The 271,978-nt window shown below is 46.5% G+C and overlaps 37 protein-coding genes and 1 long non-coding RNA gene across 49 annotated transcripts in view; 19 read left to right on the forward strand and 19 right to left on the reverse strand.

Moving 5' to 3' along the window:
- The first annotated feature begins 948 nt into the window (after positions 1-948).
- LOC117900624 (homeobox protein goosecoid) lies at positions 949-13,114 on the forward strand. The gene is made up of 3 exons (XM_034811053.1): positions 949-1,917; positions 2,549-2,928; positions 12,674-13,114. Exons 1-3 carry the CDS (start codon positions 1,236-1,238, stop codon positions 12,944-12,946), a joined length of 1,335 nt encoding a protein of 444 aa, XP_034666944.1. The 5' UTR covers positions 949-1,235; the 3' UTR covers positions 12,947-13,114.
- Positions 13,115-18,775: 5,661 nt separating this feature from the next.
- Positions 18,776-21,180, reverse strand: LOC117901437 (homeobox protein orthopedia). Its single transcript, XM_034812181.1, has 3 exons — positions 20,341-21,180; positions 20,006-20,274; positions 18,776-19,936 (listed from the first exon to the last, which is right to left on the reverse strand). The coding sequence occupies exons 1-3, from the start codon at positions 20,379-20,381 to the stop codon at positions 19,089-19,091; spliced, it is 1,158 nt and encodes a 385-aa protein (XP_034668072.1). The 5' UTR covers positions 20,382-21,180; the 3' UTR covers positions 18,776-19,088.
- Positions 21,181-21,738: 558 nt separating this feature from the next.
- Positions 21,739-22,563, forward strand: LOC117901438. Its single transcript, XM_034812182.1, has 3 exons — positions 21,739-21,828; positions 21,892-22,191; positions 22,247-22,563. Exons 1-3 carry the CDS (start codon positions 21,820-21,822, stop codon positions 22,499-22,501), a joined length of 564 nt encoding a protein of 187 aa, XP_034668073.1. The 5' UTR covers positions 21,739-21,819; the 3' UTR covers positions 22,502-22,563.
- Positions 22,564-22,968: 405 nt separating this feature from the next.
- Positions 22,969-24,019, reverse strand: LOC117901439. The gene is made up of 3 exons (XM_034812183.1): positions 23,819-24,019; positions 23,441-23,751; positions 22,969-23,377 (listed from the first exon to the last, which is right to left on the reverse strand). The coding sequence occupies exons 1-3, from the start codon at positions 23,874-23,876 to the stop codon at positions 23,285-23,287; spliced, it is 462 nt and encodes a 153-aa protein (XP_034668074.1). The 5' UTR covers positions 23,877-24,019; the 3' UTR covers positions 22,969-23,284.
- Positions 24,020-24,321: 302 nt separating this feature from the next.
- On the forward strand, positions 24,322-25,594 carry LOC117900230 (inositol polyphosphate multikinase IPK2). Its single transcript, XM_034810516.1, has one exon. The coding sequence runs from the start codon at positions 24,404-24,406 to the stop codon at positions 25,421-25,423; it is 1,020 nt and encodes a 339-aa protein (XP_034666407.1). The 5' UTR covers positions 24,322-24,403; the 3' UTR covers positions 25,424-25,594.
- LOC117900229 (splicing factor 3B subunit 1) lies at positions 25,578-29,998 on the reverse strand. The gene is made up of 3 exons (XM_034810515.1): positions 29,862-29,998; positions 28,995-29,683; positions 25,578-28,934 (listed from the first exon to the last, which is right to left on the reverse strand). Exons 1-3 carry the CDS (start codon positions 29,887-29,889, stop codon positions 25,632-25,634), a joined length of 4,020 nt encoding a protein of 1,339 aa, XP_034666406.1. The 5' UTR covers positions 29,890-29,998; the 3' UTR covers positions 25,578-25,631.
- A 351-nt stretch (positions 29,999-30,349) lies between these two features.
- On the forward strand, positions 30,350-32,135 carry LOC117900698 (protein Notchless). The gene is made up of 4 exons (XM_034811151.1): positions 30,350-31,381; positions 31,446-31,796; positions 31,855-31,981; positions 32,045-32,135. The coding sequence occupies exons 1-4, from the start codon at positions 30,403-30,405 to the stop codon at positions 32,055-32,057; spliced, it is 1,470 nt and encodes a 489-aa protein (XP_034667042.1). The 5' UTR covers positions 30,350-30,402; the 3' UTR covers positions 32,058-32,135.
- Positions 32,003-34,268, reverse strand: LOC117900697 (pseudouridine-metabolizing bifunctional protein C1861.05). Its single transcript, XM_034811150.1, has one exon. The coding sequence runs from the start codon at positions 34,230-34,232 to the stop codon at positions 32,145-32,147; it is 2,088 nt and encodes a 695-aa protein (XP_034667041.1). The 5' UTR covers positions 34,233-34,268; the 3' UTR covers positions 32,003-32,144.
- Positions 34,269-34,370: 102 nt separating this feature from the next.
- Positions 34,371-36,143, forward strand: LOC117901959. Of its 2 annotated transcripts, XR_004649347.1 has the most exons (4): positions 34,371-34,505; positions 34,568-34,860; positions 34,916-35,433; positions 35,505-35,650. XR_004649347.1 is itself a non-coding variant. In XM_034812939.1 (3 exons), exons 1-3 carry the CDS (start codon positions 35,364-35,366, stop codon positions 36,021-36,023), a joined length of 534 nt encoding a protein of 177 aa, XP_034668830.1. In that variant the 5' UTR covers positions 35,253-35,363; the 3' UTR covers positions 36,024-36,143. The 2 variants fall into 2 exon arrangements, 1 of the variants encoding a protein (XP_034668830.1); XM_034812939.1 differs by lacking the exons at positions 34,371-34,505; positions 34,568-34,860 and adding an exon at positions 35,853-36,143 and having other exon boundaries at positions 35,253-35,433; positions 35,505-35,797.
- A 410-nt stretch (positions 36,144-36,553) lies between these two features.
- Positions 36,554-58,919, forward strand: LOC117901955 (pollen-specific leucine-rich repeat extensin-like protein 1). The gene is made up of 3 exons (XM_034812931.1): positions 36,554-36,712; positions 36,771-38,889; positions 58,561-58,919. The coding sequence occupies exons 2-3, from the start codon at positions 36,784-36,786 to the stop codon at positions 58,630-58,632; spliced, it is 2,178 nt and encodes a 725-aa protein (XP_034668822.1). The 5' UTR covers positions 36,554-36,712; positions 36,771-36,783; the 3' UTR covers positions 58,633-58,919.
- LOC117901960 (translocator protein) lies at positions 39,486-40,269 on the reverse strand. The gene is made up of 2 exons (XM_034812940.1): positions 39,849-40,269; positions 39,486-39,786 (listed from the first exon to the last, which is right to left on the reverse strand). The coding sequence occupies exons 1-2, from the start codon at positions 40,191-40,193 to the stop codon at positions 39,571-39,573; spliced, it is 561 nt and encodes a 186-aa protein (XP_034668831.1). The 5' UTR covers positions 40,194-40,269; the 3' UTR covers positions 39,486-39,570.
- LOC117901952 (intraflagellar transport protein 140 homolog) lies at positions 40,874-46,537 on the forward strand. Its single transcript, XM_034812926.1, has 6 exons — positions 40,874-41,312; positions 41,367-41,965; positions 42,020-42,180; positions 42,239-44,415; positions 44,479-45,589; positions 45,650-46,537. Exons 1-6 carry the CDS (start codon positions 41,166-41,168, stop codon positions 45,976-45,978), a joined length of 4,524 nt encoding a protein of 1,507 aa, XP_034668817.1. The 5' UTR covers positions 40,874-41,165; the 3' UTR covers positions 45,979-46,537.
- Positions 47,989-52,867, forward strand: LOC117901956 (DNA-binding protein D-ETS-6). 2 transcript variants are annotated; one of them, XM_034812932.1, is made up of 3 exons: positions 47,989-49,117; positions 51,858-52,098; positions 52,163-52,867. In XM_034812932.1, exons 1-3 carry the CDS (start codon positions 48,373-48,375, stop codon positions 52,662-52,664), a joined length of 1,488 nt encoding a protein of 495 aa, XP_034668823.1. In that variant the 5' UTR covers positions 47,989-48,372; the 3' UTR covers positions 52,665-52,867. The 2 variants fall into 2 exon arrangements, with proteins under 2 accessions (XP_034668823.1, XP_034668824.1); XM_034812933.1 differs by lacking the exon at positions 47,989-49,117 and adding an exon at positions 50,941-51,172.
- LOC117901957 (neuronal acetylcholine receptor subunit alpha-2) lies at positions 53,004-63,191 on the reverse strand. 3 transcript variants are annotated; one of them, XM_034812937.1, is made up of 4 exons: positions 63,094-63,191; positions 54,288-54,486; positions 53,599-54,229; positions 53,004-53,537 (listed from the first exon to the last, which is right to left on the reverse strand). In XM_034812937.1, exons 1-4 carry the CDS (start codon positions 63,129-63,131, stop codon positions 53,149-53,151), a joined length of 1,257 nt encoding a protein of 418 aa, XP_034668828.1. In that variant the 5' UTR covers positions 63,132-63,191; the 3' UTR covers positions 53,004-53,148. The 3 variants fall into 3 exon arrangements, with proteins under 3 accessions (XP_034668828.1, XP_034668827.1, XP_034668825.1); XM_034812936.1 differs by lacking the exon at positions 63,094-63,191 and adding an exon at positions 54,571-54,835 and having other exon boundaries at positions 54,288-54,511; XM_034812934.1 differs by lacking the exon at positions 63,094-63,191 and adding an exon at positions 54,571-54,830 and having other exon boundaries at positions 54,288-54,514.
- On the forward strand, positions 57,177-58,816 carry LOC117901958 (minor histocompatibility antigen H13). Its single transcript, XM_034812938.1, has 3 exons — positions 57,177-57,435; positions 57,514-58,364; positions 58,427-58,816. The coding sequence occupies exons 1-3, from the start codon at positions 57,229-57,231 to the stop codon at positions 58,539-58,541; spliced, it is 1,173 nt and encodes a 390-aa protein (XP_034668829.1). The 5' UTR covers positions 57,177-57,228; the 3' UTR covers positions 58,542-58,816.
- Positions 59,416-60,327, forward strand: LOC117901961 (SUMO-conjugating enzyme UBC9-B). Its single transcript, XM_034812941.1, has 2 exons — positions 59,416-59,575; positions 59,654-60,327. The coding sequence occupies exon 2, from the start codon at positions 59,754-59,756 to the stop codon at positions 60,231-60,233; it is 480 nt and encodes a 159-aa protein (XP_034668832.1). The 5' UTR covers positions 59,416-59,575; positions 59,654-59,753; the 3' UTR covers positions 60,234-60,327.
- On the reverse strand, positions 61,602-149,265 carry LOC117901953 (zinc finger protein ush). 4 transcript variants are annotated; one of them, XM_034812928.1, is made up of 8 exons: positions 148,277-149,265; positions 80,820-80,864; positions 65,209-66,194; positions 64,733-65,148; positions 64,419-64,670; positions 62,995-64,345; positions 62,788-62,927; positions 61,602-62,721 (listed from the first exon to the last, which is right to left on the reverse strand). In XM_034812928.1, the coding sequence occupies exons 1-8, from the start codon at positions 148,317-148,319 to the stop codon at positions 62,274-62,276; spliced, it is 3,681 nt and encodes a 1,226-aa protein (XP_034668819.1). In that variant the 5' UTR covers positions 148,320-149,265; the 3' UTR covers positions 61,602-62,273. The 4 variants fall into 4 exon arrangements, with proteins under 4 accessions (XP_034668819.1, XP_034668818.1, XP_034668820.1 ...); XM_034812927.1 differs by having other exon boundaries at positions 64,733-65,151; XM_034812929.1 differs by lacking the exon at positions 148,277-149,265 and adding an exon at positions 83,196-83,588 and having other exon boundaries at positions 64,733-65,151.
- Positions 113,993-114,294, reverse strand: LOC117901962. The gene is made up of 2 exons (XR_004649348.1): positions 114,128-114,294; positions 113,993-114,063 (listed from the first exon to the last, which is right to left on the reverse strand). It is a non-coding gene; the product is annotated as an uncharacterized LOC117901962 (long non-coding RNA).
- Positions 149,266-152,837: 3,572 nt separating the features above from the next.
- On the reverse strand, positions 152,838-154,204 carry LOC117900350 (protein arginine N-methyltransferase 8-like). The gene is made up of 2 exons (XM_034810695.1): positions 153,731-154,204; positions 152,838-153,664 (listed from the first exon to the last, which is right to left on the reverse strand). The coding sequence occupies exons 1-2, from the start codon at positions 154,123-154,125 to the stop codon at positions 153,013-153,015; spliced, it is 1,047 nt and encodes a 348-aa protein (XP_034666586.1). The 5' UTR covers positions 154,126-154,204; the 3' UTR covers positions 152,838-153,012.
- A 9,172-nt stretch (positions 154,205-163,376) lies between these two features.
- LOC117900957 (transcription factor Sp2) lies at positions 163,377-166,784 on the forward strand. The gene is made up of 2 exons (XM_034811530.1): positions 163,377-163,731; positions 165,021-166,784. The coding sequence occupies exons 1-2, from the start codon at positions 163,654-163,656 to the stop codon at positions 166,320-166,322; spliced, it is 1,380 nt and encodes a 459-aa protein (XP_034667421.1). The 5' UTR covers positions 163,377-163,653; the 3' UTR covers positions 166,323-166,784.
- Positions 166,785-167,558: 774 nt separating this feature from the next.
- On the reverse strand, positions 167,559-170,308 carry LOC117901404 (mediator of RNA polymerase II transcription subunit 15). Its single transcript, XM_034812138.1, has 5 exons — positions 170,146-170,308; positions 169,319-170,084; positions 168,516-169,260; positions 168,311-168,453; positions 167,559-168,246 (listed from the first exon to the last, which is right to left on the reverse strand). The coding sequence occupies exons 1-5, from the start codon at positions 170,196-170,198 to the stop codon at positions 167,680-167,682; spliced, it is 2,274 nt and encodes a 757-aa protein (XP_034668029.1). The 5' UTR covers positions 170,199-170,308; the 3' UTR covers positions 167,559-167,679.
- Positions 170,309-171,113: 805 nt separating this feature from the next.
- Positions 171,114-185,616, forward strand: LOC117902468. Its single transcript, XM_034813874.1, has 2 exons — positions 171,114-171,988; positions 178,866-185,616. The coding sequence occupies exon 2, from the start codon at positions 178,874-178,876 to the stop codon at positions 183,830-183,832; it is 4,959 nt and encodes a 1,652-aa protein (XP_034669765.1). The 5' UTR covers positions 171,114-171,988; positions 178,866-178,873; the 3' UTR covers positions 183,833-185,616.
- Positions 185,617-186,467: 851 nt separating this feature from the next.
- Positions 186,468-189,609, reverse strand: LOC117902475. 2 transcript variants are annotated; one of them, XM_034813883.1, is made up of 7 exons: positions 189,263-189,609; positions 188,846-188,983; positions 188,417-188,784; positions 188,250-188,362; positions 187,795-188,181; positions 187,570-187,732; positions 186,468-187,486 (listed from the first exon to the last, which is right to left on the reverse strand). In XM_034813883.1, exons 1-7 carry the CDS (start codon positions 189,287-189,289, stop codon positions 186,604-186,606), a joined length of 2,079 nt encoding a protein of 692 aa, XP_034669774.1. In that variant the 5' UTR covers positions 189,290-189,609; the 3' UTR covers positions 186,468-186,603. The 2 variants fall into 2 exon arrangements, with proteins under 2 accessions (XP_034669774.1, XP_034669775.1); XM_034813884.1 differs by having other exon boundaries at positions 186,469-187,486; positions 187,795-188,163.
- Positions 189,610-189,987: 378 nt separating this feature from the next.
- On the reverse strand, positions 189,988-191,519 carry LOC117902479 (dnaJ homolog shv). Its single transcript, XM_034813890.1, has 2 exons — positions 190,377-191,519; positions 189,988-190,313 (listed from the first exon to the last, which is right to left on the reverse strand). The coding sequence occupies exons 1-2, from the start codon at positions 191,386-191,388 to the stop codon at positions 190,258-190,260; spliced, it is 1,068 nt and encodes a 355-aa protein (XP_034669781.1). The 5' UTR covers positions 191,389-191,519; the 3' UTR covers positions 189,988-190,257.
- Positions 191,520-191,831: 312 nt separating this feature from the next.
- Positions 191,832-195,710, forward strand: LOC117902477 (protein croquemort). 2 transcript variants are annotated; one of them, XM_034813887.1, is made up of 7 exons: positions 191,832-192,019; positions 192,086-192,225; positions 192,291-192,368; positions 193,561-193,772; positions 193,834-194,936; positions 194,997-195,087; positions 195,148-195,710. In XM_034813887.1, the coding sequence occupies exons 4-7, from the start codon at positions 193,644-193,646 to the stop codon at positions 195,292-195,294; spliced, it is 1,470 nt and encodes a 489-aa protein (XP_034669778.1). In that variant the 5' UTR covers positions 191,832-192,019; positions 192,086-192,225; positions 192,291-192,368; positions 193,561-193,643; the 3' UTR covers positions 195,295-195,710. The 2 variants fall into 2 exon arrangements, with proteins under 2 accessions (XP_034669778.1, XP_034669777.1); XM_034813886.1 differs by lacking the exon at positions 192,291-192,368.
- Positions 195,711-196,251: 541 nt separating this feature from the next.
- LOC117902469 (protein expanded) lies at positions 196,252-216,015 on the reverse strand. Of its 2 annotated transcripts, XM_034813876.1 has the most exons (7): positions 214,951-216,015; positions 207,946-208,083; positions 207,739-207,887; positions 201,483-201,562; positions 198,707-201,416; positions 197,804-198,445; positions 196,252-197,744 (listed from the first exon to the last, which is right to left on the reverse strand). In XM_034813876.1, exons 2-7 carry the CDS (start codon positions 208,035-208,037, stop codon positions 197,113-197,115), a joined length of 4,305 nt encoding a protein of 1,434 aa, XP_034669767.1. In that variant the 5' UTR covers positions 208,038-208,083; positions 214,951-216,015; the 3' UTR covers positions 196,252-197,112. The 2 variants fall into 2 exon arrangements, with proteins under 2 accessions (XP_034669767.1, XP_034669766.1); XM_034813875.1 differs by having other exon boundaries at positions 197,804-201,416.
- Positions 216,016-224,455: 8,440 nt separating this feature from the next.
- On the forward strand, positions 224,456-226,531 carry LOC117902476 (tetratricopeptide repeat protein 8). Its single transcript, XM_034813885.1, has 3 exons — positions 224,456-225,054; positions 225,114-226,153; positions 226,209-226,531. The coding sequence occupies exons 1-3, from the start codon at positions 224,670-224,672 to the stop codon at positions 226,425-226,427; spliced, it is 1,644 nt and encodes a 547-aa protein (XP_034669776.1). The 5' UTR covers positions 224,456-224,669; the 3' UTR covers positions 226,428-226,531.
- LOC117902481 (ADP-ribosylation factor-like protein 16) lies at positions 226,515-227,140 on the reverse strand. The gene has a single exon (XM_034813892.1). The coding sequence runs from the start codon at positions 227,118-227,120 to the stop codon at positions 226,542-226,544; it is 579 nt and encodes a 192-aa protein (XP_034669783.1). The 5' UTR covers positions 227,121-227,140; the 3' UTR covers positions 226,515-226,541.
- Positions 227,141-227,308: 168 nt separating this feature from the next.
- LOC117902483 lies at positions 227,309-227,882 on the forward strand. The gene has a single exon (XM_034813894.1). It carries the CDS (start codon positions 227,374-227,376, stop codon positions 227,815-227,817), a length of 444 nt encoding a protein of 147 aa, XP_034669785.1. The 5' UTR covers positions 227,309-227,373; the 3' UTR covers positions 227,818-227,882.
- Positions 227,875-228,650, reverse strand: LOC117902484 (60S acidic ribosomal protein P1). The gene is made up of 2 exons (XM_034813895.1): positions 228,454-228,650; positions 227,875-228,297 (listed from the first exon to the last, which is right to left on the reverse strand). Exons 1-2 carry the CDS (start codon positions 228,523-228,525, stop codon positions 228,031-228,033), a joined length of 339 nt encoding a protein of 112 aa, XP_034669786.1. The 5' UTR covers positions 228,526-228,650; the 3' UTR covers positions 227,875-228,030.
- A 148-nt stretch (positions 228,651-228,798) lies between these two features.
- LOC117902480 (ribonuclease H2 subunit A) lies at positions 228,799-229,917 on the forward strand. The gene has a single exon (XM_034813891.1). It carries the CDS (start codon positions 228,837-228,839, stop codon positions 229,866-229,868), a length of 1,032 nt encoding a protein of 343 aa, XP_034669782.1. The 5' UTR covers positions 228,799-228,836; the 3' UTR covers positions 229,869-229,917.
- On the reverse strand, positions 229,881-233,239 carry LOC117902474 (F-box-like/WD repeat-containing protein ebi). Its single transcript, XM_034813882.1, has 3 exons — positions 232,811-233,239; positions 231,551-232,731; positions 229,881-231,491 (listed from the first exon to the last, which is right to left on the reverse strand). The coding sequence occupies exons 1-3, from the start codon at positions 232,866-232,868 to the stop codon at positions 230,646-230,648; spliced, it is 2,085 nt and encodes a 694-aa protein (XP_034669773.1). The 5' UTR covers positions 232,869-233,239; the 3' UTR covers positions 229,881-230,645.
- Positions 233,240-233,573: 334 nt separating this feature from the next.
- LOC117902473 (AP-2 complex subunit alpha) lies at positions 233,574-239,445 on the forward strand. The gene is made up of 8 exons (XM_034813881.1): positions 233,574-233,941; positions 234,568-234,879; positions 235,434-235,645; positions 235,709-236,754; positions 236,817-237,741; positions 237,794-238,077; positions 238,141-238,345; positions 238,408-239,445. The coding sequence occupies exons 2-8, from the start codon at positions 234,816-234,818 to the stop codon at positions 238,483-238,485; spliced, it is 2,814 nt and encodes a 937-aa protein (XP_034669772.1). The 5' UTR covers positions 233,574-233,941; positions 234,568-234,815; the 3' UTR covers positions 238,486-239,445.
- LOC117902472 (DNA-directed RNA polymerase I subunit RPA2) lies at positions 236,244-244,403 on the reverse strand. 2 transcript variants are annotated; one of them, XM_034813879.1, is made up of 4 exons: positions 244,240-244,403; positions 242,682-244,181; positions 242,056-242,626; positions 236,244-236,293 (listed from the first exon to the last, which is right to left on the reverse strand). In XM_034813879.1, exons 1-4 carry the CDS (start codon positions 244,318-244,320, stop codon positions 236,259-236,261), a joined length of 2,187 nt encoding a protein of 728 aa, XP_034669770.1. In that variant the 5' UTR covers positions 244,321-244,403; the 3' UTR covers positions 236,244-236,258. The 2 variants fall into 2 exon arrangements, with proteins under 2 accessions (XP_034669770.1, XP_034669769.1); XM_034813878.1 differs by lacking the exon at positions 236,244-236,293 and having other exon boundaries at positions 240,721-242,626.
- A 3,321-nt stretch (positions 244,404-247,724) lies between these two features.
- On the forward strand, positions 247,725-248,240 carry LOC117902482 (SUMO-conjugating enzyme UBC9-B-like). Its single transcript, XM_034813893.1, has one exon. The coding sequence runs from the start codon at positions 247,746-247,748 to the stop codon at positions 248,223-248,225; it is 480 nt and encodes a 159-aa protein (XP_034669784.1). The 5' UTR covers positions 247,725-247,745; the 3' UTR covers positions 248,226-248,240.
- Positions 248,241-249,000: 760 nt separating this feature from the next.
- LOC117902471 (trichohyalin) lies at positions 249,001-253,769 on the forward strand. Its single transcript, XM_034813877.1, has 5 exons — positions 249,001-249,976; positions 250,046-250,263; positions 250,324-250,468; positions 250,530-251,060; positions 251,606-253,769. Exons 1-5 carry the CDS (start codon positions 249,242-249,244, stop codon positions 253,652-253,654), a joined length of 3,678 nt encoding a protein of 1,225 aa, XP_034669768.1. The 5' UTR covers positions 249,001-249,241; the 3' UTR covers positions 253,655-253,769.
- A 23-nt stretch (positions 253,770-253,792) lies between these two features.
- On the reverse strand, positions 253,793-254,646 carry LOC117901351. The gene is made up of 2 exons (XM_034812062.1): positions 254,514-254,646; positions 253,793-254,451 (listed from the first exon to the last, which is right to left on the reverse strand). The coding sequence occupies exons 1-2, from the start codon at positions 254,599-254,601 to the stop codon at positions 253,793-253,795; spliced, it is 747 nt and encodes a 248-aa protein (XP_034667953.1). The 5' UTR covers positions 254,602-254,646.
- A 13,278-nt stretch (positions 254,647-267,924) lies between these two features.
- The window catches only part of LOC117902478 (homeobox protein aristaless), a 10,676-nt gene continuing 6,622 nt past the window's right edge, over positions 267,925-271,978 (reverse strand). Inside the window, exons 2-5 of the mRNA XM_034813888.1 lie at positions 270,726-271,122; positions 269,562-269,607; positions 268,688-268,956; positions 267,925-268,624 (exon numbers count right to left, since the gene is read on the reverse strand). Coding sequence (XP_034669779.1) covers positions 268,072-268,624; positions 268,688-268,956; positions 269,562-269,607; positions 270,726-271,069 — 1,212 coding nt within the window. The 5' untranslated portion in view covers positions 271,070-271,122 and the 3' untranslated portion in view covers positions 267,925-268,071. The remainder of the gene's footprint in view (positions 268,625-268,687; positions 268,957-269,561; positions 269,608-270,725; positions 271,123-271,978) is intronic.

Consider the following 271,978-nt stretch of genomic DNA (forward strand, 5'->3'; position numbering starts at 1 on the left):
CGCATAATGATGTTTATGTGTTGCCAAAAACATAAAAGCATTAATTTAGTCATTATCTTCTTAAGATATGCGCTATATCAGAGGGAGAGCAGCAGCAGCGGCAGCGACAGCGACAGAGCAGCGACGGCGGCGTTGACTCTACTCCCTCCACTGTCTACACTTCTCGTTCATTCTACTGATTTTCCACATTATCAAAGGCAACATTTTTATGCATCAAGCTGCGGCACCCTCACCACCCGCACCACCCACTCCAGGCAGGATGAGCAAACGGGATGGACACTGTATAGCCATCACACTCTACCGCACGCTCTCTCTCTCACTCTAGCGCACTTTTGATGGTCGCTGTGGAGGGCGGCCGCGGGGTCTGTCAGTGATGACTTTATCTGTATAAATAACTGTCAAAAGCAAAAAGCAAAAAAATAAGCGAGCAGAAAGAAAGAAAAGAAGAGCAAAAGAAATGATGAGCAGCGTGGGGGGGGGCTGCATGCGACAGCTGAGAATTATCTGCTCGCCAAGCGCCATCTTTTGCCCCCCCGCCGTATGTCAAGGCAACGGTAAACGGTGCTGTGCAGCAGCACAAACAACCACCACTAAAGCTAGAGCGAGAGAGAGAGAGAGGGAGAGGCGCGCGCTCTCTCATTTCAATATGGCACAACTCGTGTAGGCGTGGCCTGTGCTCTCTGCCACCATTGGCTGTGAATCGCTGGCTGCCTGAGAGACGACCGAAACGCACGAGTGTGCGTGCATGTTTGTGTCTGTGCACTGCTTGAGTGTGTGGCTGGCTGTCGTCGCGCGCAACGTCACAGACGACGACTCATAACGGTTTCGCACTTCGAGCGGAGAAGAAGGGTTCACAGAGCAGAGAGAATATTCGCATCCGCAATCCGCAGCAAAACAGATTTCGCGTGTCGCGTGTGTGTCCAGTGTGAAACAGTTCTTGTGTGAGCCCCCAGAAAGTGATTTTTGTGTGTAATTTTTGCTACTGCTCCGTGGTCGAGAAATCCATCAAAATTCTGTCCTCACTGTGGACCCCAGCGTCGGCTACGCAACTGGCGGGCGGCGCAAGCAACGGCGGAGCAGGCAGTGGCAGTGGCAGCAGCAGCACAGGCAGCGCCAGCACCATCATCGATCATCATCATCACTCAGTTGTGGCCTCCTCAAAGGCCAAGTTCAAGATCACCGTCGTGTCCACGCCCAGTCCCTCGCCACCGCCCACACCACCCTCACTCGGCGGGATGGTGGAAACGAATTCCCCGCCGGCGGGCTACACCCTCAAGCGGTGCCCCAGCGATCTGTCGGATGTGCAGCAGCCAGCGCGGCAGATCTCACGCTCCCCGGGGAATGTCAGCAGCAATGCCGCCTATCACCTGACCACCGCCATGCTCCTGAACTCCCAGCAGTGCGGTTACCTCGGCCAGCGGCTGCAATCGGTGCTACAGCAGCAGCACCAGAACCTACACCAAACGCAGTCCCAGTCGCAGACGCCATCCTCGGACGATGGCAGCCAGTCGGGCGTCACCATATTGGATGAGGAGCGAACGCGTGGCCTGCCAGTGGGCGCCACAGCGGCGTCTGCAGCGGCTGCCTCGCTCTTTACCATCGACAGCATTTTGGGCTCGCGCAGCGTCAATGCCCAGCAGCAGCAGCAGCAGGGCAGCTCCTCCTCACACTCCCACTCCAGCAGCAGCAACAACAACAATCACAGTGGGAGCAGTGGCAGCAATGGTCTGGGCTTGGGTCTCAAACGGAGCACCGAATCCCCCGCCTCACCCAATTCCAACTCAAGTTCGAGTGCCGCCGCCAGCCCGATACGACCGCAGCGGGTTCCTGCCATGCTGCAGCATCCTGGCCTGCATTTGGGGCACCTGGCGGCGGCGGCAGCAAGCGGTTTTGCGGCCTCGCCATCGGATTTTCTAGGTAAGCTTCCCATTTGAACTTAAACCCCCAACCTCCCGGCTGATTTGGCATTGATGCGGCTTCCGCTTGAGCCGTGGAAAAACACCTTAAGGGGGAAAAGCCACTCAGCCACTCAGAAAAAAGTCTACTCTGGGTGGGGGAGTCCTGCCTGAATGCCTGCTGAATCCTGAATGGCATTATTCATAATTAGGCAATGATCTGGAAAAGATGATTCCCGCATTCCGCATTCCGTGTGTCGGAGAGGATTTGCATCTGGGGGTGTGGCGTGGGAGCTGCGACTTATGTCGCTGCGAAGATCCTGCATCCTGCGTATGATTATTTTTATGCCTGAGTCTCTGGTAAATCATTCAAAGCTCTTCTGCTGCCCCCGCAGGACATGAATATTAAAAAATGGCTGGGAAACCTTTTTTTCCCCGGTGTTTTTTCATGGGAACCGGAAACGGAAGCCACACACCACAGACACACACACAGACACACGGGCAACATGGCCGCTTCGTTTCGTTATGCGCATTTTTAAGGATTGAAGAAGGATGCCCCGCTCCCATTACTCGCTTTTCTCACTTTTCCCCTGATTGTTTTTCCTGGAAAATAATGAATTTTTCGGAATTCTCCTTTGGCTTTTTTGTTGCAGTGGCATACCCCAATTTCTATCCAAATTACATGCATGCCGCAGCCGTTGCCCACGTTGCCGCCGCCCAGATGCAGGCGCATGTCAGTGGACACGGCGCTGCGGCCGCTGCTGCTGCCGCTGGCCTTGCCAGTCATGGCCATCACCCGCACCATCACTCACATCACTCGCACCCGCACCATTTGGGCCACCATCATGGGCAGCATCACCTCAGCCACTTGGGGCACGGGCCACCGCCCAAACGCAAGCGGCGGCATCGCACCATCTTCACGGAGGAGCAGCTGGAGCAACTGGAGGCCACGTTCGACAAGACACACTATCCGGATGTGGTGCTGCGCGAGCAACTGGCACTCAAAGTGGATCTCAAAGAGGAGCGTGTTGAGGTGAGTTTTTAAAGAATATTTTTGTGTCTCAAGTGGGGGAGTAGATAGAGAAAGTCTCCAAATAATGGATTCCCAGGAAATGTCCCGCAGAAAATTTGATATCTGAGGAAAGTATCAAAAACTAGCTTTTGAGGCTATTGAGGAAAGAAGTGTGAATTATGGATTCAAAAAATAAACTGCTTTAGGGAGCTAATAAGCGTCGATGGAGTTAGTGTACCATCAAGAATACATTTATTTCAGATATTTTAGTGATTATCTGAATAAATTTGTGGTAATGAAATTGTTTATAAACTAAGGAAGAAATCTATTCAATTTATTCTATATTCGGCAAATTTTAAGCACACAATCAGAACAGTTCCTAAAAAGGTTCGGTTTAAGCTTAAAAGAGTTTTTAGCAGCTATCTACAAAAATGTGGATCAAAGATGTTTTCTATAACTTTATTGATTCGTTCTGCAGTAGTTCTTCAGGATTCATTCCCTTGTGGATATGCTCTTTCCTGTGATATATCGGAAAAGACTTCTCTGCCTTATTCAATACTGCTTCCCTTTGGTTAAAGCACATCTCAAACCCCTTTTATCTTTTATAATTATTTTTTATCCACATTTCCCAGTCACTCTTAGTTCGTCCCTTGTAATTCTCAGATAATTCTGTATGTTTTCTCTTTAATTTTCCTTCCTGGTAATTCTGATGTCTTTCTATTAAAAAATCTATCAAATTTGAATAAAATTATTACGCATTTGTGATTTATCAAACGTTTTGCCAGTGCCTCTCCTTTCGTTCCTTCACTTCTGCTGCTTCTCATTGTCTGCCCTTTGTCCCATTCTCCAACCTATTCTCTCCCATTGACTCATTCTCTTGGCAGCTCCTCGCTGAGTCTCTGATTTCACGCTCATTTTAATTCCCCGCGTGAAACCAATTGAATGCTGCCTCTCCCTCTCCTCTTCTCTGTGAACATCTCTATCTCTCTGGTATATGTGTATCTCCCCTCGTGTATCAGCACTTCCCCTGTGAAATATTTTGTGTTTATTTAGTTGTCAGAAGGCGGCGGCGGGGCAACATTTGCGGGGCTTCCTGCCATGCCCAGGAAAACCAAAACAATGCTAAGGAATCACTTAATTTGGGTAATGGGACACAGAGAGAGCTGAGAGGAGGTCCTTACAGCAGGATAAACGCTGGACGTAGCCCTCCTCTGGGGTCGTGTTTTCTGAGGTTATGCCGTATCATTGCCAATGTAAATACCGCGGATTCTGTCGCTCTCTCTCTCGGAGGAGGAGGAAAAGCCTACCCCCGGGGGCATGCTTAGGCGGAACATCCCTTCGATTCGATTCTCTGCTGCATGTTGCTGCGGCAATTTGTGTGATTCAAAGTCCATTAGTGTCGAGGGTCGAGAGACGGGGGGGCGGAGGAAACCCAACAAAATAGCAAAACAAACAAAACGACGAAAAGTTGACAATTTAATTTGTAAGTAATTTTATGGGACCAGATAAACGTTAGAGCGAGACGCAGAGAACTCCTCCACCGATTTTGTCGCAGTTAATTTTCGTGTGGAAAAGTGTCTTTGATAAGGATTTATGCCGCTTCTCCCCGCACACACACACACACACACACTCTGTGTTGTTGCCCTGGAAATATGTTTGGTTGCGGGTCAAAATGTGTTTAATCTACGGAAAGGGTAGCCAGCCCTTCCTGCCCTCACCTGCGGGGGAAGGAACTCGTACAAGTGCGACATTTGTTGACATTTGCGTGTGCCTCAGCAGGGAAGGGGGAGACGGGCGTTGCCTGTTTAGACTTGAGCTTAAGACAACTTAGGCAACATTTACTAGCCCCCCCGCCCCTACAGCCCAAAAGGATAATGGATAATGAGCAGGAAAGTATATCCTGGGGACAAGTTGACACGACGAGTGCCATTAGGCGACAAATTTAACCCGCGGCAGCGCAGACACAGATTCCTAAGCGGATTAGGACGCAGGTTGTTGCTTAGAGAGAGTGCTGGCATGATGGTTGATAGAGCGGGAAGGGGGGGGGACTAGCATAGCTGCATGAGATTTCTCTCAACTAATTGAAATCGCTGGCAGCATAAAACTTGCTGCCTCATTGGGGCAGCGACTGTGGCAGGAGACTAATTAACATACAACACACAACAAAAGAGAGACTTCAAATCTGTCTCTGACAGTGGAGAAGCCAAACGAAAATCCATAACCAAATCTTGTGCTCAGTCATCGCCAACATCATCATCCTCATCATCATCTTTGTCATTGACTTAAGCAGCATAATCAACTTCAGAGATACAGCATCAGCAGCTCCACAGCTACCGCTCCTGCCACAACTTGTGGTGGCCAGCTACTGTTTAGCATATTTGCATGCCAAGTGTTGCCACTCGTAAAAAGAGTCTCTCTGCCACTGCCTCTCCATGCTCTCTCCACTGTACGCCCATGCTTTTGGGGTAGCGTCTCTCTAATACCCGAACCCAAGCGAGCCCCACCATAAGTGGCAATAATTATTGAAAATCTTGGCCAAGACAAACAAAGAGAAAACAGACAACAACAACAACAAAAAAACTATGCCTACCATATAAGGAAAATAAAGGGCTGATGATCAATTATGTCTGGTGGGATTTAACAGCTGAAAATCATATAACATGGGTAGTTTGATGGTTCAATTTGTGTTTATGTGCCATATTTTAATTAGGAAACTCTCCATACCAAGTTTCATCAATTTATCTCAACTGCAAGCCAAGTTGCGATGAACTATTTTTAGCTCAAATTAATTCCTTTAACAAACTCTCATCATAGGAGGATTACTGCTTATAAAATTTCATAAATAAAACTCCAGCCAAAACCAAGTTCCCATAAACTTCTGCCTGGACAGCCTTCACACAACGGGTTCCCAAGACAGCGACCAATCATCATCATTATCATCATAGCGGGCAGCAGCATTTAAATGATCTGCTTATTTTGACTTCATCATTTACAATTATTATTTTTATTTAGACACTCGAGATCGGTGGAGAGACCCTACCCAACGGACGAGTAAAACAGTAGCTCCCTACCACACACACACCCTCGCGCTCTCTCTCTCGCTCATTAACATACTCACTACACTCACACACTTTTGCCCATTCACGAGAGCAAACAAACGGGATTCCAATGCGAGCCGCAAACAAAAGCAATTTCCAGACAAGCTGCTGTCTCGCTTTGTCTTTGGCAGCGGTCGCGGCTGCTGTCTCACTCTCATTTAAATTGCGCTCTCATAGAAACAAAGTATGTTAGTGCAGGGTGAGGTTCGTGCACATGCTGCTTACCTAATTTGTTTGCATTTGCTTTCTTCTTTTTGAAGCTGCCTCTCTCTTGGTCATGCCTCACCTCCTACCTAGCATACCTTGCGCTCTTCTCTCCCACTCCCTCACTCCCTCTCTCATTTAATTTTGCTTATCGACGTCGTCGTCGTCTGTGGTGCGTGCAAGTCAAATACGCCTAATCCCGCAGCTCAAGTGATTGAGGTGATTCCGTTTTTCTGATCGGCTACTGCTTCGTCTACACCTCCACCCCCTCTATCCCTTCTTCTGCTTCTACGTCTTCTCAGACTCTGCCGAATCAACAGCAGAGGGAGGGAGGAAGAGCGAGACAGTGGCCGGCTTCAAGCGCTGGGCAAATATTTATCTTTGTTCGTCGCCAAGAAATTAGTAATCATCTCCCAGGCTTGGCATAATTTGTGCTGCCGCTGCTGCTGCTACTCTCTCGAGTCTCGCTCTCTGTCCTCTCTATAAATATTGATGTTTCCCTCTCCCGCTCAGCAAAGGGTCACAGCACACAAGTGCTGGAAAAAAGATGCAGCCAGCCCAAGAGAAGAATGTGCCCACTCATTGCGCCTCCACTCCACTTTTCTTCACATTTCTTTCCATTGTGAACTCTGATCTTTATTGTGTGGCCAGGACTGTAAAAGGTCTTGTCACCACTTCTCTCTCTCTATCCTTCTCTGTTTCGCTTTGACCCTTTTTAAGGATGAGATGATCTGTTTGCCGCTGCTTTTGATGTTGCACAATTGAGTGAGTGGTTTCAGGGCCACCTGCGTGGCAATTAACTAAAATATTATTATTCTCTCTCTCTCTTTAGACATAATAATAAACACGCCCCCGCAGTGAAACGGCAATGAGCTGGAATCAGCAGATTTTCGTTAATTTTTCCGAGAGTGAATTCTCTCTCCGTGCCCCAGGGTGCATGGCCCAGCAGGGGGGCTACATCCATCAGGCAGGAAACATGTGTTAAGGTCAGAGAAATCACCCACCACCCACTCATCCACTCAAACGCTGCCCACTTTTCTGCCCGCAAATCTCACACCCCCTCCCACGTCCCTTACTCTGATTGTGTGGCTGTTGTTGTTATAATTTTTCATAATTTTCCATTATTCAAACACTTGAGGATGTGCGGTTGAGGAGGGTTCTCTGCCCTCAACTCTCTGGGGGATACTTTTTCGCCCGCAAAGTGCGTTTCTTGCCCCTGGCAGGGGGTGGTGTGTGGTGCCGTGCCGTGCCGTGCCCTGCCGCCCCTGTTTGCTTTACAGTTTTGACTGTCGAAGCGTATAACCTTCGACAAATATTATCACTGGAAGAGAAAATTGCCCTCGAAGCTGCATAAATTTACGCCAAAAGAAAAACCTCACTTAGAGTGTGGACGTGGCGGAGGATAATCAGTGGGTGGGGTCGCAGGAACAGGTGCACCAAGGTAGCCTCTGGAACCCACTAAGCTCTTAAAAGGTCGAGAACATTTGGAGCGTGTCAGCGATTAGAAGCAACAAAATCTTACAAATTATTTACATTTTCTGTATTTTTTTGTTGAAAATTCATTAATGTTGATTGTTTTTCTTTGTGGAAATTCTGACATTTTGAGAGGTTTATTTTTGTGAGAGATTTTGTAAGAGTTTGATTCAAAGAGACAGTAAAAAATGCACTCACCCGTAGGGCAGAGGATGGACAGCTCTTTTGTATTATTTCACAATATTACTAAACACATTTAAATAAAAATAATTTGATATAACATAATTTACAACACAAAAAGGAATACACACACATTCGTCGCCATTTTCGCGAATTTTCTACGAAATCACGTGATCCAGCCGTGCGCTCTTTTTTTCTCGCTCTAAACAGCGGCGCGGCGTTTGCCGGCACCCGATGCGCACTTTTTGCCGAATTAACACAGTTGATTCTTTCCAACATTTTAATGATTCTATGCGATCTACGCATAGTTATTTACATATTTTAACTATTATACACTTTAAACACAAGAAAAAAAAAACGTTACGCCCTTTTTCTTATTTGCTCTCCACACCGACGTGGCGTTTGCCGCCACCCGAAGCGCACTTTCTGCCAAATTAACACTTTCGTTGCTTCTGCACAGCATTTCAATAATTATATGCATTCTACGCATAGATATTCACTTATTAATAATTAATACACATTTTAAACACAAGAAAAAAAAAGTTTACGCGCACTTTTGATGCAGACAATTGCCGCCGTTTCTGCCTTTTCCCCGCTTTTTTTTGGACTAACGCGTTCTTCTAATCCTTTATGCATGGGTGGTATTTTTTGATGCTTACGCTAACGCGATCGCTCTCTTTAGTATCTGCTGAAGAGAATCGCGGGTGTCTTGTGCAATTTTAAAGCTAAGAGAATTTACGTTGGGCATGAAATGCTCTTTTTCTCAGTAAGAGATGTGTGTAAGTGCAAACGTATGTAAGAGCAGCGGCGGTGGCAGTGCATGGATGCGCTGTGCTTTAATTAGTGCACATGCACTTAACCCTTCATTGGCACGCACTCCTGCTCACCGCTCCCCCCTTCACACCCCTGCTCCATTCCATTACTGCGACAAAGGCAAAGGGAATGTGCGTAACGAGCAATTTTCATGGCTGCGCGATTTTAATCCAACAACAGTCGCTGTGAGGATGGAGGGAGGGAGATGTGGATTGGTGGCAGGGCGAGCGCAGGAGGCGCCACTCTTTGGTTGGTGACGAAGTTTCCGACCGACTTGTGTTGCCAATTTTCACTAATTAGAGCCGTCGGACTGGCAAAAGGCAGCCGCCATTTTGTGTTGCCTTTAGCATCGTGTGGAAACGGGGGGAGCAGAGCCAAACACTCTTTGGTGCTCTCTCCCACACACTCGCTCTCCCTCACTCTCCTGCTTTTTCCCTCTCCATTTTGGCAGCTGTAATTTTTAGTATTTTTTGCCATTTGCAATATTTTTGGCTTTAGCGCTGGGGACATTTTGAGGCTAGAAAAACATACTGGAAAATTAGAAAGAGAGAGGGAGAGAGAGCGTGCAGCTGGTGCAGCTGCAGCGATTAACGAAGCGCAAAGTTATCATAGCATCATGCAACTCAGTAACTACATACTGCAAACCATGTGGAAGGCGGCAGGCAGGCCGGGCACCACATTGTTGCAACATTTCATGCCGGACTGCACCATTTTTGGGTTGTAATCCAACAGTCAGCAACCTGCACTGCTGACTCTTGCTGTCTCGCTTGCACGCTGGAATAACACAGGATGATGGATGGCCACCGTCTATCTCCTCTCTCTTGCTCTTCTCGTTTCTCTCTGTTAGCCCCCCACCGGTGGGTGCAAGCGTCTGGCCGAGGGACGAGCGTAAAGCGCTTTTGTAGTTAATTAAAAATCAACTGCCGTCGGTCTGTTTGTTCAATGGATTTCATGCACGTTTCCAATGTCTGTGGCACACACACACACACACAGTGCCCCATGCCCCACAACAGCAACCCACCCAAGCTTGCCACACGGTAGGATTTCCGGCCATATCAGCGATTTATGCGCTTTTGGATGAAAAATCTGTGGAAATATTTGCCGTGGCTCTGGCTCGGGCGCTGCCGCGGCTGTGACGTGTAACGGTGGCACACGCCTCCAAGGCGTGCCCCATGCATGCCAAGTCCCTGGCGCCATTTTGTTGCCCATCAATCAACCGCTGCCGCACCCCTCCCACACCGCACCGCTCTTGTCTCCATCTTTTTTCCGCCTTTGTTTATTTAATTTTCACCGAAAATTTTTCACTGCGATTTTTGGCACAGCAGCAGCAGCAGGCAGCCCGCCCCCGCACCGCAAAGGCGGCAAAAAACGCGCCCGAGGCCCGCTGGCAAAAATTGTTGTGCGTTAGTCAGATTTTAAACGGATGGAGAGGCACACACACACACACACTATACTCTCTTCTCCTGAGGGGGGGATCACCACTCTACGGTCGAGTGGGCGGCCGTATGTTGGCCGTACAAATTACGGGATTAGCAGTGAGAGCGAGCGCGTTTTTTGCCGCACACGCCAAAAAATCCCGCACCACCCCGCAAAACCGTACGTACCCCTTGGGGCATATAGTTCCACCGGATTAGGGTTCAATGCGGTTGGTTGGCTAACAATTTAATTAAAATGTGCAACTTTAATAATGCGAAAATCCCAGAAATGCAATCAACCAGATTGGGGGCGGCGAAAAACGCCCGCGCGGTTTTTTCCGCACAGGTTTTTTTGTTGCTTTTTTGCGTATTTTTAGATTTTATGGATTAAAATGGTTGCATAGCTAATTAGTAGGGGCATGTATACATACATACATAAGCATGTATTTGTGCATACATATGTGTGTGTGTGTTGACATAATTAAGCTGACTAAATCACAAATTCATTGGCTACAGGCGTAAAAACGCGCGCGTTTTCAGTGTGCGTTTTGTTATTTTAATAACTTAAGCTCATCAAATTATGAAAATTATGACAATAAATAACTAAAACACGCACAAAAGCATACAACAATTCAGAGAGTGGGTGGGGAGGCCTCTCAGTCTAATTAAATTAGAGTGGAAAATGGAAAAATGTGATATAAAATTTCCACTGACAGCTGCAACGAGGCGGAAACGGACATCTAACAAATGAGCGTTGATCAGAGCGCTGCCAACTGACTTCAAAGGTTGCCACGGTAATGGCATCATCGCCATTTTGTGGCACAAACCATTTCATCTCCGCCATCCTAAGCAAATAAGCCAGCCAGCCAGAGAGACAGAAGAGGGGCCCGGCTGCTGGTCCTTGGAACAGCTGCAGAAATTTACACAAATTTTATGCAAACTTAAATGAAAATGAGCTCAAGAGGGAATGGTTGTAGGAGGTGGAGGAGGAGTGTAGTTAAGTTAAGCGCCACAGACGCACTTCAGTGTCATTGGCCCTTGCCGCTTGCCTCTTGCCACATCCGTGTCCGGCTTTGCTGCTTTTCCGCTTCCTTTTCTTGTTATTTCAACAAATTCAGTCGATTTGCTGCATAAACATTTCCAAAACTTTTTCCCTGGAATGATAACATTGTTGGAAAATCAACTTCTCGTCGGAGCCGCCGCCTGCTAATTGTTCTAATTAAACTTTGGCCCTGGCGAGGAAAATTTTCGAGTTTTCGCTCCACAATATTCCGCAGTATTTATTCTACAAATAATCAACAAACAAACAGACAAATAAACAAATAGGGGTTGCAAAATGTTGCTACCATTGCATTCGGATTGGGCAAGCGGACAGAGAGCAACGAAAGAGAGGGAGGGTGGGGGAGGGAGAGAGAAGTCTCCGCCTACGGTTGGACGGGAAGTGAGTTTTGGGTGTCTCTGTGGGGGAGCTAATGACAAGATGATGATATGGCGCTGTCCACAAGGGTGATTACACAACACAGATACCATCCCCATCAACCTCATTCCCCACTCTCTTCCACTCTCTCTCTGCTGTCTCTCTCTTTTGGGTGGAAGTTAACCCCTAAGCCACTTCACGGCCGCCTTTTGTTTTAATTAACTAAGTAGCAGCAGGGCGGCAAATGGGTGTGAGGTGGGGCAGCGGAAAGTGTGGAGTGGAGCTGATGAGTGCTTGGGTTCAGGGTGTAGCGAAAGAAACACTCGCGGTGGGCTGTGGGTGTGGCCAAAGCCTAATTAAAATGCGCCCCAAAAAAGCAGCGAAAACCAGCAAAACGCGGAAACAAAAGACAAAGGAAAGGAAGGGTCTTCATGATAAGTGAAACACCCTTTCGTTATCAAGAAGAATTCAGTGGTATTTCTGCCCATTTGCTAACTTAAACGTGAAGGTAACTGGAGCTACTCCTCGAGGGTTTTTTATTCACAGAAACAGATATATTCCTTAAATGCTTACTCCAAAAAAAATCCATACATTATTCTGCAATTATTTCTTACCTAAAAATTACTTCTTTTGAAGAAAGAGTAGGCTTGCAATAGAGCTTGAAAAATGAGAAAGGAAGACCCATAGCACGCCCCATTTGCTACCCTAAATCTTTGAAAACTTTTTCTCCTCTCCCTGCCCAGTGCTTGACTTCTCCTCGCCCTCTCCGCACATTTTCTTTTTCCTTGCACACAATTAATTACAATTACAATAAGTCATCTAATTAAGCGCCAAAGAGGCAGCGAGTGAGGGTGGGCCGGGGTCTGGCTCTGGCCCTGGCAACTGTCCAAAGATAAAAAACCCGCTTCCAAGTGGAAGCCAAACAAGCGATGGAGAGCAAAAAATTACTTAAAATATTTATGGAAAAAGAATCAAAACAGAGCAGGAGAAAGGGAAAGGGAAGGGCGGGAGCATCGCAGAAATTACGAGCAAAACGGATGAAAGTGTTTTTGAAGCCCCGCCACAGTCAAAAGTAACCAAGGCAGCGAATCCACAGCCCACCCACTCCAACCACCCACTGAAATCCACCAACTAAATCCACGTTTTTCTCGCTCTCTCTCTTCCAGGTGTGGTTCAAGAATCGTCGGGCCAAGTGGCGCAAACAGAAGCGGGAGGAACAGGAGCGCCTACGCAAGCTGCAGGAGGAGCAATGTGGCAGCACCACCAACAATACCACGGGCAGTGGTGGCACCAACAACAGCAGCAGCACCACTGGATCACCGCCTGGTCCCAAGCAGCATCCGGGAGCGGAACATTACGCCGCACAAATGGTGCACATCAAGAGCGATCCCAATGGCTACAGCGATGCGGATGAGTCCTCCGATCTGGAGGTGGCCTAAGTCGGAGCATACCCTCACCCACTGTATATAGATAGTTATAGTTCTAAAATCTAGTAATTATTTTGCTAGTGCTTTTGTTTTGTACATAGAAAAATGTGAAGAATTTTTAAAGTATTTTTTGTTACTAAGTTCTTAAGCGGAAAAAGAGAAGAGGGAGAGTGAAAAGTGTTTGGATTGGAGTCTTAGCAAAGTATCATAAAATAAACGAGTATATAGTAAAATCTGTACAGTCACTATATAGAATATTATATATTAATAGATGTCTGAGTGCATAAGTGTGATCGGTGTTTAATGGAATGAATGGATTTTGTCGTAATTGTTTCCTGTGTCCTGTAATTGCAACTAAACATAAAAAAGTCTCTATAAAAAAGCAACACCTATGATAAATGATTAACGATTACGATATACATATATAAAGTAATCGAAAATGAAGCAAGTGTAATTCCTCCAACGATTAATTCTAATGTTAAACCTAACTTATTGAAAACACAACACACAAAACACATCCTAAAAGAAAGAAAAACCTTAAAATAAAACCCCAAAAAAACATCGCCAAAAAGTCAAAAGGAAAACGTTTGTTAAAGTTTACTTTCTGTGGGTTGTGGCACAAAACTTTCATCGATAAGTGGGAAGACCCAGCGAGAGGCTTTCACACCTGGCTGGGGTTTCAGTTGAGGGCATCCGAGGTAATAGGAGAATGGTCATCCTTCGATGGCTTCGCCTCCAATCAATTTGCAGACATGCAAAAACTCACACAAAGGAAATGGAAATGATAGAAGGATGGCAGACGGGCAGACGGGCAGCAGCAAAATTTTATTTGTATCTTTTGCATCTTCTCTTTTTGGGGGCTAATGGTTGCTGTATCTGCATGGCGTCTCTTGGCATTTGTTGGACATTTTCATTGTGGCATTTGAGAGCCAAATAAGAGATACAAAAATGTTGTACAGTGAGCGAAAAGTCAAGGAGAAACCTCTTGGAATCTCCTTTTGTTGGAAGAGTTTGAGAAGTGGAACGCTGAGGATCATCATTGGGGAGAAACGGAACGTACTCTTTGGAATCTACCGCATCTGGGGATCATCCAGGCCTCCAAATGGCATTTTTGTACCAATCACAGATAGAGGAAAATCTAACGAAGAATCAACCGAATATTTTCACGATTTATGAATCTTCAAAATACCATTCAACCATGCCTTTCTGTCAGTGCACTTCTCCGACCAGCTTGACTTGTTACAGCATCTGCTGCCCCATCCACAACCCTTTCTGCAAACGCAAAATTTCACTGACAAATTGTCCTGTTGCCAAATGCTTTGGACTCTCTGCTTTTTGCACTTGTTTTCACTCACTTTTTTTTCTGTTTTTTCTTTTTGGCAAAAGTTTTCAGCTTGTTATTTTCCTTTTGGCCATTGGAGTGGAGTACACAAGAGAGCTCCAGAGAGCGAACGACTCCACCAATCGATGGTCAAAAATTCAAATTCAAATTCAAATTTATTCTTTCGACTTGAGTCGAGGCTCTGGCTCTCCTTTCTCTCCTAGCTACAATAGCTCCTTCTTTTTGCCACCATTTTGTCGTTTTGGCCATTTGCCTTTTGTGCTCTGTCATTGTCATGTGTCTCCCTGTGTATTTGCATAGGCCTATGCCTACACATACCCTGCCCTTATTCCCTGCCTACTGATACGATCTCGAATTACTAGCCCGCAATCTGCAAACCCCGGGGATCGGGCCTAGGCCTAGTTGCTGCTGGTCCTCTGTTTGCGCTCCGTTAATAGTTCGTGTAAAAATCTACAAATATTTGCACTCTATTAATTTTTCTGATTTCTTTCCTCTTTTTTTTTGTGTTCCCATTCTCGTATTTCTTTTGTTTTTCTAGTGCACGCTTCGCATAATTTTTTCCTTTTTTTGTCGTCGTTCAACACGAAATTTAATATACACTTCCCCATCCATTTGACTCTTTGCCTTTGTTTTTCTCATATTTACACGCAGCACAAACAGAGCAAAAGTTATTCCCTCTCTCTCTCTCTTTATTTTTAAAATAAAAATTATACATTTAAGCGTTAGGTACAGTGTGGCACATAGTTGTAGAACATCGAAAATTGTGGGTGAGAAACGAAAAAAGCAATGGATTCTGACAATAATTGGAGATTTGTTGAATTCTTGATTATGTTTTGTATTAAGAATTTTTTTGTCATGCAATTTACATCGATTAACAAGGCAAATACTTATTTTGTTATTTACTATTTATTATTATTACTCAAATATAATCGATGGGTGTGAATTTTAGACTACTTATTCATTTCATTTATTTCACTATTAATTTTTGTTTTGTTGCATTTTCCTTTCAAGAACAATTTTGTATGGAACTGGAATATATTATATTTATCACTGGAATATATTTCCAATTTGATTATTTGCTATTTAGAAATCTTCATCAACGATCTTTAATCGTTAATTGCAAATAAATTAATCAAAGTTTGCCATATATTTCTGGACATTCATTTCACTGACTTTTCATGCAACTTTACCACTCTGTCACTTAGCTTATGCTTTCGAAACGCACTGTATACATATGTATTACATATTTTTTATACATATGTACATATTCTTTTTTTTCAACCGCTTTTTGACGCGCGCGTGTGTGTGCCTGTGTGTGTAGCACATGCAATATTTACCCATTAAATTTGCCTTTAATTAAATGTACCAGCTCCTCCTCACCCGCTGTTGTACCTTTTTTTTTGCTGACTTTTTCGGAGCCGAAAAGGGTTATGGCGGGCAGAGTAGGGGCCGACATTTCGTTTGTTGAAATAAAAATATTGTTAATTGCAATTTATTCACATGAACACCTCCACTGGGATCGAAACAGAAACGCAAATGGCAGCAGCAGGAGGAGTGGCAATGGGGCAAACGGCAGGAGTAATTTGCAGTCACATTCGATTTTTATATTTCATTATTTAATATTGTCCACGGCCGGAGGTATGTAGGTGGGGGAAATCGAATGCAGATGCATAATGAATAACTCATTTGGCAACCCAATGAAGAGACGACGACTCATGAATGCTGACACTGCCTTCCCCTGCTGCCTGCACTCCCCTGACTAATGTGAAATGTGATTTGTGCGGAATGGATTGTAAATACAGCTGGAATTATGTTGAACATTTTTTGAATATTTATAATTTATTTATTTTATTTTACTAGATTTGAGGTGGTAAAATTGTAGAGCAAAGAGCGCTCAATTCTCTTAGTAGAAACTTTAGTTTAATAATCCTGCACCCATAAAGTTTCCAGGGTACTCGACACCTCATCACTCAGTGCAAAGAGCAACCGACTGACCCATGCTATTGTGGCATGCCTGGAGGGCACCGAACCTGGTCTGGTCGTAGATTAGCAGGCGGAGCAGGTGAGTTTAATCCATAAAATGTGCGATTATTGCGTTTATGCGGCCCGGGGCGCATTCGATATAAAATATAAACAAACGTTAGAGAAATTACAAGCACAAAAGCCGAGCAAGGAGCCGCAAAGGACGACGTATCCTTACGCACACACACACACACACACACACACACATGCTCGGTGCTTTGAGTCTTCCCTTATTTGACTATCGATTAAAGTTTGTGGTCCTTGTGCATACAGTCAGCCCGGGGGGTGCTCGAGAGCTCGAAATAATACCAAAGAAAAGATTTTCGATTAATTTTAAATGTGACAGGACAAGCAGAAGGAACGGACGCCCGAGCAGGTTGGTAAAATGTAAATGGGAATGGCAGAGCAGACAACCCCTTGGAATGCAGAAATGCCAAAAGAAATATCCTCTGCGCTTCGGTGCGTCCTACTCATAACGTGAGGATTATCCAATGGCAACCAGTCAGATGTCGGATGGCCGGATGCCCGGATGTCTGATGATGTCAACCCCCGTTCGGGGGATAATGAACTTTTTTTTGGGCCAGTGTCTGGGGCGTGGTACACGGTCCACCCGCTGGGGCATCCACCTCAGCCGTCAATTAGCTCATTGTCATCGCAAAATGGCTGACAGCACTTCGGCAGAAGCGCACACGGGCGAGGTGAGGTTGTTGTGGAGGCAGCAGCATTAGGTGGCCCTTGGCCTCTGCAAATCCACAAGGAGCTTGCCAAGGTGTTAAGCCAGCTGAGCCGCGCGCCCACCTGGACCACACACACCCTCGCCTGTGCTCCTGCAGCTTTTCGTGGTGCCCTTCGCTTATTAGCTCTGCCTCGAGCAGAATGCAGGAAGAGTCCAACGCAAGAGTCTTAGGACCATAACTTGATTAAATCACTTCCGGATTTACCAATAACTGGAAAAGTTTTATGTTAATGAAAGACTATTGACCACATTTTAAATGCATTGGTGGTTCGATGTACATATGTACATCTACCAGATGCCCAAATTAGGGCCGGATTGGATAATTATTATAGCCAGAAAGAAGCAATTCAGACTCAGGCTCGATCCCGTTAGCTCTAAAAGTACGGAACAAAATCAGGCAGCACGAGTGAGACAAATATATAAGCACTGTGCGTGCTCTGTGTGTGTTCGTGTACCAACCAAACACCAACACTAACATAAGTTCGTTGTGTTTTGTCTAGAGGTGTGTGCCTGGCTTAAGCCCGAAGCCGCTAGAAGCTAGAAGCTAGATTCAAAAAAATAAGCAAATAAAATGATTAGAGCCGAAATATATGTATCAACTAAAAATTAAGCTGTGTAAAAACCACAAAAAAAACAATAAATGTGTGAATTTTGAGACTTTATTATAGTACTTTGACCTCTTTCTCTTGACAGTTTTATTTTCACTTTATGAAATTATTATTAATATTTTAATGGTAAATCGTAAACTAGCCAAACATAACAAAAATGTTGCTAAAAACTTATTTTGGGTATCGCATTCACTGCGCTGGCAGTCTTGAAAGCTCATAAAATATATTCTTTGTTAGCTGTTCCAGCCGTTTCTAGCTAAAATGCCAGCGCTGGTCGTTGATCTGGTGGCAGCGCAGCGCAGCGTCAGCGAATTAATATTTTGAGCAAGCTGCGCATGTAGGTTCTCATGCCGTCGATGTCTTGCAAACTTTTGGCACGCGTGCTGCGACAGTGTGTACGGAATATAATGAACCTGATATAATCTAATTGTATACATATAAATCTACATTCCTGCTGCCTCCGTATTGTGTACTTCTCCAGGAGATGCGACAGCCACCACAGCCCTTGCCATTGCAGATTTTCTCCTACTCTTCCTCCTCCTCTGTGATTTTGCTACGCTAAGCCGAAGCCCAGCAGAACATAAGAGTCACCAGAGAGCGGTTGGCTCAAAGCGAGGAGAATTAACTTAGACCCAAACCATGCGTGGTGAATAAGTGATTGGTGTGATCACCTATTAAGTAAATTCACCTTGGTTCAGAGCCAAGATTGAGGTGGAGTGGCGGCGTCATAACCCCTAAAAATGTTAAATGGAATTAACAGCCAAGAGAAGAGGAATGCCCGGCTGGAGGGAGTGGATTGCAGCAGAGGTGTGCAGGCGGAGGCTACAGCGGCAGTTGTTAAAAAGCAAAGCAAATGTTATTGCCGAACAAACAGCAGTGAAACCCGAAATCCATTCAAATCGCACAATTAGTTTGCCTCTAATCCGAGCCACAAATAAGGTGCGGGAGACGTGTGGCGTGGGGCCTTGTGTTCCTTTTGTTCGGCACACAAAACGCATGTGCCGCATGTAGGGGAATCCATAGAAGGAAGCCCCCGAAAAAGGTAGTCAAGGACTCTCGTCTCGTCTGGAAATATTTCTTCTATATTTCAGGCTGCAAACCAAGGGGACGGCGGGGGGGAACAGAGGCGATAAGCAGGTGGATTGTACACTCGAAAAAGTTGCCTAAATATTGGTACAAATATTACCTAAATATTGGTGCAAATATTATTCATATTTTTGCTACAAAAAGTTTTAGTTTTCCAAAAAGTTGTACCTTGAATCTGATGAGTTCAGCGCCTGTACCTTTGGGGTTTTGACTTAGAAGACTAAAACATTGACTAGAAAACAAGAATATAACTAGAAGTAGAACTAGAACTAGAGCTGACTCCACTCCTCCTCGAAGCGCAAGTTTAATTTAAAGTTAAAAATTATTTTAGCTAACATTTTGATTCGTCTAAATTTTGATTCACAGAATATCGCTGGCACCCGCCTCATGCTGATGATGATGATGTTGATGCTGCTGATGATGATGATGTTGATGCTGATGCAGCTGCTCGACCAGCTCGGCAATGCCCTCCACACCAATGCCCAGCGAGGGCAGCGTCTTGTCCAGCACCAGCAGCGAGGGCGGCGTTGAACCCTTGGGCATGGCATCCCCGTCACTAATTTGCTGGGAGAGCAGCGAACAGGAGAGGCCGCCCCCGAACGAGGCCATGCCCAGGCCACTGCTCGAACCAATGCCATCCAGGCAAAGCGATTGCAGCCCATTGGAATCGCCGCTGCTGAGATGTGGCGGCGCGTGACTCACATAGGGCGCGATATGTGGCAGCGGCAGCGGTGACTGCTCCATGCTGAGTATGCAGTCCGCCTTGAAGCTGTCAATGGTGAACTGATCCACGCTGAGGAACTTCATCTCATCATAGGCGGAGGAGCCATCAGCCATGTCCAGGTCCAGTGAGCAGGCAGCAAACTCCAGACCCTCATGCTGATCCTGCTGCTGCTGTTGGTGGTGCTGTTCATGATGATGATGTTGATGCTGCTGAGGCGGGTGCTGATGCTGCTGTTGCTGCTGTTGCTCGTTGTCCAGCTGTGGCTGCGTTTGCGTCTGCTGTTGCGGCGGATAGGTGGACCACTCCATGGACAAGCCACTGCCACCACGTTCCAGGCCCAAGTGATCGATGTTCAGATTGAGGAAAATATTGGGCGAAAGCCGCGACGGCGACAGAGCGCCCGTGCCATAGGGCGCCTTCAGCTCATTGTCCAGCGAATTGGATGACTGCGGCGGTGTGTCCGGCAGCAGTGTGCCGCCAGCAACTAAACAGGGAAAACCCAGAGATTAATAGCTGTAGGAGAAACTGGAATATCCAGGGTTCAATGCCCTACCCAATGCGCTGTCCAATTGACCCAGAACCGCTGCACTATCATCGTAGGCCACATCCAGATCGAGTGCTCCATCCTTGTAGTCGCCCAGGCTGCCGCCAATCTTCTCCTGCTTGCGCCACTTGGCACGACGATTCTGGAACCACACCTGGACACGCGCCTCCGTCAGATCAATGCGCACGGCGAGCTCCTCACGAAAGAAAACATCCGGATAGTGGGTGCGCTGAAAGGCACGCTCCAGTTCCTGCAGCTGCAACGTATTGAAGGTGGTTCTAGGGAGAGACAAATGAGAGTTGGAGGAGCGGGAATCCCCAGGGAGAATGAGTGCTGTGCTGTACCTGTATCTCCTCTGCTTGCGCTTCATTGTGCCTTTGTCCATGCGAATCCTGAGTGGGTTCGGAATGTCTGCCGTGGTGTCGCCTTCGGGCTGCCTTCTGCCTGTGCCTGCCGTGTCCGCTGGCTCTCGGTGCTCGGTCCTCAAGCGACTCTTGACATAGTCGCAATGTGTGTGTTTTTTTTTCTATTTTTTTTAACGATTTTCGTTGACACTTTGAGGGCTTCCTGTTCTACCTTTTGCCACCTCTCTCGCTCTCGCTCTCTCTCTCGCTTTTCCGCCTCAACAAATTCCGCAGCGGAAAACTGTACAGCAACAACAACAATAACAGGAGAAGCTGATGATATCGCAGCAATCCACAAAATAAAGCTCAAGAATAATCCACAAGAAACGGAAGCTGCTGCTGGTGCTGCCTGCAGCTTCTCCTCCACTGCTTACAGTTTTAAAGCAGGTGGCTGTCAAACTGCGTGTCTGTGTGTGTGCGTGTCAAACTGTAGGGCGAGCGACGTTCTTACCACGACGACGCGCATTCAACTGAGCGGGATAGCCGGAGTAGTGTCCACTGCGTGCTGCTTGATGTCGGAGGGGAAGCCCTAAAAGTGGGGGCCCATACGCTTGTGCACCCTACGCTCCACGCGGACTGTGGCACCGTCTGACCCGTGGCAACCCGTGGTAGTGCTCAGGAGAAGTCGCGCTGGCTGGAACACAGCACCTGCATAGACACAGTGAGAGCAGTTAGACATGGAGAGAGGGTGAGCTCATAGCTGTTGATGACGACACAAGCGGAACCCATGGGCTGCGTCTAGGAGCGGCTACAGGCGGGGGAATGGAAGGGTAAGTTTAGGGAAGGAAAAGAATGTGAGGAAGAATATTTATACAAAATTGCTCTTCTCCGTCTCAAAGGCAACCAAAAAGATCCCTCGATGGACCGCGAACTATCAAGAATTTTCGCCCAATTTGAATGAAAAATTCACAGGGAAATCCAAGCCAAAAACTAACCGCAAGTACACCCCCACACTCATACTTCTCAGCCACCCCCTGCCAAGTGGTGTGTGTGGTGTAAACCACCGACCTTTTTGCCTTGTGCCTATGTACATATGTCTGGGTCAGTGGGCTTCTCGCAGCCCACTCCACGCACTCCCACACGCCACACCACTTGAGGCCTTAAAGCCATTTTGGTGATTGAATGGGAGGGAGCCCCAGCAGTGGTGTATAAATAGCCAAAGGATTCAACCCCATCAGCCGGCGAGTGCGAGGTCCGACTTCAGTCCATTGTTATGGGACTGTCAACAGTTGTGTGGTCATTGTTGCGACGTCCACCAGGTGACGGGACCATAATGGATGCTCCACACACACACACACAAAAGGTAATCCGAGAGCCGGTCTCCATGCTCCATTGTCCCGTGGGGATATAAAAGCTCAGGGATTCCTGGTTGAGAGCCGCACAAGGAGTTTAGCTCTGCACAGGCACGGATCCAGGAGGATGCTCTGGGTGAGTCTCCAAGTACCCGACATCTCAGCAGCATTGCTTGATGGGTTCTTTGTCTACCGACAGTTTCCCGTTTCGATAGCGGCGCTGGCGCTGCTCTGCCTGGCCAGTAGTGGCAGTCGCTTTGCCGGCGACAATGCTGCAGGCTACGAGGAGTTGGAGGAGCAGGAACAGGAGCAACCGGACCGCAGCACATCCAAGATGCTCAGCGCACTGTTCGGCACGCCACGTCCCACAGAGACTGCCATGGCCATGCCCCCACATCAGATGCAGCTGCCGGTCATGTACTACAACGACTTCTATGAGGATCTGCTGGCCACGAAGCGCAACGATGTCCATTCTGCCGGCTGCGATTGCAAAGTTACGGTTTGTTGAGTTGCCCAATCCATCAGCGGATAGTCACAGTCTCTCCCTACTCTAGAACGAGCTCCTCGATCTGGGCACGCTGCACTTTCCGCGCTATCTGATGAATGCCGTCTGCGAGTCGCGTCCCGCACAGGATGCCAAGTGCACGCATGGCTCGAACTGCAGGCCACTGGAGTACAAGGTGAAGGTGCTGACGCAGGGCACGGTGCCGGATCGTGCGGCTTCCTGGCTGAACAAGGAGATGACTGCCGCGCAGCTGTGGCAATTCAAGACGGTCACCGTCACCGCCGGTTGCTTCTGTGCCAAGTAAAGGATTGGATTGTGTGACATATGAGAGAATAGTCGTCTATTAATTAAAGCACGCCAAAAAGACGCCCAAAGTGTGTTTATTGCGGTTTAGAGATTCGATTTGGGTAAGAGATTTTTTATAGCTAAGGCACTTGCTGGGGTTTTTGTCGAGTTTCTATATGATATAGGGGCAAAAAGTGTGTCAGAAATGGTATAAAAGTAGTCAGAATGCATATGGAATGTGTTAGAGTAGGTTTAAAGGGGGATTTGAACTCTATAAAATACTTCTGCAGTGCCAAGGCACGCCCTAACGTCTTAATTATGAGTTAGAGATTCGATAGGGGTATGGATTTGTATAGCTATGTTCTATAAATAAGCCATTTTCTTGTGTTATCTAAGATATGTTTCTATCTGCATCGTTTCTATATGATATAGGGTCAAAAAGTGCTTCAGAAGTGGTCTAAAAATGCTCAAATTGCATGTAGAATATGGTTAAAGTAAGGTTTAATAAGAATCTATTCGAGTTTAGCTTCGTTTGAACTTTATGGAATGCTTTAACAGTGCCAGGGCGCTGTTCCTAAATCAAAATCTTGTCTTGTTTATACTGAACAAATCTTGAACCAATCCTTTGGGAGTTTTCTATAAAATGTGTAAAATATACGTTGGGGAAATCGTTTCCCTCTTGTTGAGTCAAAGGCACTTTTACAAATCTACTAAATAAATGGACGGCAAACGTTTACAGTTCTACCTGAAGTAGGTTGGAACAATTGGAATGCGATTTGTATAAGAGTTTCCTTGTTGTTAGCTAAGAGCGCGAAATGAGCCAAGAGCCCAGGCCCAGCAGCGTCATTAGCAGTGTTAATCCTAGGGTTTGTCGTTGTACAGCTGGAGCGCCACTCTGCAATAAAGATGTGTCAATTAAAAGCACTACTAAACGTGAACTTCCAGGAGCTCCACTCACAATCACAAAATAGTTGCAGCGATCGCCCGGGCAGCACTCATTGCACGCCCAATCCTCGTACCAGATGTGCGTGCAGTACAGCTGCATATAGCGCTTGCGCTTGGACTGACACTGCTCCTTGGTCATGCAGCGCTTCGACACGTAATATTGCTTCAGGGCGCCCTCCGAGAAGTAGGGCTGGCTGCCCCAGCGAATCTCCGTGCCACAAACATTCTCAAAGGGTTCGCAGGTCTTGATCGTGTTGAGGCACTTTTCCGTATTGCCCGTCTGGTTGGAGCACACATAACACTCCAGGCCAGACACAAAGCTCACTAGATATTGTTTGTGGGGATTAATAAACATTATTGAGGTGTGGCCCGTAAAATGCTAAGCGCTCACCTTGCGTGCACAGATAAACAGCTGCTAGCGCCAGCACGGCAATCTCCCAGGATTTCATTGTGGTCCGTTATCCAATCTCAGTCGCAGTGGCGTGGATAAACAGCAGCCGCAGATAACAAATGCGGTAAATAAAGATGAATAATTGACAAACAAAAAAACCACTCCCAAAGCAACAAATTAGAAGCCGCGTGTGCTTTACAACCCTAGCTGTTTGGCTGTTAAGCAACACTGTATTGGTGCAATAGCGCTGGCAATGACAAACTTAACATTACTCTGATAAATTGCTAAATGTATACACACAACAAATGCAACTTATGACTTGTGTAATATACTGACTAGTTGCATTGCTCTTAAGTGAGAAAAGTGCATATAAGTCCCATCCATGTGGATAGTTTTGAATCCAATATTTTCATGTTTAGCCATTTCTGACTGGAAAAAGCCAAAACCGGAGTATAAAGACGCCAAAAGATCATCACCAATTCAGCGTTAACCGCGCAATTATTTTCTGTTTCTCAATACTCTGTTTGCTGCTACCACCCACCCGCCTGGACAGACCGACCAGACGACCCAGACACCACACAAAACATGGCCAGAAAGGATCAGGAAGCTGTGCAGCTGCCGAGGCCAGCACTGCCCGTGGGATTTCGCCAATTTGCCACACAGGTGGCCGGACACACATTCGAGGCGACCAATGCCGCCGCCGTCGGCCTGCTGCAGGACTCTGTCGAGGGATGTGTGCTGAAGCCGCTGGGCAAGCCCGAGTGTGAAGTGCGTGAGCTCAACTTTTATGAGTCATTGGCATCAGCGGCGGCGGCGGCGGCGTCAGCGGCGGGATCTATGACCGAAGCGAAAGCAGCGCCAGGTGATAATGACCTTGCCGCCCTCGGTCGTCACGTTCCGCGTTTTTACGGCCATCTCAAACTGGTTGTGAATCAGCGCGAGCACACATTTGTCCGGCTGGAAGACCTCACGCGCGGCATGCAGCAGCCATGCGTCATGGACGTAAAGATGGGTCGCCGCACCTGGGATCCACTGTCCTCGCCGCACAAGCGCCAGGTGGAGGAGCAAAAGTATGTGATATGCAAGCAGAAGCTTGGCCTCTGCCTGCCCGGTTTCCTGGTCTACCTCCCAGCAGAGGAGCCCGGCAAGACGGTGCTCATGCGGCACGGCAAGGACTATGGCAAGAGCCTGAATGTGGCCGGCTTTCGGCAGACCATGGGCATCTTCTTCAATGCCAGCACAAGTGACTCCAAGACACGAGCCGCTGGCACTGAGGTTCTGCTGCGTGAGGTGCTGCGACAGCTGCAGGAGATCCTCGCTTGGTTCAAGCGCCAGCGTTTGCTTCACTTCTATGCCAGTTCCCTGCTCATTTGCTACGACTACGCACGACTCAGCAGCGCAGCTGAGACTCAACCAGCGCCACTGCTCAATGGGCATCATCATCATCATGCTCAGCCTTGCGCCGATGATGCCTCTGAGTGGGTGCGCGTGCGCATGATTGACTTTGCTCATGTTTATCCAGCGGAGGATGGCCAACCCGACGAGAACTACATGTTCGGACTGCAGAGTCTCATTGAGGTGGTGGAATCCATCCTCTACCGATAGCAACCAGAGACCAAGACCAAGGAACAATCAATCACTCCACCACAACATTTGTATTATTGCATAAGCCAAAAGATTAGGGATTGCGGGAAGGATGCGGAGAACCTCTAAGCTACTCCAAAACAAAACGTAAACGTAGAAATAAAACCCAATTTTGTACAATTTGTGTATATATTTTGCGTGTGTCCAATGATTGATCTCGTTTCCCCCCTTAGAGCATGTAATCCATTTCGTAACGTTCGTATTGATTCTTCGGATCGTTGGTGATCCGCGGATAACCCGCAATGAGCGCATCCTGCCCGCCAATGTACAGCGAATTGTAGATCTTCCAGTAGACATCGCGCACCTTGCGTGCCGGATGGAACAGGCCTTGGAGCGTGTACTGCAGGATCTTGATGGAGCCCAGCGACACGCGCAGTCCGTCCACAGAGTCCATGAAGGCCTGCACCAGATGCGGCGACGTCTCAAAGATATTCGGCCAGACATAGTTCAGCAGGTGCGTGAGTGCGTCCTCGCAGCCAAAGCCATAGACGCCGAGCGACATGTGCTTGATGGCCGAGCAGGCTGTCTGACGATGCACCAGATCGCGATCCATCAGGGCATCCTCCAGCAGGGGGCACACCGCGTAGATGTAATCCTTGCCCATCTCCCCAATGTACTCGAAGAGGAAGGCCAGCGACTTGAGCACACCATTCTGCACGTTCAGCTCGGGCACTCGATACTCGTTCATGAGGGCGGGCAGGACAGTGAAGGGGCGACAGGTCTCGGCCACAATGGCAATGGCTACCGTGGTGCACACACGATTCTGTCGCTCCTGCACCTTCAGATTGTTCAGCAGCGTGGCCAGCACATCGTGCGGCCCAATGGCCTTGGCAATGTAGCCAAAAGTGTTGACTGTCGCCCGCCGAATGGCCTTCTTGTGGGCCTTGAGCAGCTCCAGCAGCTCGAAGCAGATGCGCATCCACTCGCGTGCGGACACATACTCGGGTCCACGATCCGCAATGCGTCCCACGAGGTCAATGCAATTCTCCTGCACCTTTTCGTGTCGATTCTTCAGGATGGGCGTGAGGCGGGGCAGGAGATCTTTGATGGGCGGCGTCATCTTGGTCATGCCAATGACATTAACAATGGCCTTGAGTGCGCCCAGGATGCTGCCCAGCACCTCGGGATACTCCTCGCCCAAATACTCGTACAGCACAACGCCAAGATGTCCCATCAGCTTCTCCTCCTGGCAGGTCTTCATCACCACAGCAATCCTCGAGATGAGATCCGCTGCCTGCTGGCGCACCTTTGCGGATTTGTTGTTCAAACGCCACAGAATGGTGCCGCAGATCTGTGGCAGATAAGGCTTCACGCGCTTGCCCAGCTGATTGACAATGGTGCCGAAGCCATTGAGCATGACCACATCCTCGGTGGTCTGCTCCTGGAAGGCGTACAGAATGCCATCGATGAGCTGCTCCTCGAGACGCGAGTCAATGTCCGCTGCGCCCAGGTTGCCCATGATCTTCTCCACCGTTTCCATCACCATTTTGCGGTATTGTTCGTTCTCGTCCTTGAGGTCATCCACCACACGATTGATGATCTCGGAGGCGCCCACCTTGTTGGCTATCTCAACGGTGGTGTCCACCAGCTGGCGATAGTTGCGCCTGTCCAGGGCCATGCGATGGTTCCAGAAGAACTTGAAAAAGTGCGGCAGAATCTCCTCCTTGATGTACTGCGGCTCCACGCCGTCCGTGGCGCAGCATTGCTTCACCACCTTGAGGACAATCTTCTTCATCTCCTCGTCGGGCGACTGGAACTCTCGTATGAGAATCAGCATCACCTCGCGCGTGTAATAGTTGGCATACTCAGCGTCCATGAGGGGAATCAGATAGCCAATGGCCTTGAGGAAGGCAGCCAAACCCTTGCCACGATGCGTGCGTATGCCCTTCCACAGGGGCTTCAGCACCGAATCGAATGACTCAATGCCGTACGGCGTGGCAGCCTCTGCGAGTGCCGCAATGGCCAGCGCCGTGATGGTGCGCACCTTCTGCTGCTCATCCACCAGCCCGTGCTCGATGATCTCCACGAGTGCTTTGAGATGCGGCAGTATAGCGCAGCCCATGAGGATAGCTATTTGCTGCACAATCTTGATGCCCGTGTGGCGCGCCTGCCAGGATTTCTTCGACTTGCAAACGGCCTTCAGGAAAGGCAACAGCGAGGGTATGCCCAGCGCTGAAGCCACCACCGCAAAGGCACGCGCTGTTGTGTTCCTCACGTACTCATCGATGTTGTCAATGTCCGGACGCATCGTAGAGATCATGGTGGCCAGACCGGCAGCCTTGGCCAAATTGGAGATGATCTCGCGACCCTCAATGCGCGCATAGTGATCCTCATCGATCAGCAGCGGCTCAATCACGACCAGAATCTTGTGCACATACGGCCGCACCAGATCGTCCAGCTTGTACAGAACGCGATCGATGACCTTCACCAGCAAGTGCCGCTCCTGATCCTCCAGCGTGGGTGACATGAGCAGCGGCAAGATCTGATTGAAGAGCGGCCCCGCGCCGAACTCACGCGCCTTGTCCGTGATCTGGCGCAGCGCAGACTTGCGCATGGGCGGCGACCCGTTCTTGATGGTCAGCAGCAGCTTCATGATCTTGCGCTCCTTCAGCTCCTCGGGCGACAGCGAATCCTCGTTGACGTCCACCAGCAGCTTGTCAAAATACTGCGCATCCTCGGGCTTCATGAAGGGCAGATTCTGCCCCTTTGGCTGGTTGTCCATAAATTTGGCATTCTTATCCTCCACCTGAATGAAGAAGCCCGCCGGGGTGCCAGCAATGGGCGTGGGAGTGGCCATGAGCTTGCGGCCGGGCGTTCGCACGGGCACATAGCCCGCGGGTGGCGGCAGAATCTTGTAGCCGGGCGGGAACATCTGATCGAGCTCCTCGTCGGTGTAGGGCCTGTTCCGCTCATCGATTTCCTTCTCCCAGCGATAGGCCTGCAGCTGTTCGGGCGTCATGGCAGCCAGCGCACCTGCAGTGGGCGTGGCCATGGCCATAGCCTTGACACCCACTGGGGTGCTGCCGCCGGGTGTAAGCATCGGTGTGGCATGGCCGGGCGTTGCATGCGGCGTCATGCTGGGCGTCATATTCGGTGTCATGGCGCTGGCATTTGTCGGCGTTATAGCGGGCGTCGCATTCGAAGGGGTTTCGTCCCATCTGGAGCGACGCTTCGAGGCGCCTGGTGTCGACTCAATGGAGATGCTCTCACCGCCCGCACCGCTGCCCGTGCGATCTGGCTTCGGGGTCTCTGCCCAGCCACTGTGTCCCGGCGTCTCGCGCTCTGTCTTTGGCGTCTCATCCCAGCGATTGCGTCGCGCCGACTTCTCATGGCCAGGTGTCTCGTGTCCCGGGGTCATGGCATGCGCCGGTGTGGCATCCCAGATGCGTGTGCCCAGTCCCGGTGTGGCGCCGGGCGTCTCGCTGCCCTTGTGGCCAGGAGTCTCATCCCAGCGATGATCTCCGGGTGTTTTCTGCAAGGGAAAATGGAATGAAAAGTGCTCCAAATGGCTCTTGGCTCCATCTATACTTACATCCTCCCAGGTGGGTGTTGCAGCACTGCTTGGTGTCGCCGCCACCTTGGCCGGTATGAAGCTATCGCTGACCGTCTGATCCCAGCGGCCACGCTTCCTGGAGCTGCTATCTTTGGAGGAGTTGTCGCCGTTGGATGATGACGCTGATGCGGAATTTTTCACCAGCGTACCATCCTTGGACTTCTCCATGATGCGGCGCCGAAGCTCCGTCTCCTCGCCCTTGAGCATCTGCTCCCGCATGATGTCCGTGTAGGTGCGGGAGCCCACATCCGGCGTCTTGCCGCCATCGGCAAAGGGATCGGCACGCTCGGGCGAGATGATAATGCGACGCCGCTTCTGCCTGTACTCATCCTCGCGATCCGCAATGGTCGGCTGCCGTCGATCCGCAAATGGATCCACATCCTCCTTGCCCTGGGTGACATCCTTCAGCACGGAAATGGGCGCCGTGTATGTGGTGCGTTTCTGTGGCACTGGGAAGCCATCGTCTTCGTCCTCATCGCCCTCGTCATTGGCGGCGATCGATGTGTTGTAGCCCTCATAGCGGCCCTTGCCCTTGGCGGCCTCCTCGTCATACAAATCGGTGTCGAAGAATCCGCCGCTGTCCAACAATCCCACACCCTCCGCTGCCGCTGTGGTCTTGGCCAGCTCCGTTTTCTTCTCCTGTATAACAGTGATCTGGGCCTCGATGTCTGAAATGGGTCACAAAAAATGTTGATGAAATAATTGATTTTCGTAAGGGGGTGAGGGCAGGCCAACCAAACCGGGTGCACTTTTCTGGGCCGTTTTAGGGACTCCACATGCCGAATTCTAGTGTTCCCATCATCTAGGACCTGCAGTATAGCTAATTAGTTGGTTTTTGTGGCTCACCTTCATGTGTTCGCGGAATATTTTCCATTTTTATCAACAAATTGTAAAGACGCGTACATGCAGGGGTGAAGATTTATCGAATTTTGTCGATAGGACATAAATCAGTGATGAGAGAACAAATTTAACCCACTTAGCCCCACGTTTTGGTAGTTCTCCTGGTGTAAAATGGGCTAAAAGTTATCTGTCCGTGATCGAATCCATTTTACTTGATTTTGATGTTCGGTTTAACATTAGTAGATAGTTAAGACTTTCAGAACTAAAGATATAATTTTAGCCTATATAAGAAACAGTTCTCTGCAATCTAGAGTATTCTTATGGACTCTTTTTATTGGATTGCTTTTAAAAGAATGTTTAAACAAAACAGGTCCCGGCCAGGGAAATTGTTTTGATAAAATTCCCTCCCACCAAGAAAAAGAGCTGAAATCCCATGCCGATACATCGATAGCTTTAGTATTTAGTTATAGCGATTTTTCCACACTTACCCACACTAGCCGGCGGCACGTGTTTTATTGTTGTTATTCGCATTTACGCTGCTGCTAAAATGTTTGCTAAAAAACCGAAAATGGGCGTGGAAACAGACCCACAAGTGGAGGCCACACCACAGACGATACAGGCACGCCTGATATCCGACACAGGCGAGGAGGCAGGACCGCCCATAGACCTGCCAGCGGGCATTACGACGCAACAATTGGGACTCATCTGCAATGCGCTGCTGAAGAACGAGGAGGCGACACCATATCTGTTCTTTGTGGGCGAGGATGAGATCAAGAAGAGCCTCGAGGACACCCTCGACCTGGGCACAGTGGACACAGAGAACGTGATTGACATTGTCTACCAGCCACAGGCCGTGTTCAAGGTTCGTCCCGTCACGCGGTGCACCAGCTCCATGCCCGGCCATGCCGAGGCTGTGGTCTCGCTTAACTTTAGTCCGGATGGCAAGCATTTGGCCAGCGGCAGCGGTGACACCACAGTCCGTCTGTGGGATCTGACCACAGAGACGCCACACTTCACGTGCAGCGGCCACAAGCAGTGGGTGCTGTGCGTCGCCTGGGCGCCGGATGGCAAGCGCTTGGCCAGTGCCTGCAAGGCGGGCAAAATCATCATCTGGGATCCGGAGACGGGCCAGCAGATGGGACGCACTCTGGCAGGCCACAGGAAGCACATCAACTGCCTCAGCTGGGAGCCATTCCATCAGAATCCCGAATGCCGCAAGCTCGCATCCGCCAGCAGTGACGGCGACTGCCGCATTTGGGATGTTAAATTGGGCTCGTGTCTGCTCAACATTGCCGGGCACACGAATGCCGTGACTGCGGTGCGTTGGGGCGGCGCTGGCCTCATCTACACCTCGTCCAAAGATCGCAGCATTAAGGTGTGGCGTGCAGCCGATGGCATTTTGTGCCGCACTTTCACCGGCCATGCCCATTGGGTGAACAACATAGCACTGAGCACGGACTATGTGCTGCGCACGGGACCGTTCCATCCGGTTAAGGATCGCACCAAGTCCTATCTCAGCATGACACGTAAGAGAAATCCTCACTGACACGCTACTGTTCCTGTTTCTATGTGAATTTCTTTCTTTTACAGCTGAGGAGCTACAGGTCTCGGCTCTGAAACGCTTCCAAGCTGTGTGTCCCGATGAAGTGGAGTCCCTGGTGTCCTGCTCGGATGACAACACGCTCTACCTGTGGCGCAACAATGGCAACAAGTGCGTGGAGCGCATGACGGGCCACCAGAATGTCGTCAACGATGTCAAGTTCTCGCCGGATGTGAAGCTCATTGCTTCTGCGTCTTTCGACAAGTCGGTGCGTTTGTGGCGTGCCTCCGATGGGCAGTACATGGCCACATTCCGCGGTCATGTGCAGGCCGTTTACACCTTAGCCTGGTCTGCGGACTCACGTCTGATATGCTCCGGCAGCAAGGATTCCACATTGAAGGGTAGGGCAGTCCTGGTAGTGGTTATGATTGCGGATTTTCATCGTTTCTTGCCTTGCAGTTTGGAGCATACAATCGAAGAAGCTGGCACAGGAGCTGCCTGGACATGCGGATGAGGTATTCGGCGTGGACTGGGCGCCCGATGGCTCACGCGTGGCCTCTGGCGGCAAGGACAAAGTGATCAAGCTGTAAGTTTGGGCACAAAAATCTTTGATAACATTCAACAAATTCTCTTTAATTGCTTCCTGCAGATGGGCCTACTAGGAGCAGCATCCTCTGTTGTACATTGTAAGAAGCTACTTGGGCGGGGAGGAGATAAATAAAGCTAAGATCCTGAGTAAACTTCCCCCTCTAAATGCTCTGCTGTTGCAGCGTCTTCAGTGTCTGCTTGTAGCGATCCTCGAAGGCGTGCGCATTGCTAAAGTAAGTTGCTGGCACTGCCGATTCCGACTGCAGCGCACGCTCCGCCGCCACAAAGCCCGCGGCCACACACTCGTCCAGGATGCGGCCCTGCAGCAGCGCAGTAATGAAGCCAGCACAAAAGCTATCGCCAGCGCCGGAAACATTCACAATGTTGGGCACAATGGGTGCGGCATAGAAGCGTGTGATGTGTGGCGGCACCTGGGACGTTGTGGCATCGAGCAGGCAGCTCGCATTCGTGGCAGCATCCGAGCGAAAGCTGAGCAGCACGCCGTGATCCCCCAGCGTGGCAATGATGCAGTTGAAACGTGATTCAATCTTTTGCAGCAGTTTCTTGGTCTGCTGCAGCAGCTGCACACGATCCACCTTGGTGTCGGGCTGCCAGTCGACCGACTGCCCCGTGATTGCCTCCTCAATGGTCTTCAGTTCGTGCAGATTTGGCTTGATCAAGCGAATGTGCTGCGTGAGATCGGCTGACAGATGGAAGGGCTTGCCGGCAATGAACATGTCCGTGGGCTCAAAGAACACAGGCAGCTGATACTTCTGCGCCTGCTGCAGCGTGCACTCCATGGCCTGCTCCGATATGTTGCTGTCCATAATGATCAGCGGTGCATCGCGAAAGAGATGCTGCTGTGCCCGCAGCGTCTCTGGGGTGATGGAGCACTGATGGATCTCCATGTTGCCCAGAATCAGTTTGCAGTCGCCAAACTTGTCAAAGATCAGCGAGCACAGGGACGTCGCCTGACTCTCATCCTGGATCATGCCACGCTGTAGCGGCGTGGGCATCAGTTGGAGCAGCGTTTGGCCCATCTGGTCCTTGCCCACAGCGGATATCAGACTCACATCGCCGTAGAGCTTGTAGATGCCTTCGGCTATGTTGCGTCCCACGCCGCCAGCCGCTTGCTTGGCCACCGCCGAGTACGTGGCTCCATCCAGTTTCATGTCCCGCTTCTGATCATCCACCGTGAAGGATAGATCCAGTATGGAGGCGCCCACAACGAGGGGTTTCTTGAGGTGTTCCTTGCCCTCTGCCTGTCTCTCGGCTGGTCCCCCCGCCAAGGCTGCTGCAATTTGTGCCGCCACTTTGGCATTGTTCTTGATAAGCGCAATGTTTGCTTGGAGACTGCTGCCTTGGGTGATCTTTGCTATGGCTGCCAGCAGGAACGGAGTCACCTCCTTGCCCGAGACGCCCTGAGCCAGCGCTTGAACGACAGCTGCCTTGATGGCAGCCTCCATTTGGCTCTTGTCCGCCGCAAATTCCTCGGGTATGGGCACTCCGATGAGCACACCCGACTGCAGCTTGAGCTCACGCCAGGAGCGGAGCAGATCGGCGGCCTCCTGGGGCGTGGCCAGATCGTAGGCAGCCCTGCAGCCACTGTCGCGGGTGTAAAAGTCCGGAAAGACACCGCCGGGACTGTCGTAGCTGGCCACGCACACGCCCTGCGTCTCCAGGTACTCGAGGGTGCGCGGAATGTCCAGTATGGACTTGACGCCGCTGCAGACCACAGCCACCGGCGTGCGTCCCAGTTCGGTGAGATCCGCTGAAACATCCATGGAGACGTGGCCCTCACGATGGACGCCGCCAATGCCACCGGTGGCAAACACCTTGATGCCCACACGGTGGGCGACAATCATTGTGGCAGCCACCGTTGTGCCGCCGCTTTGCCCCTTAGCCACAACATACGGCAGGTCGCGGCGCGAGCACTTGATAACCTCATTCCGTGGCTTTTTGGCAAGTGCCGTGAGTTCCTCCTGGGTCAGGCCCACCCTGATGCTGCCATCAATGATGCCGATGGTCGCGGGGATGGCTCCGTGTTGGCGCACCTGTTCCTCCACCTGCAGCGCCGTTGTCACGTTCTCTGGCATTGGCATTCCATGTGTTATGATCGTCGACTCCAGTGCCACCACTGGCTGCTCATGCCGCAGGGCATACTGTATCTCTGGATGCAGCACAATGTGCTGGTAGTGCTTGGTACGAACGAATTTAGCGGCGGGGCGGAAATATCTTCGTAAAAACATTGCAAAACAAACAAATAAAATACACCTGACGCGGAAAACAAAAGCAACAACCGGCACTTAGTGTGACCATGTGCTACAATTGCGGTGTTTTCTAGTATTTTTTGCTAAAAAATAAGGTTCTTATAGGGTATTTTTTTAGTTTGTGGCTGTCGTCACAATATTTCGAACTTGCGCGAATGCCTTTAAAAAAATTAAAGTTTACAATGGATTTCCACGATAGCACCTATGATACAAAGTTCTTTGGCTTTACTGCTGAGCAGATAACAGCTATACGTAAGTACCAATTTATATGCAAATCATCTCTCAGGCGGTTCCTCTTTTCTCCACAAAAACAGGCGAGCATGAGGTGAAGATTATGATTGGCCAGGCTGTCGAAAACACCATTGAAAAGATAGAAACGCCGGCCACTTCGAAACTGCTGGACGCCCAAAAGGACGAAGTGATACGTCGCATGGAGGATTCCACCATTAAGAACATGACACCCCTACGGGAGCTGGACAAAAAGTACTTTCGCATTCCGCCACATGTGCTGCAGGTGCCGGACTTTCACTTGGAGCAACAATACACTCCTCTAGATGAGGAGAAAAAGAACGCGCAGCTGAAGGAGCTAGAGCTGCGCTTTCGCGAGGTGATAATTGGAATCTCTAATTTGAATGCCTAAAGTCAATGCCAAATGATTTTAGAACCTAATCACGCTGGCCAAGTTAGAGGCGGAGGCCAACCACTATGAATCGGTGGCCAATATTGTGCAGCAGGAGACGATTGAGCACAAGAAGATCTATGCAAATGTTCCCTCTATAAATGGCTACAAGCTGACTTAATTTGCCAATCGCGTGGCCACCATTCCGAGCGATTGAACTGACTCTGATATTTTCTGAATATAAATTGTATATATGAATTGTAAATAACAATAATAGGATTAGAAATAGACCGGCGAGTAGTGTGACCATGTGCTTCAATTGAGGTTTTTTCTAGTAGTTTATGCTGAAAAATACTTTTCGTATAGGGTATTTTATTCGCTTTGTGCCTGTCGTCACACCATGTCGAATTTGCGCGAATGTCTTTGAAAAAATTAATTCTTTTTCATTTGTTTCTCAAATTATTATTGAATCCCAAGCCAAACTTATTAAAATGCGTTTCCGCGATAGCATCTACGATCTAAAGTTCTTCAACTACACTGCTGAGCAGATATCGGCTGAACGTAAGTACCAATTTATATGCAAGTCGTGTTTGGCGTCACTCAGGCCGTTCCTTTTCCCTTCATAAAAACAGGCGAGCGTCTGGTGCAGAACATGATTGGCAAGGCTATTGAAAATGCCATTCAAAAGATAGAAACGCCGGCCACCTCGATACAGCTGGGCGCCCAAAAGGACGAAGTGATACGCCGCGTGGAGGAGTCGGCCCTGAAGAACATGAAATCCCTACGGGAGCTGGACAAAAAATACTTTCGCGTTCCGCCGCATGTGCTGCTGGTGCCGGACTTTCACTTGGAGCATCAATACACTGCTCTAGATGAGGAGAAAAAGAACGCACAGCTGAAGCAGCTAGAGGTGCGCTTTCGCGAGGTAAGAATTGGAATCTCTAATTTGAATGCCTAAAATCAATGCCAAATGATTTTAGAACCTAATCACGCTGGCCAAGCTAGAGGCGGAGGCCAAACACTATGATTCGGTGGCCAAAATTGTGCAGCAGGAGACGAATATGCAAAAGAAGGTCTATGAGGATTGTGCCTCCATAAATGCCTACAAGCTGGCCAAATTCGCCACACGAGTGGCCACCATTCCGAAATGATTCTGAAATTTGATATACCATTTCCCCTGTAATTTCTCTTTTACATTCTCCCTTTATTGTATGAATTGTAAATAACAATAATAGGCATAGAAATAGATGAATGTTTTGCCAGAGGAAGAATTGTCATGAGTTGTGGCTTTCATTTTGTACAGACTTTAATTTTGCGCAACAATGCAAGAGGCAAGCGGCATGTGGCAGCGCTCCGCTGCGTCAGTCTGAGAGTTCGTTATGTTCTGTTGCTGCTGCCGCTGCAAGTGACAGAAGTTCGCCAGCTATTTTCGACACACAATCATTCGGGAGAGTGTTCCCATCCCAGCCCATGCACACAGTTCAACAGCCGCTTTGGCAGCCACACGCCGAGCCATTTGCCGCATAAACTAAAACATCGGCCCCAGCCCCAGTCCCGTCCCCGTTCCCGCACTGTGTGTGTGTCGGAGGAAATGTTGAAGCTATTTATACATTTTGGGGGTACATTTTTCTTGTTTTCCTCTTCGCGAAAAAACAAAATATGCAAAAGAAAAGACGAGACCTGCGAATCTTGTGGCGCGATATTAATAAAAGCAGCGCTGCCGCTGGCTGCTGCTGCTGCTTCGTCGTGGATCTTCTGACTGTTGCCTGGCTGCTGCCTGCATTCGTGATTTTGCCCCGTGGAGTTGCACATTGTCGCTGTATCTGTGGTCCTAAACGAGGTACGTTCTGCGCCATTTTATGTAATATATTTACGGATTTCTAACCCTTTCCGTTTAGTTTATTTATCGCCATGAATGTGGAGAAGTTGAAGCGCCTGCAGTCCCAGGTGCGCATCGGTGGCAAGGGCACACCGAGGCGCAAGAAGAAGGTCATGCACCAGACGGCCGCAACCGATGACAAGAAGCTGCAGAGCTCGCTGAAGAAGCTCTCGGTGAGCACCATACCCGGTATCGAGGAGGTCAACATCATCAAGGACGATCTGACCGTGATTCACTTCAATAATCCCAAGGCCCAGGCCTCACTCTCGGCCAACACGTTCGCCGTCACCGGCCATGGCGAGACCAAGAAGGTTGTCGAAATGCTGCCAGATATTCTGCCACAGCTCGGCCAGGAGACGGTCGTCCAACTGCGCATGTATGCCAATGCCATGTCGAATAATGCCAAGCCAGAGGCAGCAGCCACAGGTGAAGGCAAACCGAACACCGCTGAAGATGAAGATGATGTGCCCTTGCTGGTGGAAGACTTTGATGAGGTGGCCAAGCTAGAGGCCAGCAAGCAGGAGCAACAGCAGCAGCAGCAGGGCAAGAAGCCAGCACAGGAGAACAAACCAAAGGACAAGCAGGAGGGCAAGCAGCAGCAGCCGAAGAAGGAGGATCGCAAGAAGCAACAGGAACAGAAACAACAGAAACCAGCGGAGGCGGCCAAGCCCAAGGAAAAGCAAGACAACAAGAAGGCAGCAGGCAAGGGACAGGCTCAAGCACAGCCGCAGGCACAGGCACAAGTGCAGCCAGAGGAAAAGGATGCAAAGAAGAATGAGCCACAGGCCAACAAGGAGAAACCCAACAAGAACAAAGCGGAGGCTAAGCAACAGACAGCCGCTGTACCACCGAAGGATAAGCCTCAGTCTGTAGAGGTCGCAGCCGCAAAGCAGGAGCCCCCGAAGCCAGTAGTGGAGCAGAAAAATGAGCAACCAAAGCCAATCGAACAGAAGATTGAACAGCCCAAGCAGAAGGAGCAAAAGGTAGAGCAGCCCAAGCAGAAGGAAGCAAAGATTGAGCAGCCAAAGCAGCAGGAACCAAAGGTTGAGCAGCCAAAGATAACAGAGCAAAAGGTGGAGCCGCCCAAGCCAACAGAGCAGAAAGTCGAAGCCAAGCCGGCAGCCGCAGCACCACCATCAACGGCTCCTACAGGGGCATGGGGCAAGGCACAGTCCCCAACCTCTGGTCAAACTTTGGCACAGATTGTGGCCGCCGAGCCACCAAAGCAAACGTCGTCAGCAGTCGAAGCAGTCGCCGCTCCAAAGATAGAAGAGAAGAAAGAGCCACAAAAGATCGAGCCTGCAACCGCTCCCTTGCAGCAGGCAGTGCCCGTGCCAGTGCCAGTTAAAGTGGAGCCAATTGTAGCTGCTGCGCCTGTCGCAACTCTGGAGATCGAAAAGAAACCAGAGGCCAAGCAGCCCAGTCCTCAGAAGAGCGCACCCAAGACACCAGAAACTGCACCAAAGAGCGCACCCGAGCAAAAACAAAAGCAAGCCAGTCCACCAAAGGGCGCAACAGAGAAGCTGCCCAAGCAGGCAGCACAGCCACAGAAGCAAAAGACGCCGCCGCCAGCAAAACAAGTGACGCCACCCGCAGAAGCCAAGTCTGCCACGGATGTGGTCAAGGCCAAGGCTGCCGAGCCACTGGCAGCTGCACCAGCAGCTACCGCCGCTGCACAACCCGTAGTGGCAGTAGAGAAGAAACCAGAGCCACCAAAGGATGCACCAAAGGCAGCCTCGCCAAAGCAAAAGACACCGCCGCCAGCCAAGCAAGTGACACCACCCGCTGAGCCGAAGGCCCCAGCTGCTGCACCACAAGCTGCAGTGGCTGAACCTGCACCAATTCCTGCAGCTGCCGCTCCACCAGCTCCTATAGCTGCACCTGCACCGGCTCCTGTGGCTGTTCCTGCAGCTGTTCCTGCAGCAGCTCCTGCCGTGGCTCCTCCAACACCAGAGGCGCCCTCGCCTATGGTTCCAGCTACACCACCATCAACCCCCTCTTCAGCTCCAGCATCCGCAGCAGCTGTTACTCCTCCATCGCCGGCCTCCACAGTCACGCCACCGTCGCCTGTCGCAGCTACGGCCCCACCATCGCCGGTGGCAGCGACTCCTCCTCAGAAGCAGCAAGCAGCAGCCGCAGCAGCCAATGGCAAGAAGCAGGAAGCGGCCCAAAAGCCAAAACAGCAACCATCCAAGGCTGGCCAGCCGCAGGCACAGACTCAAGGCCAGCAATCTCAGGGCCAGGCGCAGGGTCAGAAGCAGGCAGCAACCAACAAACAGCAACAACAACAGCAGCAGCAAAAGCAGGCAGCAGCCAAGCCCACGGTGGCGCCCAAACCAGCACAGACCCCCGGAAAGCCAGCTGCACAGAAAACTGCCAGTCCGCCCAACCAACAACAGCAACAGCAGCAGGGCAAAGGTAACAAGGCGTCGCCTCCCAAGCAGGCAGCACCGAACGCAGCCCAGCAGCAGAAAGCAAACAACAATGCGCCCTCCGCAAAGGCTGCACCGTCGCCAAAGGCAGCCGCATCTCAGAAAGCTGCCACCCCGAAGGCTGGTACCCCGCCCGCACCAGCTGCAGCTGCCCCCGCACCTGGTGGCTCCAATTAGTACATCATTTTCGCTTTTTTTCAATCGGCTCCCTTGCATTTCGAATTTACCGCGCATTTTTCAGACACGATTAGAACAGTTATCAGTTATCGATATACCAAGAACAACAGCTAATGCATCCCTGGTACTAACAATTTCATTTATTTTTGTGCAAATACATTTTCAATAAAAACAATTACAATCACAAACAACAAGCAAGGAACCCACGACCTAGTTCGGCTTTGCATGACTTGAGGTCGAGGGTTTCTCCTCCACCGCCGCCTCCTTCTGTGGATTGAGCTTCAACATGGCGTAGTTCAGAGCCGTGGCGAAGCCCAGCCAGGCCACATACGGGACAAAGAGCAATCCAGCGACTTTGTTGACACGGTAGAAGAGTATGCCACACGCGCTGGCAGTGGTCGTCAGAGCGATGATATCAATGAGCCCCTGAAGCATGAAATGGATTAGCGATAAAACAACTTCAAAATGATAATTGTGATGACTCTTACGCCCTTGATGTTGTGCTGTCCAAAGAAGATCGGCGTCCAGGCCCAGTTCAGGGCCAACTGTGTGCCATAGGCAATTAGAGGCAGGCGCGCCTCCTCGCCACCAAATCCGCCGCCATCGCGCCACACCAGGTAGGAGCCATAGCCCATGCCAGCGTACAGCGATGTCCACATTGGGGCAAACACCCAGTTGGGTGGTTTAAACGACGGAAAGTTCAGGTTTGCATACCAATTCTTGAGATTCCTCCGGGTTAGCTGGCCATTAACAATGCCACCCAGATTGGGCAGTATGACGGCTCCAGCGATTTTAAGAATCTTCCCAGCGACTGCTTCTTGATTATCGGCCATATCCAAAGAGTTTACGAAATTCGAATGATACGCAGTAGCGGCACGAAAAGCGCTTGGAGTTGTTTGCCGGTGATTTCATTTGCACACTTGTATGTGCATATCTATGTATGGATGATGTGCGTGCGTATGTACGTGATGAAACTATTTAGAGCTGCCATTACTTGTTACCCAGCAAACCAAAATATTGCAAACTACAAAACGCTCGCCTTTCAGAGACTTTTAAAACTTAAATGATGAAATTATTTTATGTTATGTAGTGTTAATTAGGTACATATACGAATCAATTTTTCATTTCCAAATGTTTTGTTTCTCCATTTTCTCTTCCGCGCATATTTTATTGCTGAAAAGTTCTTTGGCGAGCTTATTGCGACACTCTAGCCAAAAGCTCTCGTTATTTGGTTTTCTGGGTAACTGTATGTACGCAATTGCAATGGTGTGTGCATTTGCTTGTGGTGTCAGTAGCGAACATTAAAAAGCAGGTAAGGCCCGTTTATTTTCTCGCTTTTTTGCTCTTTGGGTCTGGCATGCAATTGCAGCAGCTTTTCGTGCCCACTGCACAGCCCTACCTTCCATTAAATATAACCTCGTCACAAAAGGTAGAAGTGTGAGAGCAGATAAGGCCCCGCTAATATACTCTCTCTTTGCCCGCGACTGGAATGCAAGTATACAAGCTAATCACCGCCTTCCCTTCTCTTTAATATAACTTACGCTGAATAGTCACATGCATAGAAGGGGCTTACCATTAGCAAACAAATTCCATCGATGTGCAACTAAATAAATAAATCCAGTTATCTTGCCCGTCTCTATTTGTTTTGTTGGTACTTTTCCGTGCCAGCAGCTCTGTCCTTTCCAGGGCTGGCAAATAACCGTTAGCTTGGAATACTCAAATGCAACCATGGCAACCGTTGCCAGCGGCGCAACTTTTCGTTTTGTTGTGGTTTTGCGTGCCGCATTTGAGAGAAAAATTCCGAGATGACGCTGTACTTTGACACTAAAATTGAGTTTCTGGACTCGGATGCAGTGAGTACCATTAGCAGTTGGCACCCGAATGAGCCGCTCTTTGCTGTGGCCTCCTTCAGCCCAGATCGAGGAGGTTCCGTTACCATATTTGCGGACACCGTAAGTTGTTATCCGCTTTAATTATTCATACTCTGATTTGAGACTTCTTTGCAGGGTGAGCCGCAAAGAGATGTCACCTATCCAGTGCATGCTACCTCGCAGGCCACCGCCTTGTGCTGGCACCCGGAGAAGGCGCTGCTGGCCAGTGGCTGGGAGCACGGCGACATACACGTTTGGTTTGCCGGTCATCGGGAGTTTGCCAGCGTCAATGCGCCCCACAAGGCGGCCATTGTGTTGCTGCAATTCAGTGAGCAAGGTGGCCGCATGGTCACGGCGGATGCCATGGGTCTGGTAACCGGCTGGCGCTGCGATGGACAGTATCAGTTTCTCACCATGTTCTCGCACGATCTGCGGGAGGTGCTGCTCTTGGTCTGCTTCCGACGCACCGTCGAGAGCGAGGTGCGTGAGGAGATGGCAAATCTGGCCAAAGCGGCGGTGGCTGGCGATGAGAACGCCTTGGACACGCTCACCAACTGGCGGCCACGCACCGCTGCACGTGGATTGACCCACTCCGGAGTGCGGGATAATCATTGCTTCTATGCGTGCACACAGGGAGGCGTGGTCTACTACATCAACCAGGGTGGCGCCTGCGTTGAGGTGATGAAGTGCGGATCCCTGCCGCCTATAGTACAGATGCTCTGGCATCCCAAAAAGTAAGCAAAATGCAAAGAAAATGTGTCCTTAAGTTAATCTTTTTGATGTTTTAGAGATGCAGTCATTTGCCTGATGGAGGACTTGACTGTGGTTTTGTTCTTGGTGGAGTCCACGGGCATTCTGACGGAATTGGATCGCGTAAAGATGAGCGGACGTGGCGGCGGCAGGCAGGGTGGCATAGCCTGGTCGGGCAATAGTCTAGCCATTATCACAGGTGGAAAGATTACAAATATTTTGGACTTCCCTTATTAATATCCTATTTCCCTTTGCAGGCGATCTCTTTGTGCGTATTTGGGACATTGAGCGCAGCGACAATTATCTCCTAAGAATGGATTTGCCCAGCTCTAGCCATTTGAACTCGACAGTCTCAAGCCTGGCCAACGTCACAAACACCAACACCTCCTCGTCCAACAATTTCTACAGCCAGGACAGCACCGATAGCAGCAGCATATTGCCGCGGAAGCCCATAAAGTACGGCCAGCTGAGCAGCGGCGAGATCTTCACTTGCCTGGCGTACAGCGCCACCTATCAGACTTTGTGCGCAGGCACCTCCCTGGGCAATCTGTACACCTGGAAACGCAGTGGCAGTCGCCTGGTGACCGCGCCCGAGGATGTCTGGCAGCTGACGAACATCTCTTCGGTGCGTGGCGCTGTCAGGACATGCGAGTGGGGTTTCAATGAGCTGTCAAAGCCCTGCATGCTGGTCAATTGTCTGTCGAATGTTTACATGCTGAAGGAGCAGCCGCTGCTGGCGTTCCACACCCGCGAGCTGTGGGCGGTGCAGCGTTCGGCCAAGTCGGTGCAGCTAACGCACTGCAGCGGCCGGCAGACGAGTGTTCAGTCTGAGTTTGCAGTGACAGCGTTGGCCTTGAACGAGCTGAGTTTGGTGATGAGCAACGGAAGGAGTATCTCCTCATACAGCCTACAGAAGGTGGACAAGAGCCTTGATGAGTTCGACGAGGTGCTGGAGGCAGTGGCTGTAGACGCAGGAGAAGAACCCGCCTCCACGGCCCCACCGCCATCGCTGAACGTGAAGCTGCTGCAAACTTTTGCCGCCGAGTGTCTGCTGTTGTGCCTCCAGAACCAGAGCATCTTCTGCCTGTCCAGCAGCGACATTATGGTCTACTCCGTGGGTGGAGTGGTGCTGCATCGCATCCAGTCCAGCGACATTGAAGGAAAGATCATTGGCATGGACCTGAGTGGCTGCTACTTGTCCATCTTCACCATGAATGGTTATGTCAAAGCGTACGACGTGTCGCGACACGATCCGAAGCTGCTGTTTCCCAGCAAGTCGGGCCACGACATCTTCGATGACTTTGGGGAGTTCATTCTGGTGAAGTGCAACAGCCAGGGCAGCCACCTGGCCATGGTCATAGCCAACAGCAGCTTTATGCCACGCTCTGCGCTCTTCTGCTGGGACTTTGAGCGCAACAATCTCTTCGAGTACGATCTGCAGGAGGAGACCAGCCTGCCGGTGAGACTGTTCTGGGACACTGAGGAGCCGCGACTGCTGGCCATGGAGGTGAAATCGATGATGCAAAAGCCACAGCCAACGGCAAAGAACTCCAACTCCCATCAGCCGCCCATGCACTTTGTCCAGTCGAAGATTATGCTGATGTTCTACTCGGATCAGAGTCAGGGTTCATCGGGTCTCAATCTGCTCGAGTCGCAGCCAATGGCCACTGGCTGCCAGCTGCTGAATCTCTGCGTGCCCAGCGTCGTTCGCTTGAAGATCAATGTGGTGGAGGAGCAGCCGCTACAGGACTTTGCCGATCTGCGGCAGTGCGATGCGGCCACCAGGAAGCTGGTCCTCAACTTCAGCCTACACGTAGCGGAGGGAAACATGGATCTGGCCTACCGCAGCATTCGCTCCATCCAGTCGAAAGTAATTTGGACAAATCTGGCCAAGATGTGTGTCCACACGAACCGCCTGGATGTGGCCAAAGTGTGCATGGGCCACCTGGAGCAGGCACGTTCCGTACGCGCCCTGCGCCAGGCCATGGAGGATGATGATCTCGAGACGGAAGCCAAGGTGGCGGTGCTGGCCATCGAACTGGGCATGATCGAGGAGGCAAAGGATCTGTACAGACGCTGCAAGCGTTTCGATTTGCTCAACAAACTTTTGCAGGCCACTGGACGGCTGGATGAGGCGCTGCAAATGGCCGAAACGGAGGATCGGATTCACCTTAAGCACACTTACTACCAGAAGGCGCAGGCACTACGCGAGCAAGGCGACATCAAGGGCGCCTTGGAGTACTTTGAGAAGACGCAGAACCCCTCGCAGAATATAACCCAACTGCTGATTGAGAATCCTGGCGCCATGAAGCGCTACATTCAGACCACCAGCGATCCGAAGCTGTTGCGTTGGTGGGGCCAGTACATTGAGAGCTCTGGGGACATGGACGCCGCTTTGGCTGTCTATCACAAGGCAGAGGATTGGTTCTCACAGGTGCAGCCTAACACATTCCAATTCCTAACGAACTCCCTTCTGATATCTCTGATATATTTCCAGGTGAAAATCCTCTGCTATTTGGGCAAGATCTCCAAGGCGGATGCTATAGCCAGGCAGTCGGGTGATCGTGCTGCCTGCTATCATCTGGCGCGGCACTACGAGAACGTGGGCAAGTTCCAGGAGGCCATTATGTTCTTCACGCGCGCCCAGACCTTCAGCAACGCCATTCGCATCTGCAAGGAGAACGACTTTCAGGAGGAACTCTGGACTGTGGCCAGCTCCTCGCGGCAGCGGGATAAGGCCATTGCCGCCGCTTACTTTGAGGAGTGCGGCAACTTCAAGCATGCCGTTGAGCTCTACCATCGAGCGGGCATGCTGCACAAGGCGCTGGAAATGGCCTTCGAGTCGCAGCAGCCGGAAATCCTGGAGATCATTGCCACGGAGCTCAGTCCGGACTCGGATACAGAGTTGATCAATCGCTGTGCGGATTTCTTCTGCAGCATCGAGCAGCACCAGAAGGCGGTGCATCTGCTGGCCAAAACGAATCACCTGGAGCGAGCTGTTGGCATCTGCACGGAGAAGGGTGTGCCCGTGACGGAGGAACTGGCCGAAATGCTCACCCCCGACAAGGGTGACTTTGAGGAGGCCACACGCACCTCCATCCTCGTGCAACTGGGAGAGCTGCTCCAGCAGCAGGGCGACTACCACAGCGCCACAAAGAAATTCACCCAAGCAGGGGACAAGATGCGTGCCATGAAGAGTCTCCTGAAGTCGGGCAACACCGACAAGATTGTCTTCTTTGCGAACATGTCCCGCCAGCGAGAGGTTTACATTATGGCAGCCAACTATCTGCAGGCCCTGGACTGGCAGGGCGATGCCTCCATCCTCAAGCACATTGTCAGCTTCTACACCAAGGGGCAGGCCTTCGATTCGCTGGCCAATTTCTATGCCATTTGCGCCTCGATGGAGATTGAGGAGTATCAGGATTATGGCAAGGCACTGACTGCCATGCAGGAGGCCTCCAAGTGCCTGGAGAAACTGAGCCACGCGCAGCACGCGTATAACAATCTGCAGCGCACGGTGTCGGATGTCAAGCAGATCCTGGAGATTCAGCAAGCGCTTCGGGATGGCGACAATCAGTCGGTCATTGGCGCCTGTCGCAGCATGTTGAGTGGGTTATGCTTTGGGACTAACTTTCCAGACTTTCTATTAATAATTCCTCCTCTTACAGTCAAGCCTGAGCTGCCGCCCATTCGTCACTCGCACATCCTAGCCATGCTGGTGCGTGCTCTCGTCTATGCCAAGCAATATCCGGAGGCGGGACGCGCTCTCAAAGAGCTGGCTGTAAAGGACAACTCGTGGAGCGCCTCGGGTCTGCTGGATCGCGCACTCGTCCAGAAGGTGGCTAAGGAATGCGATTTGGACTTTAATTTGATCTGGAACTCGGGTCGTCAAGTGACGACAGCCACCACAGCCACCAGCATGACGACAACAACGACCACAACCAGTGACGACGATGATGACGCTGATGATGAGGAGATAAGAGAGGAACTGCATTAGGAATCGCAACCGCCCCCGCAACTAAATCCGTCCAAGGGTCGCCTCCAGCGAAACTACGTGTAAATGAATGGGGAAACAATGAGCAATCCAAACGCTTTCGCAATATTGCTCACAGCAACTGCAACAGCGGCAGCGTCACATCTCCCTTCAGTTCCCATGCCGCGGCCCATTAGATGTTTTTATGAATGAACTAAACGCGGGCCGAGTTTACGTAGTAAAAGCTCTACACCACACACAAACGTAGGCTTCAAAAGCGTCACTATAAAGTAAATATAAACAAAACACTCGCGGAACGAGGCGACTAGGGGAATACCTGCTACAGAAAATAAACTAAAAAGCTGGAAATACCTACGATGCGGGGAAATGTAAGTGAAAGAGAATTCCTTTCAGTTGCTGCCAATTATAATGAAAGTATTATTCAATCGTTATGAAATCGCGACACACTCAATAGCTACAATCAAAATACCAAAGAACCAAAGTTTCCTATCTTTAAGAGTGTACCAAGGCACCAAAGATTCTTATCATTAAAAGTGTGACTAACGAAAACGTTTTCTGCGAACATTACCTTTCCCAATTTGAGAATATCTTCAGTGAAATTGATTAAAAATTGGAAGTGCTTATAAGGTCTGAGTCATCGATGGACTATAGGGCACTTGAGAGCTATCTGAGATGTGGTTTAAGTATACTGAAATTTGGTTAAAGAGCATTGTACGATAAGATTAAGTTATTGGAAGCAATCTGAATCAATTTCGATTTCATTTCAGGCAATTATTTGGTGAGTAGACATGAGTAAGTGCTGAGGTATGATTTTTGATTTAATGTCAGATATTCAAGATGTATGGAACTACCTCTGGAATTTGGTTCAAGAGTTCTTAGTTAAGATTATGTTCAGTAGAAATAAGGTTAATTAAGGCTCTAAAATTCTTCCATAACCAGGTGGTGAAATGAACCTCATTGATGTCCCGCTAATTCTCTCTAAAAGTTCATGTACTCTTTTACAGCTTTCCCCCTAGATATACCCCTTGAAACACTCGCATTAACAGGGTAAGAAATATCAACAGCGATACTATATGATTGTTTGTATCGCTGGCGCCACAGAGATAGGTCGGCCCGAGCGCCAAGAGTGAGTGAGTGAGAGGAGCAATTGGATTTGGCATGAATCACTTACGCCAAAAGCGTCGTCCTCTGCTATGAAATCAGAAGCGATTCCCGGAATCTCGAACGGAATTCAAATAATCCGAATAATAGGGCAATTGTCCACCAGCAGCGTCGGTGTTCTTTGCTCCAGAAAATGAAGGGGGGTCGAAGCGGGTTTGTCGCCTAATCCCCGGTTCACATGAATGAACGACCTGTCGCTCCCAGCAGCCATCGATGGCCAAAGAGGGGCAAACATCGAAGCCAAATTATGAGCAGCGAGAGAGAGCAGTAGGCAGCGGCGCGGCACGACTCATGCCAGTTTTCCCAGAAAAATGACGCGACAAACACACAGAGAGAGAGAGCGCGAGAGACACACACAGAAAGAGAGAGCAAGCGATCTACAAACGATGAATGAATGAATGAATTTTCAGACGACCTTACCCCCCTCTCTGCCCGCTGCGAATCCCATTACCCTGGGGAACTCCATCGACCACCGACATTCGTTTGCTTACTCGCCCGGCCGTATGACTCATCCACCCCCGGCGCTGGCCCACCGATCTTTTCACGACGTCATGCTTAAGGTTGTTATTTGCCGACAAGCCGACGCGAGCGCCAGATAAGGCGAGAGAGAGAGAGCGCAGCGGCAAAAGCTTCGCCCACCTCATGGCGAATTTAGTGCGCAAACCTGTAAACGTTCCTCGTGCTTGCGACAAACGCTGCCAATTGCTCACTGGGATCTTGGCCAGAGCATGAATGGGTGAGAGAGCAAGCGGATAAAAGCTTTTTGATGGCTGGCTCGACTTCGTCATGGCTTTATCACCGGCCAGTTGGTCCGATCATTCACTCGTCATACCCCAATCGGTGCGGTCGCCTTTGTGGAACAAACTCGATCGATCGCATTCGCTCCGTGCGGTTCAAAGATCATCGTATCCAGCTCGATAGTTGCAATAACGGTTATTAAAATTTTCCAAACGGAAAAATACGCTGCGCCAGGCTAAAAGATTTCCGCGCGGCATTCAGCGGCACGTGGAAAGGTGATTCCGTGCGTTGGGCAGCAGGTGAAATACTCGTACCGGTGATTCACCGACCGACCCATTACGGACTACAATCCTAAATCCGTTTCGCTTGCCAACCGGTTGGAGCAACAATAAATACCCGCGAGTGTGTGTGCAGTTCAGTTCCAGGAATCCTCCTCTTGACCCATAATGTCGCTCGAATGCAAAGTGCACAGCTGAGAATTGTGGTCCTAAACCATTAATGGCCCTTGTGCAGAGCCACAGCCAAAGCCTCAGACAGACCAGACACGTTGCGAGGCCAGTGATTGGGCTCAGCCTTTATGCCATGCACCAGGATGTCCCACAGAAGAGCATCGGAGCTGCAACCGAATCGAAACTGGAAGAGTCGTCGACGGAGAAGGCGACGCTGCAGGTGGAGAATGCAGGAGGAGCAGGAGGAAGCTATCCGCAGAGACGACGTCGGCGCCGGCGCCACAGCAGCAGTTCGACAAGCGATACCAACACCTCCTCGGACTCGGATGCCACAACGGACTCCGATTCGTATACATCCTCCAGTAGCAGCAGCAGCAGCACAAAAAGCAGCCATCGACTGCCACCTCTGGCTGTGCCCCTGCCTGAACCTCACACATCCCCGCCTCTACCTCTACCTCAACCCTCACCCATTCGCAGTGAAAGCAGAAAAGCCTCCATCGAATCGAGTGACTCATGCACACCCGTCGAAGTGCCCGTGGATCCGCATGCCTGGTCCACCGAGGACATTGCCAGCTGGGTGAAGTGGCTGACGCGCAAGTTCAAGATCGATCCGGAGCCGGACATTGGACGCTTTCCCAAGAACGGGCAGGAGCTGTGCGATCTGAGTCGCGCTGACTTTTGGGTCTGTGCGGGCTCTCGGCGTGGTGGCACGCTGCTGGCCAAACATTTTGCGCTCAGCCTGTACCATGCCACGGGCCGCGAGACGAGTCCCATGCTCAACGAGAGCGAGCCAAGTGAGTAACTATATCTAATCTGGGAGCACATAAATCTGAGGTGTCCAGAGATTGAGCGAGTGCCGAGCGAGCTGCTTGGTAATTGGGTTCACGTCCTATTCCCAGTGGTGCTATTGTGAGGGCTGCTCCATGTGTGTGCTTGAATGAGAATCCTTTGTGGTCAAGGCATCAATTGAATCCTTTTTGACCTCTGCTGCTAAATGGCAACTGATTAAGATGCCAACTCGCTGATAGACACGTTACTTATGTGCCTCATTGATTGTTTTTCTCCGCCCCTCCGACCAGCTCTTATGGCTCTGATAAAGAGGCAAAAGTTGCCACCGAAAAAGGCTGGCAGAGGGGAAGTGCTGGCATAATGAACAACCGTTTAATTACCTGAAGCTGCCGCTGCTGCTGGCTTTTGCGCTCTCCAACTTTTCTTTGGGAACTTCATAAACGTAAATCGCTGCGAAAATCCCCGCGCGACAGCCGCAGCAAAGTATGCAACACTTTTCCAGTTATTAACTGTTCAAGGAGCAGCAGTGGTAGGGGGAGGAGTGTGGATGGTTGGAGGCTTAGCAGGCGGTCGCGTCAAGTGATGAACTTAATAATAAACGATGTAAATATGATAATTTCTCGCAGGATGTGGCATCTAATAATAAAATCAAAATAATCCCACGGCAGCGACACACAAAAAGTCACCAAGTCATGTCACTCATGAAAGTCGCAATGTGGCTCAGGGGCATGGGGCAGGGGCAGTGGCAGCGGCAGGGGAGACTCACTGACAACAGCACTGCGGGTGGTCAGCCGCAGTCTGCCTTTGGGGCACACAGGAAAATATTCATTCGTTCGCATCCTTCCTGTGGCAGTGGAAAAGCCTCCGCCTGATTTGGGTCTGGCATATGCTGCTGATCCACAAGAGCCAGCGAGAGACATAGAGGTAGAGCGAAAGAGAAGGCGGCGTCGATTTAATTGATTTGTTTTTTATGCCAAACGGGGATTTAGCGTCGCCGTGGCGCAGATTACAGTTGCAATGTCTGAGTCCTTGCCAGAATGATTTGCCATAGCCCCTCGCTTTTATACACTTTTTGGCCACAGGACATTATGACTTTTGCGTGAAGGCAAGAACTAATGATATTTTTGTAACTGTCTGTTTGTTTTCGCAAGATTTTATGACTTAAATTTGGAACCATGGAGAGCGGCTAACTAAAGCCTTTACTTGATGTGCCACAGGTATAATTATATCCCAGATCACTGCCAGAGAAAACATCGTTCCAAATACCACAACTATGGTGCCATACGCTTATTCAGAGCTCATTCAAATTCCATCAAAATCGAATAACTGCAAGCTCTCCAATATAAGAATTCGCTCTGGAAGGGCATCAATCGCTTTGCTATCCTGCCCCCACTCTGCTCCCATTGTATTGTGTGTTTGCCCTGTGGGGTGTTGCTGGGTGGCTGAGGGGTTGAGTGGCTGCACGTGGCCTCTGCGACTTTGTGACTTTTTCTCTGCCAGCGAATGCCGAAGCAGCATTTACCACCAGCTGCGCAGGTGAAAGGCAGTCGAAATGCGAGTAGCAGTAGCTGCTGCCTCGACGAAGATGCCACACGGCATGCCATGCCCTGGCAGCATCAGTCAAGTGATAAGAACTCCAGACAGTCAGCATTTCAGTTGCCCAAAGGCGTTTGCCCCAAACAGTTCGCCCGAAGACGAACGCTGATAAAAAATAAAATAAATAAATTCCCCAATTTTGGGTGCAGACGCGGAAAAACCTTTTTTGTGTGGATTTACCAGAAAAAACATTTCTTGTGGCAAAAATTCTTAAAAGTCCGAAAAGTTAATGTGAATCCGCGAATACCCACAAGCAAGCGAAAGAGTCACCATGAGCGTCAGCGTGGATGTGGGCGTCATGTGGCGCCTCTCGGAGGATTTCAACCGTCGCTTTGGTCTTCGCATGCAACCAGCGCCGACGGCGGCGCATCATTCGCATCATGCGGCAGCGGCGGCGGTGCACCACTACCATCATCACCATCAACACCATCTCGAACACACACACGGCTCGATCATGTTTAATGGTGAGAAAAATGTTGCCAAAAATTCATTGGAATTTCCGCTGTGCGAAATGAATGAGAGATTCCTCTGCTCAATGGCGGCGTCTGCGGCGGCAACCACTTGATCGCTGAGGCATTTCCGGTGAGCGGTGCCTCTGTGGTGCTGCTGTCCGCCTAGAAAGATAATTATGAATGGTTGGATGGCTGGCTGTTGTTGTTGCTGTTGTCTATGCGCGGGCACTGCTTGCTCTTGGACTGCTTTGCGCTGCTTTGCCTTTGCTTTTGCCTTTGCTTTGCCGTGTCTGTGGGTTGTCTGTGAGTCATCCTGTCATCTGTTGGTTATGGCACTTTCGTGACTTTTGTAGCGGGCCACTTTGAAGGGATTTCCCCGCATAGACCAGCAATGGTTATGGGCATGGGAATATCCCCATAGTCCCCGAGTCCAGGATTTATGCCCTACCCTACCCCTGGTGGAATGAGTTTCTGTGAATCCGCGACAGGGCTTATGGCATTTCATTTGAATACAATTTCATTCCGTTGTTTGGCACTCTTGCCACGTCCCCAACGACAGAGACACAGAGACACATTCAATGACCAGAAAATCTTGTTTGGCTGGCTGGGGATTTCTCTCGCGAATCTCTGCTCTCTCTCTCTCTCTCTACTGTTGTGTATCTGCTGGCTGATTCGCGTGTCTTCGTCTCTCTTTCAGATCCGTATCAACTGCTGAACGCTGCCTCGCACCGATTGGTCGCTCAGGGCTCTGGCGGGCAGATACAATTGTGGCAATTTCTGCTGGAGCTGCTCGCTGATTCGTCGAATGTTGCCTGCATCAGCTGGGAGGGCCAATCGGGCGAATTCCGGCTCATTGACCCGGACGAGGTGGCCAAACGTTGGGGCGAACGCAAGGCCAAGCCGAATATGAACTACGATAAGCTGAGTCGTGCCCTGAGGTGAGTTCCCAGTACAACAATCAGGCAAACCCTCTACATAACTCCTATCTCCCCCTACCCACAGGTACTACTACGACAAGAACATCATGACCAAAGTGCACGGCAAGCGTTACGCCTACAAGTTCGACTTTCATGGCCTGATGGCCGCCTGCCAGGCCCAAGCGCAGGGCGGCGATCCGGCTGCCAATATGCTAGGTTCCTACAATCATCATCCCGGCGGTGGCATGCCCCTCAGCCGTCACCCACCGCTGCATCATCATCACCCAGCGCAGCATGCCCATCATCATCATTCGCATCCACACAGCCACGGACATGTGCATCCCGGACAGCCGCACTTTCTGCACCATCACACATCGCCCGCCTCAACTAGCTCCAGTTTGGGCTTCCCCTCACCCTCGACGGTGTCGTCACAGCCCTCGCCCAGCAATGGACCAGCAGCCTCAGCGACAACGGGGACGTTTTCTGCACCATTCCACGGCGGGACAGCGGCTGAACAGGCAGCCAGAACAGGGGGCACGGGGACGACCTATGACCAGAGCAACCCCACCACAAATGCATTTAACTGAAGATGGTGACGGCAGCAACCCCAATTTATTTTTGTGGGGTTGTAAACGGTCGACCCACAGGGCAGGGGGGTGGTAGGGAAGATGCGCAAGGACCACCCACTGCGCAGACTGCTGTAAGGGAGAGAGCGAGAGAGCAGCAGCCCAAGCAGTTCGGTAGCGGACCGGACTGGACCGTAAAAAGGTACGACACGAGTAATTTCCGCATAATTCCAGATACTTAATCGGTTAATTGAGGAATTGTGATAGCAACGGAGCGTCGCAGAGCAATAAGAAAGAGAGAGGAGAAGCCAATTTGTTACTTCATCTGTTATCCACTCGCTTCTGGCAGCAAAGAACCCATTAAGAGGTCTCATCATTATATAATTCTAAGTTCACTAAGCGCACAGAGGATACATACATATAGTAAATACACAAAAATACATAGATATAGATACATAGATATAAAGAGATACAATTACATACAGGTGGGGGGTTACACATCCTCCTACACACGACACACAATGGCCAGTATGAGGAAGGTCAGGCTAAAGGCCAAAAATGTGACACGATCCACGGCCGTGGCCAGCAGCGACCATTCGAATTGTATGGCCCGGGATGTGGGCACCTCCGTGGGGTTAATGTCCAGCGTTTCGGAAGGATCATAATCGGCATTGTCATACAATTGCTCATCCATCTCCTTGCTCTTGTCCTTCTGCTGTTCGGCCTCGGAGCTAAAGTGCGAGAGCAGCAGCCAGGAGCCAAGTTTGCCATGCAGCAGCTTCTTGAGGCAGTCTGGCACGCGTCGCTTGTGCTTGGCCGTGGACAGGTAGAGCACAGCCACCTCCACAATGGTGGAGATACTCAGCAGCAGCAGAGTGGCGCTATAAAAGACGACTAAGAAGAGGGAGAGCAATCTCAGGCTTACTGCACATGGAAACTACACACAGAAACTCACCCACAAGCGGCGTCTTGTTGGCCAGCACCGGCAGCAGCTGTGCAAAGTACATGAGAAACGAGGCCACCACAATCATGAGCAATCCATTGATCATGATCTTCTCGCCGCCCATGTGCGGTGGCAGCCAGAAGGCGGACAGCGCGAGTATGACAAAGCAGGAGGCTGGCGTGTAAATGATGGCCGTGTACATGTTGGAGCGTCGTTGAACCGTCAGCGTGTACTCCAGATAGCTGTAGTAGTCCTGCGGCACGAATTGCGTTGATCCTTTGATGATCTGCCACTCCGTAGACTGCATTGCAGCATCGTAGTCCAGGCCCTTGTCCGACTTGTCGTAATCCGCATTGATGTGGCTGACGCCCCAGGAGCCAATCTTTAGCTTGCACGTCTGCTCGTCGTACGGCCAGTTGATCATGTTTAGGTTGCAGTAGGCCGTGTACACGGCAGGTGGCACCCACAGGAACTGTCCCTCGTGGGTGAGTATCGCCTGAGTGTCCACCATGTAGCTCTCATCCTCGCCAGCCGCATTGAAGAGCTTAATCTGTGGTGTCCAGATCTCGCTGGCATGCAAGTGGATGGCCGTAATGTTCTCGTACTCCTGCGGCTGCCACGTGCGACGCTCGTCCATCCAGCGCTGCAAAAAGGGAAATCAGAGATGAAACTGGCAATGGGTAGATGCAAGGAAAACCTACAATATTCAGCCAGCAGTGTGTCGTCATCTTGCCATTCATCTCGTCAATATCAATAAAGTTAATGGACAGCGCCATGCTGACAGTCGCGGGTTCGCCCTTGTCCAGCGGCTGCAAATGTTTGTCGTAGTTGAGGAACAGACCCGCGTGCAGACGATCCAGGGCGTTGACATTGGCATTGCCATCGCTGCTGCTGCTACTGCTGGCGTTAGCGGCAGTCGCATCTGCTGCTACAGGAATTTGGGAGTTAGCTGTTTGTATGAAAATAAACTTTCGTGACACTTACAAGTGGCGCCTGGCACGGAAACGGCAAGCAGCAGCAGCAACACAAATATTTCCAGCAGCCCACGACCGGAAATCAGAGTTTTTATCTTTGGGGACGTCGTCATTGTTGTTCCCAGTTAGAAGTTTTTGAAGTATTTAATGCATTCGCCTCCGAGTCTGAATTGGAACTGAGCTCAGAGCTCTCAGAGTTTTGCTCACATGGCCGTTGCTCTGATAAGTCGGAATGCGCCCAAATACAAACCGAGGCTAAGCAGGGAGCAGGCAGAGAGCGGATAAGCGATAGCAGCCTCGCAAACTACGAGTATGTGGGCATTGTACATAATCTGCTGCCTGATTGAGTGGTTTTGGCGTGAGAGCTGCAGTTTTTATACCCGGTACTCGAAGAGTAAATAGGGTATATTGTATTTGTGCGGATAACGGTTGTATGTAACGCAGAGAAGGAAACGTTTCCGACCCCATAAAGTATATATATTCTTGATCAGCATCAATAGCCGAGTCGATTGAGCCATGTCTGTCTGTCCGTCTGTCCGTCTGTCCGTCCGTCCGTCCGTCCGTCTGTCCGTCTTGTTTGTCGGCTAGTTCTCAGAGACTATAAGAGCTAGAGCCACCAAATTTTGGCACCAGACTGCTGTATGCTCACACTGAAACCAGTGTATTTCAAAAATGAGCCCCGCCCCCTTCCGCCCCCGCAAAAGGGCGAAAACCTCCCAAATCTGAAATTTTGAAGATAACAGAAAACTAAAAACGCCATTCCATCTATCAGATCACCAAATTGGGATCCGATTGGATCATTATTATAGCCACAATGATTACTGGTGATCTATGCGCGCTATTTTTCAAATTTTTCAATGTTATCACTATAAACATGTCTCTCTTAATAATTTACATACATTTACATACTGTAGACAAAGTCTCGCACTCGCTGGCCCATTGCGTGGGCGCTGACTTGGCCATGGGCGCAGGCATAGCTGTGAAGTTCAAGGAGGTCTACGGCAATGTCGATGAGCTGCGTGCCCAGAAGGCGGCAATTCATTTTTCAGTCGCCAATTAACTAAAATTAATTGCGGTTTAATAGCATCCAGCTTTTGACACAGTGAAAAAACATGGAAACCAGTTACCTTCTACTGACTTCTGTTCGCCTGGTACTTGGTCTGAAAATTTTCCAGTTTTCGGCCATTTCAGTGAAGCAATTTCAAAAGTTCACAGTGGCGTCCCAACACAGATCGGCCAATTCTCGAACTACGTTATTTTAGTTCCAGAAATGACCGTCTTCATCGCGTGGGCGCCACTGTGCAAAGAGGTGACTGTCAAAATTTGACAAAATTAACAGGAGAGATTTGTTTTGTTGTTTTCTCCTTTATTTGTAGTCCGTCCAGGATGTGCCACGCCCCCTCGTGATCGGCACAATGTCCTGGATCCTTTGCGACCAGTTCGGGTGCAAGGACATTTCCATTTTCACGTTGTTTTTTCTTTTTAATCTCTACAAGGCTATAGCTCAGCTGTTTCCTGTCGAAAAAGGACATGTCACGCCTCCTCGGGATCGGGAAAATGTCCCGGATCACTTCGGGTGCTAGGACATTAAGGATAATGCCATTTGAATATTGTTTTTCTATATAATCCCCTTCAACGCTATAACTCGGCTGTTTCCTGTCGGATCAGGACATGGCATGCCTCCTGGCGAAGGTACGAGTCTCCTGTATCGCTTGAGTCAATCAAGGACCACAAGGACTGCAGGATATGGCTGTCCTACGCTATTTTGTAATTGGGAACTTTTCAGCCTGAAAGTATGCTATACTTTTGAGAACAAAAGCAGCCCCCAAAAGATACTTCAGTTTATTGGCCTCTGCCCCTGACACGTCTCTGCCGCTGCCTCTGCCACGACTCTGCCCTGACTCTGCAGTGTGTGTTTCTAGGGGAGGGTGGCGAGCTAAAGGAGCGTGTTGGCGTGAGTAGTGTTGTTGATGTAGATGACAGATGAAGAAAAAATGTAAAATTTGACAAATAACCGATAAGTTGCAGATAAAGTACTAAGTGCCGGGTATAAAAGTTGTGATGTGTAAGAAGCGTCTCACACGTCCCTTCTCGTTCATTCACTTTTGCAGCAGATAAAATAAACATAGAACGCTGCCACACCATAAAACAGTTATGTTTATGCGATTCTGCTTTTGCCTAAATGGCATATTGACGGTTTTATTAGCTGCCATGTGGCAAACTTAATTCCAGTATGATTGTTATGTTGAAAAAGTAATGAAATTCGGCTGTATTATTATTGTTTTCGTAATCAACGACTATCAGTTGAGCTTATCGCACAAAAATACCGATAGCTTGTTTCCCCACTTGCACAACATACTACTTTGTAAAATATAAGATCATGAGGTGTACAATCCAATAAAAAGAGTATTTATAATAAGCCAATTTGAAGCCAAAAGACTTTGCAAGATAGTTATATCAAATAAAACATCAAAATCGAGGAATATGATTTAAGATTACGGTATATTTGCGGTATACTTTTAAAATGAGAAGGTATATTTTGGTATATTTTTGAGGGTCTGACGGTATACTTTATCGATAATTCCGCGGTCACACGTCCCTAATATTGACGTGTACACTGGCTGCGTGTCAATTTCAACCCCGTTCGAATAAATAAAAATTAGATACCATGGCGGACGAAGTGATTGACACTGTGAAGGAAACCATCAAAGGCATCTTTGAGAATGTGAATGTGAAAAATGAAACGGCGCCCAGTGAGAAGAAACCGTCCAGCCCCGAAGGCATTGCGGTGGCGTACGGCAGCTTGGTGATTATGGCCATGTTGCCCATTATTTTCGGCTCTATACGTTCCGTGAAGCTGCACAAGCTGAAAAAGGTGGGTCATCTGTTGCCCTAATTATGCATTCAGCTCACTGGTTTTGTTTGGTTTCGCTTCCATTTCGATTCGACGCAGTCTACGGGGGAGAAAGCCGACACGATGACAAAGAAAGACGCCATGTACTTCCCACTGATTGCCTCGGCCGCCCTCTTCGGCCTGTATCTGTTCTTCAAGATATTCCAGAAGGTGCACATCAACTTCTTGCTCACCGGCTACTTCTTCGTGCTGGGCGTGATTGCTCTGGCGCACCTACTCAGCCCCGTGATGAACTCGCTGATGCCCGCCGCCGTGCCAAAGGTGCCCTTCCACATACTGTTTACGCGGGGCGAGGGCAAGCACAAGGAGGATCTCATTAACTATAAGTTTTCCACCCACGACATTGTGTGCCTGGTCATCTCATCGGTCATTGGCGTGTGGTATCTGCTGAAGAAGCACTGGATAGCCAACAACCTGTTCGGCCTCGCCTTCGCCATCAACGGCGTGGAGATGCTCCATTTGAATAACTTTGTGACTGGCGTCATCCTGCTGAGCGGTCTCTTCTTCTACGACATCTTCTGGGTGTTTGGCACCAATGTTATGGTCACTGTGGCCAAGAGCTTCGAGGCACCCATCAAGCTAGTCTTCCCCCAGGATCTCATCGACAATGGCCTGAATGCTTCGAACTTTGCCATGCTGGGTCTTGGCGACATTGTCATTCCGGGCATCTTCATTGCCCTGCTCCTGCGTTTCGATGACAGCAAGAAGAGGAAGACGCGTATCTACTTCTACTCCACACTGGCGGCATATTTCCTGGGTCTAATGGCCACGATCTTTGTGATGCATGTCTTCAAGCACGCCCAACCGGCGTTGCTCTATCTGGTGCCCGCCTGCATGGGCACACCCCTGCTGGTGGCTCTCATCCGAGGCGAGCTGAAGGTGCTCTTTGCGTAAGTTCAGGACAGTAGAAACCAATTGATTGATCCTCACTAATGGCATATCGTTTGTACAGCTATGAAGATCATCCCGAGGAGAAGCCCGAAAAGAAGGAGAAGAAGGACAAGGAGGAGGGCAGCAGTAGCGGCAGCAGCAGCAGCAAAAAGAAGGAATCTAAGAAGGCAAAGTAAATGCCACCAAAAGCAGCACGACAACCACAAACCGTTCCATCAAACTAAATGTCTTCTTCAATTTGGCAAGCCGTGTAATATTTTGTTATAGCTTCCACTTCTCTGATCCGATCCGTACTTCCTGCGACATTTCTATAAAAGACGATTTTGCTATAAATATTGATTTAGTAATGTTCCTTCGCAAGGCACAACCACCTTATTAAGTTCGTTTAGGTTTACGAAATATGTAGAGAATTTAACTTACCTTTTTTCAAACTTTTTCTACCAGAATCAAACGTTAATCTAGAATTTATTTATTTATGTACCTTTTGTAAAGGAACACGAACAAATAAGAATGAACACTTGAAATATATATTCAAATTTTTGTGACCCAATGAATACATCTTCGTCTTGTTATTTTGTTCAAATATGTCCAAAGTAAATATGATTTAATAAATAAGATTAGTTGGTTTTCAAAATTATCGCCAAACCTGCACTTACTAACACTGAAATGTACACATCTGGCAAGGGGCTGCCACACTGGGTAAAAAAAGATAACAATATGTTCACAAGTCGGAAAAATAGTATGCTTGGAGTTGGGCTTCTCACCGTAATGATAAAGCGAATATCAAAATCGAACAACAATATATAACGTTAGCACATTGCCGACAAGCGGAAGATTTCAGATCACTCTGGAATATTGTGAAACTTTAAAGAAATTATATAGCGGCCTTTTTTGTTTTGTAAATAAAGAGGAAGAACAGACAGCGAGAAATTTAAAACATTATTATTTTCAGCGGCTAACGTCAAGGTGTTCAACAGCTTAAAAATTTTAACTTTAAATAGTGCGGGGCTAGTGAGTTAATGCAGATTTGTCCTTGGTATATTTACGGTATATTTCGGTATATTTGCGAAGGTCCGACGGTCACACTGGATCCGAGCGTCGGAGAAAAAAAATTGCGCTAGAAATTTGCAAAGAAAAATAGTTTGCCGGAAAAAAGCCACACGTTTTGGCAATATCCCGATCGTCAACTGACGAACAAAGAGGCAACTAGGTAAGCATAAAAGGGAACTGGTTTAGGGCCGCGTGAGCAGACATTTGTAACCCTTTTTCGGTGGTTTTCGTTTTGCAGACGCGTAGCAGCGTGTACAGCATAGTGATAAAGAAGAGGAGGGACAAGACACAGTTAATTTTCCAACAACAAATTGCAGCAACGACGAGCTGAATACAAGATGTCTGGCATTGCCATAACAAGATTGGGCGAGGAGCGCAAGGCCTGGCGGAAGGACCATCCGTACGGATTTGTTGCACGTCCCGCCAAGAATCCCGATGGCACCCTCAACCTGATGATTTGGGAGTGCGCCATTCCCGGCAAGAAGTCCACCCCATGGGAGGGTGGCCTCTACAAACTCCGCATGATTTTCAAGGATGACTATCCGACCTCTCCGCCGAAATGCAAATTCGAGCCCCCGCTCTTCCACCCAAATGTGTACCCGTCGGGCACTGTCTGCCTGTCGCTGCTGGACGAGGAGAAGGACTGGCGTCCGGCCATCACCATTAAGCAAATTCTGTTGGGCATCCAAGATCTGCTTAATGAGCCGAACATCAAGGATCCGGCACAGGCCGAGGCATACACCATTTACTGCCAGAATCGCCTGGAGTACGAGAAACGCGTGCGCGCACAGGCCCGTGCCATGGCCGCAACCGAGTAAATCCGCTTTTCAATCCACACCTATGTAGACATAACAAATAACACAAAAAAAAAAACCGATCACCAACAAACACACAACACACAAAACAAAAACATCTAGAATGGCAGCATTTTCGGGAATGCTCTAATATCTTTTTACTTCTACTAAGTCTATCTAAATAAACAATTACTTATGTATGTATGTGAACTCACGGTTCAATATCTCGGATTTGCACTGGGATTATAATTTTATTAAAATTTCTTTCCGTGCGTACACACAAGTACATGTGCCATATGTTTCTTGATTTCTCGTATATTTGTATAAGCTTCAATGCGTTTATTGGAAGCGTGTTCCCCATGTACACAACAAGCCTGATGAATCATGACGTAGTTGCTACGTGGCAGTGATATATTTACATATGTTTGTATGAATGTTTGAGTTTACATGCATGTGTTCGTAAGTGCATATGTATGGAGTTAAAGCTCTTGCTTTGAGATCGTTGCGGCTTTTTGTTGGCTTTGATCGGCCTTTGTCGAATTCGATCAACACACAATCCTGGCTATTTGTGGGCATCGAAATAGAGAAAATTGCAGGATGCCAAATTCAGAAATGAACAATGTCGGTCCCCAGCGTTCTCAAGCATGTTCATAACTGTAAATGCACAATGTGCGCTGCACCTGGACAAAGTATGTGCATACACATATGTACATAAATACATACTGAAACCAGTATTTTAATGATGAGCAAAAGTTTGAGACGCTAAATCTCCGGAAATCGGGATCCGTTCAGCCAAAGACTAACTTTTCCAGTATCGTGCGAACCCAGACTGTTTATCGCCATCAAAATGTCGATTGCGAAAGATATGTTGTTTTTTGGCAAATTTAACGATGGTTATGTCATGATATTTTTTCAAAAATTGTGAAAAATGGAGTTGCCTTTTTTATGTTGCCAAACGGTTGACAGGATTCTCCCGATGAAGCAATGACAACCCACGCGCAAATCGGTCCATAAATAGTCGAGATATAGCCCACGAAATTACAGCAAACCAAATCCGCCTTCAAGTGCGCGAAAACGAGAAATTGAACGGGCTAGGTACCAGGCGCACATAAATGGACAGAAAGCTGTTGTGCCACCCTAAAAGTATGCCACACATTTTTGTAGCAATCGCCAACAGCGCTGAGAGCAGCGTGCCCGCAAATGTAGGGTGTTGCTTGTTTATGTCATAGTTTCACCATTTCTTGTGCGATTTGGACGTGCTTTTGCTTCCTGTGATCACAAAAAGACCGCTAATGAAATGCTTATTACAAATATTTGCCAAACATCGTTAAGTAATGAAAGAAGGGTACGATACTTTGCAGCAATCTTTGCAATCTGAAAATTTGTAGAAAAGTTGTCTTATTTTGAATAAATTAATTACTTTTATTGTCGCACACACTTAATAAATAATGTATTCTTCAGTTAAATTACACAGTTTGAATTGCTCGCTTCTACATAGCATTTACATACAATAGAATATTGAATCTATATAGGATTATGCTCATTCCTCGCACCATCGTCATCATCATCATCGGTTCTCTAGCGAAAACTTGTAGTTTCTTGCACTCAATATTTGTTTATATAGTTTCTCTCTAAGTGGTAAGCTTTGGCATGCATTATATGTCATGATTTACCCACTTAATGGGTAATGCTATGGGGTGTGGGGTATGCGTATGTTTATGTACCTAAATGTCTATATATTCATTTATATATATATATATCTGTGTATGTATTTGTGTGTATATTTATGTTGTATGTTTTATTTATAACTATTTCTAACGATCGGAGTCAGTTCTGACGTGGAAGTGGAGCGTTCTGCAGCGACAGTGAGATTCGCCAGGAATACTGTCATCGATGCTGTCGGTTTTGCGGGGTTTTACGGGTTTACGTTTATGGATTATACATTGTAGAGTTAGAGGATTCGATTTCGATTCGGTTTTTCGGTTTGAATGCTGCCTAGAAGCACTTGTAATACCATTCCAGCTGCTTGCGCTGCGCCTCCCACATCTGCCGCTGCTGGCTCTCTCAAATGGCCGCCTCCTGCAGGTTCTCCTTGTTCTTTTGCATCAGCATCAGTTCGCTGGGCGATTGCAGCGGCTGGCCACTCACCATGCCCATGCCGACACCCACTCCCACTCCCGCCAGGTGATTGGCATTGGGGCTGGGACTGTCGTTCACCTCGGGCCTTGCTGGCTTGCTCTTGCAGTAGAACTGCTTGTGGGCCAAAAAGGTCTTCACATAGTTGAAGGATATGTCGCACACGGAGCAGTACTTCTTCATGGCCTCGGCGGCAGCGGCTGCCAGCGGTGAGGCCACAGGCGGCGGCAGTGGCAGCGCCAGCGGGGTGGGCGACATGCCGTCAATGTCCAGCGGCTCGGCCTTGATGTGCGGCAAGGGTGTGCCAATGGGAGAGTTGTTGTTCTCGTGCAGCGTCGGTGGAATGTCCAGTCCAGGCTCTGATTTGATGTGGAAGCTGCAAGGGAGGAGAACGAAGATGAGGCCACATTCTGGGTTAAGTTTTACTGCACCAAAGTCTTACCTGATGGCCTCGCCATTGGATGCTTCGTGCGCATTCGGCGTGACGCTGGGCAGCAGCGGCGTCTCCTGTTCACGTGTCTCGGGGGATATTGAGGGAGAATTGATGGCCACATGCGGATGCAGCAGCTTCATGTGACGCAGCTGTAAGAGAGAAAAGTCCAAAGATAAGTGAAAATTCATCGAGGAGAAGTCTCCAAGCTCAACCCACCACATTGCCCTTGTAGGTCGAGGCATAATTGCAATAATCGCAGTTAAACAGCTGCGGCGGATGCTCCATGGGTGGCTCCTGCTGCGGCACGGTCACGACTGCCGCTGCTGGCAGCTCCTGCGACACAGCAGCGGCATGGCCCGAGTTATCCTCCTCGAAGATGCACGTCATGTAGTGCTCCTCGTTGACGTCGCTCGTCTTCTTGTCGAAGTGCGTCCTGATGTGGGTGCGCATGCCGCGCAGCGTGTTCCCCTTGTACTGGCAAATGCTGCAGCGGAACGCCTTCACCGTGCCATGCATCTCCATGTGCTTGCGTGCCAGTGCCGCTGTGGGACTCACCACGCCGCACACGGGACACTTGTTGACGCTGTTGAGGCCCGAGGAGACGCCCGACTGCAGGCTGGCGGGCGCTGTCAGCGGCGTGGCCGCAGGTGGCGCCGGGCAGGGATGTCCGTGCTCGTGCAGCGTCTTGCACTTGCCGCACTTCTCCTTGGTGGCCTCCGAGAGCGCTGTGGCCGCCGTGGCACCACCCTTGGGGCAGTAGTAGTTCTGATGTGCGCGCAGATTGTCCAGCGAGGTGTACTTGATGCCGCAGGCGGCGCAAATGAGTTGCTGATAGGCCACGGGCGTGGTCTCCACCGAGGAGGCGCCAACATTGTTGCCCGCTGCGGCATTCGAGGGCGAAACGGCGGACTTGGAGTCGCCGCCATCGCCGCTTGGCTCTTGGTTGCGCGCCGAGCAGTAGTGCTGCTTGTGGGCCAAATAATTCTCGTATTTGCAGAAGACAATGTTGCACTCCTTGCACTTGGACACGCCCTGCTTCACGTAGATCTGCGGCTGCTGCTGTTGCTGCTGCTGGTTTCCTACATTGGAGGGCGCTGCAGCCACCGAGGACGCGGCACTCCCACCCGCCGCAACAGCTGCCGCCGCGGCTGCCGCCAGCTTGAGCGCCAACTCCGGATTGGTCTTGGCCAGCAGCGACTCGGACAGCCCAAAGTCCGCTGGCAGCATGGAGCGTATGTCCAGCAGATGTGGATTCAGGCCAGGCGGCGACATGGAGGAGGCACTGCCCGCTCCAGAGCTTCGCGGACTGGCACGTCGCTTGGGCGAGGGACTCATCGAGGGGCTGCTGGGCAGCGAGGGCGCACACACGATCTGCTCGGGCGTCACACTGCCGCCAGCTCGACTGAGGGCAGACTCCACGTTCTCCTTGCCCGCGCCCAGCAGCACTTCCTCGACGTCCAGCAGCGCGGCGGCCGCAGCAGCAGCAGCGGAGCGTATGTGCCGCTGGCGATGCTGCAAGAGGGAAATGGGCGAGCGACGAAACGAGAGATCGAGTGGCGCAGATTCACTGAGGGATGGGGAGAGAGAGATGTTCAGTTAGTGGCAGATTCCTGGTGCATTTCGGGCTGCCAAGTACTCACCGACTGCCGCCTGCTTCCTTGCGCTTGGGCTCCGCTGGACTGCTGCTCTTGGGCTCCGGGTTCCCTGCTCCCTCGGCGCCTGCTGTGGGACGTTCTGGCTCCAGCGCGGCCATGTGCAGCGAATTGACAAAGTGATTCATGTTCCCGGCCAGCGCATTGCTAATCAAAGCGGTGGCCAGCGGCTTGATGGCGCCATTGTCCACGGTGAAGCAGGTGGACTCGAGGTTCACAATGCCCGAGGAGGGTGTGGGGCTGCAAGGGGGAGAGCGGAACAATGAGCAAAGGGCAAGAATGGGATGTCAGCTGTCTCTTACAGTGGTCCTGGAATAATGCTCGCTGCTCGTATCAAGCTGCACGGCACAATGATGATCGGATGCGTGGGCAGCGCCAGAAAGGGTTGGGACGTGGGCGCCTGCAATGTGGCAGCTGCCGCTGCTGCTGCTGCCGCCGCCGCTGCTGCCGCCACCATGGCTGGCGTGGGTGTCTTATTACGCGTCTGAGGGCTGAGTTTGCCGGTTGCCGCAGCTGCCGCGGAGGCACTGCCCGCAGAGCCCGCTCCGCCCGACTCCCGAGCGGCGACTGTTGCACCCTCGGCTGCTGCTGCTGCGCCACCTTTGGGCGTCGAACGGCCGTCGGAGCGTCGGGAGCTGCAGTAGTGCTGCTTGTGGGCGCGGTAGGTCTTGATGTTGTTGAAGCGTATATCACAGTCGCTGCAGTAGCGGTCCGTTTGCTGCTGCAAAGCGCTTGAATTAGTGGAAAATTTCTTTGACTTTTGGCAACCAAAACTCACTTGACTAGAACCCTCCTCGAGGGCGCTGCTGCTGCTGCCGCCTCCACCGCTGCCGCCTGCCGCGCCTGGCACACCATTTGCCGTGAGACTGGGCAGACTGCCCAGCGATCCCAGACTCCCGAGACTGGGCGCCGGCGAGGTCTGATGCATGCGCATGTGCCGGTTGAGGGACACCTTCTTGTCCGCACTGTAGGAGCATTGGGTGCACGCGTACTGCTTGCCGATGCGCGCCACCTTGGCTGGTGGCTCCGAGCCGCTGCTGCCACCGCCAGCGCCTCCACCCGCTGTGGACTTGTCCGCACCCCCAGCTTTGTCTGCACCTGCGCCATCCGCCTCCTCCGCGTCCTTGTTGCGATGCGAGCAATAGTAGGCCTGATGCGCCTCCAGCGTGGAGGGCGAGCTGAAGGCAATGCCGCAGGGCAGGCACATGAAACGCGCGGGCTTCAGCAGCGGCTCCACGAGATCGGGCTGCAGGCTGGACTGCGGCTGCGGTTGTGGCTCTGGTTTGATCTGCTGCGGCGGTGCCAGCAATCGCTTGTCCGACAGGTGCAGCTCCTTGGCATCGGGCTTCAGCGCGGGATCCGAGGCGAGCAGCGCATTGAGTCGCAGCTTTGGCAGCCTCGGCGTGGGCGTGGGCGAAGGACTCGGTGATGGCGACTCGGAGGGTGGTGTTGCGGGCTGCTCCAGCTTGGGCACCAGGTTGCCAGCTGGCGGCGTGGGACTGCGTGGCGGCGTGCTGGCACTGCTGTGGGGCGTAGCCTCCTGCTGTTCCTCCCGGCTGTGCTCCATTTCTGTTGCCCCCAGCTCTGCCTGCGTCTCTTCTGGTAATGCTACGGAGAGGGAGTCCTCTGTGTCTGCCTCCCCATCGCTGTTGTTGTTGTTTTCCTGCAGATCCATGGGTTCGTCCTGCTCCTGCTCCTCCTGCTCGTGCTGCTGCTGTTGCTGCTTCTCTTCGCCCAGTTCCTGAGCGGTTAAATCTTTGGAATCTGCAGGAGAGCGAGTGGAAGTAATCATTAGAGCGGTTTAAGTGGCATTCCAAGAAGCCTTCGCTGGCTGCAGATCAGCTCAACGCTTAGGCAATTATTATCAAAACAAATTGTCAGTGTCGCGGAGTCAAAAGCTGTGAAAACAATGCGACAAGAGGAGCTGCAGCGGACACAAGACAAGACAAGCCTCTCTGTGCACCGAGAATCTTTCTGGCTCTGGCCTACGTTTATCCTCGCTGGCCATCTCTTCGTATACGTGGAAAACGCTGTGGCGGAAAAGCGACTGCAGGCTGCCACATGGTGGCCTTTGCCGCTGATGATTAGGGCCTCAGGATCCGGCAGGAACATTCACTGACATCTGATTTGTTTTTGGCCGCAGCAGCGGCAGCAGCAGCAGCAGCAGAAATATTATAACGACCCATTGGTCGATGCTGGACGAGATTGTGGCAACTGCAAGCAGAATGCAACTGCAACATGGACATGGGACATGGCACACACATGGCATGGCATCGAATGGTTTGGACTGGCTCTGGCTCTGGCTCTGTCTCTGGCTGTGGCTCTGGCCATAGATGAAGCCACTGGATAAGGACGAGTTTGCATCGCATTCGCCAGAAATTCGACATCTTTTCGACTGGTTCTGCTCGTGCGGGCCTCCGTGCTGCTCTCCGCCAGAAAGCTGCGCGTTGACCTGTCAATTGCTGGCTATTGAAATGTCAGCACATCTTTCAGCCACAAACGAGAGAGAGCAGAGAGCACAGAGCAGAGAGAGAAGAGAGTTCGTCGCCAGAGTCTTTTGAATGCCACTGACGACGCACTTGCAACAACAGAGTTCGGGGCGGGGGGGGAGAAATGTTGTTGCATTGACGGCCCGCCCTAATTGCCGCCGTCGATTCTTCACGAATTCACACAATTCTGCACGTGAGCAATCGGTTAGAAGAATCATCAGAGCAGAGGCGGGAGCAGGGAGCGGCACAGAGGAGCCGAGTTCGGGGCAAAAGGCATTCCGAGGCATTCTGCTTATTTGTAAGATATTTATTGCCTTCGATTGGGTTGCGATAAGCCGCACACGTAAAGTGTTTTGTCCGCAGCAGCAGCAGCGGCAGCAGCAGCAGTTGAGCCTCCACACTGCCGCAAGAGATGGCCGAGCGCCGATAGAGCGCAAAGAACGGGAGAAGACGCTAACAATGGTTCGGTTTTTGGGCTCTGGCAAAAGGTAAACCTTCGATGCTGACTCTTCCAACTTCCAGTTGAAGCTCTGCCCCTAGCGACAGCTGCCGCCTCTGCTTCGATGCTGCTTCTGCTGCTGCTGCTGCTGAGGATTAGGCCCAAGTTGCAGCAGTGCAACAGATTTGCTCCAACGATTGTCTCGCGAGAGAGTGCCATCACCCGGGCCAACAGTCTCTCCCCCCCAGCCCGCACTTGTTGCTGTTGCGAGTGCTGCGCTTACCACCTCATCATCCTCATTGCCATTGCCATTGCAGCATTGTTGCAGCATGCGGCATGTTCTGCGTTGTGAAAACTCCCCGAATAAACGGAACATATAAATACGAGTATTTGTGGAATTGAAAGGGAAAATTGGAGGTACATTTGTGGTTTAAAAAAGGAATGAATGCCACTTGTAATTGAACTCTGAAGGATTTGACAGCAAAAATACTTCATAAATGTTCCAATTCGAGGAGAATTCTAACTGGAATCTGTAAGAGCGAAGGAGAGTCCGAGAGAAAGCGAAAGCTACACAGCTGCTAGCACAGTCTCCCACGTTTCCCACCAATTTTTCATTCGTTTCAAAAGCTTGGGATTGCATTTGTTTATCAGCCATAAAAGTATCATTTATGGAAAGTATCAGCTAGGAATTAACATCTTTAAAAACTCAATATATAAAAATATATAAGGAATAAAGGAGGGCAAGGCATTTGATATTTATAATCATATTTTTGGCATAATCTTTCAACGATGCATACTTCAGGAGAACATCTTTTATGGATTGCCTTTTCTGACCTTTCGAATTATTTCTTAATTTAATTTAGCTGAATTTGGAATGCATTTGGCATCGAATATGCACTAAGATCAATTCAACACACAGAAATACGAGTATTTCTCGGATATTTCTATCCTTCCCAATATTATTTGCTAAGCTATAAACACATGCAAAGCCCTCTCCTGCATCTATAAACCCACAAGTAATTCCCATTTACAATCCACAATCGAAGCAACTTCTGTCTCTGTCTCCCTGCCCCCTCTGTGGAATGCCAAGGCTACGTACGATGGGAATTCGATTTGGAATCTTGGAACATATTCAAAGGAACTGTGCAGGTCGCAGTCCACGCGGCTCACGGGGCTCTCTGATCGGCTGGGCGATCGTTTGTTTAGCCATTTCGTAACGTTACGCCGCCCCACACCTACTGCAGAAAGAGAGAGAGAGAGAGAGAGAGAGAGGTGGAGAGAGCGGCAGAGAGCGACTTGCAGTGTGGCCAACGCCAACAATTGTTTATCAATTTGTTAAATCAGCTTCGCCGCCGTTTCTCCACACTGCAACGCTGTGGCTCCCCTCCCCTCTCCCCACGCTCTTGTCTGTCCCCCTCTTTGTGGTTGCGCTGCAACTGCGATCGATCCTCGCCGATAAGCGACACAAACACACAGTGAGGAGACTGCAAAGAGAGGGGGAACAGGGGGGGTTCTGTGGCACTTTATCAGCCGGCAGATGATTGTTGCCGGTTTCTCACTTTTGGACGCTCCAACTCCACTCCACTCCACTCCACTGGCTGCCACTCGGCGGCTGCGGTGGGCGTTGTTGCCAGCCATAAACAATCGAACAATTTGGTGTGCCCCGATCTTGGCCAGCAACTGGCAAACAGGCAAGGGGGCAACAGCGGGAGCGGATGGCACAGAGGATCCCGCGAACCCTTTTGTTTCATTTGTCGCTGGGTTCTCAACCGCTGGACCGCCGTCGCTGCTAATCGTTTGGGGTCAGAAAACCCGAAAAGACTGAACCCCAGAGCATCCAAAGGCGAAGCTCATTTCGTACTCGATGGGAGATCACCGCGAAGATCTCTTCTTGGTGGCAACCTTGGGGGAACACATTCGATTCGGTGGGTGTGGGTGTCTAGCATGGGTCTAAGACCAAGACCAAAACGTCGCCAGGGAGTCTGGCCAAGTCAGAGAGGAGTTGGCAGAAGGTACGAGATGTGTAGGTGCAACCGGGGAGGGAGTGTGCGTTGTGGTTGAGGGTACATTTGATGGGTTTTTGTGGGGTTTTGTGTAGGTTTTCTGTATGTGTTTCCAGGCAGCGTTCTCTACCACTTTGATGAGAGAAATTTGAGCTGAGTTTGAGTCAAATTTAATGTCACATTTCTGTGTGTAGAAAAGTACTCGAGTTTGGCAAACAAAGTGTAAAATTTCTGGTAATATTTCAGACCAAACTCCTTCCAATTACTTAGATTTATGTACTGCTCCTTCAAGTTCCTTTTTTCCCTCATTCGAGGACATTCGCTGGCTCATTAGTCGGCCAAAAAGATTTCTTGCCTTTCTGTCTGCTTTCAGTATAATTAAACAAATTTTTGCCAAGCCAATCGAAGATCGAGATTCTTTTTTTTCGGCGCAGAAATGGAAAAACGTGAGCAAGCAGCGCCAAAAGAGAGATACAGAGAATGAGAGAGAAATAATAGCAGAGAAGCAGAGAAGAGATGCGAAAGAGCGAGATGCAAACTGCAGCTGGGAGTCTCTGCGCTGATAAGAGAAATCTTCATTTTCGCGCGAAAATTTTGCCACCTTTCGTGGGTTTCCGGGCGGGAGACTGGTAGGGAGGAGGGCTGGAAGAAGACCTGGCACGGGCAATCAACGCCATCTCTCAGAGTCTCAGGATGAGGCTGGGTCTTGGCTGGGGCCATAGCTCTGGTCTCTCTCTCTGCGTTTGTCTGTCTGCGGCGCTTATCAATTGTTATTAATCAAGGAAAAGGCCCCTCGCGAGTGCAACGAGAATCCACCAAATGCAAAGAGCGCAAAGTTCGCAACAAAATTTCATTCCACTTCACACTTTTGGCCAAAAAGAACAAGGGGGAGGATCAGCACAGAAAACAGGGGGAGCAGCAAAAGGATGACCAGGAGGCTCGCGGTCTGACTCTGACTCCGAGAAGATCCGTTCCCGGGCCGTGTAAATAATCAAAATTCTCATATCTCGGGGGGCTCCTCTTTCAAAGTGCTATTCGTGATTTACTTGCCAAAATGGTGCTCTTCTTTGGTTTGCTTTTATTTGGATGATCTTCTTCTCACTGGATATGGATGCTCTTTTTCTTCTGGTGGTTCTTACACTCAAAATATAGGACTTTCATCTGATATTTCTGCCTCAAGATGGTTTCTATAGGATACTTCCTCTTCTTATTGCTATATCAAGAGTAATTCTTCTTTAGTTGAGAGAAAAAGCGAGAAATTAACTCTCTGAATGGGATTCATATTCAGATTCTTCCGCTAGATGACCTTCGACTGTTGATTCTACCGCCGAAATATCCCAAGGAATTCTTTTCCTAGAGGTAAATTTCCATTTTCTCGTGTTTCTTCTTTCAAGTATATTTTGCGGGAAGCTCCGTTGCATTTTCGTTTGCCTTTTTCTTTGAATGTTATTTAATTTTCAATTCTTTTTCTTTCCAGAGGCTTTTCTGCTTGTATTTCTCTGTCTAAGGAGTGTTCTCCTTCGACTCCTAAACCTTGCTCGGGCTGCTACTTTTCTTTCGCTTCAATTTACACTGTTTTCATCTGAGAACCCTTCTTTTATTTCCTCCACCTCATGCCAAAGTCATGTTCGGTTTCTTCTGGCACTCCACCCACCTCGTTGGCTCCATCAAAACCCTCAACAGAAGTTCGACTTTATGGCCAAAAACTAATTTAGTTCACTTGGGGTTCAACAGAGTTGCTGAGATGTCAATGGTGCAACAGATAGATAGCAGTCCGCATAGAACAGTGCCTCCCAAATGTATATGGACCAACCTATGCGGCACTGTATCTTCGATCTATAGAAAAACCACAACACAGGCCACAAAACATCCACAGAGAACCGGAGAGACAGAGAGACGGAGGGCAGCAGGCAGGCAGCAATTCCTCGAAATCGCCATCCAAGTCAAAGTCTCTTTTTGATGTCTTAATTAAAAAACGTGCAAATGATACAAGGGACAAGGGGCAACAGCAGAGGGAGGAGGCAGGGCAGCTGCAGTGGCGAGAGGGTGCAGAGGGTGCTGCAGTCTCTGATCGTCTGGGCTGCCCCACTCTTCTGCAGCAGAGTTCAATGTTGAGCAATTGATGCAACTGTTGAGATGTGTTGCTGCAGTTGTTGTTGCGCTGCCTCTGCTGCTGCTGCTGCTGTTGCATGGCATGCTGATAAGCAACAAGAGACGAGGATGCGAGGGGCTGTGGTGTGGTTTTTGGTAGTAGGGAAATTGTCGCAGTACTTGAAAATTTCGTGTGAGCACGCTCAGCGTCGATTGTTGCGGTCGTTTGGGGACTCTGCTTGATCGCTTGATCAGCAGCGGAGAGCAGCAGCAGCAGCAACAGCAGCCAGCACCAGCAACAACTGCAGCAACATTTGTCGTCAGCAACAGCAACAGCAGCTGGAGAGTACAAGTTGCCGAAACATGGAATACCCTTTAGGCACAACATTTAGTTGTATTCAACTTGAATATTTAAACTATAAAAATAGACTAGAGAAATAGTTATTTGGTTCCAAAAAGTGATCCTAATTTTCTCCGAAAAAACTTATTTAAAGAGATTATTTCTCTCTGCTAGCTCTGCTGCCATTTCTTTGATTCAACGTTCAAATATCGTTCGCTTATCCTACAAACTTCTGTTTTAAGTCCACATACTCTCTCCTCCACAAAGAGTATTCCCTTAGGCAAAACCACCAACACTTTTGCATGCCTGTAGCTTCGATTTTTTTGTTGCTCTTTTTGGCTGCCAGCAGATCAATTGCGATCTTCAGTCGCGGCTATAGCATTTGGCTTTAGCAGCTCCACTCTGCCTGTTGCTCCCACAATCTGCCAGTGTTGCTCTGCTGCTGCTCTGGCTGGAGCTGCACGGCAACAGCCGCAACTGTTGCTGCACAAATTTAAATTGACCCAAGTGCAAGTTTGAATGTTGCTAATCTGAAATCAATGCAGCAGCAACACAGCAGCAGCAACATCACATGGGCTGGGGGATAGAGTACGGAGACTGGTGTTGCAGGTAACATGGTTAGCTGTTTCCTAGCAAGCTCATAATTTGCGTTTATTAAACAAGTCCCTGGCATTTGCATAAATGTCGCTTTGGCTTGATTACAATCAGCAGATGATGATTGGACCGACGAGGGGAATGGGATGGGAAGACATGGTACCAGCAGCAACAACAGCAAACTGGCAACATGGCATCTGCAACATGGCAGTGTAGCAACATTTTACAGCAATTGCTGTATACAAATCACGCTTCCCGCAGATCAATCAAAAACAACTGACAACTGCTGCCCCCAAAAGGGTTGCCACACAATTCAATTGAGTTCGAGTTCGCTCCCACCCCACTCCACCCCCCCTCTTTGATTTAATTTCCTTTTGCATTTGCTCTCTCCCTTTTCTCATGGACACGACCGCAACATGTTGCCATCTGCTGCTGCTGCTGCTCCGTTTTACTGTTACACTCAATTCGTGAGGGCTGCCCAGCCACGCCTCTACACCCAAACCCAACTCCCACCCCCACCCCCACTGTAGCGCTGGCCAAAAAATCGTGTCTGGCATTGTGTTAACTTCATTGCTCTCTTTTCTGCTGTCTGTCTGTGTCTCTCTCTCTCTCGCTCTCTCTGCCTTCTATTTTGTTGCTGCCTTTCCGCGTGGCTCCCTCTGTGTGCAATTTTTGTTGTGTTGCTGCTGGCTAGCTGATGTGCTGATGACTTTTGATGTGTTCATCAGCCAATCACGACACGAAACAACAACAGGAACAACGGCAAACAGCAGGAATCAGCAGAGGAAGGGGCTGCAGCAGAAAGGGAAGGTGCAGCAGCCGGAGGAAAGGTTTAACATTTCTTCTGTTCGAACAGTAAATTAAAGAGGCGCGAAAATTGCCTGCAAGCTGTGTGAATGGGAATTGCAAACGGACTGCAGGGGCACTCGTGGAATGGGCAAGCGAATAAAAATTCCCGCAGCGAAAAAAAGAGACACAAGGCAGCCCACACACAGAGGGAAAAGGGACAGAGGGGAGGGAGTGCGGGGAGCAGGCCTAAACAGGCGTCCAGGTTGCTAACAAGATGCGCGCAGTCAGCGACAAACAGCAACAGCAGCAGCAACAAGCAGTTAACAGAGCGAGCGAGAGAACAAAGCCAAAAGGCCGACACGCAAAAAGGAGTCCGAGCAGCAGCCAAAAAGGCAGCCCAAGGAAGCCCATGGTAGGTACGTACCCACCTCAACGACTGGGACTAACAAAGCGGCAAGGCAGACACATCATTACCTACCAATTAGGCCCCAAAAAGTGTGTGCGTCTGTGTGGCAGAGCCAAAGGAGAGAGCAACCAGGCTGGCAGGCAGGCAGCAAGACAAACACGAAGGCCCCAGAGTATGGAGGCTGCTGCCTGGCTGCCTGCTTCCAGCTCTTTTGGTGGCACAATAAACGTTTACAACGTTGCGAATGAGTTGGGTTTTTGGCGAGGCATGCGGCAGGAGGCAGCCAAGTGACTGACAGGCAGCAAATAAGCCATAAATGCAGGGAGGCCACAAGCAGCCAAAAGGCTGGGGACGAGCAGCAGCGGGAGAGACGTGGCTACCTGGGGGTACCTGGTATGGGAGCTACCTGCCTTTCTGTGGCTGCTGCTGCTCCTGGGATGATGAAGTGCAAAGTGCCTGCTAACAGCTTGTAATGAGGCGGCTCCCAAAAGGGATGGATGCTCTTTTATATGCAAAAAGAAATACAGAAAGAACAACAGAGAAAAGAAAGGGAGAGAGAGAGAGTGAAAGTGTCAGGAGTACACTCCACTGACTCGACAAATCCTTGTGGCCTGCCTCCACCAGCTTCAATTTCAATTCGTTTTTTCCATTCCGATAGCTGATTGAATTTCGCACTGGATTTGTACAAATAAAAAGGCAACAAACAAGCCAGCAAGCAGGCCAATCATTGAAGGGAAACAAGCAACATGATTGGATGATGACTGCATGATGGTTCCCCATCCATCGGGGGAGCTGAGAGCAGAGCCATAATAACCATTGAAGAGGGTCATTCGTGCGTGGTTTAAGCCCCCAAGCAGCGGCTAAGCCAAATGCAAACACCAATGAGTGGGGCAGAAAGTGTGAAAAGCAGAGGAGAGCAAGGAAAGAAATGCTAGAAAGGGTAGAGGGTGGAAGGCAGCTCTGCTCAAAGTTAGATGACAAGCGGAAGAGCTGGCAAGGAATCTATGGCAAGGGTTTCAGCAGAGGGAGAGCAAACTAATTGATTAAAAATTGACAGGAATGCCTCCCCTTTTTTATGGAAAAGGATCAATCAAAGGCAAACCGCATGGCATGAATGCATTAGGACAAGTGAAGGATGTCAAAGTGCCAAGGAAATGGAAAAAGCAAAGGGAAGGAGAACTCCTTCAATCACAAATTGTTGGCTGTTCCCATTAAGGGAAGTTAAGAATGAAATGTGCCGGAAGGTTTCCAGGAAAATCACACATTTTTAGAGAGTTTTCTATGGCTTTTATTAATCATATTATAGTCCGTCTTAGACTGATGGAAACGGAAGCGGAAGTATCCCTGAAGTTTGAAGCAGGTCCAACAGCTGCGGAAATGCCATTCTTTAATCACACATTTTTAGATAAATTATATAAAAGTTATGCTTATAAAGAAGACTGAATGTAGGGCAGCAAACACTTCAGGAAATGATGAAGTCATAAGTTCTAGAACCCTTAGAGATCTAAAGCTAAAAGACAAGCCCCATAAAGGCCTCCAAAATATTATTAAATAGATTTTACCCTGTAGCACATGGGCTTATTAGTATACCCTTAATATTCCTTTTCAATCTGTGAATTTTTCTACTAATTAAAATCGGAATAGCTGGCACTTCATTGGGATAACTTTGAATCTTGCAAAGTTGTGAAATTTGTTCCATTTTGCTGCGATTAAAAACGAATTCATACAGAAATATTTAGCCAGCTTTCTTCTGTTTATTTAGCAGAGTTTCTGTGCAGAATTCGACAAATAAAAGTTATATTTATATACATCCTTCTGATTCCCAATAAAATGAACATCAAAGATTTCCCCAAAGTTTTAAAGCAGCAAAAGGACGGCCTCCCCGAGCTGCACAGATAGATAGATAGATATTCCATGCAGCAGTGGCATCAGCAGCCAAGTGGCAAATAAAATGTGTACTATTTTAACAATAAATTACGGCCTGAAACCCCCTACGGATGTACCCCCCCAAATATTGACAGAGAAAGGAGAGCAAAGAGTGGCATGAGGCATGAGGCAGGAGGCAGGAGCAGTGGCCGTGGCAGTGGCAGTAACACACAGCCTCGTAATCCTTTTTGTGGCGCGGCATTTATGAAATGTATTCTCATTCTCTCTCTTCTTATCGCTGGCCACAGATCACAGCTGGTGGCTCCTGGTGCTACTCCTCCTGCCTGAGCCCTGACCCTGGGACCTGTCTCTGGCCCTGGACTCTGCCCCACTTGCCTCGCCTGATGATGCTGTGCGATGGGCACTGATGATGATGATGAGTTCGACTTGGGGCGGGCCTTTGGTCATAAAATGTTCAGGCGGCCACAGGATTCAAGTTGTTCTTCCATTTTTTGGGCACTGGGCTCTAGCCTTCGTCCTTGTCCTTGCGGTTGCGCACACAAAGGAATAGGAGGGAGGGGAGGGGAGGAATGGCTGCTTGGGTGGGTGGTTCTCTCACTTTTTTGTCGTGTCGTGGTTAGTGTGTGTGTGTGGCCATAACACCAAAACGCAATCCTTTGGATAAATTTTCTTATCTTTCGTCGACCAGACGACGATATTATTTTTAATACAACACAACCAAAAATTTGTATGTGTGTGTGTATGGCTCGTAAATGTGTGTGTGGGTGTGTGTGTGTTTGTGATTTATGTTGTAATTTTTTTATGTATATGGCAACCATTATACGACTCTTTATCATCATTCTTTGTGGGGTCACACACGGGGCAAGCGGGCAGGCGGGCAGGCAGGCAGGGCAAGGGTGCACTTTCTTTCTTGTGCGAATTATTTTGAAATGTGACTCAAGGATTTTGGGTGCTTTAGATGACCCCTGCTGGGGGCAAGCCCTGCTGGGTTTTTGGCAATGGTGGCTTAAGAGTTGACTTGACTTTTGGGTGGGCTTTTCTTTAGCAGCAAGCTGCAAGAGGAAAACATGTGAAAAAAGATTTCAAGACAGATTATATTGAGCCAGATTTAGGGTTATTTTTGGAGGGATCTGCAGAAACACTTGGAAATAGTTTACAGATAAGAGAGGGATATTTCTTGCTTATCAAGAGTGATCTGCCGAAGGAGCTTTAAACGTTGATTCCTAGATGATCCCTTAGGAGTTCAGAGCTTCATCAGCTTGTAAAAAATATATACAAATTCTCCCAAATCTATTATATGCCATTATTAGCTTATAGACATAGTAACCTCCTTTCTGCCTCATTTCCACAGCTACTTTCCACTGCATTCCCCTTCCAACCTTCCAACTCTCTTGCGTATGCGTAATATTCTCCAACCAAAAAAAAGAACTCCGCAGCGGTTTGAGGGCGTTGTGGGGGTTTCTGTGGGGCCATAGGGGTAAGAGATAGGGTAAGAGGCATGTTGATTGAACGCTCATAATAACGCAGGTGAGTCGTGAGCGCCGTGTAATGGTTTTTTCTACACCCCCGCTACCCCCTCATTATTGCAGTGGCCTGCTGCCCGCAGCAAATGCAGAAAATGTTTCCCGCATTAAGAGCCCCCCCTTGACAAAAAAAGATAAAACTTTCTGGCTAGCCCCTCTGCACTCCCTTTATATGTGCGCCCCCCGCTGTCTTAAAGCTCTCGTGGAGCTTGAACCTTGTCAAATGATTAATTACATGCCGAAAAGCTATCTAACAATTTGACTTGATGTCGGGAGTGTGGAGTGTGGTATGGGGTTCTGTGTGTGGTGTCCCCCCTCTCTCTCTCACTCTCTGGGTGGATTGTCATTAAGCCAACGGCAACGGCAGTCAGGCAGCAACAGCAGCAGCAACAGCAGGGAGACATAATAAAAAATTATGCCATAGATAAAATGCCATTAGAGAAGCAGAGAAAGAGACAGAGATAGAGCGAGAGAGACGCACACATGGCATGGCTGGAGTGTGGTTAGGGGGTCACCACTTAGCGCCATTAGAAGGCAGCCAACAAGCGGGGCGGGGCGGGAGACAAACAACAAAGAGGAGGCAGGCAGGCAGAGGCAGCCAACCAGGCAAAAGCCAGGCCACAGCAGAGGAGGAGGACGGCACTGGGGGGATTCTGTGGCGAGCTGCAAGTATGCAATTCTGCAAGATAAGCCAAAGCATTCATGAATTTCACAGATAAAAACCCACCAACACACACACTGACAGAGAGAGAGAGAGCGAGAGAGAGCAGAGAGACAGACACAAAGATAGGACTAGAGCCAGGGACAGGCGCACAGGGAGCACAGGAAGGACAGGGACAGGCGCTTACAGTACATTGCACAGGAGCAGCAGTCAGTGGCAAGAGGCAGCAGCAACAAGAGGAGGAGCAGCATCAGCCACCGCAAATGCAGAGCGCCAAAAGTGAGCAACGTCATCATCAGCATCATCATCAGCAGAGGCAAACACCAACAGCAGAGGCAAGTGTAGCAAGTGTGTGGCAGCAGTGGCAAGAAGAGTGCCATCAATAGCAAAACAAAAACAGCAGAGGCTAAGCAGCAGAGTCAAAAGATATTCAGAAGATGGAATACTCTGCTAAGAGGTGGGAGGAAATGGCTTAAAGAATTCGAAGTGAATCATTGGAGAATTAACCGAAAGGATGATCAATCATGTGATCTATACCCATAGAAAAAGAACCAAGGAAGTAGCAACAAAAGGAACAAGTAGAACCAAAGGCATAAGCTTTTGCCATAACCTTCCAAGAATTAGTGCACATTTTATTAGACATTTGGCTAATCAGAAGAAGAATCCAACAGCTGCAGTAATGACAGCAAGATGAATCAACAAAAATTATAGAAAAATAACATTAATGATAGCAGAAAAGAAACTCAATCCACAAACCATCAAAGAGGTGCATAGAAAGTTAGGGAATACTCCACAGAAATTGCATAAAATTATGATGGTTTCCGTGTTCTACAAATATCAAAAGAAACATCCATTAGCTGCACAAACTACACCAAGAATAGTCACCATAAAATAATGAAAAAAGCATCCAAGATAGAAGAAATTATCTGCATCGACAATCAGTCAAAGATATGCCCAGAAAGGTAGTGCAGAATATTCCACAGAAGTTGGATACAAATATGATCCTGATCCATAAACTTCACCACAAACCAAACCCAAGATCAACTACCACTAAAGTCAAACCCAATCTGTGCAGCAAAGGAAAATAAATGCAAGTGTAGGACACAGCTCGCGTATCTATTGGACACAAAGTGTGGCACAGGCCAGCGTGGAGGCAGGAGTGCAGTGGGTGGCGGTAGTGGGAGCTTCCCAAAGGAATGTGCCACACTTTTTCTCCAGCTCTCTCTCGCTCTCCCTCTATCTATCGCTGTGTGCCTGTGTCCCTGGCCGTCGCCGTTTCCATGGAGTGTCAACAGCCAGATAAAGATTAGCCCAACAGACAAACGCCCACTTTTTTTTTAGGCAAACTGTCACGCCCACTCGGCCACTCGACTCACTGGGCTCCTGCCTCTCTGCCACTGCCCCATCTGGTGTGTGTGTGTGTTTATGCTCCTGCTGCTGCTGCTGTAGAGAATATCTTTCACTGACGCAGCACAAAAACGGGCCACGTGGAAGGGCTGCGATAGAGCGCGGCTGCTGGATGGACAACAGTGGGGCGAGCCGAGGAGAGGCGCTCCAAATGCCGCCTGTATTTTGGGCGGGTGGCGGCAGGATTATTAATGATGAATGCTTGAGATGGCAGCGAAATGGTGTGGAATGTTGCAGGTTAGATCAAAAAAGGAAAAACAGGAACGGTTTTAGCAGGGAACAACAGCAGCGGGTTAGAAAGGGATCATGGTGGATGATAAATTATTCCGGAAAGAAGCGAAGAATTCGAGAAGAAATTCATAGCTAAAAGATAGAAATATCCCTGGAAACATTTACAAATTAAGTTAGCCAGATAATTGTCTTCACAAATAAGAAATTTCTACAGAAGTTCCTACCCTAATCGTCTCATTAGATCTCAGACGATCTGCGTACTGAATTTCGAGCGAAATTTCTAAGCTTTGGCGATGGAGAAAAACACTCAGAAGTCGCCAGTAATTCTTGGAAAATATGGAACTTGGAAGCTGTGTTCAACAGAAAACAGTAGCCAAAAAATAGAGACATTTTTAGATGAGGAACTCTAAAATATTTTAACATAAAATATAAGAAAGAATTATAGACTAGAGCGCCATTTCCATAATTATATTCTCCCACAGCAAATATTTATAATCCTGCTTATCGGAAATAAAGTCACCCGCAGTCCGCTCCTGTCTAAAATAGAGCAAAGGGAGGGCACAGCAGGACCAGAGGCAGTGAAAGCAGCGAAAGGGAGAGAAAGGGTTGGACTGTGGGCTGCTGGCATTCATGGGTACATGGGAGACATCGTCGTCGTCGTCTCAATGACGGTGACACTGCCTGATGATTATGAAGTGATATGAAATTGATGCCAATGATGCCTCATGCCAGGGCGACAGAAGAGTGAAGTCAAAATACATGTCCCCAGGGGCAACAGAAGGAGGAAGGGCTGTAACAGGCAAAGGGGTTACAAGAGAGAGAGTGAAAGAGAGAGAGAGACAGAGGGAGGAGAACTTGACCCGTTGTCATTTCCTGCAGTCCATCGAAGTGACTGAAACGAGGGTTGTGTGTGTGGTGTTCTCTCCACACCCCTTGCTGCCTTTTCAGGCAAAGGGTTCATTCCGGAGGCTTAGGGTTTGCTCAGGTCCTGCTGTGAGGTGTCAAAAATCACCAAAAACCGCAGAGTAGTGGCCGCGGGGAGCGGGGTAGGTGTACCCAGTGTCACTGCACTGATAACAAAAAACGAAGAAATTGTATTAAATTAGAGAGCTCTTCCCCCGCGCTTCCATCTTTTTTTGGGATTAAATTTTTATTGGCAAAGTATCAGCAGCCCGCAGGAATGGCAGGAAAAAGCGTTGCAGGGGGAGGAGGGGCAGTGTCTACACATCGAGGAAATTTATTATTGGGGCATTAACGGGTTATGTCTGTCGAAGAGAGAGCGAGAGAGAGAGAGAGAGAGAGAGGGAGAGACAGTGTCTGTTTCCCTGCATTCGAACAGATAAGAATTTATTTTTTGGCTTTGGCCCATTTCGTTTAAGCTTAAACTTATCGCGGATTGAACAGTGGACAGCGGCAGCTAGAGGAAATCGATTGGGTTTGGGGGATGCAGGCTATAAAGGATAAAGGACAACGGATAGAAGTTTTTCCTTGTGGAAGAATGTTGCTGCTTCAGGGCTGATGGTACATACCTCTGCTGTCAACGGTCATCTCTTCTGTGGTATCGGAACAATCACCTGCAAGAGGGAGAGACAAAAGGGAATTCAAGATTAGAAATTGTAGATTCGGTTATTTAGAGATCGGAGATGCAGATTTTGAGAAACATTTCGTGGAGATTAAAATGTGCGAGATCGATTTTAGGTAATATTTTAGAGGTTAAGGAGGAAAACTGACAGAAATTATAGCGCCAGCTCTTAGAGCTACAAACGATTGGTAGATTTCATAAAAAATATCCAGAGGAAGATCTAAAAACCAAGAAAATATTTGAAGGGATAACTCTGAACGAAAATTATGATCCTAAAAGATTTTTGCCTTTCGGGCATTTTTGTAATAAATGCAAATACTTAAAAGTGATCTGTCGTTTGCTTTTAAAAGTAAAATTTGTTTGTAAAATAGATTGTCCTAAAAAATAATATTTATTTGCTGGAAGATGCATCCAGGTCTTTAGTGGATATAAATACACATCCAGTAAGAGATATTGGGCCACAATTTGCATTGAATGTCGGGTAGATCTTACCCAATCGCATAAAATGTCTTTCGAATATTTGTATCCATTAAAAGTAGTGTTGATGATTTTTAGAATATTGTTTGTAAATATTACTCTCAGCTTTGCAATCCTTTACCCCACTCCACGCCCTTCAATAATGGCTAAGAGATAATCCCCTTCTGTCGTAAGGGATTACGATTAAGAGCCGTACTGGCAGCGATCATCATAATTGCTGTTCAAGTGAAACTCTGTTTGTTTTTTGTCTACTATCCCATCCCATCCCCACCGCCCATTCTCTGTTATGTTTCTAGTATCTTTGTATCTGCTGTTGTGTGTGTATTTGGGGAGAGCTACGCACAGTAGCCCCGTCCCCCATGGGTTTGCCCGGTGTTCAAGCGCGTCTCCAAGTCCATTACACAGCACTACACAGTGCGCAGTCTACACTAGCCTACACACTCCACACCCCTCCCTGGCCACGTCGACGACTCGTCTTCGTCTTCGTCTGTTCGTTTTGTTTGCTGTGTTTTTTCTCTCTCATTTTTGATTATATTTCGCTGATTATTCACTTCAAGGAATTATAATAACAATAATAACAACAATCCGCAGAATTCCTTCGTTTTTATTTCTGCCTCTCTTCAACCTCTTCTGCCTCTTCTCATTCGCTTGCCACAGATTGCAGATAGCAAAGCACACACACACATGGCTCTCGGTGGAGCTCTCTGGCCATGGAATGAATGTGAAGCCACACAGCGCAGATAGTCGACTGATAAGCAACTGAAAGCTGGCTGGAATGGACTTGGACGCTTGGACGCCAAAACCAAGCCGGACACCACCGCTCGCCCGAGCCCCAGCAGCTACAAAGGCAAAGCCAGGCCAAGGCAAAGGTAAAGGCAGAGGCTACTCCCCAACCCTTTCCCCAGCAACGTGTGCGTCGAGGAGTCGTCCAAGTGTTCGACAGCAATTGGCGGGATTTCATTCTCTCTCTCGTGCTACACCCACACATCATCGCGGCTTACAGGTTGATTGTGCCGCAGCAAAGTTGCTTCGACTTTTTGGAGCTTCTTCTTTTGAGTAGAAATCATCTTTTATGTTGCCGTTTAGTGGGTCATTTGTTTGGATTTACGCGTGGGTTGCCTGCTAGTCAGAGGTTAAAGGCGGCTAAGCGTAGGTTTAACTGCAGGTTTCATTTAGGGATTTCTGATCTTTCGATCCCAGTCGCTGATTCCCGCTTGATCTTTATCATTTGCAGGAAATATTTCCCTTGGATTTGAATCTTTCTTTCATTTATTTTTTTAAATTCCTTCATAGATTCATCAAATGGAATCTACCTGGCAGCAAGGAGTAACCAAGCGACTGAGGTGCGCTGCTGCATAACGCGTGACACGCATAGCCTTTGAATTTTAATGCATGTCTTTATCAGCTTTATCAAATTATATTTGTATTTTCTAATTCATTCATTTAATTCCAATGAAATTTCTGACTCCAATTTCCAGTTACTAACCAAAACTTGATCTATTTCTAGCCATTCTATGGATATTATTATAATTCAAATATATCTACAACAGTCTACGAGCTCTGGAACCACTTTAACTATATCCAAGCTCTAATTTAGCCCACGTTTAAGGTAATTTAATGACTTCCATTTCATTGTTTCTCCACTCTTGTTCTGCCTTAATGTTCTGTTTACATCCGAGTACACATAAACTTGCTTTAATTTCCGCTTTCCACTTTGTTTATATAAAGAACCCTTTCGTTCCAGTGAATCATTCTGTTTACTGGCACCACTTTGCATATGATTACTCTCCGTAAGCCCAGCTTTTGGTTGATTTCTTGTATCTGTAACCTTTAGGCCACTTCTCACCTCTTGTATTGCTGCTGAGCATTGTTGTGGATTCTCCCAGTGTAGCGGCTAATCCGAGGGTTTAGTTTGTTTGTTTTGTTTTTACTTTTTGGCTTCACTTTTGATCACACACATGGTCATGGAGGGGACTTTGGGTATTCCTTTAGCATTTCATTCACTTGCCATTCACACTCACAAAATATTTGACTTTGACTCGTTTCGCACTCACAAATAACACTCGTAATATTCAAATTTTGTATGACGAACGTGATTATATCTCTATCTTTTCGCTGTGTCGACTGTCGAGTGTCGAGTGTCCGCTTGCTGCTCGGTCCGCGTTCTATGGCAAACTGAAACTCGGGGCAAGGCAACTCAGGCGGCGGCAGTGGCAGTGGCAGTGTCAGGCGAGGCGCTGCTGCTGGGGCGGCCGGCTCGTCGTCGGCGGTGAGTAATGAAATTTTCGTGTGCGCTTGTATCTGTCTTTGCCTGTGTGTGTGTGTGTGTGTACGAGAGTATCTGTGTGAGATACAAGAGATACCGAGAGTTGGCCGAACGACAACGACGACGAACGACCGGCAACGGCGCTGACGAGGCACAGCTGATGTTTGTTGATGCCGGGCTGTGGCTGTGCTGTCTGTCTGTGGATATATATTGTATCTTGTGGATGTGGACGTTGAGGAGGTTTATCTTTCCTTTGCCAGTGTCTGCCAGAACGTCTATCTGCTGCCCTATCTCTGCTGCCTTCAGTCGCACTCGCAGAGTCTCTCGCTCTCTCTCTCTCTGTCTCTCTTTGGATTTGGATTCGTATCTGCATCCGAAACACTCGCAGTGCCGGCTCCTCGGTTCGCTGCCAACTGAAATAAGATATCTTCCATACACAACACAGTCGCTGCCGTCGCTGCTGCTGCTCCCAGCTCTGCCTCTGCTGTGGTCGACTTCCTTCGTCGTCGGTTCGAAATTATTCGAAACAAAAACTGATAAAGCACTGATAAGAAGAGCGCGGTGCGGCGCGCAGTTAGATAACATCGCGAGCAGCGAATGAGTTGGGAAGGCGAGCCATTCAGCCAGTCAGCCAGCCAACCAGCAGCGGCAACAAACGGATACACACAGACACAGACAGGCACACACACACACATACAGTTGCAGATACAGATACAAAGATACATTCGCTTGCGAGAGGTGTGTTGTGCTGTGTGTTGTGTGCTGTGTGGAGGAGATGCTTGCGAGCGATATCGCGTCTACGGCTAATGGAATTCTGATTATTGCTTAGTGATAAGCGTTTTGTGTTTAATTGTATCTGTGTATCTGTATCTGAGAAATGCACATGAAGCGAAACAGAGAAACGTTGCAGAGAGCAGGGGGAGCACAGGCCGCACAGTGGAAGTGGATTTTACGTCCACAGTGGAATGGATCTGTTATCATTTCGATGGACTTCCACCTGCCTGGTACTCCATCCCCAGCCACATCCAACATTTCCCCCCAGCTGTATCTCTATCTGTATCTTCACATCTCCATCAACTCATTCTCGTTCGCTTTTTTTATTTTTTGGCTCTCGAGGGGCTTTTGTTCAGCTTTTCCTTCATTCCTCCGGGGGCTTATAATCGCAGAGCGTTGATCTATCTTTATGTCTGCCCTCTCAGCCACTCTTTTGCCTCTTGCTGCTGCTCCTCCGCTGATGCTTATCGGCGTTTGGTTTATTTCCATTTCCCTGGCAACTTTTTTTGCAGATGCAAAAACGTTTTTCTTCTTTCTCAAGCGATAAGCATCTACAGCAGCAGCAGCGAGCGCTCTCTCTCTCGCTCTTCAATCAGCTGTTGTGTCTGCATGTTGCGCATGCGTTGTGGCAAAGCGTTAAATCCACTCCCTGCCATCTGTGGCTGCACCCTCCTTCCTGCTGCTGTCTGCCTCTGCCTCTGCCTCTGGCCTCTCTATGACGATTATCTCGTTTGCCATTGTTGACTTTTAATTAGATTCATTAAACGTGCCGCTTGCCGTTTGCCGCTTGCCACCGCCACGCACCCAACCCCCCCGGGCCGACCATGTGACACCCCTTCATTGCACATTCGAGAATTTATGTTGCGACTTTGGTGTACCCTAAGGAGAGGTTTACTTGGGTGTATTGATTGGTTGAACTCTTTGGCGATTTAAATACTATAATTAAATTCTATTTTTTATATAAAAATTTATAATTATAATACCTTAAAATGTTCACTTCATGTTTAAAATTTCTTAAATTGAAAATGTTTATTTAGCTCAAGTTTTCCCACAGTTCTGCAGATCAATTATTGGGAACTATTTTCCAGTAAAATCAATATCTCAATCACCACCAAGTTTAACATTTTTTCTTCCAGTTTCATGGTGTATAAAAGCTGCGTAAATAAGTATCACCATCTCTCCATCAATATAATTTCCACCCACTTCACCCACTAATTCATTATAAATCTCTCTTTCTGCCTCTACACGATCCCTTCCCATATTTACACTTCCCTCCCCTCACAGGGTATCACCATATTTGCTACACCTTTTTTCCTTTTTCCAATGACTTTCGCCTTTCGCTGTGTGTGTTGAGTGTGTGTGTTTTTCCCCAGTTTTGTGTGTATTAGTTAGAACAACGCATATTTTCCACATTTTGTGGGTGGCTGTTGGTTTTTCCTTCATTTATTTTTTGTTGTACCCCGCACTTTTGTTTTTGTTTCTGTTCCGCGCTTATGCAGCGCGATAAACACTTCATGCGTGAATATCTGCAAAAGGTTCTTTTTGTTGTTGTTGCTGCTGCTGATAAATGTGCCCCTCGCTGCGGCAACAACAGTTGTTCTTGTTGGAGGTTGTTACGGGTTGTTCCTGGTTGTTCGGTTGTTGGTTGCTTGGGGTGTTGAACTGCCGCCAAAACACTTGGTGCGGCAGTGGGTTTGGCCCCCCAAGGTTCATTGAAAAGGAAGGTAAGAAGAGCTGTGGCATGGAGGATTCTGGCACACCTTCCATTGCATACACCCTGCGCCTTAGCCACACTTTTTGCGGCCAATCTGTCTCTGCCCATCTCTCGTTTGCTTTGGCTTTATCTTTGCCCCATCTTCATCTCTCTCTGTTGCTCTTGCTCTGTCTTAACAATTGTTTTGCAATTATGTTGCCACAAGTATCTTACACATGTCTCTGATGCGTGCGGCGTGGCTGTGGCTGTGGCTGTGTGTGCGTGTGTGTATCTATGTGTGTCATTGTTGTTACGTGCTCATTTATTGACATAAATATGAACAAATGCGACAGATCAACGTCTGCTGATTACAGAAAATACACAGAAAAAAGAACAGCAGCAGCAGCCGAAGCAACAAAAAAGCGTTTTCAAGAAAATATGCTAAAAATAAAGAGAAAAAGCCAACAGCAACAAACAGCCACAAAAAACATGCAAGAAAACGCTTAAGTTTCGATGAACAAACTGATGCTGTCCGATGCCCTTGAAGATTGATTGTAATTGTGATTGGGATAGCTAATGCGTAAATGCTCGTACTATAAGTTGTACTCCGACTTGGATCACTTGTAAACATTTACATAGATTGATTCTCTGTCCCATAGAGAGAGACCTCAAAAGCTTGTTTCATGGTAATGCGATCTTTGCGATTCATTCTTTTAATGACTTCTTCACGAAAACAAAAGATTCCGTAAAGAAAATATCAGTTGTAGACCTATGAAGCGGAGGGGTTTCCATTCAAAGAGATAAACTGTTGGACAAACAGGAGGAAACTTCATCAATTTTTATTAAAAATAATGCAAAAATATTCCAAAAATCTGTATAAAATATAGCCTCATCCAAGGTGTAGGGTATCTGAATAATTATGCTTCTGCAAGTCATAAAATCTATCCCACTTTCAGCCTAAAAGGGTATCAAAATATTTGTATTTTAAAAGTGCAGCCTAAAGAGTATCCAACTGTTCACTGCAATTGCATGTGACGCAGCAATACGATACTCCCTCCCCCTCTGTAACACTTCTTTCTCTCTCCCCCGCACACCAGACGACGCAGCGACGTCGACCTCGTTGGCTCTCCTCACTCCGCTCTGCGCTGCGCTGCGCCGAACTGCGCCAGCATAGACGAAGCCACAACCGAAGCCACAGTCGAAGCTGAAGCCAGCGCGCTGAGCAGAGCGCGCAGATGCAAGCGAAGCGATAAGATCCTGACGCTGATAAGGCCCAAAAGCAGCCAGCGAGCGCACAGTTGTTGCTGTTTTTCTTCTCTTGTTTTTTTTGGGGTTATTTCTACTTCTACTCGGGGATTGCTTTGTTTTGTTGCTTTGTTGCTGCTGGTACTGTTGTTGTGCATACCCTGGTAGTTGATGGTGTGTGGGTTTGATGGGGAGATGTGCAATAGGAAGATTTTATTACAAAAATATCCAGTGAATCCCTTAGTTCTGTTAGTTTTTTATATATTAAAAATATATTATATGAAGTCATAGACAACAGAAATAGAGCAATTCGTTCACATAATCCACATAATTTGGATATAAATATTCATGGCACTTCCGCTAATTTAACAAAAATCATTCCAGTCTAATAAATAAAAAAGTAACTCAGCTGGAACGATACTTATAACTGGAGGAACCTTCTTGAATAGGCGGAAAATAGTTTTAGGCTGTGAAGGGGCTATGGTGTCCCTATGGTTGAAAAACTTTATTCCCCAGGTATCCTTTAGTCGGCACTGCGGCTCCTTTAACGCTTTTACTTGTTGTTTTTACTCACACACTCCCCAACGCTGCTCTCTCTTGCACTCTTGCTCTCTCGCTCTCTTTAGCTGTCTGTCTCTTTCGTCGCTTTATTTCATTTCGTTCGCTTTTCGGGTAGATGGATCGTTAAGATTATAGTCGCTGTTGTTGCTGCTGCTGTTGTTGTTGTGATTGTGGCCAAAGCATAAAGAAACAACACCAAAAAACACAACAACAACAACAATGAAAAAACATTTATCATTGAAATAAATCTACTCAACTTTTTGGTTTTATTTGTTGTTGTTGCTGTTTCTGCTTCTTCATGAAACAAAACTCCAAAAAACGAAAAAAAAAAAAAGAGAAGAAGGCTATGGTGAAGCGAAACGACTATAAAAATATCCTGTCAACAGTTTTTGGATGTTCAAAACTTTTAGACTAACTCGAAATTCTATGCAATTTTTGATGCTCAGAGAAAAGGTCTCTAAACTCGTTTTCTGGGCTGATAATAGTCCTATCTGCAGATGTAAAAACTTTCAGACGAATATCCTAAAGTCTGCGGGTTTTTATCTTAAATTATGCGAAAGTCAGCTCATCGGAATAGACTCCCCTCCTGCAGAAAAACATGGCTTCAGATACCTTTACAAACTCTCTGGATAATCGGAAGTTCCTTCTTCTCCAACCCAGCACTCCCCTTGTACTCCACGTTTAATGGGTACACAATTTGTTGCTGTAACTCGAAACGCGCACATTGAAGTCAGGTCTCAAAAATTGTATGAACCGGGAGGGAGTCTCATTCCGAGACTCCACTCATTCCCCACAGAAGGGGAGAGGTGTAGTACGAGGGTCAGTGTTATATAATCAATGGAGCTGCTGAGTAGCAGAGTTGCTCAACTCTCATTTCCTCTGAAAAACTGCTCAACCTTGAGTTTCCCCCGTGCTCGCCCGCAGCAGGTGTTGAGCCGCTGACAGTGGCTTTCCCTCCCCTGGGACCTGTAGCAGGCCCTGCCGCATATTTATGAAGTCTGACAGATAAGCCCCCAACAGAGCAGAAACGACGATGACTTCATTGTAGCGAAATTAAATCAATTAACATAAGCAAAGGTGCGAGAGCGAGAGTCAGTCAACCTGCCAGCCAACCCACCACCAGCTGCGTCTCTGTGTGGTTGTGGTGTGCCCCACTTATCGCTGGCTGCCACCTTGCCACAGGAACAGGCAGCACACAGCTACAGCTATAGATATGTACCACTCTCAATTGGCTTCTTCGTTTTCCGTTTGGTTGGCCTTCTCTCTGTCCCTCTCTCTGGCTGCTAATCTAGCAATCAATCAAAGTGATTTAAATTTCATGCCGCGTATCTGCAGACCAGAAACCAGACGAGACCCACGATGGAATGGAATGGAATGCTAAGGCATGGTTATGGCATGGGTGGAGGCAGCAAATATATTTCTGAAAAGGCCGATTAAGAACTCAACTCAACTCTCGGCTGCAAACTCCGGCTCAGGCGTCGGCTCAGTGTTGAGGAATTATCGCTGGCAAACAGACGCCACAGACAGGGCGGTAGACCAGTGGGGGGGAGTGTCCATGGAGGATGACAAACCGAAGTGTCATAAGTGATTCGTTAAATTAAACATTAACCCTTTGCCAGGAGGGCAATAAATGGCTGGGGAGGAAAGGTTGAGACTTGCCTTTGGGGGATACGAAATATGATGGGGAAATCAAAAAGGAAATGAAACTAACTATATGAGAAATCTATATCCATTATAAAAAGTATCTACATAAAATCAATCAATTATTTGCGCCGAAAGTTATCCGAAATTCTGTCTCTTTCCTCAACGAATCAGTTCCTTTGATGTCCGACATTCCTCAAGTCCTTAAAAAACACCCCATGGCTACCATATGCCACTGAGCATCATTTAATTGAGAGAATTTCTTGCTGGGCATTGAGATAAAATTGATAGATAAGCCACTCATGTGCTCTAATCTTTGACAGATTGATTTCATCCCTCATTTCGCATGCGACTTTGATCTTTTAGCTTTTGGAATTGGAATTATTCAATCAAACTCGTACATATGCAGATTCTTTTACAACCCCACTTGATTTCATTCCAGAACATTGAACAAATAGATTGGGAAAGTGTGTCTCTTTTTTGTGTCACTCTTTTGAAATGATTTTCCCAATTAGTTGCCTGATAGTTCCACAAAATCCCAAACAGTTCCATTCCCATAAACATTCTAGAAATCGCGTTCTCTTTAGGGATCATCTGAATCATTCCTAAGTAGCATTCTCCCCACCTTTAGTGACTCATCGATTATCCTCTGAAAGATCTATCATTAATCTGGAGGCAGCTTCTTCTACTTCCATTTGATCTATAAAACCCATACGATATCCAGTGGCTTGCCACGTTTTATTGACCTCCTTTCTGGCGGAGGCTTCTACTGTTCTGTTCGCGGCATTCGACGCCGCTAAGTGGTCATAAAATATGCTTAATGCATCATCAGGAAGCCGCCGACGCCGCCACTGAGCCTCCTCTATGCGGGTGCCAACACTAACAACCCCCCGTGTGCCGAGGTCCCACTCCATTCCCTTGCCCTTCTCTTGCTCTCCTTTTCGGCCATCGTAAAAATACCTTATCGCCCCAGAGCCGTAGCCGAAGCCGAAGCCGGAGACGACGGAGCCGCCAGTCCGTTCGTTCGTTCGTTCAGTCATCCGTTGGTAAGTGCGAGATTAAAATATTGGATAAAGGCAGCAGCAGCAAGCAAGCAGCAGAAATGCACAGACCGAGGAGCGATAACAGAAATGGGAATGGAAATGGAAACCATATCGTATCGTACATACATTTCGTTGAGTTGAGGAGTTGCTTGAGACTTCGTTTCGTTTCGTTTCTGTTCGCTTTCAAAATTATTTCCACGTTATCGACAACAACGGAGCTCTGACTGTGACTCTGGCTTTGTTTTGCATACGGCGGCCGCTGCTTCGGACTCGCTCTAACTCGCTCTCTGCTGCTGCTGGCTTGGGCGCGCGCTCTCTTCCTCTGCTGCTGCCTTGGGCGCTCGATTCCCCGTTACCTCGCTGATTCTGCCTTGAGCGCCGCGCTCTCTCTCGCTCTCTCCCACTCCTAAGTGAGTGATAAACACGAGTTATCGCATCAATTAGTTCGGCGTCAAGTTGACGTCGTTAAAGGCAGGTCCAGCAACAAAAACAAAAGCGACCACAAAGCAAAGGCGCAGACTTCGGATCTCTCTCTCTCTCTCTCCCCCTCTTCTCTTTGGGAGAAGGCGAAAGTCAAGCCATAAAAACCCGCGCCTGCTCGTTCTTTTCTTTTTTTGTGATTCCTTCGGCGGCGACATTCGTAATGTGAGAGAGATGACGCGGGCGCGACGAGGGCTGACAAAAGTGTCAATGATCCTATAACCGATATTGAGGCAATCCCTGCCTCTTTCTGTCTCCGTCGCCTGTACGCAAATTGAGCTCAAAAGTGGCTTGTAAAACAGTAAACGTTTTAGGGAAGGGTCGGGAGTCGCCGTCACCGTCACCGTCGCCAGTCATCAAATGAGCAAATGACGAGACTGGAAACCGAGACAGACTCGGACTCGGACTCGCACCACGTAGGAGGGCTGTGCCTCAGGTAGAGAGATGCAGATAGAGCACACGCCAAAGCCAAAGCCAAAGCTAATTGCTCTCCTGTATCTGTGTGTCTGTCTGTCCTGTCCTGCCCACAGAATCTGCCTGCGTCCTTTGACGTTCGCCTGTCAACGGCTTCCACAGTGCGTCAAAAGATCTCGAGTGGATAACGGGGCTCGAGACCGACACCGAGACAGAGACGACGACGTCGACGATGACGACGTCGCCCGCTATCGCAGCCGGAAGTGCCATCATAAAAGGAAGGTGCAATAAAAATATTTTACACACCTCTCGCCTGCTCTTCCCTACCCAACCTCTTGCTCTTTTGGTATTCCTTTACCGCTCTCTCTCGCTCATCAGAATACCGCTTTTGGGTGCCTGACTACTTGATCAGCGCCTCAATTGGCAATCAGAAGTGGGAGTAAAGGTGCACGGAAGACTGTGACGAATTTGGGATGCACTTACTTTCAGATTAGGAATGGAGACAACAGTCGCCAGGAATGTACGAGTGAAGGATGAGGTAACTTCAGAAATGTTCCCAAGTCCTCTTGGAGTCTTCAAATCTTGTAGCATCCACAATTTTGAAGCTACGTGAAAATCTCAAGTGCAGCATAAAAGATGATTATCTTATTTGCCAGGCAGCCAAATTTGATTACGAAATACGACATTTAGGGACATTTTGAAGGGAGCGTATGGATTGCAAGATTGCAATTTTCTACATATTTACTTAATCAATATGTTACCCTTTATTGGCTAGCATTTGTTCAGGATTTTGTTGTCTTTATTTCTATCTTAGAAAAGTCTTTCCTTTACTGTATTTTAAGACTGAAAATTCTGTTTATATTTAGCGAAAAGAACAATCTCTAACAAATACAATGAGAGTGTGAATTTCCCTGTCTCCAACCTCTTCCCCCAGCTGTTGTACCCTTTTCCGCAGTGAGTGCCCAAACAATGTCTGTCTCAATCTGAGTGAACCTTCCTCCCCTGATTCATGCCCGATTGTGTGCCCTGCCAGGCACACATGTGTGACAACGAGCAACGACAGGGAGACACAGAGAGAGACAAGGAGACGATGGCGAAGGCGAAAGCATCAGGCATCAGGCATCATCGGAAACGCTTCTCTGTATGGGGCGCTCTTATCAGTTGGCATTCCTTTTACCAGTTTCAGTTCCACTGCTCTGAGAGTCTCTCACAGTTTCAGTTTCACAGAGTCTCCTGTGTGGCATTGTTGTCGCCTGTGTGCCCCACCATCCTGCCCTCTCTTCTCCCCCTCAAACGGAAGAGTGAGTCATGCTCCGAAAGTGTTTTTGGGGTCGCACCATAAAAATCATAACCGTTTATACTATGTGGCACCACCTACCCCGTCATACATAAGTGGCTTGCCCCGAAGGCTCTGCTCTCTCAGTCATCATCATCATCATCATCATTGTCATTGTCCTGCGCTGCTTTGGCGTACATATTCCTCATCCTAAAGATCTCTATCGCCCGAAAAGTTCTGTTCGAATAAAAAAGGCATTTGTCGACGGACAGCCAGAGCGAATGTCCGTTGGGTCAAGGTTCAACTTTCCCCAGGATCATAACAATTTTCGTAAATTACAAATTACTTGCGAGGGGGCGAACGATGTACAGAAGGTCCTTCGCATAAATAAAAGTCATGTTCATTAAAGCACGCACCAAAAACGCATGAAGGCGAGCTTATCCTTTATCCTGTTGCTGCTGTGTGCCAGTGTGTGTGTGTCCTGTGACTGGGCCAGAATGATAAATCCTCCAGAACTGCAGCCAAATGACAAACTGCAAGGCAGAATCAGTGCAGAGACGGCAGCCAGAGCCAGAGCCAGAGGAAGCGGAGGCACGCAGGACAACGCTGCAGCTGATAAGGAAATGCTCACAGAGAGAGACAGAAAGAGAGGGAGTGGGTGGCGTCAGGCTTTAGTGGGCGAGTGTGTGGCATAGAGTCTCCAAAAGCATTTGTCTCAGTGTAGCGGGAGCCATTAAATTGACAAAATACCAACAGAGCAGCAGCAGCAGGGGCAACGCTGGCAGTGGCAGGGTTGCCAGCATTGCCAGAGGAACAGCAGCAACAGCAGCAGCAGGAGTTGGGGGTTGCTCTGGCCACAAAAAGGACATTCCTCAAATGCTCTCCGAAAAGCGAAACAGAGCGAGAGATATGGGGAATGGAGCGACGGTGGAACCCAATGCCATATTTTATATTTTACATTCTTATCGCAAAACTCTCACTCAGCCATTCAAGGGGGGAAGAGGGACACAAACACCCACACAAAGAGTGAGAGCGAGAGAGAGCGAAACAGAGATGAAAAAGGAATCAACTCGCTGGAGAGCGAGTGGGAAAACTGATAACACCCCGGCGCTAATGGGACCAAACAATGCCAAATGGAGCAGCGCACAGGCAATGCAGGCAGTAGCCCCGGACTCACACCACACCCCCACCCAACCAACACAGCAAGGACATACACAACAAACAACAACAATAGGAGGAGCAGCAGCCACACCAGAAATGGGGCTGGGCCCACGTCTTATCTATGGCCATCAATCAGGCGAGCAGCGAGCGCCGATAAGCAAAAAGATTTTAAATGGAGTGTGCACTGCCCACTCCCCCGCACAAAGGAGAGAGAGCGAGAAAGGGAAAGGAAAGGGAGAAACAGAGATAGGAAGAGAGTTAGCAAAAGAGACAGAAACACGGCATAGACGACACACCCGTAGCTGGTAGCCGGCAGTCGTGCTAACAATTCGTGTCACGATACGACTAAGGGGCAGGCACTCATCTTTTGCACTGAAACAAAAATGTGGCAGCACTGGCAGGTCAATAGTTAAAGGAATGAATAAGAATAGCAACCCTGGCAGCCAGTTTTACTTTCATGAAGTTGAAGGGTAACCCTGAAAGGTCAGATTTACTTTGAAGCAGTGGGAAATCTTTTTATAAGACAAAATCGAACTTGAAGAATCGAATTTCCAGTGCGAAATTATCATGCAGATATTTGTGAATATTTCTTTTCGATAAGCAATCATTAATTTTCAATATATTGGCATCACTTTGATAGGTTGATTGAATGCCAATCCGTAGCAATTTAACACAAATGTAGCTCCTCTTGGAAAGATCAGGGTTCCAGCTCTTTTTGGACAGCAACACAGATAGACTTTGAGGCTCTTAATAGCTAATAATTCTGCAATAAATAAGCAGCCCTTCCTGCACTCCAAACAACAATCAATATTGCAGATTTTACTCAATTCTTTTACTTACAAAAACTTCATGAAAAAGCTACGATTTCAGCACTAAAATTGATCTGTTCAAAATCAAGCTGATTTTTAACCTTTTTTTTGCAGTGTTCCGAGTGGGTGGCAGGCGGAGCTTTTTGTCCTGCGACGACTGCTGGCAGAGATAAGCGACACGACGCGATGCGATGCGAGACGAAGCGAAGCTCACGTCTGAATGCAGACGACAAAAATGGCCAACAGGAGGCAGGATGCAGGAGGCAAGAGGCAGGCATTACTACTATAGTTGCCGGGCAGCAGGAGCAGCAGCAGCAGGTGCTGCTATCACCTGTTCCACACACCCGCCCCTTGTGCTTTCTGTTGTTGTTCTCCGAGTGGAATTCCATTTTCTGCTCGCGGGCTCATGGAATATTTTCACTTGCCGTTGTCGCTGCTGGCCTTATCATTCAACCAGCTCTGGAGCAGTCGCCTGCCTGCCTGCAAGGATATGAAGCAAGAGTCAGAGAGGGCACGGGGCAGTGGCAGGACATGCCACCAGAACCCAGCAGAGTGTTGCTTATCGCCGCACGCACACACAAAAACACACACACATTGAGCAGGGGAGGGGGCAGTGGGGGCTGGATGGATGGTGAGGATTGAGGTTTTAACCCCGGAGAACGAGCCAAGCGGAGCAGAAATCCATTCTGAGAGGCAAAAACAATGACAACCGGTTGACAGGACACCCTGCCCCTACCCCTACCCATCCACCTGATAATGCAAGCGCCTTTTCAGTGTTGGAAAATGTTGCACAATTTTTGCATTCAATGGATGCAAAAAATTGTTAAATGAAATCATTCGCTTTCAGAGAGAGAGAGGGAAAGGGATTTTTTGGGGGGTCTTTTATGCCTCGAAAAACTACCAATTGATTTCACAGACACGCCCCCTCCAGCTGTTATCAGCAGACCCCCTACTACCCCTACACTCCACCCCCAAAGTGAGGCTAGTCCTGGAAGGCCTTTACTTAATTAACTGAAGTGAAAATGCCGCCGCCTGCTGCATGCCCCCTGATAAACAAACATTTTTCGGTGGGTGAATGGATGGACGTGGCAGCAGGAGGACAGGGGGGCAGGGGGACAGGGTGGCAGGGTAGTGTGCTGCTTATCGCCCGTGTGGAATGTGCCAAGCCAGTCGAGGAGCAGGAGGAGGAGGCGGTCACAGGCGACAGGAGCAGAGGCAGCAGCAGCGATAAGAGGCATGGAGCAGGAGCCAGGAGTCAGAGGAGGAAGTGGGAACAAGCAGCCAGGACTGAGAGAAGGAAGAGGGAACCAGCAGCAGGAGTCAGAGAAGGAAGAGGGAACCAAGGGTAGCACCAGAAAAGGGGCACAGCAGCAGCAGCAGGAATGGGTCACAGCACCTGTAGTCCTTGCTCTATTTTCAGGCTGGCAGCAGGTCCAGGTCCAGTCCCGATACGAATATTCTTCTCCTTGCGTATGTGTGCGATACACCAAAACACACACACACACACACACAATCAATACAGAGAATAGAAGCAGGGAGAACAGCCAGGAAGGGAGTCAGGGAGAAAGTGAGATTTTCAGGTGTGATAGACAGTAGAGAGGGGATAGATGGGGTGGCACATTTGAGGGGTAGCCCAAACTAAAGACACCCACAAGAACACCTTCCTCTCAGCTTCCTCCCAGCATTAATTTGGCTCCTGGGTGTAGCATTTTGTCCAACAATTGCGAGAGATAAGTCACTTCATCGGAGGCCTTACCTAACAATCATTCTCCATCATTCTTTATACTCCTAGAAGCTCTTCAAATGCTTAAACTTCTGGCTCGAAATCAATTCTAACAGGGAGAACTTTCTCCCTTTTTTTTGTGCAGAAGTTCCACAGTGGAGTTTGAACCGGTATCACTTCTCTCACTCTCTATATGCAAATGTTTTGTATGGAATACCTGGCTTGGCAGCTTCTTTGGAGCTATCCTAAGCTTCCTGCTCATACTCCTACGAATAGAAACAAAAGAAGAGATTACTGCTCTCTGCAGGACCTGAAATTCGAGTATTCCCCACTTCTTTGGCTACCAACCCACTCTATTCCTGCTCTATTCGAACTCTATCGCAACAGGAGAGCACCAAACATCATCAGTCTCTCCTCCACATCCTTCATTATCTCACACACTCGCTCTTTCTCTCTCTCTCTCTCTGTGTATTGTTGTCTCTCTCTGCACACACACTTCCCGTCGCGCCGTTAAACGGCGTTTGTGTGTGTTTCCTTGTGTGTGGCAGAACAGGAGCACAGCAAGGCGCTGCCAGTTGCCGCAGATACTTTTGTATCTGGCAGATGCAAAGCTCCGGCCTGGATGGCTGCTGCCTGCTGCTGCTTGTTGCTCTTGCCACGCGCGGCATGTCGCGCGTCTCGTTGCGCGTTTCGGATGCTTGGGAAATACTTCGCTTGACCCAGATTACATAATCAAAGAGAGAGCGAAAGAGAGAGAGCGACTGCCACACGTGTGGGTTGATAGTACGCGAAAAATGTTCGCTTGTCTTGACTTGACTTGGCATGCCTTGCCCCTTGTTGCAATGATATGAACTCTGCATAACTCTCCAGAGAAACGGAATTCGGAGAGGGTGAGGAAGAGGTAGATAGAGAGCGCGGGGGATAAGCGGTGAGCCAGATAGAGCACGTGCAGCATTCGCCAAAGATTAGCCGCAGCAGCAGCAGCAGCAGCTGTTTGTGTCGCGTTATCTTAACCTTGAGCTTATGGGGATGCTGCAAGCTTATCAAACGTTGCAGCTGCAAGAGCAATCAGCAGCAGCAGCAGAATCCGAGGTAGAAACCCAAGAGGCAGAGCCAGCATCCCAAGCAGAATCAGAGCCAGAGCCACAGCCAGCAGAGGCAGCAGAAAGGTAAATGGTAGATAATTAGACAGCCAACACAGGGACAGCCAGAATATCCGCACTAATCGCCATCGATTTGGTTACCCTCCTGCTGCCCCTGCTCCGCCTCTTGCCACTGCCCCATTGCCAACTTTTAATGATGATTGCCACTGATTGATAACATTTTGATTGCCATTCGCTTGCCCCAACAAAAAAACCAACAAAAACCAAAACACAAATACCAAATTCACTCGTGGTTGCTCGTTGAATTTTGGCTACTTTTTTTGCTTGATTTTATTTTTGAGGCCTTTTTGCATGGCTTTGGTCGATGCCAAATTGCTGATACGATGCTTTGCTCTCGATGGATTCTTTGATGATAAAGTTAGGGCTAACCCCACTGCACCTCTTGAGGGGCATGTATTTTGGCATCATCAATCGATGAGACAGAATATGGCAGCAAATGATGGAAAGATTTGTGGCGGCAATGATAGAAAATCGAGGCATGGGAGGCACTGAATGTTGTTTTGTTTTTGGGAGGAAAACTTCATCATAATTGGTGCTATAATAATGTCCCATAAAATCCACTTTTTAATGCATTTCTGAGTAAGAAAAACCTATGAAAGATCTGCCACATCCTTTAGCAATAATGAGTCTCTGCAATTCATTTTAAATAAAGAAAATCTCCCATCTATGCACCTCGATAATTTCTCTTACAAAACCCTGAGAAATTCCCATTAAATTCTTTACTTAAAATCTTTTTTTATACCCAGCTTGCTTAATCCTTATTTAACGCTGCAAACTATGGATCCAAAAAGAGATCCAACAGCCTTATGGCTCTTTCAGCCGAGACTTAATGTAGAAACCTCTGCGATGATTTCATTTACGACTTTTGGGCCATAACTTATGCACATATTTGTGACTTTATTTGAACTTAAATCCAATACCCCAGAGACCCAAAGGTTGGGTGTTCGATTACACTTGTGGCAGGGCATAGAGAGGTATTGAGTATCGATGCTAAATATTGATGAGCCATGTGGCATGAGAGACTGAGAGACCTGAGAGTGGGGACTGGGATTGGGTTGGATTAATGGGGCTAAATCCAGTTGGTGGCGCCCCATGACTAAATAACTAAATGTGAGGCACAAGCGAGTAGCAAACAGAGTCATAAACTTCTGGTTTATGACCGTACACACAGCATAGGTGTGTGCGCTGTGTGTGTGCGTGTGCGTGTGTGAGTGTGTGTGTGCGTGTGTGTGTATAGGTAGCAGCCATATATCGTCGTCTGTCTATCGAATGGATGGAGCAGCCAGGCGCTGGGGTATCGGGTAGCTATCGCTGGTTTAGGATCTCTCCCCCTCTGACTCTCTTTCGATGGAAAGCCAAAACGAGTTATCGCTTAGTTGGCATCTCCCTGTGCCCCCTCCCTGCCCCCTGCTCTATGTGCCACCAGCAGGATATTTGCCAATAAAGGCAAAAACGAAAACTTTTTATAGACACGCACACACACACACAGTGCCACCATTTGGGGCAGGCAGGCAGGCAGGCAGGCAGTAGACCTTATCAATCAATCTTAATTAATCACAAGCAAAGATCACATAAAACAGAAAGCAAACCAGCGAGGGGGAGGGCAGGGCAGTGAGCGGGAGGCATGCCACACACAGGTGCCCCTAAACTTTCGTCATCGTCAGCAACAAATCGATGAGCAAACAAAAATTCGTTCCGATTCCATTCGAGTTTCATTTTCAGCTTTAGTTTGTTCGTGTTTTTTGTTTTGTTTTTTGCTTTTTGTACCTCGCAGCAAAGTTTGTTCTCTCGTTAACGTCCGATAAACGGCAGAGAAATCGCTAGGTGGGAGAGCAAAAAGCGTTAGAGCAGTGAATAGTGGGGGAAAGAGACGACTGAGGGATACCCAACCCAAAGGGTGGAGAGAATGGCAAAATGTTGATGGGGAAACGAATGAAAAGATATAGAAAATACCTTGGAAAATATGAATTTCCAAGAGTTCAGTGAAATTTTATAAATATCTGAAGAAATTTTATTTTAAATTATTTTTAAATCTATCACAAAATCTTTTATCTGGAACCAGTGGATATGTTTGTGCACAGAACTCCACTGCTAACCATAAAAGCATGTCAGCATCTATGATTTTTTATTAACTTCTGTTTGTATTTTTATCCGCATATTTCTACAAGCTTTTCCTATTTTCCAAATATTATTTAAATATTTTGATCAATTTTTGAAGACTCTTTATAGAATGAAACCATGACGGAATCGTTACTCCATTAGTACTTTGTACCAAAATATGTTCACAAATTATCATAGTCTGTCTCTATCCCTGCAATCTATCCCATACATTCGAAGGTATCCAAAGTGCACATGGAAACTGCTTTCTAGCGAAACAGAAAACAACGGAAAATGCATATGGTGGAAGCAGAAGCTTTGGAAATGTTTGAAATGATTGTTTGGTATCGTCTCTCGCTCACTCTCTTTTCCCTTATCAATAGTGGCACATCTGGCAGATACATTTTTACATATTTACATACATTCATACACATTTACATACAAATGAATGTAAGGCAGACAACGGACAAAACAGAATGGAATCGCTAACTGAATAAAAGTTGTACCCGATATTGATTCGTTTCTCTTTTTACCTATAGCTATACCTCTCTCTCTCCCTCTCCCTCTCTCCTGCTGTGTCTCTGGCATGAAACAAAGGGCAAAAACCCAACGATACGATACGATACGTGAGTATTTCTCCTTCTTCTTCTGTCTTTCTGCCACACCTGCCCCAGTTTCTGGGCGAGCCACAACAGCCACAGAAACGGACTTTTTATCAACTGCCGCCGCCGTCATCGTCGTCGACGTTGCCTTGCGATAATGAAGACGCCACCGCCATCAGGCAGGCAGCGGGGCACGGGCAGCCGGGGGCTGGTGGCAGGAACATCAACGGATTCCCTCAAACAAAAGCCGCCGCCGCTGTTGTTGCCACAAGCGCCACTCGAGCGCCACTTAGATGAGATGTCTTGATGTCTCCCCCTTATCCGCCACATAACCCTTACCCCCGTAAACCGTAACCCTCATGCCCCATGCTTGCCCTTATCGCTATCCACAAAAAGAAGAAGAGCAAAAGAAGTCGTGGAAGAAATAATTTTCATTAAAATGATTTATGGAAATGCAAAGCGCAAACCAAATGCTGACCAAAAGAGCAAAGAAATTGGTGCGGGAATCGCCAAGGGAGGGGGTAATGGCAGGCAGGTGACAAATGGTGGCATTTAGAGCAACGAATCAGAGAGAAAGAGAGAGAGTGAGTAGGGGGCAAAGATCCAGAAATCATAATTAATTATTGTTAGTAGCTATTATATGGGCATGTGACTATAGGACAGTGTTAGGCATACACACAGACAAAAGAAATGATAACGAAAGTAAACGAACAGTCTAGGGTCTAGGATGTCCTTTTACAGAGAAAAAAACCATAAAAAACGAAAAGAGATAAACGTCCCATAAATTAAATAGTGCCGCAGATTCATTTGAAAGGGACGGGATGAAACACTTGCTTGAGGGATGTTTGACCAGATTCATTTGAAAGGGGCTGGATGAAACACTTGCTTGAGGGATGTTTGAATCGTTGTAGGGACCCAAATCACATAAGCAGGGAGAGAGGGATAGTTGTTTGATGCTTGTAGGTAACCAATCATATAAGCAGAGAGAGATGGATAGTTGTTTGATGGTTGCTGTCCAGGATTATTGATCATGGATTTTTGACAAAGTTAGTTCACATTTTGTCCGCTAGGGGGCGCCACAAAAGTAGTAGGGATTTAGGGGGTTGGTACCCAAGGTAAAATTCTCACCAGGGGCGCCACATCGGAAAAGTGGTTCATGAACGCGATATTCGAGTAAATTGACACAAGGGGCTCCACATCGGTGAAAGTGGTTTATGATCTCGATATTCGAGTGCATTCTCACTACTTGGCGCTAGTGTTGCCTGCTATGGGATATTCTGCTTAGCAAGGATCGTTACTACCATTAACATTCCTATTAAGAAATAAATTCTTATAGGATCTGTTACTTACATGATCATGCTAAAATACATACTTTTAGGATATTTATTAACATTACATTGTGAATATATGTAAATGCTTTCTGGATCTAATATTTAGCCAAGCATATGGAAATATTGCATGGTAAGAGCTCACAACAAGGATGGAGTCATAAAGGATGAGAAGACAAAAATTAATTAATTCGACTTATAGTAAATATACTACACTCCTATATCGAATGCTACTTTGTGGCGAGTCTAAACCAATCCCCTAAATCCCTACTACTTTTGTGGCGCCCCTAGCGGACAAAATGTGAACTAACTTTGTCAAAAATCCATGATCAATAATCCTGGACAGCAACCATCAAACAACTATCCATCTCTCTCTGCTTATATGATTGGTTACCTACAAGCATCAAACAACTATCCCTCTCTCCCTGCTTATGTGATTTGGGTCCCTACAACGATTCAAACATCCCTCAAGCAAGTGTTTCATCCAGCCCCTTTCAAATGAATCTGGTCAAACATCCCTCAAGCAAGTGTTTCATCCCGTCCCTTTCAAATGAATCTGCGGCACTATTTAATTTATGGGACGTTTATCTCTTTTCGTTTTTTATGGTTTTTTTTCTCTGTAAAAGGACATCCTAGACCCTAGACTGTTCGTTTACTTTCGTTATCATTTCTTTTGTCTGTGTGTATGCCTAACACTGTCCTATAGTCACATGCCCATATAATAGCTACTCACAGCTACAAGCCTTATCATAAACTATTGGATTCTAAACTGAGATGGACGACCTCGAAATTATTTTTATAAACTCGCAACCTGAGGCAGCTATAGATCTGGACACCCAGCCCGACTCCGTGGACCTTTCGCAGATATTCGGAATTAAAACGCAAGAATATATAATGCAAGGGAACGTCTTAAGTGATATTGTATGGGATGATAGTCTCGATGACCTAATGACTGCTGCTCCGATTGACGAAATTCAAACATTCAACTTCCCGGATGATGACAGTATATTCGATTTGGTCGATGATAATAATGACGAAGGGGCAAAAAAACGATTCGAGGAACTTCTTCGCGACGAAGATAATGCCGATTTAATAGCTGCGGTAGAAAGAGCCGAAACGAAATTTTAATAATATTCTTATTTATGTTTAATACAATTAATTTATGTATTTTTCTACAAATAATATATAATAAATACAATATAAATTTAAAACAATATTTATTTTCAATGGATAGTTTTTTTTTACTTTGATTGGTGCAAATTTCACTCTAACAAGAGACTCATAGGATTCGTTTCCAACATGGTTTTTTCTAATAGAGGATTCCACAAAAAGAAGAAGTAGATTTTAGGTAGAATGCAGGCACTATTGAATGTATTTATTGGTTGAATTTCACATCATATTAAAACATCGTGAAAAGTCAAATTGAAATGGACATATTTATTTTATTTCTTAATATTTAATTTATTGTGTAATTGTTTTAAATATTCGTTATGCTTTAATAAAACATGCATATTGAGGTCAAATCTCAGCCAAAACTTTATAGCGCCGGGACATAAGTAACATTGGTAAAATGATGATTTTGATTTTTTGATAACTGAAGTTATGAACTTTTAATACGTGATGTTTTAGTCCATTGCGGGACCTAAAACTTCTTTTCATATAACACAACTCACAATGAAATTCACTCATTTCGAATAGAAAATGAACTAAAGTATCTTAAGTGTTAGATGTTCTTATATAGGGTTTCGAGTTATGTATGAGCATATGTAAAACCCTAGCACACGGCCCATTTTTTATATATATGTATATAATGTTTTCATTTCAATGGTTTATGTACATACGTTTACATGTACATATGTATGTACGTATATAAAGACAGGAAATATAATATTTGAAATCCTATTCTCACATCTGGCTTTTACATGTATGTATGTACAACTATATACCTAGCGCAACAACCAATCAGCATAGATCTCATTTTAGAAAGAAAAGACGAATGAGAGTATATAAGATCATGTATTCATGATTAAATAATTTAGTATAAAACATTGTGTAGTTTGAATAGTTTCATTTTATAATGGTATGTAAGAATTTTGTTTATTTTGATATATAAAAGGATAATCAAATCTTCGTGAAACATGTACATGCATAGGCGTTCCTAGATTCACTTAACGAGATAAAACCTGCGATTGGATACACCAAGGTTGAAGATCTATGCATAGGATTTGCGTACAAGATCAATGGATGTAAACTTAAAAAAACATCATTTGGAACAAAGGTAGTCCTCTATTTAAGTAATAAGGACAATGAACCGCTTTGGATATTTTTACCTAAAAGTTATGTAACCAAATTTTCTACAAAAACACCCTTTAAGATGCTAAAGGAGCATGGAATTTCACATCTTATATATAAAGGAAAAGAGATGACTAGATATAGCACTCCTCATTTCCAATTTTTATGTAAAGAATAAATAAAAGAATTAAGGGATTGCCTCTCTTATGCATAAGAGAAAAGAGACAACTAGATATTCATGTAAATACAAAAAAAAAGACAACAGGTTAAAACATAAATACATTTGCGAGTTAGAAAGAGATAAATGGAGTAAAGGCATGGATATAAAAGAACCGCGCTCCTTGAACGATCATCAGTATCAGTTACAAGAAGCCAGCTGAATCATGCACGCCCATCAAATAAAACTTTTTCTTATTCAATTCGAAGAGATGATTTTCGATGAGCATTTAAAAATCCTGGAAAACCTCATGCTTATTTTGGAGGATCTGGAGGAAAAGGAGCTCCAATACTCCAAGTTCGGGTTTCACTATAAGCTGTGCGACGGAGCGACGACGATGCTACCGATGGACCTGATACATGCCTTTGTCATACGTTACCGGCAAAGAAAGCCCAAGCTATAGACCTTATGCTTAAATATTATAGATTAAATAACAGAATGAATCCCACTCCAAAAAATAAAATATTTACTTGAAAATATAAATACGTTGTTTTTTTTTTTTTTTTAAAGCTAATTTTTTAAACATTTTCATTATTAGCTTATCATTATAATTTAAATCATTTTTCTTAAAAAAAAAAAAAAAAAAATTTAAGGTTTTCTTTTTGCTTTTAAAAATTCCATATAGGATACAGTAATGACCACATGTACTTGAAAAATATCCTTGAAGTAGTTGTTTATTGAATGTAAACTTTAATGAATTATTCCTTAATAATTTTAAAAATTCTTTCTTCTGAGGATATTGACCATAGGAGTCAAAAAATTCAGCTGAATGCTTACTATCAAAGTAAAATGCAACCCAATGCGTTCCTGGACGGTTTGAAGAATCTGTGTTAGCTATTATTAAAGCAGGATATTTAGAAATTACTTTTGGGAGCCTATCAGAGGGATAAACGCCTTTAAAAATTGTTTTTTTTTTTTTGAATGCTTGGAGAGCAAATTATCGATTTGCAATGTATTCATTTTACAGAAGAACACGTATATTTCGATGTTTATCAATATCAATCATTGAGTCATATTCACAGTACACCAGACAAGTAACTGCTTCTGTAAGAGGCTCAGAAAAACGTCCTTCAATTCGGATGGATCCTTGAGAAATCAAATTTGAGCATACAGTTGAATTATGATGATCTGCAGTTAAGTCAAATGCTAATATAAAACTGTTTTTATCAAACATTTCCTTTGTGATTTTTGCAAGCCTCGATCATAATGTCTTATGCCACTTGATCTGAATAACATATTATATCCTCTAGAGCTTTGAGCATTTTCGGAATTCGAGAAATCAAATTCAAGTGCCTGCGATGGTACTTGCACACCATTTACCATTAGATTAAAGCGTTGAATTTTAAAATGATCAAAGTTGAATGGATTTAATGTCCGATTTCCTGAATATGATTTGTTTTTACCATGCAAAAAGCTAAGAAATTAGGAAGCTGTCCAATAACTGCGTTGTCAATTGATAGCGTATTATTTCCTGGATATATTGTAAATGATTTTACTTGAACTTTGCTGTATGGATAAATGGCATTTTTAGTTTGTAAAACATGATGATGGGCCAATAAAATGCTTGGATTAATAGTTATGTGATTCATGAAAAGTTGCGCTTCCAATATCTTAAGACTTGACTCAGTATCAGTTTCCATCAAATAAAATGCTAGTTTTTCAATGCTAAAAGTTATCCTCAAATCAACATTATTTATGAGTAATTTTGGCTGATTAAATATATCTCCATGAACTTTTCCGAACAGTTCAACCTTATTACTGTTTTGAAATATATTTTTGAGCAGAATGTTCCCATCGGTGTTAACATATTGACCAGATATTAATTTTCCATAATTAGGATAATACCCTTGAGTAGCTAAGTGACTTTCACTGGCATCACTGCCATAGTTTAAAATCGTTTGCAAATACGATCTATAATGATAGTTATTATCGCTCTGAGAAACCAATATATTATTTAAGTAGACTGATGAACTTCTGAACATTGAATGCAAAATATTATTAACTACTCCAACATTGTTTCCTTCAATGACACCATTATCATTTTTTTCTTAGCTGTACAACAAGTCTTAAGTAAACACTTGACAGGTCTCTATATGTTTCACCATTTCCTAAGCACACGAATTCAATTGAAGAAGCACTGTCCAACGATGCTATGGGGTTGTATGAAACTTCTTCAGTTCTCAGAATAGAACTTTGTGTGGGATGTGGTTCAAACAGATCCAATTCGCTTTTCATACATTCTATATGGGTGGTCATTTTGATTTCGAAAAAATATCTTTTTATGTTTAATTTCTTGGATGATTTTTTCTTTATTGATCTCGACTGCGTATGTTTGCGTCCTTGTTTAGATGATAAATGAGCTCGTTTTTTTCCTAGACCTTCCCTTTTTATTCTTTTTACCTTCACCATTTTGGAATCGTGTAAATTTATTTATTGCTTTATTTGATAGATTTTGCAGTGCAATTTTGCTTTGTTCTTGGATAATGTTTCTTAAAGGTTTTCGACCAAACTCATTTATTACAGCCTTTCCAGTTTCAGAGGCTTGATTTTTAATAGCGTTTATCCCCGAAAGGAATAGTGGTTTTATATAATTAAAAAAGACCACTAAAGAAATTTCCAATTCCTCTACCTTGTTGGATAACTCTGGGTGTCACATATAGACTTCCTATATGATTTAACCCACCACCGCATTGATTTAAATAATATTGTTGATAAGATCTCGTCATGATGACTATTTCTACTCTGAACTAATTAAGATTTGTACTGTTTTATTTATAGCATTTCGATTCGTTTTCTGAAGTGTAGAGTAATAAATATTGGAACTGTTGAAGATTCAAATGGTACTTTATATCCTTTGGAATCAGTAATTAATATTGAAATTTCCTTTGGTGACCATATTTCAATAGGATAATATTCAATATTTTTGAATTGTATGAGTTGCTCTTTTCCATTGAAATATAATACTCGAAGACATCGGGGTCTCTTGTTTCCAACACATCTTGGCTTAATAATGTCAGTGTAAACAAAAATTAATCCATTTTCAAAAACTTCAGACTCAATTGATTCATTTTCATATCTAAATGTTTCCCCATTTACTAAGCTAATAACGAATTCTGTTGTTTCTGCAGACATAATCGATGAATTATTATGATTGTCTGGTGCACATTTATTAAGATATAAGTCTGTGATTCCAACTTCCCATTCGTCATTCATGTTTTCAGGAATATTTACAATGTTTGTAAATGCACACTTAACGTTATCATTAAAGACATTTAATGAATCATTACTGAGTAATGTAACGAAAAACTGTGTTGTAAATGTCATTTTTGGTTTTATGTTCTTCTCCGTTTATTAATTGTAGGAAACCCAATTAATTTTGTTTTTTCCAATTTGCAAAGGTTCTCTGTTTCTAACAGATCTACTCAACTTTTCCCGTCCGCTTACGTATTTCAAGTCTTGTAATGGTTTTTGTTCACTTTTATCCCTCTTAAGTTTTGCTCTTAGTTTTTGCTGCTTATCGGTAAGCTTTACTTTAGACACTGCTTGTATTTTTGATACTTGAGTGTCTACAAATGGAGTATCTAAAAATGATGTGTCCTTTACTTTACGTTTATTATGCGTTGACTTAAAAGTTTTTTCAGGCATTAAATCTTCATCGTCGCTGAGATTAGGTAAATCATGGGACTCATTATCTATTGAGAGTTCCTTTTTTGGATTAACATTATTTTTTATTGTAAAGAATATCAGTTGTTGGCATTACATCAAACCCGACTGAGTCGTCTTGTGTTTGTGTTCCAGTGGTTTTAGATGATGGATGTGATGTTTTTAGACTAGGTCGTACATCCATTGTCTTATTTCTTTTTTTATTTTGATAGTAACACAATTCTTGACGTATTTTGATCCATTTATTATAGTCACTAGTTTTCTTATCATTTTAAAATAGGTAAAAATGTTATATTTATTAAATCGTTTTCATTTCCGCCTTTTATTAGTTTTTGATAAGCATTCGGACGCATTAAAATTACTTTGCTTAATTGATGCGTATTTCTAAGCATTGTTTAATATTTTTCCAAAAATCCCCGAGAGCAATGAACTGATTAGAATTGGTAAAAATCCTCCCTTTTGGATTAGAACTTTTCTCTTGGAATTGATTGAACGTTTTGGACATGAAATATAACGTAATGCATTTTTATACTTTTTGAGAGCATATAGTTGAGATTTTGATATCTTATGATTTCCTTGTAATGTGTTCAACACTATTTCCACTAATGCTTTCACCAACTCAATATCACAATTACCTATAATTGCATTTCGAAGTTTGTGGTTGGCCCTTTTGAGCACATACAATAAATGTTTGTTCGCTTTCAATCGATTTAGATCTTTTTTTGTAAACCATTTTCATCAGCAAAGCAAATGGTGTACACAGAATTAAAAATATCTGTTCGAAATCTCAGGAGATCATTTATTCCCTGAGTAAGGTCAATAAGTAAATAACCATGTGGCTCATCTGTGACCTCCTTATATATTCTAAATAGCTCCTGAGAGTTCTCAGGATAAATTTGTCTTGCCAAGCATTGAAATTGCAGTTTATCTCTGGGGTTTTGAATGCAACGATGTATTTTGTGTTTAGAGAAATATCTCGCGTATGTGATGATTTATGAAAGATGTTTTGTGTAACTACTATTACAGATAAGTTCCTGTGGTGAGATCCTCTCGTGAAAAGCTCGCATACATTTTTATTAAATGCCCCCATCATCAAGTCATCTAATATTAAAAGAATGGGTTCATTCGCTTCATTTTCAATTTGTTCAGGAATTCCTTTATAGTATTCGATGTTATTGAAATTTGGCTTAGCGTGTTCCTCACCATAACACCACAGTATTCGATCAATTGAAATACTTAGCATTTCATTCCTATTGTTTATTAAATTTTCTAAAAACGTTGTCTTTCCAGACCCTGAAGGACCACAAATTAGCATTGTAAAAGGATGTATAAATTGTTTTAAACATAGCTGATGTTTTTTTTAATAAGTTTTATTTATTGAAAATTTATATAATATTTTCTATCCTTAAAAAACAATTTATTTAGGTTTCTCCTGATCGCGTTTTTGTGACAGTTCTTTTCGTAATGAGTATCAGAACCGCAATAATTGCAGTAAACAAGTTCTGTGTATCCTCTGTTGCGTTGATCACTTCCAAACATACGCTTAAAGAAGTCAATTTTAAACAACTACTTTATGCAAGCGCTTATTCCATACTGGGATTTTATATTCTATACATATGTTTCACCATTACAGTATAAATCATAGTTAGAATTTTCCAAGAAAACAAAAAGCTTGAATACATTATTTAGTGCACATCTAAGAGGAATTTTTTTTGTGAATTCTACAGTTGGTATAATAATTTGGAAATAAGGTCAGACTTTTTCCTATATCAATATCAATAATGGTATTTGTTAAAAATACTTAGACAAGAACTTCTTCTTAATTCCACCACGTACTATTACGGTGCTAAATCTGTTAAGTGGTGATAGTATTTCACCTAAACTTAAATACGATATTTCACCATCTGACCAGTCCAATCCATTTATGGTCTGACGGTGCATGTTCTGCTGTTTAATCATTTCATGATCCAATTCATTTTAGATGATATGGTGGTTTGAAATGAAAGAAGTTTGGCGTTACTGATCCGGTTTGCATAAACGCCAATTCTTTAATAAAAAGTTGTTTATTATTCCCAAAGAGATATTGAAAATCAACTATCACGCTTGAATTCCTGTCGATCGAGTTCATGTCGGCTTAAGATTTTTTAAGAAACTGAATGAATCAGTGATATCTTTCCCCTTTATATACCACCCAATTCCGCAAGAGTTCTTAGTTTAAAAAAATCATTCAACCCTAATGGACACGCTGCAAAAAAGAATTAGGTCCACCAGAAAGAAGCAAGACCACGAAGTCATTTTCGGGCTCGAATATTATGTAGTACATAATTTAAAACTAAAATGCGGCTTTTCAACTACACGAAAATTCACACCAATGATCTGGATGCAACAAAGCAAAAACAATTTCATTGGACTGGACAAAGATGAATGGATGCAGTTGATTACCTACAAGGAGTATATTCAATTAAAACTTGATCAGTATGATTTCTTGATGCCTGATACAATTATAGATCATCCCCTATTGACCACTATTAAATGTAATTTTAGATTCAGAAAATCCGATAAGCAGTATGTTTTTATAATAAATCAGTTTGGAAATAAGATTGAATTTGATAGCGAGTCCTGGAGATCATTTTTAAGATTAGGTATATTTTTTACAACATTTTTATGTTGGAATACGATACTTAAACAACAAATTACATTCCTGTACTATAATAATATTATTCCTAAATGTGCTGCTTTACAAAAATTTGATATTCAACTCTCTGACTTGGATGGTACTTATGATAAAAATGTTCAAATAGATTTAACGCGTTTATGCTTTGAAAAAAAAAAAAAAATGTATATTCAAATAAAACGCGATGTTCTTGAGTATAATCAATCACTTTTGAATACGCAATCATCCAGAAACAATAATAAAAAATAAAAATAAAAATGAGTAAACAACAAGTTGTGAATGAAATACATAAGCCTGCCAGAAAAAACTTTATCCGACGTAAATTCGTTCAGATGGGCATTAATGATACTTGGCAAATCGACTTAGTTGAAATGATACCCTATTGTAAGGAAAATAAAGGATTTAGATATTTGCTAACCGTGATTGATACATTCTCAAAGTATGCATATGCAGCTCCCGTTAAGTCGAAAACAGCATTAGATGTGCTATCAGCAATGAAAAAAAATATTAAAACTATCTAACCATAAACCTAAAAATATTCAATCTGATCAAGGAAAGGAGTTTTTTAATGCATCCTTCACTGAGCTTATGAAAACAAATAACATAAACCATTACCATACATATACACACCTAAAAGCATCTATTTGCGAGCGTTTTAATAGAACATTAAAAAATCGTATGTGGAAAATGTTTAGTATGCAGGGAAATCATACCTGGATTCATAACTTGAAAGATCTAGTGAATGATTACAATAATTCATATCATCGAACCATAAAAATGAATCCTGTAGATGTCAACAAACAAAATGAGGAGTTTATATTGAAAACAGCTTATAATATTTGCAAGGTTTTCCCTAAACATAAGTTTTCCATTGGTGATCCTGTTAGAATAAGTAAATATAAGGGTATTTTTACAAAGGGATATGAACCTAACTGGACAACCGAGGTTTTTAAAATTTCAAAAGTAAAGTCTACCAGTCCAGCAACATATGAACTGGAAGACTATATGGGGGGAAATGATTAAAGGATCATTTTATGAACAAGAACTTCAAAAAGTGAAAGATGAAAATGCTTTCTTAGTGGAAAAAATAATCCGACGAAAGAAGGATCAAGTTTTTTTGTTAAATGGTTAGGGTTTGATGAAACACATAATTCCTGGATAGATAAAAAAGTATATTAAAATAATTGAATAGAAAGAAAAATTTTTTTTTTTTTTATCTCGTTTTATTTTTTAATATACAAAATAGTTTAAAAAACATAATATTTATAGATATTTATAATTTAAATTTTTCTATAATATATGCTCATTATTACTAGGATCTATAATATTTACAATTTCAAAGTGATTATGTGCTAACGTTGAAATATTATCGGATAATATAAATCTTTTGTCATCCTTATAATTTAGACTTATCTTATTTACAATTTCAGTGTAAATTTTATGACCTCTACTTCTGATTACTCTCTGCTGTCCATAATATGTTTTTATGTTTAATGCATTCAATATACTGAGCATGTGATAATCTTTTAACTACCGACTTTTTTACTCCTTTAATCTTTTTGACGTTATGGTCAGTGCTATTATCTTTGGCAACTAAATAAGAGTATGCTTTCGCTTTTAACCCTGCAAATGAGGTCATTATTCGACCCGCATTTTCGTCTTTCATTAATCCTAGTTCTTTGTTATTGGCCCGATTTATCCCGAAAATGTTTGACTCTTGGTAATTTGAGGTATCAAAGCGACTAGGATTGTCTTTAATTAATTGATAAAAATCTTCTTTTGATGATATAATAAATGAATCTGTATCCATGTAGAGTATTTTTGATGATGGGCATTTTATAGAATGAAAATTATAGAAATAGTCATACATTAACCATTTTGAAAGTTCTAGTACACAAACTCCAATGTATATGGGTTTATCATAGAAAATTCTTGATTTAGTGGACTCAATGGCAGCTAAATTTTCACCAAAGATTTCAACACTGTGAAAATTATGTCTAGCTATGCGTTGTCTAAACCCTGCGGAATTTTGTCTTGAATTATAATGTTTAATTAATGCGACCTCACGTCGCTTTTCTACATTCTCCATCGTTTTACCGTAGACAGCATTAACCATTAATTTATAAAAAAGTTTATCTCAAACTCATTCTTAGCTACTTTTCTATGGGATGTATTTAGATCAATATAGGGTTTAAGCCAACATGATTGCTTAAAAGATAATACTCGCGATATTTTTTCTAAAATCATCCCTTGTTCTATGCATAACTGTAACTGTTTTATATGTAATATATAATTCTTTTTATCAGATAAGTCCGCTATCAATTTTGATTGTTTTCCGCCTGGAGGAATCTTGTTTTCGGGGCAGAATGGTAAACTATTATGTTTATTGTGTATAGAATCAGGATATTTCAGATCTACTTCTAAGATGTATCCTACATCCCCGCAAGCAGATATACTTAGAGCGTTGAAAGATTGAATTTCATCGTTACTTAGAAATTTGAAATTGGAATACGGAAGTGGCTGACTCATTGCCCAACCATATAAATTGTTAGCATCAATGTACGCTAGATAGTTTATAGGTTCACTAGCCCTGAATCTTTCATTTAAATATTTATTATTTGCCGTAGCTAACCGTTGAGTGCATTGAGTTAACCCTCCGCGTACTGAAGTTTTTCAAAAGTTATATATATCAGGATCACTAACTAGCTCCAATTCTATCTTTGTATATTTAAGCATTGCATCCCATGAAACAGAAGGAGCAGTAACATAATTTATTGGGTCTAACTTATATATTCGTGAGCAAATACTCCTAAAGTTTTCAAACACATCAGCAAGAATTAAAACATCGCTTTCTAAGTATAATTTCAAATAATCTCGAATACTGCAGCAATTAAATGTTCTCCAAACCTTCTGAGCAAAATTATAGTCTTCTAAACTACACTCCTCATCACTCAGTGAGTTGAAAAAAAAAATTCTCTCGAAGGTAGTTGGGGTTCATCAAATTTGTTAAAGCTATCTAAATATTCATATGGAAATACTCCTTTTCGCCTTAGCATATCAAATTTTTCCCCTTGATACTTGTTTTTTAAAATTTTAAAATTTGATGGATCCATATAACTAGCAAGTTTTTCTAAGCTCGAATTTAAAAATCTATTTGAATCTATGTATCTTATTTTATAATGTTGATGATTTGAAAAATCAATCTCAACAATTTGAGTTAGCGCAATGTATAACTCTTTGTTACACGGTATGGGCTTAAGTTCATCTTTTATTGATGTTACAAATAAATGAATATCATAACGAGACAAGTTATGAAAAACTACCGGAAAAAAAGGATCGCTTAGTTTAAATGTTTGCTTACAAACCTTATGAATAGGACCTACATATTGGCCTGTGAATTGGTTAAAAAACTTCTCCCGGTCGTCAGTCGAAATGGGCTCATCACAGGCATAGCACTCTCCATGTTCCTGATAGTCCTCATCCCAAATGTTGAACTCGTAGATTGGTTTTTTAGCGGATAACCAGTACTTCTCATAAAGTCCCATGGTTTTCGATCGAAGCACTTGGCAGAATTGATCGATACAATCTGGTCCTGAAATAGCGTAAATCTTAATGTTTTAACTGTTTTACTACCTTTAGATTATGATAATATTTACCTTCATATGTCCACATCTCATTTTAAATGATGATTATAGTTATGTACAACATAAAATGACACTGCACATGCCGTATGCTTCTGAGCCATAGTGGTAGATGATTTTAAGGGATCATTCAGATTCCTATGAAAACTTTCCAATACAGCTTCGATATCAGCATAAATGACCACAGGGGAGATAGTTTTTGATGAAACTTTTAAAACCGTTTTGGTATTTGGAGTAGGATATTGTGCAGCAACTTTTCCGCACTCTTTATTGTCATGGGTGGTATTTGTGGTAGTATAAAATTGTAAAGCAATTTTCACAAAAATATGCAGAGCAATGGGATTTATTATGTTGAGAATAGCATAATTTTTTCATGCACGTTATATAGGCATAATGCATCATTTGCAAAGAGTCATTATTAATTCCTAATAGGTTGATGTGATGTCCTCGAATTCCTTTAGTCCTCACTGTTGGTCCTACTACGTTCTTTCCATTGTCATCGATTTCATACACATTTATGCTAATATTAGGATTGGATAATTCAAATCTCTTTATTCCTTTGTTTGTGATTGGAAACTCAATCCCAGAAAAATCCAGTCTCACTCCGTCGTCATAGCAAATTATGTCTTGTCTGATGTCTATCATTCGATAATATGAAGGGTTTGTTAACTTATCTCGCGATTTTTTTTTTTTGGTTTGCAGTTGAGAATGTAGTGCTCAAGTGCCGCCTATATGCAAATGATGCTAAAATTGACCACTTGAAGCAATAATCATCTTCATTTTTAACATTTATTAATGCATTTCGAGATTTTATTTTATTGGGAGCTGGTATAAATCTATTTACAGCGATATGCTCCAATTTAATTATTGTCAGCTCAAAATATTCAAATTTTTTTTATTGCCCAACCTGAATCCTTCTCCTGGAATTCACTACTTAGAGTGATTAAAAGGTCAACGGCCTCATTTAGATGTTCATCAATCTCATCATTTGCATATATAGACTTATATGATGTCACGAAATGCTTCATCGTTTCCGATAAGGTTTCATCATCTGTTTGTTTGACATACAGTCCATATACTTTTAGATTGAACTTAGCCGACCCGTACTCACTCATACAGTAACGCACTAATTTGGTTAAGTCCGCTTTGCAATCATTATAAAATTCTTTTAAATCGAGCCGGTCACTTTTATCAGAGCGAACACGATATGATTTTAACGGAAATCGTGACTCTGTTGAAATTACGATAACATTTTCATTATCTTCGAGTTGCGCTGCTGTTGCATTCTTATGTTTCTCTGACATTATATGACGCATTTCCCTGGACGTTGGGTAACTTTCACCGCAAGTTGTACAGGTGATAGTGGGTTTTTCAATAGAAGTCTCCAATCTACGACGTTTTGATGCGCCTGACGTTGATGCTTCTTGATCGCTTGACCCTTTGGTCATAAGTACTTCAAAAGCATTTAAACGGTTCGAGCATTCCTCATAATGAGCATACCATTCTTTTAATTTAAAGGACTTAGAGCATTGATCACACACAATTTTAGATTCCATTTTTTTTTTTTTATTTTATTTTTTTTTTATCACTAACCACTTGCAACCACTTTCACTATTAGAATAGGACTAAGGGATTTGTGCATCCATGAGGTTCTATTTATCTGGCACTCACTTGACCGTTGAATGAACAAAGGTTCTGTTATCTTTTCCAAACCTGTTTCAAAAACCTCCCCGGCATTCTACCTAAAATCTACTTCTTCTTTTTGTGGAATCCTCTATTAGAAAAAACCATGTTGGAAACGAATCCTATGAGTCTCTTGTTAGAGTGAAATTTGCACCAATCAAAGTAAAAAAAAACTATCCATTGAAAATAAATATTGTTTTAAATTTATATTGTATTTATTATATATTATTTGTAGAAAAATACATAAATTAATTGTATTAAACATAAATAAGAATATTATTAAAATTTCGTTTCGGCTCTTTCTACCGCAGCTATTAAATCGGCATTATCTTCGTCGCGAAGAAGTTCCTCGAATCGTTTTTTGCCCCCTTCGTCATTATCATCGACCAAATCGAATATACTGTCATCATCCGGGAAGTTGAATGTTTGAATTTCGTCAATCGGAGCAGCAGTCATTAGGTCATCGAGACTATCATCCCATACAATATCACTTAAGACGTTCCCTTGCATTATATATTCTTGCGTTTTAATTCCGAATATCTGCGAAAGGTCCACGGAGTCGGGCTGGGTGTCCAGATCTATAGCTGCCTCAGGTTGCGAGTTTATAAAAATAATTTCGAGGTCGTCCATCTCAGTTTAGAATCCAATAGTTTATGATAAGGCTTGTAGCTGTGAGTAGCTATTATATGGGCATGTGACTATAGGACAGTGTTAGGCATACACACAGACAAAAGAAATGATAACGAAAGTAAACGAACAGTCTAGGGTCTAGGATGTCCTTTTACAGAGAAAAAAACCATAAAAAACGAAAAGAGATAAACGTCCCATAAATTAAATAGTGCCGCAGATTCATTTGAAAGGGACGGGATGAAACACTTGCTTGAGGGATGTTTGACCAGATTCATTTGAAAGGGGCTGGATGAAACACTTGCTTGAGGGATGTTTGAATCGTTGTAGGGACCCAAATCACATAAGCAGGGAGAGAGGGATAGTTGTTTGATGCTTGTAGGTAACCAATCATATAAGCAGAGAGAGATGGATAGTTGTTTGATGGTTGCTGTCCAGGATTATTGATCATGGATTTTTGACAAAGTTAGTTCACATTTTGTCCGCTAGGGGCGCCACAAAAGTAGTAGGGATTTAGGGGATTGGTTTAGACTCGCCACAAAGTAGCATTCGATATAGGAGTGTAGTATATTTACTATAAGTCGAATTAATTAATTTTTGTCTTCTCATCCTTTATGACTCCATCCTTGTTGTGAGCTCTTACCATGCAATATTTCCATATGCTTGGCTAAATATTAGATCCAGAAAGCATTTACATATATTCACAATGTAATGTTAATAAATATCCTAAAAGTATGTATTTTAGCATGATCATGTAAGTAACAGATCCTATAAGAATTTATTTCTTAATAGGAATGTTAATGGTAGTAACGATCCTTGCTAAGCAGAATATCCCATAGCAGGCAACACTAGCGCCAAGTAGTGAGAATGCACTCGAATATCGAGATCATAAACCACTTTCACCGATGTGGAGCCCCCTTGTGTCAATTTACTCGAATATCGCGTTCATGAACCACTTTTCCGATGTGGCGCCCCCTGGTGAGAATTTTACCTTGGGTACCAACCCCCTAAATCCCTACTACTTTTGTGGCGCCCCTAGCGGACAAAATGTGAACTAACTTTGTCAAAAATCCATGATCAATAATCCTGGACAGCAACCATCAAACAACTATCCATCTCTCTCTGCTTATATGATTGGTTACCTACAAGCATCAAACAACTATCCCTCTCTCCCTGCTTATGTGATTTGGGTCCCTACAACGATTCAAACATCCCTCAAGCAAGTGTTTCATCCAGCCCCTTTCAAATGAATCTGGTCAAACATCCCTCAAGCAAGTGTTTCATCCCGTCCCTTTCAAATGAATCTGCGGCACTATTTAATTTATGGGACGTTTATCTCTTTTCGTTTTTTATGGTTTTTTTCTCTGTAAAAGGACATCCTAGACCCTAGACTGTTCGTTTACTTTCGTTATCATTTCTTTTGTCTGTGTGTATGCCTAACACTGTCCTATAGTCACATGCCCATATAATAGCTACTATTGTTTAGTTTATTAGCTACGAAAGTTGCGTGGGGGCAGAATCAAGAGTGGAGAATATAGACAGATGGATGGAAAAGAGAGCGGGAGATAAAGTTGACAAATTTTGCTTTTAAGGGCAGCTAATGAGGGTGTAGGAGGAAGAGGAGAAAGAGCAGCCGCAGAGGGAGTAATAGTGGATGGGAGACCCCGCTTATTAGCCCATAAAAGCGGCACACAAAAACTGCCGATTCAGCTGTGACAACAAATCAAAACCCCATAACGAAGGCCTAGGATCTCCGAGGGGGCCACAACAATATTTCTGCTGTTTCAGCCAAACTTGAGAGAGCATTAAGAAGGGAGAAGACGAGTAGATGGGAGATAGGCTGTCTGAGATACTCAATGTCTGCCAAAATGTATTAAAATATAATAATTCTTGTACTTATCGCAGCTCTAAAATCGCATTTAAATGTACATTAAACAAGGGGGGAGAGACATGAGAGGCAGGGAATTGAATGGGGAGTATGAAATGGAAGGGAAGATTAAAGTCCATCTTCGTAAATGGAACTAGTCATACATCTGAGCAGCAGAAAACTTTAAAAAATTATTTGAGGAAAATAGAAAACAGAAAAAATTAGTTTAGCAATCTCAAAATAATTGTAAAATAATTATTCTTTGCATTTCCATAAAATCTTCTAGAAATTGTAGGATTTCAATGCCCATTGAATCTTCTCGAAGCGTTGTCTGGAGTTTTCCTTGGAATCTCCATTGAATTTTCAATCTATTTTCTATACGAAGTCTAAATATCAAAAATCTATCAAATCTTCTGCAAATTGAAATTAAATTTCCATATAATCTTCCTTGAAATTTTTTTGAATCGACTTTGAATCTCCACTATATTTTCATAGCAGTTTTCATTTTCCTAATACTTTATTTTATTTTCAATAACTAATTCTCGAATTAATTTCTCTTCAAAAAATTAATTCACATCCCATTATCCTTTACCTACGCTAATGCTAACATTCCCACCATTTCTTGCGTCTCCACCATCCCCACAAAAAGTTCTGCTCATTTCAAGGCTAAACTCATTCCAAACGGGACTTCTTATGCTGACTCTGTCACTCCTTAGCTTAAGGATGCCAACGCGGACACACCACCACCTGGCGGCTGTGGTTCCTTCTCCCGTGCGGCCGACCGTTACTTTGTTTGTGTTTTTGTTGAGTTTCGCGACCGGCATCGAACAGGCGCTCAGCAGAATAGAAAGCCAACAAAGAGAGAGAAAGAGAGCGAGCCAAACAAAAACGAAGCAATCCGAAAAAAGGCAAACAACAAAAAGACGATGCAAAAGGAGCAAAAACGAAAGGAAGGAGTGTTTTTGTGTGTGTTTGATTGTTTGTGTATTTGTGTTTCTGTGTGTGTGTGTGGAGTGTACGCAAAATAAAAACAGCCTCAAAGATAAACAACAACATAAAAACCACGCAAACACTCACACACACTTACAGGCAGCAGTCAAAAGCCGGCCAAAGAGAGCGAAGTAGAGAACAACAACATAAAAAGTGTTTGAGAGAGTAAGAGTGGGGAGAGGAGAGAGAGAGAGCAAGCCAGACAGCAGCAGCAGCAACAGCAGCAACAGCAGTTGAGCGAGGGGTGGCAGAGGCAGAAGGCAATCAAAACGTATTAACAAACACAACCAAAAAGAAGTGTACAAGAACAAACACAAATGCAAATGCAAATACAAATAAAATAAAAACAAAAACAAATATTCACGCAAATAGAGAGGGAGAGAGCAGACGGCAGCAGAGGCAGAGCCCAAAATGCAAGACAAATACGAGAAGGAGACTGTTGAGGGTACTTGTGAGAGCTGCTGACTACTTTTAGTGGATCAGCTGTTGGCTTACAGAAAGGTCTGGCGACATTATAGCAGCTAAATCTACAATGGAGAGTTAAAAAATAGTTGAAGAATGATCATTAAAGAGGGAAATCGCCTTGGAAAAATCTACTTGGATGGAAGCAATGGAAGATGTTTTGCAAAGCACGATTAAATGGTATTGGAAATGTCTATAAAGACCGGGAAATGAGAGGAGAACACACATTTCCATTTAATATACAAAACATTTACAGAAATACCCTTACCGAATTTTTGTGTCCTCAAATAAAAAAGAAAGCAAAACAAACCCCAAAAGGAACTCCAGACGCAGAGAGGGCGGCAGAACAGGAGCCCACGAGAGAGAGACAGCGAGAGCCTGAGCTTTGCCAAAGTTTTCATTTGAGTTCCGTGTATTGCTGTTATTTGTTGTTGTTCTCCTTCTCCTTCTACCCTGTTCCCCTGCATTTGGAGCACCTGAAATGCTTCGTGCGCTTCTGATAAGAAGAATTTCCCTGAGCAACTGGGGCTAGTCCACGTACAGCTGATAAATCATTAAGAAGTGCTACATACCGGGGGGTATGGCAGATTAAGAGCAACGTGGGACTTCCTTTAGCCCAGATAAAACCCCTTCGTACCTCCTGATAGAGCACCCGCCGACTAAGCAAAAGTATTTTAATACTTTCTCAGGCAGTGACTCTCGCTAACTTAATCAGAATCTGAAGCCATTCGCATGATTCATGACTCGCAAAATGGTGCTAAAATGTTGAATATTTCCAACACCAAGAAGAAGCAACACAAAAAAAAACTCTTTTCTCTTTTCCGAAGAGCCAACAAAATTTTATGAAACGTAAAGCGAGCGATAAGAAAGCAGAGAGACGCGAGACAGAGAGAGAGAGAGAGAGAACGAGTACTATAACTGAGAGAAACCAAAGGAAAAGTTATGGCATTATGATGGAACTTGTTCTACAGGAACATTAGAGAGCTGTGAATCGGATTTGTGGCTAAAGCACGTACGTTAGTTGCAAAAAATGTGGTTTAAGGGATCGTTAAGTTAATGAGTTTTTGGGGAAATCAACAGATAAAGGCGGAAGTCGAGAGAGATATTTTTGATGAATAGATAAAATCTTGCCAACAGCTTTGCAGAACTTATAAAGGTTTCAACAGAATGGCAGCCATAAATGCCCATTACTGAGTTTTTTATGCAGATCCCGACAGCAATTTCCGAATACAATAGAGAATGAAATGTAAATCAGATAGGGAATCTTTACCCATAATAATATTTTATATTCCTTCAAAAATCTGTATAAAATTCCAACAATCTCTTGTTACAAATCTTCGCCGCTTTTCCTGCTTAAATCAAAATACTTTATACCCAGATCTGTTCCTTCACCCTTATTTGACTTCCAAAATCATCTCAAATTTCTTCCAGTGCATCGATTGCATCCTGCTTCAAGGAAAGCGCACACACCCACACACACAATCAAACACACAACAAGGAGGCAAGCAGCAGGCAGGCAGGCAGGCAGGCAGGCAGTCAGGATGCAGGCAGAAGAGTCAGCTATTATGCATTGTCATTACGAGTTGATTACGAAGTTTTAGAGACGAGGATGCATGCAGCAGCAACAGCAGCAAGAGAACGAGCAGAAGGCAGCAGGATGGTGCATGTTTGTTGCTTCTGCTGCTGCTGCTGCTGTTGCAAGGCAGGCAAAAATGATACATTTTAATGCGAATCTTGATAGTGCCACAGAGATTGCTGCTTCGTATAAAAAGGGAGAGGAAACAAAACTTACAGCCAAGCAAGGGGCTCGGGGTGTAGCATGTAGCAAGTGGAAGCTGAAGATGCACATGGTCTGGCGGCAGTGTGCACACTGCCACTGAGTGAGGCAGATAAGCGTTTGCCCCTGCCCCTGCCCCTGCGAGTGCCCCGCCTGGCTGCTCATTCGTGTGACAGCTGAAGAAGTTGTAAGCAAAACTGAGCAGCTGCAAGGCAGGCAGGCAGGAGGCGGCTAAGGAAATGTCTGCAATCACTTGAATATTGCATTAACAGGCACGTAAAGCACTCACGCACACACACACACACACACATACACAGATACACAGATACAGCCATGATTCGCGCTATAAAGACGTTGCAAAGTTTTTGGTCCTCCCCAGCCCACAAAAAGTTGCCAAAGCGCTGCGTATACGTAATGTAATATTGCTCATACGCCATGCCTCGCGCTCCTTTACACTCCACTCTTTTCTGTGTGTGTCTGTGCAACGTGATTTCCTGAAGGAAGAAACGGAAAGTAGTATGCAAAATGCTTGCAACTAACTGATAATTCGCTGTGGCACGAGGAGAAGCTGCTGCTGCAGCTTTTGCAGATTTTTGGGATTGAAATCTGATAGCAAGTCATGGACCAAAATGTTTGTGAAATATGTTCATAGACATTTTATGGGTTTATCAATGGAGGAAACTGCTTTTGGGAGATGGCAAAAGGAATGCTTAGAGGGTGGAAATATGTGAAATATTGGATGAAGAGAGAGTCTTTCAGGAGCGCAAGTATGATGGGAGGAGAGTTCTTAAATACTTCACTAAGAAATTTCCAGGAGAAACTGACAAAAGTTCGTCATCTCGCTCTGAAGATCCTCACTAAGCGAAGGTCACTTTGCCCACTTTCCCAACAACAAGATAAGTAGAGAAATATATAAAGGAAATGTACAAGAATAACGGACAGTCAGGGTACGACAAGATATACTCTTACACAGCTAGAAGGAGATCAGGGTACACTGAGCGAGTACACAGAGTCACGCAGTCAGTTCAAAATATACTGAGAATAATCTCACCGTCCATCAATAATTTTTAAACTATTATCTGATTAATAATCAGCAGAATTTTAACTTAAAATACATCTTCCCCAACGTTTATGCAAACTCCCACACTCAACAAATAAATTCACATACCAAAACTGACAAATAAATGTACAGACCGAGCAGCAGCAGCAACCAACTCCGAACAAACAATAAATAATATTTGTGCCGTTTTTTAGCTCATTAATATCGCACAACGAATTCACTTTTCTGCCTACTTTTTATCCATTTTGTGTTCAGCTTCAGGTAATCACCTGATGAGATTGGATAGGGGATAACACAAGTGGGTAGACAGACAATAGAGGGGGCAGACGGCATGGCTACTAAACCAACATTTCAGGCGGCTGCTAAACAAAGTTGAAGCTGTGCCACAAATCATTAAATGAGATCTAGAGTGAAGCTCGTTACGTGGTCCAACTAATTACACAATGCGCCGGAATGGGGAGGGGTCTACGCCACACATGAACCACATGTACCCCTAGTCCAACCGCAAACCCTTTCCCCTCCTGCAGTGTAAGCCTCTGCGTTCGATTGTAATTACTGGATGGATGATATCTGTGGCACATTTTATTGAAATTCAATTTACAAACAACAAAACAATTGCAGGGGAATTGTTGATCAAATTGCAATTTAGAAACGAATATTCATAATTTTTCAAAAATACCCCACGACGGGCATTGGGGTTGGGGTTGGGCCTGCACTGCCACAGCCATAAAGCCCACTGATGTGTAAACTGAAAAACCTTTGATAATATTGTCAGCGTTTTCAATTTGCGCATAACACAAAAACAAATCCAATGCAAAAAGGGAAACAAAAACAAAAACAGACATCAACAACAGGCAGGCAGGCAGGCAGCAGCCACGCCCACACATGTTCTACAGTTGGCAAAATGCTAAAATACAAAAAATGGTTGAAAAAATAGGCAACAAAAAAAACAAAGCGAGGCGCAACAATTTTGTGGCCGCCAGCAAGGGGTAGAGGGAGGGAGGGAGAGGCAGGGAGCGGAAAGGCGTGCTGCTGAGGGGCAGCTTCATTTGAGTTGTCAACACGAAAAAGAAACAAGAGCAAAGAGGCGCTGTAGGAGTGGATGTCGATAAGAAAGATACCCTGGATTTCGCTGGATATTAATAAAAATGGAAACAAATTCTCCTGTTTGAGTGTGAAAAGAGACTTAATCTTTCCCATTACCTTTCCCAGTATTCTTTACTACCTTAGCAATGCTTAAGAGTCGTTTATGAGTTCAGTATTCCCATGGAATTGTATCCCTTAGCACCCAATACTCTTCGGGATTCAGTTCTGAATGTAAATACTGATCCACTCTTGAATATATTTCTATCCTAAACCCTTCCACGTATCTCCTATGTCCAATATGCCTTCCCAAACCCCCAATACACCTTTCATTTTTCCCCAGTGACCTGTAATAGCCTGATCCAATAGCCTCAACCAGCTGCAAACGTATTACAGGCCACCGCATGTGAAAAAGCCAACAAATAAAAGTGCGAAAAATGCCGTATGCTCTGCGGCATGGAATGTGTAAATGCAAATTTTTGTGCAGGGGAAATGTCGTCGCGATTTCAATTTAAATGCACAATCGATAAAGAGAAATTGTGTAGTTGTGGGGCGTGCCATTTGATGGATTCTTGAGCAATAAATTTGATCAATTTCAAACCATTTTGTAGACTTCGAACCGCAGAGAATGTGTCGCCAACAAAAGTGAAGATCATCAAACAGAGAGAGGGAGAGAGCACTTAAGCAGAGTCTCCACCTGTGTGAAAGAGAGATGGAGCACTCGTAGAACAGTCGATAAAAAGGCAGATAAGGCCGCAGCTCGACCGAACCCGTACTCAGGCGGTCCCAAAACTCGAGTGGAAGTGGAATTCAGGCCCCCAGCAGCAGCCAACGATGTGGCCCCGTGGGCCGAGGCTGTAAAACCAGATTGGGGCGGCGCACCGGCACCGGCAACCAGCACACGACCCGACCACGACGCGGGCCCACCAATCAGCGTTGGCCCTCAGCATGTTGAGGTGCCACAAGAGGGGGGGTCGTCCCCCCTCTCACGAGGTCTGATTCAAAATGGTTGCAGCGACAGCGCAGCGCAGAGCGGCAGATGTCGGTGGCAGATAGTGTAAAGTGCGTCGATCAGACAAGAGACCACAGCAACAGCCACAGAGCCACGGAGAACACAGAGACCAGTGTTGGTCAACGGGAAATGTAAGAAAGAGAGAGGCAGAGAGCGACGCTATCTGGTCCTTTGGGGGGGTTTCAGAGCAAGTTTCTCCAGGGGAAACTGGTTTCCCCGTGTGTCTGTGTGTCTGTTGCTGCTTCTGTGGCAATTTGCATTTTCTTTCCACCTTTCGCCTTTGGCTTGCATGGAATGCCACACACACACACACACACCGAGAGACACAGACTCATGTGGCACTGGCTCTGGCACCTCATGGGAGAGAGATGACCACAGAGTGCTGCCTGCTTGCTGCACGCTGCATGCTGGATGCTGGCCAATTATCGCATTGGCAAATCAACGTTCAGTTAAGGCGACCATCAACCAGAGGGACACATCTCTCTAAAGAGCAGCAAGGGAATGGAAATGGCCAGAGATTGTAGTTATTCGCTTTAAAAGTGTATGGAAATGGGGGAATATAACAAAAACTAAACACAAAACTACTTGAAAGAGTTGAGTAGGGGGGAATTCAATCAAATTATCACAAGTTGCAGGAAGACTTCAATTTTCTACACATTTATTGATCACTTATTAATCGTAAAAACACGAAAATAGTGGGAAAATCATCGAATATTCATCAAATACATGTTGGCAATACAAGTCGTTTGTTCAAATTAGAATTTGCCACATGTGCTGTGATTTTCTAGCAACTTCTTAAACTGGAACATTAATTTGTTGTGATTCCAGAAAAAGATGAAAAATATTTGGGAGTATTTATAAATGAATTCCTTAGCTGAGGATGCTTTCAGGGTTCTGTAACTCTTTTTCATTAGATGTTATTATATTCTTTTGTGAAGCCTTCTTGCCTGAAATGTAGCTAAAGGGAGTATCTCTCTCTCAGCGTCTCTTAGCAAAAATGTTACTCATTGCTGTCTCCTGAAGTCCTTCTCCAATTAAAGAACATTTTTTCTATCACTTATAGGTCCAATCATTTCCACCAACAGAGCTCTTCTCTTCCATAGAACCTCCCAGAAAAAGTATCCACCCCTCCACTCGTTCCACTAATCGTCTACACAACGCCCCTGTGCACATCTGCTTATCGTTTATTAAAAATCAATTAATGCGATCATCAAAAACTCAAAAACTGGTCCACTTAGAGCGCCGCCAGAGACCGAGACCGAGCCACAGATCCAGCGAAAGATTGTGCCAGCGATAAGCGGCGCCTCGATGACTTCATATGCCAAACAAAGATCCAAATGAAATCACACCTTCAGATGAATATAAAAATCGGTGAGCACTTAAGCAGAGACATATCTGAATATCTCTGCATAAACAATATGGTCAGCGTCTGCCCCATAAATTATACAAAAAAAAGCAACAACTCCTCTTCCCCAGAGAATCAAAGGAAAAGATATGCCAGAAATTGTATCGTTCGTAAATCCAATCGCAAAAAATTCGAATCAAATCGTATCGCGAAAGCCATGCCATGGGCACACGCAACGTATACGCAATTTTATCTGCTAAAAACAACGAAACAAAAATTCAATAAAATTTAGAAATTTATGGAAATTGCCTTTTGGGCCACAGCCGAGATAACAAAACACACACACAACAACAAAAGCCACCCAAAAACAAATTTAAAAGCTTAAAACTAAAATTTGTCGTTAATGCGACACTCGGATGGAGAGATACGAATCTCTCCAGAGAGACGGGGGGAGAGAAGAGGCAGCAACATTCCATCGGCTAATGCAAAAAAAAAGATATACGACTTTTAGATGGGAATTGAGATTTGCATACCAATCTCTGCGTCTGCTTTTTTTTTAACCCATTTTAATCAGCACAAAAACATCAAAAAGTAGCCGCGAAAATCAGAAACAGACAGATGGTATGGGATTTCCCAGATTTTCAGATGTTATCTATGGTTGATTTTGGTCTGTCAGCAATAGAAACAAAAAACAGTGAAATATCCATGGAAATAACAAAGGAACAAATGTGAAAAATTAACATAAAGTGGTGTAAGCTGAGAGGGGAAAACGGGGGGTATGCCGTTGCGTTTTGCGGTTTAGGATTGTCAGTTTTTATCCACACTCAACCACAGAGAACCAAAAAGATACAAAGACCATCATCACTCAGTGTCATTGTAGAGTTGGCGTTGTCAGCTTCCGTTTTTCTCGCCATTTTACATTTGAAACATTAAACATTTTCCCATCATTTTACAACACTTATTTTTTTGTGTGTGTTGCACTCACCCTCTGTCGCTCTTTGGCTCTTTTTCTGATGTTCTCCTGTTGATACTCTTTCATGTGCTATACAAAAAGGGTGTAATTATTTGATGAAGGGTACATTGGTATTGTGATAGCTTTTGCAGCTTCATAGGAAAGGTCAATAGATCGTCAAAAGAAGGGACAAGCGTGCATCGAATATAAAGAGAAAAGATCATCGATTGAAGGGAGAAAAAATCATCAAATTGATAAGGAAAACATGGTAACAAATGGTAACAAAAGCAATTGAGTTCAATGAATAGTTGCAAGTTCCATAAAAGCAGTTCGCATAATAATATCGCATATGCAACTTTAATGACTTTTAGCTGGAAGGTATTTGCGTATAAGGTTTTCGTGTACCCAAAAGTGCACATCATTCAAGTTAAAACACGTGATAATTAATGGAAGAGTAATTTATAATATTAAACAGCACAAAGTTCTACTTCCTTCCGTCTGTAGTGTATTCTAATCATCGGCTTTTCCTTCATTCTGCATCCACTTTTTACTGCGTTTATGTTTTCGTTTTTGTTGTGTTTGTGTTTGCTTTTGCTTTTTACAATATTTGAAAACGGATTTCGCTGTGCAGTAGAGTCCATCCCGTCCGTTCGTCCGTCTATCCGTTCGTTTCGTCTCATATCTGCTGAGTGCTATCTGCATTCAGTTTTGCTCACTTTGCTCTCTCTCGCTCTGCTCTGCTCTGCGGTTTTTATGTCCGCCCACAAATTTATATGGTCCGCGATAAGTGCGATATTACGAGTACATGGATACAGCAGATACATGCAACAAATACGGAAAACATATGTATATACAAAAGTACCTACAAAGTTACACGAGGAAACAGCACAGAGAACTCTTTTTATCGCCAGTGAAAAGACGCCCAGAAATGGTCTCTCGATAAAGGGCCTCCGCCTCTGCCTATACCCGCATCCTCCTCCACAAAGAGCGTAAAAACCCACGAAAAAAAACACAAAATACTCAAAAAAAGTGGGGGGAAAAGGCAGCACACAAAATGGCGTTGCCGAGTGATGATTGGTGCCCCTATCCTCGCGTATCTATGAGCAATATCAGCGTCGCCGCTCCACTGATAAGATAACAGGCAACAGCCAGAGCAGCAGCAACCGCAACCGCAACCAAAGAAAGAAAGAAGAGAAAGTAGAGGGGCTGCTGCTTTGCAGTCTAAATAATAATGGCTCGAGTGCACGCGACATTTTAATTAAAATATTAACCGCTGAGCCGCCGAATCGTCAGTGAATTATGAGTCGCAATCCGCTGGCCTCGTTCCCACTGCGCCACGATGAGTGGCCAAAAACTAATTGCCATCGAGGATTGTGCCCCGCTTTTGGGTGCCTTAAAATGGGAAGCCAGCATTAGAGAGGTCTTAACACTGGAAAGCCAATGGCTAGGCAGCATTAAATAATGAATTCAAGTTTAAGCTGATATGGTGGATGTGCAGCCAAAAACTTACCCAAAAAGATACAACAAATTATTATATTCAAACACTAAATGTTGTGTTTTAGGACTCCAAAAATATTTAATGTGGAATGGGAAATCTCAAACTCACCTAAAAAGATACAAAAAGAAGTAAAACATTAGCTGGTATTTTATAGCAAATAAAAATTGGTAAGTAATTGGGAAATAAATGTCCCAAAAATGTGTTATCTTTAAATACTAAATAATCGATTTTGAGCAAAGTTTATGAAGAGTTTAGGATGATAAATACGAATATTATTTGTATTTTTAAGCACACCCGAAAAGATGAAAAATGAATGAGGGATTTTGTGTTTCCAAAATAGTATTTTTCTTCACTTACAACTTTGAATCAGAGACTCTACAATCCATCAGAAAACACTCACTGTAAAACCGGTGACTGACTTGCCGTAACAAACGTGTCACTATAACCCACTTTTTCTTATCATCTGGCACTAATCTACCGCCAAATCTTACATCATTCTCATCTAGAACTGATTGTCAATTAACAACAAATTAGAGCATGTCTTCCGCATTTACCGAGACACGTGCAAAGGTCGCGTTTAACTTTTGCAATAAATATTCCGTATATTAACATTTTTAATGCCATAATTTCACTCCAATTCCCTTGCCCAAAACTAATCGACTTTCTAGGGTTAAGTGGGCTGCGATTGCCTTTCCCGAATTGTATGCCATAAGCAGCACAAATCAACACCCAAATAAGAAATACATCAGAAGGAGAAAGAACTCGAAATCCAATCAAAAATGGTGCCAAAAAAAAGACAGTTTCTATGCAGGCCCGAACCCAAATCGAGCCCCGAAAAGTGGCTTAAAAATGGAAAATATCCATGGCATCAATTTAATATGGCAGCGGAACGGCGGGGGGCAAGGGAGCAGGGGTAGGGGCGCATTGTAGGCAAGTGGGAGTCAAAGGCAAAAGCCAAAATGATTTCAATGCAATTCGCACCTCATAAATCACGAAACGTGTCCCAAGGAACCAAACAGCGGGCAGGCGATGGGAGAGCCAGGCAAAGGCACTGCACAGAGATTGCCCAGGAAATGCAGAAGAAGAGTGTGCAAGGGGGGAGTGGAGAAGGGGGCATAGGTAATGCAGTTTTTTTTGTAGGCGTCGTGCACGGCTGCTGCTGCCGCTGCCGATGCTGGCGAAGCTGCTGCTGCTGCTGCTGCTTTGATTCGATAGCAAACTCTGTCTGGGATGCAATTTGTTTCGCTCTGCGGTTGAGCCGCCGCACAGGAAAAAAAGGCACTGCACTACAAAATTGGGAAATGGAAGATCTAGCTTGAGTCAAACTTGTGAAATTTCCACATTTTTGCAGCGTAAGAGAGGTCTCGCATCGTTTTTAACCTTGAAAATTGCAAAGAATTAAAATTAAATCATTTATTTATTTTAAAAAAATCTTCGAAGGCAACAGTTTAATTTGAATATTTTCAGTATAACATTTTATCTTGGAAATGTCATAAAATGTATGTAAATTTGTAATTTGTTTAAGTTTATTAGTTAATTAAATTTTAAACCTAAATTCAGGTAATTTTTTTCACCAACCAGCAATCCTGTTGTCTAGTGTAGTCGAAAATCTGCGCCACTCAGCCATTGGCGTATTTGTTACACTTTGGCTAAGGCTTCAAATCTCTCCCTCTCTGTCTCTCTCTCTCTCTGTTCTTATATTCCCATATCCTTTTTCTCATCTAGTTCTCTCTCTCTCTCTCTCTCTCTCTCTCTGTGCTGTTTTGATACCCTGTGGAATGTGTGGCCATTAATTGAAAATGCTTCTCTTGGGCTGGCAGCAAAGTGGCTAAAACTGCGACTGCGACTGCAACTGAGGCTAAAATGAAAGATGGTGTCGAATCGTGCACACAGATACAGGCACACACACACACACACACATAGAGAGGGAGAGACCTAGAGCATGGAGACTATGATCCACACCAATCACGATGGCATGCAAACGCCTCCAGGGTGCGGGAGAACTCGAACGGCAAACCAAGAGGTGCCTCTCCAGAGCTCTCTGGAGGAGAATGGAGAACTCGTGCTCCTCTGGCGGCTAACTCTGTTGATGATCTACCGCAGATGATTCGCTTTGGCGAGCAACGAACGAGCTAAACGAGCCGTGAAAGTGTTATAATGGGCAAATGGGAATACCAATGCGCGCCCCATCATTCGCCCCATCATACGCTCGCCCCATGATGTGCGCTTCCCATCATCAATTCTCCCCATCAGCAGCAGCATCTGCTGCAACCAGCAACATCTTCTGTGGCAGCAGCAACATCATCTTCTGCCTCGGCAGCCCCTTTGCTGTCCGTTCCTTCTTGTGTTTGACTTAAATGTTAGTTCTGGCTGGTGGCTGGCTCCACTGCGGAGCTCCATTGATATCATAATCATAATCGTAAATAGGCCACGCCCATATGTGGTAAGCCACAAGTGTAGAGCGAAGATTAAAGCAAAAAGTTCTCTTACGAAAAGATCAGCAAAGAGGCCAGCAAAAATCCAAGTTTTACCATCGTTTCTCAGCGTAAATCAAAACCAATTTTAATGCACACAAAAAAGGCAAAAGGAGGAAAAAAAATGCAGAGAAAGATTCGTGAAAAATGTATCTACAAATTGTGTTTGGCTTCAAGAGAATCCGGCATTAGGTCTGCAACTGCCACATCGACGACGACGATGACCCCCGTGAACCAGCACGCTCGGGCTCTGCGCTTTTTTGTGGCAATAACGTGGCCAACAAACAAAAAACCAAACTATTTGGCCAAGACCGAAGAGCCACGCCACAGTCAAACAGCCAAAGGAGCTGGCCCAAAGGGAGAAGGCATCGACAGTGCCAGTGCCAGTGCCAGTGCCAGACAAAATTAACACCTTTTTGCCAGCTGCTGCTGCTGCTGCCGCTGCTGCTGACTGGTGCACGAGCTGATTTTGCATTTGAGATGGACAAACGGCACACAAAAAAAAGAGGAGAAGGAGGAGGAGAAGGAGAAAGAGAAACGAAGGTGGAGCACAGTCGATTCCCAGGCGGAGCATTCGGAGAGGAGCCTAATTGGCATGCTAAACAAGCTGCGTTCAACACGATCTACACAAACCTATCAGCAGTCGAACAGTCCAACAGTCCCACTCCAAAAATGAACTTAAGGAAAAAATCTACACAACAGTGGTGCAAAATATGTGTGAGTATAGAAAGGAAGTAAAGGAACTACAAAGGAATCATTGGATAATATTAAAGGGAATATATCTGAAGCCAAATTATAGCAAAGAGGTAGAAGAGATAAAATGTGGATAACCACTGGATAACCCAATGAATTAATTGAGAGAAAAGGCAAGAACTGCAAGATCTAAAGAAGGAATTTAATGTACAATGAACTGTGAAACTAAGCACCCGATTATCCGGATATCACGGCACGTATGCCGCTTCAGGAAACAAACCAAATGGCTTTCAGTTCCATGGATCATCGTTCAGCTTTCAGCTCCCTTTCTTCGTCTCTTTACCCAAGAAAATCATAGTTCTCATCATAGCCTCAAGTATATACGACCAATGATATAACCTTAATCCCTAAAACTTTTACCCAAAGCTTCCATGGCACATCATTACGAGTATTTCGCATCATATCTTTCTAAATCCCATTAAATATAGCTCCCGGTCCCACTGTGGCCATGTCATTGCATTGCCTTGTTTGTTTTTAAATGGCATCGATGGGAATGGGGGCCCAAGTGCGACATTAGTTTCACACGAACGCCCACACATCCGAGTCTCAGATCAGCGACTCAGAGCAGACACTCTCTCGGGGCATGCCTCACAGAGGGAGGCAGTCAAAAGTGGACGATGGCCATCGCAAATGCGACCTCTCCACCCTCCTGGAGAGCTGCAAAAATGAGAGTGAGCAGCGAGCAGCGAGCACCTAAACGTTTATCAATTTTTTGAGATTTGTTACGATCCTTTTGTGGCTACAACAACAACAGTTGAATGGACAACAACAGCAAAGCTTATGAATACAGCGGAGACGGGTGCCGCATCTATAATGCGAATAATAATGTTTAAAAATCGAAAAGAAAATATACAAAAAGTTGGCAAGTTCCAAGAATTCTGGATAGAATAGATAAGGAATGTGGTTTCCTCATGGATAAGCCTTAAGGAACACCATAAATAAAGAAGAGATCTCATGTTTGAATAAGAAAATCCGATTTAGTTGAAGATAATTATCAATAACTCTCAAAGAACTCAAGAACTCTCAAAAAAAATGCCCAATCGTTAGGAAAATTTTAAGCTCTTCTATAAATAATCAAAAAAATTGCTAAAAACTCCCTTAAATGTTTGAGGGAAGTTCTCCAAGCGATCGCATCGCTCTGAAATTCCCCAAGCCGAAACTTAATACACTCTTAGCACCCAATTGACAGTTTTGATGAGTCAGGCTTTCGTAGTCGCTTAGATATGGCACAAAAGCAACAAAACGACGCCAAGGTTGGGGGGAAATGGAGGAGGCCCATGGAGCAGACATGCGGGGCGGCCCATCGGGCCACACTCTCTCTCGCTCTCTGTCTCTCTTGGCCAGCATTTGGGATAACAATTTTCAAGATATGCAACTCAAAAACCTTTTTTCTGCCTCACATTATGACCACAGAGACGACCTGTGGTACGGATACGGGCATTGGTGGGTTCTCTGGCCCCACCATGGAACGTGGAACGTGGAGTGTTGTTATCGTTGCCGTCGCCGTCGTCGTCGTCTCCCTGTTTTGTGCTGCACTCAGAGCCAGGGCTAATCTACATGGAGTTATCGGCCATGGAGGAGTGGAGTCGTCCACTCTGAGAGACTCCAAGTGACGCCAAGTGAATCATGGGGTCTGGCCTCTACTCTGGTCTCTGCTCACTGGATAAGCCGATGTCGCTGCACTTATAAAATAATTATAAGAACGGAATGGAGCGAGAGAGATATGTTTGTATGTCCCACCTGTCCCCCGCTAGGCTAGAGGAGGAGACTGAGAATGCGGGCTGGTGCCCGCTGGAGCTTGGGGCTTTGTGTGGTCGCCAGTCGCGAGGCGGCGACTCTCCCAATCTTGCGACGAACAGTGTCGCGTCAGAGGAGTAATCGGACAAAATGCCTTTTGACTTTGAGTCCCGCGGCCTTATCGCTGACCTCAATCTGCCCAAAAAAAAAACAACAAACACACACACACAAGGGGAGAGCGGGAAGGAGAGTAAGCAAAAGAGAGCTTGACAACAACGAAGAAGTATGAAAACGAAAGCAAAAGCAAAGCGAATATGCGTAATGACAGGCAATACAAGAATTAACTGTAAAGCCAATGATGCTCTCAATGAATGGCAAAGGCAGAAGCAGAATCAAAGCCAAAGGCAAAAGCAAAACCAAAAGCGAAATTCAAGAGAGCGCACGAAAAACCGTAACCGAAAATCACAAAAATCAAATTCCATTCCATTCCATCGCAATGTTCCACGTAAATCATAAATTGTCTTATCTCGCGTGGAGATCTACAAACGGATGCTCCCGAAACAGAGCAGAGAGCAGCGAAGAGCAGTCGCTGGGCAAACATAATTAAGAAACCGAAATCGAAACTCAAATGCTGAGTGCAAAGGGAAGAGAGATGGTGGTGGGGTTGGCTGGTGGGAGGACAAGCGAGATGGATGGATGGCCCTCCACGACAGCAGCTTCATATCTGAGAGAGCAAGGCCAGAGTGGCAGAGCGGCAGAGTGCGAGGGAGCGAGATAGCAATGGTAGTGGGGCTCTTGTCTAGATGCTAGCTTCGATAGCCACGATAAGCGGGTAAATGGAGAGCGACCTATGGAGGAGATGAAGCAGGGTCGAGAGGGGGAACACTAAAGAGGAGGCGAAGGAGCGCAAGCGAGACTATGGTATGTTACGGGGTATATTTGGTCAGTTTTGAATATAGAAACATTTAGCAAATTATAAAAATATTGTTTAAAGTATTAAATCATAATCAAAGTACTGTTGCCTGGCCTGAATTCCCTTCAAATGTTTCTTACCCGCAAAATCAATGGACTCTCCCTCTCTTATTAGAATCTAGGGTACGTACCCCACAGCAATTAGTGCGAGTGAGAAAAGGAGCGCACCATAAATGCACAGTTATTGAGTGTTAGAGCGAGCAGGCACTAACTATACTTCGGGTTCATTCCATGTCGGCGACAAAATGTCTTTATTCATCTTCTATATTTTGTTTTCTTAATTTCTTTTCAAATCAAATTCATATTTTGCCCAAGCGACAAAAAAAAGGAAGGGAGGGAGGATGGAGTAGCAGCTAGTGGTCGATGGCCTTATCAGTTTCTCAATAAATGACGCACAATGACAGGCAGCAGGAAGAAGCAGCAGCAAAAGGGGAGAAGGAGAAGGAGAAGACAGAGAATGATGAGCAAGATTTGCCAGCTAGCGCAAAGAGGAGGATGGAGTGGGGAAGAGATAGAGACAGAGACGGCGTTTGAGTTTGCTATCAACATTCTCATAAATCGATGGACAATCCAGCAGCAGCAGCACCGAAAGAAAGGCAAAGGGAGTGAGAGTGGCGGGCGGCGGGAGGACCTTATCTAAATGCCATTTAAGAGAGTAAGAGGCGGCTGAGCAGAGTATAAAAATTTAGGGTAAGGCAAAACGAGAGGGTAGGGTGCCTATTTGGCACTTATTTTAATTTTCAGATTTTGTTAGAAGTGTGGAAATGACGCATCAAATATTTAACACCTCACAGGCAGCACCTCACCTTGAGTTATTATAACCTGCAGACACCTCGCTGAAGAAAAAGGCAAGAAAAAACAGCGACACAAAACACAAACAGAAACAGAGAGAGCGAGCAAGCAGCACCAGGATAAGCGACAGAAGAAGAAATACATTTTGTGGGTCCCATAATTAAAATGTTTTAATGGTCCTCAGGACAGCCAACGAATGAGAGACAGAAACACCGAGAGCGCAGAGCAGGCAGAACACGTTGTTAACATTCATTTAACCCCCCCACCACCCTTTACACCTCTCCGTCACACACACACCTGCAACTCCATCGAGCGGAGAGACGGCGGCAATTACGCTAAACTGAACAAACAGCAAAGCTGTAAACAAACACGCATCCATCAGCGCCAAGCCCCTGCGTCTGCGGCAGAGTTGTGTGTGGGGGAGGGGGTGTGGGGGGAGTGTTGTCCACAGTGCAACAGGTACCTCGTGTTTTCCTTGCCACGCATGGAAACCCGTTTGGATGCTGCTGCCGCAAAGTCAAGGCTCAGCAGCAGCAGGGCCCCCGAACAGACAGCGCAGACGAGCATGCAGCCTCCTCCTAATGGCGCCTGTTGCCATGTAAATTATGCTTCCTCAACACTTCTGCTCAGCGAATGCCCTAAAAGTGTGGGGTTTTTATTGGGGTATATGGGTTAAGGCAGGAGGTTTGACAGGGTATGTGAAAAGAGGAAATTTTAGATGATATTTCATGAGAAATGTCAGAGATGAAGGAATCAGCTGTAGTAATTAGGAAATAATATTAATTGTATGAGATATTTCCTTATATTTATTTTCCCCTATAACTGGTAATACGTAATGCGGCAGTGCACCTCGCGTTATCTTACACAGGAATCTTTATCCTCCTGGAATCACCGCTTATAATTCTACCCCAAAGTAACTTTTCTATTCATTAAATTTTAATCACTTTCCACCTCATCTTCAATTTCTGATCATAATTATTAGCTGAAGCATTCCCCCTCCAATTTATTCTGCTCTCTCCAGCGCCACTTGTGTCTCATATTTATTTTCAGAGCATTCAAACTTCGTTTTCACTCTCTGACATTCTCATTCCCATTTATTTGAGTCTAAACCTTTCTCTCTCTCCCTCTCAGTACCTTTTCGATTTCCCAATTGGCTCCACATTGGCGACGCATTTCGATAGCTCTTGAAGATATTTATTTTTGCGCGCGCTCTTCATCTCTCTGCATACCTCCTTTCCCCGCTCCCTTTCACTCTATCTCAGTGTCTCTCTGTGTCTCTTGCTGATGTCCACGTGTGCGTATCTCTGTATCATAATGGAAGACGAGACTGTGAGGCTGGCATTTAGATAAGACTGGCGGCGGCGGCGGCGGCACCAGCAAATGTCTTCTCTCCTGTCCTGAAACTCCGATCCCGAACGCCACACCAGCTCCATCTCCATCTGCAGCGTGCAATCAGCCCTCTGCGGTTGTGAATGCAAGTTGTGGGCCATTGAAATGATTAGGCTTAAAGTGCTCCAAGACCCACTCATCCCAAACCTGAGGATAATACAGAGCCAGAGCCAGAACCCGATGGCATCCAGATCTCGAGCATTGAACGGAAACTGTTATGGATTCCGGCTGGAACCTTTGGGTTTTTTCATTGAATTGAGGCGCCAAAATATCACATGACTGGTGTAGAAATCCATCCACTCATCAGACAGACATCAGGTGATATCTGAGCAACAAAAACATAATGCCAAAAATGCGAGCTAATGAGATTTTGTGTACCCTGGTAATTGATGATTTATGGTGGGTATGTTGTGCTCTTGTCAGGGCAGGGAAAGGTCAGAAAACAAAAGAGTTTTCCAATGGGTTATGTGATGTTGAAGAGGACCCTTTTTAGAGGAAGTTTGACTATTGCAATATAGAGAAATTTCCAGAAAATTACAAAATATTTTAAAGTGAAATCTTCATTTTCTTCTGGCACTATTTTCATATATATTTCGCTCATTCTGAGGAAGTATTTCTTGGACAAATCCTTAGATCAAATTAAATCCTATTAGACGGGTATTCCTTCAGTCGAAATACTCTCGTTTATCTTTTCCATATCTATATTTTAAGACTTTCTGTGCTGATGACGTGATTCCTTTGTCGATGCCTCATATTTTTAGCCACAAATTTGTAGACAAGAATCGAATGAATTATTCTTCCAATCTTCCCCTCTGCACTCTTAACCTTCTGCTTTTGCAACATGAGTGATTCGTTTTTAATCTTTGATTCAGATACTCATTCGTAGTCGTATTTGTATGTACATGGGCATTGTCAAATATTAATTGTGCTAAAACGTAGTATGCATAGTTGTAGTCAACACCCTGACATATAGGAAAGAAACAGCAATAGAACATTTCCATTCAGGAGTGTTGAACATACTCTGAATAAAGTGCGCCATCATTTGAAGAAGTGTGCAATTCATTTGAGCTTCGGAAAATGCAGAGACTAACAGCAGGGCTTGATCAGCAGATCAAAATATTTTCGCCATCGGGGGACTTGCATCAGATTGATTATGCCAAGATGGCCGCAGCCTTAGAGAACACCACAGTGGCGCTGAAAACTATACACACGGCAGTTGTGGCCACACAGAAGCGGATTGCGGACAAGACCATCGTGCCGCAGTCGTTGAAGTATTTGTTTGCCACCACCCCAAGGGTTGGCTGCTGTGCGACCGGTCGCATCGCCGATGCCCGCTATCAGCAGCGTTGGGCCATTAATGAGGCCTCGAAATTCCGGTATACCTTTGGCTACGACATCTCGGCAAGGGCGCTGTGCGAACGCCTTGCAGACATGAATCAGATCTACTCGATGCACTCCGAAATACGTTCGCTCGGCTGCAGCATCATTTTGATTGACTACGACGGGGAGGGCCCCACCCTGCACATGACAGAGCCCACTGGCGAGTACAACAGCTACAAGGGATGCGCCTTGGGGCCTAACGCCGACAAGGCCGAAGCTTATTTGGAGCAGCATTTGCAGACCCATATGTCGGAGGAGAAGTCCCTACAGCTGGCCATCGACTGCCTGAGCACGGCCATGGACATTCAGTTTGAGCCACTGCACCTGGAAGTGGGCGTCGTGAGCAAGGCCCATCCCGAGTTTCGTATGCTGGATGCAAATGAAATTGCGTCGCAGTTATACAACATCGCGCAACAGACATAATTTCATGCAAAACGAAGAATTTACCCCATTTACTCTTCCAGTAGCGGGTATAAAAATATAGCACTACCCAACACTAGCATTGATTCTGAGACGCGCGAGAGGGGGCTCAATGAGTTCTGCTTGGTTTGTTGGGTTGGACATCAAAAGACAACCACAACAACAAAAAAGAGATAAACCACAACAAAATGGAGGCAACAGCAGGGGAAGCGTACTGCCATAAAGCTACTCCCTCCCCACGCCACCGAAAAATGCTCAACGTATCGCATTTTGGGATCGGCGCAAAGCTAATGGCATAAATAGATTTCATATTGCCCTCCATTTGCCCCCCCTCTCCCTTCCACCCACCCTCTCGAACTTAATTACACAGACATTGCGGGAGTTGCCTTCACTTCGATCAGTAAATAAAATCTAGAAATATATATTTTTATGGATTTTTAATCGATTGCCGGCGACCGTTCGCTCTGTTCTGTGGCACATTGCGTTGCGCTGCCCTTTTTTGGGGCCGAGCAAACCATTCCAAACGCGATTCCATCGATGCCATTTGATTGTCGTGGGTAAATAGAGATAGAATACTCCGTGCTGGGGTGCTGGTACATGCCTCTATAAGACGGGGCAATTGGCAGCAGGTGGAGACAGACAGAGAGACATTGTTTTATCGGCTAATTAGTTTGCTTTTTGGTCTCTCTTTTTATCGGTATCTCTTGGCTTCTAGCTCCCAAATGATTCCCTGCCATGAAGACATCCTAATTTGGGTTTATGCGTAGGTAGCAATAGGCTCCAATTCCCCCCCTTTATTCCCACTCTCTGCCGCTTATCTCTAATGACAAATGTTTGCTTAAAAAATCTTTTAATTGCACTTGTTTTAGGTTTTCAGGTTTCTCAAGCGTCAGTCCCCGTCCCTGCCTCTGATAAGCCACCAGCCAAATTAATCGCAGCACTTAAATTTTCATTTTCGAAATATTTCTGTGTAGCCGTGTTTCTTTGCGTCGCTGCCTCACTGTATTTGTGTGTGTGTGTGCCCGATTTTCGATACGATTCCGATTCGATTTCGATGGCAGCTCAAGTGTAGATGTCACTCCCTGTCTCTCCGTCTGTCTGTCTGTCTGTCTGTCTGTCGCTCTATCTCCCTCCTTCATGGACATGTAAACTTAATCAATTTATCACCAGTTTCTGCGACAGAGAGAAGGGGCTTCGAGCGGAGCATAGATAGCTTGGAGCTTGTGGCACATTCTCTGCTGCTCTGTACATTCTGTAATTAATAATTGATTGATGAGGCGAAATAGGCAAAACTCTTAGCTCTAGCAAAAGGCAAACAGAAATTCCAAGAAGCAATCGTCTAGGAAATAAGACTTAGACATGGGAAGGGGTTAGTGGGAGGGAGCTGAGTCCACATAATCCCCTTCAAAGGGTTTATAAAGGGAGGAGAGATTATACGTAGGCTAAGGGAAATTTTTTTAAAAGCGTTCCCATAGAATCAAACATAAGAAAGCATTCACGTACTCCGAATTTTCATTAAATTAATTTAATGATCATTAAGTCAGCCTTCAATGTAAATTAAATTATAATTTAATCATATTTTGTATTATTACTTCGCATATTTTATTCCATTTTTGTTTTGCTAAATTTATCAACATTATTAAAGCTATCGAAATGAGTCAGTTCTCGACTACAGAAATGAATGAAATAGAGCCCAATGTCTGATAAGGCTAATTCGTTCTCTTTCAGAAATTCAAATCAGTCATCACATCACATCACAAGGAAGCTCTAAAAAAGCAAGGGGAAGTGAGTCACTCAGTCAATCACTCACTCACTCAGAAAGAGAATTTTATTTATGAAGGGAAACTTTGAAGAAAAAATAAACGAATTTATAGAGTAAATAAAAATATATATAAAAGATGTTTGAAAATATTTATTTGCCATAAGGAAAGATCATAATATCTTTCCTTCTTATAGAATGCAATAAATGATGCTTCAGATCTGTAGATAATAAAGGCTCGAAAGCGATGGCAATCTAGAAAATATTTAGCTATAAAAAAATATCTAAAAATCCATACATTTATACAATTGAAATTAAAACTAATTTCTGTAGAGTATAAAATCATCCTCTCTGTCTAAAATATAATTCTCTATGCACTCTACGCATATATCACACCACAGCCTGAGTCTGACTCCAAAGAAAGGCATTTTCAGATCTTGATTAGACGATTTCGATTTCCATGCCAGCAGTTGACGAATCACCTGCGATAGTGGTGCCAGCCAGGCCCGGAACCCCACCCATGTCACACGCTCAATAACCCCCCCTTGGTCCCAACACACTTTTTGGAGGGATCTGGTTTTATTTGAGTATTTTAATCATGGCCTGCAATCGGTTTTGAAGTTTGAAATTTGATGCCCGAAGAGCGATAATGGTTTGTAGTCATTTCAAAAAACATTCCCTACAAAAAAGCGAACTAAAAAATCCAACTAAAAATCGCTTGAAACAGCTGTCGATTGTCAGTTGTTGTTGGCTGTATCTGTGGCTGTGTATCTGTGTATCTGTGGGATGTTTGTTGTATGATTTGTACAATGCTACGTTGGGGCTCTGGGCTCTGCTCTGGTCCGTCGCTCGTCGCTTGTTTTTTATCAGCTGATCTGATGGCTAGATTGTCGCGCTTTGCCTCCAAAATAAACTGAGAGACACAGAGAATGAGCAACAAAAACAATGAAATTGTAGCAACAATTTTGTGTCTGTTTTTTTTTTCGTTTATAACAATTTGAAAAGATTTTCAGCTAAAGATAAAAATGTCAATGCTGATGTGGTTTGTCGGATGGATACGCCGCAGATACAGAGATACAAACAACAAATGATGGATGCCAACAAAAAGCTAACTATGAGGAGAGTTCAGATGATTATAGAGGGCATATATCTGCCTGATCAATCTGTAAAGAGCTGAGCCCTGGATTTGCTGGGGTCTAATTAATTTCCATTCCGCACTTTGCATCAGATATCAGGTTCCATTCCGATCGCTCGGCTGTCGCCGGGTGCCGATTGATTGTCCGCCGCCGCCCAACCCGCACCAAACAAAATAAACACTTTGAATGCCATAAATCTCTGTCAGCGCCTCCAAAAAAAAAAAGAAACGCAACGCAAAGCCTGATAGCCATCGGCTCGGGGGCACTATAAGAACTAGAACTGATTTTCTGCTAAATATACTAAAAAGAAACCGGGGAAACCGACGGGAAGTTTCAGTTGCTTATCAAAGTGCGGCGTTCGGGCGGCGATCCAACGATAGAGACCGCTGGGCAGGTCTCTCTCTAAGTAAGAGATAGATTACCTCGGGCCTAGGTGCTGTATCGGTGGCAGAAATCTCAGTTTTCAAATTTTACAGACACCTTATCGTTGGACGGGCATCTGGCGGGTTTCCAATTTCGAGTGGTGCCACCTCCCGACGCTCTTCCATTGAGGAGACTCTGCCAGTCAGCCGATAATGATATTCGTTATCCTTATCGGCAGCACAGGGAGAGCGAAGCATTCCTTAGTTAGATTTCTACTTGAGATTTCTTCTGCTGATTTTCAATTTGGTAAAAAAAAGGGGAAACGCTGGCGGCGATAATCATCAGCGAAGCAAGAGGCCAAGAGCTCTTCTCTCTCTCTGCATTGCTTCCACCCACTTAATTAGTTTCTCTCTCGCTCTTCGCTCTTTGCTCTTCCTTTTGCTGCTGAAATTCATTATCAATCGAGGAGGAAGACTGAGAGGAGTGGTGGTTCGCTTATCTCGAAATAAAGTGCATGCCATGGTTTCTATTATCTATTCCCAGCGATCAGTGGCTTCCCATCCAGCATTCGTTTAATTGACCAACAGAACTTGGGCCACTCTCCGACTCTGACCACATCCATCCATCCCAAGCGATCCATCGATGCCTTGTGCCTCCTCTCTCTGTGTTGTGCCTCTGCGTTGAATGCTTTGGCTTTGGCTGTGGCTGTGGCTGCCTGCGTCGTCGCCTGTTGTCGCTTCTGCATCTGCAATCTCTGATTAAGCCCTGGGATGCCCCCAATGCCCCTTTGGGGCATTAGACCCCTCAAATCATTCAAGCATATACATATACATGCATACATACATGCATACATATACATATGTACATATGTATTTATGTATTTTCTATATGTAAGTTAAAGTCTTGCTGTCTTCTTGCTGATTATCTGCTGTTGTGGCTGCCGCTGCTGCTGGTGGCCATTGCCTGTCAAAGTGCAGACCTTGAAAAATATTAAGACAGAGCGCGAGAGATCAGCAGAGCCCAGAGATTGGGCTTAGATTGAGCATAGAAGATTGATAGAAGCCGATGGGAACAGCAGCAGCAACAGCAAAAAGATCTTATCTGCGGACACCAGCCTCTGTGCTCTTTAAGGAACTTTAACCTTAAGGTCTTTACTTGGCTTTACTTGAGGCAACTTCAATGGCGGACTTTGAGGAGGAAGCATGGCATGGGCATGTCTTCATGACTTTTGATCTAGGGAATAAATCTTATCAGAAGCTTCGGCATGGCTCATCTGAGAGATCTTCCAAAATCAAACAATAATGATCGTAAGTACCCTAAACCCCTGAAATATTCCTAAAAGTTCCCACTCCTGACGGTCATGTACGCATATTCCCCTTTTCTTATTAAAAACCTTTTATTTTTGAACGTTCTTTTTGTCAGCCGATAAGAAAACGAAACAAAAGGCGGTACACGCTGTATAAAAATGCAAAATGCAATAAATATATCAAGAATCAAGAGGTTTGTTCGCTGACTAAGTCGTATCTCCCGCCTATCGCTTTTCCCTTCCTCCTTCCCTACATAACAATCGTCTGCCACTTGATATGCAAATGTTCTGCTGGCCCAAAACAGCGATAACAAATACAAAAGCAAGAAAAGCAACAACAAAAGCAGCATCAACAAAAAAATTACAAGTACAAATGACAAAAAAGAAGCAAAAACATTTTGTAATTTGTAATGCTTGTTAATAATAAAATATTATTTGTATACCCTAGTAAAGGGAGGAGGTTAGTGTGATGATTATGATGAGCAGATTGGGGATTAAACAAAGAGAAAAAGGGAAAAAGGGAATAAATCTATGATGAATCTAGATAAGAAATTCTGTCCATGATCTGAATTTCTACATGGGATCAGCGCTTCCACTTGATGGCTGCATCTGAAAATGTATTGCAGTGCAGATCTTAACCTATTTTCTACATATTTTCCTGCAAATTTGAACGGCAACTTCCTTTAGCCGAACGACGTATACCTAGAAACCTGAAAGATTGTATCATTATATCCTACTGAAGTGCCACTCTTGGTGGCACAAACTTGTTTAATACATAATAAATAAATCTTAAAATATTCCATACAACATTTGTACATATCTTCCATAAGAACAATCCACTTTTGTTAAGTAATCCGCTCCATACTCAACCCAACATTAGTTCCAAGTGGTTTTTTTTTCAAAGCTTATCAACATTTGATGAATATCTGAGCGGTTTTTTCCTACAGGAAGCGATCGCTTAGCGAGGGTATCACAAGCGTCGTTAGTCGAAATTTGTATTTAATTATTTATTGTTGTTTTTGTTTTTTCGATGTTGTTTTGTGATGTACTTGTTGTTGGTGTTGGTGTTGTTTATCTGCTGATATTTCCTGGTACGCGATTTCAATGCACCAAAGCAAATCAACAAAACAGAAACAGAAACAGAAAGAGAAACAAAGAAAGAGAGTAACAAGCGAGAGAGAGAGAGTCACAGAGGGGGGTAGCAGAGTGAGAGTGGAAAAAGCTTATCGCAATTATTAAAATACAATGTCAAAATGGCCAAAGCTCGAGATTATCTTTGCCAATTGAAATGGACAGCAGAGCCACAGCCGCAGCGAGAGAGTGGAAGTTAGAGAGGGAGAGACTGAGGGGAGACCTTGGGCTATGGCTTTGGCTTGCAGCAAACTGAGGAGCAGAGGAGCCAGCCAGCCCCCGTGGCTTTTATCATGCTGCAGCAAACTGCAAACTGCAATTGGAATACGCAGTTAGAGCCACAGAGCCACCAGAGCCACTTCTCTTATCTGCAAAGCGAAGCCAAAGCGAACCTCATCCAAACCTCATGACACGTACCCGCTGCCGATTCCAGATATGACAGAGAGGGAGGCCCCAGTGCCCCCCAGCACCAACACAGAATAAAGCGTAGCGAACCGAAGCGAAACCCCCAAGCGGCTTCGAGACGCCGCCGCCTTGTGGACTTTGCTGGCCAAAATTGTCACCCGCATGACGATTGGCGGGGGCCACCAACGGGGTTCTCTGGCTGCTGCTGGGAGCACAACCTGGCAACAGCTGGCAATTAACATAAAATTAGTGATAAGCGTAATTAAAAATTTATAAAAAATAAACAAACGACAACAAAACACAGTGTTTATCTATGTGTGGAGTGTGGGTGCAAGTGCACTTCCACAGTGTCGAAGGAGTGGAGTGAGATAGATGGCCAAAAGGCAGGTAAATTATGGAAGGAAGATGCAGGAAGGCGAACATGGAAATACACTTTAAAGTCTGGGGATAGTAATAAATATAAAATAAAGAAAAACCACTTCAACATTTTCAGATATATTTTATAATTTCTAAAGATTATTCTGTTGTTTTTTTATGCATTAAATTTATAATCTAAAATGACTCAATGCCACAATATCATTATCCACAAAGATATACAACTTTTCTTATGAAATGTTGTTTTTACTGATGTTTTTTCCTGCTGTTGCTGCAATTATTCATTCAGTTGATAGCCAATTTATTCAACAAGTATCAGCAAGTAGGCCGCTGCACGGATTCCCATTAATTGTACGTGCCCAAAGGTACAGAAATACAGTCAGATAATATCAAAGTTACTGGGAAATCTTTAAGTAATAATCATTATGACTGCAGCCATCATTTAGTTATCAGTTTTGTTTATAGCTATCATCGATGTGTATAATAAGTACAGAGTGTAGATTACGCTTAAAAGTAATTCAATTAATTTTCATAGTTTAATAAGGCGCAAAAAAGATTGCATCAGTGGAAGGAAAAGCATAAATTGGAACGCTTTTGCATTTAGCCTCTCGTGAGACCTCTCTGAGTGAAATACTGAATGTTCCTTTAAATATACTTTTTCTTCACATTTTATCTGAGTTTTTGTGTGCGTTTTAGTAAAAGGAAATAATTCAGAACTTCAAGATTTCATGGTTTTCAGCTCAATATTTGAAAATATACAGAAATAAAATAAATAAATATATAAATATCAAAACACCATCCAAGATCCATAACCGACATATCTTATGACTTATTTACACATTTACATACATATGTACATACATATGTATATAGTTAAATTTTTTAATGAATAATTAAGGGATCTTCTGAACCAACAATGCCAACCAACAAGGCGGAGATCCCACTCTCTCATTGAAATTACAATCTCATTCTCTTCGTTAGACATTACTCAGTTAAAGTCTTACTTACAAGGGTCTTAAAATTGAATTCTATATTAAATCATTCAAAAAAGCATTCTGCCTATTCCAGCACACCCCTAGTCACAGGGTATTCCAAAACATAGGGCACCCAAAGGCGTTTCGTTTTTGTTGTCATCGCGATACCAAAAAACGGGAGGGAATACGATAACGACTCCGACTGCTGCTGCTGCGACTACTGGCCTGGCATTCCGATAGAAATGTCAGTTATTGAAGCTTATGTAAAAGCAACTACGAAAAGCCCTCAACAAAAGCAACGCAAAATGCTTCCATTTTTGGTGTTGTTTCTGTTGTTGTTGTTATTGCAATTGTGATAAAAGTTTATCGAGTTGCGCTTTGAGTTCCAGCTACCCCCTCCCTCCCCTCCCTCACAGAACGCGCGGGGGGGCGCACACACAAGCAGCACAGCACAGGCGATAGAAGCAAGAGGCAAGTGTGCAAGAGATAAATATGCAAAGCAGAATAGTTGGGTGGAGAGAATAGAGCATGGGGGGGGGGGGGAGGTGGAGTGTGTGATAGGAGCCGTAGCGTTGGCTCAGGGATAACCCATTGATAGTGCAGGTGCAACAACAACAACAATAACCAAAAGCAACAACAGAAAACAGCCAACAGCCAGCAGCTGCACAGATAAATGCCCTAATTTATCGGAACGCAAGTCGTGAAGTTCTTTTTTGTTATCAACTGTACAATACCCAATACCCTATAAAAAAGAGAGTGCGCGGCATGAGCGTTGATGGAATTTGGGGATTAATAAGATTTATCTATGGATAAATGTATTTTCAGGCCAAACTCGAGGGATTTTCTACAAAATATTCGAAGAAACTTAGCATGGAAAAAGCTATTCAAATCATTCTGTCAGATATTTCTTGACTATAAAATTAATCTTCCACTTATAACTTTATAGAGCCTCAAGGGGTCCTTTGACTGTGACGCGATTCATGACAGATTGCTTGACAAAATCGCTTATGGCTCTGCTACTCTTTATCGTAACTCTGCAGCTCTTGTGTATAAACAGAATTTCCTAAAAAATTATACCCAAAATCACTCAGTTTTCCTCTGTTTCTTATAGAGTATCAAAACTAGCGCTGAAGCTACGCTGTTGCTGTGTTCTTGCACACTTCCAAGTATAAGTTCCACTTTCATGCGACTCTCTCGTTGTGATATCATTTGTGGGCTGTGCTTGGGTTGGGCCACCAAGGCAGAGAGGCATGAGCAGTGGCAGTGGCAGAGTCAGCGAGCCGAGAAACGTGCTTGAAGCGGCAGCAACAGCAACAGCAACGGCCAAGCGATAAGGAGTCCAAAATGGCAAATGGATAAAGAGCGGAAAGAGGGTGTGGGGCCAGAGGTGAACTCTGAGCTGAGTTTGAGACGGGCTGGGCAGAGGGTTGGAGGTGTCCAGTGTCGCAGGTCCGGGGCACGTTTTATCGATTTCGATTTCGAAATGCATTCATCGGGTGTCAAACGGTTCGGGGCCATAAATAAATATCAAATGGCAACAAAAAAAAACACAAACAACAAAACAGCGAAATGTAATTAGTTAATACTCTTCACACTCCACCCAAGCTACAGTTCCAATCTCTTCCAAGACACGCTATAAGGTGTGTCCGTCTGTCCGTCCGTCTGTCTGGCTGTACATCAGAGCAGCACGTACGACAAGTATCGATATCGATAACGGGTTGACAAAGAAATTTCATTTAAATAAAACAGAAAACACACAGCAACAGAGACAGCAACTGAGACACAAAACGTTGATTTCAATTGTTTCTGCGCTTTTTCATGTCGCTGGCTTTTGGCATAGTTTTACCATTCACTCTCTAGAGATTATACCCAGGTAATCTTAGGGTACTTATAAAGGGTCCATTGGCTCGGCAGCAAGCCCTTGAGCAAGTGTGCTCTAAAATCAAAATTTAATTATATTTACTCTAGCACTGTGAAGGTTTTTTGTGGAAGTTATACATCTATCAATTCTTTAACTAAATGCCAGAAATCATTCAGATGGCATAATAAATAATACCGAAATAATATACAAAATGTTCTATTCCAAAAGTAAGAAATTCTTCTCCATAAATATGCCAATGAGATCGTTTTTTTTTTTTTTTTTTTGCAATTTCTACATATTACAGAGCATTCCCTAGTCGCATATCCAACTTTCTGTCCAACTTTGTCTTGGCATAATTTACCTTTCCCCCTCTTTAGCACACCCCACCACTCCCGGCTCATTGTTTGTTCTTTCACATGTTCACATGACGGGGGGAACACATGAGAAAGAACAGATCTGCTGACCATGCAAAACATTTTGGAATGGGTCATGGGTGGGAGAACCCAAACCCATCGCTCATCGGCGGAAAGACTTGGTAGACTGGCCAGAGCAGACTGGGGCAATACTTATTTAGCTCCTACCTTTATTCAACGGCTTCGGGTTTGATTGTTTGCGTCGTGACATTGTATGCGTACGGCGGCGGGGGGTCCAACGGCGGGCGTGCGGAGCGTTGCGGCCTACGTCTGCATCAGATCCGTTTCGTTTCCTTTTCCGTGGACATTTACCGGCGGTCAGTGGTCAGCGGTCGGTAGTCGGCGATTGGCGATCGGATGTACACACCGGAACACACACGCACACACTCACAGAGGCGAGAGGTAAAAAATTCACACACTTGTTGGGCTCGGGGGCACTCGCAAGTATCAATAATTTATAATGATTGCGATTATTTCTATAGCTACGAGCGATTAATAAGCTCTAATGAATTTTTAACGATCGACGCGTTTAGCGAGCGACAAAAAACGCGCGGCTCGCGCACAGATCGCGTAACGTAACGTAAGGGAATGTAATGGAATTCGGCTAGATCGTATCGGAACACGGAACGCAGTGTGGGATATTATCAACACCCAAGAACTTATTGTGAATGATGCTCGGGGTTTTTACAGTAATTTTGCAATTGTTGCGCTGCCTGTCGCGTGTTTTGCCAGTGCCTGGTCGGTGGGGGCGTGGCTTGTGGGCTTTTCAACGTCCGAACAGTGCAAGCTCCCAACTAAAACTGTAAGCAGGTTGGCGTCGCCAAATGCGTTGGGGCTTCGCTCCAAAATCAACGAAAGCTCGCACAAAGCAGAAAAACCGGTGGCCACAGACAGCGAGAGAGAGAGAGAGAGCCGAGCCAACCAAGAGAGCAAACGAATGCGCGCGCATTTGTCTCTCCCGCTCGAATTTCCATTTTGTTTTTACTTTATTTTTCATTGCCTCGCATGCTTTGCCGTCTGCTTCGTGGCGTGATAAGAATCAAAACAAAAACGCCGAAACATTTACGCACGTTTTCCCCCGGGAAAGAAGGCACCGTACCGGACTACACGCCGCTCCCTGTCTCACTCGCACGCCTTGCAACCCGACTGTTTTGCAATTTACTGTTGTTTCGGGCACAATTAACAGTTGCCGGCAGGCCGGAAAGAAACGATTGCGGCACTTTCGTTGTTCGTTGACAATTTGTTTAATGTTTTCACCGAAAAATGTGTTAATGCCGCTTTGCTTTGTTTGAGGCCCGAACTTGTCTTCATCAGCTGTTTATGCACTTTTTGATTGTCAAACACCCAAATTAGTTGGAACTTATACTGGCTCCACGCTCTGGCATTATATCTGTACACTTTATACGCACTTTAAATGCTTAATTTCTTTTTAATTCGTTAATTTTAGGCTTTTCTTGCTGCACATTACTTTTTGGCTCCAACTGCTGCTGGCTTAGCACTAACGCATAAATGAGTTTTTAACAAGTTGGCAGCTCGCTGAGACAGCTGGCACTGCGGAGCTAAAAACAAAGCATACTTTTGGGCTGCTTTATAGAGGGCGCCAGTCAATGGGCGCCTGAATTCAAATTGGAATGCTATTTGCTCCTCCAAAATGTTTCCTCAACATAAATGAGTATGAGCGCACCCTCACATTTATTTATTGTATCTAAATAATAAGTATTTTTGCTCTTACGCTGACAGAATTCCATTTCCTGTGCAACCATTATGTTAGCTGCACTTCCGCGCATTTTTCGGGTTTCTCTCCCAGGTCCAATTTTTTCTGTCGCTTTTACCTTTTTGTCTTTGTAATTTGCACCTATTGCTCGCCCGAACGTATTTTAATGGCACTTGCCACTTTTTTATACCGACTGCTTTGCATTGGACGCTCATAGATTTAAAAAATTGCGACAGCAACGGAAATGAAACGCTTCCTGTTGGCCGCTTCGAAAGTCCTGCCAAAGGACTGGGTGGGGATGTGCCATGCAAATGGGATGCATGGGCCATAAATATTGGCAAAGGAAAACCAGCAAAAACCAGTTAGCGGAGTTAGCATAATCCACGCTAACATATGGCCAAGTCGATTAGCCTTCCCCGCCCCCCTTTGGGTTCATTTGTGGTCTCCCCCAGTCGCTGTCCCTGCCCGTGTCCTCACCGTTTCGTTAATCGCTAATGAAGTATACGCACCGTTGACCTTCGCTGCGTTCATTAAACCCCCACACTCGTTGCCGTATGCCTTCTGCCTGTCTGTTTTTTTCGGCAATCCCTGATCATCGCTCTCTGTGCCGCTGAATGCATTTTCGGCAATCGCCCAACAAACCTATAAATAAAAGAATCACTAAAAACAGGTTAAAACCAAACACAAAAAGCAAAACAGCAAGGTTATTCGTGCGATCGCCTTGGGCGTAGTTTCTCGATTAATACCCTGGCAAAAAAAAAAACATTGTTCCTATGTTGGGTTTGGCATTCAGTCAAGAGTCAAGAAATTACCAGAAAATTCAGTTTTTTCTAGAGTTAATTGGAATTTCTTTAGAATGGGAAGCTTCTTCCATACAAAGTTATGATTTGTGATGAATGTTTCCTATGACAGCAATATGTTCTAGTGCTCCGATTTTGATGAAATCTTTGTGAGATATGTAAAAACATATTAAAATGCAAATGTGTAAGTTTGCTTGCAATAACTTTGCAAACAAAAAAGTTTTTCATACAAAAAATGGTTTTTTGTTGCATAGTTTCTATGGCAGCTATAAGATATAGTCATCCGATTATTAAAATTTTAAGCTGAGTTAAGTATTTACATATGTTACCAAATTGTGTTACGTTTGATTGCTCTAGCTGCACAAATAAAAAAGTTTTTCATACAAAAACTCAGTTTTCAAACGACCTTTCCTCTGACAGCTATAGGATATTGCAACGCGATATGGAAGATTTAAGCTTAGAGAGTTAGAACAGTAAAAAGAAGACTCTGTGCCAAGTTTCAGCTTGCTATCTTTCAAATTAAGTGAAAGATCTGCATAGAAAGTCGTGTTAAGATACGCAGGATGCTTTCAAGGGTTGCAAATGGCATACAGATGGCTAATGATTGAAAATTGAACTAAGAGCAGCTGCAATAAACACTCATTAGCTTATTAAAAAGAAGCAACTTAAGAAAAACCGCAGAAATAAAAAATAAATGCCATACAAATGTTTCAAGCATTCCCATATTCCCAACTGATCCCCAAAATTGCACATTTCACACGCTTAACACCAAGATCCCACACCCCACTGCTGCGTGGGTCATAACCCGCTCTAGATACTCGCGTGTTTCATTGACTTTAGAAAACAAAAGCTGCCCAAAATAAAGATAAATATCTGTAGCTGTGGCTGTGTAGCTGTCTGTGTATCTGTGTGTGACCGAATCGGCCTCCCTCTGTAATCATAGTGCATTACACTCCACGCTGGAGGCAAGGCGAAACGAGGCAATAACAAAAACAAGGCGCGGAGTGGGTGCTGTCGGGGGGTAAGCAGCAACTTCCAGGTCAAGCAACTGCTCGCCGGCAAGGCCATGCCCGTGACTGGAAATGGAAATGAAAATGACAGACGCCGCTGCAAAAAAAAACACACACACACGAAAAAGTTGAACCGAATATTTTGAGGGATTTTTTTTCGGCGGGTGGCAGCGCCGCATATCATTGACCCAAGGTGCAGTTACCTTGCGGTGCGCTGGGTGCAATGATCCACATGGCATACACACGATCCACTGTGCCTGCGCGACTGCAGCCCTGGCGAGGCGACCTTTTATGATTGTGTGAAGAGAGAGCGAAAGAAAAAGAGAGGCTCTCTTTTCAGGCTTACTTTCCTTTGGTTGGTGCGTTGGGAGTGCAGACATTCCATCAAAGAAGAAGAAAGAAGGAAGACTCGCAAAATCTCAGCTTTAAATCCACAGCCAAGCCTTAGCCTCCACAGCTTGGGTTCCACATTTCAGCATACCTTTCTCCCATCCACACACACATTCACTCACACAGACAGCTGATCTCAGATGCTTTTGTTTTTAAGGTGTCTCCTCCTTGCATAAATTAAAACAGCTGATGAAATTCGCCAAGTCCGGCGCATAAGCAGCGGCAGAAAAGCCGATAAAATTATTCATTTATTTTTAACAAAAACAAATTTCTTTGTTTCTGGCTGCGAGCCTGCACTTGCCCACAAGCATCTCTTGTGCCGTTATGGCAAACAACGTTGGACGCCGGCGCTGACGCAGGCAGAGTGCCACCGCCCACAAAAATCACAGTCGCTGCCTGGCTGCGCTGCAGTTGATCAAAGTCCACGCTGTCCATGCACCCCCCTGCGACACCAATGATCCGCACACAGTCCATTGGTGTATTTATAGCAGCAATAGAATTCGCGCTCTCTCTTGGCTCTCTGCCGCCCTGTCCGCACTCTTTCTTAGCATCATCTCCCCCGCACTCTCGCCCTCTCTCACCACTCTGTTTAGCCCCCTGCTAATTGGTACTTGGGCTTTTTTTGGCTCTTGGGGGCCGCCGCCGTCGCCATTGCGGTAGGTTCATCCCAATGCGGTTTATACGTAATGACGAGTGACCCTGGGTAGGCAGAGAGCATACAGTGAAGGTTCTCTCTCAACAAACATCAATGTTGCAGTTGCTTTTCTTATATTAAAATGCATTTTGGATTAATTTTTAAACTAACCACAGAAAACAAGGTCTCAAACCTGTCTTAAAATGTAAAATTATAAAGAGAATTTCCCTTGATTCAGTGCAAACTCTCAGATCTGAGAAGTGGAATGTCCTTGTGCCCAATCCAATCTAAATTCTGGCTTCTCCTTCTCCTCATGCAGCTCTCATTCTTAATCTATGACTTCTCCTTGTTCCCATTCACTCTTCATCCATGCTCCTTGGCTTCTCCTTGCCTTCTCCACCCATGCGAAAGATTTGCTTGTGCCGCTTAATCTTTACCAGCTTATTGCGGCAGCTCCAATCAATGTCAAAGTCCAGATGATTTTCAGCACGCGACACCGCAAAAGTGCCTGCAATTGTATCGCCCATGCGTATAGGCACAAGCTGATCAATGTGGAAGAGTGTCTGCTGCCAGTGTGTGCTGGGAGCACAGGGACTCGTGGACACCAGCTCCTCAGGGGCGCCGCCAGGAAAGCCAAAGTCAAAGTGCACAACAAACCAATCGATTATCTCCTGACGCTGCAACTGCAGTTTAAATGGCACGCTGAAGCTCAGCTGCTCACGCTTGATGGTGCGCACATCCATTTGCCAGATCTGCTGCGGCTCCGAGATCAGCTGGCGCTCCCGCACGCATCCCACTTTTGGTAGCCGCTGCACAATGCTGGCCGCATGGGACAGATTTAAGCCCGCAAAGCGAGACCAGTAATGTCTGGGCGGCTCCACGTCCCGGTCCTCAGCCACAGAGAGGTACAGCCGGGCCGTGTTCGGAAAGATGCAGCCCTTGGGCTTGAGCCATTTGTCGCGCGCAAAGATGACTTGGTCCAAGGCGGAGCTGTACACCAGACAAGCGCTGAAAAGAGAGGAAAAGACATCTTCAGCATGGATTACCATGTGTGTGGCACAGACCTGCACTTACCCCATCCACTTGGACACTATAACATCAAAGGGTGGCAGCTGCAGCTCCCTTATATCGCCCTGAATCACCTCAATGACGCTGTCCAGTCCATTTTTGCGCACCAATTGGCGTGCCACCTGCGCCACATCGCCAGAGTCCACGGCAAACACACGTGCAGCGCCCTGCTTGGCCACCAGCATGGACAACAGGGCACTGCCACAGCCCACCTCCAGCACTGTGGCGCCTGCGAAGATCTCAGCATTACGCTGCGACCGAATTGCATCGCGAAAGGCCGTCATCACCACATCGTCCAGGATAATCACCTCCTGGTCAATCATAAACTCTATGAACGCCTTGTACGAAAAGGACATTTGAGAGAATCGCTGCAGGAACTGCTCCTCGTTGTCCTGCTCCATTTTTAAGCACTTTTTCTATTTGTTTACAATTGGGAGCGCAAAATGTAAACACAAAACTCCGCCAGCCTATCGATAACAGCGATCACTGGAGACAGTGCTGCCAGATTGGGCAATTATCCGCAATGTTCTAAGCGCGAAGTTCAAAAGTGAATTGAAATTGGTTAGAGTAACTGAAGTTCTAATCCTCACAAAAAGAATCTCCTCGGATCTAAATTCTCATTTTCATTTTTCTCCTCCACCTCAACCCTTCCTTAGAAAATCTCTATCATTAAAAACTGTAAAGTTTTATAGCTTCAGAGATAGGGAATTCCCAACATCTAACCTTTCAATTTCAAAGAACTGCCCGGGGACTTCCCCTGCCTTCCCCTTCCACAACGCTCCACTTTCCATTGATTCGCCCCCACGTTGTGCTTATCTCGCGACCAATGCCCATTCGCTGCGTCTATTTATAGCAATTTCGCCCGAAGTTGACCAGACAAAAGAGGAAGATGATGAAATTGTTGGTCGATGTCGTATGGTGATTACCGCTACATCGAGCTCAAGTACAATTGGAAATTGGCTCAGAGATTTCGGTACTTCACACAGAGAGTGAAACTGGTTGGATGTATGCGGATTTTTTTGGTGTGCGAACTTTGAGCGCAGTTTGCGGCTCACGTGTGCCAGGGTCACCTTCGCCTTCACCTTCAAACTTCTGCACAGAGCGATCGATCAGAGTCGTTGGAGGAGGGAATTGTGCGATCATTCGCCTCACGCATGGAGCGATAGGTGATTCAAAGAGCAAAAGAGATAGCGGCAGAGTGACTCAAATGACATCATTCCAAAGTTCAACTCGCCACAAGATTCGCTTTTATGGTTGATCATCGATTGTTGAGAGAACTCTGTAGTTGAGGCTTCCTACAGTGGTGTGCAGAGGGGTTCAAGGTTGTAATCCTCGGAAAATAACATGAAATTAATTAAGGTATTAAATGAAACAATAGCTGTCAGATATCGAAGGCTATTAATCGAAATTTGTGCAAGTTAATCGATAAACAGCAAAGGAAGAAGCAAGAGCGGAAGTGTCATCACTAGACGAAAGACGCAACTGTAGAGAAACCTACGAATAAAAGCTGTATTTGCCACAATGGAGAAGATACGGCGCGCAAATTAAATACACTTACTTTTATTTATATTTTCTATCCACATACCCTGATCTTGATCAGATAATTCTTAGCAAAAGATATGAGCATTCCATGCCCTCCAAGCTTACTTTTCCTAGAGATTACACCCATATCTTTCACTCCCTTCGCTCGAAGCTTATTTAAAATCCCCTTTAACGGGTATTCCCATGGTCGTATGTTCCGACTAGTCTGTCGTTTCTCTACTTGTTTTTGTATTGTTTCTGCTGATCTGACCGGCCTGCTTTACATTTTATTTTTTACTCATCCTCTTCCAATGACTGGCTGACGCCTCGCTGCTGCTTCGCCCCTTCACTTCGCTGCGCTTCTACGCTCCTAAATGTTTTTTATATTCTTTTGGTTCAACGTTTTCTGAATTTTTTGCGCGTTGACCTTAAATGCAATGCACAAAAAACTGATGTGATGATGTTCACTTCCGTCGTTGTCCTTGCTAAAGTGCAAAAACCCTCTGAAACAAAATAAAAACATTAAAATAAAAAATAAAACAAATTAAAAAACCCCCGTTCATGCCCCGTTTAAAATGTTGTGTGTGATCTCAGATAACTCGGGATCTCGAGTATCCAATCATTGGATTTATGGCCCCAGCACACACGATCAATAATTTGCAAAAATATGTTAATTATTATTTCGGTGTTTTGGTCACTCCTTCTGCTGCGATATCTTCATGCATAGCATCGATATGGTGAGTTCCCCCCTTCCGACTCTTGATTATTTGAAACGCGTCGCGAGTGTCTAAAAATAAATAAAGCAACAGCAATGCTACATTTTTTGTTGCGCTCGTGCTTCGATTAGACATCGGGGTAAAGCAAACAATCGTTGGTGGAAGCGGACGCCGAGCAGGAGGCAGCAGAAAATGTGCTAAATACTGAAAATCATTGAGCACGCCACCCGGTCATGTCCACCGAGCTGATCGAAGGTGGATAGAGAGCGTATGGGATGGTGGGAGTGGTTGGTTCCAAGAAATTGACGACAGCTCGAAAGCGGATCAAAATGCAGAAGGCAAGTTGGCAGCGCTGTCATTATGCATGTATGAAGATATGCAATGAAAGTGGAGATTGTGGGAAAAGTGAAAGATGTAAAGAATGTAGAGGAAAATTGATCTTTGTCCTGAGTAGAAAATCGTTCATTAATGCAGAGCTCTACTCCTACAAGTAAATCCAAAGCCAACTGCAGATTGGCAGTCCCTATGTTACATGTCATGCATTTATGTATGATGAAAGTCGAATAGCTTAGAATCTGTGAAGATTGCAAGACTGACTCATATGACTGCCTAAATCCAGAGATGATCCTCCGATCCAGACCTCCACTTCAACATTCCAAAACCAGGTTGGCAGTCCCTAAGCCTCATGCCCTGCATGTTTGATGAAATGCGAAGAATGTGGAGTGAGTGCACTCACACATTGCGTGACTGATGGTCACTCCGTTGTAATCGCTAGGCGATAACACTCCAGACAGCGACTGCCCTCGACTGTAGGTCTCGTTCCTCCTCTTTTCCTTTTCTTCCCCCACGCATCAAACATCAAGTACAACAAACGCGCCCACTTAGTCAAACAGCGCAGCGCAATGTCAACAAAAACATGGAGAATGATATGCAGAAAGGCATGAGAGAAGAAACCAGAGCCAGAGCCAGCAAGAGGGAAGAATCAAAGAGAGAGCGCGCGGCTCTGCCCACTTGGGCCGTTTCCATTGTGACACACTCACACGCAGCGTAGAAGCTACGACTCTCTCTTTATAGGGTTTACGTACCCCTCAAGGGCAACATATTAATCGCAATCGTAGCCTCTGGTCGTTCCGCCTCAATCGAAGGAACCAAAACAAGCGAGAACCAACGCCCCATAAACAAGGTCTTGCTACGTCATGGTACCAGACCAGACCAGACCAGCCCATGCCCATGCCCAGGCCCCAACCATGCCAACCATTTGGGAGTACGTTAGATAAACAGCATGCCCCGGATTTGCCGCCAATTGCCGATTTCTGTGCACACGCGGCCATTGGCTGTCAATGAGCTCGATAAATAAATGGGGGGTATAAAGAGATATAGAAATAAAGGGAGCGAGATGGAAATAGATACTCTTATTTACATTCGGAGATTGCATAATAATTTTTGAATAAAGTACAACTTGTGGAAAGATTTGGATGTATACAAAGCTATAGGGCAATTGTTGTTTGACTTTGGTGATATTCCATAACATGGAAAGATAGAGGAAAATTTGTATAATGGTGGTACTTATGTTTTGTGCAGGCTGTACTTTACTAGGATGACTCCAAAGGTACCTTTGGGAACGCGAAATTAAACTAGATAGGAGGGCTAAGCGATGCGTTATATTTGCTTAACCAAAAAGTATTTCTATAGCTCTGAAAATATAAAGGAGATTTATTTTTACAAGCTAACTTTCTCTACCTCAATCCTCTAACGTTTTGAAGATACTGTACTCTTTTGTGCTTACTATTATAATGATTCTGGCTCATCAGTTGCATATGCCACATAAAGGATCCATATTTAAAAAGTTATAAATCTCCCATTCACATTGATTACCCACTGCCTCCCCATTGATAACTATTTTGTGTGATTTGTTTTGTTGCAACTGTACCTAATCTTAATAATCTTAATGCGCTTCCCTTATCACTGTGACTCATGGCAAAAGTCTGACTTTCCACAATGTCGTCCGAGGTCACAGCTTCAGCCGACTCAGGAAGCTTGAATCAAGAATGAATGAGAAATCTCTATAGATAACCCCAGCTAAAAGGGAAAACTACGTGTACGCCCGCGATTCATTCACAAATTTCCACCCACTGCCAAGATGAGCCATGGCAAAGATTACCCCCCCTGGCTTGAATGACGAACACGAGCATGAACACCTGCACTCCCAAAGCCATAGCCGGACCCGGACGCCCGGTCCAGCCCCCCTGCATGCACCGCCGTATTGATAACCAACAGCCATTGACGGCGGCGCATGGGAAGCGACGCCACGCCACGCCGGGGGTCGACCGTTGGGTGGGGGCGGCTGGGAGAGTGGCTGATAAGAGGGAGATAAGAGCCACGCCTCTCGCTCATGTTGTGACTGACCAGCGGACAGACTATAAGATTGGCCGACATGCGGCATCCAGCTGGGGTAAATCATGAGACGGCAGTGCTTATCAGTTGCCTGCTCCCCCCGCCCCGCACCAGTAGGGTTGGGATCCAAAAATGGATGGCCTCTGGCACGAGCGGACGGACGTACCAGCTGACCGGGGGATATGTTCGCCGTAGCAAAAATCGCTGTATTATGAATAACGCAGTTTTATTTCGCCCGATTGCTCGTTCGCTCTCCGCTCTCAGCGTGGCCGAGGTGTTCACGTTGACTTCACGTGCCCCCAATCAGAGGCCCCAGCGACCTCGTCAACATCGGAATCGGAATCGGAATCGGAATCTACGTCGATGTCGGCATACAAAAAACGGGTCTATCTACTCTCTCACTCTCCACACAATGGGACGGGGATGGGGACGGGTGCGATGGTGGTGATGTTGCTGCTTATTCTAGATTTATTTCTGTTTGTGCCATTTATACACTCGTATTTTCCACTTATTGATGATGTTGTTTGTTGATTCCCCCCATTTGTGCTTGATGATGATGATGATGATGAAGATGAACTGAAGGCATCGATATGCCCCGAGGCAACTGTCCCATTAACGCCCATTCACCTGAACCGGTTCAGGGACAGTGGTCGGGACGAGAAGGGAAACCTTCTCCCATCCCATCCCATCCCGTTGCGCCACGGACAACAACTTTCAAGTTCAGATGGAACATTTGGCAAGGGAAGGAACTGGGCCAAGGTCGGTCCCCACGAGCGGCCAGAACGAGAAACGACAGAGAGAGAGAGCGCTAAAAGCACAAAAACAACAAAAAAGCACTGTGTATGGGGGGGAAACCTTCAACACATCATCGTAAAATTTCCATTGGTGTTCCCCGCAATCCCCAACTGAAGGCCACTCTGGCCCTTTGCTCTCATTGTTTACAGCATGACTACCTCATGATTCTCGGTTCCCACACTGCCTCTGCCCTCTACCAAAGATTTGGAAACATTGTAGGCTACCCCGCAGTGTTCCGGGCTACCATTGCGTTACGTTTTTTTCGATGGCAACGCGTTATCCGGCACGTAGGCAGAGAGCAGAACGCATTGCAGTCGGGGGGATAAGAAGCAAATGATGGAACCTAAACAGAATCTTAGCTAAAGTACAGGGTCTACAGATCTAGCCATAGAGCTAGCTCGTTTGCAGGCAAAACTATCAACAAATTATGATTCCATTCTTCAAGAAAGTGTGCTAGAATTTCGCTTAGTGATGAAATATTCTTAGAAATAAATGATTCACAAGCTGCTATTATTATTTATACAACTTAATAGATACTAATTTCCGTCTACTTATTTTTTCTTTAACAAAATAGCAGAAATAAACTCCTGAGGAACCAAAACACACCGTGGCGATACGGTGCAAAGGTAAATGGGTTTGATTCTGAAGAAAACAAGTACAGATATTTCATCAGTCCCGATTGTGAGCCCCAACATTGGTACTAGAACGGAAGCTTATCTAGAAGGCAAAATAATATTAATGGCAATGTAAAATATTTCAAGAAAGTTGAAAAGGTATACGATCGGGTATAGAAAATCCTTGGGAATGATCAGAAATCAGTTCTAAACAGCTCTTTTTTATTTATCTTTTCTGCCATCGAAAACACACAGTGTTTCCTTCGATAAAAAACGATCACTTTCGATAATTCTGTTCGAAAACTAACTCACCACCTATTTATTTCCAATTTCTGCTTCGGTTTATGAATCTGCCACCTGAGCTCCGGTAAACATTCGACACAAAAGAAGCCTAAAAAGATGACAATCATATTGGGTAGGGGAAAAAGAGGAGACGGTAAGGTCTTCGTCGTTGTTGATGGAGTTGTGGCTTGATCACGAGTCACATGACGTCATGGAGACTTTTGAGGATAGCGCGTGGTGCTTAGAGGAAGATCAGAGACAAGTTAATTTTTTTTTTTTCGGGGTTTTACCCAGTCCCCCGAGTCTCAATCGAGCGATGGCAAAGAAAAACATAAAGAAAATGTCTGCCAAAAGTGAATTGCAAAATCTCGAAAGGGGAAAAACTTGAGGCAATGGGAAAGCGGAAAATGGGCCTCGTCTGTTGACGCTTTTGACGTTGTTGCCGTGTCGAATTATAGCCACATTTCTCATGTTTTTTCTATGCGGCAAGGCACACTCGTTGGCTGCATGATTCGACTGTTGGACCTGTGCTACTGGGGGTCTGACGTCAGGCGGCTACACCTGTGATTGACGCTCGAGCTCGAGCAACGCCTCCTCCGTGTGTCCGGTGATTGAGAAAACAGACACATGGCCATGGCCGGGCTTGTGATTGTGCTTTTGCTTGGAATTCCTCTGTAATAAGCCAGCCATAAGGAGGCGGAGGAGAGAGAAAGAGTGAGAGAGAGGCCTTGAACCCGGGCAGAGTAGAGTGCCGGAACACCAACGTCATTGTCGTTCGCCGAAGCTTCTTACGTTTGACCTTTGACGCGCAACAGGAGCAAAAATGTAGTCTGTGTGTGACGTCACCAGACGCTACGTAATATTACTGCGTCAATGCGCAAGCTCTTTCTCTCTCTCTCTTAAAAAAGGGCTCTCTCTCGCCCACTACTATCTGTCTCTCTTCTTAAGTAAGTCTGCTTTTTCGCTAGGGTGTGGGGTGTGTGACGGCCTACGTGCAATTGAGAATGTGCGTGGGCACGTGTTCTCAGAGTCCGGACTTGGATTTTGATACGAAACGGTGTGGAAGTATCTGGAAGTGTGTGCGTGGGCGGCCTCCACTCCAAATGCATGTCAAGGAAGCTGAACTTGAACCTGGCCCCGGGGACTGGCCGAACACGGCAGAGTTTTTCCGTCTAAATTTAGATACATTTGTATGAGCAACCTCCCTCTTGACGATGATTAAATTATAGAGATTTCCCTAATGCCATATTTATGGGGTAGGGGGTAAGTAAGGCGGGAGGCGTCCTCCAACTGCGACGCAGTTTTTGCATTCCAAATGAGCGGCGTGTGGTGCACTTCCAAGGGGACGAACGGGTGTAACGGTACATCGGCCCATTTACACGCCCACATTTGAGAGAGTGGAGGCCATCATGCCATGAGACTGCGCTTCAGTTCCGCGCAAATTTACACACGAATTTCGTTTCCAATAACAAAAAAAAAACGCAGGCACTACAAACACCCACACGAATACGCACACACACTTCCATACTGATAAAAGCACGCCACAGACTGCTGGCCTCTCTTTCTCGCTCTATCCGTCTCTCTCATTCCAACGAACGCCTACCAAAGTATCAACAAATGTTCACGTGAACAACATGAGGTCAACGCGTGATACAGCCGCAGACACAGACACACACACACTTAAAGCCAGAGGCAAACACGCTCAGCAAGTAAGAAGGTTATTTACGTAGAGGGTCGACTCGTTGATACCTTCTCCTGAGATTATTAATTATTATACCATTGAACTAAAACAAATTTTAAATATTTTAATTGTTGACGTGTAGTGCACATGTCTAATGGCGAATCTCACTTTTCTTTTCAAATGAGCAACTCCTGCTTGAGGAACCTCTCACCACAACTCCAATAGCTTACTTCAGCTGGCATACTCTTGATACCCTCTCTACCATGGCTTGCTAGTTGTTGTTGCGCAAGAGAGCCAACCAGCGCCACATTATAATAGTCACAGCTGTTTCTGCTGGCGCTCTCTCTCTCTCCACTCTGGTTCTCTTTGTGTGTGTCGCTGTACGAGCCCCTTTTTGCTTTGAAAACTTGTACAGGCGAACAAGCACACAGCGTTGCCAGGCCACTGTGTTAGATTTACTTTAAGTATGTATTTTCTAAATATATTTAACTGTTTATATAGTTAGTTTGGGTTACAATATACTTGTCCTCTTGTGTATTTAATATTTCATTGCCATGTGACTCATTTCAAATTTCATGACATGTCTCAACATTTACATAGCAACTGGCAACGCTGATTATTCGCTCAACTGTTGATCTCCAATACCATCTCGCAGTCTACCGTTCTCTATCTCTTTGTGTGGCGTCCATTAATAAATTCTTGCGTTTCGCCTTCCCACCCCACTCGAGTCGATCCAGACACCAAAGTCTGACTTTGGCTATAATGCCCATGCAAATATATTCGACGAGGCCAAGATCCGTCTAATCGGATGCCAGGCGCGTCTGCCATAGCGTTTCAATGGCTAAGACCCCGTCTCGACCGCGTTCGAGCCTGTTTTTTCTGTCGATTAATCACGAACTTCCGTAGCAACAACTGCGTCAGCGTCACAGCTTTTGGCGGCGGCCCGACTCCCAGTCATGGCTTTGGGGTGTGTCTGTGTGAGCTCCACAAGTTTGTGAGTGCGAATGTGTGTGCTGTGGCTGTGCTGTGCACGCGGCTTGTGCATGGACAGCCTATGAATAGACAGGGGCGGGGCCCCCCTCCAAATGGAATGGAATCTTCTGACGGTCCCCCTCCTTAAACCATCCGACCATCGAAAAACAAGTCTCAAGTAAACAGCTGATGACGTCCGTCCATGCGTTGGTTACGTGGTAGTGCCGCCTCTCTGCTTAAGAGATCTTCCATTCCCAAGAATACACACATACTTATGTATGCATGTGTGTATTTATGTATGGGATGGAAAGGGAAGGCAGCAAACACAAGAGACCTGACCTTTTCAGAATGTCAGGCGGGGGTACATCCACAGAGAAGAGAAGAAAACTGGCATTTTGCTGCCCACGTTGCTGCTGCCTGATGGCTGCTGATGTCCGGCGGCAGCCGCTGTCCGGGTTCCCGAGGTTCCATTCGGTTTCATTGCACTGGTTGCTCCACTCACGAAACGATGATGACGATTTTTGTCCTCCCCCCGACACACACCTTCATGTCTACCCACTTACAAGTGATTACGTCGGCGCTTCCCTCGCACAGACACAAACACACGCAGAGCAGAGTCTCTGCGACTGCGGCGCGGCAGCAGTGGGAGCTCTGTTGGGAGCCCGTTGACTGAATGTTGTTTCATTCGTCTTTTGAATTCTGAACGCAACGGTTCGCTTAGCTCCCGCTACCCGCTCCACACGGCCTGGCCGAAAGCGCAGTCCATTGAAGAGTACAAAAAAAGAAACAGTTACAGAGTTGTGCAAAATCTCGGAGAAGAAATAACAGATTAAACAAAGTGATAAGAGACAGACAGTTAACTCCTACACCCGGCTACAAAGACCAGGGGAGAGTGAAAGAGAAAAGTGCATCGCAAAGAGAGTGCAAAGTGCAAGACTAATCCTCAACACAGAAATGGATATGAATATGGATGCCCTGCTGCTGCCATCGCCGCCAGCAACGCCCCCCCTCAGGGAAAATAAATTGGAAAATGTAAGTAAATCGGGAATGTGACTCACGGGGGAGTTAGTGTGTTTGACCTACAATGCGATTGTGATTAGTGGAATAGTGAATGTGATTAGAGCCAAATGCATCCCGGACCCTGGGCCAGAACAGAAATTCCCGCACATTACCGCCCCTCCCCATAGGCCACAATCACGCAGGGGGGCCATGGGAGCAGACGTTCGTACGGTCTCGCTTCCACTTGTCGCGTTTCTAAAAACAAAAGTGTCCCATCTCTCTTGCACCCATGGCCAGGCCAGATCACGCAGCCAGCACGCGTTCACGTGAACACCGCATGCTCAGGCTTATAGGAAAGAAACAACGGGGGGAGTGCTGCGGGGGCTGAACATTGGACCCCTAGCACACAGGCACACAGTCTCGTCGTCGTCGAGAGCGCAGCGCACACATACAGTTAGGCCAAAGAGAGGGCACACCAAGGCATATCAAATAGGAGGTAGAGTAGTCCCAAATAACGGCCTCTATTTATGCTTTTCTATGCGTTAGGCCTTACCTTCTATTTTGCATATTTGGGAGAGTCTTGTTTTGAGAGAGCTTGCTTGCGCTCGCTTGTGTGTGTGAGCGAAGGTGATTTTGCCAATTAGACGAAACGGCAAGAAAAATACTACAACAAAGAAGAGGAAGACAGAGAGGCTAGGCAAACACGGGGCCACAACCAAGCCCCGGTACCATAAAAATATGTCACATTGCTTATACTGCTCCACTCTGCTTACCCCCCCCTCACTTATCAAGCAAACAAACAGAGTCATACACTCGCACACACACACCATGGCAAGCAACGTGCCGAGCCCATAAAAAGATTTCAACGACGTTTATATATCGTTCCCCCTCGCACCCACCACACACAGCACACCTGCAGCACGTCATAACTGTAGTCATTAGTCTGGCTGCACTGCTCCATTGCCTGCTTTTGGGCGGGCAATTCAAATTTCATTGAACCGCGGACAAACGGCTTTCCAAAAAACAGTGCGAAAACCGCCAAAAAATACATAAATAAATAAATATACATCAACCTTCTTGGCCAAAATGAGTGCGTTGAACCGGCATCCCCCACCCACAGCTGACAGGTTAAGGTTAACGGTGAACGGCCTTGCGTGATGCCTGCGTAATTAGCAAAAATTTTTCGACTTGAAGTCATTGTGGGTCACAGCCCTGTCCGGTCTGGTTTTGGGGGAAAAGTGAACGTGAATGTGAATGGACTCCCGGGATCAGGTTATTAAACTCTTACTAATCATCACCCTTTCCTCTCTGTATCGCTTCAGGTGGTCAAGGACGAGCAACAGGTGAACGAGAATCTGCTGAAGGCCAAGCTGAAACTGGTGGCCCAGAAGAGCCAGAAGAATGGCGGCGGCATCATCACACCCAATCCCTCGGACACTGAGGACGAGGCACCCGAAATGGACGATGTGCCCAGCAAGAAGCCACGTCTGGAGCAGCCTGCGGTGACCATGACACCACCGCCCGACCAGCAAAAGTCCGAGGAAGAGGACGAGTCCAAGAGCGATGATGAGCCCAAGCGCGTCAGTGTCATTATGCGGGTGAACAGCTCGGGCGCCGTCTCCTCCTCCCAGGATGAGAACAGCTCCAGCTCCTGCTGCAGCTCCTCCTGCACCACCACAACCACGAGCAGCACCGTCAGCCCAGCCATGGAGGATGACTATCCTGAGGCAAATGTGTGGCGCAATCTCAAGTTCAAGATGAACCGCAAGCGGGCCGCCGAGGTGGCCTTGCCCCAGCCCCCAGCACCAGTCCAAACACCAGCTCCAGCACCGACTCCAGAACCAGCGGAAGAGCCGCAAACAGAGAAAACGGAACCCATTGCCATTCTGCCAGCCTCCAGCAGCAGCATCTACATCGCCACACCAGCCTCACCATCAATCACCTGTGCATCCCAGCTGCTCCTGCTCAGCACAGTGGCCGCCCAGCAGTGCCCCAACCCATGTCCGGCGCCCAGTTCTAAGGCCGAGTCGCCAGCCGAAAAGCATCAGCGCATCAGCGCCGCCCAGGCAGCGGCCACCCGCAGCCGCATCTACGAGTGCAGCTTCCCGGAGTGCGGCAAGAACTACTTCAAGAGCAGCCACCTGAAGGCCCATCAGCGCGTCCACACCGGCGAGCGTCCCTTCGTGTGCAAGTGGGATAACTGCGACAAGCGCTTCTCCCGCTCCGACGAGCTCTCCCGCCACAAGCGCACCCACACCGGCGAGAAGAAGTTCCAGTGCGGCGTCTGCCAGAAGAAATTCATGCGCAGCGATCACCTCTCCAAGCACGTGAAGCGTCACAACAAGGACAAGGCCAACGGCGTCAATCGCAACGTTGCTGTGGCCTCCAACTCCTCCTCCTCCTCGGCAGCCTCGGTGTCCGCCCTCTGCGACCCCACGCTGCACCTGAGAGCCATTGCCCCAGCGGCGGCCGCCTCCAGCTCAGTACAAACATCGCTGCCAGTCACGCAATCCTCACCAGCCACGCTTCAGGTGTACAGTGCCCAGGATTTGTTGCGACTGCAGCAGCAGGCGAGCGGCTTTAGCTTCAGCGGAGTGGGAACTCTGCTGCAGGCGCAGCGATAAAGGAGCAACGCCAAACCAATCTCATCCCACAACACAGTATCACCAGCTGGAGAGCAGAGAGCGAAAGCGTAGAGAGAGAGCGTGAACGGAGCCCAGCTGGGGTGTAGATTTAAGCAATAGATTTAAGAGCTAGATCTTGTCATCGTTTTGTGCATATATCAAGTTAATATTCAATAACCCCTTTGCTACGCTTCGAACTGGTGCTGGATCGCATGCCGATCCATTCCAGTGGATTAGTGGCGGAGGCAGCGCCGCTTCTTTCTTTCCAAAAGGGCACAGAGCACACACATTTTAGTTTAGCGATCTTCTGATTCTAATTCTGATTATACCTAGTGCATCTTTATACACATATACGCGTATATTTAGCGGCAACATCTGTGATATTTAAGTTTTCTTACCTATTAACTATTTTCTATATTGTAACAATATTGTAGTTATCGCTCGTACTCGTAGTTCTCCTAATCTTACACACAACAAAACCACACACACAAAACAACAACTGTATTTATTGATAAATGTGGAAAAGAACAACAAACAACAAAACAACCACAAAAAATAGAATGGATCCCCCACACGGACCAAATCTCAAAACAAAATGAAATGAAAATATATATATTTTCCAAAATAATTACAAAGTTGAGTTGATTTACTGAATGGGGGCTAATGGAAAGCATAGAAACCAGCTGAAATCTGCAGTTTTGTGGAGAGGCTCGCGTTCCTCGACATGGAACTAAGTATTGAGGACTGGATTGGGCATATCCACAGATATTGATAGGAATGAAGACTCAAGATTTCATGGCTGTTTTATTCAACAGTTTTAGACACAGTTTTGTGTTAGTATATTTCAGTTTCTTCTCAATTATATGAAAGGAATGAAATCCAACTATGGATTGACCACATACTACGGAGTAGGTTGAGCTTCAAAGCTTCCTTTACTTGGAAATCTAGTTTATGGAATTTTAATGGATTCTTTGTAGTGGGATCTATCTGCGAAGCAACTGTGTGTCTAAAGCTGAACCTTCTCGTTCATACATCAAATGCCATTACAAGTTTCCAGCAAAATTCATTAGTCAGTAAATAAATTAATAAATTCATGACTAATGCAATTAAACAATAGTTTTAAGCGCTCTTCGTACTCTCTAGCTAAACGATTTCTTTGAGTTTGCTGAAAGACTATAAAAAACGAAGAAGTTTCGTTCGTTTATTCGATTTATTATGGAAGCTTAGTTCATTTACCAAATAATTTTCTGGGCTGTTTTAGCTCAAATAAATTAAATTAAAATCCCAATGAATCAATCTGAACTTTAAAATAAATATTCCCTTAAGACCAAGTACATTCGCATCTCAGATTCTCCACTTAAACCCCGAAAAGTGCGGTAAATTCGCAGACTTTGGGTTTGGCCTGGGGCGAGCAGGCCTGCCGCACGGCCATTTCCCAGGTGTCGAGTAGATGTGAGAGCGAGTAGTTTTTCGGTAGCTTGGAGATGCGTGCAATGAGAGCCTGCTGAACGGTCTGCAGGAAGGGCGTGGCGGAGTACTCCTGTTCGGTGAGGGAGCAGTCGGGCGCCTGCCACGGATACTCCTCCGGCACGCTGACGTTCACTGGCGGCACACTGGGCAGTCGCTTGTCGTCCAGGCAGCAAATCAAACGAATGGATTTATTGTTGATCTGCGCTGTGGTGTCCAGCTTCACCTTGAACTTGGTGTCAAGGCGTGCAATCTCGCCCTGCAGCACATGGGGCACATCCTGCTCAAAGGGCGAAGACTTCTCCTCAATGCGCGGCTTCTTGGCGGGCACTGGAGCCACGATATCCGTGCCGAAGAGCAGCTCCAGTGTGGGTCGGAATGTGCGATGCAATGTGTGATTGGCTATGGGACTCTGCAGCGTGGTATTGATGACCTCCAGCAGGGGATTTGAGGATTTCTGGGGGTAAGAATGAGACTCATTTGAGGACAGAACTCGTTGGAGTGTATTGTCGGGAGCTTACGCCAAACTGCTGGCCCGAAATGGAGATCAAATCCATGCGCTCCAGCGCCTTCTCGCACTTGAGCAGCGTCTCCAGTGGCACACGCTGCGTGGGATTGCACAGAATCTCCAGCAGCTTGCTCATTTTGGTCATCTTTTCCACATCTAAAAGGGGAAAGTTTGAGTTGAAAGAGCAGCTCTGGTGGCGCTTATCGTTAGACACTCACTCGTTCCATCGTTGCTGATCTTGGCGAGCATGCGCTTCAGTGGCTCAATGTATTTGGTCAGCTGCTTGTACTTCTCCCTGTACAGCGCCTCCTCCTGCGGATTGAATGGACTGTTGCCCGTCACCTGGCCGGGTGTGTTGATGGAGGCATTACTCGGCGACTGCTGGCGTATGTTGCGCTGTGGATTCTGCATCATCATTTGGGGACTGGACTGCGGCACCAGTGCCGGACTGGGTATCATCTGTGGCGTGGGCATTTGTGGCGTTGGTGGCTGCTGTGTCGGCGTTTGGTTGCCCACCACGAGCTGTTGTTGTTGTTGCTGCTGCTGTTGTTGTTGCTGCTGTTGCATTTGTTGCAGCTGCGCCTGCTGCTGTTGCTGCAACTGTTGGGCATCCGCTGGTGAGGGACTCGAACGCATAAAAGGCTGTCCCGGCTGCTGGCCGCCAACGACGCCACCGCGATTTCCTGGGAACATTTGTCCCGCCTGGCCCATAGCCATGTTGGGTTTTTGTTGAATATTCGGTGGCATATTGACACCAATGCCACCCATGGGATTCATGCCGCCCTGCTGCACGGCATTGGGTGGCACCACCTGCTGCTGCTGCTGTCCCGCCGGTCCGCCCACGCCGACATTATGCTGCGGCTGCTGCATATTTGGCGGCATTCCCTGCATGCCCTGACCCATGCCTTGGGGTCCACCCATGCCGTTGCCTTGGTTCATGCGCATCATGGGACTCATGCCCATCTGGAAAAGGAATTCGATTAGAGTTTTTCTTCTGGTAAGAGAGGATTCCCATACTCACAGCCATTTGATTTTGTTGGATCTGCTGCATTGGCGGCATCTGTTGCATGGCATTCACATTCATCGGGCCTCCACTCTGCATTTGGTTGGGCACAGGCCCAGCACCGGCACCAGGAGGAGCATTTGCCCCTCCTGCACCGCCTGCGGGGCCACTGTTCGGCCCCGGACCTACCATTTGATTGGGCATGCCACCCATCTGCTGGCCGGCATTGCCACCAATCTGGCCCTGCCCCTGGGCACCGCCTGCACCCATTACGTTCATCACGCCGGGCGCATTGCCACCGCCGCCGCCCATTTGCTGCACCTGCATCATCTGCTGTGGTCCGCCTGCACCCGCACCCACGCCCATGGGCATCTGGCCGCGTATATTGGGCATGGGCTGCATTTGCTGGCCGGGACGCTGTTGGTTGAGGGACTGCAGCAGATTCGAGGCAGTGCCAGGGCCGCCAGGAACAGGAGCGCCACCGGCCATAGGCATCATCTGGGGATTGCGATTGCCCTGACTGGCCAGATTCTGTAGCGCATTCAGCGGATCCTGCATCATATTCTGTTGGCCCATTTCCGCGTTCGGAGGCGGCGGCTGCTGTTGCTGCTGCTGTTGTTGTTGTTGCTGTTGGGACTTGCGCGACATATCCTTGTAGTGCATGAAAAGCTTGGCCACCAGCCCCAAGTACTCGTCCTTGCTGCGTGACTTGCGAAAGATGTGGTTCTCCATAACGCTGGCATTCTTCGTCTGATCCTGGGCATGCGGCGGCAACAAGTCGTGTCTGAAAAGAAAATTCTTCGTTATTTTTTGGCACTTTTCCTTCAGCTTTTTGCGTTGCTTACATTTTGGAAATGACATTCTGGCGAAACTTCTGACTCTGCCAGTCTTCCGTCATGATTTTAGTTCACTAAATCGCCTTAAATCGAATTTAAATAGAATTTTTTCAAATACTTTTCCCAAATTTTCTTTGTTTTCAGCTTCTTCTTTCACAGTATGACCGTTTGTGAGGTGCACAAAAAAACCAGAGTAATACCGGCATTGCAGGTTCTAAATTTCACTGTCTGGCAGCACGTTACCGCTCTTACGTTACAGTGGGCTGCCAGATCTACGAAAACAGGTCTCCTTCTGAGTCGCTCTAACGGTAAATATAGAACATGAGCGCAGAAAAGTTCAATTAGCACCCTTTGTAGCCACTGCTTGCTGTTTCTCTTAACAGTTCTTCCTCCCAACCGAACCCAACCACCTGTGTGACTTATTAACGCTCCCTCTCTGAATCCACACACACGGGAGAGGCAGGCCTCTCTCCTCAGCAAACCGACGAACGTTCCTTCTGAGAGAGTTCCGAAAAATGCTCGCAAACGATTACGCATGCGACTTATAAGTTATAACAACATTAATAAATATATAGCTTTAAATTGAAAAATACAAGTGTTCTTATTAGAGAACAAAATATAAATAATCCTCAATAAATCTCCAAAAAACTCCTTCTCAAGAGAATTTTTGATTATAACTTGTATATCAGAAATCTTATAAAAATCTTATGACTAAACTTTAGTCACTAAAGTCATCGAGCGATGCTGCCACAAACTAAACGAAACATATTTCCATAATTTCCAGATCTTAGTGAGAGCGTTTTATCGGGTTAAAGCTCGCATTTTACTCGAATGCGATATAATTTGCGAGCGTTTGGCTTTGCTCTCTCCGCCGCTCTTTCTCTCTGTAAACTTTCGTTTCGGCGCGTGCTAAGCCGACGAAGCTCTGCTGGCTTGTCGTTGGCGCTCATTAGCACTCACCGTGTTTTACCGTTGCTCTATTCGTATTCATACCTTCAACGAGAGCGGACTGTGCGCGTTGCTATTCTGTTCCGTTGGCGCGTCGTCGCTGCTGTCGTCGTCGTCGTCGTGTGTTTTGTTCGTTGCGTTGTTTATTAACTTTTTATGTACTATATTTACTACGTTTGCCATTCCACCTATCTACTACTCGTACTGTGTACTATAAGTATTGTGTATGATTTTTGTTCTTTGCATTTTACGCGCCGCTTTTCGACACATTTCGCCACGCTCGCGGTCTGCCGCTGTTCCAGCTACATTTGTTGCCACCTGTACAACACGGGGGGAGGTACGGCAACGACACTACCAGCACCATCACCTCCCTTGAAGCGTTGTCAATGCCGGCTCACTAAGTGCCCTCTATGTGTGTGTGTGTGTGAGTTGCATTTTGGTGTATTTTGTTGTGCTGACGTTTAAATATCATATCTAATACGTGCAAAAGAGAAAGAAAAGTGTTTCCATGAGAGTGGAAGAGAGAATTCCGTTCTTATCAGCATATATCGTGTGTACGACGAGTGTTACCTTGAGGTGCAAAAAAGGTAGCAAAACAGCAGCGCAGCGCGCTACCTCCCACTACTGCTCCCTCTCTTAAGTGCGTGGCCAAATATTAATTGAAAGCATGTGAAATTAACAGCAAAGCAAAAGCTATAGCCGAACAACCGTTACTATTCCAATTATAGTGCAAGTTACAAGAGAGGGAGGTATAAAAACAAAATAATCAAGCGAAACAGCAGAGACACACAAAAAATAACCCCCACAACAACAACAACCGAGGCAGCAGCAGCAGGCAGAACGTTTAAGTGAGCAGCGACTGAGCTGAGCGAAAATAGCATGAAAATGTCGAAAAACTGTTGAGGTTCGTATATGTAAATGTGTGTGTGTGTTTGTGTTTTCATGTAAATGTAAATGTAAGTGAGCAAGGTACATGAAATAGAGAGAGGTTGGGATAGTGGCAAACAAACTAGACCACCCACCCGTGGAGTGGGACTGCCTCACCCTCTTCTAATGTAGCTTGAAGTTTGTATGTAAGTATGTCGAGAGCGTCGTCTCCCTGCTTCAGTGCATACGCTCGCTTCAAGCCTCACCCCCCTCAAGCCGCTGTGGCTATCACTCTTATCCCCTCTCTCCGCACACACTATCTCTCTGGCTGGGTGTGAGTGCGAGTGTGTGTGTGTGTGGCTTATGCCGCCGACTCGGGTGCTGCTCTACTTTATTCTGTTCTTTGGCATTTTTTTTCCATTTTGCGGCAATAACAACAAAGTTGATTACAACGACAGCCCCAAAAAGCGCCACACAGACAGCGGGCAAAAGAACGTGGACGGAAGATGGTTGGGTCGACTGTGGCTTACCCACTGCTCTACTAAATGTGCTACAATACCTGTGGCACGTGGTGCGCGTGTATATACCCACTCGATAGTTGTTTTTAATGGGTAATTACATCAACAACAATAAAAGTGTGTTGACATTTTTTTTTCGTTTTTGCCTTTTCACGTCTGTTTTGCTCTATACCCCATGGATGTGACGGTGTTCGTGTGTGTGTGTGTGTGTGTGTTAGTGAGTGCTAGTAGGGGGTTGTATTAGTATTATTATTGGGGCTGCCTGGAATGGGCTACGTGTTGGAAATTATCAAGCCGAGCTTGTCATCGCGCCCAGCACGCACGAACATCAAAAACTACTACCACCACCACACACTGGCAGACACAAATACTTATGTATCCTACATATTTGCATACAAATGTTTCTACGCATATGTATGTAAATATGTAAACTGTAAAGTTTTGCCGGCAGCAACAACGACGGCGACAACGATCTCAGCGCACAATTTTGAATTCTAGTTCTCTGGAACGCGTCCGTTAACTAGAATGAACTAAAATGAATGACAAGCGGCAGAAAGCCTATTGATTTTCAATCAATATTTTGTCCATACATACATATCTACATCTATGTAGAGGTAACGGTAGTTTTTGTATGTACAGTGGAGGCTCTACAACGGGAAACAGATGTTTCCGGGCACACGAATATTTCATTATATGTCAACGTTTTGAAACAAAAGAAATTTCTCATAATAAAAATGAAATTTTATTGCCACTTGTTCATTGTTTATGAAAAGTTATGAATTGTACAAAGTGTGGTTCCAAATTGGGTTCAAAATGTGGTTTATTTATCTAGAAACTTCGTCTTTGTGTAACTTGTTGATTGTTTTTTTTCGATGCAACCCATTTTTAGCTGGAGTGTGCCAAAATAGGCCAACATTTTGTATAATTAAAAATTGTTATCTCCAGTTCCTGAACATGATTTTCATGAAATAACTGAGATTTCCGAATGTCGAGCGCTGCCTGTACGAAAACTAAACTATGGGATGACACAAAGTTTCTTTTAGCTTTCTGTTATTTATTTCTTTTTCTATATGTATCTTTTGCTCGTTCGCTTTGTTCGATTTTCTTGAATTTGTTTTGCATTTGAATTGGGAATTGCTATAGCTTCTTCTATCGCTATCTCTCTCTCTCTCTACCCCTGCCATTTCTTCTTTCATGTTTCTTTTCACCTTTGGAGACACGACGCGACTTCGAATCGACGACTCGCTCACGCATGCATAATAATCACGGACGTAGCGGGGGGAGTGTGCATGTGCATGGCTGCGTGTGTGTGTGTGCTCTCTGCTGCCGTGGACGTTGACTGCTCTGCCAGCGTAATCGCTGCTGCTTTTTATTATCATTTGATTGCGCCGCTGCTGCTGCTGCCTGCCTGCCTTGATGATTGTTGTGGTTGTTGTTGCTGTTTGTCGCCTATTTTTTTGCCGTTTGCTGCTCATTGTTTATATCAATTCCCTTTTTGTGTCGCTCTCTTTCCCTCTCTCTTTCTTGCTACCTTTTTGTTTGGTTGAATTTACTTAATTTGTTTTTGTGGTCGCTGGTTGTTCCAAGTCCTATTTAACCAACTCTCTCTCTCTCTCTTGCCCGCGGGGGCTGTCACCTCCAGCAGTTCGAACTGCAGCTGGAAATTGGAGCGGCAGTGCAAAACCAACCAACAACCTTTGATGCACTTTTCCAATCATAGCTGGTTCGATTATACCCTTTAAACGAAGGGTATGATAAGTTTGAATCAAGAAGCCATAAAAAGGGCAAGTGTAGGAACGAAGAAAATATTTCTACCCCAAGATAATTCCAACAAAGAGGGAAATTGCAGTTTCAGAAGCTATAACGAAATCTGAAGGCTATATCCACACATCTGCCATACATCAAATTGCTTTCCAAAGGGTATCAAACCCTTCTGCCTTGCGGTAGCTTTTATTTTCTGTTACTTCTTTCACTTTGTTTGTTGCTATTTGTCACGCCTCTCGTCATCGAACCGTTAGTGAGGCAAAGCAGATACAGCAACACTTCGAAACAACAACAAGAACAAGTACCGTTAATGGGAGCATTGGAGCTGTCATGTTTGCTTACGAGCGGCGGCTTCATTTCCGCTCCAGCCAGGACATGGGCTGGGACGGACCCCGCTGTTGCCAGGAAAAGGAGCGCGCTGAGCTGTCAACTGTCTGCAGCAGCGGCTGCATTTGATATACCCTGTAGCTGGTGTGGGTGTGCTCAAGCGGATGACATGCAGCAGAGGATGAAAGTTGTTTTGGCTAAAAGTAGGTCCAAGTAGCGAAAGATATTCCCTTTTTTGAGTTGGAAAGTGAAAGCATAAAGTAAAAGTGGCAGTAAAAGTACCCTATTAGGTACGCCAGGCCTAAAACTCACTTAAATTTGAGCTAAATTTTGTGTAATTTAAGACACTTTTGTTATTAAATTAGATGATTATGTTTTTGTGCACCAAAATATGCGGAATATACATTTTCTAGAGGGTGCTGGTTGGTGTCATTGGGTGGACAGAAAATGTATTTAGATAATTTCCCAAGATCCCAAATTATGAATTTAAAAGAAATATAAAAATGTTTCCCCCTGAAACATAAGACTTCCATCAACATTGCTACCAATCAAAGGATAAATATTCGCCATGGAAAATTTGAATTTAACTCCTGGAAATTCCTGCCAGATTTACCAACAATATTCGTTTTCTTATTCAAAACTTTTTCATATTTCCCCTACCTTAGACAACCCTTTCACTCCACCCAGCACTACTTTTCACATTTCTCCACAGCCCTTCGGAATGAAAACTAATTAAAGGTTAGGCTTTGGTCCTTTGTAATTATTCCCCCTTAATTATTCTTTTTTTAGGCGCTGTCTTATTTCCATTACAGGGTGTCTGTCCTCCATCGAAATGCTTCTTGATGCCATCCTGTCAATCCTTTGGCTTTATTTTTGTTCCCGTTTTTGCCTCACCACGGCAACCACTTGTTTTCCCAGGCATAACAGCAACAGAGCAACAGACACACACACACACACACACACACACACACACAGGCATTTTACACCCCATTGTGGCACCCATACACTAACATTTTTATTGACTGTTTCCGAAGCCAACCCTAGCCCCTTCGGCAGGACACTGCTACTGCCACCACACACCCTACCCGTTGTCCTCACTGCGTCGGCGTCGTCGTCGTTGGTTGTCGCCTTCGCTGCTGCTGCTGCTGCCCCAAGTCGGAGCGTCGTCGGCATTCCGTCGCGTCTTCAACAGATGAAAAAGTTTTCCGCTGAGAACGCCTGAACGCGCCTCTCGCTGCCACACAATAAAAATAACAGCAAATCCTCGAAAGTTTTATAATTAAAAAAGAATCCCAGTAGTGGATGCCCCCCATTGTGCCAGCAATATGTGTTAGTGGAAGTGCCAGTGGCAGTGCCTCAGTGCCCCAGTGCGTGTGTGTCAGTGCCTCAGTGTCTGTGTGTCTGTTAGCCCGCCTTTTTGTAGCAGCATATGGCAGCATAATTCACACGATTCTCGGTGAGATTTGCATTTGTTTTACATAAATACTCATTCCGATGGCCATGCCGATGCCACATACCGATGCCTGCCCCCATAACGTTGCCCCAGCAATTTCATTTAATTCAATTGAAGGCAATCTCCGATGGCTGCCATCCCCCACCAAACACACACTCACATCCAGGGCGTATACGCAATGTGTGTTAGGTTTCGATTCTGTTTTTGGGATGGGTGTTTTTGGTGCTCGCTTTCGGGGTCTTGGGTTACCGCGTAGCCTTGCTTTGCATATCGAACAAAAAACAACTTCTTCGATTACCATTTTCCCTTTCGAATTTGTGGCTACACGAAGCTCCACTCTGCTCCGTTGGATACCGCTGCCTGTTTCTGTTTTGGCGATTTGCATTACGCTTCGGATATATGAACCAATCGACGAGCTGCGATCTCATTTATTCCGGTTGGTACATCAATGCTTCACGCCCAATTAGCCTAAAAGCCCAGAGAATGCCCCGCGACCTGATGGGTAGGAAAGGTCGATTATCCATCCAGCTGGTGGGCTAATGGTTTGTGTCGGGGCGGTGGGTCATCAATGGTAAACACAACATTCGCATCGTCCCAGCGAAAGCGTATTACCATAATGAATTCCAGTTGCGACACTCGTCGGGTTCTGTTCTGTGTGTGCTCCTCCGTGCCGTTAGTAGTTTCGCTCTCTCTTTAACCGATTTCCTATTCAAATTATCCACACGATGTGGCTGCCCCCGGATGCAACACTCTGCCCCTTTGGCTGGCCCTGTCCGTGGGCCACAACCACCTCACAGGTGGTCGCCATGAATGGACTGTGGATGGAACTGCCGCCGCCTGGATATTACGATTGCATTCCGGGAAAGTCCGGTAGGTGCATGCAGGATTGTCCATTGGCTTCTTCTGTGGCAATTATCTGTAACAATTATTGGTTTTTTTTTCACCCTCTGTGGCTGTCTGTGTGTGGCCCAGTTTTGTGGTGGGCGTTGACATTGAACGGAGGGGGGACAGTGGCTAGTAAAAAGTGTATAGAAAGCAGTAGGGGTTGCCCATCCATCCATCCATCCCCATGGCTGCTCCATAGCTTTTGTACGGGCGGGGGTCAATCATTAATATTGCATGAACAGTCCACATTTCCATTTCACAAAGTCTGCGTTTGAAGTCCGTTTCGTTGTCTGTTGGTGGGTTTCCCAACCTTTACCTCCAGCTGCTACCTCTGCTACCCCTTCTAGGTGTATGCCTCCTGCATTTAGACATCAAAAAACCCCAAGCCACGGACCAACTGACACACTTGCCGGCAAAGGACCTCTGCGTGCGACGACACGAAAGACCAACCACAATTTAATGACCCACAAAACCCACCGAGAATTTGTGGCCGGGCGCAGCGCGGGTGCATGAGAAAATGAATGGGAATTTTCCATTTTTCATTTAAATGCCAGGCATAATTGCTTTTTCCTGTAGCCACGTGAATGGAGGGGGGCGGGGGCAGGGGCTCACCGACAATTGCGAATGCAATTTGAACAAAAGGGAAACCCACTCGAAGAAGTGCAACCACACAGGATAAATGGGGAAATAACCTTGTGGCCGTTAGGAAGCGGGTGGAAAATAATGAGAGGGAAGCTTTTGACCTTCGCGGCTGCGGGCTGTCCATCTCATTCATTATTCATGCTCAGATGTGTTCGTCAGATTGTGCTTTTCTTGAGTTTAAACTTTAAGGAAACTTTGAAGGAACTTTGAAGATAGTTTTGGTAGTCTTCCCGTATACATTTCCCTCTTTCCCAGTGCGGCTTAGCAGCAAGCGGTGGGGTTGCTTGCATATGCTGTAAGACAGCGCACTTCTTGCCGTGTCCCTCTCTAGGTATTACGAATAACTCTGCTCGTCTCCTTTGAGTGGCTTAGCGTTTAAGAGTGGGTTCGTATGCGGAATATACTGATAGAGAACTCTGAATTTCAACCACTTCTTTCTGCTTCTAATGCCTTTATGATTAAATTTCATTTAAAAATCATTAAAACACAACAGATTGTTTGTTAGCAAGAAAGCATGTAATTTATTATATTGATAAGATAACCAGCGCCAAAAAAGCGGAACAATCGGAACAAGCTTTAAATGCTTCCACATAATCGTGAATCGAAAAACATATCATAATTACTTTGCCACTGATTCTTAGGAGCTTCATTATCTAAAGCACTTCAATTATTCTGAAGAAATTCGAAAAATGAGATCAAAAGATCAATGCAAAACGATGACGGGAAAGCACAGCAGGAACCCAAAAAAAAAAAAAAAAAATCGGCTCAAGAAATGTTTTTAAACTTTGGAAAAATATATGTATATAAAATATTAAATGGAATATACATATGTACATACATACATATTCATATATGTCCGATTGTAGAAATGAGTCATCATTTCAAATGGGGAAATGCACAGAAATCGTAGTTTAAAAGAAAGATTTCTTCTATATTTCTTCAACATATGTGGAAACGCAGTATGAACCGATTTAATGAAAATGTTCTTAGCTAGAAAAAATATTGAAATATTTATTTTATATGAGAGCTTTTTGGGAAGGGTTTTAACAGGGTTTTCAGCTTCCATTTTTTAACCTTACACAACAATTTTTTGCCATTTTTCTTGTATCTTGGAATCTTTTTTAAGTTTATGTTGCCCAAATTTTTGCTAAAGTTGCGTACCTCGCACTTGAAGTACATAAAATTCCCCAAGAATATTCCTCCCAGACCTCGGCTCCGCCGACGGCCTTGACCTTTTTTCCTCCTTGATAATTTTTATACCTGAACATAAAACATTGCCCTTTGGCTTTTTCTCCTTTCTGTCTTTTCCCTCTTCGTGACAGCAGCGCTCAGCATGCAAGCGGCGATGGACACGGCCGCCATGGCCATTGCCGTGGGCGTTGGTGGATCCTCCAGCTCTGGCCCAGGGAGCAGCAGCAGCAGTGGGAGCAGCAGCAGCAGTGGCTATGGCAGTGCCACGACCACGCCCACAACGCCGCTGGGCAGCGGTGGTGGAGGAGGAGGACACTATGAGGCCTCGCCCACATCCATGCCAATGGCAACGATAGCCACAGTGGCGCCGTTCTACAGCGAGGCACTCACCTCGCTGGATGCACAGCAGCGGCAACAGCAGCAGCAGCAACAGCAACACCTGCAACAGCAGCAGCAGCAGCAGAATCAATCTCACTTTTATCATCAGAACTATGGCTATGGGAATAGCCTGCCCTTGAGCGCGCCACTGGATGCGGCAGCCTACAATGCGTACAGTGGGGCATACAATGCGTACAGCAGTGGGGCAGCAGCCAGCAGCAGCGGCGGCAGCAACAGCTTTCAGGGTGGGGCACGCTACGAGAAGTTGGCACCCAGCTCGGGCTCAAAGTACAGCGGGGGAAGTGCAGCCATCGGGGGAGCAACAGCAGGAGGAGCAGCAATGAAACCCCAGGCGGCAGCCACGCCCTTCTACGCGCAACCCTTGGGGCAGGCTGGGAGCAGTGCAAGCGGAGGCGGAGGTGGAGGACCCTACATGATGAACACAAATCATCCGTATGATCCGTACAAGTACAAGATGCCCGCCCAAGCGGCAGCGCCACCACCGCAAACACATCAATCGATGGTGCAAGCGTCCAACCAGCCGACGGCAGCCGTGGGACAGCCACAATACGGACACGGACTGGCCATGAATCCCAGCCAGAAGCAGCAGCAGCAGCAGCAGCAGATGCAGGTGCAACAGCAGCAGCAACAGTTCACGCAGCTGGAGGCCAACTATGCGGCCATCAAGCCGAACAGTCGCTACCAGAGCATGCCGCCGTCTCAGGTGCCGTATGGGACTCCGCCTGGTGCAACCTCCGCCTCGGGTGGCATGCCAGGCAATGCCACAGGCACGCCCTACTACGACAAGTACGGAGTGATGCCCATGCCGCCCATGTACCCTACGAACGGAGGACTGCCGCCAATGTACACGCCGCCCGAGCTGGTGGGGGAGTCGGCGTACCGCAAGTCGGGCAGCAGCTGCCACTGGAGCGTGGACTACAATGCGGCCAATTGTCGAACTCTGCCGCCAGTGGCTGCCGCACCCAGCAGCTCCTATCATCATCCGCATCCCGGGGGAGTGCCAGGCGGAGGAGGAGCACCACCAGGAGCGCTCCCGCCCAGCAATGAGATGTACTACGGCGCCGGAAAGTATGACAAGTATGGGAATCCTGTGGCGAATCCTTATGCCAGCAATCCGTATGCCACCAGCATGGGGCAGCCGCCGTATGGCGCAGCCGCGGCACGCAACATGTGGACGGAGACTCCCGCGCAGCCCAATCCCCGCCAGAATTGCTGCTCCCAGGCGGCATATCCGCAGCAGAGTTGCTACTATCCAAGAGGCAATGTGCCAGCAGCCCAACAGCAGCAACAGCAGCCGCAGTATCCGGTCAGTGGCGCCACAAAGCTGAAGCATCCGCTAACCTCTGACCTGTACGCGCCCTACGACCCCGCACCACCACCCACCCAGCTGGGTTATGGCTATGGCACGAGCCAACAGGTGGGCGGAGCCACAGCCAGCAATATCAATCCCAATCAGCGATATGTGGCGCCACCGCTGAACATGGGAATGGGCATGGGCATGGGCATGGGAATGAGCATGGGAATGGGCATGGGCATGGGCATGGCCATGGATCCCAGCATGAGCAGTGCAGGCGGCGGCAACTACTACAACGATCTCAATCTAAATCTAAACAGCCTGGAGAGCTATGTGCCACAGGTGCCGCCACAGATGCAGCCACAGCAGACGCATCGCGGGCCCTACCAGGAGTACCGCAAGAGGTCTGCCCCAGCGCCGGCAGCAGGCAACTGCTATCTGGGACAACAGGCAGGCAGTGCAGCGGGTCCACTCAATGGAGCACTCACCAACTTGGAGGCACATGTGGACAGCTATGTGGGCTACAATCTGCACGCCACAACCTCGAACTCCCACTACAGCATGGAGCCAGCGAAGACTTCCCCGCAAACGTGCAACATTCGGGATTTTTTGGCCACATGGAACGATGATGAGGATGAGGCTGCCGCGGAACCACAGACCACAGCTGTGGCTTTGGTGGCGCCGACTGTGCCATCCAATTTCATGTACGAATCTCTGCCACCGAGTGGCCCACAGGCCACAGCTGTGCCGGTGGATCATCAGGCAGCGGCGAGCATCAACCTCCCAGACATCATTATAGACATTGAAAAGGCTTCGAATGGGACAGGCATCGTGCCCGCCGGTGTGGATTCCTTTGGCTGCTTTGATGTCGAGAAGGAGCTGGACGAGCTGCGGCTAAAGACTTGTCCCGCGGATGCACTGGAGGAGATGTTTCGCGAGGACGAGACAGCTGCGCCTGTTCCTGTTGCTCCTGCTGATGTGGCTGCTCCTCCTGTGGAAGCTCCTGTGGCAGCTCTAGAGCTAGCTCTGACCACTGACCTGCTGCAGAGCGAAGCAGACATCATTCCTGCAGCGGCGGAGCCACCAGCCACACTGGACTTTGACGCCAACAACAGCTCCAATTCGAATGAGTCAACCTTTGCCAAGGAGTACGAGACATTTATACACAAGATCGAGGGCAGTGAGAGCGAAACGGAGGAGACGAATGCCCAGGATGACAGCGAGTATCGCGAGCATGCGAAGCGTTTCAAGTTCTACAAGAGAAAGCGCAAAAACACGGAGCCACAGGAGCAGCAGCAGGAACCAGGGGAGGAGCAGCAGCTGCAGGAGCATCCTGTAACTCCTGTAAGTCCCAAGCCAATCACACTCTCCCCACAGAAGCTGCTCGCCAGGCGTCGTCGCAATCGCATCAAGATGCTCAAGATACTGGAATTTGAGAGTCCCAAACTCAAGTACCGCCACTACTTCAAGGCGCTGAAACTGCTGCGCAGGCGCTACGCCAGCAGCAGAACGCGTGAGCAGCGCAGAACCCTCATGCGACGACACTTGGCACTGCGTAAGGAGCGTCGTTTGCCGCCCATTAAGCGATTGATCAGGAAGTACGCCGAGGGCTCAAAAAGGAACGAGGGAGCGCAGCTCTACAATCCGCCGAGCCTCAAGGGGCTGAGTGTTTCCGCTTTGAACACAAAAGCTTTTAGGAGCAGCCTGATGCAGTCCTCGGGTCGGGAGACGGTCATCAAGAGCGGCTACGCGCTGCAGAAGAAGGCTGAAGAGGAGATCGAGGATGGCGAACTACAGACAGCGGAGGGAGAGGAGGAGAACACCATTCAATCCGTCGATTTGTTGCCCAATTTCAAGGGCTTCGATGATGTCGAGAACACAAATCTGTCGCCGCAGGCCAAGCTGCGCGTGGAGCCGGAGGAGGCGGAGGAGAAAGTGCTGGCACAGTCAACCGTGACGGAAGTAACCAAAGCCAAGGAGCGGGAGATTCAGGCGTGGCTCAGGAACAACAGCATGGAGGAGGAAGTGGAGGAGCTGCCTGCCACAGAAGAGCCCAAAGCGATGCCAATTGTTGTTGCTGCATCTCCAGCGCCATCATCCTCTTCCTCGTCATCAACGTCGAGCTCGAGCTCCAGCTCTAGTTCCAGCTCGGAGGATGACAAGGATTCAAGCAGCAGCAGCAGCCAAGAGGAGGACTCCTCATCCAGCAGTAGCAGCAGCAGCAGCTCCACCGTGGCCGAGGCCGCAGAGACCGCCGAGGAGAGCGACTTCAATGAGATGGCGGCACTGGAGAGGGAGCTCTCCCAGTCGCAGATTCTCGAACCAGCAGCAAAGCCAGCGGCAGCCATACTGGAGGCCCAGCCCCTGCCGGAGGAGGAAGCACTCGCCGTGGCAACGCCCATGCAGGAGGAGATATCCAACAATGATATTGCCAAGCTGAAGCAGATACTGGAGAGCGATGGCGAGGAGCAGTCCACACAGCGGAGTCAGTCTCGGTCCCCAAATGAAACACCAACCCAAAGTCCAATCCAAAGCCCTTCCTCATCCCCCAACCCATTCCCTTTCTCCTGCATCGTACCAAAGCTAAGTGACCTTAGTAAAATTGCCTTAAATAGTTCCTTAATAACTAGAGAATTAGAGTTAAGACCAAGCGGGGATCCAGAGGAATCCCTGCCAGCCTTTGAGCCGGCTTCAGAGGATAGATGCCTGGCAGCGGCACGAGAGGAGTCCCCTTTTGAAGCAACCGAATCACAGTTCCCTGAAGAAGCCCCCAACACAGAGACCCCTGTGGAAACCCCACAATCAGAGACCCCTGTGGAAGCACCCAAATCCCAGCAGCCAGCACAGGTGGAAGAGGATTCCCTGCCCGCTTCTGAGCAGCCTCCAACACCGCGTGAACTGAGCGTTGAGGATGCCCTGGCGGAGATGTATCAACAAATAGGCGTCGCCTCCGACCCAGAGGACTTTGAGGGCGACAAGGATGCGGAGGCAGAAGCGAATGCGAATGGACAGGACATGCTGCTGATCAATCTGGCAGAGATATTCGATACCAGCAGCGATCTGTATGTGGTGCAGTGTGACATGAACGAAAACATACTGGGAGTTGTGGCCAGCGAGCAGGAGGAGGAGAGTGCGGAGCAGCCGGATCGCAGTCAGGAGGAGGCGCTGCAGCTCATACAACTGCTAGCCGATCCACAGCCCGAGCTGATACACCACGAGGAGATCATTCCCGACAGGCAGACGGCAATGCGGCAGCGACGTCGCGAGTTCTTGAAGTATTTGCATGGAAAGTACGCGCAGAGTCCCATAGGGAGGTTCCACCATGCTCAGCGTATAGTCAGGAAGTACAGGCGAAGGAGAGGGGCGGTAGCAGGAAAGCAGCCTGAGTCCAGCTTCTACCAAAGATAGAGAGAGAGGATCACAAAAGATCAGAGATCGTTTAGCCGTTGGGGCGTGACGAAAGAACCATCAGGCGTGCCTAAATGGATACTAAATACGATCCATAAAATACCCACACACACACACCACACACACACACATAGTTATAGATACATGTACATAATGTATCTGTTGGATAAACATTTCTAGAATCTCAAGACTTGGTTATATATTTTGGATTTGCTTTAGGAACGATAGCAACGTTTGATAGCAGAATAATTGTAATTAATTTAGGCATAAAAATAGATATTAGCTTTAGATATTATATATTTTGGATAACTGTGCAATATTTTACATTGAAACAACTTGTCGTGTTTCAAATGCATAATTATAGCAAACAAAAATATTGTAACTAAGTGCGCGAATTCGAATCTCGATGTGAGTTTTTTTGTAGGGATGAGTAAGCAAAGTTAATCGTTTGGGGGCTTCGAATGGGTTCGGTTCTGGGTTCGCGTGCAATTAACAAGAGAGCTACATATACCCCGAGTATCTGTTGTATGTTATCGGATAATGTATCAGCATTTTTAGTCACTGAGTGGCTGAGCAATTTTAAAACGCTTTCCGACTAAAGGTCAGACCCCCCGCAGATTGAGGGACATGGCCATAAATGCCCGCCACTTGCGTGTTTTGCCAAACAGAACCCAGTAAACCTTGCCCCCTCCTAGCACCCAGTTTTGATTCTGTTATTCTGTTAGCCACCAAAAAAATGTATGCAGCCTAGACCAAAAATTGTAGTAAATTATAAACCATAAATATCTATGGTTTGGGTATCGTTTTGAACTGTTAGATCTTAGACTTAAAGACTTGTTTTGTTTTTAGTGCAATTGTTTGTTGGGTTCCTACTATCAGGATCGTGTTAAGCGTTCACCTAAAACACTTTTAAAAACACAAACACACACAGACACATCTTTATAAGCCAGCAGTTTCAGGTGGAGGTGGTGTGGAATTAGCATAGACCAGAAAAATATTTAAATGCAACTTATCTGCCGGAAAAATGGCATTTGAAACGCTCATTTATGCAAGATGTGAATGCGGAAAGCACACCTCAAGGGCACAAAGAAAACTGACCGAGAGGCGACGCTGCATGACACGTTTACCATGCGGAAATGCTGGCTCTAGTTTTAGGATCCAAACACAACTATCAATCAATCTATCTATTTATCAATTGAAATGTAATCCACCTAGATGTCTTTTATCACTCTCTTGTAACACATTCCAAAGGACCAAAAAATATACACCACTTATACAAAAATATAAACCCAAATAACTAAATAAATCTTACGTATAAACTAGCCTCGATTTGTAAGTGCATTCTAGAAACTTTTAATATACATTAAAAAATCTATTTGTAAATGTATTTTTATTCGTTTTTAAATAATACGCTTAATTTTATTACAAAACAAAAGCAAAATCAAATGCAAAATGCAAAATGCTAGCCCACTAAATGTTATATTAATAATAATGCTATTTATTATGGAATAATTGTACATAGTCCCAGACCCTACCCCACATTCGATCTAGATGTTCGCCCTTTTGCCACACAGTCCCTTACACTTGCTATATCCATAGCTATATAGAGCTGTAGCTGTAATATCTGAACGGGTTTTTGCAATTTACTTTAGTCTTAAGATTTGTGACTTTATATAAATGTGAGTGTCTTTGAGCAAAAACAAAAACAACAACAAAATCAAAAGGAATTACGATAAATGATATACGAAAAATCCTAAAAAAGAGAGAAATAAATGTTTTATGTAAATGTTAATGGAGTGCGTGATTTATTTCTGGAGGGGATCTTGGGTTTCTCTAATGTTTAAGGGAATCTTTCACGAGAAATGCAAAGGAAAATGTCGATTTTATACGAAATCCAAAGACGAAGAAAATCTTTTATGTAACAGTTGATGCAACGAATTGATTTGATCTTGGGCTCTTGGATCTTACTGTCAAGGTATGCAACTATTGGGACATTGAGGTGGAAGTATCAAGTACCCAAAGCGACGCCAAGCCAATTCGTTTTACCACACAGAAGCGTTTCTGCATTTCAAGGGCTAACATGGAGAAGATAGAGGAGTTTTTATTATATATAGCTTATTGGATCACAAAGAAAAGTCCTCACAGAACCGACCATGGGGCTCTGCTGCATGACGCTTATGTGCTGTAATTTATTGAGCTGATCCATTTAAATTCCATTTAAAATGATGAAGGGTTTTTCCTATCGATTTACATGCTCCCTTTAATGCTTCTGCTGTAGTCAGATCTGCAGTAATCTTTGCTAAAATGTTCAATCTTCAAGCGAAAATGGATAAGGAAATAAATAATGAAACGAATCGATTCGCTACTTGCTGTCTTTCCTCTAGTGTCAGCAACCCAAGAGATGAAATATAAGTCGCAACTCTTTGCGAGTTCCACTATTGTACAGAAATATTGCAATTTATTTGTTTGTAGAATTAAAAAAGAACAGCACAGTTCACAAATCTAGAATTTGCAGGCTAAAAGTAAAAAACCAACTCTGTTTTTGGGGGGTTTTAGGTTCGAGTCAAGGAACGTTCCAGGAGGATCGCCTTCCATCGCTTGAACTCTAACTTTGGTTTCGTTTCGTTTCGTATCGTTTTGTGCTCTCCAACGAGGGCTCTTTGGTCTCTCTGTCTCTCTGTCTGCTGTGAAGGCTCCACTCTGCAGTCTCCATAGTAATATCAGCTCTGAGTCCCTTCTCCCCTGCTGATCCTCTCTGCCGAGCGGTTGCCCTACTCGTAGCTATCGAAGTAGCGCTTCTTCAGATCCGGCGGATACGTGACATAGATGTAGTGCTCATTCTGTCCCAGTCCCGCCTCATTCTGCACAATCTCCTGGTTGGAGGAGGAGGCGCGCAGCGATTGCTGCGAGGAGCCCACATGCCGATGACGCGTCTCCAGTGGACGTGGATGCGTGTTGTAGTGGCGCTGCTGGCCCTCACCTCCGATGCCAGAGGCGGATGCACTGCTCACCACACTGGTGGCCATGGGTCTGCCAGTGCTACTTGTATAGTCGCGTCGGTCTAAAATGTCCTGTGGGTAGCCCAGGCTCGTCGAATGGCGATGCTGCAGATGCGGATGCTGTTGCTGCTGATGCTGCTGCTGTTGATGCTGTTGCTGCTGATGCTGCTGATGCTGGAGCGGATGATGGTGCAGTGGCGTATTGGCGTTGGAGGAGGACGATACCACCACTTGGCGTACGCCCCCGGCTGTGGGTGTGCCCTGTCCCTGTCCCTGTCCCTGACCCTGACCCACTTGACGCGGATCGGCGATGTAGTGACGCGGACTGTGCCGATGATATTGCACTGCTTCGGGGTACAAATCTCGAGCGGCTGCCGCTTGCTGTTGCTGCTGCTGTTGCTGGTAGTAGTACTGCTGCTGCTGCTGCTGTTCGCGTTGCTGCTGCTCCATCTCCAGCTCCAGCTGCTGGTCCGCTGTCAGACCAGGTATCCCGCCGGCGTCCAGGTCGAGGTCGTGTCGCGTCGCATAGTCGACATGGTAATGATGGTGGGCACCGGGCATGTAGATGCTGCTGCTGCCGCTGCTGCTGTGCATGCCGCCGAGTCCGTGTCCCGGCGCGTAGTGATTGTTGGCATTGATTGTCGTCTCTTCGGAGCTGAAACAAATGACTTGGGTTCGATCAATCTCAATGGGAGAGATGGCACAGCCTCGTGGCCGAGGCCCGAAGTGAAAACTTACTCGAAGAGTATCCAAATGATGTAATAACAAAAGCAAATGCCAGTCGATAGCACAAAGATGAGTATGACAATGAGGCCCCAGGGGAAGGCACGCGGCTCCAAGGGACCATCCTCCCAATAACGATCGCAGGTGAGGTACCAGCAAACGGCTTTGTTCATCTCCTCTGTGAGAAAAGGGGAGAAGAGATTAATTGAGTGCTGACTGTGTAGTCCCGACTGTTTGTACCTTCCATCTCCTTGAAGGCCTGATCGGACATGGACAGCAGCAATCCCCCTATGCAGCTCCTCAGCAGCAGTTCGCAGCGAGTCTTCAGTTTGCTCAGCTCCTCGGGCTTGCAGTTGGCTCTGGCCTTGACGCCATTGCCGCTGCCTGAACCCTCCTCCATTTTGGCTGCATCCTGCTGGCCACTGGCCTCTGCATCGTCACCGCTTTGCTCCTCCTCCTCCTCCGTTTCGTTTAGCTTTGTTTCGGCGTCAGGCTCAGTGGAGTCGCCGCCGCCGCCGCCTCGCTTGAGGCCCAGCTCCTTGAGTTTATTCAGCAGCTTCTCACCAGCGGACTTGGGCCTGGCCGCTGAGCCATCCTCTCCTGCTGGATCTAAGCGTAGAGGGTTGACTGACGAGTGCGAAGGGGTAAGGGTATGGGTAGGGGGATGAGGACGGGTTTGGGTTTTGAGTGCTTACCTGCCGGCGTTTGCTGCTCCTTGCTGCTGCTGCTCGACGACTGGATTGGCTTGTCTTGGAGTAATTGACGGTTTTGTACTTTGGCGGCACGCGAGGCACCCAATGTGGAAGTTCTGTAGCGGAAATCAACTGAGAAATGAGACACTCAAAGGCTTCTCCCAACCCACCTTGGTATTAAGCTCAAGTATGCGGCATTCGCTTTGGCCAATGCGGAATTCTGGCCCAGTGAATCGCCCCAGACTTCAACGTCTGTGACAATGTGATCCCCAAACTTGAGGCTGTTGGCATCCTCCGTTTCGAACACCTCGCAGCGCATAATGTCACAGAAGTCGGCCAGACAAATGGAGTCCATTGCCTCGTTGATGATCGTCTTGTGGCGTGTGTCAAAGTGCAAATCCAAGTGCCGCTCCTGATAGAAGCTCTTGCCACAGCGACGACACGTCCACTGGGTGGGGCGATCACGCTGCTTGGCATCTTGGCGCGGGGCAAAGACATCCCGAAACGGATGCAGCGGGCACTCCAAAGGGAGCTTCACCTGAAGGAAAGGAAGATAATAGTAAAGGGAGCAAAGCAGTGAGGATTTGGCGTCTGCTCACCTGATGCTTATCCAATATGGGCGTCCATTTGGAGCGCACTATTTTGCGCACCAGCCGGCTGTTATCACGCGAGCACAAAATCTTGATGACATTCGTGGGCGGCCATGGTATCAGCAGCAGAAAGTAGACCAGTGCAATCTGTTGGGGGGTACAATTTGGTTGGTGAAAGTGTACAATGAACTCGGTATTAAGGACACGCAACTTGCCGGCACGGCTGACCGTACCCAGTCACAACTCTCCAACCCTTAGAGCCCTCCACTTAGCCTGTTTTTTTTTTTGGGTCACTTAAAGTAACAGGGACACAACCCCGCAGGCCGCAGAAAATCGATAAAAGAGTGTGTGTGGCAGGGGGGCAGGTTTTGGTTGCGTCTTCACGGCATAGACCCCACTCCGACCGAAATGGAATGGACAACTCACCTCGAAATGATGATATTTAGGCGACATTCATACTATGTATTTATGGTCGCTTGCTGTGCTGTGGGTTTTTGTTGTTGTAGTGTCGCAGGAGCTAGGAATTTCGGATGCAATAAATCGTTTCAGGTTCAGGCGTTGCTTTTTTTCAGGTTATGTTTTGCAGGACACCTAAAACGGTTGCCGTAAAAAGAATTCCTTCGCTGGCTCCACTCTAAGGTAGCTCTAGATATACTCTTCCTTGTGCAGATTACTTCTGGTTTTCTTTATGTTCGGTTTTCCTATAAATAAAAAAAAATACGCCTGATTCGAGCCTGTTCTACGTCCGCACTGGTGAAAATTTGCTCTCTGAAAGCTGAATTATTGCTTCCTGTGGCCGCTCTCTATCCCGTTTACCGTTGTCCTGCGCCGTCTATCGACAGCTGATGGCTGTTGGCAGGCTTGCATACTAAAACTTTGCTACTGAATAATACTAAATACTCAAAGAAGTGGTTGTTGTCGGTCGTGCCACAGGTCTGGCAGCACTAGGAATAACCGGTACAGGCAGGCAGTGAGCGCTTTGCAGTGTGTCAATCGCAAGTCGTATTTTTGAATTTTGGATATAATATTGGTCCAAAGTGACTCAAGAATCTTCTAGAATCTAGTAGATATAATAATTCTTTGATTCTGCATTTTCTTGTACACGTTATAGCCTCTAGTGCCCTAGATCCCGGGCATATAAATTCTAAATATAATTTAAATTTGTGTTTATTTCTTTTGTGGTTGGTTTGGTTGTCCTGCAATTCCGTTTTGGTTGTAGGGGGCAGGAACTGCAAATAGTTATCCATTTGCTATTTTACAAATTTCTAAACTAAAATTAAATTGTTTTATCGCACAACTTTCTGGAACAAAGTCATCATTTTTAAGTGGGCGTTTTCCGAACCGAAATCGCATAGTTTTGGGCAATTAAATACTAGGGTACAGCCGGAGAGCGATCAATCCCTGACAATTCGGGGCGGGATTCACAGCCCATTGTAGACGCGATTGATGGACGATTGGTCGAGTATTTTCTTGAGCGCTGAAAGAGAAAATAAATAAGGATTAGAATTTGCAGAGATACAGAGCTTGCCCGACCACTCACCTTCCTTGTCCTCTTCCGTCAGATCCTTCTTGGGGAACTCCACATCGAAGGTGATGTACAGAAAGCCAAACAGATTGTTGTTCTCAAAGTTGGGCATGCCCTCGCCCTTCTTGCGGATGCGTGCTCCCGGCCACGTTATCTTCTCGCGCATCACCGACACCAGGTGGCCGTCCAAGTGCTTGATGTCCATGCTGAAGCCCATGAGGGCATCCTGCAGACTGATGGTCACATTCGTGTACAGATCGTCGCCCTTGCGCTGGAATCGCGGATGGGGCATCTGCTGCACACGCACCAGCAGGTCTCCAGGCTCGCCATCAATGTGGGGCTCTCCCTCGGCCACGAAACGCGTCTCCTGGCCATCGACCATGCCCTGCTCCACCTCAATCTCGAGCGTGCGCTCCTCGTTGACCAGCTTCACGTTGGGGCACTCGTCGCAGACGGTCTGTTGGATCATTTGGAAGCGGCCAGGGCCCAGGTTCCGGGTGACCATCTCCTGTCGGCAATTGCACTTGCGTGTGCCCGAGGCGGGCTTCATCACCGGCTTGTTCCGCACAATCTCCACAAAGTTGCCCGAGTAGAGCTCCTCCAGCGACACGTACATGCTCATCACGATGTCCGCCCCACGTAGCGTATCCTGCTGGTGCTGATCTCCATTACCAAAGGGGAAGCCAAAGTCACCGAAGAAGCTGGCAAACGGATCGCCGCCATGGTCCATCATGCCCTCCTTCTTCAGGCAGTCCTCGCCGCAGCGGTCGTAGGTCTTCCGCTTGTCGGCGTTCGATAGCACCTCGTAGGCGGCGCCCAGATCCTGGAACTTGGTCGACGCACTCGGATCGTCCTTGTTCTTATCCGGATGCAGCTCCTTGGCCAGCCGGCGGTACGCCTTCTTAATTTCGTTTGTGTTGGCATTGCGCTGCACATTCAGAATTTTGTAAAAGTCCCGTCCGGCGAGTGCCACGTCCACCAGGAGCACAGCCAGCTGCACCAGCAGCAAGCTTTTGATTAGCTGCATTCTGTTTATGTTGGTTTTGTCGATTTCTCTTAGTTTAACAAATGTAATTCATACTTTTTTAACTAGAACTTTGCTGGCAAAATTTTGTCGTCGACGCTAGCTACGTTTGTGTGTGTGCGTCGTGGTCGGCGTTGATTGGCTGTTGTTTCTGCGAGTTTAACAGCTGATATTTAACCCATTAAGAAGTGTTTGTGGGTGTTTCGATTTACTCACGAATATACCCACGGACATGGTGGTTATTTACTAATTTCAGGTGAAAGATATCGTGGTTTTGTTTGGTGTGACTAAAAAGGAAGCATGGAGCTACAAGGAGCAAAAGCTACTTGTTCAAAAGAAGCGGTTCTAAGTTTGTTAAGTTTGTGTATATTTTCAGTATATTTGCGGTATATTTTGAAATGAGTGGTCTTATTTCGGTATATGCTATCGATAAATCCGCTAAATGTTAAGCCAAACAAATTGTTAATCCAATTAAAGATTTGCGAAAAAAAACAGTGGGCAGAGGAATCTGACTCTCGCTGCAGCTCTTGCCATTAGTTGTGTTGAGATTTGCTCGGTTTTGCTAATACCCCAGTGCCTTATAGCCAGTGTTTGCCATTTGTTTACAGCTACTGTGCCTTGCTTCGCCTAGCAGGTAAATATTTGTGTTATTTGTTGCCTTCTGCTTGAGTTATGTGCATATTTAACGGTAATTTTGCAGCATTTTTGGTCAGCCATTAGCCCACATTTATTGGCAGCTGACTTGCATAATTAGAGTCAAGGTCAACAGCAGCGGCAGCAGAAACAACAACAGAAATCACGACCCTTACCTTACCTTACTTTTGTGTGCGCGAGAAAAAGGTGAGTAATGTCAATGCAATACATTATCTACTTATGTAGCAAGTAATAATAAACATGTTAATTAGGTGTAGAGAGATTACCCCCTGGCATGATATCAGCCTGATTCAGCAGGCGAGTCACGGCCCTGAACAGCAGTTGAGCGGGTGAGCCGGTCATTGAACAGAACAGAGCAGAACTGAAGCTAAATCCAGTTCTCCAGCCGGAGCGGAGTCCGATTATCTGCACCCGCGCTTCCATTCTAGTTTTGCTTGTGTCTGCGCTTTCGTTATCAGCCAAGAACAAAGCGGAGTACGAGTCCGATTGCATAGCCCCAATAACCCGGTCTGAGTCAGTCCAGTACGTGCACAAAACAAAGGCAGTAAGGCAGCAAGGCAGCAAAAGAATGCGATATGCAATTGGGACTTTTGATAAAAAAAGAACAGGCCCCATTTTCTATTACAACTCGGAGCTCTCACAGCTGGACAGCTAGAAGTAATCTACGTAAACCTCGCAGTACAAAGGCTCTGCCCGACAGCCTGTGGATATCTCCCATAGCTTATCTTATCGCTGCCATAAATAGGAACCCCTTGTGCGTGCATACCATAGATCTGATCATTAGAAATCTACGCAATTAGCCAAGAACTAGCCTCAAACATCACTTATCACATGTAATTGTCAGATAAGAACTGTTGCAAGCAAGCTCATATCCATTCCAGCAGTGAATGTTAAGCCTTGACCGTCATATCAGGCACACACTGTGCTGTGATTAGCCAAATCCAAAGATTAACCATAGAGCAGAATAGTAAACTTCAAGTGGAACAACTTAAAAACACGAATCAGTAGCGCTAGCAAACAGTTTCGCTTTGTCTGCGGCAGCGTGCGGTCCAGTACGGTTCCTGGTTCCTGCTCCTCCTCCGTTGCCTAAAACTTGTATTAAACCCGCTCTTCAGTTCGACAGTTCGTAAGTTCCTATCAGATCAGTGCACACCCCAAAAACTCTTTCAAACAAGACATTTTGCGGATGTCTGCACTTGAAACACACTCCAATCCGCGCGTTGACATGGACTGGGCCCCGTAATCTCTGTTGGGGCTTGTCACAGTGGGTGCACCGAATTCAAATTGGGTTTGGGACTTAATCGTAGATGCTTATCGAATGCTTAAGTATGGCAAAAAAACACACAGAGCGATAAGCCACCGGGCTGTCCATTATTAATAGCTCTGCAGGGGTTAGGCTGAACGTCAATAAGCGAATAAAAATTCTACCGATAGCCAGCACCCCCCGTTCGATACGGTTTATTGACACAGATTATGCAAGCGAAAATAGCCTCAATGAAATTCCACTCAATCTCTTTCCAGATGCAACACAGCAGCGCGTAAGTTCAGCGAAGTTGTACTTTTACCTTCTCCTTCCGTGAATCTTTGACCGCTCAACGTTCAACATGTGCTGCAAGTGCTGCGGTGAAACTCAGCGCAAGGCCTGGGTCTTTGGCCTGGGCTCGCTCTTCATGCTGCTGGGCATCCTAATCGTGGTCTTTTGGCCCGGTCTGGCTGACAATCTAGTGGAGGATGTAAGTAGTTTCTGCACTCCTTTGGAACCACCATTAACCTTTAACCTTCCTCTCCTTTTAGGGTCTCAAACTGAAGCCCGGCACCGACACCTACGACAGCTGGCTGGAGGCTCCGATACCCATTTATCTCAGCTTCAACATGTTCAACTGGACGAATCCCGAAGAGATACGCAATCCGAATGTGAAGCCCAACTTTGTGGAGATGGGTCCGTACGTCTTCCTCGAGAAACACAAGAAGGAGAACTTCACCTTCTTCGAAAATGCCACAGTGGCTTACTACGAGCGTCGCACTTGGTTCTTTGATGCGGAAAAGTCCAATGGCACGCTGGATGACATGGTGACGGCTGCGCATGCCATCACCGCCACCGTGGCGGATGAGATGCGGCATCAGAACAAGATCGTAAAGAAAATCATCAACTTTATGCTGAACCATGAGGGCGGCGAACTGTACACAACGAAGCCCGTGGGCGAGTGGATCTTCGATGGCTATCAGGACAATCTCACGGACTTCCTGAATCTGTTCAACACATCCGTGATTGATATTCCTTACAAGCGCTTTGGCTGGCTGGCGGATCGCAATGAATCGTTGACCTACGACGGACTCTTCACCATTCACACGGGCACCGACAACATCGCCAATGTGGGCAAGTTGACTCACTGGAATGGCAAGGCGGAGACTGGCTTCTATGAAATGCCCTGCGGCGTGGTGAACGGCACCACTGGAGATCTATTTGCGCCCAAGATGAATGTCAAGGAGGAGATCACCATCTTTGCCACCGATGCGTGTCGCTTCATGAACCTAAGGCCGGAGGGCACGCTAGAGAATCACGGCCTGACTGCCACACGCTGGGTGGGCACTGAGGAGACTCTCGATTCTGGCGAGAACTATCCGAATCAGGCGTGCTTCTGTGATCCCCGTCTGGAGGAGTGCCCCAAGACGGGTGTGGTCGAGTGCAAGGCCTGTCGCGACAAGGCGCCCATTTACTCCTCTTTCCCGCATTTCTACCTCGCGGACAAGCACTATCTGGATGCGATTACTGGCATGCAGCCGGACAAGGCGAAGCACGAGTTCATCATGGCCATAGAGCCCACCACGGGTGTGCCCGTCCAGGTGCATGGCCGCATTCAGATCAACATGATGATTGAGCCCGACAACGATTACGAGTGAGTGCTGAAGTCTGTCTATTAATTGATATTTGTTCTATATAATCTTTGACATTGCAGCATATATCGAGGAGTGCCCAAAGTGCTGATGCCCATGTTCTGGTTTGATCAGTACGCAGAGCTCTCGCCGGAGTTGGCTTCCAAAGCCAAGGTATGGAAAAGACGCTGCCAACCCACATAACTTTTTATTGATCTTTGATTTCCTTTGCAGTTGGCCATAAATCTATCCTCTTATGGCATCATCTTTGGCTATTCCCTGGTGGGCTTTGCCAGTCTCTTCATCATCACAGGCGTCGCACTGACGCTGACCAAGCGTTGGGTGCGCCGTGCCGACGACGAGGCTATGCTGACCAACTGAGGAAGGCCCCAGGTCGTAGTTATTATTAATAGTAGCCAAAGTGCCAAGGAGACAAATTCTAACACTCCTAGTTCATTCTGATAGTCGCATCGTTTGTTGTTACGCGTTATATATATTATGTAACTGATAGTCGCCGGCAGTCGCCTCAACATTCGTCTTGCATTTTGTGATAGCAAATCCTTAAACCTTAACCCCTTAACTCTTAATCTATACCTTAACACCACACTCCCCCCACACATAACAGAGATTATCTTCCACAACACTTACAAATTCCATTTTGAATTTTTTTCATTTTTATTTTGCAAACATAATTTTTACAACTCTTTTTTTTTAAATCAAGGACTTTGTTTTTTATTTTCTTTACTTATCGTATACGATTGTTGGATGCTTCAACGATTTTTTTTAACGCTTTATAAATGCATTAATTGAATGTTTTTGTTGTTGTGTTGTAAAAATAATAAATTAAAATAATTGTATATGTATATATATATATATATGGTTGTTATATATATATATGTAAGATATATGGCAAAAATTTTTACATTTTCTTAAAAATCACATTACTCAATTTAGCCATAGACTTTTAGTCGAGAAAAATCTACGCAAATATTTGTGACATCCATCGAAAAACTCAATCATTTTTGCACACACACACATTCTCTCAGAGGGTTGGTTGTTAAACGACAAAAAGATAATAATAATAAAATAAAAACACAAAAAATGGATACAAAAAATATATAGAACACTCGCTAAATTCAGATACGGTGGGTGTGAGCGGTTGTTGGGGGTTTGGGCAAGTCTGGGCACTCTTGAAATTCTTTAGTTCCTTACGTCCAGCGAATGTCCAGCATGTAGATCATTCGTTGGAACCGATTCGTTGTGGGTATAATGTGTGTGAGTGGGGTGGGGGTGGGTCGTGAGGTTGGGCGATTCTACGTACTAAAAAATTTGCATAGTTTTTTTGTTTTGTTGCATACGATGTTGTTGTTTTGTTCTTGTTGTTGACTGACTAAAGTAGTTTTTAAAATGTAGTTAAGTTTAAAGTTAAAAAAATCAAATCACAGTTGTTTGGGCGGAAGTAGTTTAGTTAGTGTAAAAGTATTCGCATCTGGCCTAAGTTGCAGCTACTAAGACTATAATGTATTAAGCATTTTATTAAGTAGTTGTCGTATTTTATACTTGAGTATTGTTTCCGTTTCTCGTTTCTCATAGTTAATATAGTGGTGCTTCTCGCTCTCACTCTCTCGGTCGTCTCTCTCTCTCTTCTCTGGTTTTTGTTTTCTTGTCATTCTCTGTATGGTTTTGTCTCTGTCCCCTCTTCTACGTGTGACTAGACTGGGTTCTGTTATTTGAATGCGTTGATCTTGAGGTTCTTACGTTATGTCGCGTTACATTCTGTTAAGCTGTTACTGTTAATGTTAAGCGGTTTGTTACTGCACTGTTAAGTGGATTATGTTGGTGCTGCACTGCTAAGTGGTTTACGCTGTTACTCTGTTACTGTTATGCTTCTGTTCTGCTTCTGTTCTGCTGTTTTAGGGTGTTTTCTTGTGTCCGAATTCTTTTGCCTGCGCACCGAAACACTGTGATCGATCTCTTAAACTCTCTGTTAAACACTCGACTCTCGATCTATGCAAATTCTCATGTACCATGCCGCAACACACACACGCACACACACAGCACAAAAACACATGTATACACAAACACATCAAACAGCAAATCGAACTAGAGAGAAGAGTGTCGTCTGGCCATCGCTTCGTTTCCCATTCCGTTCCGTTCCATTTCTGCGTTTCTCTACGTTTCTTCGCTTCTCTCCGTTATTTACGTCTGCGAATTGTAGCTCTTGTGGTGCTTCATCAGCACTGCGGGATCCATGACGTAGTTGTTGGCCTCCGCCAACTGCTGAACGGGCAGCGGCGGCAGCTTATCCTGCGGATGCCGATGGCTAACCACCGTCGCAGAGCTCTTTCTCGTTTTGCTCAGTGTTCCACCGCCGCCCGAATAGGGCGACGTGGAATTGGAATTTCCATTTGCATTGCCGGCGGAGGAGGAGGTTGATGAAGCTGGTGATGCTCCTCCACCTTCGTTGGCATTCTTCGGATTGACCATCACTTTGGTCTGCTTCAGCAGCGAACGATCGTTGCACAGCGCCGAAATGAGTGGCAGATCCAAGTGTTTGCTCTTCTCCCTTAACAAGGCAATGTCCAGTGCTTGGGCTTGGGCCTGTGCCTGCGCCTGTGCATGGCTCTGCGCTGCCATGGAGGCTTGCAGTTGCGCCAGAATGCTATTGCCTGCGCGATTCAGTCCGACGCCCATATCGGGCCTCGGGCGCTCGCCTGCCCACTGGGCACCGCTGGAGGTTTTGGTCAGCGGACTGTTGGCATTGTGGGGATTCAGCGTGGGCGGCTTACGTGGCGGTAGGATGCACGTGCTGGGACTGGGTTTTGAAGGAACTGCAAAAAGAGAGAGGAATTAGCAAGGGATTCATTTGGTTTCTCTTTGGTTCACTCACTTGGTGGCGGCTTCTCATTGGGCGCTGGCATGGGTGGCTTCTTGAGGCGCCTGTTCACATACGGTGGCGGTGGAGGCGGCGGCAAACGCTTCCCCTTGGGCATCGAGTCAAGCGAATTCAGAATATTATCGTCTGATCGTGATCGTGCAAACATCGAGGAGGCATTGGCGTTCGCATTGGCCGCAGCGGCAGCTGCCAGGGCCGCTGGATGCAGCGGTGGCGGCGGCGGTGGCTCGTAGGACGAGCACAGGCTGGCCATGGAGGGTGAGTAGAGTGGGGAGTAAGCTGCACCAGGCAGCTGTACGTAGGTGTCCGACAGGTTCTGTGTGGAGGCGTAACGCGAGTGCGTGGACAGCGCCAGTGGGAGGTAGGGCGTGCTGCGGTAGATGGCAGGCGACACCTGCATGGCCAGATACGGATGATGCGGTGGCGGTGGTGCCTGGGCCATGGCTGCCAGCAGTGAGCCCTGCTTGGAGTCGAGGTACTCCTGCTGACTGACTGCCGGATCCTGTATGGGATAGATGACATAATCCACATCGCTGTACAGCTGCTGCTGATACAGTTCCAGCTGCTTCCGCGCCAGCTGACTCGTGTACAAGTGGTGTCCAGTCAGATGGGGATGTGCATGCGGATGCCCATGCGGATTCTGGTGCGGATGATGTGCTGGCGGTGGTGGTGGCGGCGGCTGGCGTGGCAGACTCGGTGGCGGCGGTGGCAGAAACTGTCGCGGCTTGATCACCGGCAACAGCACACACGCCTGCTGCGGCGCCTGCTGGTGGTGCAGCGAGGCTGTGCTCTTGTGTAGGCCATAAGGAACTATCGGTATGCCAATGGCCGCCGAGCCCGAGTGTCGATGGTGCGCATGGTGCTGATGTGGATCCACCATCCTGTGGTGTGGATGCGCATGCGCATGTGGATGATGATGCAGCGACGCCTGCGAGCCGGAGCCCGCGTAGTTGGAGTTGTGCAGCGACTGCTGCGACAGCTGATGACTGCACACCGATCCACTGGAGGACGCGGCCGAGGAGCAGTGATGTGGCGCCGCATAGCTGGGCTTTGCCCCATCCGGCAGCAGGCTGGTGTGCGCCTTCAGGATGCTAATCTGCGGCCGCGTCGTAATGAAGCGCGCTGTCACCTCCTCGGACTTGAGGGAGCTCAAGGAACCCGCCGTGCTGGGCGCTGGATTGGCGGAGGATGCCACCGAGATGAGCGATGTGGGTCGCGGCTTGCTGCTGCTGGGATATGGCGGTGGATCTCGACGACGCAGTGAAGTCACCGTTGGCGGTGGCACTGTGGGTGGCGGCGGTGGCGCTGGACTGGGACTTGGCGCACGTGGCTCTGGCTTGGGGGGCGCTGGAGCCACCACAATGGGCTTCGGCACCGTCTTGGGCATGGGTGGCACTGGCGGTGGCGCCACTGGGGGTCCACACAGACCCGTCTTCTCGTGCCGCGCACTGTACGGCGGTGGCGGTGCTGGCGGCAGTTCCTGCTCCTGGTCATCCGCCTCGCTGGGCGTCTCCAGGGGTATGGGCATCGTCACGTAGTCACAGTCGGAGTGCAGCGTGCTGGACACGGTCTTGCGACTGGGATAGGTGCCACGACCCACAATGAGGTTGGTCAGCTCCTCGGCGGACAGCAGCGAGTGCTTGTTGTCCGTGGGATCGCTGCCATCGCCGCGGAAGGAGCTGCCCGTGCTGATGTTCGAATCGGAGCGTAGCCTGAACTCCGCGCGCTTCTTGCCACCGTCCACGAGGTCCGAGGGTCCACCATCCTCCATCTCCATGTGCTCCATCTCTGTGGGCTGGAACATGCCGTAGTGTGAACTCTTCTCCGACTCTGCCATCTCCGAGGACTGCCCCGTCAGCTCGCTGCTGTGCATCGTGTACACGCCAGAGGTCTCTGTGGGCGGTGCGCCATGTGCGAGTGTGTACACGCCTGAGGCGCCGGACACGCTCTCCGGAAAGTCCTCGGGATTGGCCTCACTCAACGCGGAATTCTGTGCCGTGTGGCTGAAGCCCAGCTCCAGGCTGGAGGAGGTTGAGTGCACGGGTATGCTGCTGCTGCTGTTGGCTGCGGCGCCTGTCTCTCCACTCACTGGCGATGTCACCACCACAGTGCTGCACGTGGACGAACACTGGGAGCCAATGTTGTGCTGCGAGCTGGGGGAATCCGTGGCCGTTGAGGAGTCATTGGCATTCGTCGTGCCCAAAGAGGTTCTCGGACCAGAGGAGGAATTGCTGCCCGAGATGCCAGAGGCACCATTGGAGGCGGTGTCCGGCGGACGCACGCTCAACGCTGCCAGCTGCTCCTCCAGATCTTTGAGCGACATTTGCCCCACCGAAGAGGTTTGTCTGCTGACGCTGGGTCTGTCGAGGAGATGCGCCAGCGCCAGGCTCTCCGTGGAGGGTGCTGCCAGTGGAGCTGGTGGAGTGTTGATCATAATTTCCAGCTCATCCTCCGAGTGCACGCGATCGCTGACAATGCCCGAGGTGGTGTTCGAGCTGGTGCTGGATATCACCGAGATGCGCTGCTCATTCTTGCTCTTGTACGGCAGCAGGAGACTCCGCGAACAGGCGTAACTCGCGTGCAAGCGATTGGACTCTGCCTCCTCCTCCTCCCGCTTGTGGGCATCCTTCAGGCGTGCCGCCAGCTTCATGCTCCACTGATGCGTGTCCTTGCAGAGCGTCAGCAGCAGCTTGTTCTTCTCATCGGAGGCGGCATACAGCGTGATGCGACTCTCGCCCGAGCGAATCTCGAACTTCTTGCGCTCAAACGAAAGTTTCGTTATGTTGGGCCACAGGAAGGTCGTCGTCGTCGTCGTCGTGGTGGTGGTGGAGCTGCCGGCCTCTGCTGTTGCTCCCTCTGCTCCGCCAAGTATCTTAATGCCTTTGGCATAGACCACAAACCAGGAGCTGCCTGCACCCTGTTCGCTCTTGGCCAGCCGCATGCGGAATGTGTGCGCATTGATGGTCTCGTGGAGGCTGCACGCCTGCTGAATGTACAGCAGCTCCGCCTCCGCTGCAGCCATGCCGAGGTGCTCCCTATGGCATGCCCTCAGCGCACTCCTCGCCCAGGGTGTGTGCAGATTGCTGGGCAGATAGTCCTCGATGCGGAAGTAGTCCGTGCCGGACAGGGGCAGTGGCGGTACGGGTGGAAGCGGCGGCAGTGGCAGCGACTCCCGCTTGGAGGAGGACGCCACATACGTGGACAGTCGCAACATTCGCTCGTTGGCGCTGCTCAGCCGCTTGCTGATCTTCGGCAGCGTCATCGTTGTGGAGGCGGCCCTCGAAGATGTGGCCTCCTCGCTGGAATCCTCCTTGGTGGCTGTCTGGGAATGGCTGGTGGATTGGCTGTGGGTTTGGCTGGGGGTTTGGCTTGGTGCTGGTGCTGGTGGCGCATCGCCTAGGTCCGCCTGCAGCGCAAGGCCGGCTAGGAAGACCAGCGCCTGCTCGGCATGCTCCCTGGGCAGCTGCTCCCGCTGCAGGATGTTGTGCCGCAGCTGCAGGTAGTAGTTGTGCCGCGATGTCTCATCTTTCAGCATGAACGGACTCTCGATGTAGAACTGCACACGAAAGTGTAGCTCCAGGAGGGGCCGTCCATTGGCATCCAAACCCTATTGAGGAAAATTTGAAGATTAGTCAGGGATTGTATTGGTTTTTGTTGTGGAGGTAGGACTCACGTGGGTGTGCGAGGAACGCCAGCTCTTGGGTCCGTATTTGGAGAGCTTGCTCTCGGGATCTGCGAACATGTACTCGCCATCTGCAAGAAGCGAATTACAAAGGGTAGAAGATGGTTTAGTAGAGAATAAAGTACAAGTGAAGATCATTAAAAGCCATAAGAAAAAAGTGAGAACCTAATAAAAATTGAGAGAAACGGCAGTCAATTTCTACTTAAACACTTATCAAGATGTAAAATGAAACTTAAATGATCTAAAAGGTTTTTCTGAAAAAACTTCTATCAATATTGAATAAAATCAATAATTATTGTTTCCGAATAAAAGAAATATTCATAAGTGGACGACAAAGAACCCTGCCGAGTGGTAAAAGAAACTCAAGACAATCTTTTCAATGTGGAGAGACGATTGTTCGATATTATAAGAGAAGATCGTTAATTCACTGCAGTCCCTACCCAAATGGTATATTCGAGGAGCAACTATGATCGTTAATGAAATGATTACTGCTTTTCCCTAAAGGTACAATTTAATATAAAATGGAAATAAGTAGTTTAACTAGAGATTTCCTTGAGAAATCTTAAGAAACTATTAAATGCTATTGATGATCACTTAATTCCACAACGAAACAGATAAAGGAGTAATTTACATTTGATTTAAATTTCCCTACAGAGAGCAAAACATGGATACTCATCAGTAAAGAGCAATCAAGTCTTACACGAGTAGACAAACGCAGTCGAGTTCTCATTCTAATTTTTATAGCGAAGTCTTTTGCTTATACCCATAAAGATCCATCCAATCTACAAAGTTCTCTACGAGATGTCGTGTTTTCCATGAGCAAAGGAAGTACAATTCGTTGGGCACTCATCGCCTCAATCTATGCGCTCCTCAAACGAAGAGTGGCAGAAGGAAGTTCGCATAAAACTACTAATCAATGTACATGTAAAATGGAGAACTTCCGATAGTGCCCAGACCAGTTTCCCAGTTCCTTTTTTCCCCCGATAAGAAAGCAGGAAAGGAAGGTAGCAGGAAGTGCCCCTCAATGAAGATCAGTGATGCCAGTTCCCCCAGCAATCCCGCGGTTTTGGAAGCGGTTAAGGAACATTTTTGGCGCGAACCTGCCAAGGTCGCTAATCAAAATTTTAAATGAACTTTTGGCTCAGAGAGCAAGGGAGAGAGAGAGAGAGAGAGAGAGAGAGAGAGAGAGAGAGAGATCCCGAGACTTGTGTCAGTTTGTCAGGCAATAAACAAGCAGGCCCATTGACATCAACAAGAGTAGGACTCAAGATGCGAGAGACTCAAGAGTTGGAGTTGGAGATGGAGCAGAGATGATGATGATGACGACACGTCAGGCTGTCAGTGGAGAGTAAGGGTATGGGCCCCAAGGGCAGGCAACAGGCAGGCAGCAGGCAGCCTCCAATCCAGTAACAAAATCAACACACACTTCATCGAACGAAAAATTGGAATTCCTGCATACGAAATGAAGAGCAGCAGCCACAGCAAGATGGAAAATAATAATTATGAAAAGAGGCAGCAGCAGCAGCAGAAACCAGAGGAGGAGGCAGGCAGGCAGGCAGTCAGCGGTGCTGCTGGAGTGGCATGCCATGGAATGGAAGCAGCAGCCAGCAGCCAGCAGCCAGCAACAATATCATAATAATCATCAGCGAAGCGGCCGAATAAGTGCCTATCAATGACGATGTCTTCGTGGAGTTGTAGCTGAAAAGATTGGGAGCTGCTGGCAGTGGAGGGGAGGGAGCAGTTGTGTTGGCTCGAGAGGCAGCTACAAATTCAAGTTGGGAGTAGAGTAGAGTCAGTGCCAGCAGCGAGAGAGCGAGCGAGTGGAGTGGAGTGGCTGCTGCATACCAAGCCCAAAACGCAGCAACGAAAAAAAAGCAGAAAAAAAACCACGAGAGCAGGAGAAAAAAAACAGGTAGAAAGACAGGTAAGCGGCAGCAGCAGCAGCGACTGGCAGCTGAAACCCAAGCAAGTCCCAGCCAGAGTCCCCGGAGTCTCGAACCGATTTCTTTTCGCATTCAAATTTCACTCTGGCTTCAGTTTTTGGAGGGTCTCTAGGAGGCAACTGCTGGGGATTCTAGGGAGGATTCTAAGAAGGTTTCTTGGAGGCTTCTAGGGAGGCTTCTTGCCGGCTTCTTGAGATGTTTCTTGGTGGCTGCTAAGGAGACTTCTAAAGACGTTTCTTGGAGCCTCCTAGAGAGGCTTTTTGTCGACTTCTTGGATGCTGCTAGGGAGACTTCTGGCTAGCTTCTCACAGGCTTATTGGAGTCTATTTCTTCTCCCCTGAATCTCACAGGTGTGAAGGTAGCCAGCCAGCCACTGGTTGTATCCTCACGCAATCTCGGTTGCTTGCCTGAGAGCTGCCACCCTTTTTGGTCAAGCGTTGGTTGCCAGCGGCAAAAACCTAATAATTAACATATTTTCCATCGCATTCCACAGCGCTCACAATTAACACGCACGCACACACCACAGACAGAGAGACAGAGACTTGTGGCAGGGGCAGGGGTAGGGGCAACGAAATAAATCTTCAATTTGAAACACATGCAACACAAATTACAGCCTCGATGTAGCAGAAGGGGCAGGCAGCAAGCAGCAGTGGCAGCAGCCAGCAGCAGAGGCTCATCAACCAAAGGAATTCCACAGCAGATCGTTGAGGTTTGCTTTGGTTCGGGCTCTGGCTCTGGCTCTGGGTCTGGTCCGAAGTCAAAGTCGAACCTCAAGAGACAGCTGCGCCCAATGCCAATGCCAAGGCCCTGTGCCTGTTGCCTTGCTGCCTGCCGCTGCCGCTGCCTGGCATTCTTCAGATTCAGATTTATTTTCCAAAAGGTTTTCAGCTTGAAGTTTCAGCGTTTGAGTAGGCCCCCATAATAACCAAAAAGTGAGAGAGAAAGAGAAGGAGAAGAGAATGTAAGCAGTAGAGAGAGGCAGAGTCGACTGGGAGATGATCTGTAAGGGAAGAACCGAAGGGACAAGGAAGACTACTTCTAGAGCAAGCAGAAAATATTCATCTGAGCTACTTTTACATGTGTTATTTGATGGACAGAATGTGATTAAGTCTAAGAAAACGAGTCTATAAGAAGCATTTCTTTTATCAGTTATAGAATCTGATTAGGAACTCCCTGAAATGTGATAGAAATATGATCTAACAAATCAAAGATCCATGGAACTTATAGAACTTTACCTTTAATGGGCATAGCATTTAGCTATTGCAATTTTACCATAAATATTCTGTACTTATGTAAGTCCAAAAACAATGCTAACAGATGATTTACACCTCACTGTTACACATAGAACTGAGACTTTGCCTGAGACTTAAAATGTGAAGAATGAAATTCTGTAACTGAATTATACGCTTCTGGTGCTGTAGCGTTTGAAGATTAACAAGTAAATCCCACATAAGTGCAGCGTATTAAAAGAAGTATTTAACAAGGTAGCCTTATGGCTATAGGGTACCTATAGTGCTATAAATAATGTCTACTGAAGTAAAAGATGTTCTATAGATCAACAGTGGACTAAAAATCTGTCTTTAAAAAACCTTCCCTTCCCAAAAGAGTTCTAGGGTCTAATACACCCTACACTCGACAGGGTATGTCCTCAAAAGATAAATGTGTGCGTGCGTGTGTGTGTGTGTATCGAAAAACAGGCTAAAGGAAAGAGGCAGAAAAAAAGAGAGAACGAAACGAAAGAACGAATGAAAAAAATAACATAAAACCAAAAGAATTTTAATTTCCGATGTTATCAGATGCACGCAGCCCGAGAAGAGCAGGAGGAGGAGGAGGAGCAGCAGCAGCAGCAGAAGGAGGCGGAGAGGCAGCTGTGGCAGAGGGACAGCGACGGGGGCAGGGGGCATGCTGAGGCTGAGGTTGAGGTTGAGGCAAGGCCGCGAGTCGCCAGCGTCCATCACATCACAGCCAACAAAGATGCAGCAGACGAAGACGAAGACGAACAAGCCCCAACGCCATATAATAATGATTATGAGCCATTAACATTAAATGGAAAAGAAAATGTTGGTCTACAGATTACAGAGTCACCACCAGAAAAGCAGAGGAGGAGCAGCAACAGCGAAAAGGTTGCGGCTGAGGCTGAGGCTGGGGGCAGGGCTGGGCACCGGACATCATGGAATGCGGCAGCGGCCGCGACGGAATCCAGGCAATGCGACAGCCTAAAAATAACACCAAACGGGAGGATGGAGAGTGGAGTAGCAGGAGGAGTCCGAGTCTGTCCTCTGCTGAATGACAATGTTGCCAAATTGCCATCGGATGCTGCTGCTGCTGCTGCTGCTGCCTCTGCCTGCCACTTAAAGAGCCATCCAATGAAGGAGCGGAAATTTGCATAAAGATGAAATTTATTGACGTTGCCGTGGCCATAAAATTGAAATTCATTTCTCGGTCTAAACCCCCCCAACCCCTTCTGGGTACACCAAAAAGGGTCTGGGCCAAAAAAAGAAGAACAGCAACTAAACGAAAGACTCAAGAAGCGAACGAAGAAGAACTGACATTCCACGGGGCTATCTATTCCAGAGAGAGAGAGAGAGAGAGAGGAAGCAATAGCTATGCCTCTCTCTCTCACTCTCTGTCTTGAGAGAGCGCGCGGCGTGAAATGGTGGACGGAGGAAGCAAGCTCCAACCGCATACCACTCACAGATACAGCTACACACACACACATGAGCAGGAATCCTTGGCAAAACACACACACTTGGATACTGGGATGCAGAATGCAGAATGCAAACTGCCAATTTCATAGTTGAGCCAGAGGAATCCTCCGCTGGTTCTTCATTCCTCCTTCTGCTTCTGCTTCTCCTCCTTCTCCTGCCTGTTGCTGTTCTGCTGCTGCTGCTGCTGCTGCTGCCTCTTCCGCCTGTTCTTCTGCCACATCTTTCGCTGCTGCTTCTTCTCCTGCAAAGACGAGGACGTTGGCATGCCCATCCTCTATACCCCAGCCAACCCCTGCTCCAAGTTGCAGCTTCAGCTCCAGCAGCGACTCCAACTTCAAACTGCATACCAAATTCTTTGCTGAAGATGTTGAGGCAACTTCCCCTGCTAGCTCTTCTCTCTCTGCCTCTCTCCTTCGCTTCTTATGTGCCTCTTGCCACGAAATTGATGCCAACCAGATTCGAAAATTTACGTGTTGTGTTCTTGGGGCTTTGCTCTAACCAAAAGGAAACGAAAGGGTATGTGGAAATATTGGTAAGATTTGTACGAAAAATGTGGCAAGAAATTTTGAAGAATTTAAGGAAAGTTTTCGCTGATTTTAGGGCAGAAGAAATGATGTGAAAAACTTTTCTTTCTCCTCTTTTTAAAACATTTTTCAGCTTCCCAACTTCTAATCTTTGCCTCTTGTAACTCCCATCTTTATCTTCTTTTTTGAGAGCATTTGCCCATTCGACTTTTGCTCAAATCAAAAGGAACTTCTCTCCTCCTTACTCGTTTTGCTCTTCGCTCTTTGGCGAACGCATGGAGGAAGGAGAGGAGGCAGCGGGCAGCGGTTGGTCCAATGCCAAAGACGTTGTCTGCGCTGCCCTGCTATGCTCCTCAGCCTCTGCGGACCAGACCAGGCTTTGGCTCTGGTTCTCCATCCTCCAACCTCAAAGCTGCCTTTTCCCCATGCCCCATGCCGCATGCTGCTGCTGCTGCCGCTGCCGCTGCCTGTCGTTCGATTCGTTTGTGTTAATGCAACGCGCGACGGCTACCTGAATTACTGAACACGCGTCTTGTGTCTGTTCCCCCCTCCCCACCGTGGTGCCAGCCTCCCCGAAGTACCTCCCGGTATCCCTGTATCTCCCGTGGTTGTTCCTGCTTTTGGCTCTGAAATTGTTTGTTCGCCATGAAGGCGACGCGTTCCTTCTTTCTGGCCTTTTTGTTCGTTTTTATGTGCCATTTTTTGTTGCTGTTGTTGTTGCTGTTGTTGTTGCTGTTGTTTGTTGTTGCTCTGTTGTGTTGGTATTTTTATGTGTTTTGGCAGATCGAAAGGAGCAGCAGCAGCAGGCACTGCTCTCCGTTCTACACTCCAGATCTCTGCAGAAGTGAGGAATGAAGACTGCAGCAGATCTAAAGAACTAAAGACTGGGCCTAGAAGCTGACGACGATGACGACGATGATGATGATGAGCAGCTTTTAAAAAAGAAAGACTGGTTTATGTTTATTAGTTGTATTTTTCATGCCTTATCGCCTGGCATTTGGCTACTCTAAACTCCAACTACCCATCCCAGTCCAGCCCCCTCCAATCTATAGCAAATGTATATGGAACTCACCTATGAGCACTGCCAGACCGAAGAGTTCGGTATCGAGCATACCCTGCGTGGCAAAGTGCAGACATGTCTGCGTGTAGACCTCTCGTACACGGCTCTTGGCATCGACTAGGAAGTACAGGGTTTTCGGCTGCTGCTGTTGCCCCAGAAGTCTGCAAGAAAAATGCATATTTATTTATGTTAGATTTATGGTTTTGTGCGGGAACTCACCTCAGGGCCAGGAATCGCGAGCCTGGTGACAGTTGCTCGGCTGAGGACGCGCATACTTCCAGGGGCGCGCTGACGGTGCAAAATGCTCGCATGCTGCATCATTTTCCGTATACAGCGCGCACGTTCGAAATACGTTTGCTGGAGGTAAAAAATAAATGGAGAAATTAGAGAGAGATTGGAGCATTTTATTGTATATTTTTGGGTTGCTTTCTGTGAATTTTAGGCAGCAATAATTGGGTTTCAATGTGTAAAACTATGAGACAAAGCTGAAAGGAGCTAACTATATTTCGATAATATTTAAGCAACTTGTAGAGCAAATAGTCTCAATGTTTGGTATGAAAAGACTGTAAGATTCTACTACTCAAATCTAAGAGCTATTTAATGGAACCTCTCCCTGAGTATTTTCTTTTTTAATTAAATAAATTCCAATCTCGAATTTCCCACTACGACAGAGCAGCCTTTCGGCCCCCTTTCAACCCGAATATACACATATGCATTCTATAATCTTGTATAATCTTAACCAATATATCTTCCATTTTACTTCTCCTTGCACTAAATACCATTTATGCGATACGAATCGTGAAAAATCTCTCTCTCTCTCTCTCTACAAATTTTGTGGCAGAACTAATCGCTAGAAATGCGGCAGCAAAGGCATTTCATAGATAAATCTACCATCAAATAGCGATCAGATCAGCTTAGGTGCTTGGATGTTTTATAAGGCATTCTTTCGGGGCCAAAATGGAGGACGCTGGAGCCGCCCCAGTCGCTGGAGACGTTCGAAGACGATGCACGGCGCCCGGTGCCGCTCTTTGACTGCCGAACAATTTCACCAATCAATAACGAAAGACTTAGGCGACAAACTTGATTAGCGAGCGGTGGCCAGTGCGTGCGTGGCAGCCACAGCTCCTCTCTCTCTCTCTCTCTCTCTCAAACAACACCCCAATCCATGCCTTCCCCCCAAGATGCGTTGCGCATAAAATTATTAAAATTCAGTTAAAGAAAGTTCCATGGAGCGACCGAAAAACTGGCCTCGTGATGAAAGAAAAGTATTTTATGCATAAATTAAAATCAAATCGAATCAAATCAACTTTTTTTTACTTTGTAGCGAGACGCCAGAGACAGAGCCAGAGCCAGAGACACTTTAGTTTCTTTCTACCAAAACATTTTTTGTGTGGCGCAGAGAGGGAGAGAGAGAGAGACACAGAGAGCGACGCATAAATTTCAATATTGGCGCATTTTCTGTGTCTAATAAATTTCAAATGTTCCATAAATTTATTCAGAGTCGGGAGAGAGAGAGACGCCGAGAGACAGACAGACAGACAGAGAACCGCCCTGACTTCCATAAATGTATGATCGGCATCGGCATCGGCATCCAACATCTACCTCCGTTTCCATTCCATTCCAAAAACGATCATCAATCAAAGCCTGCATTTGACATAAATTAGAAACCAAAAGAGAATATTCCACTGGGAATACAAATCCGATACGAACCAATACCTCCCTCCTACCCAACGAAAATACCAACGAAAAATAAAAAACAAAACACAAAGCAGAGCTCTTGAAAAGCAATTATATCTTAAGCCGATTTCCATGAGCGGTCCACAGAACTGGCTCTGACTCGGGTGGCTTTATGGCTGATTACGAAACGAGAATTGAAATTCCAGATCTCTAATATGCTGCGGCGAGATTGACTTATTACTGAGGAATTTATGGGAGAGACAACAAAAAGTAAGCCACTAAAGGAGTTTATTATTATGCGATCACTGGGAGCTACTACTCGTAGTGAGTGAGTGATCATATAAGCAAAAGATTGTTTACTCTGCTAAAAAAATGAATAAAGATGTGCATAGAAACGTGGGAAGTGAGTGAGTGATTTTATAAGCAAGAGAAATTAATGCTGATGATCGTGGAAGTGATCTTTCAACTGCAATTAGTAAGCTTCTTTAAGTAGTGATAATATTAAGTGATCCTCAGACTTTGGTTTACTAAATGATCATAGAAGTGATCTTCCAAGCAACAAAAATGATCGTAGTTAATCCAAAAACGAATCTTCCCCTTATCTATTTATTTCTGTATCTTTTCTTTGTCTAATTAGAGGAATGCGCCTCAGGGAATTCTTCAGGAAATGAACTCTAATGAGAAAGATCGATTAAACAGCAACAAAAGAGATTGCAGAGAGATTTCTCCGGAAGTGTTTGCCAGTGGATCACAGCATTGATTGCCATGACCGATCGTTGGCATCAATCAATGGGAACTTGTCGTGGAATATTTCAAACCCAAGACGATTCCCCTTGCCACCCCGAGATTCCCCAATTATATAATCCAAAAGGCAATGAGTCCCCCTCAAGATCGACACTGCCTCACTCAACAATCATTGAGCAGTAGGCGATCTGGTTGGCTGAGGATGAGTCAGTAGTCTCCACCAGCCGGCAAAGCAGCGGCTGGCAACGTGTTTTCTTAATTTAAAATGCAAACAAATTAAAAGCATTTAACAATTTCAATCATAGCAACAAATTATCCGCATTCCAATGGCTAATGAGAGCGGCAAGGAGAGGCACAGAAAAAAAGACGTTTGTTGCTAATTATTAAAGTCAACACGGGAGATGGCGGCAGGGGGGCCTATCAGGCGTTTGTGGGGCAATTAAAAAATGCGGCAAAAAGAAGCGAAGAAGCCAACTGGAGCGATAGAAAGACACAGAGACAGAGAGAGAGGGAGGGCGCTAATCAGCAATTAGCAAATGGCAATAAATACCAAAAACCCAGATGATAAAGTGTCTGAAAAGCGGTAGGGGTACGGGTACACTTGTGGAATGCAGAGACCGAGAGAGAGAGAGAGCGAGAGAGCAATAAATATCCCACGGGCTCTGCTGCGAAATGTGTGTGTGGAGGTCTCTTGGCGCCAGGCAGCGAAATAAATGATTTTTCTGCTTGTCACAGCTAAAACCCAAAGAGCAAAAAGAGCAAAAGAGACAAAGAGAGACATTGCGCATACGCCACGTTGTGCAGCGACAGCACAAGTCCCCACCCCCCTTGAGAGCCACCAGCGTTTGCATTGCATGCCAATGCACTGAGCTCATGCTCTGTCTCTGTCTCTGTCCGTGTGTGTGTGTGTGTTTTGTGTCCCCAAGTCAAACGAACATTCGATCAGAGATCGGAGATCGAAGAGCACGGGCCGAGGGCCCTACGATATAAACGATTTAACCGCATGTGCAGTCTGTGCCCCGCTCCACTGCACCACCGCTCCCCTTTTTTTTGTTTGTTCATTGAAATGCTGAATCGGAAACAGCAAATATCCATATGGATTTCATTGCGGAATGCCCAGTGCCACTGCGAAAGCCACTGCCCCGCAGATCCATAAACATTCGAGTGTAAATGATCGTAAAAATCTGCACAGTATGGAATGCCACTCGATACGAGAGATGTTACCAATAAAGATCTTAGATATGATCACACGATCACAGTATTAGAGGATCGTGCAGCAACAACAGCAACAAAAAACCATTTCGCGCGATCTGATCAATAAACAACTGAAAATAAACGATCGTAAAGTCGAGCGAAGGCAAAGGAATGCGACGACAATAAAATATGTGTGGAATAAATGAAGAAAAATAGTAGATTCCAATGGCAGATCTGGCCGATAAACGGAGGCTCTTGAGGAGCGTGTTTTAAATGATCTTCGAATGATGATTCGTGATCAACAGTTTATGGAATAGCTTATCGATGATCTTTAAGGAGCGTAGGAACGAAAGGAACACTGTTCAAGGAACATCCCACAGATGATAAATAAATTATGTGAATTATTTCTCTTCTACAGAAAGTGTGAGAATATTTCCCTGATAAAACAGAATTCACATAACAGATCTTTCGTTCGTGATCCAATTGATCTACACTGATCTTTCCATCCAATCTATATCTCTATCTCTAGCTGTGCCAATAGGCATAGTTCCCAATAGAGGCAGTTCTCATGGCACTCCTCTCACACAGATGCCAGAGTAGAGCAAGGCACAGCTGAACAGAGTGCTCCAGCACCCGGAGTGGAACTCTTAAACTGGATTCGAATTCTATTGAAAGTGTTTGGAACTCCCGGTGTCTCTCTCTCTCTCGCAGTTCTCTGCGGCAGCTAATGAATGACGACGAGCGGTAACTTTTGACGTGGAATATTTTGCTCATGAGTCCGCCAGACAGACCGGACCGGATCGCACTGGACTGAACTGTAAGCGAACTCTGGGATCCAAAGCGGGTTCTACGTGCGTCTGGGCTGTTTTTTTTAATTACCGATAGAGCCGACGATTGAACGGCATAGAACTGGCGTCAGTAAAATAGTTCAGTTGCTTCGTTCCCGTGAATGTTTGCCTTAGTTTGGTGGCATTTTCACACGCTGATCGCAGTCCAGTGCCAGCGGATGCGCGTCATCGCGACCCACAAGTGTCATTCCACGCCAGGGGTGTGGCTCTGGCAAATGAGGCTTTTGGGGCTTTGAGGCTTTGAGGTTTTAGACGTTGGCTTTGGACGTTAAAGCTGGCTTTTATTATGCCTGCGATTATGAGCCATCAAATCGCGCAAATACTTCGGCGTCTTCTTGCCAAACAAAACGGACAAAATCGACAGAAAAAACATGGAGAAAACGAAGAGCGGCAGTCGCCGCCAAAGAAACTTTGAAAGAGCCAAAGCCAAAGCCAAACAGCGGCAAATTCCGGCCAAAAATTCCACTTGTTGTGCCAGTTATGGCCCAAAGACACACACACACAGATACATTTTGGTGTGTCTTTGAAATGCGCGAAATGTCCCCCAATGCGATAAGTCTGCCGCTCATCATGATCATGACTATAATGATGATGAGCAAGTGGCAGACATTTAGAGAGACAGACAGACGAAGGGAAGACAAGCGAAGTGAAGAGCTCTGGGCCAAAGAAAACAGCGCACACGTCTCTGCGAGGCAGATACATGTAGACATGAAGGCACAGGCACACCTAACGCAGGTGGAGTTGGAGCTTGGAGGCGATAGAGCGATAGAGCGATAGAGCGATGGCGATGGCCTCCGCAATGAGAGCAGAGCCCACCAGGCAAGCACTTGGAGCAGGCAGCAGCACACGGCAACGTGTGCCGCATGCCAAATGGTAGGCGTGCGAAACTATGCTCATACCCTGGGAAAACAGAGAGGTCTAGGAAGGGGTGCATAGGCTATAGGGATTAGTAGGGGAGTGTCATGAGATCTTTCGTGTGATGATGCGAAAATTCTTAAAAAACTGGACCAATCCTCAGTTTATATTTTGAGCAGAGGAGCTCTGCCGCATTACGCGTTTCTCATTTGTTGCTTACAAAACTTGTTCGGAAAACAAAACCTTTGTTTTAGGAACATAAAGTTAATGACTGAGTCAATATACTGATATAAAATACTTAATTAAAGCATTCTGAATTAAATTTAATGCTCATGAGTCGCTAAAAATATGCCATTAAATCCAATTGATTCTCCTTCTGTGTTTCCCAATTTCACTCGCCTTCTACAGGTCATCTAGCAGTCGATCTTTGCTCTAATCTAATCAGCTTAGAGGGGGCGGCTAAGCCAAAACTATTGCGATTGGGTCTCTTTCAGCCTCGACTCGGCAACTCGACACCGATTGTCATTCAAAATTTGTTTAATTTGTTGTACATTTTAATTGCTTGAATTGTTTGAAAAACAACAAAAACAAACAGAAACTTTTTGTACATACGCATATTGAGTGCGTGAAGGAATTTCGGTTTACGAAATTATTATTATTATTATTTCAAGTATGATTTTGCTTGGCTGTCACTGCTGTCGATTTCAATGCAATGCCCATTGCCTGAGGTCAAGTGTGATGGCAAGATATAGAGATACGAGATGGAGATGTCTCAGCGTGCTAGACTCAATCGGAAACCACAAAACAATGACAACAACAGTGCAGTGACAATCCCACAGATAGGTACGAAACACATGTACAGACACAGCTACAGCTACATATTGATATACAGTTACTCATATCAGTTTTGGTGGTAGAATCGTTTAACGATTAACCGCTTACCGCCCAACCGCTTAGCGTGTATTTGCCCCCCTCACCCATGTGCCATTTGCTTATCTTTTCATTGGAGAAGTCTGAACGGAAAAACGGATTACGGATTACGGATTACGGATTACCGATCATTTGTTTACAAAACTCTGATTTCTGGTTCCTGCTGGCGCTGGCACTGGTCGCTCTATGCTATACAACACCTGGAGACAGAGTTCCGAGATTGAAGCTACAATTTTCCACCTAATCTCAGTTGTTCAGTTCCGCTGTCGATCAGTTTCCACTCAATCAACAGTGTCCAGCCAGGTCGATAAGCAGGGCTATTAACCTTCTACTTCTACTCTTTATAGGAGCTACTATGCATTCAACAGGAAATTTCCTATACAAATTGGAATGTCTAATTCCTGTACTCCCTCTATACTTACTCCCATATCTAACCCACATCTAATATCGTCTGATAGCACTAATTCCACACAAAATTTCCTTCCTCTTTCAATTCTTCAAATTCTTTGCCAATTTCCTTGTGCCCCCAGTTATGGGGCGGATCAAAATTCAAAACCCAAACCCTGAGCGATATCTGATATTTGGGGTACGAAATGGGTTAATTGCACAATGCGAAGTTAAGAGAAAGAACAGAAATGACAACAACAACAACAGTTTGGCAATCGTCGGTTGGACGTTGGCGATTTTATGGTTCATTTCGTTACTTGGGGCTGGGCAGATAAGAAATTTTGTTTTGTTTGCTTTATGAGTGGGTCGAGTCATTAAAATTCCAGAGAATGAGCCCACATGCGGGAGAGACCCAGACCCTTGGTCCACCCTGTCGCAATATGCCGTTATTCAAGAAGTAATTCTTTATCCTCCATCTCTTTGACGGTGACAGATTTCTTATTCCTTCCTCCCTCCTATGACCCGCTATAACTGTTTCTACCCCTCTCCCATCACTGCTGCTTTGTTTCTATCGTTTTCCCTGTCTTACCTTATGCACTGCCGATGACAACGTTCGCCGCTGCAGTTGTTGTCGGCATATTGTCTCTGGTTTTTGTTCGTTGTAGTTTCTCTGCTGTTATTTGTTGCTGTTTTTCCTCTGCTCCGGTGCCGCGTAATCCACAAAAATTGAGAGTTTAAGTTTTATCTTTTGCTTTCTTCGACTCTTTCTCCAGCTGCCAGCTGCTTCTTCTTATACTTTTCTTCACTGATTTGTTCACACTTTTGCGTTTTTTTTCCAAATGCCACCAAACTGTGTTTTATTTTTGCTTTTGCTGCTGCTTCTGTTGTTGCTGGTTTTGTTTTGTTGCTGCTGTTGCTGCTGCTGCTGGCTGCCTGACCTCTTCAAATCGCGCGCTGCGACTGCGCAGTCAACGCATTCCAGGCCGCACTTGTGGGCGCCGAAGAGAGAGAGAGGGAGAGAGGGGGAGCACGAGCACACTACGTTTTAATCAAAATTCACATACACACACGCGCGAGCGCTCCGAACACTCACACAAACTGGCAAGCAGTGTGAGAGAGAGTGGGAAAAAGAGCGTCAGCTCTCTCGCTCAAGTCGGTTACGTTTTTGTTGTTGTTGCGCGAAAGAATGCCGTTTGCTTGGTTGTGCTGTTGCTGCTGCTGTTGCTGTTGCTGGGGCTCGATTTTGACCAGCGCCAACTTTTGGATTGGATTTTATTGGATTGTGGGGATTGTATTGTAGGATTGTAGTGTAGTGGATTGTATTGTATACGATTTGATTGAGTCGTGTCCGCGCGATGTCTGGAATTTTCGAAAACAACACACACGTTACACACACCAACAAAAATCGGTAGCAGAAGCTTTTCTCTTGTAATTCAAACCCGTAAACGTATCCGAATCTGAGTCCGAGTTCCGTTCCCCAAATTCCCCAAAGCAAATCGTAACCGAAACGCGAAACACACACTGCACTCTCGAGACTCGACTCTGTTTCTGCTCTGCTCCGATCGTGGGGCGAAAACCGAACTCCACTTGGAGCTGTGGCAGGCAAGCGAGCGCTGTGTCTGTATCTGCGCGCACCTTTTGGCTGTATCAGTGTGCGCACAGGCGAGTGTGGAGCTGCGAGCGAACTGAACGAAGCTTTCGTCAAAATTTCGAATGAAACCATGGTACGAAGATAATAGGTTTGTTTGCTCTCTCTCTCTCTGTGTTGATCGATTCGTCAAATGTGTGCCTGTGAGCGCAAGGTATGTAATTTTTAGGTGGCACAACCTCCACTGGAGAGATGCCTATAATGTTGTTTATGTACGTCACGCAAGTACGAATATACAAACGCCACGCTTGTTGCTACAGCTGCTAGACAAATTAAACATTACCCATGAACTAAATCAATAATTTTTGTTAAATAATTAAAAGTCTTAACGAGCGGACTGATTGTTAACACAAACTGAACGAAGACCGTTGCCAGAGCCTCACTTAACGAAAACAAAAGAGAGAGAGAGCCAGTGCTCTGTCGTTTTGTGTGTGTGTGTATCTCCCACTGAGATTTGAGATTGGAATGCGACGTTTTCATGATAGTTAGTGGCTCCAACAGTTGGTTGGGGACAGAAAATACCACACAGACACACTCACGCACACAGTTGCAGTTACAGCTATGGCACATCGAAAAAGAAAAGAAAGAAAGACATTCGCAAAGCCAAAAACAAAAGGCAGCAGCCGTAAAGACGAAAAAAATGGGAAAAAGGAAAACAAACTTCAAAGGAGAATCACAGTAGCAGCAAATGCAAGAGCGTACATCTGTATGTGTGTGTGTGAGAAATTCCAATGTTATATCTCAGCTGCAGGCGGGCAGAGGGAAGAGAAGATCAGCCCAGGAGCAGTAGTGAGAAAGAAGAGGAATGCAAGGTCAGTAATTATAGGGTGGAACAGTGACATGGCAGGCTATTGGGATAGTAACGCTTACGGGATGCACAAGAGCGTGTAATATTGGCAAAGAGTAGTGCCACACCTTACACATATGTACCTTTCAGTGCCTGAATGCATTCATTCCTCGAGCATAATGTGAGCTTGATTTGCTGGATTCTTTTTACCTATCTCTCTCTCTCGCACCTCTCCCTCTCTAACCAACTACATACTCACTCGAAATTATTTTTTTCGTAAGTTTTGTTTTCCTCTTTCTTTGCTGTTCCCTCTTCTACCGCTTTTGCTTCTTCTGCCTGCTGCCGCTGCTTCAAATATGCGCCCCACACCGCACCCCATAGTGAAGGACTGTTGGAGAGGGGGGAGCTGTAGTGAAGTCCGAGTCTCCTCGATGCTGGGGCTCAGCACGTTCTTGACGGGTCGGGGGTCGTCTTGGCATGGTCATAACTTGTTGACTGAAGCCAAAAGAGGGGAGCGGAGCAGTGGGTGCAGACAGTGTGGTGGATTTGGAGAGTGCGGTGGGGGCCCAGGTGGAAGAAGGAGAGTTGGGGGAACGATGGGAACTCTCTGCCGCAGCCTTCGATTTCTTCGAGTGTATTTGCTATGCGTTTTTTATATGTTTTTTGGGTGTTGTTTTTCTTGGTATACTCTGCCTGAAGGGTATAGCAGGTTGAGGGACTTTTAGGTCAGAAAAATTCCATTCTTACACTGTTCTCGTAAAATATCTTCCTTCTACATTAAATGAGAATCCTTTACAGACACTTTCTATCGGGAATACAAAAAAATCTTCATCTTCGTTACTAATAATTCTCCATAAAAGTTCCTCAACCAATAAATGTTAGTGTACTTCCAGCTCCGACTCTGCAGAGTACCACCTTTTGATTCTTGTTTTTCGTTATTCTTTCGTCTTCGGCCGAACGCTTGGTTCGCTGTTGGCTCTGGCTCCGGCTCTGTCGCTGTTGCTGACTCTCTAAGACCGGTTGTTGTTGCTGTGGCTGTAAGCCTGCCTTTTGGGCGCTACGTTCTTGGTCAACATTGTGTGTGAGTTGGTATGCACACACACACTGATACACAGATACACATACAACTTCAGATATGTACATGCGAGTGGAGGTTGGAGCCTGGTCGAGGCCGAAGTATCGACTCCAAGAAGAGAAAAAACTAAAAAAAAAACTAAAAAATAAAGAACGAATTTTTTATGCAATTCCTTGAAGTCGATTTCTGCGGCCTGGCCTCCAGTGTCTCCCCAGAATCTCTTTTGCGGAATTGGCGCGCAATTTTTTGCTGTATTTTTTTCAGTTTTTTGCGGCCCCCACTCCATTCTGATCTCAAACCGAAGTGATCTTTAAGCGCAGCAGCAGCAGCTGCCATTGATCCTCTTTCTATTCAAAATTCCTCGTGTTTCGGGGCTCCTTTTTTTTGGGTTTCTACTCTGCGCTGTTCTGTTTGTTGGCCAAAGCCAAAAGTCTTCGTTGTTCTTGATGATGATAGGGCGAGGAGGCCTGGAATTTATTGAATAAGTTGGCATATGACGCGGGTGCCCAGTTCCCAGTTCCACTCCCCGTGGTATAAGTATTGGTGGGTGCCTGTATGTGTGTGTGTGTTTCGTTACGCTTCATTGCTGTCGATCGGCCGTCGATATAGCCCGAGTGTCGCATACTTGCTGCCCTTTCAAGTGGGAGAGCATCACAACTAACAGGGGAGGAATGGAGAGCATAAGGAGAAGTTGAAGTCCCAATAGGAACTTGCTTAGTGATTGCAGATCTTGGAGTAGATCTATGGAAAATTTCTCACAACAGAATAGAGAAGAGTTCATGAGTATTAAGTGCTCAGGGATCGATCGTTAATCTCCCAGAAGTTGTGTAGATTTAGCAAGAAAATAAAGTCGGGATCACAGAACGATTGAAGATCACTTTAGCAGGAAGATAAAATACATCTAAATGAATAAATTGCAAGAAGAAATGAGCGCTGATCGTTGATCATACTCTCCAGAAAGATGATCATAGAATCTCCATAGAATCTCCAGAGAATCTCCCTTTAAAAATATTCCCTCATGTCTCTCTTTTCCCCCAACTAGTATCCATAATTTATACAATTCCCATGTCAATATATCTTATCAATCAATCCACCAGCAGCGTGTGGCTGGAGTGTATTGAAAGGTTCGATGAGTTGTCGATTGAGTTTCCATTTCATTTCGTTTCGTTTCGATTCGTTTTGCTTTGTGTTCTTTTTATTATGGCCAAATATTTCTGCTGGCCAGCCAGCCAGCCAGCCAGTCATGCCCCTTGAGCCACGATAATGTTAATGGAGGGCCCGAGACCCGGCCACCGCGCCCCTCAGTGTTCTCCAGCCGCCCCTCCATCATCGAGCCTACAGTCTGTCGCCGGTCCGAGGTATTTTTATGACTTTTGTTACACTAACTTACTTCCTATTCGAATTGGAGGGCAATGCGACAACAACCGACGACGACGACGACGAACGGACGCTATGGCATTTATGTTTTTATTGTTGTTGTTTTTTGAATGTAAATGAGAGAGCGAGAGGGAGAGGGTTACCACCTGAATGGGCGTCTTTCCACAGTTGATTGGTTCGCTGGCTGTGAGGTTAACTTTGACTGTGATTCTGTCACGAAAAAATCTTCGACTGTGATTCTGGCACCAAAAGAATCTTCGACTGTGACTCTGCTCCCAAAGAGCTCTCTTCGCTTGCTAGACCTTTGACTTGGATCAAAGTTTTTGGAGTGGATGAAGGTTCCATTCCCATGGGAGGTAGGACCCATCCACCCAAACAGAATCTCAACTTTAACCTTTGGCTTCCGTGGTTTGTTTCTGGAATGGTTCGTGGAATGCTGCCGCCACTCCATTGCCATTCCAATTGGCAGCTGGAGCCACACTGGAAGCGGCGACTCTAATCTGCCTACCCTACTTTCACTCCATTTCCAGTCGTCGAGACTCTTTTGCATCTCGAGACGCGAGATTCGATTCGATTCAATTTATTCGAGCTGAACTTTTTCACTCGCTGCCTCTCGCTCTCTCTAGCTCTAGCGATGGAGCGAGAGAGAGAGAGAGAGAGGAGCGCGGGGCAACGACTAAACTGTAATGAAATTTCAAGCCTGGCAATCGATTTTGCTGCCGCTGCTGCTGCTTGGGATTTGCCTTTTTTGGGCCTTGGAATGTTGCATGCTGCTCCTGCACCTTCTGCCACTGTCCCCCAACTCCAGCTTAAGCCCCCGAGCAACATGCAACAACAACAACAAGAGCCAAGCACCAACAATGTGTTCTAAATAAATTCCAGGGAAATGAAATTCAGGGAGCCCCCCGACGTGTAGCCAGAGGCCGAGGGAGAGGTGCACCAGGAGGTGCACGGCGGAAAAAAAGGCAGATGTATCTTGCAGATACAAATTCTGTTCGCTGTGCGCAACGTGATTGCAATCTTTAGCATCGTCATCATCATCATCAACAGCAACAGCAGCCAGCAGCAAAAGGAACAGCAACAATAACAACAGCAACAAGCAGGGAAAGTGATCGAAGGGGTGCTACCTACGCTTGGGAAAGAAAATGTTGCAGGAATCAATGGCTAAAAGGTGCAAGCAGAATGTTGAGTATTTGGCAGTTAATCAAAAGGGAAAATATGGAAATTGTACAATTTTTAGCACATAAATTAAAGGGTGTCAAAATGTTGCAGATTTATAGATTTCAATGCGAGAGTTTCAGCAAAAAACAGGACATAATATTGTGGGTAGTCATAGCGCTCACTAGAGCCAGCTCCTACCTCAAACAACCGATGGGATGTGCTGCATATCGAGCGAAAATGAAAGAATGTTTCTTCAAAACTGTAGCTGATTGCGCTGCACTTTTACTCAAGATTTTTAAGCCATGGAAATAAACGAATATTGATCAAAACTGTATCTAATATTTTTTCCACAAATTTAAAACATTTAAATGTACTTCTGGCCCATTCCTTCCCCCCTATACCCTGTAAATGCCGGCTAACAAAAAGCAAAGCAAAAAGAAAACAAAGCAAAAAGGAAGAGGAAGAGGAGCAGAGCAACACGAGGCACGAGATTCGAGGCTGTGGCAATAAGCTCCAAGGCCCCAAAAACGCAAGCGAGGAAGAAGACGCAGCAAGAGTCGCGCGTGCGCAGCCTCAACGGATGTCTCTAAGGCATGTTGTTGTTGCTTTTGCTCTTATGCTCTTTTTCTCTCTCTCTCTCTCCGCCTGTTACCTGTTTTGGCCTTTCTTGTGCTTTGCCTTCTTTTTGGCCAGAGCGAGCTGCTCGAGGAGAGGGAACGTGGAGTGGCAGAGAGGAGTCCTGTGGCTGCAGCTAAAAATCAAAAAAATCAACCAATGTTCGTACAGTAGCTGCCTTGCGTCTGCGTTTGCCTTTTGCTCTTATTTTTATGCTTTTTTTTGTTGCTTTTAATGAGCTTTTTTATGGGGCTGCAAGGATCGAGACAGGAGACGGAGGATCAGGGCAAACAAAGAGTGAGAGATTGAGCCAAACCAAGCGAATGCATCTCCATGTCAGCAGTGGATGATGATCAAGATGATGATGAAGCTTTTTGCTTTTGCGGTTTATCCATACATCACCCCCCCACACATCGCCCATCACATACTGGCAGCCTCCAAACCTCTTTAACCGATTCCTAGGCCGATTCAATGGCATGGAAATGCTCGTACTCGTACTTAAGGTATTTGGTTCCCATGGGCTGCCGTCGCTGAGCGATGCCAGCGGGGTGGAGTGGGAGGTGTGATGATTATTATGGTAACACAGTTTTTGGCGGCAGAAATAGATACAACCGCAAAAGAAAACAAAAGAAGAAAACACTTGTTCAAACAGCAAATACTCGTGAGTGCGAGCAAAACAATTTTTCACTATGAAGTTTTGAACTTCAAACAGGCAGCTGGATGGGTCTACGTATAAATGAACTACAAGGAGAAATATTTACAAATTTGTGTAAGGAATAAGACTACTTCTTAGGTTCGGATTTCAAAAGAATTAGTGTACAAATTATTGATGAAAAGGCACCACAGCTAACATCCCTGAAGCTATGATCTGCAAAAGATTTTTGTTAATTTTTGTTGAATCAATTTCTAAGCTAAAATTAACTCCAAACACTCAGCACGGATAATCCTTAGAAGATCAATTATATTGAGAGTTTTCTAAGTGCGTAAGGAAAATAGATATTCTTATTAAATGGTTTTAATTGTTATAAAGTCAAATCTTTAGCAGAAACAAAATCTGGAATGATATCTCTGATATTTGTAAGACATTGCAGCTGCTTCATCTGCTTAAGAATTTTCCTCTTCACATATATTTATATGAATATAGTTGTATGCTTTATTAACAGAGCATAAACCCTTTCTCTGAAGTACCCTTCCACACTCATTTCTCTATAAGTTACCCAACTAAAACGAAAATCTTTGATCTCGCACACTCTCTAAAGCTAAAAGTTCGCCAGCACCAACTTCATTCCGCTCGAAATCAGTTCGTGTGGCTAAAGAATTTCCCAGGGAGCGTCTGAAGCTGTGGAATACCTTTCCTTACCTTACCCCCAGTTCAGCAGTCCACAGCGCGGCACAGCTCAATCTGCAGCTGTCAGGTGTGGCCGGCTAATTGAGAGAGTCGCGTTACGAGATCATCTTGACACTTTTCGAGGCAGCAGGCAGAGTCAGAGGCAGTAGGCACCTGCCGGACGCCATGGATCCGCTGATGATTAACTAGTCACTCCAATTGAGAGGCAGCCGGAATGATGGTGGAGCGCAGGCAGCGGGACAGACAGGGAACTGGCACCAGTCAGGTATGAGGTATGTCGTCTGTGATAAAAACACCGACAAGTCGCCCCGCTGCTGACGCATTTTGGCCCAAACGGCTGATAAGCCGCCAACAGTCTCAAAACGTAAATTCAATGCCAAAAAAAAGCGAAAAAAAAACTCTCTCGAAACACACAGGAACACACAGCAAATAGAAGATACAGATAAAGATAGAGGGAAACAGATACAGATACTCAAAGCTAAAGATACAGCGATCCGGCGATAAATATGTAAAATTCTTCTGGGTTTTTTGTTTCGGCACAAATGGAAGTGGAAGATCCCAGCGTATTACTTATTCAAATTTCGATTAGCATCTTGAACCGTGGGAGCAAGTAATCCCCAACCCTAGAACTGGTGCCCCTCTGAGGGAACTGCCTCTGCACCTTCTAGACTGATAAATATTTGAGTTTTGCATGCCATAGCCATGAGTTCAACGTCGTACAGCGAGTCTTCAGGTGGCTGGCTCTGTGGCTCTGTGGCTCTGTGCTGTTGTTGCCGCTCATTTAATTTTCAAACATTTATCAACAAATATTTGGCGCTTATCATTTGTTCAACTCAAACACATAGAGTGGAGAGGAGCGCGGTAATTATGAGGGTAGCGCAGAGGCAGCAGCTCTGTGGTTGCTCCACTCCTAAGCAGAAGCTGCATCATCAGCATCAGCAGATTTACTGACCCGAACACCTGACAGGCAACCAACCAACCAACCATCCAACCACATTTATTATGAGTATCTGCCCTGGCTGGACTTTTGTGCAATAATTTGCATGGATTTCTAGCTGTGTATTTGTCGTGCTGATGCTGCTAATTATTGTGGGTGTGGAGTTCATGCTGGGTTATGGTTATGGATGGTGGATTGGATGGGGACTTGTCTAAGCTTTTGGGAATTATTTTTTAGGAATGGTTGAACCTTTAACCTTGAGCAACTTGAACCTTTTAGCACTACAACAGCTGCCTGAAATTATAACTAAGGAATGTTTGGAGTGATATGAATGAATATGAATAATTTCTATAAATAAAAAGAAACCAAAAAAAAATTGTTGGGACTTATGGTTATTATAGAAACAATTGTAAATTCCATTTTTATGTCACATTATATTCTCTTCTATTATATTCTCCTCTCTTCCATTCTACTACTGTACCGTTTGCACTAAGCCGACCGAGGGGCGCTGCCACATGACGCACGACAGGCATAAATGCAGCAAAAGGAACGATGTTAGATGAATTAACAAGCAAAATTGTTACTAAAAATACAAAGTAAACAAATAGATTACCAATATTAATTCTACCCATAATGTAAAGTGGTTAATTATGTGTTTAATTATGTTAAAGATAGCCTGAGAGGCCAGCACTCAGTGCCCATAATTTTCTAAATATTTCTCTATTCACTTTTCCTAAAGAAATTCCCCAAAGCTCTAGCCGGCAACTATCTTTTTAGGGCTAAGGTAACACATATTTTTCCCATGGGGCAAGCGCAGAGCCCAAAGCAATTTGTGTTTTGGTTAGGCCCGTGGGTTGCCATGGGCACCGGAAGACCCTTTGGCTAAGGCAAAAACCCATATGCAGGTATGTACCTGTGCCCACAGTCGATACTCGCAGGAATCCACAAATTAAATCTAACCAAAGAAGGAGCCCAGAGACAAATTATGGGCATAGAAAAATTAGAAGAACTAAAACAAATGCCAGAAGCGGCAGCAGCAGCAGCAGTCGGAGAGCTCTAAAACCGAAACAGACGAAGGTAAGGGTAAGCGCAGGAAGCGGCAAACAGCATTCCTGCCAGAGAGTGACAGAGAGAGAGAGAGAGAGAGAGAGAGTGGGGCGGTGCCGCCCGAGGGCAGAGGAATGACACGCATCCGGTTTTGAAATTCCACAGAGCCAGGCCAAGACCGAAACAGCAGAGAACAACCCAAAAAAAAAGAGAAGATCCAAGGAATTCAGACACTTGAAGTCGCCAGCCAGAACAGGAAGAGCCAAAGCAACTCCATCTTTAGTGAGGGGCAGAGGGGCAGCCCCCCGTGCCGATGGCGACACTGGAGCTGGACTACTTCAGGGCCGTGTCCCTCTACCGTCGCCGCTCCTACGAGCAGTGTGCGGAGCTGTGCAACGCCCTGTTGCAGGCCGGTCACGACAACAATGTCCAAATGTTTGCCACCAAAGAGGGAGGGGAGCAGGAGGAGCAGCAGCAGCAACAGCAGGCGGAGACCGAAGGCAGCCGCAGATTCGGTAGCAATTTGCAACGCATTGGCCCGAGGCAGCAGCAGCCACAGTCGCAGCAGAAGGCCGTCGCCGCATCCATCATGATGCCCACTTGGCTGATGGAGGGCGTGTGGCAATTAAAGATGCGAGCTCTGACGCAGCGCGTCTACCTGGATGACCTCGAGGTGGATGAGGCTGGCGAGGAGCAAGGTGAGTCTCAAACCAAACCCACTTTGACTGCATACCAAAGCCAAACTTCCCCCCCACAGCCCACGAGGAGGTGGAGTTCGAGCGCATTGCCACGGCCGCGCGTCCTGGCAGCAGCATCAAGACCGCATTCCAGCCGCGGCCGAGCACCAGCCAGCGCCTGGCGCAGCGCAGCAGTCGAGGCGTTGGCATGGCCCACTCCAGCGATGGGCGGCTGAACAGCTCACGTCCGGGTTCCGCGGCCGTGGCGCGTCCTGGCACGAGTCTGAGTCGTCCGGGATCTTCGCTGGGTGCCCGGCCAGCATCGCGCTGCGGCACTGCGTCGCGGGTCAGGGCCACCTCAGCGGCGGCTTTTAATGTGGGCGATGCCACGTCGAAGCTGTATCAGGCCTCACGCCTCAATCCCACCATCTACGCGGAGCGTGAGACGCTGGTCAAGGCGCTGTTTCAGTTCCTCTACTACCACGAGGCGGATGTGCAGAAGGCGCATTCCCTCTGCCAGGCGGTGCTCGAGGTGCAGCGGCAGCGACCCATTGCCACAGGCACGGACTGGTGGTGGCAGCAGCAAATGGGACGATGTCTCCTAGCGCTCCACTATCCACGTCGCGCAGAGCCCTGCCTGCAGCAGTCCCTGGCAGCCTTTCCCCATCCGGACACTTATTTGCTGCTGTCGCGGCTCTATCAGCGCCTCAAGCAGCCGGAACGCGCTTTGGTTTTGATCGGGGAGGTGGTGGATCTGCGTCCCTTCGATGTCACCTATCGCCTGGAGCAGGCGCGCATCCATCAAGCCATGGAGCGGCAGGAGGACTCGCAGCAGTTGTATCGCCTGGTGGCCCGCCTGCAGCCCATCAATGTGGAGGCGCTGGCCAGCATTGCTGTGGGCTACTTCTACGACAACAATCCGGAATTGGCTCTCATGTATTATCGTAGAATACTCTCGCTGGGCGCACACTCGGCGGAGCTCTACTGTAACATAGCGCTGTGCTGCCTCTATGGCGGACAGATTGATCTGGTGCTGCCCTGCTTTCAGCGCGCCTTGGCCATGGCCACACAGCCCGAGCAGAAGGCGGATATTTGGTATAATTTGAGCTTTGTGGCAGTGGTGAGTTCTTCCGCATAGGATTCCAAACTTTACTTAAATATAATTTTAAATATAGACCTCTGGTGACTTCAATCTCGCACGTCGCTGCCTGCAGCTCTGCCTCACCTCGGATGCGCGCAATGGCGCGGCTCTGAACAATCTCGCCGTGCTGGCTGCTCAGGGTGGAGACATTATGGGCGCCAAGTCTTACCTAAATGCCGCCAAAGATATGATGCCCGATGCGGAGGAGGTGACTGGCAATCTGCAATTTATGGATATGCATTACAAATTGTAGAGAAAATCGCGGCACACGCGGCTCAAATTTACGTTACCCAACACTGTTTCAAAATAAATTAAATTTTCACCAAATAAACGGTTCATGGAGCAGCTTTTATTCAATCTCCACCCCCTACTGCCTCTGCAGCCACTCGTAGATGGAGTCCAGCCCCACTTTGTTCACAGCACTGGCCTCCACAATGGTCACCTGTTGGCGTATTTGCTTCTGCAGCTTGGACATTTGCAGCATGAGCAGCGCCTCATTGCGCATCTGCCTGTAGGAATAATCCATTTTGGCCAGCACCAGCAGAATCTTGACCTTCTGCAGGCGTGGCTCCGTCAGTATGGAGTAAAATAACACCCCAGCAGCCGAGATCTGGCAGAGATTGGATGTGTCCACCACATAGATGAGTTTTTTCACGTCCTCAAAGTACTGCCGCCACAGTGGGGCCATGCTGCCGCCTATCTCCAGGATCTGAATGGACTTGGGCAGATGTTTACTTCCGTGGGGGTGTGCTGGAGCAGCTCCATCTGCTGGCGGTGGCTTTGGTTTGTCGCTGTTTGGCGATTTGGTGGGAAAATGAATGCGATAAATGCCCGTGCCAATGGTGGGCATGGAGTAGCTTGTCTCATCAATGGAGTCCGGCTCCTGGAGCGCCTTCAGCAGGTGGGTCTTGCCCGAACGCTTGGGACCCAGACAAATACAGGACATTGTTTAACGTTTATTTTCCTTCTGCTATTGATCAAACAAACGGAAATGTAACTCCGACTCCCTCTATCGCACACATTGTAAACTAACGCAGCAGTCTGTTAAAAGCCAGCACAAAGGGTGCTGTTGTAGTCACTTTTGCAAATTACAAGGTATATTTCGGTATATTTCTGAGCGCTTATCGAAAACCCACTGTCACACTGTGGTCACTCTGTATGCTGTCTCATCGTAAACAAAATTTATATTTGTGGATATAATGGATGAAATTTGCGAGAAACCAAAACCCACAGAAGTACCTCGTGAGGAAGTAAAACAAACCGGCTTTGAGAAGCAGTTTTCGGTGCCTGTGAATGGCATACCCACGGAAATAGTGTACCATCGCTTCGGGCGCAAGCGTCTGCTGGTCATCACGCAGCTGGGCAAGATTGCCGGTACCTACAATGTGAGCTTCGACATAAGCAACAATCCCTCAGTGCTCAAGCCCGTGCACGATCCGGATTTCCATGTGTCTGTGCCGATAACTATACACTGCTGTCTGGGCGCCAATACGGCAGAAGTCGACTGTGCCATACAGTTCCTGGTCAACAATACCAAACTTTGGGAATCGCCAACGGATTTTGTTATCTGCCTCGGCCTGAAGGAAATCGACAGCCCCAATCTGCACGCCCTGGCCAAAGTGCTCAACGAAGTTGTGCTCTAGCATTATACATTTGTACATTATTATTATGATAACCCAATAAACGTCACAGACCAACAATCACTTTTCGCAAACGTTTATATTTCGTCGAATTTGTACATTAAAACGTGTACGAAAGTCGGAAATAAAAAAACATCACTTCATAGGGATAAAAAAGCACAAACACGGCGGATGTTATGTCGGTATGGATGTGGTTCATAAGCAGATATTGGATGCTTAATCGAACAGGCCGAATCCCATGTCGTCGTCGGACACATCGGACTCTTCCTCCTTCTTCTTCTCCTCCTTCTTGGCCTCGGCGGCTGGTGCATCAGCGGCAGCGGGGGCAGCAGCACCACCAGCTGGGGCAGCACCAACTCCGGAGCCGATGTTGGTGATCAGATCCTTAACGTTGACGCCCTCCAGAGCCTTGGCGAAGAGACCGGGCCAGTAGGGCTCGACCTCAACGTTGGCGGCCTTCAGGATGGTGGAGATTTTCTCACCCTACGGCAATACATACAAAAAAAATATTATTAGTAGGTGTTGTGGAACAGTGCAATGCATCATAGGATTAACAAATCTTTCACAAATCCATTAGGATGCCGCCAAACCGAAAAGATTTGTTTTCCCTTGGCATTGACTTTGACAACTCAAACTTACAGTGACGGCAACATCGTCATCAACCAGGATGAGGGAAGCGTAAACGCAGGCGAGCTCAGCTTTTGTCGACATTGTGAAATTGGTGTTTAATTAATGATTGTGCAAGTCGCCAAAAATTAATTTGTTAATAAATGGCCTTAGCTCTATTGAGAACAAGCACGCTGGGGAAAAGTCCAAACCGGAAAGAGCTGATATCGGAAGTGTGGCCGCCGAAGACTTTTCGAACTAATATACCGTCTGACCATAAGAAATTTACCAAAATAGATGTTAAATATACCATGTTATATACCAATACACAATTTTGGCACCAGAATATACCAACAAGTATAAAATGTACCATGAACGGTCACCCTGTCTATTAGTAAACAAAAAAGGCGCGCAGAATGTCGGACTCAGAAGATATCAAAATCAAGGCGGAAAACGAAACTATAGCCGATGACGATATATCCGAGGATGAGGAGACGAAGGAAATACTGAAAATCACGTCGCTAAAGTCGCTGGGTCCCTTCATCGCGTCGCAGGAGAACAGCCAGAACACGGTGTACCTCAGCGATGTGCCGGCCGTGTGCAAGGATAAACCCTGCATGTTGGGCGTAGACGAGGCAGGCCGGGGTCCCGTGCTGGGTCCCATGGTCTACGGCATCTCCTACTGCCCGCTGGAGAGCAAGCAGGCGCTGATCGATCTCGGCTGTGCCGACTCCAAGCAACTGACGGAGGAGAAGCGGGACATCATCTTCAACGAAATAAACACCCTCGAGTATGCCAACAGCTGCGTGGGCTGGGCCGTGGAGATCATCTCGCCCAATGTGATCAGCACGAGCATGTACCGGCGGGCCAAGTGCTCGCTGAACGAAGTCTCCATGGAATCGGCCATGGGTCTGATCCAACGTGCCATCGATGCGGGCGTGAACATAGCCGAGGTCTATGTGGACACAGTGGGGCCGCCGGAGAAGTACCAGGAGAAGCTGCTGCGTCGCTTTCCCAGCTTCAAGATCACCGTGGCCAAGAAGGCCGATTCCACCTACCCAATTGTCTCGGCGGCCAGTATCTGCGCGAAGGTAACCCGCGATCATGCGCTCAAAGTGTGGCGCTTTCCCGAGGGTTTGGTCATCAAGGACAATGCCTTTGGCAGCGGCTATCCAGGGGATCCAGTCACGAAACGTTTTCTCACTGAGAATATCGATTTGGTCTTTGGTTTCCCGCGGCTCGTGCGCTTTAGCTGGTCCACAGCGGAGAATGCGCTGGCGGACAAGGCCTACGACATGGAGTTCGATGAACCGGACACGGAGAAGCCCAAGTACGCAGGCACCAAGCTGACAAAGTTCTTCAAGGGCACCAACAAAGAGGGCGAAGTAATACGCGAGGAATGTCGCTTCCTCAAGCAACGTCATCTGTCCAGTGTCCACGAGTTTTAGACGTTAGATAAATCAATTTTAAATATAGCTTTAGCTTTAATGAATCTTATTTTTTCGCCAATTCTTCTTTATAAATCTTAGGCTTACGTTTGTGTTTACAGGCTACGTGTGGGGGCGGGGCGGGGGATGCAGTTACACTGTTCTGAATGTATGCGTGAATCGGTTATGATCTCTCCATCTCCATCCATCTGCATGTCTGTGGAGCTGGGAAAGGGTTTTGTGGGACAATACTCGTACTCGTATGATTTAAGTCTTAAGTGTAAAAGGGCAGCATGAAGTTAGGAGGAGGAGAGACTATATAGAAGTGGTTTAGAGGGGGGTTCGTCATCCACTCTCGATCGATACAATAACAAAATGCATAAAGTTATACTAAACGATTTCTGTATAAAAATTGTGTGGGGCGGGGAGAGTTCTTAGAAACATAGAGCTTACAATTAAGATTAAAAACGATTAGAAAACGTGCAGAGGGAGGAGAGCTCATCGGGGGACTAAGTGTACGAAAGACATTGGACAAAAGCATAAGGGGGGGTGGAAACTCGTTACCCAAAACGCTTGGACATCTCTGAAGGTACAAATGAAATGGATATTGCTTCATGGGAACAAGAGAGAGTCCAAGCAAGAGCTCCAAGCAGCTCCGTTTTAAAGGTGTGTTGCTGGGTGTTCGTGGATGTTTACAGTTTACATAGAAGCGTTCTTTTTTTAATAGACAAAACTCAGAATCTCCTGGACGCGTGCTGGCGCTGTTAGCGTATCCACAACGCCATTGAGTGCCGTGGATCAGAACTTCCGCAGATCGAGCACAAAAACGCTGCCGTCGGAGGCACTGGCGCCCACCTTCGTGCCCTTGGAGTTCCAGCAGACCTCGAAAATGCCGCCAGTGCCCTTGTAGCTGTGCACCAGCTGTCCGGTTTGCGTGCTCCAGATGTGCACACACTTGTCGAAGCTGCCCGAGGCCAGATGCTTGCCATCGGGACTGAAGGCCACCGAGTAGACGGGCTCCGTGTGCTTGGTGAGCGTGTGAATGCAGCTGCCCCGCTCCACGTCCCACAGTCGCACCGTGGAATCGAAGGAGGCCGAGGCGAGAATAAGATTCGTATTCGGATTATTTGTGCCCGGCCCCGTGGGCGACCACTTTATCGTGTAAATTTCCTTGGAATGCGCCTGCAGATCGTGACAGCAGCGATCCCGATTCATGCTCCAGATCTTCAGTGTCATGTCATCGGAGCAGGAGGCCAGCAGCTGTCCCTGCGGACACCACTTGATGGCATTCACCTCGTTGGTGTGGCCACGGAACGTCTTAATGGGCTCATTCACGCCCAGCCGGCACACGTGTATCCGTTGATCCGTGCTGCACGAGGCAAAGGCCTGATTTGTTTGCCAATCAACGTCCAGGGCGGGTGCACTATGGAAGGCAAATTGTTGCGTGCACTGGCCCGTGGAGGCGTCCCAAATGATTGTTGTTTTGTCCACGCCGGCGGAGAGAATGTAATTGCCGCTTTTGTTCCACTTGAGCGCGAATATCGGTCCCTTGTGCTGGCCCAGCGTGGAAGCCAGCCGTCCGTCTGTCTTCCAAATGCGCGCATAACCATCGTAGCTGCCTGTGGCCAGCAGCGAGCCATCACACTGCAAGGGAAAGGCATTAGAAATGTGTAACAAACCACGACTGAGCGTTGTCTACTCACATTCCAGTCCAGCGATGTGACATCCTTGTTGCTGGGCACCTCTGCCCCGCCCTTTTGGATGCAGTGCCGCAGCACCAGCTGATTGGAATTGGTATTTGCATCGGACATGTCCCAGATGCGGGCAGTACTGTCGCCAGAGCCACTGGCCAGCAGGTCGCGACTTGGGTTCCAGGCACAGATGAACACCTCGCTCTCGTGGCCACGCAGAACGCGTGCCTTGGACTCGGGTATCTCGATGCTCTGATCAATCTCCATGGCCTCCACGGGTGCGGGTGTGCCGCCCGTCGAGGAGGAAATGGTCCCGCTCGGAGCTGAGCTCTGCGCGGTGGCTGTGCCCGCCGCCGCATTGTTGGGCTGTGCACCCACTCGGATTGTGACAGCCGCAGTGGATGCCTTGGCACCCGCGGCTGTGGCTCCTGCCGCAGCTGCCGCTGTATCGGGATTGGAAGTCGAGACAGCGGCTCCGGCGGGTGCTGCGCCACTGGACGGCTGTTCGGCGCTGCTGGAGGTGTTGCTGTTGCCATTGGTGGATGTGGATGAGGCGGCGTCGTCTGTGCTCGTTGCATTTGCATTGCCCGCATTGTTCGCCGCCGTCGAACTGCCGGGCTCACTGGAGTTGGCCTTTTTGTTGGCTCCGCTGGCGGCTGTGGCGGAGGAATCACCTGCCGCTGGGGCTGTGGCATTGGTGGAGCCGGCAGTGGCTGCCTGGGTTCCATTTCCGTTGCTTGCCCCACTGGCCGCGTTATTGGCACTGGCTGCGGCACTCCCACTGGAATCCACCTCATTGGTGGACTCTGTGGGCGTTGTGGTGCCCGTGGTGCTGCTGGATGACTTTGTGGCGCCCGCATTCCCCGTGCCCGGCTCCACCTTGATCTCGGCCTTCACATTGCTGTTGGCATTTGTGGCTGCCGGCGCTGTGGAGTCCACGCCGGGTTTGCCCGGCTCCGTTTTGACTACCGGCTTGGGCGGCTTCACCTCCGGCATCACAGCATCGATCAGGGAGAGACCCTCAATGGGTCGCGCCACCTCACCATCTTCGCCCACGCTCCACTCCACCTCTGTGTAGAGCAGACCCTTCTGTAGGATGGTGAGCAGCGCAGCCGGCGGCACCAGGGCTCCATTAATATTGCTCTGCGAGATGTGCGACTCGATGCCAAATACGTAGGAGGAATGCAGAAAGCCTACAACACAGAAAGAAATTAGATATGACTAAACGTTGGCAGCGGTGTGCGAGGGGCCAATGGAAAATCCCCGACTCACCCGACTCCTGGAGATATCGGTAAACAAGAAAGTTTACCTCGTCGCTGGAAAAACTCATGGCTACAAGGGGGCGCACTCTTCCAGTTTTTTGTTGTTTTTGAATGCACTTCAGGTCCTAGGAGCACTCGATGGACGACGACGACCGAATATTGTGGCGGTGGCGGTGGCGGCGACGGCAATGACGAGGGAGATAACACGGCACTGCGTAACACATGCGTCTGCATTTAGCACGCGCTCTCTGCTCCTCTCCAGCAATCGGATGGTGCCTGCTGGGTGTGCTGATGTCGCTATGTGGCTGCTAGTTGCGGTAGATCCGGCCTGTTGCTAAAATTCCCAATTCACTTTGAAACGCAAGAGCATTTTACATATTTTTTTCACAAATAAAAACTGAGTATCGCAGCCCTGAAACGCGCAAAAAAATGGCGGAGTTCAGGCAAAAGGTCGCGAGTATGAGGTGGCTCGTTGCGGCTTTTTGTCCGCTCCACACATGACGTCAGAAATGTAAAAGCTCGAAATGGGATATAAACATCTAATTTGCTCAGGTGACTGCATGAAACAAAAATAATGTGATTTTTTCCACACTCAATGACTTCACTTTCATTGAATTTCCAATGAATTTTCTAGAAACTCTTATAGCAACATTATTAACATTTCAACGTGTGACGTCACGACGATGCGTATCTTTCACCTTTTCCGCAGCCCTGGCACAATTTGTTGGTATTTGCGGTACTTTGGCGTTTTGCCACACTATTCTGGACACTTGCGCCCGCTAGGAGGCTCTCCAGTCCGAGGCAGAGAGAGAAGAAAAATCAATAGAAATTTTCGTTTTAGTGAATTGCTCTGCATTTGGCAATAGTTTACAACAAAAAAGCAGCAAATATCAAAGTAAATCGGCAATCAGGTGGAGTTACATAAAGCCGAGTACTCGCGACAAACATTCCGTAGCCAACACCCAGAAAAACGAAGCCGTGAGAGAGCCCAAGCCACAAAACGGAGCCAACTAATACAAAATTCCAGCACAACCAACGCCAGAGCCCAGAGCAGAGGCCCAGCGAAGCAGCAACCAAACCAACAATTTTTCACTGCGGGCCGCCTCTCATCGGGATCGTGTGTACTATTTAAGCATAAAAAGTAAGCAGCCAAAGCCCCATGGAAAACACATACGCCCATTAATGTTTGTTTCGGTCTGTGCCAATAAAACGACTTCGTCATCTCGCGAAGAGAAAAAAAAAGTAAAAAGTGACGTGACGTGAAAGCGAACGAGTGCACAAAGGCAGGCAACAAAGAGCCCAAAAAGTGATCATAAGCTAGAAGCCAAAAGCCGGTGGTTCGTCCGGTGGTCGCGGTTTCGGTTGCGGTTTCGGTCCCCACCAAATAAACCAAATAAATGCAAATGCAAACGCCACAGTTCGGGAGTGCAGGCAGGCGATAAAAGTGCGGTCCCCGAGGTCATCTCGTCGCTGGTGGAGCTCTCTGAATCTGAATCTTTATCAGTTGTGTGTTGCTGTTGCTGCTCTGCTGTTGTGGCAGTGCCAAAGTTGCAAGAGTGCTTGCCAAAAGTGCGCGGGGGCGGCGTTGACAGCGGGCATCATTCCCCCCACCCTACCCCTCTACCCACTCGCGCGGAATGCCCTCAAATGTCAGGGTTCATTTTGCGATAAATGATTTGCAAGCAGATTCTTTTATTTTTCCCAATACCTCCCCACACCGCATACTGATCAGCCCCCACCCTAATACGTGACGATTCTCTCCAACAGGTCTGACAGAGAATTTCATCGGAACGGCGGAACTACACTGAGCGAAAATTGAAGCGGCTGATATTTTGTTTGCAAGCAAATAAAATACCCGACTCCGTCGTCGTCGTTTTCGTTGCTGTTGCTACTGCTGCTGCTGTCGTCGAGTTCGAGCCGATAAGAGCGTCTCGAGACTCGGCCGCCTCACAGGCAGATATTTCTTGCGCCCCACAGTTTGCATAAAACCAGCGAAAATTAACAAGCTAACTACAATGGCGCCGGTGCGGGGGGATGGCATGAGAGGCCTGGCTGTGTTTATATCGGATATAAGAAACTGTAAGTAACAAACAAAAAAATATAAAAAATAAACTCTCCAGTAAATTGCTTGCATTTAAATTTAATTTATCAGTGAGCAGAGGCAGGGCAGAGCTAGCTTTTCTTATCCAAATTCATTCATAGGGGCGGAATCAGCGCCATTTCTTGATCAATTACTGAGAGGAGCAACACACACACACACACACACACAGGCATAACATATTTTTATTATGCACGAGAGTGCCGACGACGACAATTGTTGTTTGTTTGCTCCGTAACTCTGTCCGCATTATCGTCATGCTGCCCGTTACTGGTTTCCTCTCTCCACAGCATAGAGTCTCCAAGAGTCTCCACTTTTGGTGACTGGTACTAATTGGCGCCTATGTGACCACGAGTGAGAGAGAGCAAGCTAGGGCTTTTGAGAGTGAGAGTCACACACACACACAAATCACTCTCCATTAATCGATCATATGTCTTGTCTGCTAACGGGGGAAAAAGAAAGCTGAGCTCCACCGCGGCTTCTGCTGAGATTCTCCTTTTATGACCTTGACCCATTTATCTTTCCTTTTCTGCAGGTAAAAGCAAAGAAGCGGAGGTCAAACGCATAAACAAGGAGTTGGCCAACATACGAAGCAAATTTAAAGGAGACAAAACTCTCGATGGCTACCAGAAGAAGAAATATGTGTGCAAGCTGCTATTCATCTTTCTACTGGGCCATGACATTGACTTTGGCCACATGGAGGCGGTCAATCTGCTGTCCTCCAACAAATACTCAGAGAAGCAGATCGTAAGTGGAAACCTGGGGGATCCTCAGAACACATTTAATAATCATTTGTGTCTTTTCTTTCAGGGATATCTATTCATTTCGGTGCTGGTTAACACAAACAGCGATTTGATCCGCCTCATCATTCAGTCGATCAAGAATGACTTGCAGTCGCGGAATCCGGTGCATGTGAACCTGGCGCTGCAGTGCATCGCCAACATTGGCAGCAGGGACATGGCCGAATCCTTTTCGAATGAAATACCCAAGCTGCTCGTTTCCGGCGACACCATGGACGTGGTGAAGCAATCGGCTGCGCTGTGCCTGCTGCGGCTGTTCCGATCCTCGCCCGATATTATACCCGGCGGCGAGTGGACTTCGCGCATCATTCACTTGCTGAATGACCAGCACATGGGCGTGGTGACGGCTGCCACATCGCTGATTGATGCTTTGGTCAAGCGCAATCCGGACGAGTACAAGGGCTGCGTGAATTTGGCCGTGTCGCGGCTCTCGAGGATCGTGACTGCCAGCTACACAGATTTGCAGGATTACACGTACTACTTTGTGCCGGCACCGTGGCTGTCCGTGAAGCTTCTGCGGCTGCTGCAGAACTACAATCCCGTGACCGAGGAGGCGGGCGTTAGGGCACGCCTGAATGAGACCCTCGAGACGATCCTCAATAAGGCGCAGGAGCCGCCCAAGAGCAAGAAGGTGCAGCATTCGAATGCCAAGAATGCCGTCCTCTTCGAGGCAATCAATCTGATCATTCACAGTGACAGCGAGCCCAATCTGCTGGTGCGCGCGTGCAATCAGCTGGGCCAGTTCCTCAGCAATCGGGAGACAAACTTGCGCTACCTGGCCCTCGAGTCCATGTGCCATTTGGCCACCTCAGAGTTCTCCCACGAGGAGGTCAAGAAGCACCAGGAGGTGGTCATACTCTCCATGAAGATGGAGAAGGATGTCTCCGTGCGCCAGATGGCCGTCGATCTGCTGTATGCCATGTGCGATCGCGGCAATGCCGAGGAGATTGTCCAGGAGATGCTCAACTATCTGGAGACGGCTGACTACTCCATACGCGAGGAGATGGTGCTCAAGGTGGCCATTCTCGCTGAGAAATACGCCACGGATTATACCTGGTAATACACGAAAATCTGTTGTGGAATCTCTTCCCTAACTCTTTTCATTCCCTCACTCGCAGGTACGTGGATGTGATCCTCAATCTCATACGCATCGCTGGCGACTATGTGTCGGAGGAGGTCTGGTATCGCGTCATTCAGATCGTCATCAATCGCGAGGAGGTGCAGGGCTATGCAGCCAAGACAGTGTTCGAGGCCCTGCAGGCTCCCGCCTGTCACGAGAATATGGTCAAGGTGGGCGGCTACATACTCGGGGAGTTTGGAAATCTGATCGCCGGGGACTCGCGCTCGGCACCGCTGGTGCAGTTTAAGCTGCTGCACTCCAAGTACCATCTGTGCTCGCCCATGACGCGGGCCCTGCTGCTGTCCACCTACATCAAGTTCATCAATCTGTTCCCGGAGATACGCACCAACATTCAGGACGTGTTCAGGCAACACAGCAATCTCCGTTCGGCCGACGCGGAGCTGCAGCAGCGTGCCAGCGAGTATCTGCAGCTGAGCATTGTGGCGTCCACGGATGTGCTGGCTACCGTGCTGGAGGAGATGCCATCGTTCCCAGAGCGCGAGAGCTCCATTCTGGCCGTGCTCAAGAAGAAGAAGCCAGGACGGGTGCCAGAGAATGAGATACGGGAGTCGAAGAGCCCCGCTCCGACCTCGGGTGCGGTGATCCAGAACAATGTGCACGTGAACAACTCACACAGCAAACTGAACAACAGCAATGCCAACACGGATCTGCTCGGACTGAGCACGCCGCCGGCCAACAATGTGGGAAGCAACAGCAACAGCACCCTCATCGATGTTCTGGGCGACATATACGGCAGCAACAACAACTCCAGTGCCGTCTACAACACCAAGAAGTTCTTGTTCAAAAACAATGGCGTACTCTTCGAGAACGAGATGCTGCAGATTGGCGTCAAGAGTGAATTCAGACAGAATCTGGGACGGTTAGGGCTCTTCTATGGCAACAAGACACAGGTCCCGCTCACGGTAAGTGTCTCATCGCTCTTCCTCTGCAGTTTCAACATTCATTTTCGTTTAGAACTTCAACCCGGTGCTGCAATGGTCTGCGGAGGAGACGCTCAAGCTGAATGTACAGATGAAGGCTGTGGAGCCGACCCTGGAGGCCGGTGCACAAATCCAACAGCTGCTCACGGCCGAATGCATTGAGGACTATGCCGATGCGCCAACCATTGAGATCAGTTTCCGCTACAATGGCACACAGCAAAAGTTTAGCATCAAGCTGCCGCTGAGCGTGAACAAGTTCTTCGAGCCAACCGAAATGAATGCCGAGTCCTTCTTTGCACGATGGAAGAACCTAAGCGGGTAAGTGCCAGAGCTGCTCAGCTGATACAGATTGAATGCTTCATGTGGTAACTTCTTTTACAGCGAACAACAACGATCACAGAAAGTGTTCAAGGCTGCACAGCCGCTGGATCTGCCTGGGGCAAGGAATAAGCTGATGGGCTTTGGCATGCAGCTGCTCGATTCGGTGGATCCCAATCCGGATAATATGGTCTGTGCGGGCATTATACACACGCAATCCCAGCAGGTGGGCTGTCTGATGCGATTAGAGCCGAATAAGCAGGCACAGGTAAGGCCCAATCCACTCTAAGCTTCAGCTGAAACTCATTTTGTATTCCTTTTCCTTTGTAGATGTTCCGTTTGACTGTGCGCGCCAGCAAGGAGACGGTGACACGAGAGATATGCGATCTGTTGGCAGATCAATTTTAAGCCACAATCATGGGACAGGAAAGTTGTCCGCGGGGTGGAGAAGGAGGAGAGCTACGCTACGGCATAAAAAAACCACTTTACAATGCACAATCCTAAACACCTAGAGAAAATATCAAAGCAGGAGCAAGAACGATGATTTCGATGCCCGCCCTTAGTTATGTACGCCGCCGCCGCCGTCGCCACTCCCATGACCGATCGACCGACCACCTACCAATCCACAGCCGCACTTCTCTTCTCTTCACACGTACCTTTTTGTCAAAATCGGAAAAATCTTCTACTGCAGCAGCAAGAAGCGGGAGCTCCTTGCTGGCACTACACCCAATTTATTTTGAATATTCTTTTCATGTCAAACCACTGCGCTAAGTCCTAAAAACTAAACCTAAAACCCCGAATCACGGAATCCGCATCAGAATTCTTTGTAAATGTTAAGCTCAAAAAAAAGTTCATAGTAGGAAGGAAAGAGAGACATAATTAGATTATGTTGAAAATTGTGTATGACAAACATTATATATTGTTGCATCTTATGGAGGCAGTAGCAATTGGATATTATATACCATACTATACACACACATTATACATACATACATATATATATATAAACTATATATAACATGAACATTCATACAAAAACCACATACATATACCTAGTATATACGTCGTTGTAATAAAAACAAAACAAAAAACTAAAAAAAAAGAAACAATACGATGAAAGATAAAGCTTGCAGCAGCGGAATTATATAAAAGAATGCAAATGACAAATATGCAAATCGTTATCTAAATATTTATACATATTGATTAATTGCAATTGCATTAACGAAATTTCATGTTTAGTGTTTTTTGGATTGAGAAATGTTGGAGGAGCACGGAGAACGGCAAGTGGATCATTGCATGGAAATCTCATTAAATAATAGACAAATAATTAGTGGACGAAGGAAAATACTTTTTTGAATTGTTGAGCAACAAAAGAAACAGAAACACTAAAAAAAAGATTTAACGAATTATTCGGTCACGAAACGAAAATTGCAAAAAACAAAACAAAAGATACAAACAAATATTATACATATACTTATAGAAGAATTTTTCGATTGATCGATCCTGTGTGTGTATTATTTCGTTTCGTATATGTACCATAGATAACTGATAAACAAACAAAAAACTACATGTTGTGCCGCCTCGGTACCTCGGTGCGTGGCGATTTATATAGCACCAAGTATTAAAAACTAATCCCGATGCAGTTGCAGGTACAGCAAGCGAAGCCATAGCAGCCGAGAAAGCAAAGAAGAACAGAGAATTGTAAACTAAATATACATTATATAGACACTGAAATACTGAAATAACGATAATGGCAATTGTCACCCCCTCCCCAAACACTTTTACCACCCCCCGCCTATTATGTATACCATTTAGACACTCTTCAGACTCTCTCTCTTTTTCATCTTGTTTGCATGCCCTGCGGTTGGTTACCGTGCGTGTTTTTGCTATTAAGTGCAATAGTTAAATTGTTACACAAATTCCACAACAATTCCATGGAACAACCAACACACACATACAACAGATAAAGCGACTAAACAAAAAGGAAAACCCATAACTGACAACCACAAAAAACTACATATAGCAAATGCAGGAATTTATCTGTAAACGTAAACAAATATGTATTTAAATAAATAAATAAATATAAATTGAAACCATTCAGATGAGGGTTCATTGAGCTGGGGCAGTCTTTTATGATTTGTGGCATAAAATATTGTTTGTGAGGCAAGAGAAGATTCTGTCGGAAATACTTCTGGACAACCTCTGAAAACCAGAGGGTAAACTTGGGACAAATTGTAATCCATTCTTAATGGAAATTCACTTTCTCTTTAAATTTATATTTCAAGAGATTTTGCACTCTTTCTCTAGCTAATTTGTTATAAATTAGATAATTAACATAAATTTTCCAGAGAAGCGATAAATGAAGACCCTTCACAGCCTGTGATTTCCTTCTACCTTTCTTTGAAAATTCCCAAAAAATATAGAAAAGTTTTCTGACATCTTCCAAGAGGGATTTCTTAATGTTCAGCTTAGTGCTTCCAATAGATCTATGAAAAAGCCACAATTTTCGACCATATAAACGATCTCTTTATAGCAGATCTAAAATCTGAGGCAACAACACTTTATTGATTCATTGATTTTGACCATTAAACACGATCCCTGATCCCTTTATAGCAGCTCCAGTATCTGAAGCACCAACTCTTCTTCGATTAATTTCGTGTCAACTTTAATGGGGGAACATAGTCGTAAAAACATAGTAGTAGTCCACATGATCTAAACTCTAGCTTTAACAATATGTAGTTGGATCATTTCATATTTGGTTGAGCTTGAATCTCGCATTAATGTTCACCGAACTCAGCTCTGTGACCAAAAACTTGAAGGAGAAGGGAATTTCGATCATGGACACTGAACTGCTATCCCCGCACAGACGACACGTCTGCGGCTTGGAGGACAAACCGCCACGCTCGTTCCGCTTGACAATCTGCTGCAGTGGCGACAGAATGGAGCCGCACTTGTGGCACACCAGCGTGTGCGTCTTGTCCGAGTTGTGGAAGAGCCGATCCTGCAGCAGAAAGGCGGCACCATGGGATATCAGAGCGTCGCGTTCCATCTCTCCGAAACGAACACCACCTCCACGCTTGCGTCCCTTGATGGGCTGCTGGGTGCGCGCCTCAACAGTGCCTGTGGAGCGCACCTGCCACTTGTCGAAGACCATGTGCCGCAGCCGCTGATAGTGGACCACGCCGAAGAAGATGTCCGCCGTCATCTCTCGCCCATCCACGCCAGAGTAGAGGCGCTCCGTGCCGTAGTAGTTGTAGCCGCCGGCCTCCAGCATCTTGCCGAAGTAATCTATGGCCGTATTCTTCTCCGAAAAGCGGAAGGGCGTGGCGTCGTACACACCGCCATGGACAGCGGCGCTCTTGCCGGCCATCGTCTCGATCATCATGGCGATTGTCATACGGGAGGGGAAGCCGTGAGGATTGAACACAATGTCGGGTATCATGCCGGACTCCGTGAAGGGCAAATCCTCAGCGGGATACTTCTGCGAGCAGATGCCCTTCTGTCCAGCGCGCGAGGCAAACTTGTCGCCAATCGTAGCCGGACGTGGCACCCTGAGGGTAATGCAAACGGTCTTCTTGGGCGTGAGGTCGAAGCTGCCCAACTGCCGAACGCTGTCCACAAAACATTCCTCCTTCTCGTCCATTTTCACCACATTGTAGGTGGCCGTCTCGCCATCAAAGTAGCTGTACAGCGGGCAGCCGAAGGTGAGCTTGGCGCCCGGATGCGGCAATCCATCCGTGTCCAGATGCTCGACCAGCTCCGGCTTGTGCGGATGGCGAGCAAAGTAGCTGTTCTTCTTGGGCAGCTGCACGAACTTGGACTTGTAGATGCTGCCGTAGGCAAAGCCCCGCTCGTACGCGGACTTGTTGATGATCATGGCATCCTCCATGTCGTAGCCGGTGTAGGAGATGACCGCCACAATGGCATTGGTGCCCATGGCAAAGTCATCCAGCCCGATGTTGTCGTAGTGCACGGGACGGAAGAGCGGCGTGCCGGGCGTCTGCAGGCGGTACAGCTTATTGGCCGCCTGCTTGGGCCAGTTAAGGCAGGGCGTGCCCATCGTTTGCTTGCCCATCTGACACTGGTACATGTTACGGGGCGACTGGTTGTAGTCCGGCATGGGAATGAGGTTCGCCAGGTTGCTCATGAAGTGCGTCTTTGCCAGCTCCAGGTGGGTGGTGAAGTCTGGGTAGATCTCCTTTGGATCGATGGCTATCTCCATGTACAGCTGCTCCAGGGTGCCAATATACTCGACTTGTTTCCACTTGATGTTCCACACGGGACGCATCATGCGTGCGGGACCCGTGGACAGATAGAGGCCGGGAAACTGACCGTTCTTCTTGTACGGAATGAAGCCAATTTCCATCATCTTTGGCACCGTACCGGTTATCTTTTCGTAGCGCAAATCCTCGATAATCTTGCAGGCATCGGTCTGGAAGATGTGACCCAGATGCTTGCCATCCAGGAGCACTGCATACAGCTTGGCATCGGGATGCCTTTCTGCAGACAGCGGCAGCATTCCCATTTCCAGCAGCTTCGTAGGAATGACCTGAAATGGGAGGATTGAGTTGATGTTTCCTTTACAAAGAGGAGCGTGTAAATACCTGCACCAGCTTAGGGTCTGGTCGCTTGGATATCTCACAGGTCAGTGTCAAGTGATTGAGCAGACCGCAGGGCGTACCATCGGGCGTGTGCACGGGACAGATGAAGCCCCAGGCGTCGGGCAGAAGCTGACGTGCCTCTGTGGTACGCATTGTGGTAAAGTACGAGCCACGATGGATGGCCCGAAAGTGGGACATGTACCGCATGCGGTTGATATTCTCAGCCATGATGACCAGGCCGCTGTTCTGCATGAGTCCGAGGCCCGTGTTGCTCGCTATGTTGCCGGTGGCCAGGAAGGATTCAATGGACTTGCCCACACCGCCAGACTGACGCATGCACTGCGTCAGAATGCTGCTGCTGAGGAGGCTGTCCGGCGTGTTGAGCTTCTTCTGGAGAACGCGGCGCACAACGGACACCCAGTTCTCGATGCGCTCGCCCAGATACTTCTGGTAGAGATGCCCGGGCAGCAGCACTTCCTGCATCATGGCCGAGTCAACGTTCTCCACTTTGTGCTTGCCCTGGGCGCACTGGAAGAGCTTTTGCACCATGAAAACAATCAGCTGGAACTTCTCCTCGTAGGTGTCGAGGTGCACCAAGATGCGTTCACGCAGAATAAAGTCGGTGACATCCTCATCCGGTTGCCACTCGGGCACGACGGTGAAGCGGGAGCGGAAGAGGGTGCCAATAAAGGACCGGCACTGGGCGTGCGTGTAAACTCCCTCGTTCTGGACATCCCTGAGCATGGTTTGGACACACGAAACGTAGTACTGATCATCCTCGTAGCCCTGCACCAGCCTGTTGTAGATCTCCTCGTCCGTGTAGTCCATTAAGCACTTGAGGATGAGACAAACGGGGACATAGGACAGCCGCTTGATGTGCGAGAACATGAAGCGGGCCGAGCCATTGTTGAGGTAATGCAGAACGTTGCTGAAGGAGCACTCATCGTCGCGCACTGTCTGCACCATTATGCCCAAATCACTAAAGTTCTGGCCGCGATCCTTCCAGGTCGAACGCTTCACGCAGATCGGATGATTCCGGCGGACGAGCACCAGCATGCGGACAATCTTCTCGTTTCCTCGTATCACAAAGATGCCACCCCACTCGGAGTCGTGTTCGCCGTGCTTCACCATCTCTTGCGGCGAGCCCTTGCCCAGGTTGCACGCCTTGGAACGCAGCATCACCGGCACCTCTCCCAGATCCATGTTGATGGGCGTCTTTTGCAGCCCATTCACACTCCAGCCCAGACGCACCGAGCACATGCCCGAGTAGGAGACATGCAGCTGGCGCGAGTCTGTGGGATAAATTTCACGTGTTCGCACGTCAATCACATCCTGCGGCACCTGAGGCTTTGCTATCCAAATGTTCTCCACCTTCAGCGAGATTCTCTCTCCAGCAGGACTCTGCATCTGGACTGGGGGCATGTGCTTGGCCAGAAAGTCCAGGCCCACTGTCAGCATCTCATCGAACGAGTCCACATGTGGGGCTCCAAGGTTTGCCAAGTGCTGCAGGGGAGATTCAAATCAGTCAGAGGCGGGAGAGAATTTTACAGCAGCCTCTTACCTTGTTCAGCTGCTTGGGTATCGCTTTGAATTCTGGCCGGGAATTCGTTAGCACAGGATCCGTTTTCATTTCCTCCAGCATTTTGCTTGTTTCTTTCAGGAAATTAATCAAAAATAATAAAAACCTAAAGTGCAGACCGTTGCACGTGTTGTTTGGGTCGGAGCCAGTGTGACCGCGGAATTATCGATAAAATATACCGACAGACCCTCAAACCGAAATATACCCTTGCATTTTCCAAATATACTGTAAATATACCGTGAATCTTAAATTATTTTCCTAGATTTTGATGTTCTATTTGATATTACTAGCTAGTTAAGAGTCTCAGCATTAAAAATGTAATTTTAATCGAAACATCATTAAATTCCCCTCAGAATTGTGTGATTTTATTATTTATCTTTCCTTTGTCGTCAAAAGCATTACGATCAGCAAACATTTTAATGCCTGTACTGACCGCATTGGAAAATATATAAATTCTGTCAAATCCTTGCGGATTGTTGTGTTGTCCGTTAATTTACTTCATGAAACTTTTCAATTATTTTCCATGAAGCTTTACCATCGTGTGTTAAGAAGTTATTACTAACTCTCTTGAACAAATGAATGTAATCACAAATGAACGGAGGCGCAATTCGGAAAGCTTCAATGTTGATCTGCTGAAGAGCTGCTGTATTTACCGACGACTGATCGCAACCCAAGGCACGAACATTCAAGCCAACAGTTTTGCAACAGAGAATTGCTTTCTGTTTAGTTCTAGGTGTGTAGCATTGCCATTAACAAAAATGGGCACCGTTTCATTCAGCCAAACTGCGTTAATAATCTTTAAGTTTCATTAATTTCAGAGTTTGCACTTAAACACCCATTGGTCAACAGAAGGTTAATCGGTCTCGGTCAATGACATATTTACTCGATTTTAATATTCTGTTTTATTTTGCCATCCAACTAAGACTTTAAGCCGTGGAAACACAATTTTCTACGATTGTACAATACATTTGCCACAAGATTGGCCTACTCTTCATGACTTCTTTTATTGGATTGTTTAAAAAATAACGATTTAGCTGAAAGGGTAAGAAAAAAAATAATAAATGAGCGTCACGTTTTTATAGTGTTTTGTTACGTTATTTGCAATTTGTTGCTGGCCACCCAGTAGTATGTGCCTTTGTATACCCTGTTTCCATTATTTAATAGTAACATTTCTTTTTCAAAGCTGCTATTAAACATAATAATGGCTTAATGTTTCTATATTATGCAAAATTTGTTAAGATACTTATACAGCTGACTGTGTGCCCGCGTAAAATGATTTGTTTACAAAGTGAATTTAAACGAAATTGGAGTTTGCACAGGAAAAAGTCCAATTATCTTGAAGACTATGATTCCGCTGCAGTGGCCAGCGTTTACTTGGATATCCGAAGAGTTGTGCTGCTCATTTGTATGTACTACTCGGAGTTATGTCTACGGAAATGACTCTACTTCTGCCGGATATGTTGTCAACGTGTTGCTCCTTCTCTCTAATGAAGTTGTTTCATTGTTGCCCTTGTGACCGACCGGCTTTGGCTGCCTCTTTGACTGCTGCTTTGTCAGGATTGTCAGCCGCAAAATATGCGCAAGTTTGTTGCATTATTAATGCATGATTCCTGCTGACTTCTTCGCATGGAAATGCTCACAAATGAGACAGCAACGACACGGACTGACAATGAAACATGGTCTGGTTGGAGAAAGTAGAGACAGAGAGTTCTTACCCTTACTCAAAAAGGGTTTCCTATCCTACAGGGCTCTACATTGTCCTGCAGGCTCGGATTAACTTTGACTTTCAGGAGAAAGTTGCTCTAATTAACCGCAGGGGCCACCAGAGACACCAGATGACATCGTCACATATGTGGGAGGGTGCGGCGGCTGGCTGGCTGTCAGGATAATGAAGCTGAAACTTCCTTTTTGGTTATTAACTCGGCCGGAGCCAAAGGAAAACTGCAGCAGCAACTTGAGAAAGACACGAAACAACAAGAAAAACAAGGAGTTGCAGCGGCAAGAGCAGTAGAAGGAGGAGTATGGCGTTCAATCTGAGCCCAGTAGTCGCTTCGGTTTATTATTCCATTATAATGAACACAATGCACATTTTCTTGGAACTTTTTCCTGCCAGCTCTCTCCCTCTCTCTCTCTGCTCTGGCAGTGTCCTTGGCTGCTTTGGGTCCTTTCGTTGCTACTTTCGTTGCACATTTGCGTGGTGCAATCTCTGTGAAAGTTGCTGCTTGTGTTGTTTGTTTGTGTGCGTGCGTGTGAGTGTGGGTGTGGGTGCGGGTGTCGTGGATGGGCACAACTTTTGCCATGCGCTTCCAAGTTTTTAGCCGGATTTTTTTTGCTTTTTCTGGCGCTTTGTCTGCACTGACGACACCGGACCACGGACAGGAGACAGCGAGGAGGAGAGTGGAGGAGCAACATGGCAAATTGCATTGTTGATTTTCATTTTCAAGCCTGAGCTCCGCTTCTCATTCAGTGGCGTGGCAGTGCGGCATCATGGCACCCTGGCACTGGCGACACTTTGCCAAATGTGTGCTTCCTCCTCCACGCCTCCTCCTCTTAGCTTGGGTTCCGTTCGCTTCGGAGTCATTGCTGCGTGTTTCCCACTTTTCAAATGTGAACGCATAGCAAAAACTAGCGCAAAAATCAGCTGCAAAATGCATTTTCATTTGCAAGTTTTTCGCAAAAAGTTAGCTTTAGCCGGCAAAGGGAAAGGAGCACTGCACTGCCACGCCACGCACTCTTCAGAATCATCATCAATTGTTTAATCGAGCCCCAGGGATAAATACTCATGCCCCTTTTGGGAATAGAGGCAGCAAAAAAAGTTGGGGGAGTTCTTAGTATTCGCTGGGAATGGGACACACATAAAGATTGATTGACTGTCGCGTTATGTACCTCTGCAAGACAGAGATAGCATGAGACACAAAGCCACAACGATTTAGCTTTGTTAGTGTTGTTGCTTTGCTTGTACAGTTATTAAATTCAATGGAATTCTCTGCCGTTGCAAATCCAAATTAGATCATATGTTTGTCTCGCTCACACAGCAGGCTGCGCTCAGCGAGCAGCGTTCAAAACAAAAGTAGTTCCTTCGGGCTGCTGTGCTTCATATTTTGCAACCATTTGTCGGTGAAAAGTTAAATCAATCGTGTGTATTGAAATATAAATCAAACGCCGGAAATAAAAGCTAAATACAAATTGATAAAACAGTTGAAAGGTGAGACGTGAAACCAAACAACTTCAAGCTCTTTTTGTTCAATTTTTTTTACGTGTCTCTGCATATGCATGTGTGTGTGCGTTTGCGTTACAGAAGAACCAGTGGAAGTATTAGTGTGTGGTGAAATATCACCGGACAAAGCGTTCTTGGCTGCAATAATTATAATAAAAACGGATAAAATACTTACAAGGTACGTCCCAACACCATACAAATATTTTACTCTCACAATTTACACGTTTTGAACTCTTTTTTTTTGACAGTAAGCAAATCATAACTGTAAAAGATGTCTGGCATTGCACAATTTCGTTTGTGTGCGGAGCGCAAGGCCTGGCGCAAGGAACATCCATTTGGCTTTGTTGCCCGTCCCGCCAAGAATCCCAATGGCACCCTCAACCTGATGATTTGGGAGTGCGCCATTCCCGGCAAGAAGTCCACCCCATGGGAGGGTGGCCTCTACAAGCTACGCATGATTTTCAAGCCCGATTATCCGAGCTCGCCGCCGAAATGCGTATTCGATCCGCCGCTCTTCCATCCAAATGTGTACCCGTCGGGTACTGTCTGCCTGTCGCTGCTGGACGAGGAGAAGGACTGGCGTCCGGCCATCACCATTAAGCTAATTCTGTTGGGCATTCAAGAGCTGCTGAATGAGCCGAACATTCAGGACCCAGCGCAGGAAGAGGCGTATGGCATACTGTTGAATAACCGCTTGGAGTACGACAAGCGCGTGCGTGCCCAGGCGAGAGCCATGGCCAGTGACAAATAAGAATAAATATTCCACTTACAATGTTTCTTATCAGAGCTAAATATTGTATAAAACTCCCACTGCGAGCTGTTTAGGAGCAATGACCTTGCAGCACCTACAAATCCATCTGTGCCAAAGCCCTTGGCTGGGATCTTCATTGTCATGCTGCTGCCAGTTGATGTGGCAACTGTTTTTCTTTAATATTTTGTTCTGTTAGTCATAATCAAAGTGACGCGCCTGTCTAAATTTAAACACCTTCATGTGACATATTTTCCCAATTAAAATGCATCTAAACGGAGCGCAAAACATAGCCATAATAATTAGGGAATTTCTAGGAAGAGCGGCTGCCAAGTCCACGACTCTCATTGAGATAGTTTTCGTCCCAAAGAACAAAGCATTCGTTGGAGCATTTTCCGAGAGAGAGATGCAGAGTTCTCGATTTGGTTAAAAATAGAAAAATCTATTCAATGTTTCGCTCAGTTTTTTCCGTGCAGCCAAAGCGAAAAGTTCCGTACGACGGATAGAAATTAGATTTCGAGAAATTTTCGAACGTCTCGCCCGAGTACATATAGATTTTCTTTTTTTTTTCGGATCATATGTATACTAGATATTTACTTTAAGATCGGATAAACGGATAGCTTTTCGATTTTAAGTAAAGTTTAAAGGAGTTTAAAAGATCCAGTGGAATCCCTCGAATTTCCTTCATTTTGGCTACAAAAAGTAAAAGTTAATACGAAAAAATTGCGAAATCGAAAGATCGAATCGCGTGTGATCGAAGCAGCACACACATACACACACATGTATATAGCATATGGTAGTGTGTGTGCCTATATCTGTTCGTGGTGAATCGGTGAGGGCGGAGCAGCTCTTTGTATCGACTGCTTCTGGTGCTTCTGTTGCTTCTTCAGTGGCAAAGTCGCATTAAAGTGAATCGTAAATAAAAACGCCTGCCAGGCCAAGAACATAAGTAAACACAACAAGAGAACGTTCGCATACCACAGGTCTGGTTCTTCGGGGCCTTTGTTCTCGGGCATATTATGGGAAATGCAGAGTCTACGCCGCCTGCAGATGAGTCGCAGGTGCAGCAGCCGCAAGAACAGCAGCAAAGACAGCGAGCGGGAGGAGCAGCCGCTACAACGGATGACGAGCCCTGGTGGAATGACATCGAGCACGAGAATTTGGTACTGCAACAGGCCCCCACCAATGCAGCCACATCAACGCCCAAGAGAGTTGTGGAGGCTGTGAAAGGAGCGGAAGAAAAGGCAACAAATCGAGAGGAACCCATTGCCATGGATAGCAAGGAGGAGTCCCCTAAGCGTGAGCAAACTCTGGAGGAATTCAGGGAGGAGCTGCGCACCAAGCGGGAGGCGCGTCAGACTGCTGTGCAGGATCTGCGCGAGGAAATGAACAGCCTGAGAAGAGAACTGGCCAAGGAGCAGGCAGATAATCGACGTCTAAGAAAGGAGCAGGGCGAGGAGGAGAGGCCAGCAGAGCAGGTGCAGGAGCAGCCGCTCGAACAGCCTCCGCAGGACCCTCTAGATGTGCCCAAGGAGCAGCCAGAAATCGATCCAGACGATGAGAATCCCTCGAGCCGCAGTCGCCATGCCAACATAGAGCTGGCCAACGCCCAATTGGCACTGCAACAGGCCAACGCCGAGAATCTGTCGCTGCGCGGCGAAGTGGAGGTGGTGCAGCGTCAGGTGGGAACGCTCAAGGAGGTGATCAGCTGCTGCAAGCAAATGCTCAGCGTCAAAGAGGAGCAGTGTGCACAGGTGAGAGAGAGAGAGAGTTAAAGATTGAACAGCTACAGCTAACATCTAACACAAATCTTCTTTGTGCAGCTCAAGATGAAACTGCAGCAGATCGAGAACTCCTTCAGCGAGCGTGAGATGAAGATTATGTCCAACAATTTGCGGCAGGAGTACGAGCGGCAGCTGGTCAACATACGCCAGTTGAGGCAGCTCTACGAGGAGCGGCAGCGAGTGGCGGCCGCTGAATACGAGAATCTGCAGCGTCTCATCTCCATCAAGAAGGATGAACTCATAGCCGAGCAGGAGAAGTAAGTTGGGAGGCAGCCAAAGGCAAGAAAGACTCTGCTCATTCGTTTTCTCTCTAATAGAACGAAGAACTTTGAGGAGCGCAATCAAACGCTGCTCAAAGAAGTGGAAACGGCCAACGAGCAGCTGTCCAAGCTGCGCGAGGAATGCGGCGAACTAAAGTACGAGAAGCGAATGCTCAACGAGCAGGTGGGAGCCGTCAATATGGTAAGTGGTTTATCCCTGACACAGCTCCTTATTCCATGCTCAAACTCCACCCTTTTTGCAGCTCTTTAGTCAGCTCATTATGGGCTTCAATGGCAAGAGCAACATGGACATTGATCGCTTGAATCAAATGCTGGAAGAGAATCGCCAGCTGCTCAATCAGATGACCCAGGCCGAGGGCAGCTGCAGCGATGGCGCGACGCTGCCCAAGCTGCTCTTTGAGCTTGTGGAGGAGGCCACTGGCTCAGGCGGCTCCGGCGAAGACTCCGACAAGAGTCGCAGTGCAACGCCAACACCCCGGGCAGTGGAGGAGCGAGGAGGTGGAGGAGGAGGTGCGGCTGAGCCCGAAATTATGGGAAAAGTGGCCTCGGCCCAAGAAATCATTGGCAACTTGCCAAAAGTTTGGAAAGTGTTGATGGAGCTCTTGAGTCACCACAAAATTGAGCGCGTGCAGTTTGAAGAGCTGCCCCAGCCGGCACGAGGCATTGCTGCTGGTGCTGCAGCTGCTGTTGCTGCCACAGGGGAAGCTGGCAAGGCGGCAGCATTAGCCAAGCCAGCGGAGCTAAGCGTCAGCAAGACCTACATCAAATTGAAGGTGAGTCTAGTCCACCCACGCCACCAAGGTGAATATGATGAGCAGGTGCTGTTCTCCGCTTATTCACCACGCAGCAAGCGGCAAGCGCTAGAAAGGGATAGACGTCACCTTTACAGTAAATTCACCTTGCGCCCACGTGCTGCTCCACTCTGGCCGTTGAAGTGCTGCAGACAATCGGGCTTGTTAGTTGTCGTATCCGGTTTGCTGATGAAGTGCAGCAGCAGCAGCAGGCAGCCAGGCATCGTCCTTGTCTGTTGCACGCCCTCCCCCCCTAGTCTGTCTGTGGCTGTTGCAAAGTTTTGCATTATTCACTTAAGCGCTTTATTTAGTAGAGTGCAGGCCGAGCACGAGGACGAGCAGCTTCATTATTGCTGACGTTCAGTCGGGCAGTGACTGGGGGGCTCCGTTGTTGGCACATAATTGAATTTATCGGTCAGTTTGCCCCCCGCCCACCACAAAACATGTTGCACATTTTTGACAATCCATTCGAGTGGAAAGTTCTTGAAACTTCTCAGCAGCAGCTCTCCATCTAATCTCTCTTTTAGGACCTCATACTGGAGAAGAAGTCGCTGGTGAAGGAAACGAATCGCTTGAAGACGCTCAACAGTCATTTGGACTATCGCTTGAACGAGCAGGAGAAGCGGCTGAGCGCCGTCAGCTTGGAGCTGACCAAAACGTGGCATCTGGTGGGCAAGATGCAGCGTCAGCATCGGCAGCTGCACACCCAGGAGCAGATCCTGCGCTACCAGCTGCAGCAGAAGCGTCGCCTGCTCAGCGAGCTGAAGGACGAGCTGGAGTACTGCCGGCGCAAGTGGGCAGCGGCCAGGGCCAAGAACGAGGAGACCCAGGAGCAGTGCGACGACTGGCGCAGGGAATTTGCACGCCGCAAGCTGGAGGATGCCAATCACTCGGCGGAGAGCGGCTACAGCGATTCGGGGCCGCAGTCGGATGAGGAGCGGGACTCCGGCAGGGCAGAGGAGCAGGCCGCAGCAGAGCCTGTGGTTGAGGCCGTCACGCCGCCTTCTACTTCCGGCAATTGCCGCAGAAAGCACTTGAGGGATCAGTTCGAGCACACGCGAAAGATTAAGCGCATGCAGAGCACATCGCCGGGACGTCAGGCGGCCGCTGCGCTGGCCTCTGGCTCTGCGGAGGAAGAGGGCGAGGAGATTGTTCTGCGCTGGAACAGTGCGCCGCCCACCTGCGGCTGGCGTGGAGAGGCTATAGAGAACGACGAGGACGAGCTGGACGTGGGAGCTGAGGACTCACGCGGAGCCATACCCAAGACCCCACACAGCTCGCGCAGCAGACAGCGCAGTCAGGCGGAGGAGGCATCCACCTCGGGCACGGCCAGTCGCATCCAGAAGCTGGAGGAGCAGTGCAAATCGCTCATACAGCAGGTGCTGGAGACCTCCGACAATCGCGAACGTCTCGAGGTGCAGCTGTGCCGCTTCCAGGACGAGGTCTCGCCCGCACAGCATGCAGTGCCCCTCGACGATTTCATCAACAACAAGCGGCTGGAGCGAATGACGCGTGCCAGCTCCGCACCGGCCACGGGCAGCCTCACGCCGCGCGAGGAGGAGTACACGAGAAAGCGATCGGAGCGACTGGGCCGCCTGGAGGAGGAGTCGCGTCAGCTGATGTCTCGCATCAGGCGCACCACGGATCGCGGGCATTACCTGAAGAAGTCTCTGGATCGCATCAGACGTGCGCCCAGTCGCGATGCCAGCTTCGAGAGCAACACGGAGGAGACTGCGGAGACCGAGGAGACCAAAACGGAGGAGACTGCATCCCCGCTGACCGCCGACGAGGAGGCCTACACATCCAGGCGTGCCGCACGCCTGCGACGGCTGGAGCAGGAGAGTCAGCAGCTGCTCGCTCAGCTCTCAAAGAACTCGGAGCGAAGCGAGGGTCTGGCCAACAAACTGGACACGCTCCACGAGCGACAGCAACAGCAGCAGCAGGAGCAGCCCATCACAGCTGCAGCAATCTCGCAGACTGTGGAACAACGACTGGAGGACATCGAACGAGTGTCTGTGAATCGCGCCGAGCGTCTCCGTTTGATGGAGGCGCAGGGCAACGAGCTGATTGCACGGCTGAGCAACACGTCAGAGCGGGGCACGGCCATGATCAATCGCATGGCAGAGCGGGAGGCCAGCAGACGGCAGGAGGCCGAGCTGGTGGAGCAGACCCTGCCCACGGAGGAGGTCACCAGCTCCGTGAAGAACATAGCCAGCACGCGGATTGCAGACGATGCCGAGGGTGCCGCCTGCTGCGTCACCGTCACCACAACCGCCACACAGAAGGCCATGCAGCAGCAGGCGGCGGCCACGGGCGCCATTCCCAAGAAACCGCCAAGGAGCACACCACAGGCTCACCTGTGCGCCGCCTCACGCCAGGACGATGCGGCCAAGAAGCGTTCCACTGACAAGGAATCAGCAGCGACAAACGTTGCACCAGAAACTCTGGAGGATATGGTGCAGCGACTGCGTTCCTTGCCATTCCCGGCCGAGCAGCAAACACAAAATGTGGCAGCCGCGGAAACCAGGGAAGAAGAGCAAGCAGCGGAGGAGGAGCAGCAGGAGGATGCAAACTGAAAGATGTTCACTAGAGTTTAAAATTACGAATACTCCGCGGTAATCCTTAACCATACACAAATATCCACACAAATATTGTTCATTTCCGGAATGAATAAAGATTTTAATAATCTCACAACAAAATCTATCGGAGAGCAATCAGTGGCGTCTACGCTTTGGCATTTGACGGGGTGGGGCAGGGCTGACTCTCTTGTTGCCCTTCATGTTTATGAAGCGCACATAGATCTTGCCACGGAATGTTTTGCGGTAATGTTGCAATTCTTCCTTGGGAAAGAGGCGCAGTATCTCCTCCTCCAGTTGGTAGCTGAACGGCAGCGACAGTCGCTGACCATTTTCTAGGTAGTAGTCGGAAATCAACCGGATGAGCAGCCGCCGCTGCCCTGCATCCAGGCACTTTGGCTGTCCAACGACATCGAGCAGCGACTGGGAGCGCGTGCCGCCGGCCTTTAGAATGCCCAGCACTGTAAGCGCTTCCAGCTTCTGGTCCTCATCGCCGCTTTCCTTCTTTACTTCGTTTGCCACTGGCTCAGGCTCAATGTTGGCCTGCACGGTTTCGGCGTTTGAGTTAGCCAATGAATCATCGGAATGGGCAGTGTCCGCAGCGTAGTCAGTCGCACAACGACAACCCTGGCAGTGTTTCTGCTCCTGCACACTTTGGAGGGGCCATTTTAGCCCATGGCGCCAGCGCTCCAGGTGATGCTCGAAGCGTATGCGCTCTCCCAAGCCAACATTCTGGAGCAGCTCAGGCAAGTGATGTGGTTTCATCATGTACAGTTCGTTTATGCCGATGGCCTGCTCTGTGGTTCGGAAAAAAACGTTTAAGCCGTCATTCTGCTCTCAATTTCTCTCAATTTGTTACCTTCCAAGCGTGGGAGAAGATCGGCGACATTCCATGACTGGAGCAGAACGCGCATATCCCCGACTTCTTTCTCAGTATCCATTTCCATTTGTATAAATGCAGATTATTGAAAAAGACAACCTTCACGTGAAACGACAGTCAAGAAGTGGAGATTATTGTTTGCTACTGCTTCGATTTAAATTTTTGACAAATGACAAAGACAGAATATACACCACCTTGTATAATTTCACCATGCGTGGGCCTGTGCATGTGTGCCCATGCATGTACAAATTAAAAGCGGCATTATAGGACCGGCAGTGTGAGCGAGAGAAATATATGTTTGCCGATTGGATGTGTTCCGCAAAAGTAACGGTTGATAATCCGTTATGCTTTTGCTGGTGTACCCACCTAAAGATGAGCTTGAACTGGAATTATTGGGCACGAACCTGCACGAAACTATAAATGTGTATTCACTTATTACTTTACTTTACCATTACTATTACTTTATTACTTATTACTTATTTTATTACTTTCTAACAACTGTTTGAAGTAACTCATAAAGATACACCACAATTCGTAAAATGTATAAACGTGCGTATTGAAATTTTTAATTTTCGTGTTGGCACGATTCGAAAAATTGCGGCCATTGTCCATCTCTAACTAATGTATACTAAACAACACACAAACTTCTTGTCTATGTGTCTCCATTGGATGTCTTCTTATGTATGTATGTACATATCTCTTCAATATTGTCTTCAATGGCTCCAAGAGAATTGTTCTCAAAGCGTTGGATTGACCAGCGTGGATCGCTGGTGTTGTTTTTTTTTTATACCTTTCGATGGGTTATGCCAGTCTGTTTCCTCATGCTATTTCGTAGTTCACTCTAGATGCCCCTAAAGCACACGACACGGACTCGCTGGGATTTCTGGGACTTATGTGCTCCCTTAGACACGCACGCAGCCATGACATTGCCGGCCCCTGAGACTGCCACAGCCAGTGCCAGTGCCACTGTCGCTGACATGCATGGGTGGACGAGGTTGCAGGTTGCCCAGTGAGGGTGTGGCAAGGACGTGGCCATTGGGTGGCAATGGGCGGCGCATTATCTCTGCATATGTATGCAAGTAAAAATGCGAGCGTCCGCTAACAAGTTGGTGACGTTGTCCCCCATCCTCGACATTGCAGCTTTATGCAAATGCGATGCCCTGGCAGACTCTCTCGCTCCCGTTCGTTCCCGCACATCGCACTTCTCAAGGCGTGTAAACAGCAATTGGGTTGGGAGCAGGGGTGCCCAGGGAGGAAGGGCTCTCTCTGTTCAGGCATAAAGACAACATCGCCTCATATGCTTTTAAAGCGAACAGAGATTGTACATTAACTTATCCGCTCGCCTTCTTTCCTTTCCGGGACAACAGCATCAACAACATTCGCTCTGAACAGAGCTCTCTCTGTCTCTTGAGCCCTTTCCATATTTTTGTTAATTCCTTATACCAGAGACCTGTTAACTAACCGCTCTGTAACATAACATAATGTTGTGCGTTCATTATGCTGCCTTACAGTACTGGTTTGAAGCCACCCCTGCAGAAATGAATACTTCCAGTCCGAGCTCAGGCCAATGGTTCGATGGGGAAGAGCTGTTAACATAAGGCCATCGAGTTTGTTCCATAGAGTTTTAAGGGGGATGGCCTGGATCAAGCGTGTTCTCGCTGTTGGGATGTTCGAAGGGGAGTTGTTAACAGTCGAGCTGCAGGCCGGCTACCAAAATTCGCATTCGTTTTGATTTCGTTGACAAAGTTAATAAAATAAATAAATTAACCAGCAGGCAGCTACAAACTTAAGTGTTCAGCTGCTCAGCTGTTCAAATGCAACAAAAGTTCCACGCAAAATAGCGTCGAAGAAATGTAAGCTGAAATGGAACCGCCTTTGCATTGGCCCTGGGACTTTACTCAGCACAAATTATCTAATTTTATATTGTATTTTTTATTGCATTTTTAACAGTTTTTCGTAACGTTTGTTCTTTAAACAAATTTTTTCGTACTTTTGTTCTTCACACTGGCGCCATCGAGGAGAATGCTAGGGAACCTACTGAAGCAGTGCAAGCAGTGCGATTTTGCAGCTGTAAAACAATAACATTACAGTAACAGTAACAGTAGCACCACTCGATAGCTACTACTGCTCCCCCGCACAATCGTTTTTGGCAAACTTAAACAAAAATAAAAAAAATAAAAAAAATTTAGTAAATAAGTTAATTATGGCTCCCACCACTCCCTTGTAACAGTGGACACACAAAAATTAAAACAGTTGATGCCTGTCTCTGGCGCTCCTCTGTAAACAGAAGTCAATCTAATTGCTGTGGGATGAACTCTCCTTCTCCCTCCAACTGGCCACGCCCACACGCCAATGGGGAGCCGTTAAAGTGTACAAATTGTTGCACCGTTAACTAGCCCGTTCCCGGCTCGTCCGCTGTCCTTGGACTGCTGCTGCAACTGAAGGGGAAACGTCAAATTAATAAACCGCCGGACGTACCTCAAGCTGTGAAAAAGCAATCTTTGGTCTGCATGCCACAGATCCAGATGCAGATCCTCAGAGTGTTTTGCGAGCTTGTTAGCCACCAAGGAGAGAGAGGATGCCGCCTCCGCCTCCGCCGCCGCCTCTTTTGCGGAGTAGGGCCAAAGATTTATGCAGTTCGCGCGGTTGTCCGAGAGGGGAAGCGCCGTTGCCATTCGCAGGAGCTCCTCCACGCCCGAGACGATCTGCAGAACCGAAGAGTAATCTAATTTATTAAAAGTGCAGCCCCTGCAGCGGGCGGGAGGCCTCGTTTGGGTTTTGATTTACGCTGAAATAAATTAAAATATCATAAAAAGGAAATTAAAATTCACTCGAACAACAAAAGCCCAGCGTCCCGTCTCCGACAGCGACGAGCGACGACCGACGAGCGACGACCGAAGAGCGAACCCAAGACGATCGATCGATGTTCCAGGAGGCCAGGGTCCGTCCAGTGCGAGCAGAGGGGGCTCTTAGCTAATTTTTGAACAACTAAAAATACAAATAAATATTTTAATGTGTGATTTACGACAATGACTCGCACAGGGGGTCGAAGACGACTTCGACCGACTCGAGGTCTGGCTCTGGCTCTGGCTCTGGCTGTGGAGCGGCGTCTTCTTCGGTGTGCATTTTGATTGGATTTGTGCGCTTCTGGCGCTCGTGTGGACCCCCTCCGGACACTGCATTGAAATACAATTTAAGCGCCTTTAATGAACTGCAGAGAGACGCAGACGAGACGATCGCCACATACAGCAAATCAGCGAATCGGAATTAAATTTGGGGAATTACTTTTAATGGCTCATAGAGAGAATTGTTATTGGCACATCAAAATGTGAGAGACACATTTTTACGATCGAAACGAAATGAATCCGAGAGCGTGCTTTAATGATCGCCCATCAATATACAGATTTATGCAATGCCCCAAAGCAGTTCATAATTTTCATTTTTTTGTTGCGGGGAGGCGGTTTGCCTGCCCGAAAACGGCCTGCAATTAATTAAAAAACGATTGACATTCATAAAAAGTAAATTGCGGCAACAGCATCGCCTGACAGCGGAAGCAAACATAATGCCCGACTATTATGAAATCCATCAAACAGTTTTACAGAACACCTCAGCAGTCCTCGGCGCTGCACTGGGCATCCTCAGTGGACACCAGGCAGGGCGATGAGTATTTATTAACAGGCTGCCACGAAGAAGCGAATCGATCGCTGGATTCGATCGCCCGAAACACCTGCCAGGCACACAGCGGCAGCCGCGTTACAGCTAGAGATGGGCGCGTGAGTCAGAGATGGAAAATACAGCTTTTTTTGGGAGCTATTGGAGGTAGGATTTGTACTAGAACCAGTGGGAATTTTTTTTCTAGAGAAATGCGTGCCTCGACATGAAGACATGAAGCTGAATTTTTTATAGAGAATTTTAGCTGAAAAATATAAAAATAGTTTGTCTGCCTTTCAAGATTATTTTTGTCTGCATTTTGGCAACGTAGAAAATATAGTAAAAATCTTGCCGCATTCCTACAGTTACTGTAAGTTCATGAAATTATTAATTCACGCGCTCATCTCAAGCCCAGCGATTGATGATGGAGCACTGCCGTTCGAGAGCCTGATGCTGATGCTGTCGCTGATGATGATGGGCTTGGTCTTGGGCCTGGGCTGGGGCTTGTGTATGGTGATGTTGCAGCAGCAGCAGCAGCAGCAGCAGCAGCAGCCTGAAGCCCGGCTAACGAGCGCGAAATAATGCGCGAAATGTGGAGCAGACCCAGAGACTCGGCGACTCTGGGACACATGCCCAGCTGAAGTGGCAGGTCGCCTGGCAGCCTGGCTGCAACGGTGGCGACTGACAGAATTATAATCAATTAGTGGAGCGGCCGCGTGAGCGCATAAAATTATACATTCCGTTGGCTCCGTTGGGGCCACAGCCATCCAGAGATCCACTGCCACAGTCCCCAGAACCCCATTCGCGGAACGCGTAGTGCAATTTAGTTTAAATTAAAATAAATTCAATTACGAGAACATGAAAATCCATTACGTAAATTATTGTCATTAAATGTGCAATTTGGTGCGCAGAGCGTTTATGAAAATTTTGATTAAATTTCTGACGCTTCGCCGGGCAACAACAATCAAGCCCAGCAGCAAGACACCAAAAAAAGTGAACCCAAAGTGCGGAGACTCGCAAGCAAACTCAAAAGACTTGGGCCACAAACTCGGCCACAGGGAGAGGCAGAGATGTATCCCTTCTGCGGATCATGGCTAGCTGCCTAATTAATTAATTATAAGCCCAGCGATTAGCATAGAGCCCAACTAGGGGTCTCCCTCCTCTCGCTGTCGGGCCAACGCTTTCATTCATAGATCTCGCGGGACAGGTCCCAGTCAGCAGCCAAACGGGTTATACTTGCTAAACGATTCGTTAGATAAGATACCAAATTGTGTGTGTGTGTGTGTGTGTGTGTGTGTGTGTGTTTGCCATGGATATCTGTATATGGTTAGGCGTGGAGTTAGTCAGTGACTGACAGCCTCACCGCGCTTGATGGCTAGTCGCTGCCGAGTGTCGCACTCAATTTGTTTAATCCCCCTGGGAGGTAACGTAACTCTTTAGCAAACTTTAATTAGACTTTGGTGCAGTCTGTAATATGAGACTACACCTATATAGGAGCAACTCTGTGTTTATGTTTCAATTTGTTTGTTTTATTTTAATGGAATATCCGCAACACTTTTGGTGGCACTTTTTTTGTGGCAGTTTGTGTAGCAATTCTGATGGCAAAAATTATGAAAATTACTTGTAAAAAATGTTCATAGTTTTAAATTAACTTATTCATTATTTTCCACAAATTATTTCTAATTTAAGCAAACTTTAAGCAAAACCAATTCTTTCTTTGATGCTTTTTTGTAGCGGTAGAAATGATTTTTGTGGCAGTCTTTTTGCAGCAATTCTTATCAAAAATTGTATGCAAATTTATTCCAACAAATTGTAATAGAAAAGTGCGCCTATAAATATTATCCAAATTAGTATTAAATTTACTTTTCCAACTCCGAATTTTATATACAATTTTCCACAAATTATTTCTACTCCAACTCTAAGCAAAATTCAACTCTTTCTTTGCTTACGCCAAGCACAACCAATTCTTTCTTCGTATCTACACTTTGTTTTTGCATGCAAGTTCTTGCCATAATTTGTATTGTTGCATCGTTTTTACCCCTGTGTTGGCTGCCCCCTTTCGATTACTTACTAAATGATTGCTGGAGCTGGGGAGCTGGGGAGCTGCCAGCTGCAGTTGTGCCGTCGAAAATTGCTAGACCAAACAAAAACCAAACTACTTAGCCGCACACTCGCCGCGTAATTGAAAATCGATAATCTGTTTGAACCAGTTTGGTCTTGGAGCTGGATTCGATCCAGCCATGTTGGCTTTTGAGGTAACCCACAACGGTGAGAGAGAGAGAGAGAGAGGGAGACAGAGAGACGGAACCGCAAATCGTCTGCAAATTGTAACCGCAAAACGAGGAAGAGAGCGAGCGAGCGAGACGCCTGCAGAGGATCAGGTGGAGGTGGAGGTGGAGGTGGACCAGGCCCTGGTCAGTACCGGGCAATTGCGATTGATTTTAGCACGCTTAATGGTTATTGGTTTAGCTATGGCTATACCTCCGGACGAAGAGGTTGAAAATGATGATGCCTGCATGGGTAATAATCCTCCATTTACTGGGACAAGTTGCGGGGTATGAGTGGGGAGCGGGGGAGCCGACTGCTGCCACACCATAAATTACAAATAATTCGATTTACACAAGATTTTCACTCTTAATGGCCGAAAATGGGCCTCGGCCGTGAAAACAATGATGAAAACAAACAAAACTTAATAAGATTTTAAGCGATCTGCGATCTGTGGCCTGGAGGTAATTGCACGGCCTCCAACTCCTCACTCTCTCCTGCTGCTGATTGAAAAATCAGACAAATAACAGAAGAATTGCCAGGCCAAAAATATATACCACATTGCCACATTAAGCCATTAAAGTTTTGGCCGCCTTCTGTCCATGCCTTGGGCTTGCTCTTGCTCTTGCTCTTGTCACCCAAATGCCATGAATGCCGCACTAAATGGCAAATTAGTGAGGGAAGGGACAGCGCTGAGATGTGCTCCCTTTTTTGGGGGGCACGCCCAAAAATGTCAAAGCAAGATGCACTGAAAGAAATGGAGACAGTGGACAAAAATGTGTGAAATTATTACAGAAAGAAAATTGGTAAATGATTCTAGTTAGTGTGTAAAATTTCCTAAATATATTTCTAGCCTTTATCTCCCTCCACTTCTTTTACCTGTAAATAGGAGCTGATCTCCCAGTGTGGCTTAGCATTTAGGGGTGGGTTTTTATGTCCTATTCTTCGCACTGTTTGCGCTCTTCCAGTGAGGCCTCGACAGATTGCTCTCCCTCTTCCCCACTGTTTTCTCTCTGTGCAGTTTTGGGGCGGTGGCAGCTGCTGGCAGCGTCCTATTTAATTTCACATTTCAGATATTTTTATTATGCCTGTGTCCCGCTGTTTGTCAGATTTCGCAGCGTCGCGTCGCATGCCGCAAATGCCTTGCCCGATGGCAATTTTAATTTGTGGCAAACTCAAATTATAAATCGCATGGCAGCCGTTGCAAACGTTGCAGTTGCAGAGTTAATTAGCCGCAATTATCGATGGCCAGTGGCCACTCTCCTTCGGATTGCGAGTGCTGGCATGCCTCACGGCTTTCGTTTTGATCTTTCTCTCCATGTAGAGCTGTGCTGCCCCCTAGCTGCGGCAGCTCCAGCTGATCCCACTGATTAGCCTAATCTAATCTTACACGCTGCAACACCTACGACAAAAACGAGCTCTAATCAGCCTCATTATGGCTGCGCAGCTGCGTGGGCAACACAAAAAAAACAAAAAACTAAACCCAAATCGAGTCAGAAATATGCAAATGCCTCGAAAATGAGATCTCGATTCGATCTCTTACATGTGTCGCTGAGGCAGATAAGCTAAGGAGGCGTAGATAATGCCCCGTCCAGGGTTTTATGTTTATTTAATTAGCGCATAGATTTCGTAGTCGACGAAAATTATGAATTCATTTTTGCTGGCATGGGAATGGGTCAGTAGGATGCTCCACACACCACACCACACATCGCTCGCCCTATAGGAAGTTGTATATCTCTCGACTAAACGAACATAAAACGATGCTCAGATTGAAACGTGGAGATACATAAATATATATTCGATTTAATTAGATGGAGACATAAAATATAAACTGAAGTTTGAACAGAGGTTTCTGTTTTACGAGTTGAGGGAGTTATTTTTTATCTTTTCCTAGCTTTTATCATATTATCCATCACATTATACTTAACTATGAATTGTGTTAAATGTATAGATATCTGATTTTGTTCCTTGACTGTGTTTCAGTTACGAAAAGTTTGGCTTAACAAAGTTTTTGTGGGATTTTGTTATCTCTAAGTAAGAAAAACTTTCAAGGAGCGGAAAGCGAGGCTGTAGATAATTAAATGAGATAGAATTAGGCGTTAAATACAACTTTCCAACGTCAACAAATTACTTACTTTTCAGCTGCAACGAAACCTCATAAAAATATCATAAAAGAATATGTTTTGGCTACCTCAGCAGCAACCCATGAAGTTTGCAGCTCTCCAACTGGAATAACTCATTCGATGTACAGCTTACATTTGTACATACATGCATACATACAAACATATGTATGTACATATGCACATACATACATATGTATGTATTTCTGCCAAGCACTTCTCGTACCTTACGAATATGAGGGCTGATCCGTAGACGGCGCGCTGCAGCGGCTCCTGCGCTCCTCTGGAGACTTGCGTGCTGTGTCCACAGTGTGTCTCGTGCTAAGTTGTTGCTGCCACTGCCACTGCCACTGACAGACACTGCTGTTCTGGCTACCAATTGCAGCCTCTACCCGGATCGAGTGGGTACTGCTGCACACATGCCTCATGCCCCCCTTGCCACTCTCGCTCTGTCGATAAGGATCAATGTTTAGCCGGTGCTACGTTTTAATATTGTACGTCTCTGGGCTGACTCTGGCTCTGGCACACGTTGCCATGATTTGGGGCGGTGCTACACACACAACACACACACAAAACATTACAGAGAGGGGCGAGAGGTAGTGGCGGAGACACTTACACCAAAAACAAAAACTTCGGTAGTCGATCTTCGTCTTTTGGTGTCGTCTTTCGTCTTTCTTTTGTTTTACTTTTTTTACTTTTGTCTTCATATCGCGCCCCGTGGCTGAGTCATCATTTATATATGGGGATAATGTCCCCACTTTATGTGTAGCTTTCCTTGGTTCCTTCCCCGGCATTCCCCTGCCCATTCCCATTCTGTTCCTCTGTCTTGGGTGGCACTGCGAGTGCTTTGACTTTTGCTTGTCAATGAGCGACGTCTTTGATAACTAATTGCTACGGCGCCAAATGTGTTCCCCATTTCGTTTTGTTTCTCTCTTTCTGCCTGTCTCTCTCTGCCGCGCGCTACCTCTCGCTGCCTCTCTCTCATTCAGTCTCTCTTCTGTCTGTCTGTCTCTTCCTCTGTGTGTGTCTGTCTGTGTGGCGCTGTCTTTGGGACATAATAAAAGTCACATCGTTACCGTTTTGTCGGCACTTATGAGGTCGCACGAGCTGCCCGCTGCATTTCTTGATTTATATTGAAATTTTGTAGCACTCCTCCTTGGTCAAGCAGCAGCATGCAACAATCACATGCAACACATAAAAAGTGAGCAATTATGGCAACAAGTTAATTAGGAACCGAACATCAACCCAAAGCCACCGTTCGACATGCTCCCATTAATGCAGCAGCAGCAGCAGCAGCAGCAGGCCAAATGGAATTGTTAGCTTCTGCCGCTGTCTGTCTGGGAGCTCCTTCTGTAGCTCTTTCCATCTCTGGCAGCTCCTGCGTCTACCTTTACTCTGTACCCTGCACATGCAAGTCGAGTTGGTAGTTTGCCGCCTTGATTTAATTTATGCACAAGTCCCGAAAAACACTGTATAATTTTAACTGCTCGATAAACAAGCGAAAGGAAGAAAAGTTTACATGAATAAAAACAAAAACGCAAAGGATTTGGAATTTTTGATGAATTTTAATACCCTACAAAAGAGTGTTTCAAATAAAAAATTAGCCCAAGAAATGTGTTCCTTAATTTTTCAAAGTCCTTACAAAGAAAATAAAATTAATCAAATCATGCTTACCCATTTTCAATCCCAGAATACGTATTCAAACCGGGAATCAATGAATTTGTTGATAAAAGCGATCCTATGATGAATCACATTTATTTATTGTACCTAAAAAATATCCGAAACTTCACTCTAAGAAACGGCTGCTAATTGTTTAATCGCTATTCTTTATTAAGGTAAACAAAAAAAGTGACTCAGATCAGAACATCTTCGATGGAAGATTCGAAGTTAAAAGTGTGCCCATAAAATGTGTCAATGTGTTCGTTTTTTTTGGGGGGGAATGTGTTGTAGAGATCAATAAAGATACTTTTTATGAGCAAAAGGAAATACGCGTATGCAGGTTAGAGCGATGAGCTCATCTTTGAAAAATCTAAAGATCTAAATAGATTATCAGCTAGATAAAAACACACCTTGAGGCAAATGGGAGAAATTATGAGGTGAACTTCAAGAGCAGCCAAAGGAGAGATCTGCAGCTTCGATAATACAGCAAACCATCGGCGTCCGCCCGCTCCAACATCGATTATGTATTTTCCCATCGGTGATTACAGATTATCTCATCAACTGCCCTGGAAATGGCTTTAACATGTAACTGGCTTACTGGTTCCATTCACATCGAACTGAAAATACATTTTCAGCTACAAAATTCACAGATGTCTCGCATCCCCCTCTATGTGGTTCGTTGCCCAAGTCTTTTGTTTGTTTGAATGAATTTATAATTCCCTCAAAAAACGATTCCCACCACAGATGTTGTCGGCTTGGAGATTTTTTATGGCCAATAATCTATGCATACCTCTAGCCACACAAATGCTGGGGATATATTTCAGGGCCACAATGATTTCCAATCATGTGCAATTCCCTGCGTCATAAATCGAATTAAGATTTTTGCATTTAACTATTTTTTTTTTCGGTTTCGGCCTGACCCTCACTCTGTGGTCGTATCATGGAAAAGCTGCCTGCAAAAATATTTTTCGTTTTTCCATTATCCACTATCCATTTTCATTTCCATTTCCATTTGTTGTTGGCAGGCTTAATCAAAGTGGCGCTAATTAGTTTGAGTCGTTTGGATAATTGCAAATTAAACGCAAACTTAATTGCGCCGACACACGAAACACACAGACAAGCACACCAGCAATTATATGTACATACATACACATACATATACATATATTCAAAGGCAGCAGCAACTGCATTTTGTCTTGCAAGGCAACAAAAAACGAAAGAGAAAAAAAACCAACAACCAACACAAAGAAAGAGTTAAGAAAAAATGAACAGAAAAACAACCGCCTTTCAGGTGCTTGGTAGCCTGGACAGCAGACAGCAGCAGGGTATCATGATTTTGAGCAAGGGTTTGTTTGGCAGAGAAGCAAGTAATTCCGAAGCTGAGAATTAAGTAAAAAGTAGTTCTGGAACAGCAATCATTTTGAGGCGATATTAGCCATGTTCCTCTGTCTATTTACTTGCCAAAAATCCCTTTTCAAGGTATTTCTGATTCTCTGGCTCCAAAATCGTATTACCATATTTTAGAGTTGACAAAGAAAAAATTGCTTAAAAGACAATCTTCCTTTTTGATTTCTGAAGAGAAATGCTTACCAAACGTCACAAAAATGCATTTATTGATCATCCAAAGTGGCTTTAAATCGAATTTCTTGTTAATGTTTTCTTTTATATGGCTTTATGCAGTTCTCCAGGGTAGCTAAAAGGTCGCTCCTGCCTTTACGCTTGTGGTTTTTTGCTGATTTTGTGCAGTCACTGCTCGTGGAATCAACAATTAAGTTTGTGTTGCAGATAAATTGAATTAAAACCTAACAAAAAAGCGCATTAATCGAATGTTTCTGTGCAAATTTGCTAACAAATTAAAAGCATTTACTCAAATAGAATAGAGATGTTGTACAAGCAATTGGAAATGCACTGAAAGAAATTAACTGAGAAAGGGAAGTCGACCGGAAAGATGGTGACTGAGGGGAAGATATTAATTTTATGGTTCGGTAACTTTGTGGGATTTTTATATATTCTTTAAATTTATTATAGATGCATAAAAAATATTTTTGTTCAACATTTGCCATGCCTGGGGGAATGGAGTTATTATCCTGTTAACACTTTATGTATTGTTCCTATGGAGTTTAGATTTATGAGCATATTTTGACTTGCCATCTTGTGAGCTCCTTTTCCACATCACATTTCTCTCAGTGTCGTAGGTATTGTGCAATCTCCACAGACAGAAACTAAACTAATATCAAATCAAATCAAATTGACGTTGGGGAGTAATTAAAATGCAGTCTCTTAATGTCAGCGTTAATTAGTCGCCTTAATTAATGATTATTAATATGGTTGTTGAACCTCCGCCACTCTCTGTGGCCCTGCCTCCATGGCATACCCATAGTCATGCCCTCCCCTTTGGCTTGATTATTATGCAAATGAATTGTTTGGATCTCTTTTTTCTCTCACTCTTTGCTTGTCGCTTTTTTTGTGCTCTGCATTTGACGAACTCATTGAAATGCATGAGAGAGAGAGAGGCACAAAATTATACAGTCTGAGAGGCGTAGGCCCTGCAGCCGTTGTCCGTCGGTTAAACATGATTATCACAGTTCCACCTCATCGCAATTACCCGGCCATGTGAGGAGGATCCCAAGTCAAGATCTGGCACTGCCTCTTTTTGTGCCATCGAGTCCGAAAGTCTGGCCAACAAGCGAGCGGATGAACAGAAGATAAAATCCGGTAATCGAATTAGGCAACTTCGTGTTTTATAAATGTTATCATAAATATTCCATTTTATTAATTACCGCGCATAATTCACAAACAAAAGCAAGCGAGAGAGAAATCATCTTAAGATCGAAGACGATCGAAGATCTCAAGCGAAGTTTCCTCTTCGAAGTTCCGCGCTCTCTCGATCATTGTTGTTGTTCGAACTTCGACTTCGAATCATTAACATATTTAATTTGTTTCTAATTTATTCATAAATTTATATTTGTAGCACCCTCCCCTGTGCATGATGATTCTCTTGTTTTTGATCATGCCTCCCTTCGTGGCTCCCATCCCAGTCCCAATCCAAACCCAATTCCATTCTCTTCTCTGATTTATGGGAATACAACTGATTAATGGCAGATCCGACTCGGACTCGTATTCGTACTCCCAAGATCTGGTCAGACTGGCCGTGATTCACTGTATTCGACTCTCATAAGTAGGTGTTGTTACGCGTATTAGGAGGGTTACGAGAGAGGGAGAGGCAGAGCTATTAGGCCGCGGCTTATGGGTAATTTGTGGGAATTACCAAAAGAAGACAAAAGAAAACGAGGAGGAGGCTAAAGGTATTGTTTATAACTAATAATGTGTGTGTCTTTGGAAGGGAAAGTAGGGGATTTGGAAGCCAGTTTGTGAAGGGAGAAGTTTTGAAAGTTGAAGTCCTTAAGGAGAGGTATAAAATATTGACTAAACTTTAATGGAAATGGGAACTTGGAGCATAAATAAATATTTAGAAATTCTCAAGAATATTTACAAATTTAGAGAGGTCTTCGAAGTGTTCGAAAATTCTTTAAAAGTAAAGTTTTAAAGTAAAACCCTTCAACCAAAAGATCTTTCTTCAGTTTGAGACGTTTTCTTTTAAGTGTGAAGTTCATGTCACTTTTTCACTGTATTCCACACTGTATTCTCCTTGGTTTTCCTTGGTACACTCTCTGCCTTAGTTCATTCAGTTTCTTCAGTTTACTTTTGTGAATTTTATTTTGCAAAATTCCGTGTTAAATACTTGCACATACAATGAAATAACTTATTCGCTTACGACTAAAGTGAACCAGCAAATGTTTTGCACTTGAATTTGGGAACTTGGGGCACTCAAACACCCCCAGCTAGCTGACGACATCGTTGCCATGACCATTCTGTCGCAGGAGCTCCAGTTTTAGTTCGTGCTCGCGGGCCTTGAGCCGTAGGGCGGCAATCGAGGAAGTGCGTCGGTCCTCGGGCGGCGTGGAGGAACGCTGCGGCGGCAGCTGTGCCGGCGGCAGTTGGCGCTGCGGCGAGTGGGCCAGGGTCAGGGCCACGGGCGACGTCTGTGTGGGCGAGCCGCAGGGCACCTGGTGGGTGAGCGAGATACCCACCAGCTGCTGGGGCGACAGCTGCGAGGGCTGGGCGTGTGGTGGCGGCTGCTGCTGCTGCTGGGGCGGAGGAGGCTGATGCTGATGCTGCGAGGCTCCAGAGGCGGGCGAGGTGGGCGGCGAGGCCAGCAGATGGTTGGGCGAGTGAAGGTCGGGCGATCCCACCAGCATGGGCTTGCCACCCATTGGCGGCATGTGGGTGTGTGGGCCGCGCGGCACTGCCGTCATGTTGGCCAAGAGCGACTGGAAGGAGCTGGAGGGCGAGTACATCCCGGCCATGCCCGGCGGCAGCATGTGTGGAGGCGCCCTAAAAGAGAGAGAGAACATCTTGGATTATACGAACTAGTTCTCTGGGGGATTCGGTACTCACCGCTGGAACTGATTGAAGTAGCCGGATGGGATCATGGGCGCTGCCGAGAGATGCGGGTAGCGGAAGGCGGCCAGATTCGCCGCGTGTTGGGCATCGAAGGGCTTGCGCAGCTGGAAGCCCAAATGGGTGAAGGGGTTGGGCGGCAGGGCGGCCCCCACCACCGTCTGCATGCTGGCGGCGCCGCTTGGCAGGTAGGGATTGTACGGATGCGACTGTGGACCCACCTTCTCCTGCTTGCGCCACTTGGCGCGACGATTCTGGAACCAGACCTGCAACAGCAACAACAAGGAGAAGGAGGAGGAGGAAGGAAGAAATGAATGAGAGAAGGCCATGAATTATGTGTGGCTGGCAGGCTACTGTATCGGCGAACACAGCATCCTCCAGTGCACGGGAAGACGCCTCAAACCTCATCCAATTAATGGGCGTTGTTATTGAAAACGCCCCTTTAATTAGTTTTTAACATAACAATCTGAATATGGGAGTCGAAAACCCAGGGACAAGAACGGTGGCTGATTGCACTCAAACTCGGACTCGGACTCAGACTCTCGGAACGGAGTGGGGAAACTGACAGTATTTGTAGTCCTTTGGGGAAAATGGATGTTCGGTTAAGCAAATAATGTTGTTTGGCATTGCGGGGGGAATGATTAAAAACAAGAAGCGCCGTAGATTGTAATGACTGGCACTAAACCAAAATAAAATTGAATGCACATTCATTTCTCTCTCTTTGGTTCTGCTCTCCCCCTGGATGGTCTGTCTATCTGCGAGTCGATTTCATTAGGGACGACATGCTCCATTATTTTTCAATTTTACAACATTGTTTGCCGGCTGCACGTGGGGCACGCGAATCAACCGCAAATCTCTTTGTGGGCCTTACCTGAATGCGCGCCTCGGTTAAGCCAATTTTCATCGCCAGCTCTTCTCTGTAAAAAGTTGAAAGAAAAACCAGAGGTTTAGTGGCAAATACAGAGAAGATTTAGTTGATAATAAATTGCAGGGGCAGGCGATGAAAGCTTTTTATTTGCTGTAAACAAAAAATCTTTGCCAGAGACTCTCTCTGCTGTTCTCTCTAGCGTCCCTCCTTTGCGTTTCTACCTGCTGCACTTCTGTTTGCATGCACCTAACGGCGCTTCTCTCTCAGTTTCATAAAGCTCACCCAAGACAGATCTCTCTTGCTCCCTCTTTCACACGTGCATCTAAAAGCTTTAATCTATGCGAGTTACTCTCTTTGCTGTGACCTCTCGCACGCGTCTCTCTCTCTCACACTCGTCTCTCTCTGCCTGCAGCCAAGTGCTAATTGCAGCTTAAATACAAATTAAATTCGATTTGATTTATTTGCCTAATTAATTGCCCCGCATTCAAATCAAGCAGCAAGCAGGCCTTAATGAATTGAGAACTGCAGCAGCAACAGGCAGTGCAAAAAGTTGATCTAATTGTTGCGCTGCTGCCGATGCTGCTATTGACTTGTAAAGCTTTTGCATTTTTTTTGTTGCTGTGCTTTTTCGCTTGGGCATCGTGTGGTCTCAATTAGCAGTTTACTTTGAGTTCCAGTCTGACTTTTAATTTATGGCAATTACTTTGGCTGTCTTTCAGTGAGAGAACGAGTCTCGAGAGATTTCTGCATGCTAATTGAACTCTGGAAGTCGGGTCATCGATTCGGATCTATGGGAGCAAGCAGAGGCCTGATCTTTGGTGATTTGTAATCGCATAGAATATAACAAATAAAAGCGCATACAAATGTTGCTCCAAATAAAATCGATTGGAAAATCCATCCATCCACTCAGGGGGGTCGTCGTAAGTATTATTATCACTCGAAGTCGTAAAACCAAGAAGCGTCTCTCTCTGTTTCTCTCTCTCTCTGTCATTCCCTTTTGTCTCGATGCCTGGTTGATGTCTCGATGAGCGATTTATGCAAATTTCATTTCTCTCCTCTCGAAAAAGTTTTTGTGACCATTTTCCATTCTGTCGCTCTTATCTTTTGTCATATTATATACTTGTTCTTGCTGTTGTTGCCGTTGTTTTGGTTCTCACTCTTACTCACCTCGTAAACACATCGGGGTAATGGGTGCGTGAGAAGGCCTTCTCGAGCTCCTCCAGCTGAAAGCTGGTGAAGGTTGTCCGATAGCGACGCTGCTTCCGCTTCGGCGCATACTCGTCCGCCTCGCAGTCACTGTTCGCGTCCGAGATGGGGCTGTTGGTGCCCCCGCTGGCGCCGCTGGGTGCGCCACCTCCAGAAATTGAAACCGTTAGCGAGGCCCCGGCGGTGGCCGCCGACGCTGAGGAGACGAGCACCGAGCCACGTTCGACCACAACGGTGCCATCCGGGTGCCCCAATTTGGCTTCTTGCGGTAGTTCCTCCAGCTTGATCTCCTCCGATATGCCCATAATCCACCAAGGCACACCAGTACTCCAGTACTCCAGTATCCCACCAAAGGCAGCTGCAAACAAGAGAACGAGGGGGTGTACACAGATTATAGACGGGGCTCTAAGGGGTTATAGTCGCGCATTAGAAGCTCGTAATTCAATAAACGCTAAACGTGCAATTATCGTGCACTTTATTATGCCAATTTCTGTAATTTCTGACATCGACTCGTACTCGCAGCCATGACCAAGTCGGATCGAATCGAATCGGGACTGTGGGCTCCGAGGTTACAGCTGCGGTTACACTGGTCAACATGAGTTGGAGTAGAGACTTTTTGTGGTTGGAAATGCAATTTAGTTGGAAGAAAATTATGCAGAGGGTTAGAAAATCCATGAAAAGAATCAAACAATGAATAAATGCTTTCCAATGCTATAACCATCTTGTGAAGCTACTTTTACGAGAAAGTTTCTACCCAGAAGAGAGCACGTGTCGAACTGGAAAACTCACCCCTAAATGCTCAGACACACTGGAAGAAAGCGCTCAAGTGCGAGGCGGGAGGGTCAGCTAAGCTGGGGAATTTATTTTCTACAATCTGGCTATGGAAATTAATGACAGGCATGTTATATCGAATCGTTTAGGGATTCTGAACAAGATTACATACAAAGAATTGGGTTGAAAACATTTCCTCTTGTCTCTTAAATACATTTATCTGTAGTCGGCTATAAAAAGCGATTTTCTAAATAATTTTTAGCCACATTTTTGAAAGCTTTCTTTTAAACCTAAAACTCTGTTGTACACTTTCAGCAATTCTAAAACTTATTTCTTTCTAGCAACAAATGCCCCTCGTCTGAGTGTTGCGGTTCGGGAGCGTGCCTTATGGTCATGGCCTGTGTCTGAAACCTCCAACTGTAGCTCTGTGGTCTCGGTCTCAT

Source organism: Drosophila subobscura, chromosome U, assembly GCF_008121235.1.
Source record: "Drosophila subobscura isolate 14011-0131.10 chromosome U, UCBerk_Dsub_1.0, whole genome shotgun sequence".
NCBI lineage: Eukaryota > Metazoa > Arthropoda > Insecta > Diptera > Drosophilidae > Drosophila > Drosophila subobscura.

What these genes read in the sequence shown, in the direction of transcription:
- LOC117900624 (XM_034811053.1), top strand. Translation starts at nt 1,236, where the DNA reads ATGGTGGAAACGAATTCCCCGCCGGCGGGCTACACCCTCAAGCGGTGC. An exon ending in CTCGCCATCGGATTTTCTAG is followed by an intron (nt 1,918 to 2,548) that starts GTAAGCTTCCCA and finishes TTTTTGTTGCAG; the next exon opens with TGGCATACCCCAATTTCTAT. An exon ending in TCAAAGAGGAGCGTGTTGAG is followed by an intron (nt 2,929 to 12,673) that starts GTGAGTTTTTAA and finishes TCTCTCTTCCAG; the next exon opens with GTGTGGTTCAAGAATCGTCG.
- LOC117901437 (XM_034812181.1), bottom strand. Translation starts at nt 20,381, where the DNA reads ATGGACAAAGGCACAATGAAGCGCAAGCAGAGGAGATACAG. An exon ending in CGCAAGCAGAGGAGATACAG is followed by an intron (nt 20,275 to 20,340) that starts GTACAGCACAGC and finishes GTCTCTCCCTAG; the next exon opens with AACCACCTTCAATACGTTGC. An exon ending in TCAATTGGACAGCGCATTGG is followed by an intron (nt 19,937 to 20,005) that starts GTAGGGCATTGA and finishes TTCCCTGTTTAG; the next exon opens with TTGCTGGCGGCACACTGCTG.
- LOC117901438 (XM_034812182.1), top strand. An exon ending in GCTGCGATTGCAAAGTTACG is followed by an intron (nt 22,192 to 22,246) that starts GTTTGTTGAGTT and finishes TCCCTACTCTAG; the next exon opens with AACGAGCTCCTCGATCTGGG.
- LOC117901439 (XM_034812183.1), bottom strand. Translation starts at nt 23,876, where the DNA reads ATGAAATCCTGGGAGATTGCCGTGCTGGCGCTAGCAGCTGTTTATCTG. An exon ending in TGTTTATCTGTGCACGCAAG is followed by an intron (nt 23,752 to 23,818) that starts GTGAGCGCTTAG and finishes AACAATATCTAG; the next exon opens with TGAGCTTTGTGTCTGGCCTG. An exon ending in GCTGCAACTATTTTGTGATT is followed by an intron (nt 23,378 to 23,440) that starts GTGAGTGGAGCT and finishes TCTTTATTGCAG; the next exon opens with AGTGGCGCTCCAGCTGTACA.
- LOC117900230 (XM_034810516.1), top strand. Translation starts at nt 24,404, where the DNA reads ATGGCCAGAAAGGATCAGGAAGCTGTGCAGCTGCCGAGGCCAGCACTG.
- LOC117900229 (XM_034810515.1), bottom strand. Translation starts at nt 29,889, where the DNA reads ATGGAAAATATTCCGCGAACACATGAAG. An exon ending in TATTCCGCGAACACATGAAG is followed by an intron (nt 29,684 to 29,861) that starts GTGAGCCACAAA and finishes GACCCATTTCAG; the next exon opens with ACATCGAGGCCCAGATCACT. An exon ending in CAACACCCACCTGGGAGGAT is followed by an intron (nt 28,935 to 28,994) that starts GTAAGTATAGAT and finishes TTTCCCTTGCAG; the next exon opens with AAAACACCCGGAGATCATCG.
- LOC117900698 (XM_034811151.1), top strand. Translation starts at nt 30,403, where the DNA reads ATGTTTGCTAAAAAACCGAAAATGGGCGTGGAAACAGACCCACAAGTG. An exon ending in GTCCTATCTCAGCATGACAC is followed by an intron (nt 31,382 to 31,445) that starts GTAAGAGAAATC and finishes TTTCTTTTACAG; the next exon opens with CTGAGGAGCTACAGGTCTCG. An exon ending in CAAGGATTCCACATTGAAGG is followed by an intron (nt 31,797 to 31,854) that starts GTAGGGCAGTCC and finishes CTTGCCTTGCAG; the next exon opens with TTTGGAGCATACAATCGAAG.
- LOC117900697 (XM_034811150.1), bottom strand. Translation starts at nt 34,232, where the DNA reads ATGTTTTTACGAAGATATTTCCGCCCCGCCGCTAAATTCGTTCGTACC.
- LOC117901959 (XM_034812939.1), top strand. Translation starts at nt 35,364, where the DNA reads ATGCGTTTCCGCGATAGCATCTACGATCTAAAGTTCTTCAACTACACT. An exon ending in TGAGCAGATATCGGCTGAAC is followed by an intron (nt 35,434 to 35,504) that starts GTAAGTACCAAT and finishes TCATAAAAACAG; the next exon opens with GCGAGCGTCTGGTGCAGAAC. An exon ending in TAGAGGTGCGCTTTCGCGAG is followed by an intron (nt 35,798 to 35,852) that starts GTAAGAATTGGA and finishes AAATGATTTTAG; the next exon opens with AACCTAATCACGCTGGCCAA.
- LOC117901955 (XM_034812931.1), top strand. Translation starts at nt 36,784, where the DNA reads ATGAATGTGGAGAAGTTGAAGCGCCTGCAGTCCCAGGTGCGCATCGGT. An exon ending in AGCAGCAAGCAGCAGCCGCA is followed by an intron (nt 38,890 to 58,560) that starts GCAGCCAATGGC and finishes CAAAAGCAGCAC; the next exon opens with GACAACCACAAACCGTTCCA.
- LOC117901960 (XM_034812940.1), bottom strand. Translation starts at nt 40,193, where the DNA reads ATGGCCGATAATCAAGAAGCAGTCGCTGGGAAGATTCTTAAAATCGCT. An exon ending in GACAGCACAACATCAAGGGC is followed by an intron (nt 39,787 to 39,848) that starts GTAAGAGTCATC and finishes TTCATGCTTCAG; the next exon opens with GGGCTCATTGATATCATCGC.
- LOC117901952 (XM_034812926.1), top strand. Translation starts at nt 41,166, where the DNA reads ATGACGCTGTACTTTGACACTAAAATTGAGTTTCTGGACTCGGATGCA. An exon ending in TTACCATATTTGCGGACACC is followed by an intron (nt 41,313 to 41,366) that starts GTAAGTTGTTAT and finishes ACTTCTTTGCAG; the next exon opens with GGTGAGCCGCAAAGAGATGT. An exon ending in CGCCTGTCGCAGCATGTTGA is followed by an intron (nt 45,590 to 45,649) that starts GTGGGTTATGCT and finishes CTCCTCTTACAG; the next exon opens with TCAAGCCTGAGCTGCCGCCC.
- LOC117901956 (XM_034812932.1), top strand. Translation starts at nt 48,373, where the DNA reads ATGGCCCTTGTGCAGAGCCACAGCCAAAGCCTCAGACAGACCAGACAC. An exon ending in GCTCAACGAGAGCGAGCCAA is followed by an intron (nt 49,118 to 51,857) that starts GTGAGTAACTAT and finishes TCTCTCTTTCAG; the next exon opens with ATCCGTATCAACTGCTGAAC. An exon ending in AAGCTGAGTCGTGCCCTGAG is followed by an intron (nt 52,099 to 52,162) that starts GTGAGTTCCCAG and finishes CCCTACCCACAG; the next exon opens with GTACTACTACGACAAGAACA.
- LOC117901957 (XM_034812934.1), bottom strand. Translation starts at nt 54,673, where the DNA reads ATGACGACGTCCCCAAAGATAAAAACTCTGATTTCCGGTCGTGGGCTG. An exon ending in TTCCGTGCCAGGCGCCACTT is followed by an intron (nt 54,515 to 54,570) that starts GTAAGTGTCACG and finishes AAATTCCTGTAG; the next exon opens with CAGCAGATGCGACTGCCGCT. An exon ending in CAACAAGACGCCGCTTGTGG is followed by an intron (nt 53,538 to 53,598) that starts GTGAGTTTCTGT and finishes CCCTCTTCTTAG; the next exon opens with TCGTCTTTTATAGCGCCACT.
- LOC117901958 (XM_034812938.1), top strand. Translation starts at nt 57,229, where the DNA reads ATGGCGGACGAAGTGATTGACACTGTGAAGGAAACCATCAAAGGCATC. An exon ending in AGCTGCACAAGCTGAAAAAG is followed by an intron (nt 57,436 to 57,513) that starts GTGGGTCATCTG and finishes GATTCGACGCAG; the next exon opens with TCTACGGGGGAGAAAGCCGA. An exon ending in GAGCTGAAGGTGCTCTTTGC is followed by an intron (nt 58,365 to 58,426) that starts GTAAGTTCAGGA and finishes TCGTTTGTACAG; the next exon opens with CTATGAAGATCATCCCGAGG.
- LOC117901961 (XM_034812941.1), top strand. Translation starts at nt 59,754, where the DNA reads ATGTCTGGCATTGCCATAACAAGATTGGGCGAGGAGCGCAAGGCCTGG.
- LOC117901953 (XM_034812927.1), bottom strand. Translation starts at nt 148,319, where the DNA reads ATGTCACGACGCAAACAATCAAACCCGAAGCCGTTGAATAAAG. An exon ending in GATGACCGTTGACAGCAGAG is followed by an intron (nt 66,195 to 80,819) that starts GTATGTACCATC and finishes GCTCTCCTGCAG; the next exon opens with ATTCCAAAGATTTAACCGCT. An exon ending in TCGAGGAGGGTTCTAGTCAA is followed by an intron (nt 65,152 to 65,208) that starts GTGAGTTTTGGT and finishes AGCGCTTTGCAG; the next exon opens with CAGCAAACGGACCGCTACTG.
- LOC117900350 (XM_034810695.1), bottom strand. Translation starts at nt 154,125, where the DNA reads ATGGAGCAGGACAACGAGGAGCAGTTCCTGCAGCGATTCTCTCAAATG. An exon ending in ATAGTGTCCAAGTGGATGGG is followed by an intron (nt 153,665 to 153,730) that starts GTAAGTGCAGGT and finishes CTCTCTTTTCAG; the next exon opens with CGCTTGTCTGGTGTACAGCT.
- LOC117900957 (XM_034811530.1), top strand. Translation starts at nt 163,654, where the DNA reads ATGGATATGAATATGGATGCCCTGCTGCTGCCATCGCCGCCAGCAACG. An exon ending in GGGAAAATAAATTGGAAAAT is followed by an intron (nt 163,732 to 165,020) that starts GTAAGTAAATCG and finishes GTATCGCTTCAG; the next exon opens with GTGGTCAAGGACGAGCAACA.
- LOC117901404 (XM_034812138.1), bottom strand. Translation starts at nt 170,198, where the DNA reads ATGACGGAAGACTGGCAGAGTCAGAAGTTTCGCCAGAATGTCATTTCC. An exon ending in CAGAATGTCATTTCCAAAAT is followed by an intron (nt 170,085 to 170,145) that starts GTAAGCAACGCA and finishes TTTTCTTTTCAG; the next exon opens with ACACGACTTGTTGCCGCCGC. An exon ending in TCCAACAAAATCAAATGGCT is followed by an intron (nt 169,261 to 169,318) that starts GTGAGTATGGGA and finishes TTCCTTTTCCAG; the next exon opens with ATGGGCATGAGTCCCATGAT.
- LOC117902468 (XM_034813874.1), top strand. Translation starts at nt 178,874, where the DNA reads ATGCAAGCGGCGATGGACACGGCCGCCATGGCCATTGCCGTGGGCGTT.
- LOC117902475 (XM_034813883.1), bottom strand. Translation starts at nt 189,289, where the DNA reads ATGTCGCCTAAATATCATCATTTCGAG. An exon ending in TACTTGAGCTTAATACCAAG is followed by an intron (nt 188,363 to 188,416) that starts GTGGGTTGGGAG and finishes TTTCCGCTACAG; the next exon opens with AACTTCCACATTGGGTGCCT. An exon ending in ATCATTTGGATACTCTTCGA is followed by an intron (nt 187,487 to 187,569) that starts GTAAGTTTTCAC and finishes CATTTGTTTCAG; the next exon opens with CTCCGAAGAGACGACAATCA.
- LOC117902479 (XM_034813890.1), bottom strand. Translation starts at nt 191,388, where the DNA reads ATGCAGCTAATCAAAAGCTTGCTGCTGGTGCAGCTGGCTGTGCTCCTG. An exon ending in GACGGAAGAGGACAAGGAAG is followed by an intron (nt 190,314 to 190,376) that starts GTGAGTGGTCGG and finishes TTTCTCTTTCAG; the next exon opens with CGCTCAAGAAAATACTCGAC.
- LOC117902477 (XM_034813887.1), top strand. Translation starts at nt 193,644, where the DNA reads ATGTGCTGCAAGTGCTGCGGTGAAACTCAGCGCAAGGCCTGGGTCTTT. An exon ending in CTGACAATCTAGTGGAGGAT is followed by an intron (nt 193,773 to 193,833) that starts GTAAGTAGTTTC and finishes CTCTCCTTTTAG; the next exon opens with GGTCTCAAACTGAAGCCCGG. An exon ending in GAGCCCGACAACGATTACGA is followed by an intron (nt 194,937 to 194,996) that starts GTGAGTGCTGAA and finishes TTGACATTGCAG; the next exon opens with CATATATCGAGGAGTGCCCA.
- LOC117902469 (XM_034813875.1), bottom strand. Translation starts at nt 208,037, where the DNA reads ATGCGAGCATTTTGCACCGTCAGCGCGCCCCTGGAAGTATGCGCGTCC. An exon ending in TCGCGATTCCTGGCCCTGAG is followed by an intron (nt 207,888 to 207,945) that starts GTGAGTTCCCGC and finishes TTTTTCTTGCAG; the next exon opens with ACTTCTGGGGCAACAGCAGC. An exon ending in CGGTCTGGCAGTGCTCATAG is followed by an intron (nt 201,563 to 207,738) that starts GTGAGTTCCATA and finishes CGCTTCTTGCAG; the next exon opens with ATGGCGAGTACATGTTCGCA.
- LOC117902476 (XM_034813885.1), top strand. Translation starts at nt 224,670, where the DNA reads ATGGCGACACTGGAGCTGGACTACTTCAGGGCCGTGTCCCTCTACCGT. An exon ending in TGAGGCTGGCGAGGAGCAAG is followed by an intron (nt 225,055 to 225,113) that starts GTGAGTCTCAAA and finishes TCCCCCCCACAG; the next exon opens with CCCACGAGGAGGTGGAGTTC. An exon ending in ATTTGAGCTTTGTGGCAGTG is followed by an intron (nt 226,154 to 226,208) that starts GTGAGTTCTTCC and finishes TTTTAAATATAG; the next exon opens with ACCTCTGGTGACTTCAATCT.
- LOC117902481 (XM_034813892.1), bottom strand. Translation starts at nt 227,120, where the DNA reads ATGTCCTGTATTTGTCTGGGTCCCAAGCGTTCGGGCAAGACCCACCTG.
- LOC117902483 (XM_034813894.1), top strand. Translation starts at nt 227,374, where the DNA reads ATGGATGAAATTTGCGAGAAACCAAAACCCACAGAAGTACCTCGTGAG.
- LOC117902484 (XM_034813895.1), bottom strand. Translation starts at nt 228,525, where the DNA reads ATGTCGACAAAAGCTGAGCTCGCCTGCGTTTACGCTTCCCTCATCCTG. An exon ending in ATGACGATGTTGCCGTCACT is followed by an intron (nt 228,298 to 228,453) that starts GTAAGTTTGAGT and finishes GTATTGCCGTAG; the next exon opens with GGTGAGAAAATCTCCACCAT.
- LOC117902480 (XM_034813891.1), top strand. Translation starts at nt 228,837, where the DNA reads ATGTCGGACTCAGAAGATATCAAAATCAAGGCGGAAAACGAAACTATA.
- LOC117902474 (XM_034813882.1), bottom strand. Translation starts at nt 232,868, where the DNA reads ATGAGTTTTTCCAGCGACGAGGTAAACTTTCTTGTTTACCGATATCTC. An exon ending in CCGATATCTCCAGGAGTCGG is followed by an intron (nt 232,732 to 232,810) that starts GTGAGTCGGGGA and finishes TCTGTGTTGTAG; the next exon opens with GCTTTCTGCATTCCTCCTAC. An exon ending in TCACATCGCTGGACTGGAAT is followed by an intron (nt 231,492 to 231,550) that starts GTGAGTAGACAA and finishes TTTCCCTTGCAG; the next exon opens with TGTGATGGCTCGCTGCTGGC.
- LOC117902473 (XM_034813881.1), top strand. Translation starts at nt 234,816, where the DNA reads ATGGCGCCGGTGCGGGGGGATGGCATGAGAGGCCTGGCTGTGTTTATA. An exon ending in TATATCGGATATAAGAAACT is followed by an intron (nt 234,880 to 235,433) that starts GTAAGTAACAAA and finishes CCTTTTCTGCAG; the next exon opens with GTAAAAGCAAAGAAGCGGAG. An exon ending in AGCCGAATAAGCAGGCACAG is followed by an intron (nt 238,346 to 238,407) that starts GTAAGGCCCAAT and finishes TTTCCTTTGTAG; the next exon opens with ATGTTCCGTTTGACTGTGCG.
- LOC117902472 (XM_034813878.1), bottom strand. Translation starts at nt 244,320, where the DNA reads ATGCTGGAGGAAATGAAAACGGATCCTGTGCTAACGAATTCCCGGCCA. An exon ending in TACCCAAGCAGCTGAACAAG is followed by an intron (nt 244,182 to 244,239) that starts GTAAGAGGCTGC and finishes TCTCCCCTGCAG; the next exon opens with CACTTGGCAAACCTTGGAGC. An exon ending in CAGACCCTAAGCTGGTGCAG is followed by an intron (nt 242,627 to 242,681) that starts GTATTTACACGC and finishes CTCCCATTTCAG; the next exon opens with GTCATTCCTACGAAGCTGCT.
- LOC117902482 (XM_034813893.1), top strand. Translation starts at nt 247,746, where the DNA reads ATGTCTGGCATTGCACAATTTCGTTTGTGTGCGGAGCGCAAGGCCTGG.
- LOC117902471 (XM_034813877.1), top strand. Translation starts at nt 249,242, where the DNA reads ATGGGAAATGCAGAGTCTACGCCGCCTGCAGATGAGTCGCAGGTGCAG. An exon ending in AAGAGGAGCAGTGTGCACAG is followed by an intron (nt 249,977 to 250,045) that starts GTGAGAGAGAGA and finishes TTCTTTGTGCAG; the next exon opens with CTCAAGATGAAACTGCAGCA. An exon ending in AGGTGGGAGCCGTCAATATG is followed by an intron (nt 250,469 to 250,529) that starts GTAAGTGGTTTA and finishes CCCTTTTTGCAG; the next exon opens with CTCTTTAGTCAGCTCATTAT.
- LOC117901351 (XM_034812062.1), bottom strand. Translation starts at nt 254,601, where the DNA reads ATGGAAATGGATACTGAGAAAGAAGTCGGGGATATGCGCGTTCTGCTC. An exon ending in TCTTCTCCCACGCTTGGAAG is followed by an intron (nt 254,452 to 254,513) that starts GTAACAAATTGA and finishes TCCGAACCACAG; the next exon opens with AGCAGGCCATCGGCATAAAC.